The following is a 202,793-nucleotide window of genomic DNA, read 5'->3' as shown; positions in this document are numbered from 1 at the left end:
TTATAGATTTGAATCCCAATCCTGTCACTTCCTGTGTGACTTTGGATGGTTTACTTAATGTTGTGCCTTGGCTTTCCCATCTGTAAAAAGAAGATAATTTCACCAAACTCATAAAATTGTTGGGAGGTTGAAATGAGACACTCCATGTAAAGTGCTTGGAGCAGTGTAAATGCTCAGTAAAAACTGACCACTGTTCTTCTTCTCATTTTTATTGAATGTTACTTAAGTACCACCATAGGGCCTAGGCTGTCTTCTTGGAAGAGGGGACATGTGAGCTGAATGGTAAAGGGCCCGCAGGAGTTAGGGGGATGATGGAGAAGGATGAGTCCAGCAGAGGCAAAGAGAACCTCCATTTCAGAACTTACTTCTCTGCCCAAACTAATAACTCGAACAGAGCAGATCCTCTATAAAGGATTTGAACTGGAGCATCACAAGATCATCTACTGAGGTAGCACTTTTTGTTTTGTATCTACTGCAGAAGAATGAATAGTGTGGAAGGGTTTTTTTCCCATCCACACTCCCCCTCTGAAAGGCAAAAAGGCTTTGAGTCCTGGGAGAGCTGAACTTCCTAAATGTGACTGTGCATGCGTGTGTGTGTGTGTGTGTGTGTGTGTGTGTGTGTGTGTGTGTGTGTGTGTGTGTGTGTGTGAAGTTTTCTCCCAAGACAGGAAAGTGGCCTGAAGCCCATGGTCCACAGAGGGGCCCTGTGCTCCCTTTGAGTTCCCTGAGTTTACAGCAGGACCTCACAGGGACATGTGCCTGGTGCACCAAGATGCTGGAGCCTCAACACCAGGGTTCCCATTTCCACAAAGGTCCTTGTGCCCAAGACTGGCATGGGAATCTCCCTGGGCTTGGGCAAAAAACATAGCATTGGAGATAAATGAGGAATGAAGACCAGGAGCCATTCCCTGAATGTTTTGCTCTGTCTGCTGGCTCTTGCTCTTAGTGGATTATTTTCTTACACTGTTTGTAATGTCACTTCAGCTCGGCTCTGTCTGCATGGTCTGAATTGAACATATGTCCCGCCAGGGTGGTTCTGCCTTTGCATGATGTCTCAGGGGTATCACAGACTTAGGACCAAGTTTTATGTTCTTGAAGAAAAGTAAATTTACAGCCCAAATGTAAGTGGAGCTAGGGATTATCATGAAGTATGTTTTCCCATTTAGCGCCAAGTCAGGGACAGACAGCGTTCTTTGCCAGTGAATGGATTTCATGCTAGCTAACCAGTTCGTTCAGGGTGTAGCCTTTATGGGGCTACAGTTTTATGAGGAGGTTTCAGTTCTGACTTTCTATCTCACATGGGCCCAAAGCTTTTTCTCTTGTTCTCTAAAGGATATTGTGGATAAAATGAAGGTTCCTGTGGCCAGGATTCTCATCTGTCCCTGGCTGGCTAGCTCACTACACACATGTGGGCAATGTGTCGTTATTAACTCTATGTAGAGAGCCTTGCCCAGTGCTCTAGGTGACACAGTGGCCCTGCTGCAAGGCTGCAGGAGAGCAGAGCAAAAGCTGGAGTGGTGGCAGCACCGAGGGCAGAGAAGCCCAGAGGCAGACACTGGCTTGCTGCATGCAGACTCACTCTGAGTGAACGGGGTTTTAGTGATTGACCTGCCACTGTGGAAATAAAGTTGGGTGTAACCCTTTCACCGCAAGAACATTTTACTGCCATTTCTTTGGTCACATTGAATCCACAGTGAACTTGCCTGGGGCTGAAACCCATTGGCAAGACAGATACGAAATCCTGGACACCTTGAATATGGTGTTAGTTGGCATGTATTATTAATCTCTGTCAAAGGACAGGGACCCCAAATAACAATCTCTTAAATGAGAGAGCTTATCTTTTTCATATGACAGTTTCTGCTGCAACAGCAGACTGGCCCTGTAAATTGTCAGGGTTCCAGCTCCTTCCATATTGTCTTCCCATCATCCTGAGGGTGCTGACATGGTCCAAATGGGGTCCCAGCTATGCCCAGGTCCATGTGTCAAGCTAAAAATTAGGAAAGGATGGAGAGTACTGGTATGGCTCAGCCTCTGCCATAGTAGTGGAGACCACAACTCCTCCACCCCAGAGCAGAGGACATCTGAGTTAGATAATCAAAGACAAGACACTGTTTCACCACATGTAGTTAATGCTAATTGATGCCACAACATGTTTACTAGTGAGGAAACCATCAGGCCACAATAGTGTTGACAGGCTAAGTAGGTTTAAAGGAGGAAACACCTGTGTGGTGCATGTGCGTGTGTGTGGTGTGTCTGTGAATGTGAGATACTGTATCTATTCCACAGATCTGTACAGTCCAGTCCCTCCCACCTTCCAGATTCTTCCCTCATCCCTCACCCTCTCTGAATCTCAGTCTGTAGGAATATGTGAGTATGTGCCCAGTGTATGTGTATGTGTTTGTGCATATGTGTAGGGGTTATGTGTGTACATGTGTGCGTTGTGTGTATTTGTGTTTATCTCTGAGCTCTGTAAGGCTAAACCCTTCTTTCTGTTACTACTCAACATGATAAACAATAACTTGTAGAATAGAAGTGATCATATAATTTAGGATTAAACTGCTTTCTATTCTAGCATGTTAAGTATAAATCTTAGCCCACAAACAGAAATATGCATGAAATTAAACTTTGTTTTTCTTCAGCAGAAGATAATTTCTATCATGTGTGTCTTTTTCCTGGGTGAGGGAGGCAGACATTGGATCTCAATAAATTCTGTTTTCCCTCCTCTCCTACCACCCCTTCCTTTGTGATTATCTAAGTTTGTGAGAAATTGTGTAGGAATATGTGAGAGTCACATCTGGTCTTCATGTTCATATTGGACCAGGACCAGGGCTGGGGAAGAGTGGGAGACAAGGGAGCCAATACCAGTTTCCAGGGCCTGAGGTCTGGAAGGGAGTCTGGGTCTAACCATGCTTCCTGGTACAGATCTGCCTGAATTATCTCTTGGGGGCCCACTGGGGTCCTCTCACTTCCAATGGTTCAGTTGTGGTTGGTCTGTTGCTTTGGTTGTTGACTTACCAGCAAGTGACCCCTTGTTCCCTCCCATCCCTGCTCTCTCTTTCTGCAAGTTTAGTGCCAGTCTTGCACACCTGCTAGCCTAGTGGCTCACACAGAGAACCCAGGAAAGTCTGCAGACATACTCCCTGCCATCTTGCCACTTCCACAGATCTGTACAGTCCAGTCCCTCCCACCTTCCAGATTCCTCCCTCATCCCTCACCCTCTCTGAATCTCAGTCTGTAGTGGAGAGCAGGGCAGAGCATACCTCTGGGACCCATCAGTGGCCTTCTTCTCTTGACCCTCTGCTCTCAGTGGAGAGGGGGTCAACTATGTCCCCTCAACAGGTTTTCTTCCAGATATAAATTTCATGCCCAGTTTTTTCTTGTTGCTCCTGAGGCTTAGGCTTTTGAGAATCAAAAGCCAAGGACTTTATGATGTATTTCTCAGCTTTCTCCTCACCTCTGAGGTGATCTGGGTGTCTGGGAACTGCTGGGGAAAGGACCCAGAGAAGGACAGAGGGGAGGGGAGACACACATCAGTCTGGCACCAGACCACACTAGGAAAATCATGGTGGTGCAACTAAATAGGGCACTGAAGCTTCCTGCAATCAGGATTGGGAAAACTATTTCACATGCCAATGTTTGGTACATATTTTTTCCCTGGAAGCCTGAATAATCCCTGAGACCTAATTATATTTATAGAGAAAACTGCACAGTTGAAGATCTGGTCAGCTGGGTTGTGAACGTATTTCAAAGTAATAGCAAATACCATCAACAGGCCATCATATCCAATATTCATATGAAATGTGCCAGTCTCTTATATGCCACTGACACAGGGACAGACATGCTTCCAGGGCTGCCCCCCATCCCTGTGGCTGACCAGGACCTCCTATCCCTGACCAAGAGAACATTGCTGTGTCTCTAGGAACGAGTGCTCACTCAGGCCAAGTGAGGGGCCAGTGGCTCTATCCCGTGGTCGCCAGCCTTCGCAAAACTATGCATCAGGCTTTCCACTTTCTTTCTGGTCGTTCTGGTCTACCTGACAAATCTCACTTACAGGGTATGTGGTTAAATGTAACTCCAGTAGCAGATGGTCAGGGTCACCTTTCAGGATAAGAAGGGAAAATGCGTTGGTAGCCAAGGGCCTGCATGCCATTTCTGGTACAAACATATTGCAGGTGGCAAATCCCTGCACCACAGGCGTGAAAACACTGTCAATGAACTTCAGGCAGACATGTTTTTCTTAAAGTGGTTTCTTTGCAAAAGTAATAGAGGTTGTATGAAAATAGTACTCTGTGATCAAATATATTTAGCAAGTCAACTTCTCAAGAGTCTCTAATATAGAACTGTACACTGTAATGCCCAAGATGGGCATATAATGTGCCCTGTTGACTAATTCACTTGGCTGTGAACACTTTTTGCCACACAGCTCCTGGGATTGTTGCTGGGTGGAACACACTTGGAGAAATGCTGTGGCAGTGCACGCTTCTCTTGTTACAGTACATTGTTCTGTGGGTCTGACCATAGGGATTTGAGGTTAGAAAAAATACTATCTTGTAAAAGCTAAATGACTAAGAAGCAGCAATTTAGGAATCACTATTAAGGCAGCATCTCATCATTCCTGTAAATGTCCAGATTCTAAGAAATCAATGGCTGGATTATTGCCACTACTCATTTCAGAGCCAGGGTTGTCTGGCTTTGTTACTGTCTGTCCAAGGGCCAACTTGTGTCTTTTTTTTTTATACTTTCTTATTTTGAAACATAAGCACAGTCTTTAATAGCCTTAAAAAGATGCTGGAGATTATATGAAGCATCTCAGTTTTTTGAGGTGACAAACCAGTCACCTATTCATTATTAAATTAACTCATTTACCTACTTGTTAACATCTAGTATATACTGGGCCCTACGAACATACAAGGTTGAATAAGGCAAAGTCCTTGTTCTTTAATATCTTCTATGCCAGCTCTAGCTGATGTCTTAACCATTTATGTTCTAGAAAATGTTACAGTAACAAATTTATAGATAAAGGAATCCATCTGGAGATAAATGAGATAAATAGCTGGTTCTAATTTTAGTGCCATGAGGTGAGAAATGGTCCTAAGGCAAAAGAATAGGGACGGAAGATCATTATTTCACTTCCACTTAATTTTAGTGAACTTGGAAGAGGAGATATTTCAGCATATCTGAAATAAGAGCATATCTGAAATGGTTCCAAGACCAGCTGTTCAATAAATGTATGAAGATACAGACTTGGAAACGTTAGCATTGTGAACAAACGGAGGCCACCTCCTTGGGCAGCTTGGAAGCAGTTACGCTGGGCATTCCGAACGTCCAAGGTTCACTGTTGGAGACAGGATCTCCTCTGTTTCCTGATTCCCATCATTGTCAACAGTCAAGCCAGTTTCACTATAATCTTGGCTCTTACAGAGCACAGTGCATCTGAAGATGACAGGGTCTTATGAAAGAAATTAGGCCTTGAACACATTTCTTATAGATCATAAGCTTCATTATATAGGTGAGGAAAGGGACTGAGTAAGATGGCAGAGCAGCCATTTCAGGAAGATACCATTGTGAACTTTGACCTCTGAGCTGACTTTCTTTTTGGGGAAGGGGTGTGGAAAGAGGACAGTAGAAGGCAAAGGAGAAAAAGAGGAATAGTCAGGGGTGGGTGTTCCCTCCATCCACTGCTCCATCAAAGTAATTTGAGCCCCCAGAAAAATGTTAGCATGGTATGGTGCTTGATCAGTATCAAAGTAGAAAACCAAATTATTTTTCCATTCAAGCCTACGTGAAGAACTGGAGAATTTCTCCTTCCACTCAAAACAAACAAAAGGCCTACTAATAATGTTAGGATATGACCTCACTGTGGTTAAAAATATTTGTGTTGCTTGTATGTAAAATGGCAGGACTATTTTGTATGTATGTAAACCATTCAGGACTAGTAAGGGCAACAAGAAATACAGGCATAGAGAGAAGAGGAAATGAAAATGCTGTGGTAATAATAGACTTGGATTAACAACAGTATCCTCAAAGAAGCCCAAACAACTTCAGACTGAATAGAAGTCCCTTTGCCAAGGACTCTGGCACATTCCATCTATCAGCAGGCTGGCTGCTGCTTCCTGAGGGACGTCTCTAAGATCAGCCTTTCCCTCCATGCCAAAGCCTGTCTCATTCTCAACTCCTGATGCTGTCACCACCCCTGTGTGGCCGCGAAGCTCAGTCAGGCTGCTGTGTATGCTGCCACTGAGTTACAATCCACCTCATCTGATTTTTCCACACTCATGCACTCCTTCATTTTCTTCTCCATCTGCAACTGAGGAAATTACAGATAATTAATTAGATGACTAACTAAGCCTAAACAAGGCACTTCAGACTGCTCCGGTTCCTTTAGTGGCCTGCTGAGACCTCTTTCAATGGCCTGGAATCTTTGCCTTTGACTGAGAGGGAGAAGTGGTGCCTTGTGTTGGAGAGTTTGAGGCCAGGACGCAGCATGTAGGTGTTTGTGATTCTCTTTGGTTCCATGGGGGAGTTTTGGAGCCCTTCTAAGAGAGATGGGTTAACAACAAAAGCTGGAGAAGCTGTTCTTATAAATACCCTGTGATTCTGGGATTAGACTGTAGGATGGAGGGTGAAAGCAAGTTGCCCAAACAATGCTGCTTAGTCCTCTCCCTACCCCACCAGTTGGACAATGTGTTGCAGAACTGGGGAGGGCCGGCTTTCCCTACTTCTGCAGAAAACTCAGCATCTGTCTGGCCCCAGGAAGCCTGGCAGCTTTGAGAACAGGAGCCTGTGATAAACAACCACAGGCTGATCAGGAACCTGGTGTGTATTTATGAGTGGGCTCTATCCAGGGAGAATGAACTAAAATGTTAAAAAGAACAATCCAGTTAGGAGTTGAGACAGAAACTGCTGGTGCCAACCAATATCCATATGCTCTGCTCCTCCCATAGGCACACCCAGCCCCCTGGCATCTAGTGACCACGTGACTAGTCCTGGCCAATGAAATGTGGGTGGAAGTGATGGGTGCCACTTCTAGGCCTGGCTTGCAAAACCTGTGAGATCCTCCACATCTTGTCTGGCCCCAAAGTCTACATTTGCTGGCTGGATGTAAAGGGCCCAGTGGTGGACTCTGAAGACCTTGCTGGTATCAGAGCCACAAGATGGAAAGAGCCTGGGTCCTTGAATGACTGTATGGAGCATAGCACACCCCCACACCACCATACTACACCCCCATCTTCACTGGCGAAATGTGTATTTTACCACAAGTAAAATTGTTGAGGGGCTCAACAATGGAAGAGTATGTTGGGAGGAGACAACCATCCCTCCTCCCACCCTCACCCCACCCCCAGATACACTTGGCATCTGGAGTAATTTTTTTACTTACATATTTGTTTGCATGTAAGCACCTAGGTAGTGATTTATTTTGCTGCTTTTGACTCCTGAACAAAAGAATAAAACAGCAATTTCCTCCTCTTCCTTCACAGCAAAGAGCCCCCTTTTCCTGTGGAGAATAATCAGCTTTTCTGTGTTTTAAAGGCTGCTGAAATGACAACCCCCACCCATGTCTTTATTTGCTCATTGTGGGCCCATCTAGGCAGGGCTGGGAGTCACCCAAAATGGAGAATGGTTGGAGCGGGGAGGTGGAGCCTAGAACTTGAGATGAGGGCTTTTAAGGGCTGCAGAGGTTGTAGCTCTAATGCTAGAAGAGGATTGAGGGTCATGGATTTGGGTGTGCAGTAGAAAGTTACATTCAGACCTGGAAGAAGGCTTTCCTGGTGAGGCCTGCGGGCCGCGGAGAGGAGCCCATCTGTGCACACACTGCAGCAGCCAGCACGGGCAAGTGCCCACCACGGGTACAGAACCAGGGCAGGCAGCAGCAGCAGGTGGCAAAAGGGACCATGTATCTGGGACAACCAGGGGAGGTTGCAGAGCAGGGCCCACCTTTGTTGTAGGGCCCCATAAGCTTCCTGTTCCTGCACCAGTCACTAGAGGGAGGGGAGGGAGTCTGGGTCTGGGGGCAGGGTGGGCAGAGCCAGATGAGGCAGTCGGGAGGAAACAAACAAGTGTGTGGCTGCCTAAACCTTTCACAAGTGCCTTGGAACCCTTCCAGCTGTCACACTTGTCCATATTTTACTCGAAATGCAATCTGTGATTCCCATTGTCTTCTTATGCTGTGGGACATTTAAAAAGATGTAACAGATGGCTGTGTGTGGCAATACCTCTCTTTCCCCACTGTCAGGAGTGACTTTTTTCATAAATTCCTTTTTCTTTCATCCCCAAATAATTTTTCTTTATATCAAAAGCAATATGTTGTTCTGATATTGTAGAAAAGCACAAAGGAGATAATTTAAGTCGCCCCTAATTCTATGACCACTGAGTCGACCACTGTTAACATTCTCTGCATCTCTTCCCAGTTTCCCCTGTGCATTTGTTTTTTATTTTATCAAGGTATCATTGATATACAATCTTATGAAGGTTTCACCTGAGCAACACTGTGGTTACAACACTCACCCATATTATCAAGTACCCCCCTCCACTGCAATGCAGTCACTGTCCATCAGCGTAGTAAGATGCTAGAGAGTCACTACTTGTCTTCTCCGTGCTATATATACTGCCTTCCCTATGCCCCCCTCCACACTGTGTGCTAATCATAATACCCTTAATCCCCTTCTCCCTTCCACCCCAGCCTCTTCCCTTTGGTAACTGCAGTCCCTTCTTGGAGTCTGTGATTCTGCTGCTGTTTCGTTCCTTCACTTTTGCTTTGTTCTTATACTCCACATATGAGTGAAATCATTTGGTACTTGTCTTTCTCCTTCTGGCTTATTTCACTGAGCATAATACACTCTAGCTCCACCCATGTTGTTGCAAATAGTAGGATTTGTTTTCTTCTTATGGCTGAATAATATTCCATTGTGTATATATACCACCTCTTCTTTATCCATTCATCCACTGATGGACACTTACGTTGCTTCCATTTCTTGGCTATTGTAAACAGTGCTGTGAAAAACATCGGGGTGCAGAGGTCTTTTTGAATCAGGAATCTTGTTTTCTGGCCTGTGCATTTTTTAATGTCTTTAGCCAGGTACCTTTTTCAGGTCCTACTGCCCCAGATGTGCTGGGGAACTGTCCTACACCTTTTATATTCCAGGCACTTTGTACAGTAGCAGACAGAGCCAGGAATGTGGTGTGTGACACAGAACAGAGAGAAAGCTAACCTATCTGTAAGGCACGTAAACCCGCCACCTTCTCAGCAGATTCCTTACCAACCTCAGTCCTGATTTTGACACAGGCAGTTTAGGTAACATTCAGCTGGTTCCAAAAGTTTATTGGAACTTACGCAGTATTTAGCTATAAAAACAAGATTGTAAATGGTGGTTAGATACCCAGGCCACAAAAGCTGAGGTGACCAGCAATGTAACGGAGAGATGGTTGATAACAGTTCTGACCACAGATCCGTCATAAGCCAGGTCCCTCTGAGACCCAGATTCTAGATGTCCAAGAACTGACCCTTCCCCCTTGCCTTGGACCTCTCTAAATTCTCAGGGTGTGTAGATTTGGCTAAACAGATGACAGTGGAAGGTCAACTGCAAGGTGAGAGGACTCAAGGGGAGGAGGCATAGCATCATTCCCAAGTGCTGCTAATTTGGGAGTGCGAGCAGAACTCATGGGCTGTGGAATCAGTCCCGACCCAGGTTCAAATCCAAGCTCCACCTTTCAATAGCTGTGTGGGCAGATCACTTAACTCTTTTGAGTCTCAGTTTTCTCATCTATAAAATGGGAATAATAATACATATTCCTGAGGATTTATGTGAAGATTAGGTGAGGTAGGATATCATTTCTCAGACTTGAGAATGATGACATTTTATGGATTTCCACTGTTGATCTGAACTATTTAAATCAGGACAGTTCTTAAATGTTGTCAAATTACTCTTATACAACTATAAAACCAAAGGCAAGTTTACAAATAAAACTAAGCAATAAGGCAACACAATTAAAATTGATTGTGATGGATGATGTTATTTTGTGAAAATCAAGGCAGTTTCTTCAAATGTTAGTTGATAGTGACTGCCTGGTTGTGGTTCGTCTGGGTTGGCACTCCCCACTCACCAAATGCTGTCTGATTGGACTTGCCTCTTACCCCACACAGTCCAGACGTTGTAAACTGGAGGGCAGTAGGCTATTATGTTTCCCATGGACATGTTTCATTTGATTCTCATGGTATTCATTTTTGGTATTAGTTGCTGTTATAGAAGCATTAAGACATTTTGCATAAAATCTGCCTTTCCAGCTTCTCTTGAAAAGCTGAAAAATCTAATCCCCCAGGGCTCGCATTCCCTCTGGGCTGCAGAGACTGGGGCTGAATGGCAGCCCCCTTTAGTCTGAGCTGAGGCTTCCAGTTTGCCCCCTGCTGTACTCATTCATGCAAGCTGCCAGCCCCCGTGGTATCTGAGTTTGAGACCACTTCCTGTATGACCTGTTGAAAAGCATCTGTTTTTGCTTCACTAGCCAGTAACAATTAAGCAGCATTTTAAGACACCAACAAAAGTTAAGAACCCAAGTATAAAAAAGTTGCTGAAATTATGAGCAGTTTTCAGTTATGAAGTGTCCTCCAATTGACCCAGTCAAACATGTTTATGTAAATGTGTTTCAAGATTATTATTAAAGTGAAGATACAAAATGTCTAAATTCTCCTAGGATATTCTCAGTTCCTCTGGCATCACTGAGCCCCAGTTTGAGCACTACTGAGATAAGGGCGTAAAGCACTTAAAACAGTGCCTAGCATAGAGGAGAAACTTAATGAAAGAGCAGGTTCAGAACTTTAATGATAAGGCCCCATAGTCGGAGTTGCCTGAAGGTTCCTGCTGACAGCTTGCTTGCCTCGGGGCTGCGGGTTCTGCTCACTGATGTTGACACTTGCGGAGCTCTTTCTGTGGAGTGCACACTCTGAATTGTCCTTCTGCTCTGAGAGCTCTGCCCTAAGACTTGGCCTTTACGTTCTTCATAGCAGGGACCAGAGTAGCAGAGAGGCAACTCTTCTCTGAAGACACACCAGGTATTCTGGCTTCTGGGATCCACTGTGCTCAGGTGATTAATCCACATTGCTCATGGGAGGGAGAGATTTATAGGCAGAAATGAAGTCAAAGGCTTCTGGAAACCAATCTCAAGGCATTTGCTGATTTTATTCATAGCGCTTGGCAAAAGGAGATGGGGGAGTAAAGGGAGAGTTGGACTTACTCACCTGGAATAGTCTTAGAGAAATCAACCATAGGAGAGAAAGACAGGAGTACAGGTCCAGAAGTCACACATGGGAATGAAAGGATGCACTAACATTATCTAGGATAGGGGTGCATTTCTAAAATCTCAGCGTCCAATAATAATCAGTGTCAAGATGATTACCATCAAAGGATGAACCATGGCCTGGCCATTGCTGAGAAATTAATGGGAAAAAAAACAACTGCAGGACATGGAAACCTAATTCCACTATGTGGATCAAATCAACCCTCCATGGTAGGCATACCCCAACATTTTGTTTGTTTGAAGCTCTTAATTCATAGTAAGTCAGCTCTGCCAAGCATGTGCCCCTTCAGCTTTTCTTTGTTAGCTTACTGTGGATGACCAGTGATGAGAATGGGGAGCAAAGTGGACGGTGGGAAAAAAGTGGAGTCTCAGCCTTGCACAAGCTGCCAGAAGAGGCCTGCAGGGAACTAGCAAGAGGCCTTAACACCCTTTTTCAAGAGTGGGCGAGCAATCCGAAGCCACACCAAAGACATTTCTTCCCAACAGCCTGGTGCTGACCCAGCATGATGGAGAGAGACTGCTCAAGAACAGATCAGCACACAGAGCTCTTGACTATGAGAGCAAGTCAATTCCTCAAAGGGAAAACAAACCACACATTGAACAGTTACCATAATCACAACCAGTCCTGCTCCACAGGAGTCAGGATGGGGCCACCATCCATGGCTGCTTTTGGTGCATGCAAGGCTGGGGAAGGAGTCTTCCCTCCAGAAACTGGTCCTGCCTAGAACCCAGTAGGGGATTGTTTTGGTCTGCTCAGGCTACCATAACAAAATAGCATAGATAGGACAGTATAAACAACAGAAATTTATTTCTCACAATTCTAGAGGCTGAGAGTCTGAGGTCAAGGTGCCAGTTGTTTCAGTTTCTGGCGTGCAGCTGGCCCCGTTCTTGCTGTGTCCTCACATGGCAGACAGAGAATGAGCTCTCTGGTGTCTCTTCTAAAAACACTTGTCTTATCAAGGCCCCACCCAAATAACCTTGTTTAACTTCAGTTACTTCCTTAGAGGCCCTTCTCCAAATGCCGCCACACTGGAAGCTTGAGACTTCAACATATGAATTTTGGAGGGACACAGTTCAGTCCATAGGACTGTGTTTGTATTATCATTTGAAGTGTCACAAAACACTCACCTCCCCTAGTCTCCTCAGTGGCTTGACAGATGTTAACACTGTCTCCACAGATAGAAGTAAGGCCATATCACCCCTGCCCACTTAACCAGACCTAGCAAAAGCTTCACCTTCCAGCATCAACTAGAGATGTCCAGAGGCTGACCACATAGAGCTGCAGCTTGTGGAGACGGGTGAGAGAGACCCTCAGTTTCCTTTGGAGGCTAACATGGCCCATATTGCAGGTGAATAAAAAGAGACTCAGAAAGCAATGCTTTGGATTTGTCAGGGACTTAAAGGAACTTCTGGGCCTGTCCTCATGAATTTAAACTCTAGACCAGGTCTGTTTGAACTCGTAGAACAATTTAATTTGTGTTTTCCCACATTAACGTGCTAAGAATAATGCAGGAAATTCTCTGTGGTGGACTTCTGTCCAGGAGCCAGCCATGGACATAGGAAACAAATGCCTTCTGACCATGCGTGGCTGAATTTCAGGGCCCAGGAGTCTGGGGAAAACTCTGCCCTCTGTTCTCATAAATCGAGGAAACAGTGAGCTGGGGGAATGAAAAGTACTTTAAAGATAAACAGCATTTAAGCCCAGGATACTCCTCAGAGTAAAATCATGAATTTCTCCTCTTTATCCTGGTTATCTTCACAAGAAGAGAGAAGGTAGATTCCAAAGCAATTCCATCTTTGCACCATGGTGGTTTCATGCTTCAGTAAAAACTTTAGCTTTAGTCACTGTTATAGGTTGAATTGTGTCCCCCACAAAGATATGTTGAAGTCCTAATCCCCGGAATCTTAGAATGTGACCTTATTTGAAAATAGGGTTATTGCAGATGTTATTAGTTGAGAAGAGGTCATAATGGAGTAGGTGGCCCTTAATCCAACATGACTGATTGTCTTTACAAGAAGGTAATGTGAAGATAGAGAGGAAGAAGGCCATGTGATGTCAGAGACAGAGGCTGGACTTCTGCAGCGGCAGCCACGGAATGCCAAGGACTGGCCACACCTGAAGTTGGGAGAGAGACCTGGAATGGATTCACCCTCACAGCCTCAGAACTGTGGACACCTCAGTTTCAGACTTCTGGCCTCCAGAGCTGTGAGACAATTAATTTCTACTGTTTAAAGCCACCCAGTTTGTAGTAATTTGTTAGGACAGCCTTAGGAAATGAATACAGTCACCTTGCATAGAATTGGACCTCAGAAAAGAATCACCTGGATGTGACTGCCGTTGAAGAGGAGACTAGAGAGAGGGAACAGGCCAGTCCAAAAGGCAAACAGGCAGCTCCAGTGTCGCCAGCCCCCTGTCACTCGCCATTGTGGACACGGCTGCTGGATTATGGCCCACTCACCCTCAGGGCCAGGGCCAGGCCTCTGAGTACTCCCAACGGTGCCCCTGGCTGCCAATGATGTGAAAGACTCCCGCCTTTCCAGACCGCGGCCCCTCCAGGGACCGCGTCGGCTGTCCTGCCCGCCCCGTCATCTACCGGCTGCTCTGTCCCTGGGTCTCCCGTGAGCTCGGGGCCGACTGGCCGACCAGAGCAACGGCAGGCCGGGAGAAACGGCTGGGAAGCAGGGCCAGCGCAGGAGGTGGAGATGGCCACCAGGAGAGGGGACCCCACGGTGGCCAGGTAGTGGGCAGCGTCTGATACACATCTGTCCAAAATCCGAGCCAGGCAGACGGTGAGGGGCAGCCTCCAGGGGCGCTGCCCGGGGCACCCGGTAGTGAGTTCTGTCCCTTCTTAGCCATTCAAAACACAACTGTCTTTCAAGGAAAAAAGAGAGCTAAACACTGCCCTAGTCTTCAGGAAAGCTGTCTGCAGAAACAGAGCAGTCGTGCGGTGTGAGTTTTGGGGCCGCCCGTCTTCCGTGGGGCACAGGGGCCGCTGGGTGCCGGGCGGACCTCAGAGGAGCCCAAACCAAGACCTGTCTCGTCTCTACACCCACTCAGCATCTATCTGTTGTAACATTTCTGTCTGTCCTCAGATCTTTGGGATATACTGACGCTGTGTTTTATCAGACCTTCTGTCTCCTCATCTGTTACCGTCGTGCCCTTCATACCGACGATCTCTGTGCAGCTTTTTAACCAAGGGTTTATTGCTGGTGACACTTTCCCCACATTCACTTCCTACCATTCCGGTATTTTTATCACATTAATATGCAAATTAAATGAAACGAAACACTTCCTTATTCAGCTGAGAGTTCACAGTTTTAGGGGCTGAAGATGGGCTGATTTATTTTTTAATAGAGTCTTAATAACACTGAGTTCTGCTGCTGCGTGGGAAAGCGGGAACATTCCCAGATGTTTGCCTGCTTTCTTCTTCCCTTCCTTCTGTTCTTGCTTCCTCTCTCTCTCTTGCCCTTGATGGGGACCAGGACATGCTATCCTGAAATACGGTAGTTTACTGTATTAAATATTTTAAGCTGAAAAAGTTTAAAAACTGACAAAAGCAGGAAGATCACTCTGACCTCCTCTTCCCCTCTTTCCTGAAACAGACTGTAAAGCTCGTGTGAGGGGTACCCTTCCTCTACGTAGAGGAAAGGAACAGCCTTCTCAGGAGACCCCTAACAAACAGGCCTTGCTGAATTTCCCCAGGTTTACTATGCTTGCCTCCTCATATTAACCTAGCATATTCCTCCAACGTTGATCACTCTTCAAGCCTGGCATAAAAATACTCAGGTCTAACTGTGTCTTTGGATCTTCAGTACCTTAGGAAGGCTCCCATGTCACATGAAACCTGCGTGAAATAAATTTATTTTGTTGTGGTAAAATGTACATAACATAAAACTTTCCATTTTAACCATTTTTAAAGGTATAGTTCAGAGACATTAGTACATTCACCAGCAAGCTAATTTTGTAGCTATTAAGAAGTATTCTGAAGTTTATATGGACAGGCAAAGACCCAGAATAGCCAAGAGTATATTAAAGGCTAAGAATAAAGTCAAAGTACTGATACTACTGAACTTCAAGACTTACTCTAAAACTATAGTAATGAAGACAGCATGGTATCGGTGAAAGAGTAAACAAATATATCAATGAAATAAGATAGAGAGCACAGAAATAGATCCCCATAAATATAGTCAACTGACTTTTGACAGAAGAGCAAAGGCAATACAATGGATCAAAGACAATCTTTTCAACCAATAGTCCTGAAACATTTGTATATCCAGATGCAAAGAAATGAATCTAGACACAGACCTTACATTCTTCACTAAAATTAACTCAAAATGGATCATAGACCTAAATGCAATATGCAAACTCATGACGCTCACAGAAGATAACATAGAAGAAAATCTAGACAACTTGAGGCATAGCAATGACTTTTTTTTTTCCAATCTTCTGAAGCATAACAAACAAGTTCTTACATGGTGAACAAATTCTTACATAGTGAATAAGTTCTTACATGGTGAACAGTGCAAGGGCTGTCATCACAGACACTTTCGGTTTTGATCACGCATCATGAACTATAAACAATCAGGTCAAATATGAATATTCGTTTGATTTTTATACTTGATTTACATGTGAATCCCACATTTCTCCCTTATTATTATTATTTATTTTTTTTTTTAAATAAAATGCTAAAGTGGTAGGTAGATGCAAGATAAAGGTAGAAAACATACTTTACTGCTATAAGAGGGCAAATGTAGATGATCAGGTGTGTGCCTATAGACTAAGTATTAATCCAAGCTAGACAAGGGCAACAAAACATCCACGGATGCAGAAGATTTCTCTCAAAACAGGGGGGATGAGGTTCTGAGCCTCACCTCTGTTGATCCCCAATTTCTCACCTGATGGCCCCCCTGTGACTGTGACTGTCTTAGGTTGTTCCTCCCTTGAGGAATCTTACCCGTCTCTGGCTAACCAGTCATCTTCCGGGGCCATACAGGGAAATGTAAAGTTGGTAAGTGAGAGAGAAGCAATATTGTTTGAAAAGGTTAGCTTTTAACTTATTTGCAGATTTATGCCCTGTGGCTTCTATGCCCAGCATTTGTCTTGAGGTATCTTTACCACTTGGAAGAATTATGATACTCAGTAATTTTGATATGAGGCACAAATTCTGCTTAAGGGTTGTAATTAGGAAGGAAGAGGAAAAGCTATAGAGGTAGCAGACAGAAGAAAACATGGGAAGATTGATTATTTCTTTGACATATCTTCTTGTAGAGTAACATAAGCATGTATAGGTTTTAAACTACTAATTAAATTGCATACACACATTAACATAATAGGAATACAGCTACATAACAAAAGCAGACCTACAATTACCAGCCATCTCCAGTGAAACCAAAAAAACCAGTTAGGCACCCTAGGCATTTGTGAAAACCTATCAATGATATGATGGATATTGTCTAACTGAATTTGAATATTTTGAGAAAAATCAGACAAATTAAAACAACACATTCCTGGGAACTGTTCACATCCCATATGTTCTTTTAACAGCAGATAGTCTATGGTTGCAAGATTTTGGAGCGCTGCAACTTGCACTTCTCCTAATTCTTGGTTGAGTTCTGACAGTATAGATCCAGTCAAATTTGTTGTTTTACTGTATGCACAGGTCAGCTTAGATATCTCCTTCTTCCTTCCAATGGCAAGTCCAGGAACCGGTGGGATGAATGCAGCTACAACTGCAACAGCACCAGGATCTTTGCTGAAGTTTTTTGATGATCATCTTCCGAAATGACTCTTCCAGAGAATGTTGATGTTGGAAGTTCTTCTTCATATCGTATCTTAATTCTTTTTTTGGGTAGCCAAATTAGGCTTTGATCCTCTGTATAAACACAAACAAACCTTTTGCCCACACTTTGACACTTTGATATGCCCTTTATACCATTGTGAAGAACTAATTGGAGATCACCACACAGGACCTGCTTTCTTTTTTTTTTTTTTTTTATTATCATTAATCTACAATTACATGAAGAATATTATGTTTACTAGGCTCTCCCCTATACCAGGTCCCCCCCCACAAACCCCTTTACAGTCACTGTCCATCAGCATAGCAAAATGCTGTAGAATCACTACTTGTCTTCTCTGTATTGTACAGCCCTCCCCTTTCTCCCACCCCCCCATTATGCATGCTAATCATACTACCCCCTTTCTTCTTCCCCCCCCTTATCCCTCCTTACCCACCCATCCTCCCCAGTCCCTTTCCCTTTGGTACCTGTTAGTCCATTCTTGGGTTCTGTGATTCTGCTGCTGATTTGTTCCTTCAGTTTTTCCTTTGCTCTTATACTCCACAGATGAGTGAAATCATTTGGTATTTCTCTTTCTCCACTTGGTTTATTTCACTGAGCATAATACCCTCTAGCTCCATCCATGTTGTTGCAAATGGTAGGATTTGTTTTCTTCTTTGGCTGAGTAATATTCCATTGTGTATATGTACCACCTCTTCTTTATCCATTCATCTACTGATGGACAATTAGGTTGCTTCCAATTCTTGGCTATTGTAAACAGTGCTGCAATAAATATAGGGGTGCATCTGTCTTTTTCAAACTGGAGTGCTGCATTCTTAGGCTAAATTCCTAGGAGTGGAATTCCTGGGTCAAATGGTAAGTCTATTTTGAGCATTTTGAGGAACCTCCATACTGCTTTCCACAATGGTTGAACTAATTTACATTCCCACCAGCAGTGTAGGAGGGTTCCCCTTTCTCCACAACCAAACCAACATTTGTTGTTGTTTTTCTTTCGGATGGTAGCCATCCTTACTGGTGTGAGGTGATACCTCATTGTGGTTTTAATTTGCATTTCTCTGATAATTAGCGATGTGGGGCATCTTTTCATGTGTCTGCTGGCCATCTGTATTTCTTTTTTGGAGAACTGTCTGGTCAGTTCCTCCTCTGCCCATTTTTTAATTGGATTATTTGTTTTTTGTTTGTTGAGGCATGTGAGCTTTTTATATATTTTGGACATCAAGCCTTTATCAGATCTGTCATTTACAAATATATTCTCCCATACTGTAGGGTACTTTTTGTTCTATTGATGGTGTCTTTTGCTGTACAGAAGCTTTTCAGTTTAATATAGTCCCACTTGTTCATTTTTGCTGTGGTTTTCCTAGCCCCGGGTGATATGTTCAAGAAGAGGTCACTCATGTTTATGTCTAAGAGGTTTTTGCCTATGTTTTTTTCTAAGAGTTTTATGGTTTCATGACTTACATTCAGGTCTTTGATCCATTTTGAATTTACTTTTGTGTATGGGGTTAGACAATGGTCCAGTTTCATTCTCCTACATGTAGCTGTCCAGTTTTGCCAGCACCATTTGTTGAAGAGACTGTCATTTCGCCATTGTATGTCCATGGCTCCTTTATCAAATATTAATTGACCATATATGTTTGGGTTAATGTCTGGAGTCCCTAATCTGTTCCACTGGTCTGTGGCTCTGTTCTTGTGCCAGTTACAAATTGTCTTGATTACTATGGCTTTGTAGTAGAGCTTGAAGTTGGAGAGTGAGATCCCCCCTACTTTATTCTTCTTTCTCAGGATTGCTTTGGCTATTCGGGGTCTTTGGTGTTTCCATATGAATTTTTGAACTATTTGTTCCAGTTCATTGAAGAATATTGCTGGTAATTTGATAGGGATTGCATCAAATCTGTATATTGCTTTGGGCAGGATGGCCATTTTGACAATATTAATTCTTCCTAGCCACAAGCATGCGATGAGTTTCCATTTGTTAGTGTCCCCTTTAATTTCTCTTAAGAGTGACTTGTAGTTTTCAGGGTATAGGTCTTTCACTTCTTTGGTTAGGTTTATTCCTAGGTATTTAGCAATGACTTTTTAAATATAGCACCATAGGTACAATATATGAAAAGATGCTCCACATCTTATGCAGAGCAATGCATATAAGGGAAACGCAAATTAAAACAATGAGATACCATTATGTGACTATTAGAATGGCCAAAATTCAAAACACTGACAGCACCAGATGCTGGTAAGAATGTGGAACAACAGAATTCTCAATGCAAAGATGCAATACACAAAGCAAAATGGTATAGCCATTTTAGAAGGTCATTTGATAATGTCTTACCAAGCTAATCATACCCTTACAATATGATCCAGCAGTTGCACTCCATGGTTTTAACCCAAATGAGCTGAAAATTTTTGTCCATACAAAATCTTGCACATGGCCCGTTACTGCAGCTTTACTCATAACAGCCAAAGCTTGGAAGCAACCAAGATGTCTTTCAGTAGGTGAATGGATAAATAAATTGTGATACATCCAGACAATGTGATATTATTATTCAATGCTAAAAAGAAATGAGCTATCAAGCTATAAAAGGACATGAAGGAATCTTAATACATATCACTAAGTGAAAGAAGCTAGTCTGAAAAGGCTACATATTGTACAATTCCATCTATATAAGATGCTGTAAAAGGCAAAACTATGGAGATAGTAAAAAGAACAATGGTTGCCGGAGGCTACTTGGGAAAGAGGAAGGGATAGCAAAGCACAGTGAATTTTTAGGGCAGTGAAATTATTCTGTACAATACTATGATGGTGGATATATGTAATTATGATTAGTCAAAATCCATAAAATGTGCAACACCAAGAGTGAACACTGATATTAACTATGGACTTTGGTTGATAATGATGTGTCATGTAGGTTCATCGATGTAACAAATCTACCACTCTGGTGCAGGATGTTAACAGTGGGGGAAGCTGTTTGTGTGTGGTGGTAGGGGATATATGGGAACTCTCTGTACTTTATACTCAGGTTTGCTGCAAACCTAAAGTAGGCATAGAAGGAAATTTCCTCTGCTGTCTTGAGCCTGAGCAGGTAAGGACAGGTAGAGCTGATCCAGGACATCCATTGGCCTCCTGTGATCTGGGCATCTTGAGGCCATCCTTCTACCTTCCTCTTGGCCAGAGGATGCAAGAGCAGACTTGAGGGAGGGTCTGTGGCATGCTGCACCCAGGAGGGAGCAAGTGCTTCCTCATGGTTTGTCCTGGCGCTGTACTTCCAGTTGTCTGACTCACACCCCTAGTGGGTGAGGAAGGCTCAAAGCAGTGCTGGGCAGCCCTGCTTACGGTAGCCAAGCAGCAGCATTCACAGAACAATCGTGCCAGGGTCCCTTCCTGTTAGAGGAGTTGTAGGAAGATCATCCTATTTCCATGGTGGTAGAACTTCTGAGTGCATGGCTGCTCAGCTAAAGATGGAATTTACCCAGATAATGTTGCAGTTAGACACAACCAGGTGGCTATGTTCAGGCTAATGGGATCTGAATAGAAGTGATGTGTGCAGCTACAAGTTACTCTTTTAAAGGGAAGGGGCATGTCCTTCCCTATGTATTTTCCCCTTGTCCAGTGGTGAAGTCAAGCTGTGATGAAGAGCCATCTTGGGCCATGCACACAAGTGGAACCCCTAGAAATGTTGGAGCAATAAATAGAAAGAACCTAGGCTTCTATGAGTGTCACAGAGCAGAGCCAAAATGGCAGCTCCAGTGTTTGTGTGTAGGTGTGACAAAATCATATGCTTTTTAAGTTCGTCTTTGTTTAGGTCTCTTAAATATGGCTGAATCAATATCTATCCTACCCAGTGCATGTAGGGAAAAGACAAGTTAAAGAAAGGAGTGATTAACAGAGAGAATTGTGACTGTTGAGTTGAACAAGATGAAGGCTGGAAAGCGTTCCCTTGGTTAAGCAACAAGGAATTCACTGGTGACCCCAGTAAGAGCATTTTCAAGAGCTGATAGAATCAGAAGTTTAATTCTAAGAGTGAACTCCAAGTGAGGAAGGATGGGCAGTAAATATAAGCTCTTTGCCAAGAAGTTTACCTATAAAGGAAGCAATAGCTAGGTAATGACTGGAGAGTGACATGGAGTTGAAAAATACCCTGCCTCACCTCTCTCATACTATTTCATGAGAGTCTCAAAGAGTAGAAACCTGTCCTAACAATAATTGCTTATGTTCTCAGCCTATTTTACTTACAGTTGGCTATATAACAAATCACTCCAAAACTTAGTGGATTAAGCTACTATGATTTATTATTTCTCAGGAGTCTATGGGTTGAGTGAGCTAACACACTTCATGTGGTGTGGGCTGGAGCACTGGGGTGCCTAGGAGGCCCGAATGGTTGCCTATCAATTGGTGCACCAGTGGTCCTCTCTACCTGGTTGCTTGAGCTTCCTCATGGCATGGCAGCTAGGTTCCAACAAGAAACATTTCAAGAGTCCAAAAGAATAAACTGGTAGTTCTTTCTAAGGCTTAGGCCTGAAACTATCATGGCATCACTTTCCCCTAAACATGCTATTGTTTAAAACAGATCACAAGGCAGCCCAGATGCCAGGCTAGGGGACTACATAACCACATTGATATATAGTTCACATAGTATTATACTAGTTTCAGGTCTACAACATAGTGCTTTGACATTTATGTGCATTACAAAATGCTCTCCACAATAAATGTAGTTACCGTCTTTCACCATACCAAGTTATTATAGTACTATTGACTATAGTCACAATGCTGTTCCTTTATCCCTATGACTTATTTATTTCATAGCTGGAAGTTTGTACTTGATCCCCTTCACCTATTTTGTCTATCCCCTCATCTCCCTCCATTCTGGCAACTACCAGTTTGTTCTCTGATTTTATGAGTCTGTTTCTGGATTTTTGTTGGTTCATTTATATAAATGAAATCTTGCGGTATTTGTCTTTCTTTGTCTGACTTATTTCACTTAGCATGATACTGTCTAGGTCCACTCATGTTCTTGCAAATGACAAGTTTCATTCTTTTTATGGCTGAGTAATATTCCATTGTATATATGTACCACATCTTCCTGTTCATTCATATATCGATGGATACTTTGGTTGCTTCCATGTCTTGGCTATTGTAAATAATGCTGCAATGAGCATAGGCATGCAAATATCTTTTAGAATGAGTGCTTTTGTTTTCTTTGAGTAAATACCCAGGAGTGAAATTACTGGATTGTATGGTATTTTTCTTTTTCATGTTTTGAGGAACCTCTATGCTGTTTTCCCTAATGGCTGTACCAATTTGTATTCCCACCAACAGTGCAAAAGGGTTCCCTTTTCTCCACATCCTCACCAACACTTGCTATTTCTTTTCTTTTAGATACTAGCTATTCTGACTGATGTGAGGTGGTATCTCATTGTGGTTTTGATTTGCATTTCCCTGATGATTAGTGATGTTGAATGTATTTTCGTGTGCCTGTTGGCCATCTCTATGTCTTCTTTGGAAAAATGTCTGTCTGTTCAGTTCTTCTGACCATTTTTTAACTGGGCTTTTTTTTTTTTGGTGCTGAGTTTTATGAGTTCTTCATATATTTTGGATATTAGTCCCTTGTCAGATACATCATTTGCAAATATAGTCTCCCATTCAGTAGGCTGCCTTTTTAGTTTGTTGATGGTTTCCTTTGCTGTACAGAAGCTTTTTAGTTTGATGAAGTCCTATCAATAAAGCTGTTTTTAAAAAGAAAGCAGTTTACTTACAGTGTAGAGAAATAATTCAGAAAATTATAGTATATCCATTAGGTGGAATCTTTTATAGCAATTATCAGTGATAAAAAAGTATGAAGCAATATTGGGACATGTTTATGACATGAGGACAAATGACAAAAAGCAGTATAAAATCTGGAGTGCACTGAAAATTCTGTAAAAATGTGTATGTGTGGGAAGGCTGGAAAAGCATATGCCAGATAAACATATCTTTATGAGGGAGGTGGGATGCCATGGATTTTCCCCTTTAATTGCCTCAATTTTCTACTATGTTGCTGTATTTTCTTTAGTGAATCTCCTGGTCCTTTCATTTTGCATTCATTCAGTTGTCTACATGTCAGGCCTCTTCAGCTCATGCTCTGACAGTTCAGCTCCTGCATCTGTCTCAAGCGCTTTGTTCCTGTATGCGTCACTCGTGCTGCAGGCCACCTGCACTGGGCTTTAGGTGGAGGCCCTTGGTGCTGCCCTTGAGTGAAGTGGCATTTCTGTGTTGTCAGCCCTAATAACAGGCTTGCTCCCTCTCCCACCTGGAGCTGTCACACCTGCTTCCAAATCTAGACAGGTTTTATCTCACAATTACTTCCTGATTAGTCATTCTCTTCCCACTTCCCTTTTCTGCCACTGTCTCATAAAGTACACTGGTTTAGCACACTCTGTGTGTCTGAATCTCTGCCAGGCTTCCAGGTCCCTGACTGCCTGCCCCAGCTGCTCACCCATCATTCAGCAGAACCGTACAAGACTTCATTTACCTTGGCAGCAGCCAAAGACGGGAAAACAGCTACTGCCAGAGTCAGCTGCAAAGTTTTCCTCCTGCCTTTCCATCTCTCTCCCTCCTTCCTGACATACTATCTTTTCACAAGAAGCTACTTGGGGAAACATGCTATTATTCTTTCCTAGGTGTCACCAATCACAAAGGCAATTTTCCAGGAACACAGGCTCAGCAGGCCAGTGCCCAGAAATAGGAAGAGAAGGGATCTGGGCCTTTTAATCACACCCCATTGGCTCCCAGTACCCATCTTGCCTGCCATCACGGTGTTCACTGTCTGTGTAAGGTCAGCTCTGCCCCTCAGGATGCTGAACACAGAAGGACAGGCAATGTCAGGCTGACATTCATAGTCTCATGAGCCAAACTGCGGCCTGCATCCCCAGGATGAAATGTGGGCAGCAGGTCCGTGATAAAGGATTGCAAGCCAGAGCCAGAGAGGCATGTGCCAAGTCCCTGATACTTGGCTGCGCACAGGTGACAGAGGGGTGGAGTGGAGAGAGAGTGTGCTGAGAGTGCAGGGACGCCACATCTGCACCCAGCTCCAGCCATGGGTTCTGTTAGGGAGGCTCTCTGGCTGCACGCAGGCATCCTGACATCTGTTAAACTGCTCCTCAAGGTGGCCATGCTGACTCAACCTGATGCAACAGAATGGCCAATGTGCTGTCAAACTGATTTGTTCTTAAAATGGGACGTGTTTTTTCTTTTGGCAGAGGCCTGTCAGTTTCCAGCGAGAACAGCCTAGGTTGCTGCTGGAGGAACTATAGGCCATGTAGCGTGTAGGGCATGCTGGCCTATGCTAGCTGTCTCCCTCATCTCACCAGCCTTTGCATGCTTCCTCAAAGCAGACTTTCACAGCCATGTCATCTCTTACGTTTCCCTACTTACCCTCTGCCTCTCTCAGTCTTTCTGCCTCTCTGCTTTAAGTTTGTGCAAAACTTTTGGCAGAAATGCATTTTGCAAACTACACTTGCCTTTTAACAGTTCAAATGCTGGGGCGCAGTCTGAGAGATGGCAAGGAACATGTGTTGATCTGCTATGTGGGCCGAGACCCTTTGCCCTTCCTCTCTCCTCCTCTGCCTTTCCCTGATCCCCCTCAGACAAGAAAATGTACACAGCCACTGGTGCACACAGCCTCACTTCCCATGGGTTCTGGAAGGAAATGGAGTACTGAAAGTCTTCCTCTTCAGAGTTCATGATCTGCATAACTTAAAATGTTTTGTATCCATGTGTTTCATTATTAAGCTAAATATACAGTATTTACAAACAGTGGGGAGAAAGTTATCCAGTTGGATCCTCAGTGATTTAAAATTACATTCATCTCATCAAGATAGTTTTTACTTCTTGGCAAAAAGACACTGGGTGACTTGAGGGAGCTAGATTTATACACTAAGATTACTTTTTAAGGTTAAAAAATGCCAAGTATAATGTAAAAAAGTAAAGGTGCTTGAAATCCGTCAGATACCTTAAGTACTGGTAATAAAGATTTTAGATTTTCAGTTTTTACAGATAGAGAAACTGAAGGATAGGACTCAACCATCCCAAAATCCAGACCCTGGTTGGTCCCCAAGAGGTAATGAGGTCCTGTAAGGTAGATTCTGTCATGTTGAAACATCTTTGCAGCCCCATTAGGTCTGGCACACAGTAGGAATTCAATAAATAGCTGTTGATTAAACATGGATGGAGCTAGAGGGTATTATGCTCAGTGAAACAAGCCAGATGAAGAAAGACAAGTATCAGATGATTTCACTCATCTGTGGAGTATAAGAACAAAGCAAAAACTGAAGGAACAAAACAGCAGCAGACTCACAGAACCCAGGAATGAACTAACAGTTACCAAAGGGAAAGGGACTGGGGAGGATTGGTGGGAAGGGAGGGATAAGGGGGGAAAAAGGGACATTACGATTAGCACACATAATGTAACAGGGGGACACAGGTAAGGCAGTATATCACAGAAAAGACAAGTAGTGATTCTATAGCATCTTACTACACTGATGGACAGTGACTGTAATGGGGTGTGTAGGGGGGACTTCATGAAGGGGGGAGCCTAGTAAACATAATGTTGCTCATATAACTGTACATTAATGATAGCAAAAAAAAAAAAAAATAGCTGTTGATTAATAAACAATTGTTTCCTGGAAAGGCCAATAATATCCATATGTTGAACTTGGGCATTTTATTAAGACAATTATTTAACAAATGTATGAATCCAGTATTTCTCCCATATTTCAGTCACCTCAGGGGAATTAGCTGTGCTGGCAAACTTCAGCCAGGAATGGACAGCAACAGCCAAATTCAGCATACTTAGTTTCTCAAAGGGACACTTTTCCCACATATGGCATCAATTTCTGGGGTTTTGTGAGAAAATTAGGTCTATTGTACAATTTGACTGCTTATTCAAGCTGCATTTCTCAACTTGACTTGCTCCAAAGCCCACAGGGATACAAGCTCAGGTGTGTGTACCCTGGCACATGGCAGGACTGAAGGCGGCCACAGTGTTGAGTCTTGATTAAGCCTGTGGCTCTCTGCCCAGACTGCATGTGAGTATCACCTGTGGAGCTTCTTAAAAAATACCTATTTTACCCAGGTCCCTCCCTGGACCAATTAAATCAAGATCTCTGGAGTGGAGTCCAGGTATCATATTTCTAAAGCCCTCTCGAGGGGTCTCAGATGGAGTGAGGGCTAGCCCCCCATGGAAAGCCAAGGGAAGCAAGAGTCACAAAGAAGAGGGCAGCGGGGAGAGCTCCTTTCTGCTTTCTACAAGAGCCTCATTTGCTTCCAGTCAATAGTGCTGCTCAAATTCAGTTTACCTGTGGACTGGCTGAAGTGCAGATTCTGCTTCAGTAAGTCTGACTGGGGCTTGGATTCTGTATTTCTTTTCTTTTTTTTAATCCCCTTCACCTATTTCACTGCACCACCGTCCTCTCCTATGGAAACCACCAGTCTTTTCTCTGTGTTTATGTGAGTCTATTTCTGTTTTGTTTCTTTGTTAGTTTGTTTTATTTTTAGATTCCACATATAAGTGAAATCATACAGTATTTGTCTTTCTCTGTCTGACTTATTTCACTTAGCATAATACCCTCTAGATCCATCCATGTTGTTGCAAAAAGCAAGTTTCAGTCTTTTTTATGGATATGTAATATTCCATTGTATATACACAGTATATGCATGTGTGTCTGTGTGTGTATACACACAACCACATCTTCTGTATTCATTCCTCTGTCAATGGACACTTTGGTTTCTTCCATATCTTAGCTATTGTAACTAATGGAGGGCATACATCTTTTTGAATTAGTGATTTTGTTTTCTTTGGGAAAATTCCCAGGAGTGGAATTACTGGGTCACATGGTATTTCTATTTTTTGTTTTTTAAGAAACCTACATAATGCTCTCTACAGTGGTTGTATCAATTACATTCCCACCAACAGTGCACAAGGGTTCCCTTTTCTCTACATCCTTGCCAATACTTGTTATTTCTTGCCTTTGGATAATAGCCATTCTGACTGGTGTGAGATGGTATCTCTTTGTGGTTTTGATTTGCATTTCCCTGATGATTAGCCATGTGGAACATCTTTTTATGAGTCTGTCAGCCATCTGCATGTCTTCTTTGAAAAAATGTCTATTCAGGACTTCTGCCCATTTTTTAATTGGGCTATTTTGTTTTTTGGGGTTTTTTTTGGTGTTGAGTTGTATGACTTCTTTATATGGTTTGGATATTAACCCCTTGTCATATATATCATTTGCAAATATGTCTCCCATTCAGTAGGTTGCCTTTGCATTTTATTTATGGTTTCCTTTGCTTTGCAAAGATGTTTAGTTTGGTGCAACCCCACTTGCTTGTTTTTGCTTTTGTTTCCCTTGCCTGGGGAGATATATCTAGAAAAAATTATTAATGCTAATACTCAAAAGTTTATTGCCCATTTTTGTTCTAAAAGTTTTATGGTTTCAGGTCTTATATTTAGGTGTTGAATTTATTTTGTATTTATTTTTGTGTATGATGTAAATACAGTGACCCAGTCTCATTCTCTTGCATGTAGCTGTCCAGTTTTCCCAACACCATTTATTGAAGAGACTGTCTTTTCACCAGTGAATATGCTTGCCTCCCTTGTCATATATTAATCGACCATATAAGTGTGGGTTTATTTCTGGGCTCTTTATTTTATTCCATTGATCTGTGTGCCTATACCATAATATTTTGATTACTGTAGCTTTGTAGTATAGTTTTACATCAGGGCACATGATATCACCAACTTTGTTCTTTTTTCTCAAGATTGCTTTGGCTATTCAGGGTTTTTTGTGGTTATAGAAATTTTATGATAATTTTCTCTAGTTCTGTGAAAAAGGCCAATGGTATTTTGATAGGGATTCATTGAATCTGTACATTATTTTGGGTAGTATGATCATTTTAACAATATTAATTCTTCCTATCCATTAGCGCGTGGAATAGCTTTCCATTTATTTGTATTGTCTTCAATTTCTTTCATTAGTGTCTTATAGTTATCAGAGTTCAGGTCTTTCACCACCATGGTTAAATTTATTTCTAGGTATTTTATTCTTTTTGATGCAATTGTAAATGGGATTGTTTTCTTAACTTCTCTATCTGCTATTTTGTTATTATATATAGAAATGCAACATATTTCTCTATATTGATTATGTGCCCTGTGACTTTACTGAGTTGATTTATTAATTCTAATAGTTTTTTGGTGAAATGGTTTTCCAAATAGAGTATCATATCAGTTGAAAATAGTGACAATTTTACCTCTTCCTTACCAATTTGGATGCCTTTTACTTTTTTCCTGACTAACTACTATGGCTAGGATTTCTATTACTGTGTTGAATAAAAGAGGTGAGAGGGGGTATGATGTGTTCTCTCATAAAGAACAATGATAATAGTATTGTACACAGCAGTAATAGTGGTATAACTATGTTCAGTTTCCAGGACCTGATTCCAGTGTGTGTGGGAGGGGGTGTGGATAACGTGAAGGTTCTTATGGCCAGGATTTTCATCCTGGTTTGTTTGCTCACTACACCCATGGGCAATACGTTGTTATTGACTCTATAGAGAGAGCTCTGCCCAGTGCTCTGGGCGACACAGTGGGATGGCTGCAAAACTGCAGGAGAGCAGAGGCTGGAGTGGTGGCAGTGCCAAGGACAGAGACTGAGACGGCTGCAGGGGACAGAGAGGCCCAGAGGCAGAGACAGGCTGCTGCATGCAGATTTGCTCCAAGTAGATGGGATTCTAGTGCTTGATTTGCCACCACAGGAATAAAGTTGGGTATAAATCCTTTCACCCCAAGAACATTCCATTGTCATTTTTCAGTCTCATTAAATCCATAATGAACTTGCCTGGGGCTGAAACCCACTGGCAAGACAGGAGGTTAATAAAAAAGAAAGAAAAACGCTCTTAAAATCCTTTAAATTTCTGTGACTTTGAGATTCTGCAGTTTTAATGAGTCCCCAGATGATGAAGATGCAGCTGATTAGCAGGCCACAGTCAGTAGCTAGAGCTCTAAGGTCTAGTATGGTGGGCATGAGCCACGTGCAGCTACTGGGCCCATGAAACTTGGCTAGTCCAAGTTACAAGGTGCTGTAAGTATAATATAAACACTGAATTTGGAAGCTTTAGTAAAAAAAATAATACATAAAATATCTCATAATAACTTTAATATTGATTACATGTTGAAATGATAACATATTAGATATATTGGGTTCAATAAAATAGATTATAAGTTTAATTTTACCTGCTTCTTCTTACTTTTTTAAATATAGCTACTAGGAAATTTCAATTACTTGTTGACTTGCATCATACTTCTCTTGGACAGCACTGGTCTAGAGTACTGTCGACTACTCTGTCGTAACCACACAAACAGAGTGTTTGAATGTAATCAGACATGAATGCAATTGTTAGGTTGGTGGTTTCTTGCTTGGAACTCAGACTCTGTAGGTATAAAAGAAGAATGATATGGCTTTCATTTACTGAGTGCTTACTAAAAGCTATCACTGTTCTAAGTGCCTTCTATGAATTAGATCATGTTTAAATGCTCACAGCAGACTACAAAGTAAGTGTTACTATATTTCTCCCATTTAACAGATGGAAACTTGCAGACAGAGGTAGCTCAAGCAACTTGGCTACAGCTGGTACATGTAGTGAGCTTTAGAAGGTCCTGCTCCAGATCCGCTCTGCCTAAGTACCCCTTCCATGGAGCAGAGACCATGGGGCCAAAAGGATATGAGCTCCTGGAGCTCATGCCCCTGACTTTATTCTAGAACATGCTCTGGTTACTCAGAATCTCAGAATTCCCTGCCCACATGGTCAGAAGTTGATTTCTAAAGCCTCTATGACTCTTTCCTGATCCATCCTCCTAAGGATGGGCTGCATTCTCAGAGAGCTCTCTGATTGATCTGAGTTATGGCTAACAGCAGCCTTTTGGGGGGATATGGATGGAGCTTGGGTGGAAAAATTCCTTTCAGTGCAAAATGGAAACAGATGGAAAGAGAAGTGGGGTAGGCTGGGTGCTGGGGGTTTCCAGTTGTACTCTTGCTCTTGTCCCTACTAGTGTGCAGATCTGAAGTCCAGGACCTCGTGCAAAGGGCTGACACAGCTGAAGGTGGGCTGCATTCCAAGATTTTGCAGGTCACTTCAGGCTTGGAGACTCACCCTCACACACAACCACTGGGAAAACATTGGTACGGCACTGATTAAAAGCCAGTGGGACTCTGATCTTTAGAAGTTCTTTTCCTGCCTTGGTTAAGCCAACTTAGACTTTGGATGGCAATTTCCCAGCTCTGCCTCTCAATTGACCACTTTATACTCCAACTCAAAATGACCCACCTTATAGAAAGTGGTCCTTTTGTACTGGAAAGCAAAAAATGAAAGCTTCACTGTAGAAATCACAGTGCCAGAACTTATTTAAATATTTTAGCACCACTGAGAAATTCCTGAGCTTTGATAGAGTTCATTATACAGGTGCAAAAAGATGCAAAAGTAAGAGCTCAAGTAATTTGAATTTCTTTTTCTGTAAAATACAGAAGTTGGTATATGTCCCTTAGTCTTGTTTTCTGAGTACTTTCAGAGCATTCTTAAGTCTTAAAAAGAAAGATTCTGGAAAGCAGAGCATTGCTGGACCCCTACCTTTGCTGGGCCAGTGGCAAGAGGAGGACCTCTCAGAGCTCCAGGACTATGACTGTAACTATTACTGTGAAACATGTTCTTCTTTTATCTGCCTTTGTGAAGCTTTCTCTCCTGGGCATTAGATGGGAATTCAGTGACCAGCTCCAAGAGGTGCCATTGTGCTATGTTGCTTTGTTAGCAACATTTAAATATTCCGTCTAGAAATCAGTCTTCAGCCTCATTCTGAGTTTTCTGTTCTTGCAGTATTATCTTTTGAACTGCGTGTAAGATAAATTCTTGACAATCCTTATAACTGTATGTAAAATAAATTCTTGCCCTTCCTCCACTAGAGAAGGAAGAAAACAGCAGCAGAAGAATCTAAACAGCCTTCAAGGTCAGGCCAGGGTGAAGGAGATAATCTTTATCTCCTATAAGATCAAAATAAGAGGCAATTAATTTACTTGGCTGTGCAAGGGGCTGTGGGTAGACATTGAAAGAACTCCCAGATAATGAGGATTTCTCAACTGGGGAATGGATTACCTGGGTGGGATAGAATCTCCTTCCCTCGAGGTATTTAGCTGCTGAATCAAGAGCCACGCAGGACTTAAGTGCTGATGGGCTTGCATGGAGAGAGAAGAATTAGCCTTGTGTCTGCTCAGGAGGACAATGGGAGCAGCTGGCTGAATAAAATCAGTCTTTCCCCTCCCGTCTCTCTTAATAAGCTATTAAAATAAACCAGGTCAGCAATAATAAATACATGCCTTGCATTTTATATTTCCAAAATATTTTCAGGTTGCTTCAGTTGATTCTTACAGTGGCAGCTCCATGAGTTAGATGGGAAACTCGTGCATTATTATCGCCCTCGGAAGGGAAGAACAGTGAAGAGGACGGCCCCGCTGGTACAGCTGGGGAGCATCAGGGCTGGACCTGTACAGCTTTCCTGATACACTGTTCTTGTCAGCTGATGTTGGGAAACTCTGAATCTTGTGACCTACTGGGGATGGCTTAAATTGCATTCTGAAAATTTTTAATGTGTTTGAAAATGGAAATTATGTGGAATTCCCACCTTATCTCCTTGTTAATGTTTGGCTGGAGGGGAAGATGGCTTGACTTCTACCTAGCTTATTAGAATTGACACAAACTGCAGATGCAACTACATTGAATAAAACAGAATGAGAGAGAGGGCTTTCCTCTGCCTAATTGCATGGTCTACTTAACTGTGAGGTATTGTCCCAGGGGCTTGACTCCAAACCAGAAAACTCCAGGGAGCATATTGTGGGGAAGTACCCAGCCTCGCTGGAGGCAGATGGACCAGATGATCTGTACACAGCTTCATTATCCCAACTTGAGTCCTGCGCGGCTCATTAAGAAATTTGGAGTGAAACTGAATTTTAAAAAATAATTGAAACTTTCTTATAACTCTCTCCTATGAATATGAAGAAGGGAGTGGCTGAGTTTCTGTATTCACAGAATGGGGTTTTCCATGGCTGTGGGGAAGTGGGGAGGCCTAACATGGAAATCAGCTGCAAGTGTTCACCTTCTAATCAATTGCAAATGCCATGTTGGCTGCCCACCACCCCTGACTGCAGCCCTCACCCATTCTCATTTTAAACTACAAGCTTGTTACAAAAATGCTAGGTATAGATCAGCAATGTCAGTGAAGATCAGCAAAATAAGTATTTATTATTCCATAGCATTTGTAAATATGAAAAAACAAAGGTATAGTACTACTTCTGTAGGAAATGTCAGTCTGGGAGTTGAGAAGAAGGGATTATTTTTTTCTGTTTTAAATTGTTGATCATACAAATTATTTTGGTCATATATGTTAGATGTATATACATATGCACACATTTGTGTGTGTGTGTGTGTATAAACCCCTTAGACACACACTCTCCCCTATATAAATAATCCAAGTCTAAGTGTCCACCTATGTGTGAACCTACCATACAGACTAAACACATACGCACAAGGCTTTAATGCATGACGACTTAGCAGAACTGAGTTTCAACAATTTTTATTTTATTTCCAACTGAATTATGGCACCTTTAATTTTATCCCTTTATAACAGAAGTATGGGGCTCCTGGCTATGACACCAGTTTTCTTTTTTTCTATCTGAGAAAGGAAGAAAGAATTTTAACAGCAGTAACTGGGGGGATCTCTAGAAAGTAACTTGCCTTTGAAGGAAGAAACAGAAATTGGAGGGGAGACTTTCCCGTTCCCCATTTCCTGCACTGTTAAGAACATCAGGCATTCTGCAGAGCACATTTGTGATATGCATCCACTTTGATCCAAGTCTTCTAGAATTTATGCTTAGAAGGCAGTTGGACAAGTGTACAAGATGAAAGTGTTGAGATGCACGTTAGTGACAAACTGGCCAATTGAGGACAACATAGTGACTGTTAAGGCAAAACATTAATTAATGTGTGTTAAATAGATCAGACTACATCCCACATAGTATAATGAACTGTCATTCAAATGGTGATATAGATCCATATTTATTGTCTGGAAAGATAATGAGAATTGATATTCAATGAGTGTTGACCATGTGGCAGGTGCTTTGTATACACTGCCTGATGTAATGTCTTAATCATTCCTTGAAATTAGGTATTATAATCCTTACAGATGAGGAAAATAGCCTGTGGTTAAGTAGATTGCCAAGTTGCAGATTTATTCAGTACACCTTTGATCAAGAATTGAACTTTAGAGTCCACTGTCTAAACAGTTTAGACAGTGCTTTTTGAATTAAATAAGCAAAGTAAATAAAAGGACTCCATTTATGCAAATATATATATATAGAAAGAGGAAAGCAGAAGAGTTGGAGAAACCATGCAATGGTTAAGATATGCAGATTTTGGAGTAAGACAGTCAAGTTCAAATCCTAGCTCTCCACTTACTAGTTCTGTAACAACAGACAAGTAACTTGACATCTCTAACACTTCAGTTTCCATAATTATGAAAGAGATAATGCTGCCCATCTCATGAACTTAGTTGTAAGGCTAAATAATAAGTGAGAACTGTTGTGTATGCAGAGACATCTAGCAGGACGTTCACTGTGTATTAACAGTGTCATATCACTGGGTAGCAAAATTTAGTGGTAATTTTTATTATTTTCTTTCCCCTTTTCTTAATTTCTCTAACACTACTTCAAAGGGCTTGTCATTTTATAATTGGAAAATCCAGAAAAGCTTTTTTCATTTTGGAAAATAAAAATCAGAGAATAAAGAATGAGGACAAGGAGGAAGAGGGGAAAAGATGATGTTGAAGAAGGGAATATCCCATCATCTTTAGAGCTCACTGCTGCTGGCAGGACCAGAGCCTGAATTAGAGCCTTCTGCCTTTTGAGTGAGCATAATGTGCACCTTCATCAGCTCAAAGAACATTCTGCAGGAGTCAGGCAGGTCTAATCTTGGAACAGGACTTTTGCTAGGGCTGCTGTTACCAGGCCTGGCTCATTTTCCTGTGCCCTATGCCAGATTCCTGCCTTCTTTGCGAGTTCTGCTCTTTTCTCTGGGAGGGAAGCAGTCTGCAAAAAGATTCATGTGAAGGTGTAAGTGATTCATCAAGTTAGAGGAGTTCTTTCAAAGTCTTTATATTAAAAACACACAGAAACAACAAAAAACATTCAGTGGAACTGTCAGCCTGCTAGGAGGAGACTACATTTTTCTAACCATTTCAAGTTAATTTAGATTTGTACCAAAACTCTAGAATTGTACATACATTTGGCCTAGCAGTTCTACTTTTAAAACTTTATTCCAAGGAAATAATCATAAGTATATAAAATGTTCAACTATATGAATGTTCATTATAGTAGCTCTTTATAATAGAGAAAAATAAGACCTGCCTACATGTCTAACCATAGGGGATTGCATAAATTATATCAGCTACATTGAGTGGAATATATAATGCTCTCTAAAAATGTTGTGGGATTATATTTATTGTCATGGTGAAATGTTCAGAATATGATATTAAGTAAAAAAGCAGATCCTAAAATAAGATAATTCCAATGTAAAAAAAAGGAAAGGATAACTTATACTAAGACTTTCGAAAAATAGCAAAATGTCAATATTTGTTTCTGAACTAAATGTGATCTTATGTTTTTTTTAAACTGAATAGATGTCACTTTTGAAGTAAGAAATAAGTGCTGTTATTACAATTTTTTTTTTGAAGGCAAAGGAACCCAAAGTATGCCTGTAGTACACTGAACCATGCTATGCTGTGAACTTCACAAGGACATGTACATCTGTTTCACTGCATCATTGTGATTCTAGTATGTGGCACAGTGCCTGACATGTGGAAGTTCTTCATAAATATTTATTGAATGAATGAATGAATGAAAGAATGGAAGAGCAAAGGTATGAGTAAAGTGGTAGTAACAAAGGGGGGGCTAAAGATAGAAGAGAAACTCACACCAAACTCTATACATGACTACCTGACTTCCCCATTGTGATTCGGTAGTTGATCTCCATGGGATGACAGCATTCTCACAGCACCTTGCCCATAGTGGGGGGAGCTCAGTAGAAGTTGCACATGAAACTGTAAATGATGGTGTATCTTCCTCCTATTCACATAATTTTTGCTGACTTTTCCATGGTAGGTAAATGCACACCCTGGTGGCAGGTCATGTGCAAAAACTGTAATAATGGCCACTACAATAGAAAGCTGTGCAAACTGGGTTTAGGTTTGTTATAAAGTAACAGAAAGAAACAAAGTAACAGTGAGTTAGTTTTTGAAATATAGTTGATATACAGTCTTTTACTGATTTCAGGTGTACAACTAGTAATTTGACAATGATAAACATTACAAAATGCTCACCCCAAAAAGTGTAGTTACCATCTGTCAACATAAAAAGCTATTATAGTATTATTGACTCTTTTCCTTATGCTGTGCTTTCAGCCCCTTGACTAACTTGTTTTATAATTGGGAGTTTGTACCTCTTTATCCCTTCATTTATTTCACCCATCCTCCTACCTCCTTCCAGTTATGGTAACCACAGTCTTTTCTCTGTGTTTATGAGTCTATCTCTGTTTTGTTCATTTGTTTATTTGTTTATTTTTATTTTCCACATATAAGTAAAATCATATTGACTTACTTTACTTAGCATAATGTCCTCTAGGTCCATCCTTGTTGTCACAAATTATAAGTTTCATTCCTTTTAATGATTCAGTAATATTCCATTGTATACAGGTACTACATCTTATGTATTCATTCATCTATCAGTGGGCACTTTGGGTACTTCCATTTCTGGGCTATTATAAATAATGCTTCAGTGAACATCGGAGGGCATGTATCTTTTTGAGTTAATGATTTTGTTTTCTTCCTGTAAATTCCCAGGAGTAGAATTACTGGGTTGTGTGGTATTTCTATTTTTTGTTTTTTGAGAAACCTACATAATGCTCTCCATAGTGAGGTACCAATTTACATTCCCAGTAACAGTGCATGGGGTTCCCTTTTCTCCACATCCTCCAACACTAGTTGTTTTTTGCCTTTTGGATAATAGCCATTCCAGCTGGTGTGATGTGGTATCTCTTTGTGGTTTTGATTTGCATTTCCCCGATGATTAGTTATGTTGAGCATTTTTTCATGTGTCTATCGGTCATCAGCATGTCTTCTTTGAAAAAATGCCTATTCTTCTGCCCATTTTTTAATTGGGCTATTTGTTTTTTCAGTGTTGAGTTGTATGAGTTCTTTATATATTTTGGATATCAGCCCCTTGTCAGATATATCATTTGCAAATATAGTCTCCCATTCAGTAGGTTGCCTTTTAAAATGAATGACTTTTTGAAAAATTAGAAGTTTCTTTCTTTGTGACGTTCAAGACAGGCAACTCAAGAGTTGGAGGAGAGCTATGTGGTGTCAGGCTTTCTCCTATCTTTTTTGCCCTGCCATAAGTTGCTTCCATTCCCAAGGTCATCTCATGATCCAAAAGGGCTCCTAGGGCTCCAGTCATTTCATCAACATTGCAGCAAGGAGGAAGGAGTAAGAGGAAGAGAAATACATGCTCCCTCTCCTGGAAGTTGCACATATGAACTCCACTTACATTCCATTGGCCAGAACTTTGTCAAAGGAGCCAGATAAATGTATTTTTTATTCTGGGGTGCCTTGTTGCCAGTGAATAATTGGGGGTTCTCTTCCCATGGAAGAAGGAAAGAACTGGCAGCTTCTGCACCAAGGTGTCCTCAGCCATACTATCATGAGCCTGCCTTGGTCTCCTTGAATGTGCAGCAACTCCTGTGATAATGTAGGGAAAGTCACCATAACACTGGCTTACAATTAGCCAGGTGCTTGCGCTGCTGACAGACACCACTGAGGGGTAGCACACTTCCTTAATTGCTCCTTAAGGGCACATTTCCATTTCTCACACCATCTCTGCTATTGTCACCGGGGTGACCTGGGTCACTACTCTCTGCCTAGCAGAGCGGGACCACAAACTGCAAGTCAGCATCTTCCCTGCTGCAGTGATTGCTTTGGTCCTGCAGAGCCTAGCTGACTGCTCCATCCAAGTCATCAGAGAAATCAGGAAGTTGCTGTGAGGACTTCTAGTTACATAGATGAGGAAAGGAATAGAGAGGCCCAAGTTTCAGGATATATCTTGAAGGTATTTGAGTCCTCCCTGTGAGGCCATGGAGAGCTGCTTTTCCTGACATCACCATGGGGCTGGCAGGCCACACGATCGGAGAGGAGAAAAGTAATGATTGGCCACTTTAGAGAAAGGAAAATGAATCCTCCTTTTTTTGTGGAAGCAATAAGAAGTAAATAATAGTAATAATCCTATTAGCAGCTACCATTCAATTAGGTACTGTGCAGTGCAAGCCCCTGTCGTCGCCAGCATCCAAGACAGCCTGAAATGATCCTTGCCACCCGGTATTCGTGCCCTTGTTTAGTCCCCTCCCATACAGACTGAGGGCTGAGCTATGTGGCCCATGGAATACAGTAGAAGTGGTGATGTGTCTCTTGTTGAGGCTAAGTTATAAAAGGCATTGCAACTTCTGCCATGGTCTCTTGGATTGATTGCTCTGGGGAAGCCAGTCACCATGCTCTGAGGACACTCACAGTCTCATAAAGAGGCCCATTTGGAGAGGAACTGAGGCCTCTCTCTAATAACCTAACCAACCCCAACTTATCATCCAGATAGTGAGCAACTTTAGAAATGATCCTGTTGCCCCAGCATCACCATCAGGTGACTGCAGCCCCAGCTGACATCTGACTGAACTGTATGAGGAACCCCAAACCAGAAATATAGAAACCTCTCCTAAAGTCCTGACCCTCAGAAACTATGAGATAATGAATACTTATTGCATTAAGCCACTACGCTTTGGGGTAATTTGTTACATGATAATAGATGACTAACACAGCCTTTATATATAATTTATTCATCCAACAATACTCTGAACTAGACATTATTATCCCCATTTTACCGATAGGAGGACCAAGGCTTAGAAAGCTTAATTTTCCCAGAGTCAGATCAACTAGTAGAAGCAAAGCTGGGACTCCAGGTTAGCTCTCCATGCACAAAACCTGTGAGCTACTGCTCACTGTGCTTCAGGCCATGTGGATCCACCTAAAATTTCAGAATGCCTAGGAGCAGAGAAAAGCCAAATGTCCCTAACTGAGTGGTCTTGTTATGGTGAGGTTTACATGCTAGCATTCAGGATTATACAAGCCCAGTAGGCAGCTGCTGATCTGTGTTCTACAATTCACAGACAGTTTGAAACTCAAGTGCATGACTGTGCTGTGAAAATCTGTCAGATTATGCCAGGGACTGTTAGCCAAGGGAGCCCCCATTTAGGTCCCTGCAATGCAGAAAGTTTTCCAGATACCCAGCAGAAATTCGGACAGCCTCAGAATAATTGTCTGTTATTGGGGGTCTCAGAGCGTGATGTAGTTTGGAGCTGCTGATACTTAAGGTTGTCTGAACAGAGAGCAGGGATGTGATCTATGGCAAGGCGTGCAGGGCAGAATGATCATTTGCCCTTCACTTTTTTCCTGGGGTGGGTTAGCTTCCATTCAACAACTTGGCTGCCTGCCAGTGTGCTGACGGGGCCAGCTTTGGTTAGTACCTATTGTCAGTAAAAAAATGTCATCATTCCTTTGAGGTCACACCAAGTAATGAGCTTCTGAGCTCTTCTCTTGGGCTAACCGGTTTCCATCTGTCTCATTCTGGCCAGAACCCTTGCTGAGAGCCCAGCAGCCATTCGATGTCTAGCATGGACTTCTGGCCCTATTGTCCTGTTGGCTAAGAAACCCAGGGATGCGGGCAAGAGAGGGCTTTCCTCGCTCCCCCGGCTTCCCCACTGCACTCCCCATGCAAAGCCGTCTGGCAGCCACATAGGCAACAGAGCAAATAAACGAGAAGGAAGGTCTCTTTCCAAAGGATGAAATGTCACTTCTATAACAGAATTCATCATCTCCTTTCCGCTCTCTCAATCTTTCCATTTTATGGCTGGGGCCCATATGGCCTGAGCTCAAAATTTTGGTCTCTGCATTGACTCTTTTCTCCATTCAGCCCTTCAAATTGAGCCAATCATCCAGGCTTGTCAACCGTGCCTCCAAAACATCCTAGGATGATTTCCAGTCCATTCCTACTTTACCTTTGAAACATCACCTAGGTGGGTACCTGGGTCCAAATATCTCAAGACCCTGCATAATTTATTCCTACCTAACTTAATTTCCCACAGCTCCCCAGTGCTAATCCTTCTACACATCCATGCACATAGGTGTGCACAAGTGTGCATGCACACATGTGGACACACACACACACTCCTGTGTGTGTACACCATGCCCCGCACCATCACCCACCTTTCACTTGGGCTGCCTCCTCTGCAGTCTTAGATGTTCTTTGTAATCCTTTCTTTGTCTGTTTTAACCCATCCTGTAAGGAAAACTTGTTCACCACCTCAGATATACCAGTCCATAGTAATCTCTCTTTTCACTATCTTGACAGACTGTTATTTTCAGAGACAAGCCACCTCTCTGCACAATTCCCTCTGGACTCAAGAAGTCTTCGGGAAAACAAAAACAGAACTGACAGATGGAAAAGCACGGCCCCTGAGGGCCAGAACCACTGTCCCGGGATCACATTGTCTGAGATTCATGGTTGGCTGTGCGGAAGGAAAAGCACCCGCTGACTGGTTATGACCGTAAAGGTCAACCACACGAACACCTGGTTTGTAGGCCTGATGAAAAGCAACAGAAGGTCAGGAGAGGAGAAAACTGCCATGATAAGGGCTGTGGGGTGTGATCAGAAGAGCGCAGACACTGCAGTGAAGGAGCAAGTAGATGATGAAGCGACAGAGGATGCCGGCTCTGGGAGGTCTGTCGGGGGTGGCACAAGCTCCCTCTCTGCCCCACCTCTTCTCATGGCAATAGCCCTTAGTGACAAGGAAGATCCTGGGGAAAGCAGCAGCTTCCTGCCCTGCTTGTGGGCACGGGTCTACGACTGCCAGGGGAAGCCACCGTGTGGAGCCTCTGGGCAGCACGTGTGGATGCCTCTGCAGTCACCAGCCAGAGACTGCAACTCAAGTGCCTATAGGGACCAAGCAGAAAGTGTAAATGTGCAAAGTAGGGCCGACATTAGAAATAGTGGGCAGTAGGGACCATGACAAACTGAAAAACACACCTCCCCATCAAAAGGCATCTGAATACACATCTTAAGATACTATGTGGGTTAAACAAGACTCGTATTGGGGCCAAGCATGGCCCACAGGCATATATCTCTCAGCTCCACGGGTGTGTGTGCCACACATCACAAGGGCTGACGATGGGAATGATGACCTAGAGTTGCCAACCTGTTGGTCAGCAATCTGATGGGGTTCCTGTAGCTGCATCTGCGGAGGTAAGCTAGGTGATGTGGCTCACCAGCCGCAGAGCACAGTCGGTGATCGTCAGTAATCTCACCAGCTCTTGTGGCTCCACAGACTTCTAGAAGTTCAGTGGGTGAGGGGCCTGGCTATCTTTTCATTCCCTCAGTAGCAGCAATTGATGGCTTCCTGCCTTAAAGGCTGTGACATAGTTACCATCCTCCTGTCTTTACCCTATAACTTTCCAACTTTGCTCCTCTCTACCTCTTGGTTTCTGCTTATTTCTGACTTACATTGCTTCAGAGCAACTGCTTACACAGGACTAGTCTTGCCATATGGCTTCTGCCTCCTCCGTGTATCACTCACCTTCGTTCTCACAGATGAGCCAGTCAATATTTACACAGTGCCTTTGCTGGGCAGAGCTCCCATGCCAAACCACCTTTAGGCTACTTGCTGACCTACCTGCTGATAGGTACTTTGGGTGAAGTTCTAAGTGTCAAAGTCAGCTTAGCTTTGGCCAGAGGATCGTTATCACCCGGCACAAAGCATGGGGCTCATTCATGAGGAACCATTCATGTTGTTCTCAGAAGGGGCTATGAGCCTAGAAGGTACTTGGAGTGTCATTTTCACAACATCAAGATATCTTAAAATTACATTCAGGGTACTCTCTTTATGAAGGCAGGGAAAAATCAGTTCAAATAGGCGTAGAAATCAAAGGCTTAACTCTCAGGTATAAGAATGTGAGGCTACTCAAACCAAGTGTTCTTTCTGTATCAGTTAGGATTCTATTTGGCTGCAAGTAACAGAATACCAATTAAGAGTAGCTTAAATAAATGTGGATTTTTCTCCCACAAGAAGAACAGACAGGTGATTATTCATATTTGTTCAACAGCTCTGTGATACCAGGGCAGCCTTCTCTGAGATGCCTTAGGCTTGTGCCTCATAGCTACAAGGTTGCAGTTGCAGTTCCAGCACTGCTATCTATGTTCAAGGAAGGAAGAATGGGAGAAAGTCTTTGACAGCTGAGGCTATCCCTTTTATTATGAGAGCAAAAGCCTCCCAGAACCCACCACCTCCACCATCCAACTTACCCTTAACATCTTGATTGGTCTGGACTATACCAGCTGAGGGCAGGCTGGGAGATCAAGTACTCAGCTCTCCAACTAGATTGACGCATCTTGTTTCTTATGCATAGGGATTTTTCTCACACTGTGTGTTCACCTATATATTTCTGGTTCAGTGCACCACACAGCATTGGCAGGAAGTGTGATATAACAAAAAAAAGCACACAAAAAACTATAGGTTTGAATACTAGCTTCATTATTTACTGACTCTGTAATTTAAAGCAATTAACCTTGCTGAATGTCATTTTCCTGCTAAGTACAAGGGGGTACTAAATACCTCCTTTGCAGTGCTGTTGTGAGGATTAAATCTGATAGTGTATTTGTAGTCCCTGGCCCTGAAGAGATACCCACAAACGGTTACTACTCTTCTGTTTAATGGATACATGGTAGATAGACTTACAGTAGAAGGCAGTTGAATTTAAAGGTCAAGAGCATAGACCTGAAATCAGGCTATCAGACCCAGATGCATTCTTTTGCACTTACTAGTTGTGTGAACTTGGAGACATTACTCTGCCTCTGTGAACTTCAGTTCTTCTCTCTGCAAACTAGAGATAATAGAATTATCTTGTAGGGATGCATTTGGAGGAGAAGAGAGAGAGACAGTGCCCCTAAAGCACTGGGCACCATCCCTGGCACATAGCACACACACAGTAAGTGTCGGCTATTATTAATGTTGGTTGCATTTTTTTCTCTCTTGGCCTAGAATGAAAACCTATTGAACCAGAAGCGCAAGTGCTTTGCTGCTAAAACTCTTTAAAGCCAACTCATCTTCAGTCCCCTAAAATGCACCAACTGTTATAACCAGAAACACAGCATACCCAGAGTAAGGTGTTGGGGTGGAGTGAGATGGTCCAGCCTGGATTCCAGCAGTAAGAGGGCACATTGTAGAGAATCTCTGAAAAACAATTTTTTTTTAAACTAAATAAAAATTTGTCTGTTTTTTTATAACCACCATGGACCAACATTTCCAAACAATGTGATACAATAATCTCTACACCCCACCATCTTATTTGCCTAAATTTGAAAAGATTGCTGCAATTACTATTGAATTTTAATTAACAGATATGTAAGTTTCATGATAGCACATTTTGATTGCTTATCCTTTAATAACTATTGTGTTCTGCTGGGGAGTGCCCAGTTGTGTAGTGTGCCTCTGCCCCCCACAGACTCAGGCCCCTACAGTTTGCGACCCTTGGAGCTGTCTCCAGCTGTCTCCGACACCCGTGGTAAACCAAATAGACTCAGAACGAACAGTGAGAACTCAGGGCCTATAAAGACAAAGAAATCAAATTTGAATTACTTCAATTCTGTGTGACTTCTGGGAATTCTTATTCATATTTAAAGTTAAAACAGCTAACTGAGAACTGTGAGGTGTGAGTGGTATTTTTGTTTGGCATATGTGAATTTAGTTCATATATGACATATTTCACGACAATTGAGTGAACTTCTAAAATGAAATCATCCTTCTTAAATTACTTGTTTTTAAAATTAGGGAACAAATCAAGGAGAAAATGCTAATTTTCAATTACTAGGGGATTATTGCTGAAAATAATTGTTATATAGAGTATATTAGAAATGATTTCCTCTGCTTAGATTAAGTTTTATTGCCCTGGGCTGCAATTAGCAAAGATGGGAGAAAGCAGAGGAAAGCCAGCCAACTACCATATTCATCAGTCATACAATATGTGTTATTTATTCACATTTTTAACCTCTTTGAAATCAGGATGTGTGTCAGAGTCGCTCCTGGCTGGGTAGCAGTCATGATGCGTTATCACTCTGGAAGCCTGTGCATCAAAACCAGCAGCCTTTCTGAAGAAAATCCTAGGGACAATAAAGGCGCATTCTTTAAGAAGTGCTGCAGGAGCTACAGCCTTGCCGGAACAAAGAATGATGCTATGGGAGTGTGCACGGGAAGGACACCGTGAACTGGGCGTGACTTAGAAGAGTCAAACTTTGAATAAGATATTGTAGGAATGCTTGAACGAGTTTATTTCATTTTTTGTTTGATGTATGTGTAAGGATGCTCTTTCAATAAATACAAATTTTTTTAATTCTAAAAAAAAAAAAAGACTTGTGGAAGTCAGCACACTTGCTATGCCACTGCTTAGGAGGGACCTCGGAGAGAATCTAGCCCAAGGCCCTCACTTCACAGCTCTCCCAGGTCACCCAGATTGTCAGCAAAGACAGCTAGATGAAAGTCTCCTAGCTATTGCTAGACTACTTTTTCCATCATCCGCTCCCACACTACCTGAAATGGCACTACAGTGTTGGCATTTATCAAACTATAATAAAACACAAAAACAATTTGAAAAAATTTACAGCCAGATACTAGTACACAGTATCTGGTCAGCATGTCCTGGCCTGGCCAATGAGACAAGTGCTGACCGCTTGGAGAGAGCAGCCAGGTCAAGTTGCCACCAGAGTCTTTAAATGTTTACTCTCAGTTCTGTTCTTATGTGGTCACAGCTGGACCAGTTTTTAGAGCAGCTTTGAGTAGCTCTATACTACATCGCACAGAGTCTGACAACCAGGACAACAACACCCACGGATATTTTTAAAAGAAAATGCATGGCCTTTGAGTCTTCTTGTTTTTGTTAAATTCTTGAACATCTTCTGTGAGGGTTAAGAGCACAGGTTTGAACCAGTGTCACTACTAACAGTATGGCCTTGGGTCAGTGCCTACACCCCTCTAAGCATGAGCTCCCTCATCCATAGAATGAGGGAACAGTAGTGCCCAGTTCAAACGCCCAGTAAGAGGCATGTGTGAAAATACCAGGGGCCTGCTGCATGGCAGATCCACATCAGCATTAGCATAATTACATAATTAGCATTACACAGTTGTTAGCCCCCTCCCCTTTTTTGGTTGAGACAATATAGGGTATGTGCCATTGTGTAGCTACCGCTGAGGCAACACAGGGCAGAAAGAGTGCCAGACCAGGTCTGGGTTCTAAGCCCTGGGCCTGTAATCTGGTGCCCTGGGGTGGGTCTCCATGCTATACATGCACTCAGAAGCGATATTGGGGCACCACCTGGTGTCAGACCCTGCCCGGGCGCTGGTTGAGAAAAAGCCTCTTCCTTGGCATTTTCCACACTGCAGGCAGAGGACACTGACGGCACATGGTGGGTGCCATCGCAGAGGTTGGAACCCACACAGAGGAGCCCTAGCCAGCTTCTGTGGGAGTGCATGAGCCTCTCCGTGCTGGGGCTCTGAGTCTGAGCCCACGGAGTGAGCAAAACTTAGATTTGCATTAGAGGGAGAACACCTGCCCCTTCTTTGTTTTGTCCTAAGGACACTCTTTACGCTCTTCTCCTATGATATGAGTGGTGAATCTGGGAGAACAACTGGGTGTTCTGCCTAGCTGTTCCCTTGTCTTGCCTCTGGGGAGCCTCCTCTGGCAAGAAGCTGGCCCTCCATGCTGATCTCTGGGGATGGGCTCCTGCCCATCCCAGGGCCCTGTAGGGGAGACCCTCCCAGGCCAGCTCTGCCTGCAAATGGGTAGGGGTTTGACCAGCCTGAGGTTTCAGTTCACAGACCCATGTGGCCCTCCAACTGAGCCACTTTCTCCTGTTTCACTTTTATCCGTATTAAGAGATGATACATGTTGGGCACCATCTGCCGGATACTCTCTGATCTATTTCTCAGTAAGTTTGGAATTTGGTCATGACAGAGGGGTGCTATTTCCTGGCCCCTGAGGGACCTGGGAGTTAGACATTGCATATCACTAGACAGACAGCAAGCTCCTGCTGCGGGTCCATGATAATGCTGACGGGGCATCTCTGCCCATGACACACATAATAGTTGCTCACTGATATGGTTAAATCAATTAACAGTTTGGGGAGATGGGCAGAGGGGAACAGGAAAAGCTACAGAGAAGGGGAGATGTTTTATCCAGGCTTTGAAGGATATGAAGAAACCTGCGAAGAAGACAAGGCAGACATAGCCACTGTAGGGCAAACGTCTGGGGTGAGGCATGTTCTGTGACAGTTCATAAGTCTCCATCTTTCAGAGATTCAGTTGTCTCCTCTGCAGAATAAAGCCAAGAAAACAGTCCTTGCCTCCTTCAAGGGGTCCTTGGGAGTGTCATATGACGCACTGGAGACAGGAATGTTTTGAAAACTGTAAAGTGCTATACAAATCATTATGTAATAGTCAGCCCCCAGCACAAACATCAGCTGTGAACAGAGAAGACAGAACAACATTTTTTTTCAAGTTGGTGAATTCTTTTTATCTTTTATAAACTGAACTCTCCCAGCAATGGTTCTCATGAATGTCCAATGCCCACAATTGAACCACCAAGCCTCTTGTCTCTGATAAACACAGATTAAACACAATCTGGCTTGCCTTTATGAATGTGTTAAAAATAATATTTTCAGAGGAAAAACAGTGTTGTCAGTTTGACGTTCCTGGCTAGGGTATTTTCAGGCTGCTGTCTTTATGCAAACAATACATTTAGAAACCAAAAGCGAGCATTGTGAATGTCTTTCTTCTCCTCAGTTTGTGTAGATTGGTGGCCAGTAGAAAATGTAGTGGCAATCAAATTTCAATGGTAATCAAACAAAGAGGCATTTTTTACTATAGATGGGTGTTTAAATAATCATGAAGGCAGCAACTGGCTCCTTTCTCTCTTTTGTCCAATTTGAAGTTGTTTTTTCTACAAGGAATACTCAAAGGTAATCATACCTTGATCCTCCACATGGCAAAAGTCTGTCTGAAAGACCAACTTCTCATCATCCATCACCATTTAAAAGAAGAAATAGCACGTTTGATTTTCTGTCTCCGTATGACACTGCCTCAGAGAAAGGTTGCTGGCTTTGAGCAGAAATCCTATCTCATCCCTGTTGTGTAGGTGGGGGCTGTCTCTTCTAGGGATTGGAGAGAATTGTGCCAAGTCAGGTAAGTACCCAGTATAGGCAGCTGCAATCAGCAAACAAAGGGTCTCTGTGGGTTGTGTGAGAGAAAGTGTGCATTAAGGCAAAGAGGTTTGGAGGCACTGCATCAGTGAAGAGAGAAGCTCTGTAAATAACCCACTTGCAGACAGTTTAATGCTTTGAACATAGTAATGGCCCATGAGCAGAAACCACCCGATAAGGCAGACTGCAGATTTCATCCCCAGCAATATGGTTGTGCTTTTCTGCAAGCAAAAGTTCTGGCAGCCTGGGAGGAAGAGGGAAGAGAGGGAGGAGGGCTTTGAAATACAACCATAGCCCTCCTTCTGCCTCTGTGGTGCCTCAGAGAAGGGGTCTGCTGCACAGGGGATCCTACCTATTGATTAGAGTCAGTGCAATGGTTTTCAGACTTAAGACAGCTCCCCAGTTGCTGACAGGCTTTCTGGGGCCAGTAGCACCAACTGGCTACCTCTTGCATGTCCAGCACTGTGCCAGGTCTTCCAGGGGCTCATGCACAGGAATCGTCATTAGCATCTGTGAAGTGGTATACGGTTTACAAAGTGTTTTTCACCTAAGGTGTCGTATAGTTTTGCCTTCCAATAATAATCCTAAGGGTTAAGAAAGGGTTTGGATGTTATTTCCCTGGGAAGAGGGGTAAAAAAAATAAGACCTCTTAATAATCATAGCTCAAATGTATTGGACATTTACCATATTTTTTTCCTGAGTTCACACATTTAATTCTTATAAGCACCTTACAAGGGAGGCATTTTTATCATCTCCAGTTTGCAGATGAAAAAACAGAGGCTCAGAGAGGTTCAGTGACGTGTCCTGGTCATACCACTGGGACGTGACAGAGGGTGGACTCCAAGCCAGCCGAGGGAAAACCTGCAGTCTTTTTTGTCCCTGTGCTATGCTGCCTGGGTCCCCTGTTTTGACCTGGAGTCCCATTCCTCCCCTAGGGAGAGAGATTCACTAAGCATTTAGAGCCTACTGTGTGCTGAGACTAGCTCTAGGCACTGGGAATGTATTCATTCATTCCGCAGATATTTCCTGAGTGCTCACCCTGTGCCAGACACTGTTTGGTGCCTGGAGTACATCGGTGCACAAAGCCCTCTGCTCTCCCAGAGCTGTCTACTGGGGCAGGCAGACAATCAACAAGATATGTTCAAGGAGATAATGTGCTCATATGAGAAAGTGATAAGCTCTATGGAAAAAAACTTTAGGGGCAGTAAAGGGGCCCAGGAGTGCAGGAGTGGGAGTAAGGGGACAGGATATACTTGCAAATCAGGGGGTCTGGGGAAGTCTAATTGAGGTGACATCCGAGGATAGGATGAACATTGAAGAGAGGAGAGTGCACAGGGAAGAGCATTCCAGGCAAAGGAACAGGCAGTGCATGGTACATTCCAAGCACAGTGAGAAGGCCGTGTGGCCAGGACAATGAGTGCCATGCAGCACATAGGAGCTGGGCCACGGTGGAAGGTGGACCCAGGTCACAGTGGGCCTTGCAGGCCATTGTACAGATTTGACTCTCACTCTGAGTGAAATGGAGAGCCCTGCTGGGCTCTGAGCAAAGGAACAGCCTGGTCTAGCTTCTGTGTTTAATGGACTGGCCTGGCTACTGTTTTGAGAATGGAAACTAAGAGGGCAAGAGAGGAGGCAGGGAAGCCAGTCAGGAGGCCACCCTAGTGATCCATATAAGAGATAATGCTGATTTGGCTTGTGTTGGTGGGAAGAGGTGAGATTCTGCTTGTATTTCTAATATAGAGCCACACTGCAGGGCTACTGAATCATTAGAGCACCTGAAACCTGATGAAAAGACAGCTGTTTTTCAACAAGTGCTGGCGAGGATGCGGAGAAAGGGGACCTTCCTACACTGCTGGTAGGAAGGCAAATTAGTTCAACCACTGTGGAAAGCAGTATGGAGGTTCCTGAAAAAACTCAAAATAGAAATACCATTTGACCCAGGAATTCCACTCCTAGGAATTTACCCTAAGAACACAGCAGCCCAGTTTGAAAAAGACATATGCACCCTTATGTTTATCGCAGCACTATTTACAATAGCCAAGAAATGGAAGCAACTTAAGTGTCCATCAGTAGATGAATGGATAAAGAAGATGTGGTATACATACACAGTGGAATATTATTCAGTCATAAGAAGAAAACAAATCCTACCATTTGCAACATGGATGGAGCTAGAGGGTATTACGCTCAGTGAAATAAGCCAGGTAGAGAAAGACAAGTACCAAATGATTTCACTCATCTGTGGAGTATAAGAACAAAGCAAAAACTGAAGAGACAAAACAGCAGCAGACTCACAGAACCCAAGAATGGACTAACAGTTACCAAAGGGAAAGAGACTGGGAAGGGTGGGTGGGAAGGGAGGGAGAAGGGGAATAAGGGGCATTATGATTAGCATAAATAAGATGGGCTGGGGGGCATGGGGAAGGCAGTATATCACAGAGAAGACAAGTAGTGACTCTATAGCATCTTATTATGCTGATAGACAGTGACTGTAATGGGGTATGTCATGGGGACTTAATAATGGAGGGAATCTAGTAACCACAATGTTGCTCATGTGATTGTATATCAGTGATACCTTATTAAAAAAAGAATCAGCCAAAAAAAAAAAAAAAAAGAAAAGAAAGCTGTTTTTGTAAAAGAGGAACAGAACATAGGAACACTTGTGTGGTGATTTTAAAATCTGAGAAATAGTGACAGCAAGGAAAGAACTATACTTATAATGAACCAAGAGCACGATAAAACTAGAAAACATAAAATCTTTGTTTTCATTCTTAATGCCATTAAATTCAATGTATTCATGCAACTGAGCAAGCCTTGCTAGCAAAGTTGCACCAGTTAAGACTTCATCCTTATGCTTGCACTGTGAGTACAGCCCATAGAAAGAATAACAGTATTTTAAGAACCATTGCGTCTTTGTTTTCCATGCTGAACTCTTAACTATTTTTAATCTATTGGGGAAATGCAAATAAAAGGAGAAAAGGAAACACAAGAATGTGTGTATTATTTAACCATTCCTGATCCCTATGCCTGTGGACTCTTGGTGATTATGCGAATTCACAGGAGATTGGGGTTTTCTTTCTTATGGATTTCATCTATAAGATGCTAATTCAGAAAACAAAAGTAGCCAGATGAGTTTATTAACACCCCTATCTCAGGAGAAGAGGATGAGACGTACATGGTAAGGGAGGCAATCATCCTTGGCTTGGTGTTTTATCCTTTCTGAATATTGCAAAGAAGTGTTTTGCTTTTTAGAGGGATTGGAACATCATTTGATCTTTTACCACAGTTGAGTGTGGGCAGGGGATGGGCATTGACAACATCAACTGGTTGACTCCTTGATGCCAGCACTCTGCTCTCTTACTCACCTTTGTATACAGATTTTATAGTCTTTTTATGCAGCCTGATGGTGTTCTTTTTTTTTTTTTTTTTGGTATCATTAATCTAATCATGTACTGATGGACACTTAGGTTGCTTCCATTTCTTGGCTATTGTAAATAGTGCTGCAATAAACATAAGGGTGCATATGTCTTTTTAAAACTGGGCTACTGCATTCTTAGAGTAAATTCCTAAGAGTGGAATTCCTGGGTCAAATGGCATTTCTATTTTGAGTTTTTTGAGGAACCTCCATACTGCTTTCCACAGTGGTTGAACTAATTTACATTCCTACCAGTAGTGTAGGAGGGTTCCCCTTTCTCCACATCCTCAGCAACATTGGTTGTTGTTTGTCTTTTGGATGGTGGCCATCCTTACTGGTGTGAGGTGATATCTCATTGTGGTTTTAATTTGCATTTCTCAGATGATTAATGATGTGGAAAATCTTTTCATTTGCCTGTTGGCCATCTGAATTTCTTCTTTGGAGAAGTGTCTGTTCAGATCCTCTGCCCATTTTTTAATTGGCTTATCTGCTTTTTGTTTGTTGAGGTGCATGTGCTCTTTATATATTTTGGATGTCAATCCTTTGTCAGATATGTCATTTATGAATATATTCTCCCATACTGTAGATGTCTTTTTGTTCTATTGATGGTGTCCTTTGCTGTACAGAAGCTTTTCAGTCTGATATAGTCCCAGTTGTTCATCTTTGCTTTTGTTTCCCTTGCCTGGGGGGATATGTTCATGAAGAAGTTGCTCATGTTTATGTCCAAGAGAGTTTTGCCTATGTTTTTTTTTAAGAGTTTTATGGTTTCATGACTTACATTCAGGTCTTTGATCCATTTTGAATTTACTGATAGTGTTCTTTTTTGAGGTTCACACCACATTTAATGTTCACAATCAAATGAAGATCTTGTTTTCTGCTCAGCTGAATGCTTAATGGGATATTAAGGGAATGTAAGCTTCTGTATATTAAAGGGACATTACTATCAATGGAACTCACTCCTAAAAGTAGACTCTGCTGGTGGATTTAATTCTGAGCATCAGGAGCTAGCCTGGAAGATCTGTACACTCCTGCTTGTCAGGTGGCAAATCGTGCAGCCAGTATCAGACTTCAGGTTAAGAAAGCATGATCCACACTTCCCATGAGGAAACTAGTGTGGATAAATGTCCAAGCTTATTGTCTTCAAAATAGGTTTAAACACTTGAGGCATTCTTATTAGTCAGGATGACTATTTCTAGAAGTTCTAGGACTAAAAGACAAGAAAATGAAATAAGTAAACAATACTATTATTGTTTGTGAGAACTAACTAAAAATAACAGAAATTCAATAAGGGGCCACTGCTAGAAATCACATCCTACATCTTTGAGGAGAAACTCAGAGAAGATCACCGTTGGCTGGATAGAGCTGCAGACATCAGCCTGCTCACTTAAGGCAAAAGGGACATTTATTCTTACACTGAGCTTTGTTACACTCAAAGGTGAGATGAGAAGAGAGGGAAAAGTTTGTGATGCCATGTCCAGGAATAAAATTGGAAGGCTGAAAACTAATGCTTCCTTACTTTTTAATTAACTCAAAAAAAGAAGTCAGACATTCCAAACCAAGGACTGCCACTATAAGAACTTTGTATACATAATCAAATCTCATGTTTTTAAAAACTCTTTGATGATTCTTTGTATCACTTCCTGTACTAATACACACACACACACATGCATGTGCATGTGCGTGCACACAGGGAGATTAGTGATAAAACTTTAATAAGAAAGAGCCCATGAGTTTGTTTTCAGGAGTAATGATTGAGATATTTGCTGTATTCTGCAGCCAGGTTTGAGAAACCCCAATGGATACAGTAGATGGTAGCAATGACTGAGGTTGTAACAAGGCTGGATTTGAGGAATCAGGGTGCCATGTGTTAGAAACATGCCTGAAATCCAGCATGCAGACAGCAGACAGGTCTAGCACTTTAGCAAGGCTGAGGGAGGCAGGGGATGATAGCCTGACCTCTTGGGGTCATTTAAAAGAATATTAGAAGAGTTTTTCTTTTGGTTTCAAGTATCTCCTCTATAGCTTTCACTCAGTACGTGGATCTCTGTAAGTGTGTCTGAATCTAAGAAGATGGCTTCATGGCAAGCCATACTCCCCCTCTCCCCATTGCCATGGAAACTGCTCTGTGCTCATGTGTGAGGAGCTCACACACACACACACACATGCACACACAAACACAGTGTGTTAATGTATTCTCAGGGAAATGCTTTTTATGCCTTCTCCTTCTGGCTTGCTTTATACTTCTAAAAAGACACTTGCAGAGCCAAAACTCTACTAATTCCTACCATCCAGTTGTTATCTAGTGTTTCCTTTGTTTTGACATTCGAAATCTGATTTTAGGTTTTTCTTCAACATAGTTTCTCCTGGAAGTGAAATAACCTATTATTTATGTGGTGGGAACTTGATAAAGGGGGAAATCTAGTAACCACATGTTGCTCATGTAAATGTATATTAATGATACCAAAATAAAAATATTAAAAAATTTAAAAAACCTGTTATTTGCCCTTTCACCTACCTCCGCTTTTTTCCCACCCCTTCAATGAACATACCATAAATCTCAACACACTCAGTTTATAATTAAAACAGGAAACCTGTTCAGATTCTAGCCAATTTCTTTGGTGGGTATAATGATGCATTTCAAACCCCATGATGGCTCTGCCCCATGGCACACCCAGTGCCTGGCCCTTGCGATTCAGTTAATACCTGTCGAGTCAGTGCATGGAGGAGAAATGAATGAAAGCTCTGTCTTAATCCAGTGTGTTCATGGGAAATGATGCATTTCAGTTAAAAACAATTTTTTCATCTGGAAAAACAGCAGTTCTTTGGAAGAATGTTGATGCATCACAAGTTCACATGAATGTGGGACTATTGTCTGCTTTGGTTTTCAGCCTATGTAAACTTGAAAAGAAACTAAAGGAAATATGATCCAGAGAAGTAATTTATTTCAACACGTGTTTCTTGGACATCTACTATGTGGCATGACTCAGTTCCCTTGGGAGTTGATTCTGATTATATGGAGAAGTTCATGATCAACCATAAGGCTGATAGGTGCAGCCTAGTGCATGAAAGTCAGCATGCTGGCTTTGGATTTTACCACCAGCTATGAGTTTTCACTTTAGCTAAACTGGGCCCTAGAACTGTAACCTATAAAAGGAGCAACTAGTCCCTTCAGCTCCAGGATGCCATAGCTGTAGTTCAGTTTCAGAGCCAGGCCCAGTGGAGGTGTGGTTGATTGAGTAGCCTTAGTAAGGCCCTGTGTATAAAGTGAAGGTTGCTGTGGCCAGGATTCTCACCTGGCCCTGGTTAGCTAGCTCACTACACACATGTGGGCAATACATTGTTATTGACTCTATATAAAGAGCTTTACCCGAAGCTCTGAGTAACCCAGTGGCATAGCTGCTGCATGGCTGCAGAAGAGCAGAGACTGGAGTGGTGGCAGTGCTGACAGCAGACATTGAGACTGTGTGGATGGAGAGGCCCAGAGGCAGAGACCGGCTTGCTGCATGCAGACTCTCTGAGGGGACGAGATTCTAGTGATTGACCTGCCACCGTGAGAATAAAGTTGGGTATAAACCCTTTCACCCAAGAACGTTCTATTATCATTTTTTGGTCTCATTGAATCCGTAGTGAACTTGCCTGGACCTGAAACCCATTGGCAAGACAGGCCCCCAGTCCAACCCCCGGGCAGTCCTCCCACCCCTGCTGTACCCCTCTCTACCCAGTACCTTGGCCTGCATGCTGTGATGGAGCTCCTGCCCAAGTGCCCCTGCCAGGCCCGACCTTCTTCTGTCTTCATCAGACCTGACTGCACTTTGTCACCTCCCCACTGAGGTGAGCCAGCCTGACACATTCATTCACATCAAGTTATTCAGTGGCTTCCTTTGTCACATTCAAGGCAACATTCTTTAATTGTGAAGTTACTTTTTGTAGATACTAGGACCCTGGTAAAATCTCCAATTAATTTCGTACAGTTTCCCCTCTCACATGCTTTGCTTCAGCAAGAACAATTCCTGGAACTCCCTTAGCTTTCAACTGCCCCAGGCCTTGGCCTATGGCCAGTGCTACGGCCACTGCCCAGAAATGCTCCTCCTGCACTCAGCCCTCTGTTAACTCCTTCCCACCCTTCAGTCTTGGCTTCAAAGTTCCTTCCCTCAGTTGAGGCTTTGCTCTGCTCTTTTGTTTCTTAGGTCTTACCACAAGTACAACAGTTTGTAATCATATAACGCCCCTTTCCCCCAGTACCTGACAAACCCACAAGGGCACTGCCCCACGCACACACAGTCGCCTGGCCCACGCAGTTCACTTAATCGCTGTCGGGTAAGTACATGGATGAGCAAAGGAATGAAAGCTCTGTCTCAACCCAAAGATGGGGAGACAAATGGTGGGAATTTCCGGCCCTGGCACATGCTGGTGGAGGAGACATTTTTGGACAGGTGAAACTTGTCTCTCATCTCTATCTACAGCACTCACCTGGCTCTTGAAGGACAGGCACCAGCAGCAGAAAACATCATTCATCCCCAAAGTACCAGAATGGCCTACAACTATTTGTCAACAGTAAGGCTTTGGCTCACTATGGAGTCTTTCTTACATAAATTCAAAGCATTTTATTTTGCATTTGGGTGAACATGTTGGCGACCGCAGCTCTTTGAACATGAATGCTCTGTGGGTGGAACATTAGACTGAATTAGAGAGTTGGGTCTCAACTGAAAGTTGAGACCTGCTCCTGTCTTATAGTGAATCCCTGGCAGAATAAGGACTAGAATCTAGTTTTTACTGGTCAAATCACATTGCCTTCCTGGGCCTCCATTTTCCTTCTCTATAGAAGGATTTAGCCCCTTCCCCTGCTTTGCTCCTCCAGGGACACTACAACACCTTGATTTAAACACAACTTTTCTGACATGAGTAATGCCCAGATCTCTCACATGTAAAAAATAAAGGGGGGGGGGGGGAGATATAGAAGCATGTCAGGCATTTAATACACAAATAATAGTTTTAATTTGTTGTGATTTCTTGTGATTTCATCAGCTTTTAAAATTTTGTTATATTCTCTAAATGAATATTAATGTTTATATCTAAAAAAATCATGTTATCTTTTCTTTAATTGGCTTAGAGAGTACACATATTCTTAGTAATAAAAAAAAGCATTAATGCCATATTTGCTGTCCAGATTGATGCTGGCAGATTTACAACTGCCCTACTTGTTCTACTTGCCTGCAGAATGTATAGATGACTGATGGATTGCCCTCAAATCTTTGAGCATTGATTGGTTCCATCTTTAAAATATAGTTTGTCATGCTGTTTTCACCACCAAGTCAATGTGAATTAGAAAAATCATTTAGCCCTTTTGTGCTTTAGTTTTTTCACATGTGAAATGGAATGAATACCTGCCTCTACTTATGTCCCAAGAAATTTGGCAAAGCCTATGGGAATTTGTGGCTGTGGCCGTGCCAATTCCATGGAGAGGTCTGACCTCAGGGCAGCACACTGAGGCAGGCCTGCCAAGGATTTGTGGCCCCTCTGTTGGTGAGTCCCACAGGTTGCTAGAGTGAGGTGCTGACTCACAAAGTTCTGTGGCCCAAAAAGAGAGATTTGGTGTTACTTCTAGAATAGGGGCTTCCTGAAGAACCAAGTCCAGCTGGATCTGATCTGTAGCTAAGGAGGATAAGGATAAGCATGGTGTGTGTATCTGTGTGTGAATGTTCATGTTGTTGCCAGCTGTTCTGAGATAATGGCCTTCCTATTTCTTGGCATTAAATTGGTGTTTTTAACATCAGTCAAATGTACTCATCCATAAGATTCCAAAGTCTGCTTGGAAACACTGAGGTGAAGGACTCTGTTATTGTTTCCTAGATCTTCTGTGGCCTGGCTTTGTCAGTCAATGATTAACTTACCTTGGGCAGTGGAGATAATGGTAGGCTTTGAAAATTTACCCAGCTTCTTAAGTGGAAGGACTCTAACATTTACTGAGCATATGCTGTGTGCCAAGAATTGCGTTTGGTGCTTTCATATCCATTATTGCATTAAATCATCTTAATAACTCTATGAGGTTGGAAGTATTATACCCATTTAAAATAGGAGAAAGATGAAGCTCAGAGACGCAAGTCACTTGATCAAGGTCCCAGGTTATTAACCAGCAAAGTCTGAGTTTTAACTCAGTTTGTCTGAGCCCAAAGTCCATAGCCTTTTTTGTTGTTATTACATAAATCAACCCATTTATTACTGTCTAGGAGCAATGCTTCAAATGGTGACACTTCCACTGGTCTTTCAGTTCCTTCAGCCTTCTGATGGCCGGCTTTACGTGAGAGCAGAAGTGGTAGTGCAGGGCCAGGCACCTCCAGCTGCTATTTCCATGCAGGGACTGCAGTGCCAGATCCCTACAGCTCATCCCTTCATCCTGTTTTTACCACAAAGGGGCAAGTGTACTTGGCATGCTGGCTGATTGCAATTTTCTTCACTATTTTTCTGAGGGAAGCACCATAATGGTCCCATATTTACTGAAAATTCTGACCGCCCTAGTGCATTTAGCCGTGTCGCCACCAACTAGGTATGAGCAGAGAAAGCCAAAGTCTGTAGTCTTTTAACCCCACCAACTTAACTCCCAGAATAAAACCACAGGATTCATATTTCAGTCTGGGATATACTTTTAATATCTATTGCAGGCTATTTGGGAACTGGCAATTTAGTCCTGATACCTAAAAAAGAAATGACAAAAAGGCTTTAGGGGCACCGGGACTCACTGTTAACAGAGACAATCCAGGCTTGACCAGGATTGATTCATCATGGCACGAGGACCTCTTCCTGTCTGTAGAGTGTGTGAGGGAATCAGAAGGGGTCCCAAGGCAAGGGACCAAGTGAGAACAACTGCCCAAGTCACACTGTGGCCCTGAGTGCATTCCAGAGCTAAATGTAAAATATTCTGATTTATTTCTTCTTTAGTATCATCTTTTACTGATTCTTTCTCTGTTCATTAAAATAACAGATGTCAACTGGATTTTGTGACAGAGCAACAAATGATGCGTTTGCCCTCCAAGGCCATAATCAGCAATTGGCCTTGCATTCGGTGATACATGGGGCAGTGTTATTTCTATATCTGATACCGTGTTTTATTTGTGATTGAATTCTAAGAAAGAAAGGCTAATGTTCTGAATTTTTGAGGCTTCATTTTAAAATCAATTCAAAGGAAGGCCAAGTGTTTGGGCAGAATGATCAAACGTCTCTAAGCCTCAGGTTTGCAAACCTTAGCTAAAAATGTAGAATCCTACCCCTTCTGCCTAAAGGTTCCCATTAAATAGGTCTGGGGTGGGGTCCTGGAATCAGCCTCTTAAGAAACAAACCAGGCAACTGAGTGCAGGCAAAATATCCAAGGAATATGTATTGGGAAACAGTTCTGAGATAACATTTCATCTATTATTCCCTTGCTAGCTGGAGGCTTTTTCCTTTATTATTTTTCTTTTCAACTGATAGAAATAAAGGACTGCATTTTTTTACCCTCATGCCAAGCCTTCACATAAGCATCCAAATAACAATTCATTTTCTGGAAATGATTAAATATAAAAAATGGTCCAAAGAGAAGAATTCTTAGCTGCGGAGATTCCAGACAGTTGAGGTGGGTGAGGGCTGATAACCGAGGAATGCTAAAGGTCTAAGAGAGGACGTCTCACGCAGACCCTTCATAAGGGCAAGGAGGTGCTGGGCCTGTCAGCATAAAGGCCGTAGATCTGGACTGAACAGTCACACTAATTCAAAAACCCTTTGGAATTTCCAGACAGTTCTGTTTTTATCGAGTACATAAGTCAGCATATCTTTCAAACGCTGCCCCAAAATGCCAACCCTGTGGCTGGCTGCCATGCTCTTCCAAGGTGACCTGCACTATGTACAGGGCTGTCTTCATGGCTGTTTATGGGCAGGGAGCCATTCTGGTTCATCAGTGCTTGGGCTGAACCAGTTGTAAATCTACTGGATGTTGTCCCCAACTGCACCAGTGTCTCCTGGGCAAGTTGTGACCATGTAGGGTCACAAAGAATGAAGGGCATAAAGGGTGCCTTGAGAAAGGAGAGCTGGAACCTGAGGTGGCAGGAGGAAGAGCGAGAATATAGCTAAAAATACTTAGTATCCTATTCCCAACTAATTAGGGAAACTAGGCCTGGGGTAGCCAAGTTTCTTTAGGAGAGTCGAAGCTGAAGGACAGTAGTGGGAGCCCTGAGCTGAAACAGATTCAGAGATCAGTCTCAGCAGTGATCATCTACACTGATTGATCACTGAAGTCTGCCAAGGGCTCAAGAAGAGGTGTGTGTGTGTGTGAGAGAGAGAAAGAGAGAGATGCTCCTTTGCCATGCTCTAGTTGACATGGGGCCACATTTTTACTTGCTGGCCTTTTGCTAATTTCTCCTTTCAGAAACACACACCAGCTTTTCCTTCTCTTTATGAATATACATGGCCAACTACATGCTGCTCAAATAAGAGATTTATAGTAGTTTCGGCAGAATCTCTCAGAGGTATTTGGGTTAATGAGCAGTAAATGCCACTCAGCATATGTCTCTACAAACTGTGAACAGGGAAATCCCTACAAGTTGACTTTCCCTGTGTAGCCACTTATTCTCTTTGCAACAGATGCCAACACATCAGGTTCTCCCGTGCCCTGGAACCAGTTGTCAGCCTCAAATCCCCTGGAGTGGATCATGACTATGGTAGGATTTATGAAGTCTGTTAGGGGGCTTTGCATGGAAGACATGGTAGATTAATATGAATTATGACTATGAAATCACCAGCACTTTCTTTCATAACTGAGCTCTCTGGAAATATCTGCACACTTGATGGTGTTAATGTTTCCAGTTGTGTCCGGCTGAACTGATAGAAAATGTCACAGGTAGGGCCATCACCTTGCTTTCTTATTGCTCCACTGCCTGGCTCCTGGCCATTTTTTTTAAAAATCAAGTTTCCTTAAATATTAAATAATCTTGTTTTCAGGGACACCCTGCTTTCTGGAAGGTGCGTTTTCATTGGGAAACACCAGTCTTTGATAAAGGAGCCAAATTTCCTAACGCTAAGGAGTTTGCTTTGCAGTTTGACCTGAAAGTTTTGTGCTTTGGGCGTTTGGTTCACACTGTTGGTATGCTTGTGGTACTGGTTCTCCAGAAAAAGCTGGTGTTGTAAGTCAGTCCAAGTCTGACTAAAACAGTGTATCAGTTATCTATTGCTGTATATCAAACCATCCTCAAATATAGTGTCTTAAAACAGCAACAAAAATTTGCCTTGCTCACAAAGCTACAATTTGAGTGATTCATAGGGACAGCTGGCCTCTATACCATGAGGAGGGCCAGCTGGGGAAGTTCAGCTAGGGCTACAGCATCTAGCCTTAATATGGCTCATTCACATGGTGGCACATTTGGACTGGCTACGAGGTGTAGGCTGCAGGCCTTGGTTCTTCTCCACGTGGGCCTCTTGTGGGCTTTCTCACAGCACAGATACTAGGTTTCAAAAGCACAAGGTTGAAGAGCAGGTTTTTTTCCTTTTTTTAAAGGCATTTTTATAGCTTTTGATGTCAAAATGTCACTTTCACCAGACTTTGTTGGCAGTGACAAAGGTCTTCTCAGCTTCAAAGGGAGGGATCAGATCATAGACTCCACTTCTTGTTGGAAGACTGGCAAGTTCCTAGGGGAACATGTGGAATGGGAGATACTGTTGTGTCCACCTTTGGAAAATGCAATCTGCCATGAGTAAATAGGGTTAAATAGTAAGAGGGTAATAAGTAATCTGGTTGCTGAAGCTGTCCTGTGCCCTGAATGACGTAGTGTTTTAGAGCTACATTCTAGACACTGGGATGTGTCTGTTGTTCATTGCTGGGGTCCGTTAGTATCAGGCCTGTGTTATTACAATATACGTCCATTACTTAATTACTTAAGGTAACTTTAGCAAATCTTCCATCCTTGTAATAACAACAAAAAACAAAACAAAAGCCAGATAATCCAGATACATTATGATTTCAACTATATAAAGAAAAATTAATGAAAGGAAGACAGGGAATAAATGTGTTGAAATGTTAATAATAGTTGCCTCTGAGTGTTGGATTTTTTGGGTGATCTTACCCCTTTATGCTTATTTTAAAAACACTAAGAGACTAAAAAGCACTAAAAAACTTTATTTTTTTTTTAAGTTTTCATGATAGGTTTGTCTTATAAATGGGCTTTCTATCATGTTATGTTGCTTAGAACTGATTTTCATAATGGTTCTAACTATACCTGGTTACTTCCTAAACCTCATTTTTAATAATCCCAGCTTGGTGTCAGTTATTTGCAAGAGAGGGTTTTTTAGATTTTCACATCTAATAATGAGCCGAAAATTGGGAGTTGAAGGAAATTTTAAAAGGCCTCTTGCCTGACCTGCTTCTCTCGCTCTTCACCACCCGTAAGCAAGCTGCCCGCAGAAAGGGCAGGCTACTGAGGATGCCCTGCAGAGGAGCGCTGCGTCCGGTTGGCCAGGCAGAGAGAATGATGCTTGTCACAGAGAACGATGACATCCCACTGCACTGAAGTCTCCATGAGCGGAAGACTCCATTTCAATTCAAATCCACTGGAGTTAATCCATTTTGTTATTTCTGCTTTCCCACAACTACCAGCTGGTTCAAAGGTAGTGATGCAGCACATTCAGGCCATAAAGTCCCCATTCTGCAGATCCCTTAGAACTGTCCCCTCCATCTCTCTCCCTTTTACATTTTCACATATGGGAAAAGGAGACATAGTATCAGCAGCAGGCACATCCCCTTGATATGGTGGTAAGGCAGATGGGCTCCTCTAGATGACTGTATTATTCTCTCATCTCTTTCACCCAAGTTCTCTTGTCCTCATCTCACTCACCTCACCTCACCACACTTCCACCACACCTGCATGCGTAAGCACACACACACACACACCCTCTACTACCACCTCATACAAATCTGACCTTCCATGGAGTCTTTGTTATTTCTTGGTACAGTGTGGTTATCCCCCATTCAAAACTGAAACCTGTGTCCTTTATCCTCAGTGTCTGCCTGCCTCCTATCTCTTTGCCTCCAGACAGGCTATTTCCAAGTCTTTCTAAGCTTAATGTTTGCTGAGAAGTCCCAAGCAATCCAGGTACTTCCATGGCCTAAATGGCTTGGAGGGAAAGGGTGCAGGGCCAAGCAGACAATAGGGGCTCTGTGACCTTTGTCATTCCATGAGAAACTTCGGGAGAAGCTCTGCTCCTTCCTAGTGAGTCAGTGCTTTAAGATTTGTCTGATTTTCTTCTAGAAAGAATGAGGACTTCTAAGACAAACAAGATGATATCTTAGATGCATCTTTGTTCCTCACTCCTTTCTTTTGGCAAGAACTCATCTTTGCCATGACTTACACAAATTGGTCTAAGACCTAGTGTGGATCAACTTCAAATGGAGTTCTTGCAGGGTAGTTTGACATCAGCAGGAGTATTAGCAGCATCTCTGCAGGGTCATCTCTATGTATACGTTTTTTCTGACTATACCTTCTGATCACACAAGTGCAATGTGGTCACTACACTTGTGGAAGAAGCTTCACCTGTGAAGTTGGTGGCTGTGGTGCAGCCTAGAGACAGCTCTGCCAGAACAGTGCCTCCCTTAGTAAAACTTTATGTGCCAGGAATGTTGAGATTCAGTGCTAAGGTGTTTTAGTCCTTTTGAAATCCTTGGGGAAAAAATTTGTTGGAATAGTTTTTGAGCAATAAATCCAAAGACTGTTTCATGAAGGATCAACGTCTCCCTTGCTTTTTGAAACAAACAAGAAACTGTTACCAATGTAATAAGCACCATGAAATAAACAGTTTTAACTTCAACTACAACAAGCAACTAAATCCCAATTCTTCTGAGGTTCTGATGAGGCAACAATCTCGGTTAATCAATTGATGGACATTTGGGTTGTTTTTACCTTTTGGCTATTATGAATAATGGTGCTATAACCATTTGTTTACACCCTTTTGCACAACACATTTTCAATTCCCTTTGGTATATATCTAGAAATAGAATTTCTGGGTCTTATGGTTACTCTATATTTAACTTTTTGAGGAACTATTAAAGTGTTTTTCAAAGTGGCTGTGCCATTTTACATTTCTGTGAGTAATCATAACGGGTTCCAGTTTCTCCACATCTTTTTTATTAGTCTTTTTTGTTATAGTCTTCCTAGTGGGTGTGAAGATCTCATTGTGGTTCTGATTTGCATTTCCCTGATACTTAATGATGTTGAGCATCTTTTCATATGCTTACTGGATGTTTGTAGATATTCTTTGGAGAAATGTGTATTCAAATCCTTTGCCCATTTTTCAGTTGTCTTAGTGTTACTGAGTTGTAAGAGCTCTTCATAGACATACCTTGAAGAGTAGACTTTATAAAATATATGATCTCCAGATATTTTCTCCTGTCCTGTGGGTTGTCTTTTCACTTTCTTAATAGTGTCCTTGGAAGCACATTTTTAATTTTGATAAATTCCAGTTGGTTGTTACTAGTGTTGGTATCATATCTAAGATCGATGTCTAACCCAAGGCCATGAAGATTTACACTGTTTTTTTCTAAGGCTTTATAATTTTAGATCTTACATTCAAGTCTTTTATCCATGGTGTGAGGAAGAGAATCCAGTATCATTCTTTTGCTTGTGGATATCCAGTTGGTCCGGCACTATTTGTTGAAAAGACTTCTTTATCCCCATTGAATTGTCTTGGCATTCTTTTCAGATGTCAAGTGACCATAGATGCATGGGTTTATTTCTGTGTTCTTTATTTTATTTGTTGATTTATGTGTCTATCCTTATGGATCACACAGTCTTGATTATTATAGCTTTGTTGTAAGTTTTAAAGTCAGGAAGTTGTGCCCTCTAACTTTGTTTTTCTTTTTCAAGATCATTTTGGCTATTCTGAGTCCCTTGAACTTCTATATGAATTTTAGGATCATTTTATTATTTTCTACAAAGAAGCAAGATGAGATATTGATAGGGACTGCACTGAATCTGTAGATCAGTTAGGAAGTATTGCCAGCTTAACTATTATTAAATCTTCCCATCCATGAACATGATATCTTTCGGTTTATTTGGGTCTTCTTTGATTTCTTTCAGTTTTTCTTTTTTGTAGTTTTCAGTGTACAAGTCTTGTGCTTCTTTGTAGAATTTATTCCTAAGTATTTTTATTTTTGGGGTGTTATAATAAATGGACTTGTTTTCTTGATTTCATTTCAGAGTGTCTGTTCCTAGTGTATAGTAATACAACTCATTTTTTATATTGATCTTGTATCCTGTAACCTTTCTGAACTCACTTTTTGAGCTCTAATAGATTTTTTTGTGGTTTCCTTAAGATATTCTAAATGCAAGAGCATATCACCTGTGAATAAAGGTAGTTTTACTTCTTCCTTTCCAATTCAAACGCCTTTTGTTTATTTTTCTCACATAAATGCTCCAGCTAAAATCTCTAGGACAATGTTAACAGCGGTGAGAGTGAACGTCCTCTGACTCCTGATCTTAGGGAGAAAGTTTTCAGTCTTCGTTTGTTAAGTATGATTTTAGCTGTGGGTTTTCATATATACCTTAACTAGTTTGAGGAAACTTTCTTCTACTCCCAATTTGTTAAATATTTTTAACATGAAAGGGTGTTGGATTTTGTCAAATGCTTTTCTGTATCTATTGATAAGATCATGTGGGTTTTGTCCATTATATTAATATGATATATCACGTTGATTTTTGTATTTTAAGCCAACTCTACTTTCCTGGGATAAAAATCACTTGATAATGGTATATAATCCTTTTTTATATATTGCTAGATATGATTTGCTAGTATTTTGTTGAGGATTTTTGCATCTAGATTCATAAGGAACATTGGTCTGTAGTTTACTTTTCTAGAGATGTCTTCATCTGGTTCAGGAAGTATTGGTGTCAGGATTAGATGGGAAGTATACCTTTCTCTTCTATTTTTTTTTTTTACATATTTATGCATTTTTTATTTTTTTATTTTATTACTATTTTTTTAAATTTTAGTTTGGTATCATTAATGTACAATTACATGAAGGACATTATGTTTACTAGGCTCCCCCCTTCACTAAGTACCCCCCACATACCCGGTCACAGTCACTGTCTATCAACATAGTAAGATGCTGTAAAATCACTACTTGTCTTCTCTGTGTTGCACAGCCCTCCCCGTGCCCCCCCTACACTACACATGCTAATCGTAATGCCCCCTTTCTTTTTTTCCCGCCCTTATCCCTCCCTTCCCACCCGTCCTCCCCAGTCCCTTTCCCTTTGGTAACTATTAGTCCATTCTTGGGTTCTGTGCTTCTGCTGCTGTTTTGTTCCTTCAGTTTTCTTTTGTTCTTATACTCCACATATGAGTGAAATCATTTGGTACTTGTCTTTCTCCGCCTGGCTTATTTCACCGAGCATAATACCCTCTAGCTCCATCCATGCTGTTGCGAATGGTAGGATTTGTTTTTTTCTTATGGCTGAGTAATATTCCATTATGTATATGTACCACATCTTCTTTATCTATTCTTCTACTGATGGACATTTAGGTTGCTTCCATATCTCGGCTATTGTAAATATTGCAGCGATAAACATAGGGGTGCATCTGTCTTTTTCAAACTGGAGTGCTGCATTCTTGGGGTAAATTCCTAGAAGTGGAATTCCTGGGTCAAATGGTATTTCTATTTTGAGCATTTTGAGGAACCTCCATACTGCTTTCCCCAATGGTTGAACTAGTTTACATTCCCACCAGCAGTGTAGGAGGGTTCCCCTTTCTCCACAACCTCGCCAACATTTGTTGTTGTTTGTCTTTTGGATGGTAGCCATCCTTACTGGTGTGAGATGATATCTCAATGTGGTTTTAATTTGCATTTCTCTGATGACAAGCGATGTGGAGTATCTTTTCATGTGTCTGTTGGCCATCTGAATTTCTTCTTTGGAGAACTGTCTATTCATCTCCTCTGCCTATTTTTTAATTGGATTATTTGCTTTTTGTTTGTTGAGGTGTGTGAGCTCTTTATATATTTTGGATGTCAACCCTTTATCAGATCTGTCATTTACGAATATATTCTCCCATACTGTAGGATACCTTTTTGTTCTATTGATGGTGTCCTTTGCTGTACAGAAGCTTTTCAGCTTGATATAGTCCCATTTGTTCATTTTTGCATTTGTTTCCCTTGCCCGGGGAGATATGTTCAAGAAGAGGTCACTCATGTTTATGTCTAAGAGATTTTTGCCTATGTTTTTTTCTAAGAGTTTTATGGTTTCATGACTTACATTCAAGTCTTTGATCCATTTCAAATTTACTTTTGTATATGGGATTTGACAGTGATCCAGTTTCATTCTCTTACATGTAGCTGTCCAGTTTTGCCAGCACCATCTGTTGAAGAGACTGTCATTTTGCCATTGTATGTCCATGGCTCCTTTATCAAATATTAGTTGACCATATATGTTTGGGTTAATGTTTGGAGTCTCTATTCTGTTCCATTGGTCCTTTCTCTTCTATTTTTTCAAAACAGTTTGCGAGAGATTATAAACCTTTGTTAGAATTCATCAGTTTCTTCATACACTGAAGACTTCTGGTCCTGAGCTTTTATTTATAGGAATTTTTTTAAAATTATTAATTCAATCTCTTTACTTCTAATAGATCTATTCAGATTTTTTATTTATCTTGGTGTCCATTTTTGTGGTTTGTATCTTCCTAGGAATTTGTCCATTTCATCTAGACTATCTAATTTGTTGGCATATAATTGTTCATAGCATTCCCTATAATCCTTTTTGTTTCTATAAGATTGGTAGTAATATCTCCTCTTTCATTTCTGATTTTGGTAATCTGATTCTTCTCTTTTTTTCTTTGGGAGTTCAACTAAGGGTTTTAAATTTATGATGTTTTCAAAGAATTAACTTTTGGTTTCATTGATTTTCTGTATTATTTTTCTTTGTTTAACTTAATTTATTCCTAATCGAATATTGTTTTCTTCTTTCTATACTCTTTTGGGTTTAGTTTGCTGTTCTTTTCTAGTTTTAAAATGGAAATTTATGTTATTGATTTTCTTTCTTCTCTTCTAATATACATGTCTCAGCTATAAACTTCCCTCTAGTCATTTCTTTCACAGTATCTCATAAGACTTGCTATGTTGTGTTTTCATTTGCATTCCTTTCAAAGTATTTTCTGATTTACCTTATGATTTTCTTTAATTTATTGGCTATTTGAGAATGTGCTGTTTAATTTCCACATATTTGTGAATTCCCCAAATATCCTTCTATTAGAAGACATTTTGTATAGCTTTAATCTTCTAAATTTTATTTATGTTTAAATTTGTTTTAAACTTGTTTTACAATATAACACATTGTCCATCCTGCAGAGTGTCCCATGTGTACTTGAGCAGAATGTGTATGGTGCTGTTTTTGGATATTTATTAGATTTAAAGATGTTTATTAGGTCTGATTGACTTAAAGTGTTATTCAAGTCTTCTGTTTCCTTGTTAATATTCTGTTTAGTCCTGTACATTATTAAAGTGTCATAGTGAAGTCTCCAACTATTACTGTTCAATTGTCTATTTCTTCCTTCATTTCTAATAGTTTTTGTTTTTGACACCCAAGTGTCTGTTCAGTTAGTTTGGTAGCAATGACTAGACAGATCTTTCCTTAAATGCTGGGAAGCAATAAGTCTCCCAGTCTTTGCAGAGGGGCTCTGAGTTTATGGTGGGACATACCTTCAACATCCAGTCAGGCAATTGACAACCCTGCCTTAGCCTTAACTTCTTGCTTGCACACGGCTTCAAGGTTAGGTGGCACAAAGATGAGAACTTAGGACCTTCTCAAGTCTTTCCTAAGCATTTACACAGCCCTGGGAATATACACAGCCATATGAATACACATGGCCTCCTAGTTTCCCAGGAATATGTTGGAGCTGTCAAAGTCCCTATAGGCTTCTCATTCCCCAGCTGTTCCTCTTAAATTTTTTGGTTAGCTTACTGTTTGCCAACTGCCTCAGATAGTCATGAAATTAAACAAGTACCCTAAGTATTTTCAACAAAAGTCCCCAGAGAAAAGACTTTTCACACTGGGAGAGCTCCAAATCAAGGCAAATAAAAGCTACCTTGCAATTAGAATCTTCCAGGGAACTACCAGACAGATCAAATCATGACAGTTCTCAGAATTAGACTTTGAAGGCACTCTGATCCTATTTTGCCCCCTCCACTGGCTGCCAGCACTGTGATTGTGGTCTGTTGATTTTCAAGACTACTACAGAGCTTGGGAAGGTAGATAATAGGAACAGGGCAAATTAATCTTGATGCTCTTTGTGAGATTCAACTGTTTTTCTTGAATAAACACTCCTGGATTGTTGCAGGTCTTTGGTTAATTTCCGGAGTTGGAAAAAAGTTGATTCTGACAATTTTTACCAGTTTTCTCATTGCTTTTATGGAGGGAAGAATTTTTGGACATCCTTATTCTGCCATTTTCACAGACCGTACTCCAATGAGGTCTTGATGCAGAAAAAGAGTGACTGTTTTGGAAAAGTGGTGCTGAAGCTATACACTCTCAGAGGTAGAATAGTTTTGAGTAATAACAAGTGCAGGATAAGAACATGAGAATGAACAGCTGTAGTGGAGTGTAAGTAAATGTCAGTACTGTGAGGAGGGAACTGGTTTTGAGGCCAGGCTGATGAGAAGGAATCATGATCTGAATGTTTGTGTCCTCCCAAAATTCTTGTATTGAACTTCTAATGCTCCAGGTGATGATTGTATTAGGATGTGGGGCTAATGGAAGGTAATTAGTTCATGAAGGTGGCATATTCATGAATGGGATTAGTACCCTTGTAAAAGAGACCCCAGAGAGCTCCCTAGCCCCTCCTGCCATGCGAAGTTACAGTGGGAAGATAACCATCTAGGAGGTGGACCTTTACCAGACATCGAATGCCTTGATTTTGGACTTCCCAGTCTCAGAACTGTGAGAAATAAATTTCAATTGTTTATAAACCACCCAGTTATGGTATTTTGTAATAGCAGCCTGAGTGGATTGGGTGTCCTCATGCATAGAGTGTGAAATCTTCTAGGATCATGACACTACTTTTGGGAGAGAAGGAGATTGACCAGGTGCCTAAGTTCCCCATGACTATGAAGGAGTTACTTGGGATTGAAGGACGGTAACAGTGTCAGTGTTTGAAATTTGAGAAATAAAAGTTATTACATGCATAGCTAGTAAGGTAAAGCAATAGTATAGATATACCAAAGGTGGGAGATGACCAAGAAATTTTAAATGAGAGTCATGATAAGTATATGGAAATTATACCAAGATAAAAAAGAAGTACTGCTATTAATTTCACTAATATGGTCTACCAGTAGGAACATTTCTTAAAGCCACCAAATTATTTTCACTTATCCCTTCATGCATCAAGAGGTCAAAGAGTTAAAGCCCTTGATAGCTGCATCTTCTTATGGAGTTGCCCTATCTCTTCATTCTTCAAGGGAGTCCCTTTCTCTGAACTTAATGTTATCTGGTTTTCTCTCTAGCTTTATTTTATAGTAGAACTCACAAGTCTTTGTTGCTGGAGATGAACACCAGGTTGGTGACCTACATATCTTTAGATCAAAGTTAGTCAAGGACTTGAGAATTCCAGAGAGCCGCATACTACCTTTGTCTCTGGAAAGTCACTGCTTTCTGCAGGCTTTTATGGCACTGATTCACCCATCTTTAGTCTTACAGAGTCACGAATATTCATTATGTAAAATTCTTTCAATTGATCTTTTTGTTGGGGGGAAGGTCAATTCAGAGATGCAAGTAAGTCAGAGTATAAGGTGATTAGAATGAAAAAGCAAAGTAACAAAGACACCACCGGAAAAGTGCAGAGACAAAACGTTGTTAGTGGGAGGTTTTTCTAAGGCAAAAAGTGCTCGCTCAGAGAAGTGGGAGCATGAGCTACCTCAGAGAAGATGCCCCCTAAGGTTTTAGGGTCTTGGGTTTTATAGGTGGTTGAGGATTTTCAGGGCTAGGGGTGTGGACTTGTTAAGTGGTCCCTGAATGTTCATCCTTGATGAGTCATTATATCTTTCTTTTGATTGGTTTTCTAGGTAATTGCAAAATTAACATAAGAAATTTACTGCAGATTTCTTCCCAGAATAGCAGCTTTTTGGTCTGGGGGCATATCAATTAAGACCGTTTGCCCTGCCCTCCAGGGTGGGCCAGTTATTATTTGTTTGCTAAACAGTATGTTAAGAATCATACTTCTTAACTTTCTGGATTTTTTAAAAATGCAATTTTGGCTTTAAGGTGGGATCTCCCTGTCTTTATTATACTGATTATAGCTGGGCCTTTTAGCAGGCTAAAATAAATTTTACAATGACTTGATCTAATCAACACAGTGAAGACAAGGGCTGTGCTCAGATACTTCTCTTTATCTGGAGAATATTCAAACATTCAAGGCCAAGCTGCTCCTGACCTTTTGAGCTTTAACTAATTAACTTATTAACTCTAAGTCTTTTCTGGCTTTCTAGTTTTAACTGGTTAACTGAGTCCTTTGTAGGGGGGTTTTACTAACCTTATTCTCTTTCCACCCTGCTCATATCTATTTTCCTGCCTAACATTTTCACTATAATAGCTAAGTTATCATGACCTGCAACATTGAAGTACAAACGCATTATATACTGAAATGTCCTAACTAGGCCATTACCAAGTTACATCTCAACACAAACCAAAACATCAAGACTTAGGCTAAAAAAAACCACTTTGTTTAAAGCCACACAGTCACTCTGGAAAAGGAAAAACCCTTCAAGTTCATCTTTCATGACTGTGGAAGTGAGACCCAGAGTACCTGGAATAAATTCAGCTGCTTTTTCTCTAATTGTCTAACCACATGTTTACACCACTCTTAGAAGTAAACAGCATGAGGAGAATGAAGCAGGGAAACTGCCTCTCCATCAAACTATGGTAACTGCTGCTGCTGAGACAGGGACGGTGGGTGTAGTCAGAGTAGGGTGAGGGCCTCCGGGAAAAGCAGGGCAGAATATTTACAGTCAGAGCAATGTAACAATGGGCAAAGAAGTCCCTACTGAAACTCTGTGCTAAGCATTATCCAAAGTCAAGGTCACACTAATTCTCTAGGGAAAGATACCTAAGAATATAGACATCTTCAGTGGGATCAGTTAAAGGTCAAAAGACCAGGAGCAACTCGGCCTGGAATGTTCCACAAGGGTATCTCAGCATAACCCATGACTTCACTGTAAAGAGCCCTAGCAAACACACAATAGCCCAGCCCACCTTGAGGGCAGGGCAGGTGGTATAAGTCCACACCCCTAAGACTTTCTTTCACGTTCCCAAAAATCCTCAATTGCCTATAAAACCCCTATATAACGCACCATCACGGGCTTTATGCTGGGTGTTCTGTTATTCCATCTACTTAGCATGCCCTTCTATTCTCAAAGTGACCCACTTGGATGATGAGTTATGTGCTCATCCTACCGTGCCTAACAGGATAAAATCCAAACTCCTTTATCTGGCTTACAGTCTGGCCTCAGGCTGACTTGGTAGTCCATCTTCTACTCTGGCCACCTACCATTCCCCAAACATACTGTACTGAGCTGTTTCCCACCTTGTCATCATTGTCCATGCTATTCTCTTTTGAACACTTTTCCCCCTCATTTTCCACTTATCAAATCCTCCTTAACCTTCACTTCCCAGACAAAATAGCACTTGTCTGTGAAATATCATAGTCTCCCCCATCCCCACCTGTCAGAGCCTGCCTATGCCATCTCCCAGGCCCCTACCTGTAATCCTGTAGCAATTTGTTCAAACCTCTGTTACAGGCTCTACTTTGACTCTGCTACAATACCTGGCACATTGCAGGTCTTCAAAGCCTTGTGAAAGAAAGGCTTTAGAGAAACTTGAAGACAGGAGTATTTTCTCTGGCTCTGTTTAGAATTAAGAGCTTTTATCCTCCATATGGGACTTGCTTCAGAAAATTCAACATGTCAGAGCCAAGTCTCTTTCTTCTTCATCTATAAAGTAATAAGGAGAAAAATTGCTGCTGCCAAAACCTGCCCTGGTGAGCTCAGCAGGGTAATAAAAACAAGTCCTCTGTTGAAGTATATAACCTGTTGAAAGAAAAGAGATGAGTCTTCCATTTCCTGTCATCTGTCCCCGCAGCCTGGGCCTGGGGTGGGTGGGGGCAGGAGGAGAGTCTGAGACCTGGCAGATGGTTACATAGAGAAGGTACATATGGGAGGTCAGCATGAGTCATCCCAATACAAATGAAACTGATTTGAAGAATAACCATATATTGACCACACACATGGGTCAAAAACTGTGCTAAGAATTTCACGTATCATTTCTTTTTTTTTTTCTTCTTCAGCTAAGATAACAGAAGAGATTGTTTATTGTACATGTGTTACATTCAGCCATGATGGAAAACAGAACTAGTCCAGGATATCCCAGGCCCAGAGCAGAGGACCAAAAGGGACACTTTTGGTATGAGCAAAACGGGTCTCTCCAAGGGGGTCGCCACAATCAGATGGCGATGAATGTTCTAGATGTACTGAGACAAGTTCTAGACAGTAGGCATTCAGTCCAACAATTTGTCTCACCACTCCTGGCCACTGGCTCTCCTTATTTCTGCTCCTGGGGCCATCAGTCTGCTTGGACCTCTGCCTCATCTTCCTTCTTCTTGGCTTCAGCCTGTGTCTTTACTTCTTCCTCCACTTTGCTCTCAGGGCACAGAAGTTTCTAAGAAGATGGCCCTAAGGCCAAGAGAGATACATACCATTTCTTCATGTAAAGCTATCTTGTATGATGGATGTTATTATTTCCTATTTTACATTTGAGGAAACTGAGGTTCAGAGAGGTTGTGGGGGCCTGGCCTACGGCCGAGGCTGAGCCCCACTCTAGCTGGACAACGCCCTAAAAATGGCACCTGCTTCCTAGACACCACCCTTCCTGGCCCTACAGCTCAGTGCATAAGGAAGTCTCCATGATTGGCTTGTCCCCATTTCCGTGCTTGTGCTCATAGCATGCTTTTCACATGTTTCCAATAAGACTGAACCTGGCGCATGATCAGTCAGCTGATTGGTTGGGATATGCTATATAAGCTGCTGCCCTGAAGGAGGTGGTTGTTGTTTTTTGCTTTTGCCTTTCGCTAGATGGATGCTCGGACGCCCATAATAAAGATTCCTAACGAACCAGGCCTTCAGTGATCGTTCTCCTGCCGTCGCCCTAGGTGGCGGGACGCGATAGAGGTTAAGTAACTTACCAAAGGCACAAAGCTAGTAAGTAGAGTTGGCATACATGACCCTAATGCCAACAATGTACTTGTCAGGGTCTTTATGAAGCATGGTGCTTGGTCATTACACACACCGTGGGAGTTAAGATACTGTTCTATCTCCACTATCGGAAGGGAAAACCTTGAAGTAAGGAGCCCAAGGTCACAGAGCTAGTAAAACACTTTGCCAGGCAGTTCACTCCAGGAACCACATGCCTGATCACTGCTTTTACTGTTTTCCAGGTCTGTTTGATTTTACTATCTTGGCTCATCTCTATTGCCAGCAGCCATCAGATATGCTTCCTTTGCCTTTCAAAGTATAGTCTACAGATCAGCAGCACATGTATCACCTGCAAGTACATTAGAAAGAATCTTGAGTTCCACTCCAGACCTAGGGAATCTGAAATCTGCATTGTAACAAGATCCCTGGGTCCGTCTACACCAGCTGGTCCAACCTTGTCTGCTTGTTGGACTCCCCTGGGGAGCTTTAAAGAATCCTGATTCCTGGACTCCAGTGACAGTGATTCTGCTTTAATTGTCTGGGCATGGTCTGGGTTTGGGTTTTTAAAATGCTTCCCCAAGGTTTTCTGATGTGATGCAAGGTCTGAGAACCACTCTTTGAAGTGCATAGAGCTGTGGTTCCTTACATCCTTCACTCCTCCCCTCCCTTCCTTCGTTCTTTCCCTCCTTCCCTCCTTCTGTCCTTCCTTCCTTCCCTCATTTCTCTTATGTACACTGACCTTGCTGAAGTACAGGCACAGCTTGCTGGGGAGCTAGACAAACAATTACAGTATGGAGAGTAAACACTATGAAAATCATTATCCCAAGGGCCAGGAAGGAATCAAGATGTTGCTCACTGGACATTTTAGTCTCAAGGACAAATAGGAACTCTTGGATTTGTTGAGGGGGCTTTAAGCCATAACGGATTATAGAGGTTGCTTAATGAATCCAATGGTTTTCTAACCTTTTTGACTATAGCCTACATTAGGAGAAACATTTTATGTCTCAGCCCAGAACATACATAACATTTCATGAAACAATATTTACCTTCACTACATGTGATATTTTCTAGTCTTTCAATACTCTTCTCTTTCATCAGAATTCATTTAAAGAATCCTGGCCATGCCTAACTGAATTGGTATCCTACCCCACTAATGGGTCACAACCACAGTTTGAAAGACCAGACTTAATCTCCAGCTTTTGCTGAGGAAACAATGAGCCAGAATATCTAAATGACTTAGCCTGGAAGAGTAAAGAAAAATGTGTTCAAACTTGAGTGCAAAGGATTGATGTCAGAAATAAACAAAGCCTTCTATGTGGTATTGGTTGCTGGATATTTCAGAAGGACTTGCCTTCCCTGGAAGTTCTCCCCTTTCTCTGAGAGGCTAAGACATAGCCCTGAAGAGAAAGCAAAATGGTGAGTTAATGTATAAAGTGTCCAGGTCCTTTCTAGTCCCACCAAAATATCCTCATGTATTAATACTACTGGAATTCTCAGTTTATCTAGGTTTGGGAAGGGGATCAGTGCCACCTGGGAGTGGGGAGAGGGTCCTATTAAGAACCTCTTGGGATCTTTGTCTAGTATACATGACACTCAGCCATTCTGATATGCACTCTGCCCCTTCAAAGCCAAAATTCCAATTGACAGTGAGCCCTGCTGAGGCTCTGCTTGTTTGGGGGTGTTTCTCATATCTCTCTGGTGTGTTGGGGCAGGCAGGAAAACCAAGGTGGGAAGCACTGATCTCTTCAGCAACATTTCCCCATCTTTTAGGTTTCATGAGCCAATAAAAATTCAAAATGAGTTTGGGAATCAATATCAGGCTACTAGTTTTTCATTGTGTCAAGTAATGAAATAAAAATAAAAACCCCAAATAAAAAAGCAAATCCCCCCAAACTAGTGCCATCTATAATTATCATAAGAATAGAAAGGACATGATCTTAAACTAAAGGAAAGTCTTGTGAATTGAATACATTTAGCTTTAAGAAATTTTGTAAAATGTTTAAATTATGGTAAATATTCATAACAAAATTAATCTTAACCATTTTAAAGTGTACAGTAGCAGTATTAACTACACTTAATTGTTGTGCATCCAGTCTCCAGAGTTCTTCATCTTATAAACTGAAACTCTGTACCCACTGACAACTTTCCATTTGCCCACCCCCAGTTCCCTGGTAACCACCCTTCTACTTTCTGCCTCTATGAATTTGACTACTCTAGAACCTCATTTAAGTGGAATCATACAGTATTTGTCTTTTTGTGACTGACTTCTTTCACTTAATATATTATCCTCAAGACTCATCCATGTTATGTCAGAATTTCCTCCTTTTTTAAGTCTGAATATTATTCTGTTCTATGTATATGCCACGTTCTGTTAATCCATTCATCCATGGATGGGCGCAGGTTGTTTCTACCTTTTGGCTTTTGTGAATAATGATGCTATGAACACAGACGTACAATAGGGGTATATACCAATAGGTGGGATTGCTGGATCATATGGTAGTTGTATGCTTAATTTTTTGAGGAACCATCCTACTGTTTGAAGACTTTTAGATTTTTATAGATAGAAAAACAATTACTGCCTTGTCCTAATTTTTCTTATTTCTCTATGACTACTTCATCACAGACTGGCTTTGGTTTGTAGATCAGTGACTAGAATTACTGCTCTAGCAGATAAAAACTCCTTCCTGAAGTGATTCATTCTTCAAATAAGGAAATCTGAATTCTTTATATTTTGCCTGACAAGAAAGATCATTATTTTAGATCATAAAATATTCATTGAGTAGTTTGGAAAATTATACAAAAGCCATTAGATTACACTAAATATGAAAAAAAACAGGACTTTCTATTATTCATTTTATCAAGCCATCACCATTTCAAATTTGACTGTGGGTCACTATCATCCGAATATTGGACAGTGAAGGTAACAGATGCTTGCTTTTCCCCCGCATGATGACTTAGTTTACAAAAATCCTGAAGGAGATAGCCTGGCTTTCTGAAACTCTTATTTCTCTGAAGTCTGTGTATATCAAGCTAAGTAAATTTTCTGCATGGTCAGGCTTTAAAATGTTTTTTTAAGTTGTACATTTTAAGTTCTTGGTGAGTTTCAGAAGAAACTCTTTTTTACTGAAACTCATGACCTATTATCAAATAACTTTAATTCACTAGAAAAAAACCTGCTGTATTTAAATTAAATCCTAATTGTAGCTTTTATTCTCCTCATCAATATTGGTCTTGATGGTATTTTTCACTTCTTTACCCAATAATTGGGGAGTGGGGATAAAGAAACAGAGTAAAATTTATTAGTAGTATGCCATCTGTTAAAGACATACTAGAGAAACCAGAGAGATGTACATCTGAATGTTACTTGAAATGTTACCTTTTACTGAATAAATTCCCCGATCTCTTCTGATTCCTCCTGGAATTTCAATGGATCACAATTTCAGTGTATCACAAATTCTAAAAAGTAACACATCATCATTTCCAGATCTATGAATCTGCTGTTTGTACACGTCACGTCTGAAGTTCATTTTTATTCATCTTTTCCTTTCTTGCTCACCTCATGGAAGCAGCTGAATTCTGGAAATGTTTCACCTCTCTCATATTTCTGACAGTCAAAACTGAATCAGAGATGCCTTGCTGAGTGTGTGTGTGTTTGCCTTTTTGCTCTTTCTCTACTAAATCTGTGCGCTTAGTGCAGCACATTGTATTTTCCCATCTGTATGATTTGCTTGAAGCTTGATATGTACATGTGATAAAAGAAAATGTCCTAAATTGATGAAGAAAAACACATTTTATTGTAAAATCTGATTAAGTTATTTCATGTGTTTAGGTCTGTTTCAATGAGAAGGTTATAACTGTTTTGTCATTAGTTTGGAACTGCACTTAATTGGAACATTTTCCCTATGAGAATGATATGAAAATGTATCTGCAACCCATAATTTGATTAGACCTATATCATTTTCCATTCCCACTAACACTGATGCAGGTCAGACTCTTATTATTTTTTTAAATTGTGGTGAAATATATATAACAAAAAGTTTGCCATTTTAAGTATTTTTAAGTGTACAGTTCAGTGGAATTAAGTACATTCACATTGTTGTGCAACCCCCTTCATCGTTTTTTACATGGGTTACTGCAACAGCCTTCAAAATCTAGTTTTGCTTCTAATTTTCCCCCATTAAGGAAGGAAATAGAAATCTTATCTCTGTTGATTTGTGTTCACCATGTGCATAAAGAGAACAGAAAAAAAAAGAAAGGGATATCCTTTGCCATTTCTTCTGTGCTGTAGGCTTCATAGTTGATGAAAATTGAATGCTGGTGAAGTTCCAAGAGCAAAGAAGGGTGCCTGCTGCATTGTTCCATCCCAAACATGGGTTACTCCTTGTTCAGGACATTATAGCCAAAGTGATGGGTTCTGGGAACCTAGAAACTAGAAATGCTCTTTAAAATTTATTTGGCACCAAAGTGTCTGGCCACCAGAAGAACAAAAAGGCTTTTAAGTTAAATATTTAGCTTTATAATGTGCACAGATGATCATTTCAATAAATTAAGAGGAAGGAAGATCTCTTAGATGGCTAAACTTTGCACCAGTGCACACAAGCTTAAAGAAGCCTGACCTGCCTCAGCCCTACCCAGGGCAGCTGAAATCACCTAGTCTACAGTCTTGAGCCCTCTTGGCGGGGGCGGGGGGTAGCTGCATCAAACAACGAGAAGAGCCGGTTGATGCAAATCACTTCAGGTTTTAAGCCTTTAGCAGTGCAGCTTTGTATCACTAGATGTCAGTGTGGATTCTTCCGACTGATACCTCCTCTCCTCTGCAGATGGACCAGATCCCACCCAGGGGCCTTCCTCAAGTCCCGGGAGTACAGGGCTATTTTCAGAACTCTTAAATTCACCAGATCTATCGTCCACTTATAAGTTTTGACTTCCGAGTTCTTTCAAAACACAGAAACCCTAAACGAAAGGCTGCTCTTTTTATGCTGTGACCTTCTAATCTCAATGCTTGCATTTGGAGGGTAGCCTACAAGGGCTGTTTTGAGGCAAGTAGTGGAAAGTTCCAGCTGAGTTCCACTTAGGGTTTTTTTTTTTTAAGCAACATACTCCCAGATACCTGTAGTGCCCAGCATCAGGAAACCACGGGGTCTTATGCCACCATGGCTCAAGAGTGGGGCAGAAAGCCACAAAAAAAACATGTGCTTAGCCATAAGGATTTCATATCTGTGTTTACCAGATTCTTTTTTTTTTTGAGGCAGCTTAGAATGAGGGGCCTTCTGAAATCTTAAAAAACAATCATTATATTCATTTCCTGTGGTTGCTGTAACAAATTACCACAAACTCAAGTTGCTTAAAACAACATAGATGTATTATCTTGAAGTTCTAGAAGTCAGAAATCTGAAGTGGGCCTCACTGGGCTAAAATCAACACAGAAGCACTGTGTTCTCTTGCAGGCTTTTGGGGAGGATCTACTTCCTTGCCTTTTGCAGGTTCTAGATGCCAACCAGTATTCCTTGGCTCGCTGCCCCCCTCTGTCTTCAGAGCCAACAATGGCTGAGCCAGTCCAGCATTACTCTGCCTCTGCTTTCCTCTTCCCTCTTTTACTTATAAGGAACCTTATCATTACATTAGGCCCACACAGATAATCCAGGACAATTGTCTTGACATCCTTGATGTATTTACACTTGTAAAGTCCCCCTTGCCATGTAAGATAACATATTCACACGTTCTGGCAATGAGGACATGGACATTTTTAGGTGGGCATTTTTCTGCCTGTCATAGTTCTTATTGTAAACACAATATATGATGCAAATTTTGAAGTGACGAAATATTTTTTTGTTTGTTATCATTAATCTACAATTACATGAAGAACATTATGTTTACTAGGCTCCCCCCTTCACCAAGTCACCCCCACACACCCCATTACAGTCACTGTCCATCAGCATAGTAAGATGCTGTAGAATCACTACTTGTCTTCACTGTGTTGCACAGTCCTCCCCATGCCCGCCCCCTATATTATACATGCTATTCGTAATACCCCTTTTCTTTTTCCCTGCCCTTGTCCCTCCCTTCCCACCCCTCCTCCCTAGTCCCTTTCCCTTTGGTAACTGTTAGTCCATTCTTGGGTTCTGTGAGTCTGCTGCTGTTTTGTTCCTTCAGTTTTTCTTTGTTCTTATACTCCACATATGAGTGAAATCATTTGATACTTGTCTTTCTCCACCTGGCTTATTTCACTGAGCATAATACCCTCTAGCTCCATCCATGTTGTTGCAAATGGGAGGATTTGTTTTCTTCTTATGGCTGAATAATATTCCATTGTGTATATGTACCACATCTTCTTTATCCATTCATTTATTGATGGACACTTAGGTTGCTTCCATTTCTTGGCTATTGTAAATAGTGCTGCGATAAACATAGGGATGCATCTGTCTTTTTCAAACTGGGCTGTTGCATTCTTAGGGTAAATTCCTAGAAGTGGAATTCCTGGTTGAATGGTATGTCTATTTTGAGCTTTTTGAGGAACCTCCGTACTGCTTTCCACAGTGGTTGAACTAATTTACATTCCCACCAGCAGTGTAAGAGGGTTCCCCTTTCTCCACACCCTCGCCAACATTTGTTGTTATTTGTCTTTTGGATGGTGGCGATCCTTACTGGTGTGAGGTGATATCTCATTGTGGTTTTAATTTGCATTTCTCTGATGACTAGCAATGTGGAGCATCTTTTCATGTGTCTGTTGGCTATCTGAAGTGACAAACTTTTTAATAGCCTATTCAATGTAACAGAAAACTGCTGTTTGTACAGTAGGGTCTGTTGAAAAATAACAAGGCCTAAATTTTCTTCACTCATGGAATGTTAACAATGAAGAAAATAAATGTACACCCAACATTAATATCTGGTTGCCTTCCAACCTGACTGTGCATTGCATTGACCCTTCTTCCCCTTGTGACTCCCCATTTTTAGGCTATCGATCCCAGGAATAGCATGGGGTTGGTACAAGCTGAACACACACCCACAGAGTGGGAGACATGGTTCCGGCACCAAGAAGCATTGTGCAAAATAAAATCGAGTGCTCTGAGAAACCTGACTAGGCCAATCTGTTTATACTCCATGTGAATTCAACATGGGATTGTACACCTAAAGCCCACAGAACTCAGCCCCATGCCTTGCCACAATCTAAAGGCCATAAAGCTGAATTCATCTCCCTGCTTCTCAAATTTGATCTTTCTCCCATATTTCCTACCTTATGCTACCAGGAACCAGAAAGCTTACCTGCCCTCCTTGAGTGTTCCTTCTCAGTCATGCCCAATATCTGTTGGTCTCCAAGACCTGTGGAAGCTACTTTCTTTAGAGCTTTCAAAGTCCCCTGCCTCAGCCCCCTAACTAGTCTTCTACTTCACTGTGCTTTCCTCCCTCTTAACTATCAATAAATTCTCCAGAATACTGCCTGAGTTATCCTTCTAAACTGTAGATACAATTGTTCTACTTCCCCATTTATGAAAGTGGTTCCCTTCTGCCTCTGGAGTGATTCCAACTTCTTACTCCAGCACACCAAGCCAGTTAGATGCTGCCTCAACCTACTTGTACAGCCTATTTGCTCACCTCATTGTCGCCTACTCTTCATTCCAGCTGCAGTGAACTGCTTGGAGTTCTTTAGATGCTCAGAGCTCTGCCTTGCTTCATGCTCCCTTAGCCTGAAATGCCTGTGGCTGTTTCAGCCAGCTCTCTCTTTCTAGACTCACTTCATTATCACTTCTGGGAATGCATCTTATCCTTCACCCTGCACTCAGCTGCAGCTGCATTTGCCACATTGCACTCTAACCACCTCATTATTTATATCTATGTCCCCTGACTATAAGTTATAAAATTTTTTAAGGCAGGGACCCTGTTTGGTTTAGCTTTTCATCCACAGTGTTAAGCATAAGGCCTGGAGCATTACGGATACTCAGTCACCTTTTGGTTAAGGAACAAAGACATCTCCAGTGTGGGGCCCAAGGTATCCAGACATTTCCATGCATCAGGAATGACCTAGTTCAGGGCTATGTTCTAAAACCTACCTGGTTTGGACCTGCATCCTTTGAGCGCAGTTACAACCCAGCTAGCCTCTGGGAAATGGAGGGTAGAGAAGGTTGAACATAGCTCTTGTTGCTCTATTTTCTTTCTTATTGCCAGGGAAAGATAGTCCTGCAATTATGAGCTTACCTTTCTCTAACCTGGCCTAACCTGGGAGCATCCATCAATCAGTAGCAACTCAAAATAAACTGGCCACCTAAGGTCTGGACTACCCTTGCTGAAAAGCATAGAAGATAGCAAATTTGACAGACACAGACTTAATGTGGTGATGACAGCCTGTTAAGTCAGTAGTAATTCAGGACACACACTATCACTGCTGCTTCTCGTGATCCCACAGCATTTATTGTATATCTCCTGTGTGCAGATTGTTTCAAAGCTCTAGAGGCAGGCACTGTAGGGAGTTAAAAATAAAACAGAAACAAAGTTCCTATACTTGGGAGGCTTATGCAATATAGGCCTAAAATAATGGAGCTGCCTTTATTGGGGCATTTGGCTACCTTTGCGAGAGGAGGTGGTAAGGGAAAATGTCTTATAATTTTTTAATCATTCATGTATAACCATAGTGATTTAAAGGAAGTGACAGGAAGCAGGGAGGAGAGTGCCTGTGCACTGGAGGAAGGACCACATGCATTATGTAGCAGAGAGCTATTTTTTTCTCTAAGCTATTCTTCACTCTATAGGCTGGGCAAATCCTCTCAGTACCGACCCTTGACACACCTTTCCACTAAATTTTATATCTGTTCAACAGTATGCTCCTAATAAAGATCCAAGATTCCTTTCAAAACACTATGCATATATGATTTCACTTATTTTTGGAATATAAAAACCAAAAATAGAAGGAACAAAACAGCAGTAGACTCATAGACACTGAGAAGTGACAAGTGGTTACCAAGGAGGAGGGGTTGGGACCTGTGGTGTGGGAGGAGGAGAGGCATAAAGGGGCACAATAGTTTGCAATCACAATATAAATTGGTCACAGGGACAGTAGTACAGCATGGATAATATAGTCAGTGATTCTGTAACATCTTTCTACCTTGATAGATAGTAACTGCACTAGAAGGGGTAAGGATTTAATAATAGGGGTAACTGTTGAACCACTGTGTTGTACACTTGAAACCAACATAAGATTGTATATCGATGATACTTCAACTTAAAAAAAACACATTATGTATAGAATCTGAGTGATTCTTTCATAATGGAAGAAAATTATTATGAGTTGCAGTTGTTTTGTAGTAAGGGTTTTAAAATAAGGGCTTTTATAATTAAAAATAAATATTATTGGAAACCTGAAGTGGATTAATTGAGAATAGAACAAAATATAAATATTTAAGCTCTTATTAATATGTCATTCCATTTTGATAAGCAAGAATTAAGTTATTTTATTTTGTTAACAGGTGCTAACATTGTGTCTCAGCTGTTTTTAGAAAGGAAAATGATTTCAGAATCTATGTTTAACAGCGTAGGGATCCGGTCACTGACTAACATGAAATGCTTTTACAACCCATTTAATCCTATTCAGGACCCCTAAGACTCTTCAGTGAAAATATAATTGAACTATCCTGTAGAATCAAGTGATACATATTTTTTAAAGTTTTAAATATTAGAGATTTCAAATAGCTAGACCCTAGTCTCTTAATGACAATTTCTTTTAAAATTTCATATACATTTCTATGTGTACACATCCATCCATCCCATGGCAAAAAGAGGTAGGTCATCATAGCATGTCATATTATCATCAAGATTAGAGCAGTGACACCCATACTTATTAGTAAATTACTACTCAACAAGTATTACCAATAAATCCTTAGGTGTAATAATGCATTAAAATTACACAAAGTGGTAAAACAATTCCAGTGAGCATTCATATATATTAAGCTGTACAAATCACAATCTGCTAGAAGTAATATGCAGATTATTACAACCTGCTTGAAATTTGTGTATCTACTAACATTTTTCAAAATATTTTCGAATGGCGACTGAGTCTTTGAGACTCTGTGAAACTAGTATGATCATCTGCATTTGACAGAAGAAACAGGTTTAGCCAGGTTAAGGGGCTTGCCCTAAATCCCACACCAGTACAAGATAGAGTCAGGGCCTAACCCTGGCTGAGCTCCCCCACTTCATGGTATGTGCTTATAATCCTGTCATGACTGGCTCCATCCTTTGGAAGACAGGCATGGTTGATTAAAGAATCAAAGAGAGTAAAGGGAAGGGAGAATTTGGCTTGCTGGTGACAGAAAAATTAAAAGTGCATTAAAAACATATAAATATTGATGTTCTCTGAAAAATTACCCAACAATGTGATTCGTAAACATTCCTCTAAATTTAGTTTTAGAATTTAAGTTTCTAATCACCACTAAAATCCTAAATAATGTTTTCTGTAGACTGTATTAAGATAAATTTTAATGTTGATATGGCCCATTTATTTCTTTTAAAAAATGAAATGTAATAACAGGGAAATGGCCTTTTTAAAGATAGGTAATTATACATGCAGAGTCTGTGTCTTTTTTTACAAAAGAAAAAGAAAAAGGGAAAAACCATAGCCATCTTTTAAATACCATAATGAGAGGAAATGCAGTTGTAAGAGCCTTTAGCAAAAAGTGTAGGGCTGTGCTGGCTGCCAGAGAGCCCTGGTGGGAGGTTGTGGGCTCCCCTGAGAGGACTAATGGATACGACAGGCCTTCTGCTCTGTGCACATTTGCTTTCCTACACGTCAAAGGGCTGATCTGGCATAGCTTTGAAAGAGTGGGCAAGGGAGGAAAGAGAAGTACAAAAGGACAAGTACCAAAGGGCAGAGACTCACCCCAACTGAAATGCAAACTAGATAAGAACAGCAAACCCATGGTCAGGCATTTTTATTGATAAGTTCACAACTAGCTTATCTGTTCCAGTGTGGGTTTCTGGCCACCAATGTTGTCAGTGGGAAGTGCTTTGACATTACAAACTAATTTTGAGCTCCCCAAATCACTGGTCAGAATATCACCATTTAATCATGTGAGGAGGAAGCAAAATAGAGCTATGAAAAAGCTCTAAATATTAGGAATTTTACAGAGATGGGAATCTAGTCTCTTGCAGTCACTGAGACATTACGACAGATTTGGTTATTGCATGAGAGAGCATCAGTTAGACCACAGCTCCCCAAGTGTGGTGTGAGGTGTTGTGGCATCAGCCTTACCAGGCTGCTTGCTAAAATGAGTCTCAAGGCCCAGCCTTGGTCTAGGGAATGAGAATCACTGAGGGGGTGCTGAGCAATCTGTTTTAACAAGGTCCCCAAAAGATACTTTTGCCCTAAAGTTCGCCAAGCACTGATTTTGACCCTTGTTCGTCAAAATGCAGATTACGGTGCCTTTGTGGGTTGTAAAATCAGTTCAGTAGACAATGATCAGCATTTTACAAAAGTGAAATGGAGTAGAGAAAGGAGGACATCCCATGTAGCATGCGTCTGATATCTTAAGACTTGTTCAGTTCTACGTATGTGTGTGCACCCGTGTGTACTGATTTGGGTGAAACTGATTTTGAAGAGCCAGTAGGGTATAATAAAGAAGCTATAAATTTTAGATGAAGTCAGAACCGTTTGGTTGACAATAAAACACACTGACAGCTTAGTGTGGATTCCTGTTTGGAGAGAGATTGAATAGAAAGGGAAGGGGGCCAAGGAAAGAACACAGCAGGCCAAGGTTTTATAACTCCAGAATTCTTGTGGGGATAAAAACAAAAGGCCCACACCGAGAGGAAATGGAAGGCGCATCTGTCACAGGGGACATGTCAAAGAGGGCAAATACAAAATAAAGTCATGTGTGACCTTCAAGAAACAATCATATAAGTAGGAATATTCATTCACTCATTCATTCAATCTCAGATCATTTCTTGTGTGGTCCCAGGTACTAGGCACTGTTAGATGCTGGGGATACAGATGTGAGGCCTGTCATGGACTGCATTGTTTAGTGACAAGCAATATCAATAATAATAATAGCATGATCAGTGCTGTGAAGGGAGTCTTAACATAGCATTGAATGGGAATACTAAAATCAGTCTGCAAGGCTGGAGTGGGACTGGAGTGACAGGGAACATCCATATGGAGAGGGCATTTAATTAAAATGATGACCATATTTTAACATGGTATTTTATTTTGAAACAAATCAGATTCAGTACTAGGTCTTGGGCCAGGGTCTGAAAAATCTGTCTTTCTGACAAGTTCGGGGCAATGCAGATATGGTTGATCTGGGGACAACTCTTTGAGGATGGTCAAATGGCTGAACTGAGTGGTGCTAGTTGGTGTTTCTAGAGGTACAATTTAAGGCAGACAGAATTTAGCTGATACATATGCACACAAAACTGTTTTTCTTTATTACATTTTGATCACTTAGTAATAATAACTGTTACAAAAATTTTTCATATGACTTAATTTTTATTGTAAAACATTCTACTAAGATTTTATATTTAGCTTAGATATTTGACAGACAACTGTTCTTGTGTGTGGCAAAGACATGCTCTTGCTGTGTGCTTGCCAAACATTTTTTTTTCTAGGCACACACATAAAACCACATTTCCTGCCCTCTTTGCAGTTAAGTTACACCCTGTGACTGATTTCTGTCAATGTGGATAGTGGGCAGGAGGGATGAAAACTTGTCCAAGCTTGGCCAGAACTTCTTTCAGTATCTGCCCTTTTTCTTTGGCCAGCCAGGTACCCAGGATCTAGCAAAGGACTCTGTAAGGGGCCCTGGCGGCCTGTATAGCTGTTAGGTAATAGCTTGGGTCCCTGAGTCACCAGTTGGAGGACACCTAGAATTTTCACTCAAGTGGGGAACCATTTAGAAAGAGATGAAAGAGTGTACTAAGTGAACTCACAATGTGCTTTCATTGCATCAAGGCCCTAAGGTTTAGGGCTTTGATCACACTGTGTAGCTTGTTGGCCTTGACTAATACACTATATATGCCTGGCACTGCATAACACAAAACACATATTTATGAGCTGAATGAATGATTATTACAACTTCAGTTTTTATTCTTTTATGTCCAACATTCAATGTCTAAATGGACTTCTCACCACACATTTATTCAACAAATACTTACCTGAAGTGTGCTAATGTGTGCCAACTACTGCAAATAGTGAATAAAGAAACACACACTTTCTATGCCCTCATAGAATTTACAGTGTTGTGAGGAATGGACATAATAAACAATCACTCAAACCAATGTAAAGTTCCAGCTGTTGGGAGGGGGGTGAGTGCTGGAAACCTGGCACTACCAGGGGATTTTTCCTAGTTAGGAATACTTGTTGAGTGCTTTTAAGGTGTAATTTCCAATTGGATAAAAATGGTTGTAAAATATAACTAAATTTGGATGTGATGAAGCAAAATATAACTAAAGCTGGATATAACAAAGAGTCATAAGGTTTTAGTGTTAAGTCTTTTCATTTAATAGTTTTAACTACTGAATGGGATTTGCTCCATATTAGAGTTACCTGAACTTTTCAAATGCATGTATAATGATGAGTGTGAAACCCTTTAACATCAGTTGTTAGCTCCTCTGAGACTGGCAAAAGTACTTTACTCCTTTTTTAAAATTCATAGTGTTTACTGATGGACAGTGACTGCAATGGGGTATGGGTGGGGACATGATAATATGGGTGAATGTAGTAACCACATTGTTTTTCATGTGAAACCTTCATAAGAGTGTATATCAATGATACCTTAATAAAAAAAATCATAGTGTTTATTACTTTTCTCAATTAGCGATAAGTTCATACCATATTGGTAGAAATCCTGGCTGAACCAGAATTTCACACTGAGGGCTCCCTTCAAGAAAAGTTAAATCATACCAAGTTACTAAATGCCTTCTTGAATTATAACTTGTCATTTTGGTAACCACTTTGGCCCTTTAAACTTTTCTCTGCTTAACAAGTAAACATTGGTTTTCAAAAGCTCATATACCATATGAAAGAATTTTTAGGTTTGCATTGAGTATATGTGCATTCTCAGATATGCTGTTATACACAGATATCTATATCTACACAATACATATATATCTTTTATATCTATACATATATTCTTCACTTCTGTTTAAAAACTTGATCCTCATGCTTTGAGTGATAAAAACCATTGCATAAATGACTCATTACAAATATGGAAAAAAAAGACAAAGTATTTCTATTGTTTGTACAAATAACACCAGTTGCTATTATTATCTATATAGAAGTCACCTTAGGCATTTTCAAATTGGTAGGGTCAGAGCAGGCCATCCAGTGGATATTCAGACCATGCTCTGCCACTGTGTATAAAATGCTGTGGCCAGGATTCTCACCTGGCCCTGGCTGGCTAGCTCACTACACATGTGTGGGCTATATGTTGTTGTTGACTCTATATAAAGAGCTCCGCCCAGTGCTCTGGGTGAGACGGTGGCATGACTGCAAGGCTGCAGGAGAGCAGAGCAGAGTCTGGAATGGTGGTAGAGGACGGCTGTGCGGGCAGAGGGGCCCAGAGGCAGAGAGACCGGCTGCTGCATGCAGCCTCGCTCTGAGTGGACAAAAGTTTAGTGATTGACCTGCCACCGTGGAAATAAAGTTGGGCATAACTCTTTCACTCCAAGAACGTTTTACCGTCATTTCTTTGGTCACATTGAATCCATAGTGAACTTGCCTGGGGCTGAAACCCATTGGCAAGACAGCTACCAAGATACTACGTCAGTTAGGAATGGACCCAGGAGAACTTTTAATTCTATTTTAGAGAAATTATAAGATGCTGGCAGGTGCCTTTGGGAATAAATACAAACATCCCAGGTAAGGAAACTGAAGTTTAGAAAGGTGGAATAATTGGCTCCCTACATGTAATTTAGATATAGACCTAAGACTCCAGGTCGACTAAATCAGGTGCAGCTTTCTCTGCGCTAAGGTTTTTGCCCTGTAACTGAAGGTCAGGCTGATTATCTTAAGGTCTTCCCCCACTGTGCTTCCTCCATGGTCAGTGTTTTATGGGATAGATCTAATTCAAATCAGGTTGGCTTCTGCCTTTTTGGTTATTTCTTTTGTTTTCACTGGTCTCAGTCTCTTATCATCAGCATCTGTTTTATTTAAAAGACACACTGTGACACCAAGAGGAGATCAACATCCATCCCAATTCAAAGACTCAGGACACACGACTCGGCCATTTTCAGCCGAGGCCGGGTAAAGGTGAAATGCGGACACAAGGTTTTCTCCAGAGCCTGAAGGCCACGTGCAGGAGGCGGGGCCTCCTTTGGTTGGCATCGGGAGGGGCTCCGTCCCTCCAATCGGCTTAGGCCCCGCAGTGGAGGAGGGGGTGCGTCCTGAAGGAGAGGGCGGGACCAGTTTCCTGTCCATCACCGAGTCCTCGACCGGCAGCACCTACCACACGACTGTACCTTGGAGAGGCGGGGCCGAGGAGGAAAGGCCACTGTCGGGCGAGGCGGGGCCATACCAGCGGAAGCCAATTAGCCTGGCGGCGCGAGGGTTGGGGGCGGAGCCACGGCTCCAGACCCAAACACTCGGGCCCAGGCGCTCACTGGAGTCGCGCTGTCCCCTGGCCTTCCGGTGCGAGGGCCGGGGAGCCTCCTACCCTAGTGGGTACCCCCACTTTCGTGGCCCAGACCCCTCCTGTTAGTCCTTCTGCGGGGAGCGTGGCGACGGTTGCTGGGAAGCGCGCCGCCCCCATACTTTATCCTCCCCTCACGCGCCACCCGTTTTTCCTCTTTCTTCGCTTGTAACAGCTGGGTGGCTGGGGGAGGGGGGAAGGTGGCCCCGGCGGAGTCTGGGCGGGCGCCTCCCACACACCCGCGAGCCGCCGTGGGAGCAGGATGGCGGCGGTAGCCGCGGCCGCCCGGGAGGAGGCGGTGCCGAGGCCCGGGGCGCAGAACGCGGCGGTGGCGGCAGAGAGCGGCAGCGGCTCGTCGCGGCGCCCTGGAACCGAAACCAGTGGCAGCCGAAGAGCCACCTGAGCCGCCCCTCCGTCGGAGCCAGCCTGGGACACCCGCCGACGCCGGGACCTCCTTCCTCTCCGCCTCTCGTCGTTTTCCGCGACCCCGTCAGGCCGCCGGCCTTGCCAGCGGCCCGCGAGAAGAGCGCGTCGGGCGCCGACCGCCCCTCGGGGCGCCGGGCGGCGGCCCTGGACGTGCGGGCTTCTCTCTGGGCCGGCCGCGGCGCCTCGGTCCTGCGCTCCCGCCCTCCCGGCACTCCGGGCGCTGCGCGCGGGCCCGGCCCGGGGCAGGGCGGACATGGGCGCCAAGCAGAGCGGTCCGGCCGCTGCTAACGGCCGCACCCGCGCGTACTCGGGCTCAGATCTACCCTCCAGCAGCGGCGGAGGGGCCAGTGGGACCGCGGCCGGCGGCGGGGCGCAGGCTGAGGCCGCGGAGAGGTTTCTGGCTCAGGTGCCCGGCGCTCACCAGCCCAGCGCCTCGGGCGCCGCCGCGGCTGCCTCGGCCGCCCCGCGCAGCCGCTCCCTTGGTGGGGCTGTGGGGACCGTGTCGTCGGGGACCCGCGCTGCGCAGTCGTCCTTCAGCATCCCCAACAGCAGCAGCGGCCCGTATGGCTCGCAGGACTCAGTCCACAGCAGCCCCGAGGATGGCGGCGGCGGCAGGGACCGGCCGGCGGGCGGGGGTTCCGGCGGGCCGCGCCTGGTGATCGGTTCCTTACCAGCTCACCTCTCGCCGCACATGTTTGGAGGTACGGCCCCTTCCCTGGCTCCCCGGCTTCTGGTTCCCTGCCTCCCGTGGGCGGCACGTGGGCCGCCGCCACGCTTATTTTTACCCTTCTCCTTTTCCCCTTCGGCCTGAGTGCCGGGGTTTGCGGCGCGGCCCGGTGCCCCGTCCTGGGAGGAAAATTGCCACTTAGCCCTGGAGCGCCGCTACCGCCAGACTCCTTGTTTGGTTTTTAGGCATCGTTTGCACCCTCATCTTATAGCGGCTATAATATAACCCAGTAGAGAAAGCCCTTGTTTTCTCAGTGAGGTAAATGGAGCAAATACTATTTTAAAACCAACTTAGCAGCCTTCATGCTTGTGGCTTTTCGTATCAGGAAGTCAGGAAAAGACCCGTTGCTAAATCTCTCCGGGGACTTAAGTGGTAGGCAGTTTTTAAAGGCCAGAAGTCAGAGGGTCTCAGATGAATATAGGAGCATTTGAAAAAGGAGGGACTTGGCTTTTTTGGACTGCCTGTTAATGTAAAAACATAGTTCTTCAGCCTGTGTAAACAGTCCCACCTGCCACGGACACTTTAATTGGATGAATATGTTTTTAACCACAGTCGACTGCTACTTTAGATAATGGCTAATGCGAGTTGTGTTTAATTTGGGCAGGGCATTTAACACATTTAAAACAAGGGAGAGACTATCGCAACTCTGCCTAGGTGCTTTTGAAAAGCAATGGTGATGAGAGTTCAGGAAAACTCACTTGTGAAAAATGGAAATTTTTAACAAAATGCTTTGGTTTTAATGTAGAAACAGGAAGAAGGGTGCAGTTGATTTGAGGAAAATGAATTCGAACTCAGTTTAATTTTGTTTGTTTTATGGTGATCTGCTTTACCTCAAAATGGTTAATAGTAAGTGAATCAAGAGCCCTTCCCTTCCCAGTTCATGAAAAGAAATAGAAGTCTGGTTATAGATACTGACTGTAGAAGGTAAACACTTTCACATCACTGCGTTATGTCGTGTGATACTACATTCACTCAGAATTGAACACAGATGAAAAGTGGAAGCACCACCTCCTCCATTTTTATGCCCCCTGTACTCTTAGGTTTCTGTACATGAGAAATTTGAGGGGAGTTGAAGTGGAATGTTCAGTAATGTAATTTATCTGTTCTAATGTTCTGTACTAACAGCATTCATGTTGGCATAAGTTAATATTAGGAATGTCATGTTTAGTTTTTTACACTTTTTAATACTGCTTTGCACATTCAATTTAGAACAGCTCTTTACCTTACTGTAATTATTTGTTATGGAGTAATTTTTGCTATGTAAATAGAAATATTGATGTTTGCTAAAACTGGGCCATTAAAAAAAAAAAAATCGAACTAGTGTCCTTACTGTGATGTGATCATAATTAACACAGTTGAAGATGCTGAAGTCCCCACATAGAGGAGTAATGGCAGGTTAGTGCAAGAATAAAGGATAAAAAAATATTTATCTTTTTAAAATGAAAATTCCTGTTAATAGTTAATATCATCAAAAGATACATATATTTAAAAGCTTTCTAAAGAAGGGGGGAATAGGAAAAGGCTTTTCAAAATAATAGCTCTTTTCTCTTTACTATCTGATTACTATATATTTTTTAAAGGGCTGAGGATTTCCTTTAACAGAGTATATAGGTTTACTTTTTAAAAATAATTCATTCAGAGCAGGAGGAAAATAGTTGACACCCATGGTATTAATTAATATAAATTAGCAAATGAAAAAGACCTAGCTCCTGGAAGTTGGAGAGGTAAAACATTTATCTTTTTAAAAAATCTGCATTCCTGGATTTGTGCACGTAGTTCTTTTAGTACTGTTCGGAGTTATGATTGGGGCCTAGTAGCAACACAATATATACTGAAGGAACTTAGGCATGCTCTCTTAACCAGGCCCCTCGAGAATGGAGCCCTAATGTCCTAGGGCATCTATTGTATGCAATTGTTTTTTTTCTCCTATACATTTAGAATGATTCTAGTTTTGTATCATTCTTGGGAAATGTTAGAAAACAGTCACTCAAATAATCTGTTGATTCAGAGAAACCCAGTTGAAAAAGGCTGGAAGAGGATCAGAGAAATTACCTGTTCTTATATAATTGAACAGATCAGAGCCAGTACCTTAAATACTAGTTGAGACAGGGAGTTGGAATACACTTTATGTAAAAACACATCTTCCTAGTGGCATTTGCTTAAATGAGATTTTTACTTATATTTCAGTGGGTGGGTTCATCAGGAAAACTTAATAGAAGCATGTTTCTCAGCATCCTGAGATTTAGGGAGTCAGATAATGCAAATTATTATTTTAAAAATTAAACTTGGTTATATTTCACATTGACTTAATTTTTTAGTACATATAGTATAAGGTGTTTATTTGGTTACAAAATACAAATTTTTGGACATACTAATTACAGCTGAAAATTGAGAAAAAGTATTTCTTAGTGGAAAGGTCTCACTAATTTTGTAAAACTTCCTTTAATTGATTTGTACTATTAATATCTCTAATAAGAAAATATACTAATTAAATTTAAAGCTACCATTCTCATGTGGTGGTTATATAATTTATAGACTAGGAAAACCTAAGCAGTACCACTTGCTTTTTTTTTTTTTTTTTTTTGAGAGGGCATCTCATATTTATTGATCAAATGGTTGTTAACAATACTTGTTTTTTAAAATTTAGTATTCTAGCAAGTTGAATTGTTTTGTAACCTGTTGTGTCACAATGAATTGAATGAGTATTTCTGTTGGCTTTATGTGTTTCTCTATTTTGTATATGTATTTTGACTATGTATATTCTAACATAATTCTAGAGGGAACCAGAAGAGGTGCTTAATCCAGATATATCAGTTTATAAAATTTTCCTAGAATTTCCTAGAACTGAGTTGTTGGATATCGGAATATGATTACAATACAGGAACTTTTAGGTGTAGTAGGTTTTTCTTGTTTTTGTTATTTTCAGACTGCTGAGTTTAAATACTATGAAAGTGAACAAAAGACTTCTCTATTTGTTTTAAAACAAAATTTTAAGGGTATAGTTTAATATTTAAAAGCCTTAGTGGTATTTAAAGAATATTTTGGGGGGCTGTATATTATGTCTATTTTTTTTCCACTATCAAGTATCTCATGTTCATAAAATCATTTATTGTGGTTGGTAAAATAGTCTTTAATGATTCAGCAAGGATGGAGGAGGTAAATTGAAATATAGAAATACACCATTGGATGGAGATTATTTCTAGAGAAGTTGTGTGGGTTTCTCTTATATCCAGTGAAATGTAAAATGGATTGATCTAAACAAGCAGTGATACTGGATTGCTTTTGGCTGCCTCTCTTAATTGGCTTGTATTTGTTGGGCTGTATTGTGTCCATGAGTATTTCAGTAGTCTGTTACTCCAGGCCTCCTGTTGCCTAGGTATCATGCTTCCTTATTGAAGGAGTGTGGGTTCTCTCTTAAAATTTTGAGTATGTAAAATAAAAGTCTGTATTTCTAGGCAGATTGATTTAATTTTCAAGGTAGATGGGGTTTTTTAAGGTGTTAACTAATCTTCATTAATCACCCATTGTTCTCACTCCTTACTTCTTACCAGTATCTAGTGCCAAAATGTTTGAATTTGGGATATTGTGATCAGTCTACTTGTTTTACTGAATGTTCTTTCATTCAATTGAAGACTTTATGAGGTGTGGCAGAAGTGTTTGCTTCTTCCTAAGAAAAATGACACTTACAATACCCACCCCTGTCACCCCCACCCCCAGAAAAACAACTGGTGATTTATGTTTCTCACTTGTAATCCCTCATATCTTTAAACACCGTAGGAAGGAGATGCCTTTGAAAATGCTGTATGCCTTACTATGCTAAAGTGTCTGTTTTGGGAACATTTTGAAAGTTCTCTTGATTGCAGTGTGAAAGCTGGGCAGGAGGGAGGAGCAGTTTGTGTTGGGCTGGGCATCATCTGATACGAGAGCTGCTTAACCTCAGTACTATTGAGGCTTTGCTAGCTGCAAAGCTAGTAAGAGCTCTGTTGTTTCACTAATAGTGTCTCTTCCCCCTCCAACTTGATTGCTTCACTTGGTAACCTGTAAGTAGATTCTTATTTATTTTCTGGTTACTGATACCATTAATTAGATACCAGCTTTTTTCAAGTTTATTTACCTGGTGTTTATAAGGAGAATTGACTTAAAGTTATACATATCACGTATACTGGTTGTATGCAATTAGGTGTAATAGCTTGTGGTTAAAAAAGAAATAAAGGAACTGCTTTATGTAGCAAAGTACTTCCTTAAATGTTTAAATTTTGCATATACTTTACTGGTATTAACTAATGAATTAAATTTGCTATACACTGTTTAAAAATTGGAGAAAACATGCCCTTTGTGTGAACAAAGGGTTTAAAAATGCCTTAGGTTAATGACTAACACATTTAGCTGCCTAAAACAAATATTCATTATCTCACAGTTTCTCGAGTCAGGAGTCTGGGCACAGCTTAGCTTGGGTCCTCTGCAAGACTGCATTCAAGATGTTGGCCAGGGCTGGGTGTTAATCTGGAGACTTGGCTGGGGAAGAGTCTGCTTCCAAGCTCCCTTAGATTGTTGGCAGAATGCATTTCCTGGTGGTGGTTAAGCTCATGGCAGCTTGCTTTAAAGCCAGCAAAGGAGTGGCTCTAGCAAGATGAGCTGATGTTCATTAACACTCTTATGCAGATCCATACATATATAATCACATATAGGCCATTGTCTTTGCTGCATTCCTTGGTTACAAGTAAGTCACTGAAGGGTGTAAGACAGAACAGTGTAAATACCATGAGGCAGGGATGATGTGTGGCCAACCTAAAGCCTGTCTGCCAGCCACATTGATTATAGGCTTAGGTTGACAAGTTAAACATGCAACTGTGCTGTTTATTTTTAAAATCATTTTTAAAATTTACTTTGAAGTTATAATCATTGATGTGGGCAGTGTTGCTTTAATAAATATGAATTGAACCCCTTTTAGAAGCTGAGCTTTGTAGTTGTCAGTGGTACAAACATGGGACTTCTTCCTGTTCAGCTTTTGGTTGAATTTGAGATTAATATACCCTGTAACAAGTGCTATTTAATAGGGTTATCAACAGAATGCTTTGTGAGGTATGGCAAGGAATGTTTCACAGAGGAAGGTAACATTTGATCTGCATTTGAAGGAATTGGAAGTTTCATGCAGGGAGGACACTCCAGACAGAAGAATCCTTGAAAGCCTTGAATTTTGGTAGGGCGATCTGAAAAGGTAAATGTGCGTGGATTGTAGGATGTAAGGAGGAGTGATTGAGAACATGAAACTAGAAAAAATAGGTTTGGGCCAGTCATTGAAGAATTTTAGAGTATTACAAATTTGCTTTATCTAACTAAGTTTTAAAACACGGTAGTATGATCAGGCCATTACAGTCAGTTTATGTGGATGACAATTTGTTGAGAGTAATGCAATGTTCAGCCTTCAGTGCTGTGTACAACAGACCTGATCATGATTACATTGCAGATTAGGAAGGGAGAGTGGTTGCAGGAAGATAAGCTAGGACTCTTAGAATATAATTGGTGGAAGATGCCTAAATTAAAATCATGGCATTGGGGGAGAGGGAAAGTTGGATTTGATTGAGATTTCTAAGGTAGAAATGATGAGATTGAGAGCCTGATTGCATAGTGATGTCACTAACCAACATTAAAAAATAAAGAAGGAATGCATTTGAGTGCTAATGCAAATTTAAACCCAAGTAGACCTCAACTCGCATGTCACCCCATAATGTTGACAGTGGAAGGAATACCTTGCCTGTAGTATAATATCAGCTCTGTACTGAAAAGCTGGGGGAGAAACTTAATTTTCTTCTTTGCACAAGTCAGGAAAGCAGCTGGTATGCAGTTTCCTTGTTGACCTCAGCAGATGAACTGAGCTGATAGTGTTAATTAAGATTGAAGAAATTATCTGAATTTTGGTATATGTAGATTAGCAATCTACTTGCAGTATTTACTAAATCAGATAGCTTACAGTTTCACATGTTGTGTACCTAGGCTCTCTACCCTTTTCAACATCCATTAGTTACTGAACTTTGTAAACTGGCATTGAAACATGTTAAACAATGTTATGTTGCACCAACTTGATAAAATAAACTGTTACAGTGCAGTGAATATGTGTTATTTTTCAAAGACAAACCAAAGGTTAATTTCTCAAGGTTCTTGCTGCCTGCTTTTGCAGCATTTGATGGAGGGTCTTTTATATACATTTGTAAAAGATGAAAAACCAGATTGCAAATCTTTTTTTTTTTTTCAACTTAGACCATGTACTGAGTTTTTGGTCCAAATTGTGTAGGATAAGTTAAATTGTATTCTGATAACCTTACAGAATGTATTTCTGTGAGCAGTTATGTTGAAGTATTTAAAAAAAAGACAACAACAACCAAAGGATATGTTTTAGGAAATGTTAATGAGTTCTTTTGGGCCTTTCTTTAAAATTTTGAGTGCCTGTAGGATTTCCAAGTAAATTATTATTTAAGCAGTTGAAAATAATAAGTCTCTAGGACATTACAAAAAAATTAGAAATTGTCAATTTGCAGATTCAAAATGAAGCCAAAAAGTGGGTAAGATTACAAAGGGATGGATATAAGTTGAGGAAGGAGCAAGTATGGAATCCTGGGGAGCAAGACTTTTAAGAGACAGGCAGAGTAGAATTGAACCACAAGGAAAGTAAGTTATTTTAAATGTTTTTTCTTATACAGTTAATACATGTTCATTAGAGAAAACTAAAATATAGAAATAACAGAGAAGCACATAAAAGAAATTGCAAATCACTTAAACAGTTTTCCACTGAAAATAACCATAATAAAATGTCTGTTTTTCATATATATGTGTGTGTATGTTTCAGATGCAAAATTTGGGACATTTGGTATGTTCTTTTGATTTTAAACTTCTGATCTTCTAATACAAGATTTTAAAGCTACAAATTTCCAAGAATTGCTTTAGCTGAATCCCACAAATTTTGAAGTGTGTTTGTTAACATTCAGTTAAAAACAGCATCTAATTTCCCTTGTAATTTCTTCTTTGATTCATGGGTTACATATTCTTTGATAACGTGTTTTTCTTGTCATCAGTTTCTTCCATCAGATCAAATTTTTAATAACATTTTTAGTGGCTGCCCAGTCACTAAATTCCAAAATTCACTCAAATTTAATAAGGACTTACTTTGTTTTGCCTGGCAGTGTCCTAAGAATACAGAAGTGAAGGAGACACATCCCGGCTTTCGTGGGCTTTATCGTCTACTTGGGGGAGACAGTAAACAAGTAAAATACATATAGTATGTCAGAGGGTATAGAATGTGATGGAGAAAAATGGAATGGAAAGGTGGATAGAGATTGTTGGGTGGAGGCTTGTCCGGTTCAAGTGTTTTAGGGACAACCTCACTAATAACGTGACATTCAAGCAGAGGGAGGGAGCAAGCCTTGACGGATCCCTAGGGGAAAAGCATATACCCAGCAGAAAGAGCAATAACTAGAAGGGCCTTCAAGTATGAATGTAATGAATGTGCCTGATATGTTCTGGGAACAGCTGTGAAACCAGTGTGGTTGGAGATGAGAGCAGAAAGGAGTGGGGTGGGGCAGAATTGTAAAATACTTGTAACAGTTGGCCTGGTTTTTTTACTTTGTTTTATAGATGGGGAGGCATTTGAGAGTTTTTTGAGCAGAATGTTATAACCTGATTTGGGTATTTAAAGGATTACTTTGGCTACTGTGTGAGGAGAGTCTAGAGGGTAAGAGTCAAAGGCAAAAAATCAGGACAAAGGTAACAGTGGCTTGGACCAGGGTGCTTACCACTGGGGTGTTAAGGAGAGGCCAGAGTCCAGATACGCCATTCTTTGAAGAGCCACCTGGATCAGATGTGGAGATGTGAGAGTGAAAGAATGAGTCAAGAATTTCTGTATTTGTTTGAAGTTTGGTACTATTAAACATACTTTTGCTGTCAAAATCCTGGTATGTAAATGTTTACATTTCTCCATATACTTCTTAGATGTTTGTCATAGGCATAGGATCATTAGAACCAAAGATAAAGCATTTGATCTTTATTGCTGAATTGCCCTTTAGAAAGGGCAACTTCTTCAAGTAAGGTATAAATTTTAGGGCTATCTGAACTTTTTTTTTCTCCCCGGGGATTTTTAATAATTGTGAGTGCAGAATGGTAGATGAGTTTTGAGTAATCTCTATTGAGTGCCTTTTTTTTTTAAACAATAGATTAGTATATAGAAAAAAAGTACATTCCATCATTTAAATTTAATAAATTCTGACCATCTTGTTAGTCTGTAATAGTTAATTAATTTATCCTATTTGTATGCATGTAAGCTGAGAAACATAATGGATTATTACATGTAATTTGTTTGAGAGCCAGCTTTTGGTTTGAACAATAAATTTTACTATTTTTATTACTGATTTTTATTTCTTTCATTTGTTCTGTTTTTACCTTAGTTTTTCTTCTTGTAAAGTTAATTTTGTCTTTCTCCTAGCTGCTTAGTTCATTTAGTTTTCATTTCTCCTTTTTTAATGATCAAAGCATTAAGGCTATGATTACTCCTCAGTAGATTTCCCATAGCTTTAGATACTTAGTATTTTCATTGTTTATTAGGTACATTTTTTTTTCTTTTAAGATCAGCTCTATTGAGGAATAATTTTGTTAACTACGTTTAATTTTCTTTTACCTGGAGTTAAAGTGCAGCTTTAACATTTTTATTTTTAGGTGGGTAAATATACTGTTGTTCTTGCTGCCCTTTTGTTATTTCTAGTTTTAACTACATGTATTGTATTGTGGTCACAGAGTCTTAGACTTTTTTGTTGCAAATGATAGAAACACAATTCAAAATAGCATTAAGTGGAGAAAAAAATTAAGTGTCTCAAATTATTAGAAAGGATCCTAGCATAGCTTACAGAACTGAAGGAACAAACAAGTTTAGGAACCAGGGTCCCTGCTGTTGAAATTTACCAATTCTGTGTGTGGTCCCACACCCTCTTCTTTCTTTGCTTTAACTAGTTTTTTTCCTCTATTAAATGTAGAAGGTATTTAAGCTGGCAGCCTACAGGCTCACCATTACTTCCATCCACATGCAATCTTAGAGCCTGAAGGGAGTATTTCCCCCCACCTCCAACAGAAGGACTCTGATTAGTCCAATTTAAGTCATGTGTCTATCCATAAATCAATCACTGTAGTGAAGGAGATGGAATCTCTATGTACAGGTATATTTTTTTGCTGTGGGAAAAGCTCTGCTCTTAAAGGGCCAGCTGCCAACGTTGAGTCCATCCATACTATGTGACCTGAAGCAGGTTACTTAACCCTTCTGTACCTTAACTTTCTCATTTCTAAAATCAGGATGAAAAGAATACTTGCTTTGTAGTATTGTGAAGGTTAAAGTACTCTACATAAGGTACTTTATACCTTTTTATTTTTAACTAACATTTGAACCCCTCTGTCAGAAATTGAAACATTCAAGGTTCATACACCACTCCCTATACTTAACTAAAGTATAAAGTACAGAGAGTACTTAACTTCTTATAAAGACCATCTACTTTAATCTTTTCAGCTTCTCAGATTTGGCAACAATAACCCAAAATTTTAGTTTTAGTTTTTATTATTTTTATAATACACATCTATTTCTAAGAATCTCCCCTATTTGAATTAAACTTTACAATGTATTTACTGTGCTAGTCATGTGGCAAAACCTTGTAAATATCCAGTGTTCTTCAGAATGTGTTTGATAAGGTAATTGATCACCAAAATTATTATTTAAGTCATATATGAAACGTTGCTCCGGGAAGAAGTGATGTGATGGTTCTGTTTGTATAAAGTAAATATAAACTGAATTTCTGAAGCAAAGAAGATAGATATAATATGGACTGCACAAATAGGGACAATCATAAAATTGTCTTAGAAATAATACTATGCTGTATTTTAATAGTTCTTTCATAGCCATTTGAATGTGCTACAGAATATTCTTAGTCAATCTGAATGTTTTGTGGATGGTTGGAGATGGTCAAGGGGATAGTTGGGGGCATAGTTGGTGGGAGCTTCAGGCTGGTTAGTCTTTCTGTTAAATGTTATTCTTCTCCAGGGCAGAATCTGAAAATCTTAGCATTTTTATTAGTTAGGAAAGTGATTTGATAAGCACTTACTCATTTGAGTATCATACAGGGTAGATAATTTCCTTGACTGTTATTTGGAGATGAGAACCAGAAGTTGATGAACTACATGCAGTTACTGCAATTTAAATGGTAATTATTCTATGTGTTATGTTAGTTGTAAGTGTATGGAACCTAATTAAATTTCTATTAATTCAGAATCCTGTACATAGTTGGCTGCTTTACTTTTTGTAGTTCTTAAAATTTGTTTTATGTGTTCCTCTCTCTCCTGTTAATCTCTCTTTCCGTTCCTCTCTCTCCTGTTAATCTCTCAGTTTGTTCATAAACAACTTATTCTGTGAATTTTGTCTTCTTGTTAAAGTCTCTGCTGGGTCCTTCTGACCAGCTCTATGCTGAATTAGTTATCACATGAGGTCTCTGTTCCTTATCATCCTGAGGATTCCATTTGCAGCTCAGATTAAATCTAGTTCCTTGCCTGTAGAGAGTATGCATGTGTGTGTGCACTGCATTGTTTTTAGTGAAAAAGGAATATGTCTTACTGAGAAAGAATGTGTATAAATTAAAAGACATTGAGACTTCACTGTCTGAAAGAAAATATTTTGTTTGCCCTCATTCTTGATTTGTAGTTTGGCTTGATAAGCATTCTAGTAAGAATTCTAGGTTGGAAATTATTTTCCCTCAGAATTTTTAAAGTGTTGCTCTGTTAGTTTCTCCGGCTTCTGGTGGTTGTATTGAGAATACTGACTTTCTGGTTTTCCATCCTTTGTATGAAGCTTCTCCTGCCCTCACCTCCCTGCCCCCCACATCAAGTTTTTAGGATCTTCTTTTACCAAGGGTTATACAGTTTTATTCTTACATGTCTTGGATCTATGTTCATCCATTGCACTGCATATTTGGCAGTCCCTTAAATCTGCTAACTCTTGTCTTTAATTTTGGGTAGTTTTTTGAATGATTTCCCTGATTATGTCCTCTACCATTTTCTTTTCTCATTATTTCAGTGTTGGACACTTACAGTGATCTTTTGTTTTATGTTTTCTCTCATCTCTTTGCTTTTTATTTTTTGGGGATTCCCCCAACTTTATCTTATAACCCTTTTGTTGATTCTGGTTTCTAATGTTTTTTAATTTCTAAGAGCTTTTCTTGTTTATTGTGAATTTCTTCATTCCATTCTTGTTTTGTGGGTACATATCTTTTTCTAAGAACATTAATGGTATATAATCATGTGTGCATATGTGTGTATGCATATGCTTTTTTTCTCCTTACTGGTTATTCAGTTTCTTTCCAGTTGCTTTTTCTCTTTGTTTGCCTTTGGCCTTTCCTTAGGTGCCTTTCTTCAAATGTTTGGTTATCTTTGGATTGTAGCTTATACTTTAAGGCACTAAGAATCTGACTTGAAGCTCTCTGTGCATGTAGGGTTATCTGTCTGGGCCCTTTTCTTAGGAATATTACATTATTGTCTTTTTCTCTTGGGCTGCTCATATTTTCCAGAATGGCTTTTCTCTTTTCTTGCCTGGAGGATGTACATTCTTATACCAGTGTCCTACAAGCAGAGTGAGAAGAAAAGTTGGGAGTCTTAACACTCAGTACAGTAATTTAATCTTCATTGTCAGTATCAATTGGTGCGTCTGCCTTTAGCTATTCCTGTTGTCTCCAAGTCCAAAAACTTTTCTCTCTCCAAGTAACAAACCTCTTGTCTAATACCAGGGTTGGGGTGGAACAGTTGCCTAGTTGCTCGAAGTCAGGGAGGAACTCCTAACTGCTGCTTACACAGACCTACAGTGAATCTGGTTTCTCTTATGCCTTCTATAAATAAGGTTGCTTCTCTGCTTTCCTAGTTCTGCAATGAAAGTTACTACTCATTTTTTTCTTTCCATAGTATAATTTTTCCTTTTTTTAAAAAAAATTTTTTTAGTCCTTTTATAGGCTTACTCCCTTAAAAATTTTTAATGATTCTACTGTAGGATATTTGGACTGAGATGAGGCTGATAAATGTGTTCAGGCAGTCTTTACCTGGAAGTTCTTTTTTTAATTGCACAAGAACTATTAATCCATTTCTATGAGTTCAGATAAAATGAAAGTCACTTGCAGTGCTGTCTATTGATTTGATTCTTTCCCCAGATGTCATGATTATCATTTTTTAAATTGTACTTCCTGATCTTTTAATGAATTCATTTACATAGTTAAGAGTATATAGAAAAACAGTTTCATTTTGTATGTGGTTTTGCAATGAAGGCTGTTCTGAATGTTGTCATACTATATTCTTCTAAAACCTGCTTTATTCTCTTTAATGGTTTGGGAGGATTTTATGTGGAGGATATATTAAGTTTAACTCTTTTTAACTGCTGCATACTTACTGTTTCATAATATGCATGTACCATAATTTACTTAACTGTTCTCCTATTGGTAAGGATTTAGGATGTTTACACTTTTCCAGGATTGTACTAAGCATCTTTATGAACCTGTACAGGTTTTTCTCAGATGGATACTATTATGATATCAACCATCTAGAATTTGTGTCAGACTCCACAGGTTTAAGGGTGCTGTCTGGAGAAGGTAGCCCTCACTTCAGATGTCAGCCCCATTTAGGGGTTGTCCTCAGACCACTTAACCTTCTGATCAACTGACTACAACGTTGAGAGGGTCCCATGACCGCTCAGGTTTGATAATTTTACTAGAATAACTCGTATAACTCAGGAAAATGCTTTATTTGGGATTGTAGATTTGCTATAAAGGGTATAAATTAGGACCAACCAAATGAAGAGACACAGCGTAAAATCTGAGAGGATCCTGAAGCAGTGCTTTCCTTGCTCCCCTTTTAGACTCAGGCTGTATCACCCTCCTGGCACAACTATTAGTTCACAATTTAGGAAGCTCCCCTGAACCTAGCTGTCCAAAATTTATTTAGGTTTTATTACTTAGGCATGGTGGTTGAAAATTGGCCATATGATTGAGCTCAATCTTTGACTACTATTCCTCCCCAGAGTTTGGCCTGGATTCAAAGTGACTAGCCCAATTCTGAATCATCTCATTAACGTAAAATAAGGGTAGCTCTAAGGGGCTCATGAATAATGAAGACACTCTTATCACTTGGGAAATTCTAAAGGTTTTAGAAGTATGTTGTCAAGAACAAAAACCAAGCAAATTTATTATATAACAGATACCTAGAAGTAGAATTTCCTGGTTGAATGGTATACACACTTTAATTTTTGTTTTATTATAGTATCATTGATATACAATCACATAAGCAACATTCTGGTTACTAGATTTCCCCCATTATCAAGTCCCTACCACATACTCCATTACAGTCACTGTCCATCAACATAGTAAGATGACATAGAGCCACTACTTGTCTTCTCTGTGCTATACTGCCTTTCCCGTGCCCACCACCCCCCACATTATGTGTGCTAGTCATTTTGCCCCTTCATCCCCTTATCCCTCCCTTCCCCTGCAACCTCCCTAGTCCCTTTCCTTTTGGTAACTGTTAGTCCGTTCTTGGGTTCTGTTGAGTGTGCTGCTGTTTTGTTCCTTCAGTTTTTGCTTTGTTATACTCCATAGATGAATGAAATCATTTGATACTTATTTCACTGAGCATAATACCCTCTAGCTCCATCCATGTTGTAGCACATGGAAGGATTTGTTTTCATCTTATGGCTGAATAATATTCCATTGTGATATGTACCACATCTTCTTTATCCATTCATCTACTGATGGACACTTAGGTTGCTTCCATTTCTTGACATTTGTAAATACTGCTGTGATAAACATAGGGGTGCATATCTCTTTTTGAATCTGGGATCCTGATTCTTAGGTAAATTCCTAGAAGTGGAATTCCTGGGTCAAATGGTATTTCTATTTTTAGTTTTTCAAGGAATCTCCATACTGCTTTCCACAATGGTTGAACTAATTTACATTCCCACCAGCAGTGTAGAAGGGTTCCCCTTTCTACACATCCTTTCCAGCATTTGTTGTTTGTTGTTGTTTGTCTTTTGTGTGTTGGTCATTCTAACTGGTGTGAGGTGATATCTCATTGTGGTTTTAATTTGCATTTCTCTGATGATTAGCGATGTGGAGCATCTTTTCATGTGCCTGTTGGCCAACTGAATTTCTTCTTTGGAGAACTGTTCAGCTCCTCTGCCCATTTTTTAATTGGAATTATTTGCTTTTTCTTTGTTGAGGTGTGTGTGCTCTTTGTATATTTTGGATGTCAAACCTTTTTTGGATATGTCATTTATAAATATTCTCCCATACTGTCAGATGTGTTTTATTCTACTGATGGTGTCCTTTCCTGTACAGAAGCTTTTTAGTTTGATATAATTCCACTTGTTCATTTTTGCTTTTATTTCCCTAGCCCAGAGAGATAATGTTCATGAAAAAGTTGTTCATGTTTATATTCAAGAGAGTTTTGCCTATGTTTTCTTCTCACTGTTTTATGTTTTTGTGACTTACATTCAGGTCTTTAATCCATTTTGAGTTTATTTTTGTGTGTGAAGTTAAGACAGTAATCCAGTTTCATTCTCTTACATGTAGCTATCCAGTTTTGCCAACACCAGCTGTTGAAGAGGCTGCCATTTCCCCATTGTATATCCATGGCTCATTTATCATATATTAATTGACCATATATGCTTGGGTTAATACCTGGACTCTATTCTGTTCCATTGGTTTTTATGGGTCTGTTCGTGTGCCAGTACAAAATTGTCTTGATTACTGTGGCTTTTGTAGTAGAGCTTGAAGTTGGGGAGCATAATCATCCCAGCTTTATTCTTCCTTTTCAGGATTGCTTTGACTGGGGTCTTTTGTGGTTCCATATGAATTTTAGAACTATTTGTTCCAGTTCGTTGAAGAATGCACTCTGTATTTTGATAGGGATTGCATTGAATCTGTGGATTGCTTTAGGCAGGATGGTCATTTTGACAATACTAATTCTTCCTACCCAAGAGCATGGGAAGAATTTCCATTTATTAGTGTCCTCTTTAATTTCTCTTAAGAGTGTCCTATAGTTTTCAGGGTATAGGTCTTTCACTTCCTTGGTTAGGTTTATTCCTAGGTATTTTATTCTTTTTGATGCAATTGTGCATGGAATTGTTTTCCTGATTTCTCTTTCTGCTAGTTCATCGTTAGTGTATAGGAATGCAACAGATTTCTGTGTATTAATTTTGTATCCTGCAACTTTGCTGAATTCAGATATTAGTTCTAGTAGTTTTGGAGTGGAGTCTTTAGGGTTTTTTATGTACAATATCATGTCATCTGCAAATAGTGACAGTTTGACTTCTTCCTTACCAATCTGGATGCCTTTTATTTCTTTGTGTTGTCTGATTGTTGTGGCTAGGACCTCCAGCACTATGTTGAATAAAAGCAGGAAGAGTGGGCATCCTTGTCTTGTTCCTGATCTTAGGGGAAAATCTTTCAGTTTCTCACTGTTAAGTATAACGTTGGCTGTGGGTTTGTCATATATGGCCTTTATTATGTTGAGGTACTTGCCCTCTGTACCCATTTTGTTGAGTGTTTTTATCATGAATGGATGTTGAATTTTGTCAAATGCTTTTTCAGCATCTATGGAGGTGATCATATGGTTTTTGTCCTTTTTGTTGATATGGTGGATGATGTTGATGGATTTTTCGAATGCTGTACCATCCTTGCATCCCTGGGATGAATCCCACCTGATCCTGGTGTATTTTTGAAATTGGTCTTCCAATATTTTGTTGAGTATTTTTGCATCTATATTCATCAGAGTTACTGGTCTGTAGTTTTTATTTTTTGTGGTGTCTTTGCCTGGTTTTGGTATTAGAGTGATGCTGGCTTCATAGAATGAGTTTGGATGTATTCCCTCCTCTTCTATGTTTTAGAAAACTTTAAGGAGAATGGATATTATGCCTTCTCTAAATGTCTGATAGAATTCCGTGGTGAATCCATCTGATCCGGTGGTTTTGTTTTTGGGTAGTTTTTGATTACCGAATCAATTTCATTGCTGGTACTTGGTCTATTTATATACTCTGTTTCTTTCTGAGTCAGCCTTGGAAGGTTGTATTTTTCTAGAAAGTCCATTTCTTCTAGGTTATCCAGTGTGTTAGCATATAGATTTCCATAGTATTCTCTAATAATTGTTTGTATTTATGTGGTGTCCGTCATTATTTTTCCTTCCTCATTTCTGATTCTGTTGATGTGTGTCGATTCTCTTTTCTTCTTTGTAAGTCTGTATAGGGGTTTATCTATTTTGTTTATTTTCTTAAAAAACCAGCTCTTGGCTTCATTAATTTTTCTTTTGTTTTATTCTTCTCAATTTTATTTATTTCTTCTCTGATCTTTATTATGTCCCTCCTTCTACTGACTTTGGCCTCATTTTTTCTTCTTTTTCCAGTTTCAGTAATTGTGACTTCAGACTATTCATTTGGGATTGTTTTTCCTTCTTTAAATAGGCTGGGATTGCTGTATACTTCCCTCTTAGAACTGCCTTCACTACGTTCCACAGAAGTTGGGACGTTGCGCTTTTGTTTTCCTTTGTCTCCATATATTGCTTTATCTCTGTTTTAATTCAGTCATTGATCCATTAGTTATTTAGAAGCATGTTGTTAAGCCTCCATGTGTTTGTGAGCCTTTTTGTTTTCTTTGTACAATTTATTTCTAGCTTAATACCTTTGTCTTCTGAGAAGTTGGTTGGTACAATTTCAATCTTTTTGAATACACACTTTAATTTTTAATAGCTACTGAAACTCCCCTCGACCCTCACCAGTGGAATTACTAATCTATTCTGTAGCAATTATATGACAATACTGAATTTTCCATAACTTTGCTGGATTAGATGTTATTTTTTCCTCCATTTCACTTCATAAAAATTTTTGATTTGTGTTTCCTGATTGTAATGAAAATGAGCATTTTTCCATGTGTTTATTATTAGCTATATATAATTTTTGAATTGCTTATTCATTGGTAGCCTATTTTCCTGTTGGGTTGTTCATCTATCTTATATTGATTTATAGTTCATTAAGTATTCTACAAATTAGTCTTTGGTTGTTTATGTGTTTTAAGTATTTCCTCCCAGATTATTGATTTACAAGATTAAATTTCTGTGAATTAGATTTATTGTGCCAATTCTTATAGTGCAAGATTATGAATTTAAATTACTGAAATGGTACTTAAAAGTCTATTGCTTCTGATAAATTAAGAAGAAAGGGCCTTTACTAATGGCAAGATTTATTGTGGTATTTAGCTATCAGGTATAGTAGATTTAATATCATAGGGATTTAAATTATATAGGCCCCATTTCATCTCTTTCAGTTTTTTGGAACATTTGAACTTGTTAAGGGTCATGAAGAGTAGGAAGAAGAGAAGAATATTTATTGTGCAAAATGATGGGAGCTGTCCAAAGGTAATAATTAATTTTAAAAAATTCAGTGGATGGTATTTATCCATATCATCCCTCTTCTGTTTTACTAAAGGTAATTTAGATTTGACCATAATTCCAAGTGACAATTCTATAAATAATAAATTCTCTATTATAATTTATTATATGTATAGTATCTTTATAACTTGCTGCTATAAGGATCTATATAACTTGCTGTATGGCTCTTTATGGAATATAGATGAATATAGAAGACTTAATTCTTACCATTTAAAATTTTACTGTTGAAGAAATTTTTTGTATATTTAAATGCTGATTTTTTTGGCTTAAATCTTTCAGAAATACATATTATAAATAGCTTCAATAAATATTAATGAAGCTTTGTTTCTAGAACTTTTAATTGTATATGTATTGAATATATCAATTTGCCAGCATTATGAATGTTATCTTGTTCATATTGATGTTATGTAATAATATTACTAGCTCACATCTATAGATATTTTATAATTTATAAAAGCTTATCTATACATCTAATTATATATTCAGGTAACTGCAAGAGACAGAGAACATAATTTCCTCATTTTATAAATGAGAAAACTCGTCCTGAGATATTAAGAAATTTGGCTTTTAAGTGTGTAGCTGTAACAGATTGCCACAAACAGTGATTTAAAATCACATAAATTCATTATCTTATAGTTAGGACATCAGAGGTACAAAATTGGTCTCACTGGGCTAAAGTCAAGGTGCTGTAGGCTGCTTCTGGAGTCTGAAGGAGAACCTGTTTTCTTGCGTTTTCCACTTTCTAGAGACCAACTGAATTTCTTGGTTTATGACAACTACTTCCTGTATCTCAAGGCCAGCAACAGTGGGTCCAGTCTTACTCTGCCATCTCTCTGGTTTTGACTCTACTGCCTCACTCTTCTCCATTTTAAGGACTTTTGTGATTTAAACTGGGTCTACCCAGATAATCTAAATTAATCTCCCTATTTTAAGATGTTTAACAACCTTAATTCCACTTTGCCATTTAATGTATCATGGTTCTAGAGGTTAGGCTGTACGCATCTTTGGAGGGCCATTATTCTGCCTGTCACGATATGATAACTCATGAATATCTTTATTGTTTAAGGAAAATGCAGTATTTTTGGTTGTAATAATGAGTTATCAATAGGAGAGAAAGAAAATGATTGAGATCAAACTGTAAAAATAGTATTTTAAATAAACTTTAATTAGCTACCAGCTGTTGTACCTTAAAAGAAAGTTAGAAGGAATTCTGTATCTAAAATACAGTTAAATGAATATTTTTCAAATATTCTATGGAACAATAAAAAAGAGTGGATTGATAGAATTAAAAAACCAACAAACAAAAAAAGCAATGATCATCTCATGTAGTTTTTTATTTTTATATTTTTTGTTTTTTATTATTATTACAGTCTTATATTACTTTCAAGTATACAACACAGTACTTCAACAATATTATGAAATGCTCACCCCCAGTAGTACACCTACTATCTGTCAACAGAGGAAAATGTTACAGAATCATTGGCTATATTCTGCATGCTGAACTATCCCCATGACCAGCCTTCTCATGTAGTTTCTTGAATGTTTCAAAACTGAGTTATCTTATTTTTATTCATATTAAATATTAAAATTAAGTCTACTTATGAAAAGAGGTTTTTTACTTATAGTCAGTAGGTCTCTGAGTTGTTTGTGGATAAACTTTAGTTGGCTAAAGCTTTTGAAATTATAAACAAAGTTTTGTGGTTTATAATAATTTTTCTATAAATGTAATCCATAGTTTTCATCAGATTCTGAAAGGGGTCTGTCACCCTTAACTGATTAAGAACCATCAGTCTACAAATATTTTTCATCTTATTTCTTAGTTTTGCGGGTATAGTTCTCTGATGTTTTTGTATTGTTTTATACATGAAATTTTATGTTCAAACATTAAGCTTCTGTTCTGTGCTAAGTGCTGATAGTAGTCAATGTAACAGACATGGACCCTGTTTTCATTGAGTTGGGTAATTGTCATGACTTCCTCAGTTTTTTTTTTTAAACTACTTTGATATTTTCTCCTGAGACTTCTCTAAGTTTAATCACTGGGAACTGACCTCTGTGTAAGGGAAGCAACTACTTTTTTTTTTTTTAAGATTAATTTGCATATGCTGGTTCACAGATTCTAAGTGTACAATATTGCCAAGTACTTTTGACTATACACTATATAACCAATACACTATCAAAATAGAGAATAATTTCTTCACCCCAAAAAGTTATCTTATGCTTCTTCCCAGTCTGTCCCACTCTATTCCCAAGAGGCTAATTAATATTACCTATTTCTATTATCATAGGTTAGTTTTGCTTGTTCTTGAAGTCATACAGCATGTACTCTTTCATGTTGAGGTTTGGAATAATAAAGTAAGTTGGAAATTGGAGACATTCGGAAAAGTCTTTATTGCCACTCCCATTTTACCTGCCTTATCCTGCCACACCATTCCCTTCCCAACATGTGTATTCTAATGTTGGGCACTAAAACTAAGAATACCCAAAGTGTTTAACTAATGATGGAAATATAGGAGAAGGCTTGAGTTTTTAAGTATCTCAGAAGATAAACTTAACTTAAAAGTTAACACATTTTCCCTACTTTTTCTATTCTTTAATTTAAGTAATCTGATTGGCAAAGTTTTTAGATATTAAATGTTTTAGATGGTATTCACTATAGCAAATTGAGATATAATGGTTGATTTATTTGCAAAGTAGTCAATTCTCAGGAAAAGGACAAAGTTCAGGGAACTTTATTTTTAGGATCAATATTTCCAAGTATGGGAGAAGTTTCACTTGTCCAAGGAATGTAGAGAAGTGGTTGAACAAAGATTCTGTAGTTGGGAATTTATTAATGTTTTTTTGTTCAGTCTAGATCTTTTTAAAAACTTAACAGTGGCTAGACATTTAATTTTCTTCTTAGATGTTTTTTTTTGTTTTTACTTCTGAGTCCAGGAATAAATAAAAGATCCATCCTACTCAGTTTTATATACAATTTAAACTGTAATCCAAAATAACAAGCCTTAAAGAAATTCCAGCCCTATGCAGACCTAAAAAGGAAGTTCTTATGGCTGTGATGAGATTGTACCAAGTCTTGAATATGAATCTATATTCACCAAGGATGAGAGCAAGAGAAGAGAAGCATTTGCTCATCCTTTATAGCCTTCTACATCAAGTTACGTGGATTTTGAGAAAGGTGACTAGGATGGCAGAACTTCAGCGTGGGAATTCCTTTAGTATCTTTGGGCTTTGAAGAGTATTTTTAAAAAGCTATTAGGTGGGCTTGATGAAAAAATCTAAAAGCAGTCTGGAGCATGATTAGCTGCATTTACTTTTGATATAGTAAATATTTTTGGAAGGGTCACGGCCTAAGAACAAGCTCTACTTTGAGGTCAGTAAAATAGCTTTGTGACTCATTTTTCATTTGCTTGGGCTTCAGTTTCCAAGACATACTAAAGAATAATGAAGTGTTTTTTTTTTAAACCATATTTATGTCTTAGATTTGAATAAACTAGTGCAGGCAAATCCCATTATTACAAACTCCAAGAAAGTAATTAAATTTACCATGTAAGAACAAACGATCAGGTTAGCAGCCTAGAGAAATGTCCTCTTGTTAGGCTGCTGCACTAAATGGAGTCCTAGTGACGCTTGTGGAAAAGAGCGTGCTGTTGCTTATTCAAAGGAGGTGGTGTCACATTTTTTCAAAGGCAGCGGTGACTTTGTTAGCTCATTCCTTGGTCTCTCTGAAAGCAGTCTTCCTCAGTCTGATGTCAGAAGCTCTAGAGGAATTTGAAGCTTATTACTTCACAGAAAATTGAGGTGTGTTGGGGACCAAACTATCTACCATTTTGTTGGCATTATTCTTGCTGTTTACTATGTAGCCACATTCTTAGTGTCTTGAGACTTTTTAAAAAAGTAGTGTTGTATGTAGCAAGAACTAGAGAAAAATATTAATTACACGATAAATGGAAATGTGATAATGAGCTTTGAAAAGGAAAAGGAGCTCAGCACTTAGGTATTCTGTTGTGTTGTAACAGGCTTTAAAAGACCATCGAGGAAATGGGAACTGTTCTCTTATACTATGTCTTATACTATGTATCTGGTTTTTCTTTGCTGCCTTAATTATTCACTCAGTAAAAAATATTTAATGCCTTCTTCATAGGCTAGGTATACATTCTGGTACTGGATTGCAAAGGTGAAAATCTCTTTTTCAAGAAGTACATGGTGTAGAGGATAGATAGCTTGGAAACAAATGATTATAATGTAAAAGTGGTATGGTTATTGTTTTGGTAATTTTGTTACCAAATTAGTATGTATATGTGTACATAAGTTAAAAAAAAAAAGGTAATACCCCATACACTAAAAACTGGTGATCTCTGGCTAGTAGGAATACTGCTATTGGATTTTCTTCTTATGTATTGCCATATATTTTCTATAGTAATACATATGTAACTGGTAGTGTTACTACTCCTGTACCACCATTACTAGTACTAAAGAACTCAGATTCATACTCAAGTCTGTCTGGCGCTGGGTGTGTGTCCCTAGCCCTTAGGCTCCAGTCTACTTTGGACAACATTATTCAGTTTAATCCTATTGCACACTGGTCCCATAAGATTCTCCTGGAAGAAAGAGTTCTGTAGCCAAGCAAGTTTGTAACCTATTAAAGTTCTGCAATAAATAAACAACTAGTTAAGTCATTTTAATTCAGCATTTCCCAAATCAATTTCATAGTAACTGGACCTTTTTTTCCCACTAATCCTTTATTATAATGTTTTGTGGCTCTCAAACTTGAGTGGGCATGAGGTAAATACTATGTATAAAAACCTTACTCCCTGAGTTTTTGATTCAGTTTAAGTTTGGGATGGGGCCTGAGAATTTGCATTGTAACAAGTTTGCAGCTGTTGCTGCTAGTCCTGGTCCAGGAACCACACCTTGTGCTCACTTTGTTACGTGATTTGTAATCCCATTTTACCTTGAGATACAAACTCTTAGAACCCTTATGACAGGTGTTGGTGTTTACTAAAAGTGTTTAGCTGGAAAGAGCCTCCAAAGGAGGCTTCATTAACCAAACTGACCAAAGGGTAGTATTTCCCTTCTCTCAGTATTTTTCTGCTACCCTGTGAGCTTTAATTTAGTCATCTGTAGATGGAGATGATTAAACCTACTCAAAAGGTTGTAATAAGGATTAAATGACAAAAATATTTGCATGCAAAAGTGCCTGGTACAGGGCTTGCCACATTCCAGGTGCTCATCACCTTGCTAATCAAAGTGCAGTTTGGACCAATGGCTTTACCTTCACCTGGGAGCTTATTGGAAATTCAGAATACTAGGCCCCACCCCAACTTAAACAAAATTTGCATTTTAAAAATGCCCAGGTGATTTGCATTCACATTTCCACATGAAAAGCACTGATGGGAGCATGCACCCTGGAAAAAGCTTCCTAGTGCAGTGACTTATTCTCAACTTCATAACTGACCACTTGGTGGTGTTTCTGTATAGATATTACCAATTGGAATATTATTTATTCTAGAGCCTAGAAATACTTTGTCCAAAATGAGTCTCTCCCTTGGTATTTCCTGACTGTAAGATAACCCAGGCTATTGTTAAATCTTGAAGTAACACATAAATGTATGACAAATTACTTGAAAATTCATTCCTTAAGATAAATACCACTGACACTTTGGTTTACTTATAAAGAGTTGGTGCATCTCTTTATATGTGTGCATACCCAATTATTTTAATTTCTTTTCTCTTTTTATCTCCAGTTCCTCCACCTGCCAGATAAACTAACCTGGTGTTTGTCTTCTGAACCTTTGGTTGCTATGCTTGGATATAGTAATATACATACATCTATAGGGATTTTGTGGTCTTTTTTTTTTTTTTTTTTTTTCACAAAAATGGAATTATGTTATGGACACTTGCATGCATCTTGCTTTTCTTAAAACATTGAAAATTTCTGAAATAGTGTACTTCAAATTCTTTTTAATGACTACATGGTATTCCATTGTAGCGATATTGGATAACTTATTGCTGTTTTTCTTGATGGTCAGTTTTGTCTATAAACAGAAAGAAAAATCCTTGTTCATATATTCTTTCTATACTGATGCTGTGATCTTTAGGGTAAATTACCAGGTGGGGAGTACTGGATCAAAGGGTAATCTTTACAAAAAAATTTTTATTATGAAATGTTTTATATGCAGGAAAGTATATAAACATACATCTTAAAGACCAATAAAGTGAATCCTGTACTATACCCATGCTAAGAAATAGAACATTTATTATGGTTTCTTAAAATCTCCCTCTGTGTCCTTCTAATTATAGTCTCTCTGTTCTTGGGACAACCACTATTTTCCTTTCTTTGTAGCTTTATCATACATACAGTTATACATTCCTAAACAATAAATGTCCTCAAACAAGAGGCTTGGTTTTAAATATTTGAATGGAGTCACTCTCAAAATATGACAACTTGTACGTTTCAACCATGTTGTCTATAGCTGTAGTTTATCTTCATTTATACCTCATATTCCATTGAATGAATATACCACAACTTACCCATTTTTATTGTTGAAATTGGTGTTTCTAGTTTTTTGTTATAAACAATGGTGCCATGAATATTTTTATTCATGACTCCTGGTGCGATGTGCACAAGTACTCTGGGGCAGTGGTCTTCAAATATTTTTGCTTTTATTCCCCCAAAATAATTTTTTAAAGCTATCTACCTTGTACATGTTGACATCTAATTGTTTTATCATAATGTTTAAATAGTTGCAAAGGATGTAATTTCAGGAATATTAAAAATACTGGTATTTTAATACTTTCATCACACTTTTAAATGTATCCAATAGTGTTATAAATACCTAGTGTCTTGAGGTTTGCCTGCATCCTTTGAAACATTTATGAACAGGCTAGTGTATAATTGTTGGAAATTTTACATTGTTCCTTTTTCACCTTAAAATCATATTTCTGTACTACATGGAATTTTGTGCTTCCTAGAGGAGCTTACTTTTATGTTTAAAAGTCTTCATATTCCTCTTCATGTATGTATGTGTGTGCATATATGTACAGGTAGTATTTGTAACAAAATCATATTAGTAACTTTAAATTTCATTAAAAATTCTGTTACCATCAAGCTCTAGATATTAAACATTGCAGTTTCTAATACATAGTTGATCAAAATAACATTGAAATTATATAAAATTTCAGGTATATGAATGTATAAAAGGCATTTGATTGGACATGTGTGTTTTAATGAGATGGATGAGGATGTGGGGTAGTGTCTTAGGCTGCTTTGATTAAAGTAATTGACAAATGCTTTGTTCTGTGCCAGGAGGTTTGTATATCATGGGATAGTGCATCATAATAAGATTTGGAATGAATGAGAGGTGTGGTTTTCTTTTTATAGAGTGAATGCAGGGCTAATGGGAAATAGGAGATGGGAAAATAAAATGTGCCCTATACTTAACAGTTAAGTATAGGGAAGGATTAATTCAGCAGTTGGGTATGTGGAAAGTGATGTCTGGAATCGATGCCTTGGAAAGTGTTTGGGTACCCTGAGTTATAGTGAGGACAGTGAGTAAGGAGTTGCTGGGTTGCTTGGTAGGCAATCGTCACTTCATTGGAGAATATACCATACTGCTTTCCAAAGGGGTTAAACCTGTAGCACAGCTACTCCATATCCCTCCTACCTCTTAACTTCTGTCAAACTTCCTAATTTTTGCCAGTTTGGTGGTAGCAAATTGTATTTCATTGTGACTAGAATTTTCTTTTCCATGATGCCAATTTATTGCTCATAAACATATCATCTAGTCAAGTGCCAGGGTCTTTTGCTTATTTTTCTGTTGAGGTTTTTGCATTTTTCTTAGTGATTTGTAGGAGTTCTTCATATATTCTGTGTTCTGCTCTTTTGTCAGTTATGTAAGTTCCAAATTTCTTCTCCCAGCTTAATGCTTTTTAAGAGTGAAAGGAAAAATACACGTAAAGGTTGAGAAAAATAATTTAACTGTCATCACTCAGATACAGCATTTATCAAGATTGTTGCCATACTTTAGTCTATCTCCCCACCACCCCTTTTTTTTCCTGAAATACTTTAAAGCAGATTACACACATGTCATTCCTAATGGAGACTTTTGATGAACAGAAGTCATTTATTTAATGTCACATTTAGGAGTCTTTTTCTAATTTTAAAACTCTTCCAGATCTTAAAAGTACTATAGTTTTGCCTTCTGTGTTAAGACTTTTAATACCCTGAAAAGGGTTTTTGTGTATGATATAAGGTAAAGGTCCAAACTTTGGATACCCATATGGATACTCATTTGTCTCAGCACAGTTTATGAATCTTCTGAACAGCATTGTCACCCTTGTCATAAAATGTTTGCTTCCTCTTAGAGCCAGGGACCACTGGGATCACTCTCCATCCGTAGTCCTGACAGAGTGTGGTCTTCTTAGATCAGCAGTATCAGCGTCACCTGGAAATTTATTATACAGATTATTGGGCCCACCTCAGGCCTACGAAAAAGTTGGCAGGGGAAGGGCCAAAGCAATCTGTTTTTAAATAGGCCTCCCCCATGATTATGATACATGCTAAAGTGAGAATTTCAGCTTAGCGTTTTTAGGCTACCTAGGAATTACAAATTTAGACAGCAAAAGCTGCAAGAGCTCTATTTGTGGTTCCAAATTCTCAGTGGTGATTTTTCCAACACCTCCCCATCCAGTGTCAAAGTTCGTTGGATTTTCCTTGAAATTGCCTGATGGTGGTGGTAAGGAGAGGAGGGCTATTTCTAACTTAACTAATAGTGAAATCATAGCCTTCCAGGTTACGGCAAAAGCCTGCTGCTGTTGTTCACTTTACTGCTTTGGGTTTCCAGCTTTCTTTGATTTTTCTGGCCTAAGAATTTGTAGCTTTCTTTACCAGCTCATTAATGTTTTTAAGATTTTTTAAATCCTGGATTTTGAATTGTTTCTATTAAAAGAATTGGTCTTAATACCTATTCTACTATATTCCTGGGACAGCATTTTCTATTACTAAATTCCAGAGATTTTGCCAGATTGCTTTCTAGGGAAATGCAAACTATAGGAGTAATGTGATAGCACTTTATGCTTGTCAGATTAGGAAAAAGTAAAGTAATAACATTGCAGGTGATGTGGGTTGTAAATGATACTCGTGTAAATGCAAAGTGTTCTGGTCTTTTAGGAAACTTAAAAACAGCTTGTCAGGCAAAAACTGTCAGTGGAAGTAATAGGTTGGGGGAAGTATGTTTGAAGCAAATGCAACTTCCATTTTTCTGTTGGAAAGTATGTTTACAGCAAATATGACTTTCACTTTTCTTTGGTGAAGACTAGGGAAAATGATGAGTTAATGTTACCAGTCTCTTATATTTAGGGGCTGGTGAATGGGGTTTGCTCAACAGCAAGAATAGGTGGTTTTAGGGAACATTCACATAGGCTTAAAAGAAATCATTGAGACAGCTGATTAAGATATTAAAACTTTCTTCCTTGCTAATCCACCAAAACGTGTAATAGGAAAATGATGGTAAATTAAAATTTTAATTTAAAGAGTGGGGTGAATGAAAAGGGAACAGTATGCCAGTGGTATGCTGGAAAAGCCCTTCTTTGAGTTGATTATTCAAGATTTTGGCAACCATCATTACAATTAAATTATATAAGCATATAATTAAATAAATTATATTTTAAGCAAATATGGTAAATATTCAAAACTCATCACTTCCTAGTTATTTTGTTACATTTTACTGTTGTCTGTGTTCTTGAGCTTATGGGCATCTGTTGTGTCTGTATGGTGGAAATACTGCCTATTTGGTGTACTGCTACTCATCTCTTCCCAATTCTGTGTTCAGTGATTAATAATATTGGTAGCTTGAAATCAGACATAGACAGTTTACACCATGGAAAATGGAAAATATTTTAAAAATTCAAGTTTTGTTTTTCCTTGGGAGAGCAGTTGTTAAAAACATCTACCAGAACACCACTGGGCATAACAACATTTTGCTGTTTGAGATTGTGATTGCCTTTCATCACTGTAAATCTACTTTTTTCTGAAGTTTTGGATCCTACAGTAATATGTATAAAGCTTTAATTGTTAGGGAAATGAACTTTATACTAGTTCTGCTCCAGTGTTTTAAAAAATATCTTAAGCTTAAAGGAAGCTGTGCCTTCTTTTACTTGTATGTAGACTGTAGTCTTACAGATTTGTCCCCCTAGTCTTTTAAAACATTGTTATTTAAAGGCATCCTTGAAAAATCTTTCTTTGTAACAAGTAACCATGTAGAATTTATCTTTCTTGAAAGCCATTAGTTCTTATTGAGTTCCTTGTAGCAAAAAGGAATATATTTCTTTTGATCTTATATAACATGGGTATGTTTGTATATGTGTGTGAGATCTAGTTGTTGTAACTGGTAAGATTGACCAGTTAACACTAGGAAACATTACTTCTCTAGTTTTTTTACCTGAGTAGAATTTGATGTTTTGTAAGATTGCAATATTGTTGTTTTGTTACTTATATATTTGGTGTCTTTATGTTCCTTTACTTTAGAAAATAAATGAATTGGCAAATTTTCCTAAAGACTTGTAATTCATGTTACATTTATCTGTCATATTTTTAGCACTTACAGGAAAGAATATGAGATTAAAATACTGTGAAAATATTATTCTAAGTTGCTTACTATCATCTACATAGTATAGTTTTAAGTTTTTGAATCTGTAGTCAGGCCTTTTATGACTTTGGCCAATCATTTAAACTCTAAGCTTCTGTTTCCTCAATATTAAAGTGCTAATTATAACAACACCTAACTCATGTAGTGATTTTGAAGATTAGATGAGATAATGTAGCATTTAGCAAATTGCTTGACTTAAAGTGCTCTGCAAATGTGTGCTAACATTCTCATTATCAAAATAGTAAACTCTATCTACGAGTTGCCTTAAATACTATGACAACTAGTAGTAAGTAAAAGATTACATGAAATACTTAATAAAAGTGGTTGAAGCAAAGTAATAGAGAGTAAAATTCAATCTTTTATGGCATATTGGATGCATATAAGTAAGGTGATTAAGTATTGTCACTTTTCATTTGTTCAGGATAGGAGATATCAGCCATGCTTGCAAATTGTAAAACCATGTATTTATTCGCTGAAATGCTGAACAGCTACTTTAGTTCTGTAGGTGTGTTCTGGATAAACATAAGTGATTTTACTAAAATACTAAATAGTCCAGTTGCTATAGAATCAACTTGTAGTAAGAAAAGGAATCTTGGTTCCCTTAGTCATTTAAACTGCGTATTGCCTAAGTGGCCATAATAAGAAATACAGACTACAGACTTCACCTTTTCCTTCCCAGAACTGCCTTCTAGAATAGCCAACTGTTAAGTGGTTCTATATCCAAATAATAAGCTCTTAATATTACAAAAACAGGAATAAGAGGCAGAAGGGAACATTGATAACCCACCTCTCGGGACTACTAGAAAGTTGACTGCCTAACCTTCTATTTTATTTGCTGTTCTAGGGCCTAAAATTGATACTGTGATGCCACTTTGTATTCTTAGTATTGATTGGGTTTTCCCTCTTTTTCCTACTCTGCTACCTCTATTCCTTCTGGAACCAGTAGTTTAATGGTAAGTATTTAAATAAGATTTACAAAGTTTTTGACCTAGTGAGGGATTTTTTACCCTCATCTATCTTGGTGAAAACTTTGTACCTTCCAGATGGTCTCTGTGGTTTCCCAGGTTTTCATTGTTGCCTTGTTTGTGTGTAGACTGATAAAACTTTAGTTTTGAGGTACCCCTGTCTTCATTGCATGCTGTGTCAGATAGCATCCATTGTTTGTGTGTTTCATAGTGGTGTTTTTCTTGGAGCTTGCACTCTCTTTTTTGCCTCCTTTCTACTTTTGTTTTTTCAGTTTATTTTTAGTAGGGGTTGGGGCTGGCATTGGATGGAAAGGAGGAAAATCTTCCTCACATCTGCACTTTTATTTTTACTACAGTGTTTTGGAATCTTCCCAAATTTTGTCAGTTAAATATGTGTAAGGTGTTCTGTGCACAGTAAAAGCATAATTACTGTTATCTTTGGGCAGAATTGTAGATGGAGTCCAGGTCTGTTAAATAATAGTGTTTTCATCCATTGACTCTTAACTGCTAAGTTTCTGTCAGTGTGTTGCCTAATTTTTTTGTTTCAAATGTCAAGATATTTGAGCTTTTTAAATATGTTTTTTTGGATTTATCATAGCATATCTGTTGTCAAGCTGTTGTCTCAAAACTTTATTTTAATTTATTATTTATTTTCTATTAAGGTATCATTGATATACACTCTTATGAAGGTTTCATAAGAAAAGCATTGTGGTTATTACATTCACACTTATTATCACTTTGTATTTTAATTTAATGAAATTTGCATTTACCAAGCCTAATATTTATTTGTTTAAACTTAGATTATGAAATATAATTAATTAATTAAAAGGATGAGCTAGATTTAATGCTTAGATTTGCATAATAAACTTAGAGAAATCATTTTTATAAAATTCTATCATCAAAGAAAGTATGTTACTAAAAAATTTTTTTGTTACACATGAGAAAAATGCATAAAATAGAAGAATACAGTGTTACAAAACAAGTATTAGTGCAACTATCACCTGTGTCCGGAAGTAGTTAGAACCTTTGGGGTACCCTGAAACCCTTCCCTGTGTCTTCCTAAAACCTTTCTTTCTCTTAGAATAATCATAATCTTTTATGATAATCATGTCTTTGTTTTTTTTTTAACCATTTATTTATGTAGTTCTAAAGAATATCTTTGATTTTGCCACCACAAAATAAATGTAATCATATTCTTATTTTGGGTCTTGCTTCTTTTCCTCCAGTATTACCTTTTTAAGATTCACTTATGTTGTGTGTAGTGTAGGGGAGGAAAAATAATTTTCCCTCTACCTTTCTGAGTTCTTAGCTGAGACTTACATAATAGAAGACTAATGAGATAAAAACAAAGTTTATTAACATGTATATTTCATATATATGTAAGAGATACCCAAGGGAAAATGAGTAACTCTCCAAGATATCTTAGAATTCAGGCTTATATACCATTTTATAGGGAAAGGGGAAAGGGGGATGTAGCCCCCTCAGGGAAGAGTGCATGATATTTAGGAAAGGTGACTGGGCCCTTAGAAGAATAGATGGGAGAGATATTATTGTGACAAAGTTTGTCTAAATGTGGTATTCACTTGTAGTCTCCTCTCCTGTGGTAAGAGCCAGTCTTGAAACTCCCAGGGAGGAGATTTATGACCCTGGAGTTCCTTTTGAAGGATATGCCTGTAGGCAGGGAAGGGAAGTTGAGAGAAAGCCTCTCCTTGGTTTATTGTTTTTCAGTCACCTATTGCTCAAAATAATATACTAAATTGAAGATTTTGGGGGTGGCGTATTTTACTACTCTTCAGTAGCTGTGGTTAATTTTCATCATTCCAGTCATGAATATGTGAAAACACAATTTAACCATTCCGTTGTTGGTTATTTCCAGTTTGCTATTATGAACACTGCTGTTGTTCAAAACACTCTACTGCTGAATATTTAACATGTGATCTGGAGCACGTGTGCACAGATTTCTGGAGGACAATATTAATTCACCATGTGGTCCTCGGACCAGCACCATTGGAGCTTGTTAGAAATGCACATTCGTTGGCCCCATTCTCACCTCCTGAATCAATCTCTCGAGTCCAGGAAAATGAAACAAGCTCTCCAGATGAATCTTACTCACATTCAAGTTTGAGAATCACTTCTCTGGGATATATACCTTGAAGTGGAATTGCTGAATCATAGGTTATGCATATCTTTTTAAAGTTTTCCAGTGTAGTGTATCACTTTTCATTTAGGCTTGTGATACTGTCTGAATTCTCTGTAACAACTGGTGTTGTCAGAAGTTCTTTTTTTTAATAAGAATTTCACTAATTTCTGAGTCTACTTTTAACTGCTGTTGAATTTTGCCTTTTCAGATTTACTGCAAAAAGTTGACTTTTTAGATTTACTGAAGACTTTCTAAAAATATTAGAAAAGTTGTCAGAAAAGTACTCAGAAATGGAAATAGTATAGTTACCTATTAAATTTCATAAATCCATCGTCCACATTTACGAGTTCATTATCCTTTGCCATATTTGCCTCATCTGTGTCTCTTCTCTGAAATACTTTAAGCTAGATTTCAGATACCATATCATTTCACCCCAATATTTAAAATGTGCATATATGAAATGCCGTTTTCTTTATCTGGTGATAATGTCTTAATTACTGAGGGCCTTTTTTTTTAAAACTTAGAAGCAACATTGTATTAAACATGTAAAAATTCTAAATTAATGACAAAGCACAATTTATAAACTTGGGGGATATTGTGAGATTGTGAATGAATTTAAAATCTTTGAACAGTCTCTGCACTCTTAAAATGCATTCAATTAGATAATCAAACAATGTTTTTTCTTTCACCAACAGAGTCAGAAATTTAAGTTTCTTAAAGTAGTTGACTAACCTAGGTTTTATCTTTAGGGAAAAAAAATGTTTTGAGTGCTTGGAAACGTACTACTTCTGTGATGAAACTCGATGTGTCAATGGCTAAAAGAGACTTAATTCTGACTTTCTATTCTTAGAAGCAGCCCTGTGAGAGCCCAGACACAATTTTTACATCTGCTACTGGCTTGCTATTGAGTTGGGCCGAGTTCAATACCCTCAATCACATCCAGTCTAAACTTGCAGTAGAGTTAAGAACATATTCAAGGTTTTATAATGAATCAAGCAGTATTTTTTGAGTGGGTCTACTATGTTGATCATTGTTGGATAAAAGCGAAAGTATAGTAACTTTGAGGGTAGATGGGAAGGGAAAAATTAAATACTCCAACATTGCATGTTATTAAGCAGCACTAAAGGTGCTCAGTAATTTTTGGTTGGTTTTGCCTTATAGCAATTTAGTTAAATAATCATGCTGATCAGGAAACTGCAGGTAAACTATACAATATATGTTACTTTAAAAAAACACGTAGCGGTTGAAAGAAATGTGGCTGGAGTTGGGGAGGGAACAGACAGGTGTCATATAATGATTAAAACTGTGTGTGTGCTTTAAACAGGAGAGTGACAAGATCAGATTTGTGTTTTTAGGACTAGAAATTGGGTGGTGGAGGATGTCTAGAGAAGTGGCTGAATTTGACAGATACTTGGGAGTTGGGAGGTAAACTCTACCTGGTTGGTGATGGATTGAGAATCAACAGGTTGTGGCTTTAGGGAAGCAGTGATAATTCTGGCCTGACTGGACCATCATCATTACTTAACTCTTTCATCGCCTAAACTTTTAAAATCAAGTTTATTGGCATCTTTTAATTTTTGTCATGACCAAAATTTTTCAAAGGGGTTTTCCTGGTTCCCCTTTTTCAAACAAATATTTAGACATTTTAAACAATTCTTAATGACTTAACTCTGGGGACAGCAAACTTTCAGTGAAGGACCAGAGAGTAGACATTTTCAGTTTTCTAGGCCAGTTGATCTCTGTCACCTTTTGTATGTGAAGTCAGCCATTGAAGGTATATATAAATGCTGCACATGCTCCAGTAAAACTTTATTATTGACACTGATTTGAATTTCATAAAATTTCATGTCACAAAACAGTCTCTTTTTTTTTTCCTGGCCATTTAAAAATGTGAAACCATTCTTGACTCAAGGCCTGTACAAAAGCAGGCAGTAGGTCACATTTAGCCCATGGGCCCATAGTTTGTCAGAGTTACTGCAGTTTCTTTACAAGAAATTTCAGATAAATAGCAAATAGGTTATTTGATGTTGGTTCCTTTCATCCTAAGGAGTTGCAGATCCTTAAGTCTATAATGCTATTATTTGATCCTTCCATTTGTAAGCTGGGGGAGGACCCAAGAGAGAGGAATACACATATAAACAAGGAACTATCTGCAAACTCAGTATGTCTGGGGAAATATTTAATGCAGAGTGAATTCCCTATAGAATTTGTCTTTAAGAAGGTAATTAACACCATACCAATGAGAAGTAGTTCCCAGAGGTCAGCCCCCATGGGAAAGAAAGTCAGTAACTTTTGTCAGACTAGGTACAGATGTGTTAAGAAAGTGGAGCTGAGTCGTAGTATACTCGTAGGGAGATTGATTAATATTTAGGAGTTTGGCATTTCGGACCTTGCTCTTCTTGGGATAGCACATCCTAGTGATTTCACATCTTCTGCTAAATTTGAAAACCCTTATAGAACCAGCCCTTTAATTCTAAAGCAAATTTGACATAAGTCGTAAGGATTATATGCATACATGGTACAAGGAAATATTGGCAACACTTGAGTCCTATTATTTGAATATAAATGCAGTGGGCAGTTTTATTATCTACATTAGAGCAATAGTGATTATAGTCAGGTGCCCAACTGCTACAATTAACATTTAATTTTAATTGTGATAGTAAATTGTTAATGTATATTTAGTCTTCATAATTACCTCTTGCCATGGTGGCTGTAAAAGAAAAAAAAATGTTGAGAGTAACAATAATTTTAGCCAAATATATTTAAGATTTTAAAGCCCCAGTTGCCAAAAGAACATTTTTAAAAATCCACAAATTTTGTTAGGTATATTTTGCATTTGATTAGTTATCTAAAAACAGTTATTTGGTAAAGAATGTTGTGTTTGTGATAAGTAGATTTATGTTAACTACACAGAGTTGTGAATCACTTTATTAATATTAGAAAATCTCTACATCAAAGCCATATTACTTTAATGGAAAAAAATGTTTAATATTTTTAACATATCTGGCAGCTATTTAAATTACAATTTTTTGTTTTACTAGTTACTTTTGTCTTGCATTTCAGATTAGTATAGTCAGACATGGGGGAAAGTAGGTTTATTCATCTAAGTGTAAGATACACCTAGGATGGCACAAATATATTTTACATCTAATTCTGAAAGCTTAAAAAACATAAATGTTTTACATACTTTCTCTGTGTGTATTATTTGTGGCCCAGTATTTTTCTTTCAACTTTTTTGGCATTAAGTTAAAAGTTTTTTTTCTCTTTGGACAGTATAGAGACCGAAGAGAAATGCAATAGTAGAAAAGAGGATATATGATTTTTATTCTTTGCTCTGTCTTCCTATTTTCCCACCTATGTTCTAACAGCTCTGCTTTAGCAGTATATCAAGCCCTTGTACTTTCTGTTGCTCTTTAAGCCTTCTCAGTTAGCCCTTAATTTTTCTTCTTTTGTTCTAGGAAGCTATTCTTGAGGAATCCTTTCATTAAGTCTAATTCCATGTGAGCAAATGGAGTCATTTAAGATTTTAAGATTATTTGATCAGGATGAGTAATAAAAGATCATCTCCTTTAGAAACAAAGTACACTAAAAATTTTTAAATTTTATTAAAAAGTAAGTCCTCTAAGAATGTAATGTACATATTGTTCCCTGTTCTTAAAACAAAAAAAACCATGTATTTGTGTGATCGATTAGAATTTATACTATGATTATTTCTCAGAACAATATGTGCCCCTTTCTGGTTTGTCCCTCATGTTCCTATGGCAGAGTGGAACATTAAACCATTTAAATGTCTGTCTACCTGAAACATTAGTAGAAAGGCTGTTGTCCACCAAATAACTATTTCAGATCTACACTAAGAAAATAACAAATATTGCAATTTCTGTCTTTTCAACCCTATACCCCATCTTCTCCTACTTGTTAGAAAATTAAGTTTTACATATTATGTTGATTTTGACGGGTATAATTTTGGTAGTTGACAGCATAGTAAAATCAACATGTGTGTGGGTGTTCATGTTCATGTGCAAGAGGGAGAGAGGAAGAGAGGGAAGGGCAGAAGAGGAGAAATATTCTGAGCCATGCTTTAAAAATGTCATTTAGCTACCTGTTCAGAGCTGCCATTGTTAATTTGAACACTAAGGAGAGAATTGTGGTGTAAGTCCCCAGAAACTGAAATCAGTCAAAGGGAGAAATAAAGTTTAAAACCCATTTATTGCTTACTAACTGCAGTCCAGGGCCATCTCTCTCCTCTGTTCCTGAAGAAGCAAGCAAGCAAGCCCCTCCCTTTTAACTCCCAGGTTCAGACATGCCCTTGGTTGCCCAGATAATTACCCATTGACATGGAGATGAACTTCTCTCCACCCCTGAGGATATGCAACTTCAATAAAGCCAGGCTACATACTCTGTTACAATTTTACCCACATGTGGAAAGAGAAAAAACTCCACACTTTTAAGGAAAGATATATCAGAAGGATGATATAGTTGTTTGCTCATTCAATAAATATTTATTGTCTACTTTGCTTCAGCCTGCTCCTGTAAACTAAATAGATATCGTGATGTGAAACATGAAGGACATATGTTTTACAGTCATTCTTTGTATTTTTTAATTTGGCAGAATATTTTGAATATTTGAAAGTTCTAAAGGAATTTGATAATAGTTCTATTAGGACTATAGCTGTGCCTATAGTTTTAAGTCTGATGAAATCTCGGTACTACACACTTAAAAGCAGTAATTTTGTTTACGTTTTAAAGAGACTTAAGAGCTTCATAAAATTCAGCTGAACCTTTAGTGAATACTTTTTGGAATAGCTAAAACAGTGAGACAACAAATACAGAGATGATAGGAACAATATGTATATCTTAGAGACCCTGAAATGAAACAGGTTATAAACAATTTATAAGCCATGTGGGCTTTACTGAAGTTGATACTGAGTTCTAGAGCTCATTATTAAACTTGGTAATATGTTATCTGCAACTCAGGAAATAGGAAACATGTATGTTTAGAAGCTATTTTGGGACATTGAACTATTGAGAATTTTAGCTGTGGCTGGTACAGATGTTAATCTAAGGAGTGTAAACAGTTATTAACTGCAATGGTTAGAGTTTATTGTAATAATTCTGAAATCCATAGTTTTATTTTTAAATCTAGAGCTGTGGCTGAGCTCACATTACACATGTTACATGTGACCCCACAGGCTAGTGAGCATTGTACAGCTGTACTGGGTCTTGGATGAGAAGCTGTGGCTCAAAGGTGCATTTCTCCTAGTGTTTGAATTTCCAGAGCAAATGCCATTACTACATCCTCTCCCTCACTTCCCTACCCCCAGCAGAAAGGAAATTCCAGAGTGGTGGCTATTGTCCTATTTATGAAATTAAATAGACTGACTGCTGTGAAGCTCATGCCCAGTTCCAGAAGTGCCTTGCATAGTGCTGTGGTTTGAATGTTCGCCCCAAATCCTTATGCTGAAAACCTAATGCCCAAGATGATGGTTTTAGGAGGTGGGCCCTTTGGGAGGTGAATTAGGTCAGGTGGGTGGAGCTAACATCATTGGGATTAGTGCTTTATAAAAGAGGCTGCAGAGAGTGCCCTCTTCTCTTTGCCATATAAGGTTTACAGTGAGAAGTCTGTGACCAGGATGAATGGTCCTCACCCAACCATGTTGGCACCATGATCTCCAGAACTGTGAGAAATAAATTTCTTTTATAAGCTACCTATTTTCTGATGCTTTGTTATAGCGACCCAATGGACTAAGACATATCTAGTTAAGTTTCTAAAAATTGCCCCCCTCTCCCCCGCAAGAATGTAGAGACTAACCATGGCACTGAAGCATCTTCCCCCTATTCTAATTGTAACCTTGTTTCCATCAATGAAGGGTTAAAAACTACCTATTTCCCTTTGTCTATGTTTTGGTCATTCTATACCCTGCTTTACTACCCGTGTCCCTAGTGGGGATTTGTGGCCATTTCGAAGTTCAGTGATGACAGAAGATGTTCAATATATTGAATTTTACAAGGCTCATTTGTACTGGTTAAACACTGATTCCTAGGTCCTTACACTGTTTTTGGCATACTGACTCATACTATAATTTAAGGACATCCTGTTTATGTTGCTGCATGAAATTTATTTAAATATCCATGGGAGCTGCCTGCCCCATACTACCATGGTTTACTTTTCTCCCATTCTGAATAACCATTTGATTAGCCCTTTTCCAGATGTTTAATAAAAAAACAATCACATCATATCCTATTGGGCATTCTTACATAAGGTGGATTAATTTCTAAAATCTCTCAAATTTAAAAGAGAAATATATTGTTTTCCCAGGGAAGTGCCCATGTTGCTGAAAGCCTTTATTTTCTAATAAAGCTGTAGTTTTCAGAATCAGAATTATTTTCTTTATGTAGTATAGGACTCACCCAAAGTAAAGGGAAGTATTCTCTGCTGTGGCCCACCATTAAGATCTTTCATAGTTACTCTGTCAGGTTTGTAGATGTATCTAAATCTGAACAATAAAAAAGCCAAGATAAGGGAATGAGAAAGCTAGTGGAATATTTGGGGGAGTAAGTTGGGGGTGAGGGAAAAAAAATTGACACAAAGTTGATTGATAGGCTAGAAGACAATACAAGGAATAATAAAATACTGAAGAAAAAAAAGTTGCTTTTAAGATTGTGAATAAGCCGAAGATATAAAAATTTATGCATGTTCTTGTATCTTATGACTTAAACAGTGGCTACAAAACTTTTTTCAGTTGGGTGGAGGAAAATTTTTGATCTCCAATACTTCATGTCTTTGGGTTTCTTAATAGTTTCCCAAATATGGGAAAAGATGTGCAGGATTTGATCCCAGTATTGATTTTGATTTGCTTGTGATTCTTCTTTGGTGTTCTTTATCCTAGCCATTCATTTTGTAGAGTTTTACCACTGGTCACAAGGTATATCACCTCTCCTAGAAACAGGCTCAGAATAGATGCCCTGGATTCTGTTGCCATGAAAGAAGCTCAGAATAGATGCCCCATTGTTGCATGGTTATAATATTTTTATGTATAAGGCATTGTAAATTGCTGGTTTACAGATGCTTATGAGAGAGGCCTGGTAGATGAGTGGATTGCAGAATGTAATGCGGAGGGCCCTTATTCTGACCCTATTTCTGACTTGTTTTATGACTTGGCAAAATTTTGTACTTCACTCCCTTTTCTTATCTCTAAGAGGAGATTAGAGTAGATGCTCTCTTAGGGCCCATTCACTGGGTCATAAAGTTACATCTCAATAGTGTGGAAGTAATTACAGTGAACATGGGCAAGTAGCTCTTTTTAAATACTGAGGGGATTGTTAGGTGCACCTAGTGTAAAGCATATAAAAACGTCAAGTCCCGTAAGTATTTTATTTTAAATTTTTTGAATCAGTAACCAGAAGAGGGAAAAGAAGTTACTTCCCACCCTTTTTTAAACTACAAAGAACATTCAGGGCATATTTAAAGAACCCTTGTAGAACATTTTATGAATCAGTGTTCTGATATTTAACATTAAAAAATAACACTTGGGATAGCCTTTCATTTATTTGAATATTTGAGTGTCTTCTATGTGTCATCATAGACATACTAATAACTTTGGGACTACAAAAAATAAATCAGGTCGTGATTTACACTTAAAATTGCTTCATTCATTACCTCTTCCTATTTTCATCAGAAATAGTTTTTAAATGAAAAATAATATATGAAAAAGAATAAAATGAGAGTCACGAATGGGTATATGGTAGAAAATGACTTCCCCTAATGAACTTAAAATATCCTGATAAAAAATAAGCTTTTCCAGAATGTTTATTACACAGATTTATGTATATGATGCTAGTTTTATACATTCTCCAAAGATTGTTTTTGATAATTTATATAGTTAAATATTTAAACAATCTGAAAAGTAATGCTTATTGAATAAGGTTAAAATGTATTCTGCTATATTGTGTTGTGGGAACATTTGTTATCCTGCCATTTTTATTTTTGTTAAGGTATTTTTGTTACCTTAACAAGTTGCTGTCAGTTTTAAATATTACAGGGCTTACTTAAGTGTTTACCTTTGGTTTTTTGAGTGTATTTTCTCACATGGCAGACGTTTTACCTATTAGAAAACAATGATGGAGAGAAGATAGGTAGCTGCAGGTGTTCTTGTCTGTGGTTACTTAGGTAAATTGGCTTGCATTTGCTGAGGAAATTTTTCATGACAGATAATCCTATCTATATTTGCCAAACTCTGAACAGGTTCTACTGGCAAATGAAATGTCTCTCTCAGTTTACATGCCAGACCTTTTGCTGTACATCATGTTATAGATTATAAAAGTTTATTTATGGAAGTTGATTTATTCACCCATCTTTTTACTGGCATGTTTAGAACAATTTAACCTTTAAATGAAATTTTTTTTTAGAAAATGCAATTCATTCCTGCCTGCAATGCTGAGGACTCTATTAGCTACAGTTAAAATTACCAGTAGTTAGAATTCCCTAATCTCCCTTCACTCGTGCCCCTCTTGCATCTTTAACACTTGGGCCAACTATACCATTCATTCATGTATACATTATTTATTGAGTCTTGACTATAGGTCTAGTTGGATTCTGGGGCAGGGTGACTGGATAGAATACTTAGAAGAATATACAATTTCTCTCCCCAGATATTACCACATTTGGGAGATAAGGTCTACACAGAAGAAATGTTGTAGATGATGATATACATCAAATAAGTGGTAGCAATAAAAGGAATACTAGTAGGACAGTGTGATTTCCACTCGCCCAACACCAAATTCAATGGTGTATTTTTTCCCTACATATATGTGTAACAGTGTCATACACAGCAGTAATAGTAGTATAACTTCATTCCTGTACCTGGACCTGATCCAGTGTGTGTAAGTATATGGAAGGGGGTCTTTCCACACATACTTAAACCAAGCAATTCTTGAACACCAGCAGGGTGTTGGAGAATTCAATTCTGATGCTGTATGCCTGAGACAGCACCAGATTCCCAGGGCAAGGGCTCCATCCTGCAAGACTGCCCTCCACCCCCAACTCCAGACCCTGGTTGCAAGCCCACCTGCTGGCTACAGATTGGAGCATCCCACCACCTTCCCCTTAGGTTCAACTAATTTGGTAGAGTGGCTCACAGAACTCAGGAAAACACTTACGTTTACCAGTTTAATAAAGGACACTGTAAAGGATACAAGTTAACAGCCAGATGAAGAGACATAGGGCAAGGTCCCAAATAAAGGAGCTTCTATGCTTGTGGAGCTTAGGGCCTGGCTTCCCAATCTTAGAAGCTCTCTCCGAACAAGAAGCAGGATCCAACCGAACAGAGCAGAGAGAGATAAGCTCTTCTTAGGGGGTTTTGTGAGGGCTTCATCGCAGTCATGATTGACTAAATTATTGGCCTTTGGCTGATTCAGCCTCCAGCCCCTGCCCTTGGGTGGGGGTCCAAAAGTCTCATTAACAGGACAAAATACCTGTTTCACCTTTAAGACTGCAGTGTTCCAAGGAACTGTGAAGACCAAATATACCTACCTGGGAAATACGTATTTGGTCATATGAATGACCAAATATGTATTTCTTATAACTCATATCAGAGAATATGAGTCTCTTAAAAGGACTTAAGATGGTAAGAATTTGTTGGCTTGAAGGGATAGGAGTAGATTTTTAGTAAGAAAAAAGCAAGGCACATTGGCTTAAGAGCAAAGGCATAGAAGTGTGAATGGGTATGTTCTATTGGCGGAAAAAGATTAAATTGGTTACACCAAATAGGGTAACAGAGGTTATATGAAAAGCCCAAAGTATGGGAAAATAAGGGTGTACAATAATGTAAAAGATGACCAAGGGCTAGGATGTTGTGGTAGAAAGCTTGATAGCTTAGGGGTCAGAAGAGCTGAGTTCTGTCACTTTTGATTTCTTTGTACTTAGACTGCTGTTCTCTTTTAAGTGAGCAGTTTAAACCAAGAGAGTCTGTAGACTCCTGCTTAATATGCTTCAGTTCTATTATTGAAGATAGGAAATGGCAGTTGCTATTACCTGGAGTGTTTGGTGTAGCAGATGGAGATCAGCTGCTGGAAAACTCTCCTGAACATATTCCTCTATTATTGATTTATTCCATTCTTTGTTATATTTAGTGCACTGTACCCTAAGGAAATTTTAAGCTTATTGGTTGGTCATTTCCTTCTAGAAATTGTTTACATTTATCAATTGTATTAGTCAAACTACCTTATTGAGATCAGAAAGAATAGAGTTTTGTTTAAGGGAAGGTGTAGAGTTATATTAGTTTTGATTTTTGGGAAAGCTGGAATGCCAGCTTTGGTAGAGAACATTGATAGTCAGTAAGGATAATACAGGCATGCCTCAGAGGTGCTGGTTTGGTTCCAGACCACTGCAGTAAAATAAACATTGCAGTAAAACAGATCAAATGAATGTTTTGGTTTTCTAGTGCACACAAAAGTTAGGTTTATACGTACTGTAGTTCTTCAGTGTACTATAGCATTATGTCTAAAAAATAAGTATGTATATGTTAATTTAAAAATATTTCTAAAAAAATGCTAACCATCATCTGAGCTTTTAGTGTTGTAATCTTTTTGCTGGTTTAAGGTCTTGCCTTGATGTTGGTGACTCTGATCAAGATGGTGGTTGTTGAAAGTTGTGGGGGTGCCTGTGGCAATTTCTTAAAATAAGACAACTATTAAGTTTGCCTCATTAATTGACTCTTCTCTTCACAGTTTCATTGTGACAGGTGATGCTGTTTGATAGCATTTTGCCCACAGTAGAACTGGTTTTCACAATTGAGTCAGTCTTCCCAAACCCTGCCACTGCTTTATCAACTAAGTTTATGTAATACTCTAAGTTCCTGTTGCCATTTCAACACACACAGTATCTTCACCAGGAGATATTCCACCTCAAGAAACCACTTTTCTCTGCTCATCCCTAAAGAACAACTCCTCATCTATTCACGTTTCATCATGAGATGACAGTCCTTCAGGAGCATCTTCAGGCTGCACTTCTAATTCTAGTTCTCTTGCTCTTTCCACTGCATCTGCAGTCCGTACATGACATTTGTAGACTAAGTTCACTGCCTTATGTGGGTGTGGTTCCTGGTGCTCCAGAATAATTACAATAGTAACATTAAAGATCATTGATCACAGGTCACCATAATAAATATAATAATGAAAAAGTTTGAAATACTGTAAAGATTACTAAAATGTGACAGACATGAAGTGAGCAAATGCTGTTGGAAAAGTGACCTTACGTACTTGCTTGATGCAGAGTTGCTACAAATCTTAAATTTGTAAATGCAGTATCTGCAAAGTGCAAACAAAACCATGTATGCCTGTAGTAGGTTGATGGCATCTGGGGGAGAGGCAGAATGTTTGGATTATTATAAAGGTTGAAATAGAAGAGTCCTAAAACCTGGCATCTTTTGTATCTCCACAGCAGCCAGTACAGGTTATCTTAATGTTCTTTCTTCTGGACGCTGGTAGTGTTTGAGAGGATTTTTCCTGTTGATAGGTATATTTACAGGAACAGTTGTAGGATCAATCCCATTTTCCTTGTGGCAGAAGGAAACAATGTACAAATACTGAGTAAAAGTAGGGTTGGGCCACTGGAGATGTAAAGAAGAATCTTTTTGCCTTAGTCATCAACAGTGGACAGACAAGATATTTATATTTTCTGGTGTGATAGTATTTATTTTACTATATAAAGTAACTGATACAGTAGACATGCCTCATTGATTTGTTATAGGAAGTTTTCCATTAGTCTAAAGGTCCTAAATTTTATCATCACAGAATGTCATTTTTGAATGATGTAAGAATTTACAAAGAATAAGTGAATAATAACAATTTCAGTACATAATAGCTACTGTTCATTGAATACTTAACGCTTCAGGCACATACGTTGTTGTAGTCTTAAATTCTCACCAGAGTGTGAACATATAAGTGATATTACCGACATTTTCCAGGGAAGAAATGCAGTCTGGAGGGCTTAAGTGCCTTTCCAGGATCACATAGCATGTATACTCAGGTCTTTTGGATTTCAAAGTCTGTATTTTCACTATACCATTAGTACTAATAAGAGGCACATTAATAAGTAATGACAATGCCATGTGCCACCTTGCAGTATTAGATGTATCATCAAAGAACAATAGATATATAAAAGGAAGGAATGAATAAATTAGCTTTGAGGTGAAACATTTGGAGAAAGATTTCTTGAGAAGGGTGACACCTGAATACCATTTGGTGACTATGTCTTTAAGGCGATAATTCCTACTGCTTACACTTCAGTTAAGTAATTGTGAGTGTGTGTGTGTAAAACACCATAGCTTGTCCATTCCTGAATTCTTTATTTTAATTAATGTCTTGGTTGGGTCTTGAGTCTGAATATTTGAGGGTACATGTTTCTTGCAGCCTACGTTTTTCCCCTGCTAAAGTTTTGAAGACATCCCCTCTCCACACCATACCACCCAACACCAAAAAATACGTCCCAACTAACCCTGTGTATTATTCTATAGCTATTTCTGAGACCTGTTATATTTCTTCCAATCTCACCTATCAGTTGTAGATGTCTTACATTTTCTGTCTAGATAATTCACTAGGATTCTTTTTTTTTTTTTACTATCTTTGATAATTTTGTTCTACTCTTTTGATTACATTCTCTTCTTTGAGGGAACCAACTAGCCTTTTGTTTTCCATAAATTGTATCTGCTTTCAAATCATTGTCATCTCCGTTTTGTTTCTCATAAGTCTGTTTTCATTGTCAGGGATGTTATCATTAGCTATTTCTATTTCTTTGTGATTCTTCTGTGGTTTTTATTTCTGTTACAAGTTTATTATTGTATTTGCTGAATTAGGATAGCTGTTTCCTGAGTTAATTTTCTTAATTGTCTGATTCATCTGCCTTTTAAACATTTTTGTCTTTATGTAGTAGATGTAATGCTTAGATTCCATATTGAATCCTTTCTTTTTATTCATGGAAGAGTGGAGTCAGTTCTAGTTGAGAATGCTGTAAGTGAAGGACAGTGTGGAGGAAAGGGCAGAGGAAATTACCTGGGGATGCCAGCAGCTTCAACTGAATTACATCTCACAGAATATTATTCATTAACCTAGTGAATAGGGTCCTATGCTATGTAGACATATCTTCCTTTAAAGTGGGTTTTAAAATAAAACCAAAGTAATATATGTACATAAAGAGAAAGGACTTCTAATCTTAAAATAAAACCATTATTTCCTTATTTCACTTTATTTTCCTGTTTCCACTTTTTATTTTCCTGACACAACACCTGTAGCTGTTGTCTATAATATTTACTCCCATATTTATATATAAGTTGTATGCTTACATTCCTGTTTTTAATTTTCTTTAGATGTTAACTGATTTGCCATTATGTAACATGAGGATTTATATACATCACCTGTCTTCATTTTTATCTTCCCAACTTTTGAATGGCTTTTTAAATAATTTGCTTAAATTGATACTGATTATGATTGAATTATTTTTCCTGTTCTTTATTTGTCTCATCGTTAATAATTGCCTTGCCTTTTTCCTTAACTTTCTAAGTTGCAAAATTGCCAAAGAATCATAAACCTGTCCGAGTACAATACTATTTTCTACATAGTTAAACATGTCAAGAAACCTTATCCATTCTCTACCTACCACTTCCAGCTTACCCCTCCTCTCTCCCCACCCCTGCATTTCCTCTCCCTCCTCCTTTCTCTCCCTTCTTGAGCCCTCTACTCTCTTTCCAGTCTTGGACTGCAACACAGTTATCTAAGGACTTCCCTTCATCTCTCTCCTACAAGAAATCTTGTTTTCTTGATCTTTGTATCTTTCTCTTTGTTTTCCTCTTCTCTGTTTGCTCCCTCACTTTATTGGAGTATGTGCTCTTGAAATTTCTGGAGAATGTGCATAAAGAGGAAAATGATGCTTTGCTTATCAGGAAAAAATATTTTTATCAATTAAGTGTGAATATGTAATAGTTTGGGTCTAATTGAAATAATTTTCTTTAAGAATTTTGAAGTTGTTTGCTTCATTTGTCTTATTTCAAGTGTTGCTGTTGAGAAGACTAATAATGCTGTTCTGATTTTGAAAAACAGTTGAACCAGACTCCAAAAGTCTGGTTGAATATTTAAGATGTTAGAATATTTAAGGTGACTCATGAAAGATAAAAGCTTAAGAGTCTGGTAAACTGTTCTAGATATTTTACATTGATCTTTTCTCTTTTTGAAAACTTGGAAACTTTGTTCCTTATCCCCAGTGCTCCCTTATTTCATAGGAATGTACCTTGATACGAATGTTTTTCATTTGTTGTATGGGTGTATTCTTTTCAGTCTGTATACTCATGAATTTCAGTTTGGGTAATTATGTCTTTGATAGTTTCTTCCTCTTTTTCTCAAATTTGTGTCTAGTTGGTTGGATGTTAGACCACCTGGATTGGTATTCTGATTTTATTAACTCTCCCATTTGATTTTTGGTTCAACTTTCTGGAAGATTAAAAAAGAGTTATAGAATAATGGTTAAGGACTTAAGCTCTGAAGCCAGAAGGCCTATTTGAATTCCAGCATTGCCCATTTCTAGTGTGGCCTTCTCTATGTTATTTACTCTTTCTGTTTTTCATCTGTATAACAGAGTTAAAATAGGGTTAATATTAGTACCTAATTCGAAGGATATGGGAATAAATGAGTTAATTCATCCAAAGTGCTTAGATAATATACTGGTACATAATTTAAGTATTAATTGTTATTACCATTTTGACATCATTACCTCAAGTTAATATTCCAGCTGTCTGAATTCTTAATTTCTATCAAAAGCTTAATTTTCAAGAACATTTGTTTTGCTTCTTTGTTCCTAGTTTATAGCCTCCTGTTTTCATGGATATAATAACCATCTTGAATTTTGGGACAACCAAGGACATTTGGAAAAGACCTCCAACATATAAAATGGATACCAAAACTAATAAATAGAAACAAAAATAAACAAATCCTTTAAGACTTTTTGGGGTTGGCAATGCTGAAGTTTTCTTCTGTTTCCTGTGTTGACCATTTTATCATAGTACCCCTTTCTGTTAGTTTGTTTTGGTGTACACATCTTACATATTGGAGGCCTATCCCAAATGTCTTCATAATTTGTTCATGTTACATTTGCAGAAACATATGTAAGTATCATGTTCTCAGTGAGTCACATCAGGAATACAGATGTCAGCTTGTTCCTTTGTTGGTGATGCTAACTTGGAATAGTTAAGGTGATGTTAGGTCACTTTTTAATTTTTGTTAAATGATCTTGAGTTGATACTTTCAGAAAGTATGATTATCCATATGTGCCTTTGCATTTTTTTTAAATCGAAAATACTATGTTATGTCACTATCCATTTTGATTCTCAGATTGTCTAAATTCAAACAGGGGAAGCTCTTCTAAGCTGGCTTCTGTGCCTTTTATGTATTTATGTTGGCGTTAGAGCACTTCCTTCATCTGGCACAAGATACTCTAGTCTTCTGGACCCACCCTGTGCCTTGTACCTTGTCCCTGCCCTGTCTTAGAACCAGTCATTTTTCCAAGGACTCCTATTTGCTTTTCATGGGGAAAGTGACATTTAGAAACCCAAGATATGGAGGCTGGGTCTGTCTTTTGCTACTGAGGTGTCATTGCTTCTAAGCCCTTTCAGTGAACACAGCTAAGTATATGTGTGTATTTTTTCTTTGTATCTTTCCATTTATATTTAGTCTTAGTAGGGATTGTCCTCAAATTGTTGTTTTTTATTTTTGAATATCATTAATATTTTTCAAAAGTCAAAAAATTCATTGAAAGGTAGACTCAGGAGTACCTTCTTCCCTGTTTTTCACCACATTCTCATTTACTACCTGTAGGTAACATGTATGTGTAAACCTTACTTTGAAGTATATCCCTCCTTGTTTTTCTTTTTGTGGATATACATGCATTTGTTCTTATTTACTCTTCCTTGCAGAATAACTAGCATTACATATGCATTCTTTTTCACATACTTTTTTAACTTAATATAGCCTGAATATCTCTCCACATCAGTTCATAGAAACCTTTCTCATTTCCTTTTTATAGCTGTGTAATATTCCATTGTGTAAATGCATAATAGTTTTTTCACTAGATCTCTTATGTGTTTCTCATACTGTGTTATTTCAAAGATTGTCATAGTAAATTACTATGTATGTTTTAGTTAAAACAAATTTATTATCTCTTGACGTTCTATGAGTGAGACTGGGATCAGTTGATGATGTTCTCCCGTGGAGCCTCTCAAGCAGTTGCAGGTAAAAGTTGAGGCTGGAGTCATCTGATAGTTAAAAGTAACTCATTATCCAAGATAGCCCACTTAGCATGCCTGTCAGTTGGTGCTGGTTGTCTGCTCAGGGCTCAACTCTGACTGTGAGCTGGAATGCCTGCCCATGATTTCTCTATGTGACTGGAGCTTCCCAGAGCATGTCAACTGGGTTCTGAGAGGGAATAACCCAAAACGAGCATCCAAGGAGGCCCAAAGGTGAGCTGTGGGACTTAAGATTTATCTCAGAAGTCTCAGAACATCACTTCTGCATTCTCTTGATCAAGCAAGTCATTAGAGCTGACCTAGACTCAAGGGGAGGAGAATTAGGCTCCTTCTCTTAATGTGAGGAGCAGGATGCATGAAATTGACAGCAACCATCTTTGGAGACTATACAGCATTGTCTGTCTTCTGGCAACCACAATTCATGTCCCTTCTATAGTAAAATGTACTCACTTTCTTCCCAAAACTCAAACAGTCTCATTCCATTAAGGCATCAATTTGAAGTCCAGAACTTAACCAAGTGAGGTCCAGATATGGATAAAGCTTCTCAGGTACAGTTCCTCCAGTACAGCTCCTTGAAAATAGTTCCCCTTGACCTGAAGATGTTTATTGAGATCTTTATTTCTCCATACAGCTTTTGAGTTACTGTCTGCTGTCCATTATTTCACCTTGTAGGACTCCTTTGAGCCTCTCTTCTAGGGTGGGTCTAGTTGTAATAACTACCGTAGCTTTTATTTATTTATATGTGATTTCCATAATTTTCCCTTCACATTTAAGAAGTTTTGCTGGATATAGGATTCTTAGTTTTTATCCTGTGAACACTTTAAATCAGCCCACTGCCTTCTGGACTCCAAGGTTTGTCCTAAGAAACTTGCTTCGTCTTCTTGAGGCTTTCTTTGTGGTGATTGACTTCTCTATTGCTGATTTCAAGATTTTTTCTTCTGAATGTTTGATTATAGTGTATACTAATGTGGTTCTCTTTGAGCTTATCTGGAGTTTGTTGAGCTTCTTAGGTGTTTATATCTATGTCTTTCATCAAATTTGAGAAGTTTTCAGCCATTATTTCTTCAAATATTCTCTCTTCTTTTGGGCCTCCCACAATTCATATGTTGGTCTGCTTGTTGGAATACCATAGGTATCTGAGGCCTACTCTATTCACTTTTCCCCAATCTTTTTTTCTTTATTTTCCTCAGACATGATAATTTACATTGTCCTGTCTTCAAGTTCACTGATTATTTCTTCTGCCTGCTCAAATTTGCCTTTGAATTCTTTTAGTGAAATTTTCATTTCATTAAAGTCTTCAGCTCTAGAATTTCTTTTTGGTTTCTGTTTAGGTTTTCTATCAATATTTTGTTCACACATCATTTTCTGTCTCTAAATCTTCCTTTAGTTCTTTCAACATCTTTAAGACAAACATTCAAAGATCTTTGACTAGGATATATCTGTCATCAGGTGTTTTTCAAGTATAGTTCCTTTAATTTTTTTTTCCCCTTTGAAAAGGCCCTACCTTTTCTTTGTATGTCTTGTTTTTTTGTTTTTTTTTTGGGGGGAGGGGTTGAAAAGTAGACATTTGAATCAAATAATATGGTAACTTTGGAAATCGGATTTTCCACCTTCTCCGGGGTCTGTTATTTGTTTTCTTTTGGGGAGATGTTGTAGGCTGTCTCTGTTGAGGATCTTCAGCCTCAGGTATACACTTAAGGTCATCTCAGGTCTTTTCTGAGACTTCCCATGGGCACACGCACTTTCTAATTTTCCCCATATATGCAGTTGCTTTTGAATCCTTGTCTTTGATGTCTGGCTCCAAAAGAGGAAAAATAGAAAAATGAAGGGGAGAAGAGGGGTGTAGGTGCCTTTAAATCCCCTTGAGGTCTACAGCCAGAGTGGGGAGGGCTTATAACAATGGGGAAGTTGCAACTACTACTGCCTTTCTTGTGTCTGTATCTGCTGGATCAGAAGCAGCAGTCAGGGATCAGAGCACAGATTCCCAGTACTGGGAAGAACAGGGTCTTTTTGACCACCCTGCATCCTGAAAGCTGTGTGCAAGCTGCTCCAGGCACATCACTGCCTGTCATGTGGCTGCAGGTTGGGGAAGGGTAGCTGCTGCTGTGCTAAGAGCTGAAATTAACCACAATGTACTGTCCAAGTCTTCCCCTGGAAGTTGTAAGCTTTGAATAAGACCCCAGAGTTCCAGAATAGTTCATTATCTCAGACAGAGTTCACTAAGTGCAATGATTTTCTAGGTGAGTAGGCAGAAGTGCTTCCTACTCTACCATGTTTCCGGAATCCTCTACCTTTGCATGTATTTTGTGTTGTTGGGGACCTACCTTCAGGGTGAGATCCTAGAGATGGACTACTGGATCAGAAGATAAGTGTGTAGTCTAGTTAGATATTGCCAAATTACTTCTGTAGAAGTTGTACAATTTTGCACTCCTACGAGCAGTATTTGAAAGTACTTGTTGCCCTACATCCTTACCAACAATGTATTGCTAGCCTTTTGAGTTTTTGGCAATCTGGGATGAGTAATCTCAATGTAGTGATAAAGTAAAGCCTAAGGAGAGAAAGCAGTATGGGCAAAGAACTGTCTGGATTTCTAGTTAAATACAGTGAGTAAATGTGTGTTTCTGTCTCCTCACTCCTCTCTCCTAAAACCCACTAAAATGAGAATAAAAAGAACAAGAACTTGAGAGGAAAACACTTTTTTTATTCTGACACTGTGGTTTTTTATTTGCTTAAGGGTCATTTGCTCATCTTTTTGGTGAAATGTCTGTTTAAAACTGCCTGTTTTTCTAACAGGTATTTGGTTTTTGTCAATATTTAAGAGTTCTTTATATATTAAGAATATTCTCCTTTTGTGATATGTGTTGTAAATATATTCATTTGTCTTTTGAATTTGCTTCTGCTCTGTTTTAACCAGGGAAAATTTTTTCATTTGTTGTGTTATGTTTATGGGAGAGGCTCTGAAAAAGCTGATTGGGAGCTTTATATTTAAGACTAGAGCTTATCAGCAGGCAAGGATCTTGGTGTTTCCTTCTATTGAATCTTTTTGATTTAAGAAAAGAATCTACTGCTGTGTGACCAAACAAAATAATATTCATATAATAGGGGTACCTGAAGGAGAAGAGAGAGACAAAGGGATAGAAAGTCTCTTGGAGGAAATAATTGTTGAAAACCTCTCAGTGTCTCCATTGAGGTGGGTGGGTGGAGGGATTGAGGGGGATAAAAGGGCACAAAAATTCTCAGTCATAATATAAGTTGGTTGTGGGGATGGTAGCACAGCACAGAGAATATATGGAGTCAGTGATTCTGTAACATTTTCTTATGTTGCAAGATAGCTGCGCTACAAGGTGTGAGGATTTAATAATATAGGTAACTGCTGAAGCACTGTGTTGTATACTTGAAACCAATATAAGATTGTATATCAATGATACTTCAATAAAAAAATAAAAGAAAATAGAAAATAAAAGGAAAAATAAAAGAAAAAAATAATAGTTTCTTGGTAGAGTTGGAAAAGGAGATGGGTGGGAAGGGAATTTTTCAATGTGTAGATCTTTATTCCTTTGTTTTCTTTCCTTCCCATTGCTGTGCCTTGTTTCCTCAAGTCAGTTTGTTTTGGGTCTTCTTTCCTGTGGTAAACCTTCATTCTCCTGTTATAGTTGGGGAACTGCAGTTGATTGGCTTTATATTGTGGGTTGGGGATCTGCATATCTTTTTTATATTCATTTTATTATCATTAATCTACAATTACATGAAGAACATTATGGTTACTAGACTCCCCCTTCCACCAAGTCCCCCCTCCCCCCCCACAAACCCCATTACAGTCACTGTCCATCAGCGTAGTAAGATGCTATAGACTCACTACTGGCCTTCTCTGTGTTGCACATCCCTCCCTTTTCCCCTGCCCCCACATTATACATGCTAATCATAAGGTCCCCTTTCTTTTTCCCTGCCCTTATCCCTCCCTTCCCACCCCTCCTGCCCAGTCCCTTTCCCTTTGGTAACCGTTAGTCCATTCTTGGGTTCTGTGATTCTGCTGCTGTTTTGTTCCTTCAGTTTTTCTTTGCTCTTATACTCCACAAAAGAGTGAAATCATTTGGTACTTGTCTTTCTCTGCCTGGCTTATTTCACTGAGCATAATACCCTCTAGCTCCATCCATGTTGTTGCAAATGGTAGGATTTGTTTTCCTCTTATGGCTGAATAATATTCTATTGTGTATATGTACCACATCTTCTTTATCCATTCATCTATTGATGGACACTTAGGTTGCTTCCATTTCTTGGCTATTGTAAATAGTGTGGCGATAAACATAGGGGTGCATCAGTGTTTTTCAAACTGGGCTGCTGCATTCTTAGAGTAAATTTCTAGAAGTGGAATTCCTGGGTCAAATGGTATTTCTATTTTGAGCTTTTTGAGGAACCTCTCCATACTGCTTTCCACAATGGTTGAACGAATTTGCATTCCCACCAGCAGTGTAGGAGGGTTCCCCTTTCTCCGCAACCTCGCCAACATTTGTTGTTATTTGTCTTTTGGATGGTGGTGACGATCCTTGCTGGTGTGAGGTGATATCTCATTGTGGTTTTAATTTGCATTTCTCTGATGACAAGGGATGTGGAGCATCTTATGTGTCTGTTGGCCATCTGAATTTCTTCTTTGGAGAACTGTCTGTTCAGCTCCTCTGCCCATTTTTTAATTGGATTATTTGCTTTGTGTTTTTTGAGGTGTGTGAGCTCTTTATATATTTTGGATGTCAACCCTTTATCGGATGTGTCATTTATGAATATATTCTCCCATACCATTGGATACCTTTTTGTTCTATTGATGGTGTCCTTTGTTGTATGGAAGCTTTTCAGCTTGATATAGTCCCACTTGTTCATTATTGCTTTTGTTTCCATTGCCTGGGCAGATATGTTCATGAAGAAGTCACTCATGTTTATGTCCAAGAGATTTTTGCCTATGTTTTTTTCTAAGAGTTTTGTGGTTTCATTTCGAATTTACTTTTGTGTGTGGGGTTAGACAGTGATCCAGTTTCATTCTCTTACATGTAGCTGTCCAGTTCTGCCAGCACCATCTGTTGAAGAGACTGTCATTTCTCCATTGTATGTCCATGGCTCCTTTATCATATATTAATTGACCATATATGTTAGGGTTAATATCTGGGGTCTCTATTCTGTTCCACTGGTCTGTGACTCTGTTCTTGTGCCAGTACCAAACTGGCTTGATTACTGTGGCTTTGTAGTAGAGCTTGAAGTTGGGGAGCAAGATCCCCCCACTTTTTCTTCCTTCTCAGATTGCTTTGGCTATTCAGGGTCTTTGGTGTTTCCATATGAATTTTTGAACTATTTGTCCTAGTTTGTTGAAGAATGTTGTTGGTAATTTGATAGGGATTGCATCAAATCTGTATATTGCCTTGGGCAGGATGGCCATTTTGACGATATTCTTCCTAGCCAAGAGCACTGGATGAGTTTCCATTTGTTAGTGTCCTCTTAAGAGAATCTTATAGTTTTCAGGGTATAGGTCTTTCACTTCCTTGGTTAGGTTTATTGATGCAGTTGTGGATAGAATTGTTTTTCTGATTTCTCTTTCTATTAGTTCATTGTTAGTGTATAGGAAAGCCACAGATTTCTGTGTGTTAATTTGTATCCTGCAACTTTGCTGTATTCTGATATCAGTTCTAGTAGTTTTGGAGTGGAGTCTTTAGGGTTTTTTATGTACAATATCATGTCATCGACGAGTAGTGACAGTTAAACTTCTTCTTTACCAATTTGGATTCCTTGTATTTCTTTGTTTTGTCTAATTGCCGTGACTAGGACCTCCAGTACTATGTTAAATAACAGTGGGGAGAGTGGGCATCCCTGTCTTGTTCCCGATCTCAGAGGAAAAGCTTTCAACTTCTCACTGTTCAGTATGATGTTGGTGTGGGTTTATCATATATGGCCTTTATTATGTTGGGGTACCTGCCCTCTGTACCCATTTTGTTGAGTTTTTATCATGAATGGATGTTGAATTTTGTTGAATGCTTTTTCAGCATCTATGGAGATGATCATGTGGTTTTTGTCCTTCTTTTTGTTGATGTGGTAGATGATGTTGATGGATTTTCGAATGTTGTACCATCCTTGCATCCCTGGGATGAATCCCACTTGGTCATGGTGTATGATCTTTTTGATGTGTTTTTGAATTCGGTTTGCTAATATTTTGTTAAGTATTTTTGCATCTATGTTCATCAGGGATATTGGTCTGTAGTTTTCTTTTTTGGGGGGTCTTTGCCTGGTTTTGGTATTAGGGTGATGTTGGCTTCATAGAATGAGTTTGGGAGTATTCCCTCCTCTTCTGTTTTTTGGAAAACTTTAAGGAGAATGGGTGTTATGTCTTCTCTGTATGTCTGATAAAATTCCAAGGTAAATCCATCTGACCCGGGGGTTTTGTCCTTGGGTAGTTTTTTGATTACTGCTTCAATTTCTTTGCTGGTAATTGTTTTGTTTAGATTTTGTGTTTCTTCCTTGGTCAGTCTTGGAAAGTTGTATTTTTCTAGGAAGTTATCCATTTCTTCTAGGTTTTCCAGCTTCTTAGCATATAGGTTTTCATAGTAGTCTCTAATAATTCTTTGTATTTCTGTTGGGTCCGTCATGATGTTTCCTTTCTTGTTTCTGATTCTGTTGATGTGTGTTTATTCTCTTTTTCTCTTAATAAGTCTGGCTAGAGGCTTATCTATTTTGTTTATTTTCTCAATGAATCAGCTCTTGGTTTCATTGATTTTTTTCTATTCTTTTATTCTTCTCAATTTTGTTTATTCTCTGATCTTTATTATGTCCCTCCTTCTGCTGACTTTAGGCCTCATTTGTTCTTCTTTTTTCAATTTTGATAATTGTGACATTAGACTATTCATTTGGGTTTGTTCTTCTTTAAATATGCCTGGATTGCTGTATACTCTCCTCTTAAGACTGCTTTCTCTGCATCCCATAGAAGTTGGGGCTTTGTGTTGTTGTTGTCATTTATTTCCATATATTGCTGGATCTCCATTTTAATTTGGTTGTTGATCCATTGACTATTTCGGAGTGTGTTGTTAAGCCTCCATGTGTTTGTGAGCCTTTTTGCTTTCTTTGTACAGTTTATTTCTAGTTTTATACTTTTGTTGTCTGAAAGTTGGTTGGTAGAATTTCAGTCTTTTGGAATTACTGAGGCTCTTTTTGTGGCCTAGTATGTGGTCTATTCTGTAAAATGTTCCATGTGCACTTGCGAAGAATGTGTATCCTGCTGCTTTTGGGTGTAGAGTTCTATAGATGTCAATTAGGTCCATCTGTTCTAGTGTGTTGTTCAGTGCCTCTGTGTCCTTACTTATTTTCTGTCTGGTGGATATGTCCTTTGGAGTGAATGGTGTGTTGAAGTCTCCTAAAATGAATGCATTGCATTCTGTTTCCTCCTTTAGTTCTGTTAATATTTGTTGTACATATACTGGTGCTCCTGTGTTGGGTGCATATATATTTATAATGGTTATATCCTCTTGTTGGACAGCCCTTTGTCATTATGTAATGTCCTTCTTTATCTCTTGTTACTTTGTTTTGAAGTCTATTTTGTCTGATACTAGTACTTCAACACCTGCTTTTTTCTCCCTATTGTTTGCATGAAATATCTTTTTCCATCCCTTGACTTTTAGTCTGTGCATGTCTTTGAGTTTGAGGTCTCTTGTAAGCAGCATATGGATGGGTCTTGTTTTTTTATCCATTCGGTGACTCTGTGTCTTTTGATTGGTGCATTCAGTCCATTTACATTTAGGGTGATTATTGATAGGTATGTACTTATTGTCATTTCAGGCTTTACATTCATGGTTACCAAAGGTTCCAGGTTACTTTCCTTCCTATCTAAGAGTCTAACTTAACTCACTTAGTATGCTGTTACAAACACAATCTAAAGGTTCTTTTCTATTTCTCCTCCTTTTTCTTCCTCCTTCGTTCTTTATATATTAGATATCAAATTCTGTACTTTTAGTCTATCACTTGATTGACTTTGGGGATAGTTAATTTAATTTTGCATTTGCTTCATAATTAGCTGTTCTACTTTCTTTACTGTGGTTTTATTACCTCTGGTGACAGCTATTCAACCTTAGGAACACTTCCATCTATAGCAGTCCCTCCAAAATAGACTGTAGAGATGGTTTGTGGGAGGTAAATTCTCTCAGCTTTTGCTTATCTCGAAATTGTTTAATCCCTCCTTCCTTCAAATTTAAATGATAATCTTGCCAGATAAAGTAATCTTGGTTCCAGGCCCTTCTGCTTTATGGCATTAAATACATTCATGCCACTCCCTTCTGGCCTGTAAGGTTTCTGCTGAGAAGTCTGATGTTAGCCTGATGGGCTTTCCTTTGTATGTGATCTTATTTCTGTCTCTGGCTGCTTTTAACAGTCTGTCCTTATCTTTGATCTTCCCCATTTAATTACTATGTGCCTTGGTGTTGTCTTCCTTGGGTCCCTTATGTTGGGAGATCTGTGGATCTCCATGGCCTGAGAGATTATGTCCTTCCCCAGACTGGGGAAGTTTACAGCAGCTACCTCCTCAAAGACACTTGCTATCCTTTTCTCTCTATTCTTCTTCTCATATCCCTATAATGTGAATATTGTTCCGCTTGGATTGGTCACACAGTTCTCTCAATATTCTTTCATTCTTAGAGATCCTTTTTTTCTCTGTGCCTCAGCTTATTTGTATTCCTCTTCTCTAGTTTCGATTTCATTTATTGTCTCCACCGTATCCAACCTGCTTTTAATACCCTCCATCGTGCTCTTCAACGATTGGATCTCTGACCTGAATTCATTCCTGAGTTCTTGGATGTCTTTCCGTACCTCCATTAGAATGTTGATGATTTTTATTTTGAACTCCCTTTCAGGAAGAGTCACGAGGTCCATATCATTTAAATCTTTCTCAGGAGTTGTATTAATAATTTTACTCTGAACAAGGTTCCTTTGGCATTTCATGTTTGTATATGGCGCCCTTAGTACCCAGAAGCTCTTTTCTGGAGCTGCTCGGCCCCTGAAGTAATGTTGGGGTCACAGGGGAGCGGTACTGGTGCCTGGGGGAAGGAAAGAGCTGTTCCCTGCCTCCCGGCTGCTGTGCCTGTCTCCACTGCCTGAGCCAGTGGGCCGGTCACACAGGTATAAGTTTTTGTCCCAGAGCAGCCGGATATGGATCCCTGCTTTCCACCAGCAGCCAGAATTCCAGTCTCCCCAGGAACTCTGCCTGTATTAACTTTCCAACCTGGTAGTCATGCGAGTCTCATGAAAGCACCATGAAATGTAGGTTTGTGCTCCCAGAGCAGATCTCTGGAACTAGGTATTCAGCAGTCCCAAGCCTTCCACTTCCTCCCTGCTCCATTTCTCTTCCTCCTGCTGGTGACCTGGGGTGGGGGAAGGGCTCGGGTCCTGTGGAGCCACAGCTCTGGTACGTTACCCTGTTTGGTGAGGTCTGCTCTTTTCTCTAGGTGTGTGCAGTCTGACACTGTCCTCTTTCCTGTTGCTCTCTCAGGATTAGTTGCGCCGACTAAATTTTCTAATTGTATCCAGTTTTAGTAGGAAGCCTCTGTCTCTCCTCTCATGCTGCCATCTTTTTTATTCAGTCTTTCAGTCAGTCTAGTTTTTAGCCTCTTGCCTCCCCATCATCCTTGGAAGTCACTGGAGGTTTAGGTTCCTGTGTCCTTTGAGAATTATGTAGTAAGAATTGCTTTACTTCTGCAGTTACTGAGGATGTCTCGCTTCTTAGTCCTGTAAATTCCTTCATCTGTTTTTTTCTCATTTGCTTCTGTGTCATTTCAAGTGCTGCTTTATTTTTTCTCATTTATTCAATTTTTAGATGGGAGGAGAAAGAACACATTAATTTATTACATTTAACTAGAAGTTCAGGTGGTTCTTTGTACCTACTGTTTTCTTTCCTTAGACTTGACTTGACTTTGAGAGCTGTTTGATGGCTCTCAGTGGTTTATGATATTGTATTTCTGTTTGATTATTTAGAGCTTATGTGCCAGTACTTGGATGATTCTGCTCAGTAGTTACAGATTGCTTGCCTCTTGCCCTCTTTTATGTCCTGTTTAACTTTAGGGAAACAAAGTTTTTACAATTCCAAGCAAAGGATTGTTAGTCCTTGAAATATGAATGATGCGTGGGTATCTGTTTGTCTCTTCCTGTTTGATCCAAATTTTGCTGTGTTAGTATATCTGTGTCTTGGGATAGTAATTATTTTGTATAGTTTCTTTTTAGATGAATTTTCTGCCTTTTTATAAAACTTTATTTTGGTGGCTTTCAAGAAGAAGAAGTATACCTACTCTAGCACTGGGGGGGAAACTGTGTTCCCAGCCCAAGGTGAATAAACTAGTGAAGCTGAAATCAGTGAAGGGAAAAAACAGGAAGAGACAAAGAGACACCCAAGCATCATTCATATTTCAAGGACCAACTAACAGTCCTTTGCTTGGAATTGTAAAAACTTCATTTCCGTGAAGTTAAACAGGACATAAAAGAGGGCAAGAGGCAAAAGTGGGAGAAACCTGTTTATTGCTTACAAGAAGCCTGGCTCTGTCCCTCTCCTGCAGCTATTTCCGGATCTCAGTGCACACTCAATCAGTGCACGCTTGCCTCTCCTGCCTTGTAAACACCTATTGATATGAGAATGGGCTAAAGAGAGAACAGCTTCTCTCCACCCTCTGTAAACACCTATTGATATGGAAATGGACTAAGGCCAGGCAAGAGATTCTGGGAATATTGTAATTTTACCCACAGCTCATACCTCCAGAATTCTTGCTGTACAATCTACTGTGTTCCCATCTTCTGCAGTGGCCCCTATGCAAGAAAACTGGAGTGCTGTAACCAGACAAATAACATACAGTAACAACAGAAATACAGTTAGCAATGAAATCATGATAATACTCAAGCCTGAGGATCCAGCTAGGTTCAAAGTCCTACTTGAATTAAGTCCATAGCATGTCCATTCCACAGGAGGGCATCAGCTGAACCGGTAGGGAGCTCTGCACAGCAAGCAGCCGCTGCAGCCAGGGGATGGGCCCAAGCAGCAGAGACTGTAGTCGAACACCAGCATAGGCAACTCTTGTCCATCAGGTAGGCTGCATACAAGAGAGTGGTCCTGTACTGGGACAGTGGCAGCAATGGGGTAGGTATAGCACTACTGGAAACGTAGGCACTGGCCAGAATAATAAGACACAACTTCCCTGCAAAATGTTTTTACCTTCCAGCTGTTTGGGTACACTGCTGTGACCTTTGGGAGCCTACACTGCTTTGACCTTTGGGGGTCACTCTGCTGTTAACACACAGGAGGCCAGCTTCCAGGCTTGTCCCCATGGTGCCAGAAGGGCCAGCCATTGTTGGTCCATGTATCAAAATGTCCAGGGCCATGTAGTCTCCAGGTTGCCTTGGGACTTGGTCACATAAAGTGTTCCTGGCAGGCAGAGGCCTCACCAATGGACTACAGCCCACATTGTGTTCTGCCCTGGACCCAGTTGTCTCGGAGAGCACAGTTTCTCTTCACCCCATGTAAACACTTAGATATGGAGATGGACTAAGTCCAGGTGAGAGATTCTAGAAATATTGCAATTTTAACCATATATACCTTCATTCCTTTCCTTTAAAATGCATTGAACACTGTGGAAAAGAGTGTTCAAAGCCATATATATTTCATTTAGGAAGTTGAAAACTTGAATTAAGTACCCATGCCAAATCTTATCCTACTTCATATAAAAGGCTGCATGGGGTATGATTCTAGTCTCAATTACTTGGTTGCAGTGAGTTTCATGTCCCAAGAAATGGAGTGCCTATAAGACCATGCTATGGGAAATAGAGAGCTGCCAGAATCTGAGCCAGTGTTAGGGACTAACTAGTCTCTCTTACTACCCTTCTCATGAGCTGTTTTCTCTTGTGGCATTTCTGTTCCTCTCTGTGTGTTTACTCCGAGATCTCCATGTGAACCATTTTCCACTTGCTGATAGTTTCTAAGTTCAGCTTACATGTGGGCCAGGATGGACACTCCAATCTCTTTCAACTACCTATGAACTTTCTGCTTCAGCTCCTTACAGATCACCAATGTACTATCTTCTTTCTGAGTCATATTTCCCAGACATATGGATTGGCCCAGAACATTATTTTCTTCCACTTCTGATTTGTTGTTCCTAGCCAAACTATAAATTGGCTGTCTTAGATCTGGTGGTCAGCACTGCTCATACAGTTAGTGGTGCTGGGGAGGGAGCAGTGGGGCAGCAAGGAAACATGGGTGGGACAGTACCTGTTGGTAAGTGAGGGGTGACAAGTTTGAACTGAACACAGAACATATTCTCCCCTTCAGTATAGTAGTTTATTTTTAATATAATACTTTATGCAGATACTTAGGAGTGCAGATTTAATATTGGAGGAAACTAGCTAATAATTTAAATGCCAAAATTGATGGATAAATCTGACCCATTGGATGCTATTTTCTATTTGCATTGTGACATTAGTAGAATGGTATGGTTGACAGATGACTCTACTGGAAGTCGAGAGTCTTAGATTCTAGACCTGATTTTGTTGTTCTGAAAGGGCTTCACTTAATCAGATAAATTTGTAAAAGGTCGGAGTAGGATAGTGTCTAAGATACTGTCTAGCTATAATACCTTGTGACTCATATGGATGGTACTGTGCCAAGGTGGGAAGGATAATTTCCACAAGGACAGTCAGAATACAAAGCTCCTGTAATGAAATTATAAGCTCAGGTTAATGTAAAAAATGAGACAAATGTCAGCATGATTGGACCCATACGTTAGAAAATGATGAGAGTTTTATAGTGAAGCAAACTCATTTGAATGTTATGTTTGAAATGGGATGGTCTTTGTAAATGGAGGTAATTCAGTACAGTCACAAACTTTTTTACCAACTTAAGTTCACATAAGTAGTATATTACTGTAAGTAATATTGAAGTCTGAAAAGCTTTGTCTTCCATGCTTTTAAGAAAAACTTGAGTGGGTATTTCAGAATAGTCAAGTAACATGGATTTTTTAATTTTTTAATTTTTTAGGATTTAAGTGTCCTGTATGCTCAAAATTTGTACCCTCAGATGAAATGGATTTGCATCTTGTGATGTGTTTAACAAAGCCAAGAATAACCTATAATGGTAAGTCCAGTGCTTTAAAATATTTTAAATTAGAATCATCTTAGATTTTATGAACTTCATGTTTCAGGTGAAGTATAAAAGGCAAAGAAGGACTACTAACCAGTATTTTATTAGGTCTGGTACTTTGGCTGTGCCATTCTTCCCTGACCACAAACTCTAGATACTTAAAACCCTAGGATTTTCAATGTAGTCTGAGTACATTTTAATAGACTTGAAAAAAAAATCAAATATTTAATTTCTGATTTTAAATACAATAAAAGATAAAAGGGAGCTTTTTTCAGAATTTTATAAATAGAAAGACAAACTTCAAAAGCCTATAAGAATTTTCAGATTTTTCAAATGTAAAATTTAGTTTGAAATAGAATTGAGTACCAATAAACAAGCCAATTGAAAGGCTGACTTCATTCAATAAATATCTTTTGAATACCTGTCAAGTATGAGGTTTAGCATTAGGGACTTGGGATATAACGATGACTAAACAGATGGGTCCTACAGCCTAGGATCAGCCAAAGGTTAATCAATAGTAGCACCTAGTTAGCAATTTGAGATTTCACATCAGAATACAAAAATGTTGAGAGGTTTAAAATTTAATATTGAACATGTTACTTTGAGTAACTTTTTGCAAACTGATTTAGAAATCTCTGGTGGGGAGTGCTTCAGTCACAGTGTTAGAGCGGTCACAATACAGCACTTCTTTCCATTCATTTTCCGATGAAAAAAGTAACTGTTAGCAATTCCTTTGAATTGTAAATGTATCTGTTGATTATATCCTGTTGATTATTTCATCTTTGCATTATGAAAGTGAATCAACTCTTTTGCATAATCTAGTTAAAATTTATTTATGAAAGAAGAAGCATTTTCTTTCAGGTTTTAAATTTAACATAAAAGTGGCTTGGCTCATTTCTCATCATTATCTCATCATTACCCTCCATAATTCTATGTTTATTACAAGTGTTTTTAAAGTAAATATCCTTAAATTTTAAGACTGGCCTTGAATTTTGAAAGCACAGGTGTATTTCCTTTACCACATAATGTATATGCACACAGGCTTAATATGTATTTTTGTGTAATATATCTAGAATACAGTCTTTTTGTGTGTTGATATTTGGCAGTTTTTAATTTCCTGACCTAATTATGCCCAAGGCATTAAAGTTTTCTACTAGATCATTTACTTAGATGGTATCTTAAAGAACCAATATGTAACCTTCTGCTTGGGGATATTGTAAAAACTAACTATTCAGGTCTTAAATATTTGACAGTATTCCAATTCAGAAGTTAGTAAACAATGTAAAAAGTAAATAAAGTTGCAGCCATATTCTAAAATGGCTACCTGCTTTATGGTAGGCAGATCTGAAACTTTTTAACTTGTTAAATGCATACATATTAACTGTCTATAAACATTTACAACAAGAAACAAAAACAGCTCCATAAAAATTATATATGATTCTTGAAATTTAAAACTTGGACAGTGGCCAACTATGGGTAGAAGGAAGAGGAGTTTAGGTTGCCTTCTTCAGGTTAGAGAAAGGTGGCAGACTGGTAATGTGCTTCTCTGTCAAAAGCTATGGGAATTCTAACACCCCCCTGTTTTGAAATCAGAGCCCTGTAGGGGAGGAAAAAATAATCCCTCTACCATTCTGAGTTCTTGGTTGAGATCTCTGTAATAAAAGATTAACAAGAGAAAAACAAGTTTATTAACATGTTGGTAACCTTAAAAACAATAGTCAGTTAATTTGCCAGCAAAAACTGGTTTATTTGGTTAATTTACCAGCAAAAACAGGTTTATTGGGGAATAGCAGAGAATTGCAGTTTGGGACATGAAAGTTACAACAAAACCACAGGCGTGTTCAGAGAGCAAAGAAAGGAACATTCCTTCATAGAGGAAAATGGCTGAGTTAAGAGGGCTGTTATAAGGAAAAAAGTTCATTAGAGTAAACTTGGAGTCCCATGTGTCATGACTTCTCATTGGTTGAGTTGTGACAGTCTCATTAGCTGGACTGTTGCAGGGGGCAGGATGGAAACCTTCCTGCTGGTTGGTGAAGTAGCTAAAACAGTATGGCATCTGGTCTTTTCTGATGGGATTTGAGATTTGCAGGGAGTGATAGGCATGAGAGGTTCCCCAGCAGGCCTCCTGATTCCATGTCAGTGAGGTTTCCTTTTTTCACAGTATATATGGCAAATAACCAGAGAAAAATCAGCAAATTTCTGAGATGGTTTAGAATGTGGGTTTTTAAATACCATCTTCAGCTAAAGACAAGAAAGTGAGGGTGGGAGTTGGGGTGGGGAGGTGGCCTGTTACGGGAGGGTACAAGTTTAAACAAGAGGTTTGTTTTGCAGATTTAAGTGTAGGAGCCTTCTCCATAGATAGGATTCTCTGGTAATACTGTCTTGTGATTTAGTGTTACCCTTTTCCAGGTGAGAAAGGGAGACACCTTTTCAAATGGAGATTTCCTTTGTAAATGTGAATTTCCCTTCCAAAATAGTAACTTCTAGTCTCTTTTCAGAGCTTTTCCTGTGTCTGCTGTTTGTTTCTCAGTCATCTTAAAATAATTCTTATGTCAAAGAGGCATATTTTGGGTTAGGATATTCTGCTAACCTTCAATCCCCTAAATCTCATCTATTACAGATGATAAATCTGTGTGCAGATTGTCCTCTCAATGCCTAAGCAAGGCATCTAGGCTTATTAAAGTTTAAAACCAGATGAGTCAGAAAACCTCAGAGAGAGAATCATTTTAGTCACCTGGACTTCTCACAACTTCATATTTGAATACATAGAAGTTGATCCATAAGGAGATAAATATCAGAGAGATTGGGTCTCTAAATTATTGATGCTCAAACAGATTAATTTTATTCAGCATTGTGCTTAATTTATACCTTTGTCAGCCTTTCCTAAAGTAGATAGATCTGAAATTTTGAAACTTATTTCATAATATACATTGTCTATAAACATTTGCATTATCAAGAATAATTGGGTTTGTTTTTTAGGCTGGTTATATTCATAGTCAGATTCTAAAATAGGATGAATTCCAGAAGTTTGAGTATTAAGTTGGTGATTTATAGTTTCAAATTCATACAGAAATGACATTCTAAAGGGTTTTCAGGTTAGCCTACAACTTCCTTATTTTTTTCGTTAATCTGTAATACTATGTCAAATACCCAAGTTCAGGTAACTGAAGAAAATAATTAGCTAGATGGAAGTCTTAGGGTTTAGGCAGCTGGTTCAGCAGAGGTTCAGGTAGGAGGCCCAAGGCAGTCATGGTAGGGAATGATTGAAAATGATGTGAGTGGTTGTCTATTGCAGGTGGTATTTTGGCATGATGGGAAAAAGTTCAGAATTCCACAGTGAGTGTTCATGTATATAGACTGCTCTAAAGTTAGGGACTGCCTGTTTCATATACTTTTCCTCTTTTACTTTATTGTTTGTTTATAGATCTAGTAACTGTGTAGTCTGTGAACTAATATAAATTTTATGAGCTTAGTCTCTTGTTTTCTTGTTCTCATCTTCTAAAACATTTCAAATAAGCCATAATCAAGAATTGAAATAAATATTGTTAGCAAATTCTTTGTCTTGATTTTATTGGTCTTTAAGCTTCACTGGATCATAGCAAGTTTTGCATCATATAAAATTCAGCTTTTATTTTAGCTTCTGTGATTGAGAGCATGTTGCTCTTGGAGGAGGGGACTCCCCACCCAGGGCAAGTTTTTTATGAATTCGATGTGACCGAATAAAGGCAAGGGCAAGAAGTTGAGGGTAAAAGGGGGTTTATTCTCATGGCAGTAGGTCTCAAGTCTCTTGTCTGCTCTGGCTTTCTTCCACCATCCTTCCTTCTCTCCTAGTTTCCCTGCCAGGCTTCCTTTCTCTGCTCCCCCAGTGATGCCGGGATTCTTGTTTGCCAAGCCGAAGAATGAGCTTCACAAACAGTCAAGGTAGGACAGCAAGGTACAGGCTTTTATTTAGAGATAAAGTGAAAGGACAGAGCTTCCAGCTCATGCCAGGAGGGGACAATAGAGTCTGTAGTGGTGCGTTGTCTGGGGGTTTTATAGGCAGTTGAGGATTTTTCGAGAACATGAAAAAACTTAGGGGTGGGGACTTGTTAAGTGTTCCCTGAATATTAAAAATTAACTTAACTGTAAGGAATTTCCTGCCTTGATTTCTCTCTGGGACACCGGCGCCTTGGTCTGGGAGCATATCAAAAGGCTGCCTGCCCAGCCCCCAAGGTGGGCTGAGGTATTGTCTGCTTGCTAAAGAATCCTGTCTCTTGAACTTCCTGGGTGTTAAAATGCAATCTTATCTTTAAGATGGAATTCTTCATGCCTTTTACTATGCCGTCTACAGCTGGGTCTGCATGCTAAGTTAGTTGCTCAGTTTGCAAAATCACCTTGTCAGATCTGGAGGAGGAAAGACAGCACATAGGCCTGGGCCTTTTAGTATGCTAAAGTGAATCTTACACATGATTACAAATGATTAGCATAATAAAACATGTGCTACTCTTCTTTATCTGGGGAATATTAACTGATGTCACTGAAGAATGATTCTAGAGCTCAATATTTAACATAGAGTTTTAGTAGGGGGTGTTCCTTGCATGTAGTTACACTGCTCTCACTGCAGATATCCCACCCTGCCCCCTCCGGAGGCCCTCACCCTACTCTGACTATATCCATGGTCCCTGTCTCACCAGCAGCCCTCTACTTCCCTTCCCCTAGCACTGGGAGGAACTCTGTAGGTGGGTCTCTGGTGACTGGTGGACGCCTGACCAATTATGTACCAGGAACTGAGGGGAGAAGAGAATGAATGTTTTCCTCTCCACTCCTCCTCTGGGCGGGTAATCCTGTGACTGACCAGCCACTCTGTCCCTGGTAGACATCCCCTAGAATGTGCAAACAGGCTCTTATGTGTAAACACAATGGTTGCTCTTAAGGCCAGGCAAATCCTGGTCAGAAATTCCCATTTTCTCCACAGAGCAGTAATATTTGTGTTTAAGAAATATTTATTTGTAGTTGGTACTACCTGTGTGTACGTTGTACCTGGAGGAGATGTAACTTGAAATAAGTTTTTCTTCTGAGAGTTGATTATGAACTCATGTAGTGAATAAAAGCAGAGCTTTTAAAAATCAGAAAGAAGATTGACTCTGTGGACAGAGTAGATGTGACTGCTAGTGTGGTAAAGTAAATATTTCTGAAGAAAGATGAAGTTGGAAAGAAACTAATGTAATGAAAGTGAGGAAAAAGGATCCCACCTTCTGTGCTGTCTTTGGCAAAATGTATCTTACCATTGTTGGGGAGGAAGAAATTTCCTCTACTCCTCAAGATTCTTCTAGCTGCTCGAAGAATCAGACTGACATGAGACAGATCAACAGGAGAAAAAACCCAAAGTTAAACTATGTAGGTGTGGGGAAGCGATAGGCATGGGTTCCCAAAATAGGGAGGGTGAAGTATATATGTCATCCTTAATCAAAGAGAAAGGGGTAGAGGTCTGAGATTTCAAAGGAAAAAGTAAGGAATTCACAGGAATATGAAAAAAATAAATGTTTGACAAAATACTTGATGGGTCACACAGAAACAGTGGAGCACAGAGAGAAATTTTATGAGATTTACCACATTCCTCCCTGTCTACCCCTAGTTTACATTATAATACAGGTGTCTGTGGTGATAGCTCTCCTCCTGGAGCAGTTCTTCCATCTAAATAATTTTTTATGCAGTTAAGGAGTGGGAGGCCAAATTTTCTTTTTGAGTCTTTTGGGCCTTAATTGTTCTCAACTCTGAAATAACCTGCATGGCACAATGGCACATCTTGGGGCAGCCTGCCCTTGGTCCTCACACCATGTTCACTCAGTGTCGCAGATTGTGCACACTGGAATCAAAGGGCTGATTGCTCCAAACAGCCTTCTAATGACCCAGCTTTCTGTGTAAGTATATTTGCAGGAAAGAACATATTTACTCCATCAGTAGATATTGTCTGTTTTTCCCAGGCGCTTGCGATTCTCATTGTAAGTTATAAACTTGCTTCCTGTCTACACTTCCTAGATTTTAAGATACCTGTCCACATTTTAATCTTTCTGAATTCAGGATGTTTTCTGAAAACGGAATGTAGCTTATAAATGAGGTTAAAAAATGCAAACCACCATGCAGAATTTTAAATAAGCAGATGCTTATCACTGCCTGAATTTGTATGAATTTTACCTTCCATGGAAGGCTTCTGTTATCTGGTTTGACTTTCCTGTTCTTTTATTTGCACTGGTGGTTTCTAAGGTTCAGTTTTAAGATAAATGAGGGTTCCTAATTGTAGTGTTAAATGACTTTGTAAATATTACATTATGGGGCAACATTGAAGTTGTTGCTCCGGGAGGAGGGGTTTCCCTTCTCCAAGGCAAGTTCAATATGAATTTGGTTAGACCAAATAACAGTAACAGTGTTAGGGGTTAAAAGGGGCTCATACCAAGTTTATTCTCAGCTATGTACAAATGGCAAAAACTGTCTCCGTCTCAGTCTCTGCTGGCTATGGTGCTGCTCTCCCCTGCTTCCTAAGCTCTCTGTTTCTTAAGTTCTCAGCTCCCTGGCCCCTAGCATCCGGTGGAACTCTGGTGGGGTGGTAGGGGTGCCTCTCTGTTGGCCAATGCCTGACCAGTTACATCCAGGTGCATGTATGTTTCCTCTGGACCCCTCTCCTGGGCCGGTACTTACCTGACTGACAGTTCTCTCAGGGTGGCTCTCTATTGGCAGTAAACATCCTGCCACCAAGAGGTATGCACATAGGCTAAATATGTATACAGTGGGCAATATTAGAATCAGGCGAGGTGAGACTCCTGGCATAAAATTACCATTTACCCAATGGAAGTGAAATTAGTTTTTCTACTATAAATTGACTGTTATGTCATGCTGGTGAAATTAAAGGCAGTAGAAAGTATCAAATCCCTTATACTATACTACATTATAGACTTTTCAAAATAGATGATATCCCAGAAGAGGTTGGCAAAACGAAAGCAAAACTGTTCTAGAATCTACATGGGATTCCTGTAGGAAAATACAGTCGCTTTCTATTAAAGGTAAACTTGTGATGAAAAATTAAAATATACATGGAGCATCAGCAGGTGTGGTAAGAATTACCACCCCCAGAACTTCAAATATATTTATTTGAAATCATTAGTTATAAAAGAAGAATAGATAAGACATTGTGAATAAGATACAAGTTAAACTCTTTAGACATGAGTCATTGAAATCTCAGTGAATCCAAGCAGTGGATTATAGGTAGAGCTGCAAGGAGAATTAGTGAGGTATAAGATGGACCTGAGGAAATTACACAGAGTATAGCAGAGAGAGTGAGTGATGGAAAACAGAGAGAGGTACATGGCATGGAGCCTGGAGCAAGAGCAGCCACCATATATATAATAATTTCAGAAAAATAGATGGAATTAAATTCTGGTTTCCAGTTCTACATGTAATATGTTTGGAAGTAGCCATTTTGTCCTAATAAATAAAAAGCTGAAAGTTGATGAGTCAACTCTTCTTGGCTCAATTAGAGATGGGAGGACAGGGCAAACTGTCGACCTCAAGATTGTAATGACAGACAAAGATGGGGAGTCTCAACTCTTGCTGTAGAGACTCGATAGCAAGAACCACAGTGGGAACCAGTACCAGGACAGGAAAGCCCGAACTGTAATGGATCGATTGTTAAGGGCTCAGTGTGGACAAATCTGAGAATTTAAAACTACAGGGGAACTCAATCATAGTGGGAATCCCACAGTATTGTAAGATTTACTCAAGGAGTCCACCATGGTAAATATTGGGAAAAATCCCTTCCTGCTTCTGACAGGGGAGGAGAAAAGCTACCATTCTGAAATTTGCCAGAGAACTCTGTTCTCAACATGGCCTGCCTCTGAGGGAACTGGGTAACAAGAGCCTAACTGATCTGGGACAAGGTAAGTACTCAGCTCCAGCCCACTCTAGCCATGCTGTTTTATGTGATAGAGGAGGAAAGAACCGAGACACATGTGTGGAGTTTATATTCCAGAGGCATGGGCTCACAAAAAGAATGAGGCCTAATCATAGGACTACGGAAAGTGTCTCCTCTCTCCAGCTCTATTCCTCATAGAACCTTCCAGAACTGCTGAAAGACAGGAATTCTCAGATTGAAGGAGCTCTATCATCCTGAGTAGTATAAATAAAAATAAATTCAGACACCATAAACCAAATGTCAGCTAAAAAGGGAAATGTTAAAGTAACCTGAAAAATAACATTTGACTCTGTTCTACTTGTGTTAGCATTTAAGAAATCCTTGTTTTGTGTAATAATTTAAAATTTAGCATGTGTTTATAAAGGTAATGGGTCAGAAATGGTCAAACAATGAATTTTTACCAGTTTTTGTCAGTCTTCCCCAGTTACCAAAATCTTAGACCTATTTTATATAGCACTAAATTCAATTTTATTGCCCTTCTGTTAACATACAGCTGCTCAAAAGCAGCACCAATTTGCATTTAAAATGTTATAAATAACAGTGTTTTGTACAAAGTACAAACTTTGAATTCAACTTGCTGACTTCCAATCCTATCCTGTCACAATGACTGTAATTAATCTTGGTTTCCTCTCTTTAAAATTTAGGACCAGAAATAATGCCTATTTCTTAGAGTTATGAGAATCAAATGAGAAATCAGCATAGTTCTTTGTAGATAGTGCTGAGTAAATGAGACCTGTTGTTATTACTAAGAAATAGTGCTTTTGAGAGGTAAACATATAGAAGTGCCATATTTAACACGATTCTAAAATTCATTTGATGTTTTAATTTAAAAGCCCATAGTTGTTTAATTCCAAATTAAATATCTAAAAGCCTTGCACAGCAATAATAGTTCCTGTAATATATGGAGAACTGGGTTTGGGAGGATAACTAGAAAGCTATCTACTCTCATATGATATAATTTAAAGGTGCAATTTAATGAGAAAATACTTTCCTATACTTTTTAATAAGCAACATAGTGGCTTACACAGCTGAAATCTGAAGTCTAAATTTGAGGATAGATTGCTTAATTTTTGTAGAAGCATATATCCTTTTGTATTCTATATAGACTGTAGAAAGTTGATTATATATAAGTAAATATGTTAGTCTCAGGAGACATTCTTTCCTTAAGGCTTATATTATTTTAAAAAGGTACATAGAATAGAAATTGAAATAAAAATACATAGTTCAGTGAGAAGAAGTTCTGATACATCTGAAGTACATTTCAGGTTCCATTTCTCATTTCATTAATAGAATTTGAGAAGGAAAATGGTCCTGTAGTGTTTCTCAGAACCAATTCCAGCATGTGGGTGGGGTGGGGTGGGGGGTGGGTGGGAGGAGGGGGTGGTCTTCCCACACAGGTCACCAAGCAGTTCTTGAACACCAGCAGGTTATCTGAGAACTCAACTCAGTTCTGACACTATCTGCCCGGAGAAAGCACCAGATTCTCCAGGTTAAGGCCTGTGTCCTACAAGACTGGCCTGCAATCCCTACTCTAGAAGGCAGTTTGCAAGCCCCAGTCTGTTTACTGTGCTTCTGACCAACTATCTACAGATTGAAGGTTCCAACGACCTCCCGATTAGGTTTGATTTATTTGCTAGAGTGGCTCAAAGAACTCAGGAAGACACATATGTTTACAGTTTAATAAAGGATACTCTAAAGGATGTAAGTTAACAGCCAGATGAGGAGATACTTAGGGCAAGGTCCCAAATAAAGGAGCTTCTATCCTCATGGAACTTGGGGCCTTGCTCTGTTGCATATGAAAGTGTTCTGGTTCCCCAGGAGCAAAGTCCCAAATATGTATTTCTTATAACTTGTTTATATCATAGCAGATGGCATATTTTTTTCTTTATGTACTGGTTGTTAATTTGTCTCGCCAGTTTGTAGATATTAAGTCTTGCCTTCTTTGTGTTCTCCTTATCCTTGTGTCACTTTCATAATGCTGATTTTGAGAAATCAGAAGCAGCAGCAAAACCAAGACCTTAAAAAAAAGACTTTTGGAGAGCAAGAAACCAATTGAACCAACTTAGCTGTCCACAAGGAAGGAGATTTTTTTTCCTGGTCACAGTTCTTTCTTTAGTTAAGATGTACTGGTAAACTGTCATTTTAAAGGAATTTTAACAAGTATTAATGAAATGCATTTCCAAATTTATCTCATTTTTATATAAGAGCAAAGCTAGAACTCAGCCTATGCCTGTTAACAGTTTTGCCCTTTCAAAAAACATTTTTTATCTATATACATAGTAAAAGATAGTCTGTTTAGACATTTAATTTGCATAATTCAATTTAACCTTGAGGGGATTCATAAGATTTGGAGAGAAATGGAAGGCAAGTTTAGAACTATGCAGGTATCTTTTGGGGCAAGGGAGAATGATAAAAGAGAATTGCAGGTGAAAAGATAAATTAGGGCTGTATAATGCAGTTTTAAATAATTTACATTTGGAACACAGAGGGTTAATTTTGTGTTTGAATGCAAAAATGTTTTTAAGGAAAAGAATTTTTTCAAAGGTCAATTTTGAAAATGGTATATTTTCTGCAGAAATTTCATGTAGATGATGTACTGGAAGGAGAAAGACAGATGTCAGAGGCATTATAAAGAAAGGTTGAATTGAGTTAAATGATGCCTGGAAATGGGGAGGGAGAAGTGTTAGTTTGCAACCTCTCGGGGAGCTTCACAGGTGTAATCTGAAGCTGCCCTCCCTGTACTTGGAGGGCAGGAAGAGACGTAAGAAAAGTAGATTAATCCAGATTGTGGTGTTTTAATAGGCAAGGGAATTTACTTAGGAGTTTTGTCTTGGGTGGCTGAAAGACAAGTAGATCTTTACACCTGACTGCCAAATCGTTAAAGTTTATATAGAGGTCCTTAACTGGGTTCAGTCAGGTATTGTGCCCAGATAGTCTCAACACAAAATTTCTATCTCAAGCCTGCATCCTGAGGCAGCTTGTAGGAGTTGGGAAGGCAAGCAGAAATCACATCCAAGGACAGACGGTTGGCAGTGAGGCATTCCCTGTTGCTTGGGTCAGCTGTTGGTCTGTTTTCTTGATGACTTCCTCCAACAAGGAGCCACAGATGACTTGAGGATTGGCGGTGGAGTAGCTCAGTTTGGGGTAAAGACATTGTAAGAGAGTAATGCTTAGCTACTCTAGACAGTATGCCATCAATATTGATCTTTGCAAACATGAAAATTATGAAATGAGATTTTTTTAAAGGATTTTTCCAAAAGGGAAGAGTAAGACTGCAAAGGACCATTGAATATTTTGTTGAGTTAAATAAAGATTCTAGAGAGGACTATTAAAAAAAATGGCTTGTGAATATTTTTTCAATGACCATTTATTACTTGTATAGCTTTTTAAGAAATGCTTTTTCTTCCCCCTTTAAGTTTACCTTGGCCGGCATAATTCGAAACATTGGCTGGGATTTGCCTCAAAGACAAGAAGGCAATATTCACACAGTGGCTCTCCCTTTTTGGGGAATTATACTTAATTCTTAACATTTTAACAATGCATTAAAGTAAGGTAACAAAAGTAATAAAAATATTTTAGATAGTCCTACTCCTTTGGTATCTAAATATTTATATTATTTATAATTTTGTGATTTCTTCCATTTTCTGCTAGAGGGATTGGGAGATCTCCAGAATTCTTGACCTCTCAGCATCTCAGACTACTGTTCGTTGAGTGCTCAGTTTATCTTAATCCCTTTAGTGTAAATAGATTAAGGATGTGTGCTTTTAGATTCATATTAACTCTTAGGCCTTGTAATGCTTTTGGTATGAGAAACTTTTTTATAACTGAAAAATCTTTGACACCCAGCACCAGGTTTTGGTTTCTAAATGCCATTCTCCAGTAGAAAGAACCAGGGCTCCTTGGAGAAATGACTTATTCTTCTAGTGCTGGAGCGGAGAAAATAAAGAAGAGCCTGGAGATCTTGTCCGAAAGCAAGGAGGTGCTCAAAAGTTACAAAGATGAGGCATGTCAAAGGGGGAACATAGGAGCCATACTGAAAGAGCTCCAAATGAACAATTTGAACAACAAAATTAATATAGCACAGTATTGGATTACAACCCAGAGTATGAAATAAATACATCTGACTCCACCAGTCACTAAGTCAATACAGAAGAGTAAAAATAGTTTAACCTGGAGACTTCCTCTTCATCCTAAGAGACAAACTGTACATCTCTGATTTTTTAAAAAATTTAATATTCCCATTTGTTGTGATATCAAAGAATTCTCTTCTAAAACTTTCTCATGTGCCGTATGTGCTCTATGATTTTAGGTTCCCCCGAGACACACTAAAACATACTGTATGTGGCACATCTATAACTTGACATAAATAATCTGTTTATTATAAACATTATAATAATGGATAAAAGGGATTTAGGGGAATAAGAGCCACTGTTGCAAGCCCCAGCAACAAAAGGCTGTAATTTTCTCTTCCCCAGGTTTTAGAGGGAATTTGTAAGTTTATTTTGTTAGGTTTTATATTGTGGGATTCTCATAGTGAGGGCTCTTAATTAGAAAGCCTTACTTTCTAACTTGAGACATTGTATATTATATACAGATAACAGATGAGTGACTATAAAGTATAATTGGTTATTCATTAATGTAAGACCAACTGTACTCTGAGTTGTTTTATCCTTTATTAAAACCCTAGGAAAGATATATCACAGACTTCATATTTTTTTAGGTAAAATTGATATATAATAAATTTCAGGTACACACTTTCTCAATGCTGTTTTAAGTTTTCAGTTTATAAAGAAACATTGTTGGTATCTACATTTGTTTTGATTTATTGAGAGCCTATATCTTTAGCATTAAACTTGTTAATTTTATATCTAGTGTTTTACAGTTTGGTTACTGTTTTGAGTGGCATTTGCTTTACCATTTGAATTTCAAACTGGTTTGATGGTATGAAGAGAAGTTACGGGACATAGGTGAATCTCTTGGATTTTGGATTTTCTAGGTATATAACTGTCATCTGCAAGTGAAGATACTGTTTTCAAGTGTTCATGCACATATTTTATTTCTTTGTTTTGCATTAATTTGAAGCTTTAAAATGATGTAGATAATAGTGGTGCCAGTGGTGTCATGTCTGTCTTGTTCTGTGTCTTCAGTGTTTCACTGTTTAATAGATGCTTGTTTGGAGTTTTGGTAAATCATATTTGTTGTATATGTCATTTTCTTCTCTTTCTCTTTTACTTAAAGCAAAAGAAATCTTATAATTTCCCCTTTTTATTTGTTGATAAATTCTGTTGATTTTCTTATGTATTAGTTGATCTGTGTTGATTTCTAAATGTTGCTGGATATAACTGTTTGGTCATGGGTTATTACTCTAAAAACTGCTACCAAATTTGTGCTAGTTAAAGGTTATGTTAGTAAAATGAATTGGAAAGCTTTCCATCATTGATCTGGAATTATTTGAATAACTCAAGAAGACCTGTTCTTTTCACATCAGATACAATTAGACTGTAAAATTATCTACCCTTCTAATGCAGATCTTTGACAGTTTTTCAAACTTTGGTGATTACTAGAGATGTGTGTTTTTCTACTTCCTGAGTCAATTTTGAGAATTTGTATTTTACTAGAAAATCCTTTTCCTTTAAATTTCCTAATTAATTGCCATAGCATCGTACATACCATTTTCTTCAGTTTAATCTTTTTAATATCTTTATAAATTGGCTTTTTCATTCTAATGTTGTATATTTTTATTTTCTCATTTCTGTACCTTAGGCATATATTGATATTTTCAAAGAAGCTCAATTTTGATAATAAAAGTATTTTAGAAATAGAAATATTTTTCTTTTAAGAACTTGTTATGTCTGAGGTTTTAGTAGGAAATGTTCTTTTTGTTAATTTCTAGGTTTCTCATTTCAATTTTTAATCTCTTTGATTCCAAGGTTAACCACAACAAAAATGCTTCTTAATTTTGAAGATAAATTTTTGGAGGGAGGGATATGTAATGGGAAGTCATTTTGATCTTGATATTAGGGACATCAGTCCCTAATACCTTATGTTTTTGAAATTAATTGATGTTTCTTTTGTATCTGAGCACATTGAACTCTGTAAGAGAAGCATATGTTTTCTGTAGAATAAAAAATTTTATTCTGTTATTTTTAAATACATATTTATATAAGTATTTCCAATAAACTGAGTTTGTACTGTTGAAATACTTTGTATCCCTGCTTATGTTTGGTCTATCTAGTCTGACACATTTGGGGAGAAATTTGTTCAAGTATCCTCTTTATGGCTGTAGTTTTATTTTTTTCTTATGAAGTCTCTTAAGTTTCTTTTGGTAATACTGGCCTTGCATCAGTTCTTCTTCTGGCTTTACATATTTCATAGCTTATTTTATTTGCACAAGAACTTATGACTTATTTTCCTTTGGACTGAATCTTTTTTTGTTATAAAGTATAAAGTATACTTCTTCTGCTTCTAATATTCTGCCTTATCTAGTATTATTTTGACTAACGCTTGTCAAAACTATGAAGGGCCTGAGATCTTACCCTACTTACAAGCTAACAGGTTAACCTGCCACAGTTTCATGGATTCTGCAAGAAAATAGAATCAAAGGACTTATTATTATTATTCATAGCAATAGCTAAAGAATGAACATTTTTTTATATCAGTTCCTCAAGCCCCAGTTCCATAGGGTGCTGTCAAGAGGGCTTGGTGATATCTACACACTCAGTGAGCTGCATTACATACAGAAGAGGAACCCTGAACTTAGGGAATTTGAAGCTTTTATTGTGGAAGTAAGCAGAATCTGCCCTTTGCTCCAGAGGGAATACTGTCTCTCTCTTCCAAGGTAGTTTGCTATACAAAGATCCTTGAAAAGATAATCCAAGACATGCAGAACCATTAGAGATCCACGGAGAATTGTCTCCCAACAATTTCCTTTGTTTGCATTTGCCTGCTATCCTTGCTCATCCCTTTCTTTTTCTTTAAAATTAATTTTAATTCTGTTTTTGAGTAGGTAATATGTGTGCATGGTTCCAAAACAAAGAGATTCAAGGATTCTAGTGTAGTCTCCCTCTCATCTCAGCCCCTCCATCCCCCTTTCCAGAGATAGCCATTAACAGACTCCTGTGATCCTTCCAGAGATATTTAATGCATATGTAAACATATATTCTGCCCCCACACTTTTTACACAGTGATACCATGCTGAAGATAGCTCTGAACCTCTGAGTTTTTTTCATAATATATTTTAGAAATTATTCCAAATGAGCTTCATTATTATTCTTTACAGTTACCTTATATTTCATAGGTAGATGAACCACAATTTATTAACCAGTCCTTTGTTGATGGATGTTTAAATTGTTCCTGGCATTTTGTATGTTTATCAGTGTTTTTATGGAGTAAAGTCCTTGAAACTTTGCTTGGTCAGGGATATATGTGCATTTGTATTTCTGATAGCACTTCTAGTATTTTGCCTTTAGTGTATTGCTGAGAGTGCATTTAGTATTTTTATTTAGGATTTTTGTAAAAAATGAGGTTGAACTAGGTTAGGGGTTAGTCTTTGAGTCTTAGAGTCAGTGTTATGCTAGCTTTAGAAATAATTTAGATTTCCTTTTTCTTTGTTCTGGAGCTGTGCAAGTGGCATTTAAATCAGGTGAACTTTTAAAGTTTAATGTAACTCCTTATAGAAGTGTCTGGGCCTCATGCATTTTAGGAGGATCACTTTTAGATAATATTTGATGATTACTTCTACAGAAATTGATCATTTACATTTCTGCTTTTAATCTGTTTTGCTGCTTCAAATAATTTTTTGTATTGAAACATAGTTGATGTACAATATTATATTCAGGTTTCAGGTGTGTAATCTAGTGACTTGACGGTTACATACATTACTAAATGCTCACTGTGTTAAGTGTAGTTACCATCTGTCAACAAGATATTGACTATATTCCCTATGTTGTAGTTTTACCCTGTGATTAATTTATTTTGTAATTGGAAGTTTGTACCTGTTTATTCCCTTCACATATTTCACCAACCCTCTCCTCTGGCAACCACCAGTCTGTTCTATGTTGATGAGTCTACTTCTGTTTTGTTTTTTTCATTTGTTTTGTTTTCAGATTCCACATGTAAGTGAAATCATATGATATTTGTCTCTCTCTCTCTCTGGCTTATTTCACTTAGCATAATACCTTCTAAGTCTGTCCATGTTTTTGCAAATGGCATGATTGCATTCTTTTTTTTTTTGGTATCATTAAAATACAATAAGATGAGCAACATATGGTCACTAGACTCTCCCCCAATTATCAAGTCCCCACCACACACCCCCATTAAAGTCACTGTCCATCAGTGTAGTAAGATCCTATAGAGTCAAAAGCAACTGTCCAATAATGTCTTCACATTATTTTTTATGGTTAGGTAATATTCCATTGTATATGTGTACCACATGTATCAGTTCATCTTTGATGAACCTTTAGGTGACTTCCATATCTTGGCTATTGTAAATAATATTGCAATAAACATAGGAGTTCATATGTCTTTTGGATTAGTAGTATGTTTTCTTAAAGTAAATTCTAAGAAGTAGAATTACTGGGTCATACAGTATTTCTGTTTTTAGTTTTTGAGTTACATTTTCTTTACTTGAGGATATAAGTGTTCTTCCAGTCTTACAGTGTAAAATCTATGAGGAAGTCTGAGACCAGCCTGATTTCCCTCCTTTTTAGAATTGACAGTGTTTTTGTCAGGGTTGTGCCCAAAGGACTCTTATTTTTTATGACCAGTACCACTACTGTATATTTTAGCTAGTGTTGATTTTTCATGATTAGGTTTTTTCTAGGATTCAATATACCCATTAAATACATAGACCCAGATGTATTTTTGTTCCTGTAATGTTTTCTTGAATTTTAATTTTTACTATAGGTATGTAATTGGATCTCCTTGCCTTCCACAGTTAACATTTTTTCTTCAATTCTTAACATTTTCTTCATTTCCAATTTATTTTTCTTGTCTCTGAGCCACTGTGTCCCTGTGATTTCAAAAATGACTGTTCTTTTTTTGTGCTCCTTTAGTTTCACCTGCGTTTTATATATTCTCTTCCTTTTCATTTTTCACTCCTGAGCTCTTACATCTTTGCGTATGTTCTAGGACAGTTGCTTCCCTGTGTTTCCTTATGTTTCTGTTTGTTTTAATTCATGGCAAATAAATTGACGTGTAAAGATGTGACTAGCCAGTGGACATATGTCGTCATACTTTTCATCATACATACACTTGTATTGTTGGCAAGTTTGGTGGTGTTCTACTCTTATTTTGCATTTCTGTATTTTATTTTGTTCTTGCTCAGCCTTCTTTGGGTTGATCAAGTTGCTTCCCCTTTCCTCCAAATTAATTCAAAATTTTATGCATCTTTTTATTCCTGTGTTGGTTGTTTTAATTATGTGTCTTTACACATATTTCTATTTTATTATTTCAAAACTAGGGGTTTTCTTTTGCTCTTCCCTCTAATGTATCGTTCTTGTTTACTTTCCTCTCCCCATCTATCTCCAATTCCTGGATATTATGAAATAATTTAGACTTTTACAGTCTACATTATTAAATTTGTGCTGGTAGAATACTGCTTTTGTTTTGAAAATGCATAAATTATAATTTCAATCAAGTATTCTCTACTTAGATTTAAACTTCACTTACCATGTTTAATTGCTCACTGCTGTTTTTTATTCACCAGTTTGTCAGATTACCTATTAATCCCTACTAATTACCTATTAATTTTTGTTCTAGGTTTAATTTTCTTTTGTTAAATTTCCATGAATAATTTCCTAAGAAAGGCTTTCATGGCTCATATAATTAATGAGCTATTGGATGTCCGAATGCTTTTTGTTTGTCTTCACATATGAATACTATCTTGGCTAAATATAAGATATTTTTATTTCAGTTATCTATTTTTCCTTAAATTCTGCAAGATTTTTCTACCCTCTAGATTGTGGTAGTATAGATGAGGAGGACTGGTTGGACCTCACTGTTTTTTCATTTTAAGTTACCTGTTCTTTCCATTTGGAAGCTTTACAGGTTGATTTCTTTTTTTGAATGTTGGAAATTTACTTGTTTTCCTCAGGATGCATCTGTTTAAGTGTTTTTCTACCCTACTCCCCTCTCTAATCCTGTTTGAGATTTCATCCATCCTTTTAGTCTAAGACTCAAGTTTCTGGGCAGTACAGGGATTATTTTCTTCTAATATTTATTATATATTTCTCTGTTCTGTTTTCTTGTGATTCTTGTAATTTCGATATTAGAGCTCCTGGATTTGTCTTCTCTGCCTTATGTTTTCATTCATAATTTTTTGGGTTTTTTTAGAATTACATATATTTATTCTAGATTACTAATTTGGTTTTTTGAAGTAACCTTTCTTTTTTCCTTCCTCTGAAATATAAGAAAATTATGCTGTTTGGTTCTAGGAACTTGTAAAATCACCACCCATCACCCTTCCTTCCCTCTCTTCTTTCCATTCATTGGTTGTGACATACAGTAGGTATCTGTCAGTTTTCAGCCTGGTTCACCTTCATTCACATTGCTATGTGTACTTAGTTTTATGACCTTTCTTTGTTATATGATGTCAGCACTTAGGTAACATGAAGATCTCAACACAAATAGATGTCATATGGTTGTTTCGTTCTCAAATAGAATATACAACGCAAGATATTTTTCTCTTCTGAACCTAGTAGTCATTAGATTGAGCACACACTGAAGCCTTTTTTGAAGGTGTAAAGAAAGAAGTATCCCCGTTTTAGGTGCAGGGGGAGTTGTATCCTCAATCTAGTTCCTCCGCACCTTTCGGGTGCTTTTCAGTATGAGAGTAGCCTTCTGACTGGTAGACCTTGTTCCACTGGGATTCATTCACATACTGCTGTCTGGGCAACTTAAGGATTGGGACCTTGAGCAGGTCCATTAAAAAGAAATAAATCTTTCCAAAGTCAGTATTTTCCCTTTCCTTAGAACAATTTTTTTTTGAAACCATTCAACTTGCCCTTCTTAATACTCATATAGTTTCATTATCTGAAGTTTCAGATGACTCTAGATTTAGAATCTAGATTTAGATTCTCTAGTAATTTTATCCAACAATTAGTTTGTTATTTTAGTAGTTTAGTAGCAGGGTAAAGGGGGATCAATGAACAAGTCTCAGTTGTTAATTTTTACATGACTGTTATTGTCAGAGCTGCTGGTTCTCAGCTTGCTTTTTCAAGATACACTTGAGTTTCACACTTCCTTCTGTTATGTAAGGAGTGGACATTGTAAATACCTTTCCTGTGCATACATACTTTTAATACTTGTACATACTAATCAACTTGTAAGTATTTGTTGGCAAACCTGGATATAGTCTATGTTTTCTGGTTGATTGACTAATGTGGCTCTCTTGGATAAAAAGGTCAGTACACTTAAAAAAAAAAGATTGGAGCTCAGTTGATTCACCAAACTGCAAAGTGCCCAAGTCAGTGAAGCAGCAACCCTCTCGCTTTGGGGCTTTTTCTTTGTCTATTGGCTGTTCATTGTTGTTTAGTATTTTTGTCACCTGCGATTTCGTGCTTCATTAGCTGTTAAAAAAATATTTATCAAGTACTTATTGTGTGCAAAACACTGTGCTACGTGCTGAATAAGCTAAACATACAGGGTTCCGTGTATGTTTACAATTCTTTTAGTATGGAGGTTGCAATGTATTGGCAAAGACTTTATTTGTTTGTCATACACAGTATCAAAAATGCTTTTTGAGTTAATATTTTGAGAATGAGAAATTTCACTTAAAAACCTGAATTTGCAGCTGCTTTAAATATGTATCTGGCCACACTGGGCCTTCTCACATGGCATTCTGCTATAGAAGCAACTGCCCCTTTAGATAGAACTGCATTCACCAGTTTGTTAGATTACCTATTAATCCCTACTAATTACCTATGAAACCAAGGCCATTTCAGTTGACATTTATTGCCACAACTGAACTTGTTTTTCTTATAAAATAGTTAGAAAGATGAGCTGCTACTTGAACATTTTCTGGCTATCCCCCTTTAGGCATTTGAGTTTGTGACCCTTGTACAATGTTTATCAGTAGTCTGCTAGTTATCTTACAGCCTTAGGAGGAAGCAGAAGGGAAAGACCATTACACTTCAGCCTCAATCAATAAAAGCAATAGACATACACATTATAATACTCCTCCAATTCATTCTAACAAAGTGATAGAATCCTAGTTCATAATGATAGATCCGACATAATATGTATTGTTGCATGAGGTAATACCATCTAAGTTGGCATTTTTAATTATTCATATTAAAAACCATGAAATACAAGTATTAGGACCTGCAGTCTATTTGAGGAAAATGAAGGTGAAATAGAGGTTTGTGCATTGTCCAGAGTTCAAGCCTGTTCTTTTTCCATGATACTGCCTTCATTTGCCTTATCTCATTAGTTCTTCAGAACAATCTTAAGAGACAGGTATAGCAGGTTTCATCATTTCTTTAGATTGGAGAAAACAAACTCAGAGGAAGAGTCTTTCTTGCCAGTAATCACATAGCTAGTATTCTGAACATGCCTGCTCCTTGTCAGGTACCATGCTAGATATTTAACAGGCTTTATCTTACTTAAGTCTTACCACTACCCTTTGAGGTAGGTATTCCCTACTGTATTCCTAAATTTGAGGAGTTGGAATTTGAACCTTGAACTGTCTATAAGTAACACTTTTATTCACCATCATTTTACCTAGATTGTTTGACTCCTTTTTTATTGCCATGAAGAACCAAATTATAATTTAATATATCTAATTTTAAAAGTATACAATAATTATATTTGAAAATCAGCCTTTTTGAATTTTTTAGGACTGGTATTTCCTTTCTCCAGTGATTCAAAAAACAAATGAACCTCATACTTTAAAGTATATCCTATTTTTGTATATATTTAGTTTAAAAATCTTTACTTTTTATTGTGAACATCTCATTTAGGAAAGTAGTTGTTTAGAGTTTAGCACATTAATGTAATTGGTTTTAAATTTTGGCTTATTAATCTGTGACAAGGATAGGGCATAGGAAAGTTACTTTAATTTGAAGATTGGGGAATAATTTCATAATTTAATAATTTTTTAGGTGACTTGTATGACTTCTGGCAACTGGTTGGGTACCTAATTTATAAAATACTTAATCATGAGCTAGCCTTTTAGTCAAATTAGGAACAGAAAGGCCCAAGAAAGCTAAATCTAAGTATTGAAGTAGTGTTCCTTTTGTTATTTTAGTTTTTAGAGTTTATAGTTTGAGTTTCATTTTGTTCCACTTGTATTTTCTTGGAGAGTACATCAAACATCAGTTTCCAAAATACTCCTTCAAAGTCATCAGAAGAGTCACAAGTTCTGTCTCCTTTTGAAGAATTAGTCTTAATTTTAAATTGTTTCTAGCAATTCAGATGAAAAGTGGCTATGTGTTTATTAAATTCTCAGTTATATTTTAAAAAAGCATTGATGCAGTAATTCTCAGTAGCTTCTAGACAGAGGAAACCAGTAATTACTAGTTGAACCAGAGTAATGTTTATAAAAATGGTAGAAGTTAACCAACATTGATAAGGAACTTTGAGTTTTAGGCAGCCTAATAAAGGTTATTCCCATGTGTTTATTGGTATATTTATATTAGAGTGACAATGGTAGTTTCCTTCTGTTAAATATCATTTCTAATTCCCCTTATAATGTTGAGTAGAAAAACAGTTTATGGATCTATAATCTAGAATATTTATGTTAACTTCTTTTAAGCCCATTGGAGAGAACTATGTCTGAAAGTATTTATTAGTAAACCTTGTGAGCCCCACTTTTTCATTCTTTGAGTAATTGCTTCTTACTAATGTTATGAATTTTTTTAATTCTTCATTTTTCTAGGGATTATTTCACATTTCAGCTGCTTTTGTTTTCTACTGCTATCATTGAGGGTTCAAGAACAAAAAATAAGTCTTCAGGTAAAATGCCTGATCCATAATAGTGCTTGGCATTGTATTTTGCTGAAAAGATCATACACCTTTTTGGATGCTTGGTCTGAAAATAAAGTTATGATGATTATGAAATTTTCGCATGGAGTTTTCTTGGCTGCCTCTAACAAATTTGGTCTTACTTGCTACTTTTCTTTTTTTTCCAAAAGGATTTTGGCTGTCTGCTTTTTTCATGTTGTCTTGATCTGCAATAACTATATGGATTTGTTCTTGTACTTGCTAAATATTTTAATTTTGCTTATTTGGCTGCTTGGATTTTAAGTATTTTTTGGGGGGGGCAATGCAAATTAAGAGCTTGAGACTGTAAGTGAAATATCAATTTACAGAAGTTTTAAATTAGTTTATAAAATGTATGTTTCTTATCTACTATGTATTTTAAAGTTTCATATTTTACCAAAATAAAATTTTTAAAAATTCAGTTTCTCAGTTTCACTGGCTACATTTCAAGTGCTGTTTTCAGGCTATATGTGGCTAGTAACTACTGTTTTTGGACAGCATGGGTAAAAAACTTACTGTCATCACAGAGAAGTCTGTTAGGACTGTTTTCCCTACCTAGCAGAAGGAATTGAACAGTAAAGGGTAAGCTCATTTCTGATACTAATTTTTAAAAACAGTTCAGTAACTCCAGAAGATAAAGCACATGAACCGACCCATCTTGGGCATAACTCCTCTAAGTTAATAGCCATCCCATCTTGAATATTTCTAATTTAAGTTGCCTGAAACAGTTTATTTGCTTCAGTATTTATGCTATTTTAAAGTGGAATTGTTTCTTCTAGCAAAATTCATGAAATGTGAACAGGATTTAGCCTAATTTTACCTCCTGACCCTAGGACTTACTAGTTTAGTAACTTCTGGTAAGTTACTTAACTCATTTGAGCCTCAGTTTCCTTATGTATAAAATGGAGGTAACATTAGTCACCTCATAGGATTAATAAAAGACTTACATACATCTAAAAGCGTGTAACAAAGTTGACATTTATAATACTTTTAAATGTAGAATGAAGACAGACAATTTACAAATTGAGTCAGTATCATCTGCATGGAGTCATTCCCAGCTTGGCATCTATCTAATTGGTCTCTAAAAGTGGCTGGTCAGTAATAACCATGTAAAGTGTCTGGTAGCCATGGGGGTATTTAGGACATTTTGTAAAGTTGAGACAACTAGAATACCAAAATAGGAAGGAGAAAAAGTAGAAAAATGACTGACTGATTTTGGGGAAGTCTGTAAAGTACTTTCTGATGATGATAATATAAACTACTATTTTGAATAGTGTTTTTGTAACTTGTATTTTTCACTTATTTAAAATTTCACCTCTATAATTTGAGTACTCTTATTAATATTAAGGAAGAGTAAAAGGAAACTCAGGGTCAGCCAACATTTTGAAGGTTACATAGCTAATAGTGAGAATGGAAGTTTTAAGTAGAAATTTTAAACTTTAAATCTTATGATCCTTCTACTTTAACATGCAGTTCCCTTGGTAGCAATTGTGTTTCTGAGGCAAGTGTATATTTCATGTATCTCTAGGGATGAGTTCAGGTATATGTAATGTTTTTTATTATTGAGACAGAATATATACCCAAGTGATGCTGGTGCCCATTGTTTACTGTTCCAGATGTTTACACTTTTGAAAACACAACACGTTTAGTCTCCAGTTCACATTCTTGAGGGTTTCTCAGTTGTTAAGTACTTAGGCAGAGAGGGAATCCAGACTAGCCAATTAGTGGTATTTAAATCTATTAGTGTTCTCTTTTCTGCTGCTCTAATAGTCAGTATTGGCTAGTTAGTAGTCTTCCCTCAGTCTGTTCTAGTCCTAAAGCTTTGAGTCCTTATTGCCGGTAGGTAGTATCTTAATGTTTTCAGTTGATTGGCTCAAGGTATTTAATAATCTTTTCCCAACTGTCTTGAAGGTGTTTCAGTGTCTTGAATTTCAGTGGTTATTCTCAGGTCCGATTTGACTCTGAATCTATCACATTACTGAGCCTCAGAACTTTTCTTTGAATGAAAGGACAGTGTCGAAATGGGGTGGGTAGTAGGGTAGTAGGGAAATACTCTGAGGAAATTCCCAGGCCAGGAAAAATCAATCAAATTGCATAGTGAATTTTCAGAAAGGAAAAGTATCTTCAAACCTACAAAGCCAGATTCTATAGTAAATAAGACTTTCACATTTGAAAATTAAACATTTTCTATTTGAGGCAGTAACTGAGGTTTTGTAGTAAGAGTGAACTGTCTTTTAACTCAAATGTAGTTGAGCAAGCAGTAGCTGTGTTAACAGTAACTTTTAACTTTCTGAGCAGAGATATTTCTCTAGAAGCTGTTTACAATGGATATTGGTTGCTGCTTATTAAAGTGTTATATTAATGTTTTTGGGATGCTCTTGTTTACAGGTGTACCTTTTAACAGTACTGCAAAGCATAATATTAAATGTATATATCATTCTGTTAATTATATGCAGTTTGCATTTGTTTGTTGTACTGTAAATAAATTTTCTTATAAACAGGATAAAACCAAGGCCTTTTAATGTAATTGAAATTTTCCCACTTAAAAGATTTTTAAAAACCTATTGCAATAAAGAAATGAGACTTGGTAGTCATAGGTCAGCATAAAAGTATTATAAGACAGTTATTTTTCTCTGAATAATGCATTCAGAAGCCTGTACTTAAGATTTCTACTTATTTTCATTTGATACTGAGAATCCATTAAATAGATTTATATGGCAAAAATTGTAGCAGTGCTTTTATTTTTTAAAAGCTGGTCAATCTCATTTTCTTAATTTATGATAATTGAGATTTTTATGGCTTAATTAAGGCTTAAATCTATATATATTGTTAATATATTCCAGAAGGTAGAAAATGTGATACCTTTATCAATTCTAAGACACACTTTTTCATACTTTTAACAGCTCTGAAAAAAGAGATACATCTTAAAATTGATTTGTGTCATAGTTTATTTAATAGCATTTTTTTCTTATGGTATATAAAGCTAGTGGTGCATGTTAGAATCATTGATGTCTTAGACATGATAAAAAGTGGTTTATTTTTTAAAGTGTGTTTGTGGAACCTAGATCCATTGATAAGATGTGGCATATCTTTTTGGTGAAAAAATGTAAGTAGTGAGAATATACTGTATTTGGAATTCTGTATCATTCAGTGTTTCCATCAGATCCTTTTCTTTTTGTTCTCACTGTTATCATCCTAGTGTTAAATGACAAAACTAAAACAATGTATTGATGAGTTTGATGTTCTTTCTTAGAGGGAAAACAGCCCATGGATTGGCGGAGTACAGTGCCTAGCAAGCAGGGATTTGGGGCAAGAGCAAGTTATATAGACGATTAGAAGAGAAACATGGAAGTCGGGCGTGATAAGCCACGAGGCCAGGAATTTTTTTTTTTAAGCTAGCAGGTCCTGTTCACCACATCCAGATGCTCTAGCTGAAGCTATAGTTGGAGAGTTGTGGTTGGCCTTAGGCTTCCTTGACAGTGAGGGGAGGGGTTTCTGTAAGTACAGGCTGATTTAGGTTTAGATTTGTGATGTGGGCAGGGCCACGGGGTAGCCTCCATTTTGTGGGTTCCAGTATACTTATGAACTTACCACTAGTTAGGAAAGCAGTTTAATGTAAAGCATCTAACTGTTGAAAGCTATCCAGACAATTAGAGAAAAATGAAGATCAAGAAAAGGAAGAAAGACTTGAGTCAGAGTGGGGGTGGGTGACGTAGGTATAGTGGATGGAACCTCCAGGGTCAAGAAAAGAAAAATGGGGGATGAGTAGTTGAGGGGTTCTTAAGGTACATTTTACATTTACCCACCTTAACTCGTCTAGAGATCTTGTTCTGGTTAAGTCTCTGATTGTGATACATTATCTTTTGAGCTCCCCAGTAGTTAGCTAAAATCATCGCAACCATATTCCCAAGGTTTCAAAACTGTAAATCCTTCTTCCCCATGCCCTTCCTTTTTCTGTGGAAGTTTCCGTTACCCCCTCCAGCCTTTCTGTAAATTGTCTGCTGGTACCTTCCCTTCAATAGACCAAATAGAGTCTGTGTTTCTTCTTAATGCACTGCCTCAAAATGAGTAACTAAAGGAGGAGCTACTTCTTAATGCAGTGAATTTTTCTACAAGAAGGTATTGTAGATACATGCACAATTGCATGGGTTGGTTTTTATGAGAGGTATGGTACTACCAGACAGATACTTAGTTTTAGTAAATGTCTCTACCTTGCTCTTTGAGCATTTATGTGGAGATTGGTGCAGCCTTTCCTCTTTAGTGTATTTGATTTTTATTTCCCAAAACAGTAATTTATTTATTTGTGGTATAAATTCATATTACATGTCCTGCTTTAGCTTTCCATTCTCTGAACTTACTGTGAATGTATGCCCTTCAACAGTTACTCCATACTTTGCACTAATGGCATGTTTTAGTTAATCCTTATTTCAAGAGTCTAAAGCATCTCTAGCTAACAAACTCTATTTTAGACATGATCCTTTTAAAAATTAAAATTTAGTATTAATAAAATATAATTTAAATTAAAATTTCAATACAAAATAACTTGAGAGAACCTTTTTTTTTTCCCTTCCCCAAAAGGAATTTTGGCTTTATAAGGAGTTTTACCTTAAGAGTATTTTAAACAGCACATCCTGCAGAGCCCTTTGGAAGCCACTCTAATTGCTCCCTGGAGTAGGTTTGATATTGTCATGGAAAAGGGTTGAGAAGAATTGTTGCATCTAATGTCAGGTTTCCTTAAAGTCTCCTTCAGAATCTACACAAAAGCTTTGCTTTATTGTATTTTTGAGCAGATTTTTTAAAAAGTTCTGTATTCAGGGTGATTTCTATAACTTAACCCAATTTTTTTTTTTTTTACAATTTTTAAAATTTCAGCATTTTCACATCTTTTCAGCAGTGTTACACTTTAAACTTTTGAACTATCTTGGGCACTTAATTAATAATGCTAATCATAGTAGAAGGAAAATGAATTCCGTATTACAAATAACTGACTTCTGATAAAATTTTATAGCAAAGTCCTTTGCAAGTTGGTGGATTCTGTACTGTTCTTGATTACTATAATGACTCAGTGAAATGTAGATGGAAATGAGACACTGTAAGTAAAGGTTATGAGTACTGTAAGTAAAGGTCAATGAGTTATGAGTAATATTTTAAATATGGGTGCTGAATTTTATGCATTTCTGACAAAATGTGCCAATTAGCACTCTTTGTAAATTAGCATTCATGTAATTCTTCTTTCAGTTTATTGTCCTGAATTTATTCTCTTTTCCCAGAGGATGTACTGAGTAAAGATGCTGGGGAATGTGCAATATGCCTTGAAGAATTACAGCAGGGAGATACTATAGCACGACTGCCTTGTCTATGCATATATCATAAAGGGTAAGTTTACATTAACAAGTTGATATTAGAGTGAAAGTTTCAAACATTATAGTTAGAGCTGAAAAGGTTTCTTCATTGAAATTCCACCCCCACCCCCCCATTTCTTAAAAATTAATGGCCTTGTTTTCCTACTAGAACTAAGATTTAAACCCACATCTGTTTGTATCCAAAATTGTACTTAACTTGTTAACATTTGCTGTGACCCAGGTATTGTCCATAGCCTTTTAAACAGGTTTTCTCATCTAAACCTTGTAAAAATACCATTTTACAATTGGGGAAATAAGCTGAGGGACCAGAGGGAATCTCTCCAAGGCCACATGGCTAGTAAACAAGAGCTGAGATTCCAGCTATGTCTGATTGACTCCAAAGCCTGTCTGGTTTGTCATAAAGTTTCAAGCAAAAGGCAGTTTAAGATAAAAGAAAAAGTAGGTAAAAAAATTAGGATAACTACAAAAGAATAGAAAACTCTAACTTTTAAGCCAATAAAAGTAATAAGGTGGAATTTTATTTAAAGGCAGGGGTTAGGAGTGAGTGAATGCAGAGAGAAAACAGTAAATAGTTCAAAATAAAGAGGCAAAAATAAATCCAATATTAGTAATTATAATAAATCTATATAGACAAAACTGACTAGTTGAAAACAGATTGAAAGATTGTTTCTTAGGTATTTGAAGGAATATCGTGTGGATTGGATATTTTATTTCCTTTTAATTTTGTCCATTTTTAACTTCCGTACCTTCCTGTCAGGATATGAGAATGATAAATATTAAATTTCTCCCTTCACCATAATAGCCAAACCTTCTAGTTTTTGTGGCATATGGAAATTTGGCATGTGTCAACAATGAGAATGTTCAACAGTTTGAATCCTTCTTGGGTAATTTCCTTGCTATTGGGCAAGTTACTTAACCTTTCAAAGGCCTTTGTCATTTATAAAAAAAGTTTCTAAAGACTCATACAAATGATAAGACAGGTTTATCATTTATCACAGTGAAGTAGAACTTTCTGGAGTTGGGACAAGGGAATATAAAATTTAAATAAGGGAATAAATATCTAAAAAAATATAAAATATTAAAAAATTTAAATAAAATATTAAATAAATATTAAATATAAATATTTTAAAAATATTCAAATAATTTATATTAAATAAATATAAAGTTTAAATAAATAAATATAAAATTTAAATGTCTATTGATAGCAATTTATGTGAAAAGGGTCTGGGGTTTTGGAAAAGACCCTGGTGATGATGGACATGTTCTTTATGCTGTCTAGTAGAATAGCCATTAGCCATGTGGCTTTTGAGCACTTGAAATGTGGCTAGTGTGACTGTTTCTTTCATTTAATCTTAATGGATTTAAATAGCCACATGTGATTTGTACTGCATTGGACAGTACAGATCTACAATCAGGATAATTATATGCACCCTGATACTTAATTTCTAGGAAGTCAGGAAATAGTTTATAAGTGCAAATAGAATTTTGTAAGTATATGTCTTACAGAACAGGATAGAATTAAAATAATACATATAAATATGGTCTTTGAAAATGATGCAGTATTATCAAGAATTACATTTAAAGGCTGTTTTTTATTTCATTGACAGGTGGTGTAAACAGGTTAATATTTGCATAAATGAATAACTATTTTGAAGAGAAATATCTGTCCAGCTTTGTCATTTAATTTTGAATATTGGTAAAGAAGTAGTGGTTGTTCTGATTAAACTTTTTGGTAACTTCTTTTGGTAATGGTTGATTGGTTTAAAGTACTTCATAGCATAATTTTGCAAAGATTATTTTCTTAACTGCTTAGAATAATCATAATGCAATAAACATGTCCTTATTTTTCACTTATATATGCCAAATGTGATCATTTAAAATATTGAATTTTTTTTCTGTGAAGATACATTAAAGTTAAGCGTTTTTATTATGACTGTCATATCTAACTAAACGTGTTTGAATTTTTCTGTTTTTGTTCTTTCCTAGCTGCATAGATGAATGGTTTGAAGTAAATAGATCTTGCCCTGAGCACCCTTCAGATTAAGCATCAGCTTCCTGTTTCAGGTAATTCTCATGTTCTAATTACTTTTTAAAGTGTTAACTGAATTATACATTCTCAGCCACCATTTTTATTCATTCTTTTATTCATCAAGGGGGTTGTGTGTGTGTGTGTGTATTCCAGATGTGTTAATTCCTGTATAGAAAACACACATAACAAAGGTGAAGAACAGCTTTCTTGATTCCTGAAGAGACACATATTGAGTAACTTTTACATTTTTGGTACTCTGAAACACATTAGACTGTTTAATTTTAGTTTAATACTTAAAAAAAACCATGAAGTACAATGTCATGATCTCACTTTACCAGTGAGAAACTTGAGGGTCAGAGTAATGAAGTTCCATAACTTTAAGAAGCAAGTTGTACCAACAGTCCAACATCTTTAGCAAACAAAATCAAATTTCATATTCTTATCTATACTTCCAGGTATAGTCTTAGGTAGTGCAATATAATACTGTAATTATAATCATTAGTTAGCATTTATATCCCATCATTATGGCCAGGCATTGTTCTAAGAGTTGTACATCTTTTAATAACTCACCTGATTGTTAAAACCACCCTTTGAGCTCAGAACTCACCATTTCTATTTTGCAGATGAGGAAATTAAGTGATAAAGAGGTTAAGAAACTTGTTAAGGTCACATAGCTAGATCCTTGGTAGAGGTGGGACTTGAACCTATCCATTCTGGCTCCAAACACTGTCCATGTTAGCTACTCTGCTGTTATTAAGTAGGAGCATTTTATTCAAATAACTGCTTCATGGGTTCATTCATTCAGTTTAATCTTTGACCTTTGTATCCTTGGCATATAATGCAGTACCTCTCTCTGTATAGTAGACAAAAAGAAAAAAAGTGTATTTTAAACCAAATACAGAATTTGTTCTGCTCTAATATAGCTTATTCATGATTCTGCATTATCTGAAAAAGTACAGTGAATTGAATGATAACCTCACTTGAGTATTGCTTTCTTATGTTCCACGAAGTGAATTAAATACATCATTTGCCTTTGAAAAAATAGTTAATTGCTTTCTTCATATATATGAAAAGCTTTTTTGAGAAGTCTTGCAGAAATTATATAAAGCATTGGGTTTTTACATCAACATTTTAGCCAATCCTGGAATTGTTTCAGGAATCAGAGTCTTTGTGTTCAGAGATTCAAGACAGTAACAGATGGCAGTCTTTTCTGAATGGCTAAGACCGAAGGCAGGGAACTAGAGCAGATAATAACCCTGAGGTCTAGTCTAGTGCTGTCTCTCACTTTCTTTTATTTCAGTAACTCCTGGTCTTAAATTTGAGGTATTGAGATAATAAACACAGGGAATTCTGTTGCTCTTAATGAGGATAATTTAATAGCAAATTAGAATATTGATAAAGGACATTTCAGATAATTGAATAGTAGCTATAGTAACTGAAGTAAAAACTTTAACATTGAGACCTCTGTCATAATAACAGTTGAGTCATGGCATGTGAAATGTGAAAGCCTTGGTGAACTCTAGATACTAGAAGACTGTCAGTTTTCAAACCTTTTACTGTGAGGTTATTCAGATCGTATCTTGACACTTTTGAAATATGAATTGGGATAAGATGGCTGTGTAAGGGAAGTGTGGTGTTGAAGTGGTATTTTGAGTATATGAGAACGTATGCTTTCATTTCATTGTGAAAAAGGTTTTTTTTTTTTTATGGAGGGGAATGCTTTGGAATGTCTTCAGTGCCACGGCCAATAAATTAAAATTGGCTGAAACTATAATATTTTTTTTTCTAATTCTTTTCTTTTTATTAAGGTATCATTGATAGACAATCTTATCAAAGTTTCACATGAGCAACATTGTGGTTACTACATTCACCCATATTATCAAGTCCCCCACCACCACACCCCATTGCAGTCACTGTCCATCAGTGTTGTAAGATGCTATAGAGTCAAGTAGTATTTTTAAGGGAAGTTCTAAAAACCAGTGCTAATAAAATGAAATTTTTATCTTAGTATTTTATTTATCAAAGTAATATGTCACAATTTTCCACCTATGGGTAAAATTTGTCTTTTGCTGGAGTCAATAAACTTGTTTGTGTAAGGTAGAATTTTACAGCTTTTTATTTCATGGCCCAATTGGCTAAAATTTCCCTTCGGTGTCAAAATAGGGATGGGATATGTGAAACATTCGTCTCATCTCAGAGGTCAATATGTATGTGTGTTGGTCTTAAACAGCATTTCAGTTTCTTTACCTTATGTATCAGTGTTATCTTTTTATTTATTTTTGTATATAGAACCTGAGTTTAGGAGCAGCTGCCCTCAGAAATCACAATCTATGGAGTCTGCTCTATGGGTCTTGAGTCATTTTCAAGAATGTATAGACATGGAATATCTTTAGTCTTTCACATTTTCTGTTCTGACTGCTTTTATTTGTCAAATGATAAATATTTCTTATCCCTTTTGCTGTCTCAGAAGTATATGGGTTTGAAGAGGAATCAGTATTGTTAAAACATTAACAAAAAAAAAAAATGCAGCAGTAAATGCAGCATTTCTGATATTCTTCAGCATAGGAATTTGAAAGTTGGCCCCAAATAGCGATATATGAATATCTAAGGACTTAGGTAGGTAGTAGTTTAATTTTCAATTTGAGGTTTTTAGACATTTGGGGGAGAAATTAGTAAATTATACGTGTGTGTTTTCTGTACTTCAGTGTCATCTTTATTGTGAAGGGCTAGTGACTGTTATGTAGTGGCTATTTTTTGTATCTATTGTAAGCTTTAATTGATCCTTTTGCAAAACACTGATTTTAGGAGTTTTTGAGTTAGTAAATGTATGAAAATTTACAGTAACTAAAAAAATATTTGTGGGGAAATGGATGTTTTTATTTGTATTCTGATTATAGACCACTTGCTTAACCTTCGTAATATCTATGTTTTCACAGGTTCTCTTGTCTTTTCAAGATGCTTGAAAAACCAAGAGGATATGAAGATCTGTCTCTGGAAAAACAAACAAAAACGCAGGAATACTAAGCCAGAAATCTTGAGTTCTGTGAGACTTGGTAAGGCAGAGATGGACAATCATACAGCAAAAGAAATCCTGCTGAAGAGAGGACAATTGCTGCAGAACACATTGCACCAAACATGCATATAAAGGACACACAGGGAGTCTGAAAATGCTGCACATCCCTTAACAGTCATCTATGTAGGTAATACTGATAAACTCTCAGACGCCAAAGTTAACTGATCTAAAGTTGATTTTTTAAGTTCTTTAGAGCTGTGCAACTACTTGTGTTTTGATTTGTTTTTTTGCTTGGGGTCTCTATTTTTCCCCAACATGATATTTCTGCATTCACCTATTCCTAAATTGAAGACCACATAATTTACTTCTTATAAAGTCTCAAATGTGAAACCAAGAAATGTAATCAAGCAGTAAAACATTCTCTGAAATGTAGGCTATGATCTCAAGTTCTTTTTTTTTTCCCCCTGAGAGTGGAAAATAGACTTCTACATAGGAAAGCTGAAATATGTTAATATTTTAAAGTTTTAGGATTATCAGGATGCAGTCCAAAGAGTGAATCAAGTTACATAATTACATTTTAATTAATTAAATCCAGGATTGTCTACTGAATTACTATTTATTTAAATATGTTGTTTCTTCTTAAATAAAACTGCTCCACAGTTAATCAGCAATGAATCATCTTGCAGCTATGCAACTTTTTAAAAAAATACATGAATTACCAATTTTAAGTGCTGCCAGCTACAATAACGTTGTTTTAACGGGTATTTTTGTTTGTTCTTTTCATGTAATTATTTTATTGTGTTTTGCATCTCCAGGCCTCATGTTTGGTAAAATGTTTAGCAGGTTGTAAATTTAATAACTTACGGAAAGGGTAAAAGAAAATTTTCTTGAGTGGAACTTGGAATAATTTGAGGTACATTTTATATACTTTTAAAGATCAGAATTTAATTGGGATACCAGATTTCTAACAATTTGCATCTTTAATTTTCCAGATAATTTGGAGGTTAGCCTTTGATAAATGATTTTTTAAAGCAAATATGAAGATTTTGTTAATTTATAATTTATTAATGTGTTATTACTGTAATTGAAAATGTTATACTTTTAAATTCAGTTTATGTAGAAAGAAATGTATTAAAATTATGTGAATAAATATTCCACAAAATACATCTGAAAGGTTAAAAAATACTGGAAGACAGCTATCAGGGCTACAATAGTGAATGTCTTTTTTTTTTAATATCAAAAATACCAATAAGTAGATTTCATGTTTTCAATATAGGGAAAATGTTATCAGTAAACATTTAAGCAGTGCACTTTATTTGGTATAGTTGAAAGTTGCACAGTACTGTTCCCTTATTTTAAGCTTTCTTTAATATATTTAAGTATTTGCTTTTCTATTTAATGCTGCTACTTTTACTCTTAAATTTTTACCTATTCTATTGCTTCTGTTTCACATTTTTTAAAACGGCGCATACAGGAGCAACTGCTGCTACCCAGAAAAATTTATGTATTACCAATTAAAAGAGTTTTTAATTGCTTTCTGTGTAATTCTAGACTAGATAACATTTTCCCTGAAGTTATGCTGTGAAATGCCTTTTTTTTATGCTGCAATTGATAAGAATCCAAAACCTCCATTATAACAGCTGACAGCACGGTCTCACAGGTGCTTTTTTAACCAGTTACGGAAAATACTCTTCCTCAAGGAAAATATTCTTTCCTTAAATTTTTTTTGTTATCATGAAATGTTAATATGAATCCATTTTATTTCACATTTTCACTTTTATAAGCTTACACACACACACACACACACACACACACCACCCACCATCCACCCTCTACACCTCTTACAATGTGAATCATTCATTTTTCTTACTACTAGTATATTGTTGTGATTAGACTTATTATGTTGTCTTCCATTCCTAAAGGAAAAGATTTACTATAGCTGTGGTAGCTAACTGTTAGTATTCTCCTGGAAGTTGGTTTTCTGATAAAATTTACTCATAGACTTTTAAAAACGTGATTGGCTTAAGTTCACCTTTCCTTTTTTGTCCTGTACCATACTTCTCACACACTTGCTCACTTAGCCTGCTTGTCATTAATGTTCTGTGCTGCAGTTGCTGAAACAGAAGATCTTGTGATTTCAAAGAAAGTTCAGTGTTTGTCAGTTAGTGTTAAGTGCTCCTTGAGTATCATATTTGTCTAGAACAGTATTTACTTAAATCTACTTATAGCAATCCCTTTTTCAAATTTATAGAAGTTAGCATTTTTTACTTTAATTCAGTCTCCATTAAATGACTTCCTAAAAAGAATTTAGAATTTTTAAAAGAAAATGTTTTTAAATCCCAGATGATCCAGTTTTTTTTCAAAAATCACACTTCCAGAAAATGTTATAAGTGTACTATTCTATATAGTGTCACTTATATATTTGTAAATCTATATGCAGACACTGAATAGTGTAAGTAGGATATAAAATCACATTAGATATTTAAATGTGTAGCTGAAACTGACAACTGAATATTATGGAGATAAGGATTGAAAGCCTAGGTTATCAGGTTGGCTATAGCTTTCTAGAATCTTTGTAAATACTTTTTTGAAATAAGATCACCCTTGAGTATATAGAAAGCAGTGTGTTCTGAAATTTCACTTGGTGCCACTCTTCATAATGGATTTATTGCCAATTTTGACTCCTCGTCTTTTTTGTTGTGTGTGTGCCAGATTGTATAAGAGATAGTAAAATTATGCTCTTACTTTTGACTCTTTGCCATACAAATTAGACTAAGTATATAGTCTTATCTGTGTTTTTCATATGTGATTATAAATCAGGTACACATTATGTTTTAAGAGCAGTGTTTTATAATTGAAATATAAATAATGATTTTTATAACCTTTTTTTGTGGTAGCTGAAACATTTAAATAGTCTTGTTAACTGTTGCATACTATATAGGTTTTGGTTTCTTAGTGCAAGTCTTATATTTTCTTTAAATGTGACACAGTTATTTTAGTTTTCACCCACTAAACATTGTATTAGAATGTAGCCCCAAAATGCCTGAGGAGCACCCTCAGCTTATTTGCAATATGTATTTTGAAAAGGTTTCAGCTTAAATGAGCTAGTGAAAGTGACAGATTCCTTTCCAAAGCTTACTTTACTTTCTAAATTTAGGTATAGTGAAGTTTAAGAGCAACCATTTAATATAGCAAGACTAAGGGATATTCTTTTAAATAAACAAGACTGTAAATTCAATGTAAATATTACCTAATTTTATTTACTAACTTGTAGTGTTGAAGAAGGGAAATTTCTAACATAAGCTACATCTGAATAAAGCATGAAATGTCTTTAAAATTTAAAAATAATTGAATTTACATCTGATTGACATCCACATTATGCATTGATAATAGTATCAAAATCATCTTACTCTTCACAGAGAAGTTTCCATCTAAATCAGATTATTGGGAACTTTGTAAATGTGGTGGAGGTAAATATTGCTTTTTAAATACCAGTAAATTTGTTAGTTGTAGGAAGCTGTCTAGCTCATTTTCTTACAATTTGGTTTATCCTGGGTGAACTCCCATACATATTGACAATGGATGGTTATATGTGAAATGTCCCTGTTTACAGTAGAGATAGTTTCTAAGTTCAAAAAAAAAATTCTAGAATACCAATATTTTGTCTTTTGCCCATTTCCCTTTTTTTCTGAAGTATGTAACTTCTGATTTTTTAATTTGCTATATTGTGAGTAACGATAGTTAAATTATGTTTTACTGTCTACTTTTCTTCTCTACCCAGCTCTTTTCATTCTCAAACTGAATTGCTACATTTCTTTAGAAGAAATTGTTACTTTGTATACTCCTAGTAGTGATTCTTATGCAGGAACAGCTTTTTTGGTAATAATTTACTCAGATAATACTTTGAGTACCATATTCTGTGAAGGCTGTGCTTAAACAAGGAAACTGAATATTCTTTTCAGATCATAAAATTCCTGTATTGAATGGGAAATACCTGCTCTTTTAAGTCAGCTGATTCTCTTTGGGAAGTAAAAGCCATTGAAGAAAACTAGATATGTTGATAGTAAGTTTCAGTTGAAAGGGCAGCATTACTGTATTTGGAGAGTTGGCATATTTTCAGATATTTGAGCCATCATTAATTTTAGACCAGTGGCTAATAACAGAAATTGTTGATTGTTTGTTTATAGAGAGGCAGAGAGCAAGCAGCGTGGCACAAACTCACATCCCAGATATAAATGAAATTTTTTAAAGTGGTTATTATTTATCAACCAACACTGTGCTGCTTAGCTCTGCCCTGGACGGTGAGGCATCTGTCAAGCCCCGTCAAATCTTAGAACCAGAAGTGACTGATTTATCTTATTACTAAATTCTCATGTCTTCCCTCAATCATACTGAGACTGGTAGGTACTGATGACTTGTATTTATAGACTCACAGTTCTGCTGGGACTCTGTTACCAGTGAACCTGGTACCAGCATCTTGAAAAGGTTACTTCACTTGTTAATAGCATTTCAAGCACCTGTGTGCATATACTAAACATGGAGCAGATCCTGTAGAGAGCTATGAAAGAGATTTTGGAAGTTGATGGTGATACTAATTTTTCTTAAAGCAGTCCATTACATTTTATTTCTTTGCAGAGACTATATGAATTTCTCTGTTTGAAAAATCATGGTAATAATAGATATTTACCTCTGTTGCTTTAAGGTTCATAATTTTCCCCTATTAGAAAATATTTTCCTGTTAAATAAGGTAACAAAAGCATCAATCACAAGAAATATAGAAAATGTATTAGAAACAACTTGTATTAGTATGTTCTAAACCTAAATGGAGTAATTCATTATTGATATTTTAATAAATAAAACTTCCAAATGATCTTGCCAAATTTTCCCATTATTTAGAAGTAGAAAATAAGAGAAGAACGCTTTCAAGGAACTTTGTCATAGTCGCCCTTCTGTTTAGAAATTGACAGTGCATTACAATAAAACTGGAGAATTATAAAAAAAGATACCTTTCTTCATTATCTTAATCATAAGTAAAGATATACTTATAAATTACCAGTATAAAACCCATTTGTAAGTTTTGTAATTGAAATGTGATTGGAGAGCTATCAAGTTTTGGGGAGTGATGGTCTGTCAGTGTGCAGTCATAACTTCTAAAATCTAGATTGTATTTATTAGCATTCTATTATGTTTTAAAAAAGGGAATAATTAGTCTTTTGAAGGCAGTTTTCATGTTGCTAAGGGGTATTGGATTTTTTAGCATAGTGTTAATTAAGCATGGGTTCTGGGACCAGCCTGCCTGGTTTTGCCATCTCTGTGACATTTGTGATACGCTTCTCTGCGCCTTGCCTTTGCCTGTACAAAGAGGTAATACTGCTACCTACCTCAAGGTTGTTGTGAGGATTAAATGGGAAAGTACCTATATACACCAGAGACATAGTAGGCACTTAATAATGTTAGCAGTTATTATAAACAATAAAAATATTTGTGCCCATCTATGAATAAATAATTTTTGTTATTCTTATGAAGTATTGGAGTAGTGTCTTAGACCTTCACTGATGTGTTCAAGAAGCCTAAGTATAATAGTGAACCTTGTGGATTCTGATCTTCCTTCCCTCTTACTAATATCTAGAGATTTACTAGTTCAGCAATTATATATATATATTAAGCATTACTGGGTTCTGTGGACTGTTAGAGACCAAGAATATACAAATCAAGGATAGATGACCTCTAGGAACTTAGTCTTCAGTGGGTGAAGCAAACAAGTAAACAAACACACAAGTGATAGATGTATACCCAGTATAGTGGAGGTAGTGAGGAGGGTTGTTAAACTTGGATGAGTCAAAACTTGGATGATTAAGTAAGTCTTTAAGAACAAATAGATCATAGCTGTAAGAGACATGGAGAAAAGGACATGTGGAGTAGCACATTTGGGAAGGGTATCGCCAAGGCAGAAAGCATCACACGAGTAAGTACGACATTCTTGGAGAGTTGTTATGTCTGGAGAGGTAAACAGGTGACATATCATGAAGGGATGTGTGTGCCAAATTATGGATGATTTTAAACAGGAAAAAAGATAATCAGATCTACCCTTCAGATTAGAGAGGGATGAGACTATAGAGGGCAGAAAGACCTCTTAGAATATTTACTGTAATTTAGGCAAAGTGATGAGGGACAAAACTAAAGCAATGTCAATAGGGAAGGCAAAGGTGGAAGAACTTAAAGATCAGAAAGTAGAATTAAACCATCTTGGTAGTCATTTAGATATAAAGGATGAAAGACAAGACCAAAACTTTTCTGGGGAGTTGTACTCTTCCCACATTTTATAGGGTTGAATCTTAAGGACAGTATAATCTCTACCTGAGGAAGCTAATTATGCCAGAACTATCTCCTGTAGAATATAGATAAAGAACACTAATTCTAACATGAAGGAATTAAATCTTAAACAGATGGCAGAGCCTTGAAACAAGCTGGACAGGAATAGTTGGCAAGTTGTGAGAAAGTGAATAGTTTATGTGTATATGTGTGTAGCCATTAAGAGGCCAGGATTTGTCTAGACACAGATGTTGCCAACACTGTCAGCAGAGTCAATAAGTGTGTGATAAATTAGCACTGAGCTAATGAGCCATGTCTAGGTTGGTTGAGTTGGACCTCTTCCAGCACTGCCCCCATCCCTCCTGAAACTCAGATGCCTGTGGCAATAGGGCCATGCTTTCCCAGGCTTGTTCGGTGAAGTGCTGAGATACACTCTGAAGCATTCTTCAGGTTTTCTCTGGTTCATTTGTCCCATACCCTTTCATTATACCAGTCTTCTTACACTTTCACAGCAGAAGTGAGCTGCTACTGTTGGAAGCAGAGTCTTTGTAGAAGCAAACAGAAAAGAGGATGAACCCTGTTGTCCTGGTGGCTGCTGCTGCTGGGGCAGACGAGGCAAAAAGGAGGGCCAGAGAAGCCTGTCAGTTCCTGGAAGGCTATGGGTTGCTGCTGTCTGCATCATGATCTTCGTTTAGTGAAGGACAGAAAATGAGGATTGATAAGCTTACATTTAGTTTCTGAAGAAGCAGCAGAAACCTTAGGATATCCTTGTATTAGGTCAAGGAGTTGAGTCGGTTCTCCTCAGATTCCCTAATTTTATCCATTGGGAACCAATCAAGCTTTCACAAGTTTCTCCACATTGTTCAGAGGTGCCCCTGTAGATAACTTGAAACTTCCTAGACCAGGAATTCCTACAAAACAAGTCCTGTGGGAATAATGGAAACCGAACACCCAAAAGGGAATTGTCCTAAAATGTCAAAAAACCTTATATTCATAAGTATCACCACATGATTTAAGATTTGATTTCCCACATAAGATGTAGAAAAACAATTTTTCTGTAGTCCCTTAATGGTGTTGTAATTATAAGATGGAGTTGTTAAAATCCCCCATATAGTGCCTTATTTCTGTGGTTGTTTTCAATGAACTTTTGAATTGAACGTTCATTATTTTATGAGATTTTAAAAGTACATGACCAAAAATTATCTTCCTAAGAAGGTCAGATTGTCATTTAAATGCTTTCTGATCGGCTTAACATTTAGTAGCTGGGTAACTGATGACAAACTGTTCAGTGTTACTAATGTGAATTTGTATTTCAGAAAAATATCAAATAACTATGTCATGAGCCTTTCAGAGTTGCTCATTAATAATTGAAATGTTAAATTTGTAATTGTTAAGTGTATCATTATCTAAATATTCAGAGGATATCCATTAAGGAAGTCAAATGGCATATAGTTCATTCATTGTTGGAACTCAAACATTGGAAAGGCTAAAAGCCTGAGGGTATTTAAATAGCCAAGTTATTATCATTTTAGCATGTAATCAGTATAAAAATTATCAATGAGAGATTTTTATGTCTTTTTTTTCAGTTTTTGAAATCTGGTGTATACTTCATATTTACAAGCACGTCTTTATTTAGTCACATTTTATGCACTTGAGTAATACATGACCAATAGCTACCATACTGGACACAGATCTAGATGACTCTGGGAGGTTGGTTCCCACTTCAATCTATTGTTACCTGAAAATTTTTGAAGTCTGCGTTTCTCAAAGTTAATTTAGCTACTATGCATGATCAGGCTGATCCAATGTTGTTACTAAATTGAGGCCAAGTTTCTGAATTTTTCAGTGTAAAGGGCTGGAAATACCTTGGAAAAGTTGATGGCCTAATGAATCTTCATGTGCTTTCACATATCACTGGCTTTTGTTGTGATTACAGTTTTTTGGTGAGGACACATAGGCTTTGAATAACCAGTCAGTTCTGTAGTTGTATGTTTGTGGAGTTTTAGCCAAATGACCAGCAGGAATTGTGAGCAGTGCTGATGAGTAGCATTAGTCTGAGGTGTTCCCTGCGGGGATAGTTTCTTCAGTTTCAGACCTTCTAGCAGTATTTCACCACATCCCTGCCTAAACTGCTAAATTTGTCCACCAGACCCTCATTCACAAACTGAGAATCTTCAAAATCTAGCTCAAGAGTCATCAGTAGTCAAGTGTAAGCTGTCTTCAGCAAGATGCTCCCTAGTTTTTGTGGGGATTCTGTGCTGAAGCCCACTGTTGAAAGGAGTCAGGGAGGGATTGCTGAGGAGTTTGTCTACAAGGATGGGTACACCATGGAAAGACAGATATTGTACTCTTCTGCTTTTGGGTCCCCATAAGCCAGTGATTCTCAATACCTGTTGATAAAGATTCAGCCAACTCAGGAGGTAGGAAAGGAAGGCAGAGGCAGCTTTTAAAGCCTTGACCCCACGCCAGAGATTCTGAGTGAATCACTGTGATCTGATCCTGTTGTATAGCCAGTGTACAACTTTTATTTGGGGTTTTCTCACACACACACCCAGAATAGGGTGTCAGCCTTTGGGGAGGCCAGTGCCAAGCATGTCTCAGACCTCTGCAACTAAGCTCTACCTTACATCCCCTCCAATTCTCTTTCCTGCTTGATTAAACTCTTGGCTATTTTTGAATGAGAAAACTTCTCCTGTATCATTATGTGTTCTTTCCCGCTCTGTGGTTCATAGAATAAACTGCCTGATTCAGCCAGACTCATGCTTGATTTGCACAGCAAAAATTTGTAGATTCCTGAAAGCCCTTTCTGCCTCCAGCACATAGCTTGGACAAATCAAAAGCTGTGGCTTTCAGGCTCTTGTCTCTAGCTTTAAAAAACTCAATTTTGAGACTCAGAATTAAGCAACGATGTCTTTGTGTTATCCTCACTGCCTCTCCCTACTGAAGCCTCAACTGCCAGTCAGTCACTGAGCAAGTTGCCATAAGCAACCAAGAATCAAGGAATGAGAAGTGTAGCAGTTAATAATTCAAAAGTAACATTCTGTTAAAGCCCATCAATCACTAGAAAGCCATGTGAGAAACGGTATGTGAGTAACTGTAGTCTGGTTTTCATTCTTAGAGTTATATTGGTAATCTTTAGAAGCCTTCTCACTCTGAATAAGAATGTATGGGAGTTAACTGAATAGAGTGCAGGGTGAACTGAAGTGTTGGTTCATTCAGTTAGCACATATTTATTGAACATTTGCTGTATGTAAGATACTGTATGAGACAGTGTATGTACACTGGTGAGAAAGAAAAAAAAGATAGTTTCTGTTCTTAGGGAGCTTATGGTTCAGTATTCCTAGCAAAAGTTGATAATCAGGAATGGCATGGCAAATACATAAATAACATGGGTGTGTGAAACCTAGTTCTTAAGTAAGCATTTGTGTCAGATCTTTCAAGGCATTAGATAATTAAAATCATCAGAAAATACTCCATTTGTGCAGTTGTATACTTGTGCCAGACCCTGGAATGTGACAATACTGCTAAAACAAAGGTGAAAACAGATGAAAGTACTACAAACTAGGACTGCAATAGAGATGCCAGACACAGATTTGTTAACTAATTTCCATTTTTGAGAGGCCTTTTTCCTGAAGAGTGATATTATATTTCTAATAAAATTTTTTCCTTTACATTTTTTAAAAGCAACTCTAATAAGTTATAATTTACTTACAACAAAAACATCCATTTTAAGTGTACAAACTGATGAGTTTGGATACATATATATGCCTGTGTAACTATCACCACCACAACCAAGATAGAGAACGTTTCCATCACCCCAAAAAATTTCCTCAAGCCCTTCGTAGTCAGTTCCCACCCATCCATCCTCAGTTCCAGGCAGCCACTGAGCTGCTTTGTGCCACTATTAGATTAGAAGTAGGTGTATACTTTATTTGTGTAAGGCTTGTTTTGCTCAGGGTATCTGTGAGAGGCATCAGTGTTGCTTGCATCAGTGTTTTATTGCTGAGTAGCATTCCATTGTATGACTATAACTACAGTTGGCTATCCATTCTCCTAGTGGTGGACATCTGGGCTATTTCTAGTTTGGGGTTATTATGAATAAAGTGGCTGTGAACATTTATATATAAATCTTTATGTGAACATGTGATTTCATGTCTGTTGAATAAATACATAGGAGTGGAATTATGGATTTGTATGGTAAATACTTGTTTTGACTCTGTAAGATACTGCCAGCTGTTTTCCAGAGTGATGATATGTACCATTTCACATTCCTACCAGCAATGCATGAGGGTTTTGCTGCATTATTGTCAATACTTGATGTTGTCAATTTAAAAAATTTTTATAGTGGGTATGTAGTGATATCTCATGGTTTAATTTGAATTTACCTAACCACTAATAACATTGTCTTTTTACATGCTCATTTGCCATTCCTATGTCTTTGTTGAAGTTTTGTTTAGGTACAGTTTATATACCATAAGATCCAGCATGTAAAGTATATAATTCCATGGTTTTTAGTATATGTACAGAGGTGTGCAATCCTCAACATGTCTAATTTTAGAATATTTATCACCATAAATAAACTTCATATTGTTAACAATCACTCCCCATTTCCCCTTCCTCCAGTCCTAGGCAACTACTAATGTGCATTCTCTGACCATAATTTCCCTTTTCTGGATATTTCATATAAATGGGATCATACAAAATAATGGTCTTTTGCATCTGGCTTCTCTCACCTAACGGTGTTTCTGAGGTTCACCCATGTATTAATAATTCTTATTTTTGCTGAATACTGTTCTATTGTATGGATATACCACATTTGTTCATTCACCAGTTAATGGAAATTTGGATTATTTCTGTTTTTTTGGCTATTACAAATAATGCTGTGAGCATTCACCTTCAAGTCTTTGTGGACATAGTATTTTTCATTTGTCTTGGTAAGTACTTAAAAGTATAATTGCTGGGTTATATGCATACAGACATACATACCATCCCATCCCAGGATATGTTGGAGGCTCAGTCACTGTTATCTAATCCCCAGATAACTTAAATTTTTGTTGCTGTTTATCTGTTTCTTGCCACAATTGGTATCTCAACCTCAGGCTAGCTACAGGGAAGCATTGGCCTTCCTTAATTGCCACCTAGATTGATAGTGTTTCCTACAACAACCTTGAGCATGAGTTTTTCCCACATTTACTCCAAATCAATTCACCCCCCTCCAGCACGAAGGCCACAGGTCCTCACAGCCTGCCCCACTGGTAGAACTACAGTGCCACAGAACTTGGGAAGTTGTTGGGGGATTGTATGTGGGGAAGCAGTGCGCGGTAGAAGGTAGCTGCTCCAGGCTAAAATGCCAGACTCCTACTGTTTTTACTAAGGTTAAGTAGGTTTTCTTCAGTGAATATTTTTCATCTTCCTGTATGCCTTTGGTCAATTTCCAAAGTTCTGAAATAATTGTTTTAACAGTTTTGTTAACTTTGTGGGGAGAAAATATGCCATACTCTTTACCCATTTATTCCTAAAGTCTCACAGGGCTGCCCATTTTTTTATTGGTTTGTGTTTCATCTTACTGAGTTGTAAGAGCTCTTTTTATGTCTTTTATCAGATACATGTTTGCAAATGCTTTCAGTCAGTGGCTTACCTTTTCATTTTCTTAACAGTGTCTTTGAAAGAGCAAAAGTTTAACATTTTGATGAAGTCCAACTTACTGATTTATTTTTTCATTTTCACACTTTCTGTGCCCCATCTAAGAAGTCCTTGCCTCATAGAAAATCATAAAGATTTTCTCTTAAAGCTCTTACAGTTAGATCTGTGATATAATTTAAGTTAACTTTTATATATTATGAATGTAAATACTGAGGTTCATGTTTATCCATGTAACTCTAGTTTATTCAAGATCATTTGTTGAAGCAACTGTCTTTACCCTATTGAATTAACTTGGCATCTCTGTTGAAGATCAGTAACTGGTTCTGTTTCTGGGCTGTTTTATTCCATTGACCTATATGTCTATACTTATGCCAATATTACACTGTCTTGATTATTGTAGATTTATAGTAAGTCTTGAAGTCGTAGCTTTCAGTTTTGAAAATTTTTGCTAGCCATAGAATTTTAGATTGTAATTTTTATTTTATTTTATTTTAGTGCTTTAAAGATACTGCTCCATTATCTTCCATCTCATGTAGCCTCAGACAAGAAGTTTGCCATCATTCTTTTTTAAACATTTTAAGTTGAGATATAATTCACATATCATAAAATCCACCATTTGCAAGTGTACAATTCAGTGTTTTTAGTATATTCATAAGGTTGCGCAATTACCGCCTCTGATATCTTAATGCTTCTATGAGCATTTGTGTACAAGTCTTTTTGTGAACATGCTTTGAATTACTTTGGGTTTGTACCCAGTAGTAGAATTGCTGGGTCATACATATGGCAATTCTGTATTTAACTTTCTTAAAACTGCTAACCTTTTTTCCAAAGTAGCTGCCCCATTTTACAATCCCACCAGAGATATATAAAGGTTCTAATTTCTCCCCGTCCTCACCAACACCTGTTATTGTTAGTTTTTTGTTTTAATATAGCCATCCTAGTGGCTGTGAAGTGATACCTCATTATGGCTTTGATTTGCATTTCCATAACTAATTCTGTTAAGTGTCTTTCATGGACTTGTTAGACATTTGTATATCTTCTTTGGAGAAATGTCTTCAAATCCTTTCCCCATTTTTAAATTATCATTTTGTTAAATTTCAAGAATTCTTTTACATATTCTGGATCCTAGACCCTTATTGTATGTATGATTTGCAAATATTTTCTCCCTTGAAGTCCAGCACATCTGCTTTTTCTTTCCTTTGGCTGATTGCTTGTGCTTTAGTTGTCATTTAAGAAACTGTTGCCTCATCCAAAATTATGAAGATTATATATAGGAGTGGAAGACAAAGAATTGTATAATTTTAGTCCTTACATTTAGGTCTGTATCCTTTCAGAGTTAATTTTTGTGGGTATTATGAGGTAGAGGGGTCCAACTTTGCTCTTTTGCATGTGGATATCCTGTTTTTTTCGCACTGTTTGTTGAAAAAAATGATTCTTTTGCCCATTGAAGTATCTTGTCTCCCTTGTTGAAAATCAGTTCACTATAAATGTATGGGTTTATTTCTCAACTCTTTAATTTTCTTCCACTGATACATATCTATCCTTATGCCAGTACCACACAGTCTTGATAACTATATATTTTTAATATATTTTGAAACTGGTAAGTGTTCTTGGCTTAGAAATGTAGGAAGTTTTCCATGACACATGACCTAAAGATTAGGTAATGCCAGTTTGTAAGTATTAGGGTAACTTTACATTTTTCCATATAGTAAATGATGGTGTAATACAAATGATAGGAAAGTCCTCAGTTGAGAATTGTTCCACTATTAGAGTTGACCACAGTCTTGGCTTTATGCAATTTTCATTAATACTATACTGCACTTTCCCTTGCTTAGCAAAGTGAGAATTCAAACCATGTTGATGGTTGCTGTTAAGTATTTGAATTGCTAGCTGTTAGTATAGCTTTTTAAAAGTCTTCCTTTGGGACAATTAAAAAGTAAACATGTAAGTACTTATAACTTCAAAGAAAAAGTAATATTACCTTAAATCCCACTGTTTATTGATAACCACTGTAAATACTAGTGAACATACTTCCACTTATCAGTTTGTGCATAATTTTACATAAATTGTATCAAACTATGTTTTTTCTTTCAGCCTGCATATTCAACAGTATATCATAAATACCTTTGTCATTAAATACAAATCTACTTCATAGTTTTGATGGTAGCCTCATACTATTATTGAAGTATTTATAATTTCACTAACACTTTCACTGAAGTTTTAAGTTGTTTCTAACTTACACTCCTACCAGTAGGACACATGAATTCAAATTTCTCTGTACTTTGGGCAAAACCGAGTCACTATTTTTTCGTCTTTGCTATTCTTGCAAAAAATCCATTTTCATTACCATTTCTTTCATTGTGACTGTAGTTGAACATCTCTTCATGAGTATCCTGGCCACTTGTATTTCTTTGTGAATTATTTATGAGTATTGCCTGTTTTTGTTTTTTTTCCTTCATGGCATATTTCAGATATTTTAAAATATTACAGCTATTAATCTTTAATACAGCGAATGTGCTCTTCAGTTTGTCATTTGTCTATGAATCTTACTTGTGGCAGTGATTTTCCTTAGGTTTATTTTGTCTTTTTTCTGTTCATCACTTTCACCTTTTTATTAAAAACTACATTTATCTATTTTTGCTTTATGTTGTTGACCTTTGTGGTCACATTTAGGATTTTAACTCATTTTAAGTTTAAGTAAGTATTCATTTTTATATAAATATTTTGATACATATATACATACAAATATACTTTTATATATAGTTTTTTTTAATGTTTAAATATTTAGTCTTAGGCAACTTTAAAAAATTACAGAACTTAATATTCTGCACAGTATATTTGAGAAATAAGTGTCTTAGCAGTGGATTGTGCTTTATTTTTAGAAAGTCAACTGTTTAAGCCTCTTAAGTCCTATTGTGCCAATCCTGGAATAAGAACTAATGATGAGACACAATTTTTTTATATACAATATACAATTTTATATACAATAAATTCCTCCAGATCTTCACATGGCTGGCTCTTTCTCAGTGTTCAGAACTCTGTGTAGATGTCACTTCCTAAGATAGGCTGTCTCTGACCACCCTGTTTTTATGAGGTAGACTATGATCACTGTCTAATGAAGACAACACCCATTGTTCTGTTATCTACTTGTTTAATTTTATTCATAGCACTTATCACTGTCTGACCTTACCCTGTTTGTTTACTAATTGTTTCTCCCTCCAGAATGCAGACTTCATGAAATCAGGGATCTTTTCTGTCTTACTCATTGTTATATACCTAGAACCTAGAACAAATTCTAGCACAAAATAGCCTATACTTAAGTCAATGACTAAATATTTAAAAATATATCATTGAGGTTATTTTTCAGTGTGTTAACCTCTGTTGAATTGTTGTATGAGATAAATGCACTAATATCACTGAAATAATAAATTAAAAAGAAAGCAGCAGAGATTTAAAGATGGCAGCATGAGAGGTGAGACAGAGACTTCCTCATAAAACCATATATAATATGACAATATATTTAATACAACTAATCCTGAAAGAGCAACAGGAAAGAAGGCTGCACCAGACTGTGTACACCTGGAGAAAACAGCAGACCTCATGGAACAGGGTAACGTACCAAAGCTATGACCCAGTGGGACCCAAGCCCTTCCCCCACCCCAGCTCACCAGCAGGAGGAAGAGAAACAGAGCAGGGAGGGAGTGGAGGACTGGGACTGCTGAACACCTAGCCATGGATATCTGCTTTGGGAGCATGAACGTACATTGCGTGGTGCTCTGGTGATTAGTGGGGTTGGAAAGCTAAGACAGGCAGAATACCTGGAGAGATGGAGATTCCAGCTGTTTGTGGAAAACAGGAATTCTTATCCAGCTGAGCTGAGAAGGCAGTCTGAGAGACTTCCTAACAGCAAGAGGCCTACTAAAGGGGCAAGGATTGCACAGAGATTACTGCTCAGGAGAAAGGACAGGTAGACAAAATTGTCTGGGTGCACTCTGCCCAGCAGGTTGGGAACTTAAACGATCTTCAGGCGCTCCATCCCCCTGGCTAGCTATACAGCTCTCAGGTCCCCCACAGTCATACACAGCCTGCTGTGTCTGCCTCCTGACTAGCCTGCACCTGGCTGACAAACCGGCAGCCACCTGGTGTCAGGCCAGCCAGAGGGAAGCCCTGCCTATGGCAGCTACAAACACAAAGCATAGAGACTTAACACCTGTGTGTTCTGCCCACTGGTTCTGGCAATGGAGACAGACATAACAGCCAGGAAACAGGTAAAAGCTCTTTCATCACCCCAGGCACCAGCACCACTCCCTTGCAACCCCCGACATAGCTCCAGGGGCTGAGCAGCTCCAGGGAGTAGAGTTTCTGGGCACTAAAGTGTGCCACATACAAATATGAAATGTCAAAGGAACCTGGTTCAAAGCAAAATCTCAACACCAGAGAAAGAACTGAGTGAGACTGAATAAATCTTCCTGAAAGAGATTTCAAAATGAAATCATGAACATGCTCACGGAGGTACAGAAAATATTCAAGAACTCAGGAAGGAATTAGAAATTAGGGAAGAGGAATACAAAGAAGCTGATGCACAGTGAAAAAAGGATCTCTAGGAAAGAAAGAATACTGAGAGAACTCTGTGACCAATCCAAATGGAACAATATTCATAGTATAGGGATACCAGAAGAAGAAGAGAGAGACAAAGGGATAGAAAGTAACTCTGAGGAAGTAACTCCTGAAAACTTCCCCAATCTGGAGAAAGAGATAGTCTCTCAGGCCATGGAGGTGCACAGATCTCCCAACACAAGGGACCCAAGGAGGACATCACCAAGACTTATAATAATTAAAACAGCAAAGATCAAGGATAAGGACAGAGTATTAAAAACAGCCAGAGAGAAGGTCACATACAAAGGAAAACCCCTCAGGCTATCATCAGACTTTTCAGCAGAAACCTTATAGGCCAGAAGGGAGTGGCATAATAATATTTAATGCAATGAAACAGAAGGGCCTCAAACCAAGAATACTTTGTCTGGCAAGATTATCATTTAAATTTGGAGGGATTAAACAAATTTCCAGATAAGCAAAAGCTGAGAGAATTTCCCACAAACCATCTCTACAGTATTTTGGAGGGACTGCTATAGATGGAAGTGTTCCTAAGGTTAAATAGCTGTCACCAGAGATAATAAAAAGGGATAGTCAAAGAGTACAGAATATAATACCTAATATATAAAGAATGGAGGAATCCATTCTTGGGTCCTGTGATTCTGCTGCTGTTTTGTTCACTGAGCATAATACCCTCTAGCTCCATCCATGTTATTGCCGAAGGGAAAGGGACTGGGGAGAATGGGTGGTAAGGGAGGGATAGGGCGTGGAAAAAGAAAGGGGGCATTACGACTAGTATGTATAATGTTTGGGGGGACATGGGGAGGGCTGTGCAACACAGAGAAGATGAGTAGTGATTCTACAGCATCTTATGCTGATGGACAGTGACTGTATTGGGGTGTGTGTGGGGGACTTGGTGAAGGGGGGAGTCTAGTAAACAATGTTCCTCATGTAATTGTAGATTAGTGGTACCAAAAAAAAAAAGAATGGAGGAGGAAGAAAAGGAGAGGGGAAAAAAGAACCTTCAGATTGTGTTTGTAATAGCATACAAAGTGAGTTAAGTTAGACTCTTAGATAGTAAGGAAGAAGGAAGTTACCCTAGAACCTTTGATAACCATAAATCTAAAGCCTGCAATGGCAAAAAAGTACATACCTATCCATAATCACCCTAAATGTAAATGGTCTAAATACACCAATCAAAAGAAGTAGAGTCACTGAATGGATAAAAAACAAGACCCAACTATATGCAGCCTACAAGAGACTCACTTTAAGCCCAAAGACAAACACAGACTAAAAGTGAAGGGATGGAAAAAGATATTTCATGCAACTAAAAGGGAGAAAAAAAGCAGGTGTTGCAGTACTTGTATCAGACAAAATAAACTTTAAAACAAAGTCACAAAAGACAAAGACAAGCATTACATAATGATAAAAGGGTCAATCCAAAAAGAGGACATAACCATTATAAATATCTATGCACCCAACACAGGAGCACCTACTAACAGAATTAAAAGGAGAAATAGAATACAATGCATTCATTCTAGGAGACTTCAACACTCCACTCACTCCAAAGGACAAATCAACCAGACAGAAAATAAGTAAGGAGACACAGGCATTGAACAACACATTAGAACAGATGGACCTAACAGACATCTATGGAACTTTCCACCCAAAAGCAGCAGGATACACATTCTTCTCAAGTGCACATGGAACATTTTCAAGATTAGATCATATACAAGGCCACAAAACAGCCTCAGTAAATTCAAAAAGATTGAAATTGTACTAACTAGCTTCTCAGATCACAAAAGTATGAAACTAGAAATAAATTAAACAAAGAAAATGAAAATGCCTACAAATACATGGAGGCTTAACAACATACTCCTAAATAACCAATGGTTCAATGACCAAATAAAAACAGATCAAGCTATATATGGAGACAAATGAAAACAATAATTCAACAACGCAAAAAAATCTGTGGGTTACAGAGAAGGCAGTGCTAAGAGGGAAGTATATTGCAATACAGGCCTACCTCAGGAAAGAAGAACAATCCCATATGAACAGTCTAAACTCACAATTAATGAAACTAGGAAAAGAACAAATGAGGCCCAAAATTAGTAGAAGGAGGGACATAATAAAGATTAGAGCAGAAATAAAATTGAGAAGAATAAAACAATAGAAGCAATGAAAGCAGGAACTGGTTCTTTGAGAAAATAAACAAAATATATAAACCCCTAGCCAGACGTATCAAGAAAAAAAAGAGTACACACATAACCAGAATCAGAAATGAGAAAGGAAAAATCACTATGGACACCACAGAAATACAAAGAATTATGAGAGAATACTATGAAAAATTATACGCTAACAAACTGGATAACCTAGAAGAAATGACAACTTTATAGAAAAATACAACCTTCCAAGGCTGACCCAGAAAGAAACAGAAAATTTGAACAGATCAATTGCTAGCAACAAAATTGAGTTGGTAATCAAAATACTACCTAAGAACAAAATCCCTGGACCAGATGGCTTCACTGCTGAATTTTATCAAAGATTTAGTGAAGATCTAACATCCAACCTCCTTAAAATTATCCAAAAAGTGGAAGAGGAAGAAATACTTCCAAACTCATTCTATGGGGCCAGCAAGACCCTAATACCAAAACTAGGCAAAGATACCACAAAAGAAGAAAATTAAAGACCAATATCCCTGATAAACATAGATGCAAAAATACTCAACAAAATACTCAAAAATACTTCAGAAAGATCATCCATCATGATCAAGTAGGATTTATTCCAGGCATGCAAGGATGGTACACAATTAGAAAATCCATCAACATCATCCACCACATCAACAAAAACAAAGACAAAAACTACATGATCATCTCCACAGATGCCAAAATAGCATTCGACAAAATTCAACATACATTCATGATTTAAAAACTCTCAAGAAAATGGGTGTATATGGCAAGTACCTCAACATAATAAAGGCCACATATGAAAAATCCACAGCCAACATCATACTTAACAGCAAGAAGCTGAAAGGCTTTCCTTTAAGACTGGGAACAAGACAAGGATGCCCACTCTCCCCACTTTTATTCAACATAGTTCTGGAGCTCCTCGCCACCGCATTCAGACAACAGAAAGAAATAAAAGGCATCTAGATTGGTAAAGAAGAAGTTAAACTGTCACTGTTTGCAGATGACATGATACTGAACATAAAAAAACCTAAAGAATCCACTCCAAAACTACTAGATCTAATATCTGAATTCAGCAACGTTGCAGGATACAAAGTTAATACACAGAAATCTGTTGCTGTCCTATACACTAATGATGAACTAACAGAAAGAGAAATCAGGAAAACAATTCCATCCACAATCACATCAAAAAGAATAAAATACCTAGGAATAAACCTAGGTAGTGAAAAGACCTGTACTTTGAGAACTACAAGACACTCATGACAGAAATCAAAGAAGATACCAATAAATGGAAACATCCCATGCTCATGGATAGGAGGAATTAATATTGACAAAATGGCCATCCTGCCTAAAGCAATCTACAGATTCAGTGCAATCCCTATCAAAATACTGATAGCATTCTTCAACGAACTAGAGAAAATAATTCTAAAATTCATATGGAACCACAAAGACCCTGAATAGCCAAAGCAATCCTGAAAAGGAAGAATAAAGCTGCGGTATTACGCTCCCTGGCTTCAAGGTCTACTAGAAAGCCTCAGTAATCAAGACAATTTGGTATTGGGACAAGAACAGACCCACAGACCAGTGGAACAGACTAGAGAGCCCAGATATAAAACCAACCATATATGGTCAATTAATATATGATAAAGGAGCCATGGATATACAATGGGGAAATGACAGACTCTTCAACAAATGATGTCGGCAAAACTGGACAGCTACATGCAAGACAATGAAACTGGATTATTGTCTAAACCCATACACAAAACTAAACTCAAAATGGATGAAAGACCTGAATGTAAGTCATGAAACCATAAAACTATTAGAAGATAACAGGCAAAAATCTGAATATAAACATGAGCAACTTTTTTCCGAATGCATCTCCTCAAGCAAGGGAAACAAGCAAAAATGAACACATGGGATTGCATCAAACTTAGAAGCTTCCATACAGCAAAGGACACAATCATCTGAACAAAAAGGCATCCTACAGTATGGGAGAATATATTTGTAAATGACATATCTGACAAGGGGTTAACATTCAAAATATATAAAGAACTCACATGCCTCAACAATCAAAAAGCAAATAACCCGATTAAAAAATGGGCAGAG

The 202,793-nt window shown here is 38.3% G+C and overlaps 1 protein-coding gene across 2 annotated transcripts; it reads left to right on the top strand.

Moving 5' to 3' along the window:
• Window positions 1–87,434: 87,434 nt before the first annotated feature.
• On the top strand, window positions 87,435–196,432 carry ZNRF2 (zinc and ring finger 2). 2 transcript variants are annotated; one of them, XR_012132232.1, is made up of 5 exons: window positions 87,435–88,935; window positions 149,522–149,617; window positions 171,445–171,521; window positions 176,819–176,924; window positions 178,898–178,975. XR_012132232.1 is itself a non-coding variant. In XM_073238649.1 (5 exons), the coding sequence occupies exons 1-4, from the start codon at window positions 88,488–88,490 to the stop codon at window positions 178,953–178,955; spliced, it is 708 nt and encodes a 235-aa protein (XP_073094750.1). In that variant the 5' UTR covers window positions 87,455–88,487; the 3' UTR covers window positions 178,956–178,975; window positions 181,877–196,432. The 2 variants fall into 2 exon arrangements, 1 of the variants encoding a protein (XP_073094750.1); XM_073238649.1 differs by lacking the exon at window positions 171,445–171,521 and adding an exon at window positions 181,877–196,432 and having other exon boundaries at window positions 87,455–88,935.
• Window positions 196,433–202,793: the final 6,361 nt, after the last annotated feature.

Source organism: Manis javanica, chromosome 6 (genome assembly GCF_040802235.1).
Source record: "Manis javanica isolate MJ-LG chromosome 6, MJ_LKY, whole genome shotgun sequence".
NCBI lineage: Eukaryota > Metazoa > Chordata > Mammalia > Pholidota > Manidae > Manis > Manis javanica.
The sequence above is the reverse complement of the archived record's forward strand: the minus strand, read 5'-3'. Positions and strand labels throughout refer to the sequence as shown.

Bases quoted from the DNA above. Each gene is read 5' to 3' on its own strand.
- ZNRF2 (XM_073238649.1), top strand. From the start codon at position 88,488: ATGGGCGCCAAGCAGAGCGGTCCGGCCGCTGCTAACGGCCGCACCCGC. The intron at 88,936-149,521 runs GTACGGCCCCTT...TTAATTTTTTAG, and splicing joins CTCGCCGCACATGTTTGGAG to GATTTAAGTGTCCTGTATGC. The intron at 176,925-178,897 runs GTAAGTTTACAT...GTTCTTTCCTAG, and splicing joins CTATGCATATATCATAAAGG to CTGCATAGATGAATGGTTTG.